Below are 288,358 nucleotides of genomic sequence, written 5' to 3'. Positions count from 1 at the left end.
AGATGAGAAATCAGATACATGGATTCATTTGTCTCAATGACTCTTATCAAAATTGGACCTCTAAACTTATTGACATTTCAGCTGTAGTATTTAATAAATAATAAATTCATTCTGCAATATAGGAGATTGCATTTAAAAGTGCATGGTACCTGAAAATTTCTTTCTGCTTTTCCCATTCCAAAAGTCACACTTTCTGTATCTATTTGTCCATTTGCATCTTATCTTAAATAGTTGCCTTGGGGTTATGTACGTCATCACCACCCTTACATAGGACTTATGAGACCTGAAGGAAAATATGGCTGGTGTTTCTTTCCATAGTGATAATAGAATTTTGTACGGAAATTCAGGAAAGCCATAACAGTAAAACTTTAAATTCAGAAGCTTATATGAAAGATGATTTTTATTTATTTGAACATATGTAACTTTTATGAATATAATCCACCCACACCTTGAAGGCAGATGCCACTGGTATTTTCAGAGATTTCCCTCAAATCCTAATAAACACATCTGTGTACTATTTTTATCTATGAGATACAAAAAGATACATTAATCCTGTTACATGGTAAATTAGGCAATAATCTAAGGGCATTTCCATTCTCTAATAAACTGGTGAATATTTCTAGTTTGCCCTCCTTGTGCTAGAACTTTTCAGAATGGTAGAGGTGTAGAAAGCAATGAGAATGGAGTTGCAGAGATTTGGACACTTAATTTTATTTAAGTGAACTATTTTTGGGTTTATTTTTCACTTGAGAGCTCAGGGCTGTCCATCTTTTCAGCTTTAAAAATAAGGCTCCGCTTCAAAGGTGCGTGGTTGCTTTTGACAAGTGGATGCATTTTACAAAACTTGCACTTTCTGCTTCAGAAGGATGATTAAGTGCCTCCTACTTACATACACAGAGTGCTCAAGGCAGGTTAATTAGCCTAGAAAAGAATTCTAAAAATATTTTTTCTTCTTATCAATTTCCCATGAAAACTTCAATACATGCTCTATTCTTTACAATGACTTACTGCTTTGTGGATAGTAGAATACTAAAAAAAATGACCAGAGGTACTTTAGTGATTTAGTCCATTCTGCAAATATTTAGGAAAAAAAAGTGTCTATTAATTCATAATTGTTTTAAAAAGAGGCCATTAAAATATAATACGCCTTCTCCAATTTGATGATGTAATTTTCTCAGCATATTCAACAACCTGTGAACAGTAGAAAATGGGGGTGGAATCCCCTCATTACTTGCTGCCTTAGGAGAGGAATTTTCTCTGAACACCCTGTGTTTTGAATTCAGTTTAGGAAAAAGACTACCTGTAATGCAGAATTCATATTTTTATACTTGTATAGTCTTGGAAAAAATTATTTTTCTTTTTGAGACTGTTAGAATTAGGTCTTCATGATAATACTCTGCTCGATAAAGCAGGTTATTTTATCCTCTGAATTACTATTTTTAAAAAAATAGATCCCTATACATACAACATTCATTATAAATTATGATTATAATGGAAAATTATCTACACTAGCAGATCTCAAGATTAAATATACACCCTGGCACCTATAAAAATTACCGGAGTAATGTCAAGGCAATTTATACACAGTCTTCCAATTTTGCTGCAAGAACTGACTAAACAAATTACAGCCCCATTGAGGCAGAGACTTGTCTTTTTGATATATAAGTAATGAGAAAGGTTTCTTTGGAGGAATTATACTGTTCCAAATTAATTTCTTGTGCCATTTATGACATAAACAGTGTAAACACTGATCATACAAGGTTTTCAGTATTGAAGATTTTTCTGGATTGGAGCCAAGTGGGGAATGAAAGGAGAGAAATCAAAGAAGCAGAAACTGTAACCTACTGGAGAATTTCTAAAGCTGAGTTTCACCTTTATATTAGGCAACAAACCAATGAATATTCTAGAAATTGGACTGATCATTTTGGTTTCTCTCCCCAAAACATTGTTACTATATTGCATCTGAATGGGACGGATTTGTTTCTTCTGTATCTAGTAGGAATTGAATCTGATGATCTAAATTGCCTTGAAGCTTATAAAGTCCTCTGCATATTCTTATGTGAAGGAGAGTAGCTAGGAAGGACATAGTGTATAATATTAAATACTCTATAAGTGCTTTTTTGTTACGTCAGGAATAGTCTTTCCTTTCCTTCTTCAAAAGTGAAAACTGGAGAGTGCTCAAGTCAGGGGTATTGGTGCTCTCTCTTGAGTGTGAGGTGCCTGATTAATTTGTCCTCATATGCTGAGAATTAGGATGATTTATGAATTCATTGGATTTTCTTCCTGAGAGTGTATCTCACTTGCACATAGTCACACACACAAGCCAATGTGCTCATGACTGGCTGTAGACTCATTGGTTTAACCCTGCACTGCCATAAGCTTTTTCAAAGGAAGTTGGCACAGACTTCTTAGAAAAACCTAATGAGAACACCTAATCTGTTCTCTCTAAGATTCAGAAGTGGAGATGGATATTTTCAAATTTTCTTGACTTTGTGGGAAATTGAGTGTAGTTGATATTGGTAACATTTAAAAGGTTCTTATAGCTAGTAGATATGTTACAGTTATAACTATAAAAAAAGTTACAGATAATAGATGTCTTTCAAATGACCAAACCTGATATCTTTTGAACATGTTTTGTCAAATGGTGCAATCTTTTATTCAAGTAAATAACAGTTCTTAGTTCAACAACTCATGTGAAAACCAGCCATAATTATATTATCCTTCAGCTACAGGATCAGTTTTCACATTTGAAGTTTTCAATCAGATACTGCAATAACATTAAAAAAAACCCATTGCCAAATTCTTCATTTACAAAATTTTTCTAGCACAGTAATGGCAGAAATTATTTATCCACTTGTTTGAATCATCAAGTAAAATTGAAAAAAACCCTAACAAAACAACAAAGATAGAAACAGGTACAAATTCACTTCAACAAAATGTGACAATATAAAGGAAAACTACAATAACAAGATGGTAAGCAAGATAGATACTGAAATTGAAATTGTCTTTGCATTCTACTAAATAGGTAATTTGTAATTGTTGTAGTAATTAATAATTGGTAATTAGTAATAGGTAATTACTAATTGTTGTAGTACAAGAACCGAATGAGAACAGATATAATAAACTACTCTCAAAAATTGAAAAAAAAAATGAAAAAGGTGTGTAAAAAACCACAGAAAATAATTTTACTGCTTCTTAAAATGAAATAGGTGGTTGCATTCAAGGATGGTGCCAGGCAGAAGATTTTATGTAAACAATGAGAACTATTTTTGAAAAATGTGTACCTTCACTGTGAAACTTGTTCATAAAGGTGTGGTGTTTAGAAGAATAAATGGAAATAGTAAATGGATTAAGCAAATTAGTTAAGTAGAGCAGGCCAAGCAGAGTCATAGTCTTATTTCTGTGACATGAAAGGACAGAAAAATGAAAATATATTTTGTATTTTTCCTAATGATATATTCCCAATTATTTGCTACTGGCTTTCTTCAGAGACAAGACATGGGAATATTTGGACCTATCATTACAGTTGTTGGTCTACCTAGGAGAAAAGAAACTAGATATGTCTGTCCAAACTTAAACAGCTTTCATACAAAGAGAGGTTACAGGACTAGCTCCCTTCAAATTTTGAGGGAGATGATGGGCATGAAAATCATACACAGGTGTTAGATAACAGCTAATCCTAAAAGAAAAGGAGATTTTAAATCAGGCTTTCAGAAATTTATGAAAACATTATTTAAATGCCTGTTATGCATTTGTCTGTCTATTTTGGGACAAGGATTGTTATTTTTCTTATGCAAACCCACACTGGACATTATGAGAATACACTGGCATAAAATAGTAAATTTTATTGAGAATATTCCAATAATAAAATGAAGAAACTTCCTGATTGAAATAATTTAGATCACATCAAAAAAGCCTGTATGAAAGAAACACACAAAAAATTAAAGTACCTGAAGGTTTTTTAAAGAAGCAAAGCTTATTCCAAGAAACCAATTATCTGCATGATAAAGTATATGAATTATATAATTTATTGAGTATAGTCTCTAGTCACATTAAGGATTTAGTTCAGCATAATGAGCATTTTCTTATGGTGAGAACAGCCAAGCACTGAAATAGGACTGCACAGAAATGTCATGTAATTGCAGCAACAGATGAACTTTAAAATCACTCCTGACAAATGTTAAAAATGGTGCATTTAGACTTGATCCTGGTTTAAAGGAATAGGATGGACTCCATGATCTTTGCCATTCCTTTTTAACTCTACTATTAAAAAATTCTATTATTTTATAATTTAATGAGAGTAATTACCATTTACTCAGCTTCAGTATCACACAGTCCTAGATCCCAAAAAGAACTTTGCTAAAGATGAGATAACAGAACTGAGATCCCTCAATCCCAAGTGAAGAGCCTGAACATCCTGATTAACAGCTACCAAATCCTGCAAACATGTAAGCACCACAGTGCTCTTGAGGACCACACAGGTTTTTGAAGAGCCATGAGATCCTTATCCGTGGGTGTGCAAAGATACAAAACTATTCAGGCAGACAAGTGACTGCTGTGTCATAGAGAGACATGAGCAAGCTGCAAGTTAAAGCTGATGTAAGTCACCACTGGCAAAATAGTCACAGAATAAGGGATTTTTGTGCAGGCAGTTTACCTTGCTTCTCAGACTGTGCTCAACTATATCAGGAACACAAATACTGTGACAATGTTGTCAGACTTGACATGACTGCATACAGTTTACCTCCCCATAAGACAAATCTGAATCTGAAAACTGAGTTGTTCTTGATCTCTCTTGCTTGAAAAATACACATAAGCAAATGTGTTCTGAAAATATCTATTCTACAGTCTCTGATCTGGGCTCATGATATGCCACATGCATTTGACATTCAGTTCAGGCACACAGTGCCTCTTGCCTATTTATACACCCTTCAGATATGTGCAAAAACTAAGAAGGGCAAGAAAACTCAATAAGTCTACATAGGCATTTATCTTATTTTTAAAAATGTGGAGATTGTGGACTATTGTCCTCTCTCTCCAAATAGCCCTTTAGCTATGGGCAGAATATTGTTTGCCTCTGCTTCAAGCCCACATCTCCACCTCCCTAGACAGGGGTGAAACTTAAGATCATACATTACTCTCAAGCCTCCCTTTTGAAATATTTCCACTCTTTAGCAGAATGAGGAAATTTAAAAAATCCTGGCTTTATTGAATGGTTGGAGGAATTCTCTTGTCCACCGTGAATGTTTCAAGGACAGGGTACATTGATTAGTGAAGAACTGAGGAGAGAAATAGGTCTTAAATACCAGCTCTATGTAGAAATGCCTGGCTCTGTGTTACAAATGGGGCCCAATACAATAAACCTATGTTTATTTTTATTCTGCAGCACTAAGTTAGAAACTTTTACAATAAAGCAGGTATAGTAATTCTGCTCAGCTTGTTTTCATGTTCTATGTCTGAATCTTGGCAAGTTGTTACTGAACACACTTGTTATGTTTCCCTCTCTGAGACACCTCACTACATAAACAAAGTAGGGAGCCAATGCATTTAGCCCAAAGATCTGGAGACAGCTGTGGCAACCAGGAATCTAGGAATGTAGCCAATACCTACTCAACAGTCATTGTCACTGGGGTTTGTGGATGTAGCTCATAGTTGAGAGCTGGTGGGCTTATTTTATATGCTTTACTTTCTGTGTCGGGTATTGCTTCTATGAATAGAATCAATTTTAGTGAGATTTCCCAGCTTCCTACTGGTGAACATTTGCCAAGATCATAGACTGGCTCTGCAATTTATTGGTCCTTGAAATGGAGTTTATCTTATCCTTTCCATCTATATGTTCCTGAGAGCTATCTAGTGATTTTGCTCTCCTCTGGGGGAAAAATAGTGTAGAGGATGTGAACACCAAATAAAGCTATGCTTATTTCACTTGAATAGTGTAATAGTTTGGCAAGCTTTCCTTTCTAATTCTGTAAAAGTACTTTGAGAAATAAGTTAGTGTGCTTCCTCTTCCAATACCTCTACCTGATTATTTTAAATTATTTGACTTCTTACATGGGAAGAAACTGTGAATTTAACTTGGCACTAGAAAAAAAATTCCTTACAGTCAGATCTAGTAAGTTAGATAGTCTTCTAGTGGAAGAAACAAATCTCTGTATCTTCAGTAACTTAAAATAATACTAGCCAAAATATATTCCATTACTGCACTGAGAGTTTATATAACAGTTTTCTTAATTTGTCTGTTCTTCCTTTTGACCCGATGGTTTTCTGAGGAACCTTCCTGTAATAGATTTCAGGGCATGGCTGATTTTCAGATTAAAAATAGAGAGCTTTGAAAGTCTCAATTATAATTCCAATAATAGAAGTGAATATCCAGTTTGCAAAATTTCACAGGCACTTTTAATGAAATTAATTAGGTAGATCTAACAGATTATTGCTTTCCTTTTTTCGATCCATGATTTCAAGAGAAACTATTTGCACAAAAGTTTCTTAGTATACCAACATAATGCAGTTGTACACATTTGAGTGGGATTTTTTCCACCTTATTCTGCTAAGAAGAATGAATCTATTTGTCCTTTTGGTGGTAGAGAATGTAACCTACACTTGCAGATGCTGGGAGATTCTCACTGATAGTAGCAGGTGGTAGAAGATGGGAGGCTTTATCATGGGCCAGTGGGTGAATTCCTGTGTTCTTCAGATCCTTTAAAAAGCTTACACATATTGAATTCATAGAGCTGATTTATTTATTTCCACTCCAATTTGTTGTGTTTCATTCATGTTATGAATGAAAATTCAAGTCTTCCCATCAAAGGACATAGGGCTGTAGAATAAGTTAGGCTGGAAGTGAAGTTTGGACATTTTTTCTAGTCATTGCTCCACAGCAGGGCCAATTACAAAATTAGATCAGGGCCTAAGGTTGCACTCACTGATTGTAATGGGACAAAAAGGTGAGAGAGGCCTGCCTTAACAAAAGGCCTGAAAACTTGTATTTTTACTTGCCACCTGCGTCTTTTCTAGGGCAGAAACTTCTTTATCTGTTTCCTTAAAGTCAAATTTTAAAAGGCTTTCTTAGCTGCACAAACTCTGCATGGTCTTACTGGAATGCCTTGAAAGTCACCTTTTCTTATCAGTTCTGTCTATCTCCTATCTCTGCTTTTGGAATCACAGGGTCAAGAGATACCAGTTTCTTTAAACAGTCAGGGGTGCCCAAGCAGCTTGGCAATGTGAGCTGGGTCTGGAGTGGTTTTCAGTGCTTGGGCAGGCCGGTTTCCTCCTCCCGACACACGGACAGCACTGGGCACCTGTGGATGCCGGCAGGCAGCAGAATCTGTGGGGGGCAGCGCTGACCCCACAGGGTCCGGCGCTTCTCATCCTCCCCCAGAATCGCTCTGGAAGCTCCTGCCTTCCCAGGAGGGTTCTTTCTATCCACCATCTTTTCCCTTTGCCTCCCAGACCATGTGGCTGCCTGGAGGGCACCATCCTGGGGGAGGGCGATGACACCCTTCTCCATTTGTCTCCCTACATGTGGTTGGCAGTGGGGACTGCCATGTTGGAAGGGAAGTACCCAGGCATTTTGGGTGTCTCTTTGTTTCCCTGGAATTTCTGAGATTTAGCAATTTTATATCTAGTGATTATTCACTGCTATTTTTTTTCTTTACTTCTTGTCATTTGCTTGTTACTAAATTGTTATTTTTTCACTTATATCTACTTGTATTCATATTGGTGGAAGGGGATTGGTTAAAACTGAGGGGATGTAACTCATTTTAGAGTATCCACTTCTTTAAATTGTCTTAAACCAATTGTCTTGGTTTCTTCCAAGAAGAGAAACTCTTCTAGAAATTCTCACTTGACCCAGGGCAAAACAAGCATAAAGGACCTCACCCACATTTGAAAACAAATCACAGTTTATGATACACTGAAAACAGGCAAATGTGATGTGACTACCGCAATGTTTTTAAGGAGTATTTAAGGGATATTAGTTTTCTAGGCATCCCAATCACAGATAAGTTGTACCCAAACAAAAATATCAAGGTGCTTTTAGAAAGAGGTGAAGTCAAATTCTTTCTTTAAAATGTCCCAACCCCTCCCAACTCCACAGCTACTTCTGGCAACAAATTGCATTTAATTTCTCACATGTGAATTACCTGTTAGTTACTTCATGTAATTGACTCTTATTGATCTTATTTAAGTAAATATTCTAGATCTCATTAATTAGAACCTTAGCTTGTATTCTCCATGAATATAGGTGTGAATTAATAAATTTTGTCAGGCCAAAAAGATTTTGTGTTGTGATTTAATAAATGTTTTGTACCCTTTCAAGAAATTAAATCATAAGAAATACTAGACATCTCTGCGTTAAATGATCCAGTCTATTAAACTAAAAATTTTGTTGGCAGAGGCACAAATGCTTGTAATTTTTCACATGTAAAATTCATAACAATTTCTATTTAATGATACCTCAATATGAGGAAGGCCAGCCACATAGATTAAAACATAATAATATATAAAACAGAATACATTTAAAATATTTTAAACACTTCTTGGCTTAAATAAATTCTTTATGTTTTTCTTTCCCAACAATTTAGCATTTCATAATCAAAGATTTATACAGATTACTGTCTCTGAAATTAGACATTCTGGGACCTATGAGGTAATTCAGAATAAAACCAAAACTATTTATTAATTTCAATTATCTGTAAAATGAAGTTTTAAATGTTTTCTCCCATTATCCACAACTTTTCATGGGGAATTACATTACCTAGATGAGTGCTTACATTCTTAAGATCTAAATGTTTAGCCAGCCATATGATGGAGAGGGATTCAATTTGCTTTTTTTCTTAAGGAAAGATCATGGCTGATTTGCATACACACATGTGCCCTTTGATTGCCATAATGTTCAAATAGTGCATTCATTAATGTTTGCCTAAAAGGATAAATTCTCAGAGATTAAGGGATTAGGGGACATTAATAAACACACTTTGCCACAAAACAGGTAATAAGCCTTGCAGTGACTTTTAATAGATGATTCCACTCCAATATTTTCTGAGACTCCAGCTGTTACAGGAACAGGGGGATAATCACTGTGGCTATGCTAGCTGGTTGTGCAGTACACATGCCCTATGCCATGGTCTTGGCTGCTCAGGCCCAAGGGCAGACTTATATCATGCATAGCAAGTGTTTATTGGTGACTACAGACTGTCATTTTGACATCTCCAGAACACCTCAGAGCACCTTGTGTGCATGACATTTGCTTACAGCTCCCATCTCGAGTGACTTTCCCCATAGATGGCAGTGCAAGAGTAGGAGCTTGAAATCCCAAGAGGCAGGGAGAGATGCTGTCAATGGGATCCCTGACAATGACCACAGCTGATTTGCTCACAATCCCCATGGAGCCTATCTTCTGCCTACTCACTTGTCTTTTTCCTCTCTGCTGGCTATAAGTTGAAGCTATAATTTCCCTTGGTCTATGTCCAGATCTTTATTCACTCTAGCTGTCCAATCCCTTCCTATGGACTGAGGGGAGTTCCAGAGTGTGCTGTAAGGATGGCTGCAGTATAAACTTGGAGTGTAGGAGAGAGGGAGTCTGTGTGATATTTAGAGCCTGTGATATAAGGCAGGCATCAGAGAGGAAGGAGAATCAAAGAAGTCCCTCAGTAAACTACACCTGTAATCAATTTGCTTTTGACAGAAAACCACAAAAAGCATTTTTCCTTCCAGACAGGTGGTTTCCAAGATTTCAGTGGAAGGTTTTGTGTTCCAAAGGTTTCCAATGTTCTCGTGAAGCAAGCCAACCTCATTTCTAAACCAATGCCATGACACAGAATCTGTGACTATTTACATGAGTCATCTGTGGATGCGTAAGACGTGTCTATGCTCTTGTCAAATACATATATTGCATATTGTTTCTAGCATTACTGGAGGGCTGGGCTCTGCTAGACAACTGAGGTTTGATTGCTAAAATAAGTCTTCCTTCTGGGTTGAACAGCTAAATAATCTAGGTAGGCTGTCTGTATTCCTCCTTCCTTTGGCAGTTCTGAATTACAAACTGCTAAGTTTAATGGAAACACTATCTATCCCCTTATCTGTGGAGAGATATGCTATCTACTCTTAAAATATCTGTTCCATTTATTTTTCATGGCTTTAACATTTTCACTTAGTATGAATGAGTTAAGCACAGATTTCAAGGATTTGCTTTCAAATTTTCAGTCTCCACAGGAGTGACTATCAGATGGGATTCACTTGTCTTTGTATAGTTCCACTGAGAATTAGCATTTCTGTAAGTTTGTTCTATTACTTTTTAAATTGTTGCTGATTACCTCTATGATCTGATTCAATAATCATTCCCTCAGACCTGAAGGCTACTGATGGGTAATTTAAGCAGAGCTCTTTGGGAGACTCTTTTTTCCTGTGGATGGTCAGGAACAATGACTGACAATGAAAGACGATGCTCTTTTTCCAGAGGATTAATCAATCATTATACAATGTGAATATATAATTATTTTTCAATTATATTCTAAATAATTGATAATTGAACAATTTTGTTCTTGATGTGGGGTAACTCCTAGAAGAGTAGAAAGTCTTTGAAAATTTAATTCTCCCTGGGATGGTCTAACACACCATGAACCTTACAAGCTTCCAGGCTTAATGGGCTTTCCTTCCCACTTGCCAACTTTAATTAAAGGCAAACTCTGTTGCAGTATGTTATTCTATTAACTTGCATAAAATCATTCACATTTGCATCAGTCTGTCAAACTTCATATTTGATCCTGCCTAGCCTCCTGAATGAAGCAAGAGATCTCCTTTCTTTTTCTTCTGGCCATTGTGGTCTTCTGAATTAATTTTTCTAGCTCTTTGTTTCTGCAACTGTGAACCTGACAGGTAGTACATTTCTCATTAACAAGGCATTTGCTAGTTCTGGTACTACACTGCTACTTTTCTTCATGCCACAGTAAGACTATTTCCTAGTCAAAGAAAAAGTAAGTTGAAGGGCCTCAGAGGCTATCTATATAAAAGTGACTACATAATGGCACAGATTCTACAGACAGAAACTTGACAAAATTTTCTCCCATTAGCAAAGAAATAATAATTGGATTTCCATTGCTCTCTTACTTCCTTTACATCTTAATATACATTAATAACTATAGTTGTGATTATGACTTATAATCTTCAAAATTCCATGGAAAGTGCAGTGATAAGCCAGCAAAACTATTCCTACAAATTCTTTATAAAAATATTGGCTTTTAATTTGTAGAATTGGGTAATGACAATGTAAACCCACTGATTATCTTTTCTTGTTAGATATATTTATTTACTTTCACAATTAAAACATTAATTTTAAAAAAAGGGCCAGAATCTGTCATGATTCTGATTCTCTCCATCCAGAAAATTTGCAAACTACTTTGCAAATCATATGCTTTTGCTCTGCTGAAACATAAGTTCCTTTATAGTGAAATAGAATGTTTATCTATGTAGAACAACTCTGTAAGTGTGTTTGTGGCAGATAATGTAGTGTATGGTATTGCAGCAAGTACAAATCCTAATGTCATTTCTCAGATTGATAAAGTTTGAGTTTTAGCTAGGGCCATTCAGCCATATGTTTAAATTGTTCCTACTGCTTTGTTATATTTGAGTGCCCCATTGAGCACTAATGCCACTTAGAAATGATAGTAAGATTAAGTTTATTAGACAAAAGCAGAACTGAGATGCTGAGAAACAAGGGATCCAAGTTAAAATCAATTGAGAAATTAAAATATTTCGTCAGCTTCAGCTGGCCTTGAATCACACCCAAGCTTATATTTGACACCTGAAAAGACTATCATTGGCAGAGGATCTCTTAAGTAAAAAATTATTCTATAATGCAAGGGAAATAGAATTTTTAATCAGTGGAAGTGATATGAACTGTAGTTTGAAATATCAGGAACACTGAAATGTCAGTAGTTAGACTACACAGTCACCAAGAAAAAAATATCATTGGTAGTTATCTCCTGAAAGAAACACAATTAACCAGCTTTTCTTACTTTTTCTTACTATTCTTATTTCTTACTATATACTAATTGAATAGTATTTGATTTGTGATTACAACAGAATTCCTATTTCTGTAATACCTTTAGGTAGGTATGTATGTATGTATGTAATGGGACCATTTCCCTGCTGCAGGCCCTTTCATAAAATAATATCAGCGAAGAACTCCTACAGTGAATGCATCCATGCATCTGTTATTGGCTTCTCTCAGGAAAGCTGTCTCCTCACAGCAAGGGTTCGTACAGCATCTATGATAGAAAGGCTGCAAGACTGATATAACATTAATGCATAAAATATTGTACACACAGATTGCTGGAAATGTAAATGTTAAGTTGGCAATGTATTATAAAAAGCCTGGTAGAACTTTGCTGATATGATTTAGCTCTTAGAGAATTTACTATGGACTTGTATATTGAGGGTGACACTAAGAAATTCCAGCATTTTATTAATTTTTAAGGATCTTTTTATCCTCTTTGATATTTGTAGCTGTAGTGAACTTTAGTGTACCCAGCTCCAGCTTCTGTCAGGATTAAAAAGCTCCCCAAAGCTCATTACAATTATATGTATCAGAGCAACATCTGTGCTAGAAAACAAGTTATAAATTCCCTAATGAGAGAGGTCAAACAAACTGAAACCTTCAGCTCAAGGTCTCACTCAGATAAACTCATCTGTTAGGATGCTAAGTAAATAAAAGAAATTTAATGATTTTTTAATCTTAAAAAGAGGGAAAAGGCAGAGAAACCTAGTGTTCCACCACATGGGATTTCATCATTCTAATGGATGGATTTGGACCACTGCGATAACCCAGCTGCTGAGCATTTTGTTATGTCAGTTTTCCCAGAGTACTTCTTCCAGACCTGTTCTTCATGTGTTTGCCTCTGGAACCACAGCATGCTCTAAGGTACCATTTTTGCCATTTGGCCAAGATGAAAGTTTATTTAACTCTAGTAAGCAAAATATTCTGTGGACAAATTGCTCTCCTTCCAGCCTACTTCAATAATTTTATTAGTCCTTTCTCCTAAATTTTCTGTTCTATACTGAGAGTCATTTGACACATATTTTACATCATGATTATAGAAAAGTTCCAATAGTAGTTTTCCTTGTATTTTCGTGTTTGTTAAGCAGTCAAAATTATTCTAGTAGCCAGACATAAAAAATCTCAGTGTGAGAGACCTGAAGAAAGAACTGTTGATGGAGCAATAACAAAATTTTATGTTCTAATAGAAAATAAATCACCTTGAACTTTTATCTTAAGTGTTAGAAATTTACATCAGATTGTCCAACAGATTATTGGACAAAATTCTATAAATAACCCTTTTTGAAAGAAGACTTTTCAGTTCTGTCTGTTCCCAAACAAGATCTTACACTTGTGTTGGGTTATGAAACCACATGTTGCAATTTATAAGAAGAATTTCAGCTTTATTTCGTAAGTTGTTCTGATATTTCTGTTACAGTTTTTCAGTCCACATATGAATTTTCTGGTCATCATACTTTATTTTATTTTCTTTTTACCTAAGAAATTAACATTGTACATGCTGCTATCATATTTGAAAAGACTTGTGTGACCTTCCCTCACCTGTGTATATCTTAACTGCTTAGATTAAAACTCCCTGAAGCAATGCTAAAAAATAATATCAGTCTGTTGCAACTTTTCTTGAAGCAATCTGAGTCATTAATAACTTTTGAAAAAAAATTAATATATAATCATAACTGTGACTTATTCATTTCAATAATGATGAAAGAAGAATAATTAAAGATTAAACAATTACTTAGAAATAACAAGAAGGGTCAAAGCATCTGAAGTTTAAAATTATTGTGTGCATGAAAGGTACTTTAATATAATTTCCATCTCTTCAAAGAATGCCATTCTGTTTTTACTTCTGTTACATAAAAGACTTCCTGAAGTCATTGAAAATTGCAGTTAAGGGGACTGAGGTCTGAAGTTGCTTGACTTTAATGTCTCTGGTGAATAAGATGACCAAGCCTTGTGCTTCGATAAACAGGTGAATACAGAATTATCTTATTTCTGCATGCAGTTCTGCTGAGACACTCTGTTATTACCTAAGCTCTTAACACATTGGTAGATAACTGGAATTGGAGAGTCATAAGTCCTTACTGGTCTCCTGCAAAATTTCAGATTTAAACAAATCACAAAATTATACAGGACAGAGAAAGAAGCTTTTTGGCAAAAGCAACGATATGGTGACATGAAAGACAATATTTAATATGGTACTTTATGTGTGGTAAGCCAGCAGAATCTATTTGTGTTGGTTGTGTGGGTATCTGCCTTTTTTCGAGTGGAAGTAGCAGTTCAGGAGGTCTCCAGGGATAGAACTGCAGTACTTCCCTTATGAACCACAAAGGGCAATGGTCTGCACCACCCAATTATTACCAAGCAAAATCAATCCACCAACTTCACACTGAGTGTCCCAAATATAAAGGAACACAACATACAAAAAGCCCCTAAACCTGAATGCAAGATGTATGTAAGAATGAGTGTTGCTTCCTGCCTCTGAGAACTTTTTATAACCCTTTTGTCATCAAATATGAGGATACTGAGCAGTGCAAGAAGATTTAGAAACTGTGGGTGAGGTTGATGGTTAGTGGCCTTGGGTGATGTGGCTGTTCATCCTCAGCACTGTGCAGTGCTGCTGTGTCTGGAGAGCTGTGGCAGAAAGTCTTTCATTAATTCCAGCTTTCACATCCAAGGTGACTTTTGGAGCAGAGTGGATGAGCTAAAGGTTGCCTGGACACAGACATTTTTGCTCTCTGAATCCTGCAAATCTGTCCTGTGCTTCCAGGAACCAGGGTGCCACCTGAATGAGTTTTGCACTTCTCCTTTATAGGTTTATACTTTTAATGAAACAAATTAATTCCTTTCAATGAAGGATTAAGAAGAAGTGGAAAACACTGTGGAGACAGCAGCTCTTCCAGTCCAAAAAAGGACTCATTCTTTCTGGCTCTGCATATTTTGGCCCTGCTTAGAGCATCTCTGAGTGGATTACCTTAGATCTTACTGATTGAGGAGTGAAATGCAGAATCCAGCTAAGGGCATTTCTGCCTTTGAATGTGTTTTTGTTATAGTCCATCACCCAAACTTCTCTGAAAACACACCTCTCAGGTTTCCCTGTCTCACATTAGTCTAACAACTTTTTCTATTCTGAACATTAATCACTGCTTACCCCAAGTAAGTACAAATGTCCTCTAACATTTATAATGAAAGATATGCCTCTACTTCAGCAGCTTCAATATGTCCTTCCTCTCCTGGCAGGGCTCCCTTATGTTCCCCCTGTCCCCTGGCACAGCTCTGCTTTGAAGAGTTAGTGTTCCTTTCACTTTTCTCTTTGGCATTTTCATTCCTCTTGTCATTAATAAACATCTGTTGCTTGAGTTCTGTGATACACTATTAATCATCCAGCTGAAGTTACCAGGTACTTTTTTTACTGAATCAATTTTTCCCTGCTTCTTCTTGCACTGTCACTTTGATTGTGTTTGAAAAATACTGCTGTCTGTAGATTATTCTAAGCAAAGATTTTTTCACTTTTGTTCAAACTGGAAGGTATGCAAGTATTAACAAAATATGAAAGTTCTATTAACCTTCACATTCATGACTTAAAGAAAATTCCATTGGAAGCCAGAAGATAGAAAAAAACTTTTAGAAATATTCTTTCAGGAGAAAATTCAAAATATAATAAATGAGCACTGATTAATTTATTTCTTTATTCTTGGTCTTCAGTCTGAAAAGAGTTCTTTCACTGAATTACAGATAGATCTTTATCCCTTTAAAATTATCAGTTGTAGGTTTTTCATAGTACCACACAATATTATCGCAATTAAAAAAATTAGTTCTAAAAGCTTGAATGATAGAGCTTACCTAAGAATCTATGATCTAATTCAGTATTTTTATTATACATGCCTTGATCTGGAAGTGGAATTTCCAGTATCTACCTGAATTTGCTTTGATTTCAATGATAAAATTTCAGTAGAAACCCCATTTTCATTAAAATTATTGAAACTGTAAATTGTAAGTAGATGAGTATAATAAATTCTAAGAGTCATGTATTCATGCTTTAAATTTTAATTGCCTACATCTCTTGAATTTGAAGCTACACAACTGCGTTTAGTATTCAATCAAAGAATGACAAAAATGCATTTAATCAAATATTGTATTTTTAACCCTAAACCATTTAAGTCAAACCCAAATGATAATGACAATTACTTCTTACGTTGTAGGTAAAGTTAAACTGTGTCCTTTCTGAGAATGTAAAGTATCATGCCCTTCCTCTTTCCATTCCTGAATACTAGTACTTAGCTGATATTCCTAGTATTAAACAGAAAAATGCTTAAAAGTTTTTCTCATGAATTTCCATTCTTTAGTTGAACCAGAAGTCAAAACAGTGCACAAAGTTGCTGCATTAAGCAGCCTTTTGAATTCAGGTACAGAAAGAGTAGTTCTTCCTACTAATTTATTGGCTTATTTACTATTAAAATAACACATAAATGTTTGTATGAGCTAAATTTAATTGATATAATTTTTTATGTTCTGTATAAGGCTAAAGTGTTATGGTTTCACTGAGAGTGTACTCATGTGTGCCTGAATGCCCCTTCCATATGCATGAGAACTCACATTCTGCAGCACCAAGAAATTAATAGTCTGCTCTCCCTTTCCAAAGACAAAGTCGAGACGCATGAGTCACTTTACTATTGATTCAGGGATTCACACTGCCAAGCTGTTACCAATAAAGTAATTTCCTAAATTCCTAGCAGCTGTGGTCTAAAATTTATCACTGTCTTTATGCAGCAAAACATCACTTTTAAAAGACAGCGGAAAATTAATTAGAAATCCAGTGATCTTCAGATGGTAGTCGCAAATTCCCAGAAATAATGAAATATATAAGAAGATGTGTTCATAGTGGGGAAAGAAACTGCAATGGTTATCTGTTTATTCTCCAAAACATCACTAGGGAAAAAGGATTTAAAATAGTAATTTATCTGTAGTATTACAAATCACATTATAGTTCAAGGAAAAAAAATAATTGGAATAATCTCAGACAGTGTTCTATATAGTTAAGGTAAAGTAATTTATTCACAAAATGTATGGTTACTTGAAGTGTTTCTTATTTCTCAGAAATGGTTGCAGATTAATCAGGTGGTGGTCAGATCCACTGTGTTATTTTCAGCACTCCTGCTCTACTACAGGGAAAGCTCATGTCATTTCTCCTTCCTTCATCTACCTTATTGCTGGGGTAACAGAAGAAGCCTGTAGGATCCTGCTGTAATTTAACTAAAAAATGACTCTTTTTTTCACACTGCTATCTTAATGAGATGTTCTTTAGTTACTGACAGTATTTTTCTGCTTTGTTTTCTTGCTTTCCAAACTTACTGTTTTGCTATGGAGACAGAATTTGAAGGCCTAGAAACATCTTCTGCTGACATGTTATTTCTTTTAACCAAGAAATTAGCAAAAATTACATATCTGTTTTTTTTTTTTTCTGATAATGTTAACTCTACTTTAAATTGATATAACATTCTGCTGAAGTTATTAAAACTGTGATCTGCCTCCTTGAATTCATCTCCATTCTCAGTTGGATGTACATAATTTGCTGTTATGAAAGCTTAAAGATATTTTTGCCAGTCCACTTGGCCCAGTGGCACAACAAAATGCCCAGCCACAAAATGTCCTTGATAGATTATCTTGTCTAGGGAAGATACAGTCACAAAAGAATATGAGAATCAACTCTTAGTTTACACTGAAGAGTATTATATAATTCCCCTGAAAATGTCATTTCTGGGTTTATTCTTTCCCTGGATCCAATTGCTACACTGAAATTCAGGCAAGGTACCTTTGCCCTCCGCAAGGCCAAAATATTTTTCAGTGATATTTCTTCTGGCAGCCCCTTTCTCGAGTCCCATTAGCTGTGGCTATGAGCTCTGTTCTGCTCTGAACCCAATCTCTAACCATATATAGGTTATCATACCCCAGGGGATCCCTCGCCCTCCAGGAACCAAACTCCACTGGAGAGTTCTAGCCTCAGCCCTTGGCTGTATGAACATAATTCTTTCCAGTTCCCAGCCCTGTACAAGCTCCAAGCATCCACTCTCTTTAATCTTCATCCTTTACCCAAGGCTGAACTGCAGGGAGCTAGGGCCCTTTGACTCATCTAGAAACAAAATGATACTTATTTAAAAATGCCCAATTTGCTTTGACAGCTATTCTCTATTATTATTTCCTTTGTAGCTCGGGGCTTTCCTTCCTCTCAATCCTAAACTGACTCTTAGACAAGACACCCTTTGCCTTCCTCTCTTCTTCACAGAGAAGAATAATTCTCATGTCCACCATTTGCCTCTCATAGACTCTCTCTGACTATTTTACATCTGTATTTTCTGACCTTTTCTTTCTTTCACCACTTAACTGTACACTGAAACACTGGTCCAAATTCCATGCTCTATCCAGGGACAAAACCAGTAACAACTTTAATGCTGTGTAGTTTCTGGGGACCGCCACGGATTATTCTGAAGTAAGGCTGTGTTTATAGGTTCTTGTGAATAATGTACTGGAGAATTAGGAGAACAATAAAATAGAAAACATGAAGAGTTTAGGGTGTTTGTTATCCAAACAATACTAAAGAAACAAAAAGATTCTTGCTATACTTTGGAAAATTGAAAATATTTGTAAATTTTTCTTACATATTCCTCTGCTTTTTATGTTTGTTTTGGTTTTGGTGTGGTTTTTGTTATTATTGTGCAGCCTGTATTACTAGAGAAGTTCAGACTATGATTGACTTTGCTCAAGAGCTCTCTACTGCATTAGTACAAACTCTACTAACATGAACATTTATGAAAAAAGGGTCATGGAAACCTGCTGGATGTGACAAATCCCAGACACCTGACATAGCTCCCCATTCTGCACATCATGTTCATATTACAATTACCTTGACCGTGTTGCTCATGACAGTAGTGGTACAAAATGACAAAAATATCAGTGAGCTTTGAAGAGTTCTGCCAGCTTGGCTCTAAGGTAAAAGCTTACCCCAATTGTGGGCAGAGAGGCTGGATACTACTTTTCAAGTTGTCTGCTGTCCATGCAGATTGTTTTTAAACCTGCTTCCCACTTTATCCCCAAAATCTGCAGTTGGCCACCTAGATTGAACAAAGATACTTAGAAAACCTTACAAGAAGGCCAGAAGGCTTCATTACCTGAGAGTATTTCTTGTAAGGAGTTGAAATTAGAGGGATGATCTTTGTCCTTAGATGAATGCTCTGGGCACAGTGACTGATTTTGCAACAGCGGTATCCTGAAATACAGATTCCAAGGCCTGCTCAGATATATCCAGGACATGCCCCAAAATTTGCAGGATTTAAGAAATATCCCCTCAGCATTGGTTTTGGCTGCCTCAGCTGATACATGATGCATTTTAAAGCATATGCATAGGGCACTTGGGATTATAGAATGCACTCAAGGAGTCAGAAGCCAAGTTCACCATACTAACTTAAGACCAAAACCACTTCAGGTTCTGAACTTTATTTTGTGCTGTTGAAAGTCTTATATCCTGTGACTCTTGGAGCACATTAGGAAATTTTAACCAGTCAGGTTTTCTCTTCCTTTTCTGAAAGGAATACGAAGAAATAACCTATTATAATAAATAATAAATAATAAATAAATAATAAATGCTGATACCCCAGTGTCATACTTGCAAGTCTTATAATGAAGCATGTTCAAATAAATCTGTGAATTGATGAATAGAGATTTATATAAACAATCTTTTAGTGCAGAAGAAAAGCATTTTGTGAAAAGACTGTCATGTCTTCTGAATGCTACTGGAGACAATGAATCAGTAAAATAAATACCCCATTGCACTGGGTAACTTCATTTCATCTCTGACATTGACTGTGAGTGAAACGAGCTTGTTATTACATGTGAAGCCATAATGCAGATTTTCTATGTTATACCAAAAGAGAGTGCATTCCCACTGGGTAACTGCTATTTGAAATCCTTTTGTTATTATTTCAACACATAAAGTAGAGCTGAAAATGTAATTGTTCTGAAGGAAACAGAAGGAAATAAATTTTCCCTGAAGGAAAGATTTATACTTAGCTATACTCTGTACATTAGAAGGCATACCTTTCAGGCTCTTGACCTCTAGAATTGCTTATTCCCTCTGTTAATTGGTGAAGCCTTCAAATGTGGTGAGCTAGGCACCTAGGGATGGACTCTTGGCAGAAGAGGAAAACCTGCATGCCATCTCTTATAGTTAGTCAAAAGAAAAAGCACAAAAAAGTGTGTTTGAAACGCTGCTGTTCTCTGCAGAGCAGAAGGGATTTTGAGAAAACACCTCTAGTCCAATGAAATTTCAAAAATCATTCCTCAGAATAGGCAGCCATTCTTGCCACGAGATGAACAGGCCTTACTGTTTTGGAAGTATGCAACTCTGAGGGCAAAACATCTCCATGGTGGATGGGTCTGAATCTCTTAGAAAAGTTAGTGACTGCAACTGCCTTTTATATTGTACTAGTTATGTGCTGAGGAAGAACAAAAAATGAAAAGTTTTAAGAGAAAAAATATTCTTTCTGCCTACTTATATTTCTCTGGTCTGATAACTGTTTTTAACTAAGAGCAATATGTGTTGGAATTGTATACTAAAATACATTTCAGTGGTATTTGGTTGTTGAAGTTATAACTAGGCTGCTGCAAAACATCAGAAATTAAGGATTTTCTAGAATACAAAACCAGAAATGAAGCAAGTAAAGTCATCAGTTTAAACAGGAGACATTGAATTGAATGAGCATTGTGAAAAGAATTGGGTCTTGTGTTTACGTGTTAAAGCTTAAACTGTACTCATGTTTAATCTTGATGCTATTGCTTTTCAGATCTTACTACTGAAGCCTAGGTTTGAGTATCTAAATATAAGCCCTGAAAAGCAGCAACCCCCCAAAGTCAGGTGGGCCCTGAAGATGGATTATGCAGCAGCACAATTATTCATGAAGAAGTTAGTCCAAAGGCTACTTAATCCAGGTGATTTTGTTTGCAGACAGTTACAAGCTATTTTTGGTGTGAATTGTCTTTGATTTCCTATCAAAATAAATTTCAGGGTTAAAAAGAATTTTTAATTTTCCAGTACCTGTCGATTTCTTCACACATTTTTAAATGTCTATAAAAGAACTTAAGAAACCAATCCCAAACTTGAAATGACTTCTCTATGAAATTAATAGTAACATGGTGACTATGTAACAAAAGACAAAGAGAATAATCTTTTTTTTTAAACAAAACACAAGGTGAAAACCTAAAAACTTGACAGGTCACTTTTCTCTTTTTCCTCCAACTAGGTAACTGATTGTGGGGATCCCTTGTACAAATTCAGCAGTCTGTTAATCTGGCATTGTATTGAGGAGCAGAGAGGAGGGTTGGCAGTACATTAAAGGTGTTCATGAGGCACTTGTGAAATTAATTTTACAGATTAGACTCAAGGTTGAAGATCACATTATTTAATTAAGTATGTAAAATAATGTTATTAAACAGTAGTTTCAAACACAATCTCAGGATTTCAGGTTTGTTTTCTTATAATATTAATACAAATAAATAGGTAACTGGGAGTATTGCAATGGAGTGGATGCCATTTATATAGGTTCCTCCCTTTCTCTGCGAAGACCTGAAAAATCAGGAACTTCTGCAATTCAGTGAAATAACTATTGACTATTTTGAATGACATGGAATGAATAGCTAAAATTGGGTTCCACATATTTCAACGCAGAATGCTTGGAAAAAGAAAATAAATGCTTCTACATATGAGGATGAGAAAGATCCAAGTACTCTGTAGATGTGCTGAGCCCCAATTACATTTACCCCAGATAACAGACTTGATCCCAGGAGCTCTGGTAGTGAGAAAATGATGTTCACCCTTCCAGATTCCAGGTGCTTGTCCTTTCTTTTCTTATAGATTGTTTTCAAGCAGTTTTCCCTCATGTCTCATCTAGATTGCTTTTCCTTTCTGAGCACTCTGTACCCGTTTCATAATACCCTCACTGAGGAGGAGATGCAACAGTTTTTTTGTCTCCTATGTGTTTTGAGGATTCTCTATTGCATGATATCATAGCTTTTCTTTCACAGGACACCTTTTTCAACAAAAGGGACAGACAATGCTCTCTCCCTGTGATGCTTTTCAGCCTTCTTATTTAGTGCTCTCTTTGCCCGAGTCCCTAATCCTCCCTTACTCCCTGCTGCTCAAAGCAGGTTTAAATGAAGGAAGAAAAGGATCTCAAGAGTGATAATGAAGGAGGATCTTCCTATTTTTTTTACTAAATGCAAACATCAAAATATATTTAGAAAAGGTGGAAAGGTAAAGATGAAGAAATATGTCAGAATGAAGAAGGTTGTTAATTGCCCATGAGTTCATCCTGTTGCAAAATTCTTTCCATGTTGACTTGCTGCTTGCTATATTGTCACTCTTAATTTTTTAGATGACTAGATGAGCTGAAAGATTATTTAAAGAAGCGAGTATGGGACTTCCCTATACAGTAATTCCCATAATGTCGCTCATTTTTCTTCTAGTATATCAGCTTTATTCAGTCTCAAATCTTGGATAGACAAGATAGACTTGTGTAGAATTTAAGGAATTTATGTGCTTGAGGTTTTTCTTAAATGTTACTTATGTAGACTGAGAAATTTCTTTGTGAGCTTAATATTTTAAGGTTGTGGCAACCATTTTTTATTAGATGTGTTTGACCTATTGCAAATATACTGCAGACAAAATACAGAGAGCATGTGCACGGCATTAATTATATTGGCAGGGGGATCAACAGTAGGGAAAGAAAAAAATGCCTAAGGTGTAAATGACATACAGCTGTGCAGTATATAATCTCCAGGACAGTTGCTCTCTGAAAAGTCATCCTTCTTAACAAGTTGCTTTTTCCATCACAGTGCAGTGTCAGTAGACCCAATTATTTTGCTATATGACTATATAAGATTATGTATAAAGTTACAAACAGAAATGTTGTGGCTCATCTTGCTTTGAGTATTGCTGACTGTTCATGTTTCCCCTCCCATAATTAAGCAATACTTTATAACACAATTTATGAAATTGGAAATATGGAAATTTTATTCATTTTTAGATTTTCTTTCAGTGGGAGAAATTACTTATTCTTTAAGTACTTTTAGCATGTGTCTTTTTATCATAGGTCATTATTTCTAATTAAAATATTATCCTCTGTTCTGAACAGGAATTTTCAATATTAATTGAACATATCTCTTTATTGACTGAAGGAAACATTCAGGTAAGTGGGATTACCACAGTCTCTATTGGAGAAAATCCTTCTTCATTTGATACTCTCCTAGTTAAAGTCATTATGACACCAGCTTTGGTGCTATGGGTCAATTAGAGATCTTATTGTAGCATAGCAGTTGATGTTTTCATTTATTATTTTATTTTCATTTATTTGGGAACGAAATATACCTAAAAATTCAATTGCTTAGAATATGGTATATTAAAAAATTTAGAAAGTATATACGAATTAGTCTGTAAAGAGGTTTCTAAAACATCTCAAATCTGCCCAGAAGGAGTTTTTTTACTGGAATTTGTGGATCTTTGCAGTATATAATGCTTATTCATTTCTTTTCCCTTCCATAATTTACTGCTTGGGACAGAGGCTTGTGTTTTGGATTAATGTGAATCCGACTCCTTGGCAGAGTTCAAATGTCTCTGGAAACAGGAAAATAAATAACACTACCTGTGTCTTATTCCCTTCCTGGAGAATTACAATATTACTATGTCATTATACCTAGTGGTCCATTTTCTAAATTTTCTATATCTGTACATGTATTTGAGGCAAAAGTCTATATATTTCCATCTTTTGTATGCGGAGCAGAAGTGCTTTTGCCTTACTGATACAAGATATGTAAATATTTCTGGAAGAGCATGTTTTTCATACCTGAGTTTCAATTCTCCAATGTTGTGGTAAAGTCACCTTTCTTTGTATATATGAGTGGGAATTGAAAGAAGCAGTTTAATTCTCTGCTCAGACATGAAAATGCCTGTATGATATTAATGAGCCAGTTAACTGAGCTCCAGTTTGAGCTCCAGTTTCCAAATATGCAAAATAGAATATTATCAACTGCATGTCTCAGATTCAAGAACAATTTTAAAAGGCTGTGAGATTTGGATTCACTTTTTTTTTTTTTTTTTTTTTTTTTTTTTTTTTTTTTTTTTTTTTTTTTCTTTTTTTTCTTTTTTTTTTTTTTCTTTCTCCCAAAAGTATATGTGAATGACCAAGCTTTTTGGAGAATTTTTGTGAAGTCGTGAAGTTTACCTGGCCTTTCTCATCTTTGTTCCATTTGTATTAGCAGTAATTCTGCAACAAGAGGAGATGTGCAAAGTGAACAGTTGATGCTGAGGACCTCATATGCAGACTACAATTGGTTTTTTTGTATTGGCTTTAGTCTGATCTATGGAGTGAATGCTTAGAATGTAGCAAGCAGATCTTGTACTCCTGTTTCAACAAGTAGGCCAATGGTATCCTGGTATTAGGAATGGTGTGGCCAGCAGGAGCAGGGAGGTCATTCTTCCCCTGTACTCAGCACTGGTCAGGCCACACCTTGAGTGCTGTGCCCAGTTCTGGGCCCTCAGTTTAGGAAAGACCTTGAGACCTGTGGCTGATCAGTACATTGAAAACAACACTGTTGATGCAAACTAAAGCACTGCTGTAATTGCATCCTTAGCCCCTTGCAGGGGTATCATACTTGAATAAGGAGAAATTATTTCTATGTTTTCACAGAAACAAGATATTATAGATTCCATCCTCTAATAAGAACACCTCCTTTAGGGTATTTGCTTCTTTCAGACCAGTCAGATCTATCAGCTGTGATAGATCCCCCCAGTCCCTCTCCCTCAAATTCTCAATGTTATTCTGACAACAGATTCCTTCTCCAAATCTTTTTAATGCCAATTCCGAAAGATGTTCTTCTAAGGATTTCAATTTTTCAGACAATGCTTTTCTTTATCTTCAGCCTCTTAATTAGATCGTTATGATTTAACTAAAAATCTTGTGGAGGACAGAATTTGTAGTTGCTTTATACCTCTGTGTCACTGTTGAAACTTCTCGTTTGGAGAAGACCATAGTAAGTAATAAAAATCACTGCCACTGCCACTGCTTTATTGGAATACAGAGAAAGAAATAGATCTGTGTGCTCCAATCTGGTGCAAAAGAGAGAAGAGCATCCTAACTCTCACAATTATAATAAATGCTAGAAATAAGGCAGGGAAGAGGACCTGTGGTGAAATCTTAACTATGTCATTTGCAAACAGGGATTGCCCCTCAACTGGGAGGCTATTTTGTGAATATTTTCACAAGGATGGTGAGGTAGGAATATGATAAGTCAGAGAAATTTTATTAAAGAGTTCTTGTCATACACACAGAAAAGCAACTGCAAAGTACATTCACTTGTTTCAGTTTGTCTGTGTTAGAATACTAAGTGGAATATCACAGTAACTAGGCATTTATCAGCTTGCACTTGGGGTTTCAAAGTAGTCCAAATCTGTTCTTGAAACAGTCAAAATGTTTATGTGAAACTATGCAGAAAATTACACTAGCAAATTCATATGTAAACTTTAAATAAAATGTTCTGATTGAGTAATCTCTAAATGCCAACCAATTCTACCTCAGCCTGGGAAGAGTGCCCACTCTGATTTTCAAATGGGATCTGTTCTAGTCCCATAATGCAGAACGAGCTAAATCTGGTCATTTTTAAATAAAAAGAGAGCAGATTGTTCAGGCAGGTTGGTATCTGACTAAAGATATAAAGAAATACATTTGTAAAAGTATTAGAATGTAAAGAAATACATTTGTAAAAGTATTATTAATACATGCTCCAGTAGACCAAATAATAGTAACAAAGGAGTTAAAGAGATGTTTGTATAAGAGTATATATTCTAATAGTGGCTCCAAGCCTGATTTTACAAACCACTATTATTCTGTCACTAACAGGAAAGCCCCTGTCCTGCCATGGTTGATGGTCACATGCAATCCTGTGAAGTTTAGTGCATAAACCATCCCAATGAACTCTTCATATATATTCTTGTTAGAGCAAACGTATAAAATTGGTAGCACAACTGCATGAAGTGTTTACAAGTTTAAAGAGACTTAATTCTACCTCCTTGTATGCACCTGGAATGGGAGGATTATCCTGAGAGATATTTTTCCATGCTTCACTTTTTCATCTCCATTCTGATTACCTAAAACAACTGTAAAAAGAGCAAGGAATTGTGAAAATTAAACAAGCTGCTAATGAAGCTAATCATCATTCATGGAATGGAAACTACAGTTGATCTCTAGGGACCAGCTGATATGAATATTAGTTATTGAAGTCTCAAGATCTATTCTACATGTCATAATACAAAAATAGGATGTTAAAATGCTGAGCTTCAATGCTTAAAACTAAATTTTTTTCCATATTTAATTTTTTTTTTAAATAAGATAAAATATACCACACATACAAATTAATTTTCACCTAACATCCTGATCGGAAAGCCTGAAAAGACCAGCAGGCTCAACTTTTTTATATAGTAGATATCTTTCTTATGATGAAATTATCCTTTAATTTTGTCAGGGATCGTCCAATAAAATAACTTTACAGATGCCATGAAAAAATGATCAATATATTTTTTGAGAAATCTGGTTAAGTTTATCCTGACAAAAGGAAAATTCCTTCTGTTGGAACACAATGAGCTGTCTGCAATGAGCTAAGCTGATGCTGGATGTGGCGATCCCAAGAGCCATCATTCCGTAATGTCAATTGTGTCAGAGAACAAGCTCCCTAAGGCGTCCATCCCTCCCAGGTATGTGTACTTGTCTTTATTAACATAAAAATAATTGTCTGGAATATGTTCTCCCCATGAATGCACACCCAGATTTGTTGACATGATTATTATTTTCCCCACTGCTTTCCTTTCTTTGAAACAGTCTTGGCAACCTCCTGTCAGAGAACAGGGGAGCAGAATGGGAACGCTGTCCCAGTGATCTCTTGCTACAATCACAGCTAAAAGAGCTTCTGTCCAGCCTGTCTTAAATTGTACATGCATTTTTATGCATAAGTAACAAGGTTATTTCACATCATCCCTTTAATTTAGCACATTAAGTATTAAGTGGTACGTTATTTAGGTTGAGCTTGGGAAACATAAAACTTTGAGAAGAATTTCCACTGATTCAGTCTAAAAGTACAATATCTTTGGTTTGCAAATATCACTGGATAAAATAATGTGTTTTTATTTGTTCTTAATTTCTTTGCTGATAAGAAGTACAAAATGTTTTAGATCTTGATAACACTGAGGTAACATGCAAGGTTCAAGGTGACGGTTGTATTAAGTTTTTCAAATTAATGTCATAATTTCTGGCTGTGCATAAATACTTACTATGTCAACCAAAATATTGTAATAGTGCTGCTCTTATTTTCTTCATACAAATACTCTCTCTTGGGTGGGAGCTGTGTTATTGTAAGGGGAGGAGAAGAAAGGTGATAGCTCAGAATTGTAAACCAAAGTGTACATTAAAAAAAAGATGAATGCAGAGGGAATCCCTCTGCTCGGATAAAATGAGATCATACTTACATGGGTAAATAAAGATGCAGGAGGCTAGGATCATGTGTAACCAGTAACTCTAACAAGAGAAGTTCATGCATTGCTTTAATTTAAAAATAATTTTGCTCTTATTCTTTTGTATGGAAAGACTTGCTTCTCCCTTTCCAGAAAATGCATTCTGTGACTTCTAGAAGAGATTATCATTAGATGTACCATAGACTATTTTCCATTATCATCTGACTCTCTATTTATCATCTGTCAGTTCATGCCTTTTGAGTTCAGAGCATCATCTGGAGATGAAATATTTTCCTAGGGAGCTGTTTCAGTGAAGAGATCAAAGACATGCAGGAAACCAAACAAAATACTCTATGCAGTTAAGAAGACTAAGTGATATTATTGAAACTTTTTTTCTTTCCATTGTGTATGCAGCTTCAATGATGCAAAAATTTCAATTTTCTATTGTAAATACACATAGAAGAAGTTGAATTTGTGTGAGAGACTGATCTTTTGAATGTGAGATCCAGGCAGCTTAAAACAAAGTGCTACTGAGTAATTTATGTTACTATTTTTGTCTGGCATCTGCCCAATCATCTCAGTCTAAAACTGTCCCTTTGACAGATTTTCATAGTTATTGGGAAGAACTTTTCATTTTCTGCTCTTCTCCAGAATGTTTTGATATATGAGAATCATGCATACAATTGTTAAATTTTGTGTTTGTCTGTTTGTCTGTCTATCTTCAGCCTATCTTAAAGGTGTCATTGAAGAAAATAAAGAAAAATAAGCATATTGTCTCTTATACAGAATAACTTTCTCCTGAGATACAGATACAGCCACATACAGAGCTCAGGAAAAAGCAGTAATAACTAAAATCATCTGATCAAATTGAAGTACTATGAAAATAGAATATGTCATACTGGAAGAGCAGTCATAGGACAAAAGTATGGAAATTTTTGATAAACAGCTCTCTACAATGGGAACACATAGGGTAATTACCTGTAAAGAAGGTGTCAAACCAAGCAAGCAAAAGGGAATTTGGTTTATTCAAACTTGTAAGATATTTCTATCAAACTTAAATGGCCTATGCCTTTGACCACAGAGGTTTTTCAGTCCTACAAGCCTTTTACTGATATCCTTTGTGAATAAACATTTAGGAAGCATGAATAGCAAATCATTGTATTTTTTCTGTAATAAAATGAAAGTGATTTTTGTGGAGTAAGACTTTTGAGAAGTAAAATTTCAGAGTAAAAAGGAACAGAATTGGACTGTGTTGGCAAGAAAAGTCACACAACAATATGGGCAAGACAGACCATTCAATTAACCAACCAGATTCTCTGAATGTTGCTAATACCAAATGGGAAGATGTAAATTCTCAGCAGTGTCTAGTGATAGGACAAGAGACAATGGGCACAGATAAAAATACAAGAGCCAAGGAGAAACTGAAAAATAAATTTTTCTTGGTGTCAATATTTAAGATGGGCCTAGCTAATCTAAGAGTTCACTGACAACCAGGAAGCTCGCACCAATCTCTCCTGTCCCACTGTAAAGTGACTGGATCTATTTCATTGTCCTGGGGGAAGTTTTCAGGCACCTAGATAAACTAGAAGGTAACAGCATATGATCACCTTGGGGCTGGAAGAGAACCTGGAAAAAACAAGGGAATACTGTGCTTCTTTTGGTTATTATATTAGTTCAGCATCTTATTTCAGATGTAAGCATAGAAAATTGCAGAGCCTCATGTTATGAGCAGTGCAGCCTGTGTACATCTCCAGAGAGCCAGTAGCACAGTAGGAATCATGAGTTTAATAGAATGTATAAAGCATGTTTGGTACATTTGATGAAAAGCAGGCCCAATGAAAACAGGGAAGGAAGATTAGAAAGGGCTAAAATTCACTTGGAAACAGGTAATGGATATGGGCAGATACACAGAAGTTAGCTCGTGGGATCTGAAAGCTGACATGTGCCATGGGAAGAAATGACAGGTTCAAAATTTGTCTGTCCTGACATGTGAGATCCCTGATGCTGACTTCTCTGACTGAAAACTTCACAGGTTTCCAGTGAAAGGCTCTGCTTTAGTTAAATGATGCTTAAATTGTGCTTCTTCTATTTGAAAAAACTCAGAGAAACAGTGTTTAGTCTGAATGCTAACCTTCAAATGCCACTAAATACATATTTTCTATGGTCAGCTGCTAATTTCAGCTGTAGCTGAGGGAAAAGTAGATATTGAATTGGTCAGTTGAAGGTTTCTCCATAGATGAATCCAGCTTAGGTATCCCACGGGATATGCAGCTTATTGATGCTGATCTTCTAAGTAACATTTTTAAAGGAAGAAGTTGTAAACTGATATGTTAAGCTTTGACAAAGTGTTGTTTTGGTAGGTGCTAACATTTTCTACAAAGAAAAAAGTATTGAAAAACTAAAAGTAACTCCAGGAAAATCCAGAAATTTAGCATTTCATCTTCAAAAACTTCAATCAAGTTTTAATCAGGTCCCAGGAAATGCAGCATTAGAATAATTTTCAGAAGCCTCAGACACCTGAAACACAAAGTGGCATGTTCTCTCCTGGAGGCTTCAATCAACTGAGACATGAGATTATATTTAATCACTTATACTGGTACTGTCCCAGTGTTTTCAGTGGAGTAGATGACAGTTTATTTCCAAGTATGCTGCCTGTTTAAATGAAATTGCTGAAACTCTAGCTTTCCTTCAATACAGGATAAATCTATTGTTTTTCATAAATGTACACTGATATAAGCATATTGTGATCTAAAATTCATAAAACATTTCAAAGTTTTCTTGCACATTTAGACAACTCTTTCCCCTTCCTCCTGCATTTGGAAGACTTCCTAGTCCAAGGCTGGAAGAATTGTGCTCATGTCCAGTTCCACCTGCAGAGGGTATTACCACAGAATCTGTTAAAGTTTGAGTTGCAGTTCATAAATAAGCACTAATGTAGACTGAAATAGTGACAAAAGAGGTTTCCAAGGCTGACTGCAAGTTCTGATCGACTGCAGAAGCGAGTTTCCATTTTATTAATTTGAATATACATAAGATGGAAATAACCTAATAAACAGGTCAATGGGAAAGATTGTCCAACCATGAGATTAGTTAATTCTTTTTGGTCAAAGGCTATTTGGATTATCATTATTCTACCTAATAATAGTAAATATTCTCTGGCTTATTTAAGGTGAAATAAAATTATATGTTCATAATGATCCCATCTACTGTAAATCAGTGAGTAGAACTGTTCTCTTAATCAGTCTTGCCATAAATAATCATAATTTAGCAGCAAATATAATGGCTTTTAATCAGTAAAAAACATTCTGTGCAATGCAACTTTGATTTTTGATTATGTGAATTTTAGTTATTTGTGAAAGCAATGCAATACATGGTAATTTACTGTCCCTTTCCCTAAGCTTTTTTCTCTGGATATATATGGTTATCAATGCATTTTTGATTTCCTTTAAAACAAGTTTGGAGTCTTCTTTTCAATACTTATGGAGGGCTCTTCACAGAGGAAGATGTTCTGACTCCTATGAACTATTTGCCAGCAGTATTTCAGCAAGGGATCAGAAATATCTGTGCTGATTGATATGTTGGAAACTTTTCAACTTTCCTACCCTCAGGAAGACTTTCATTGCTTTCTCTCCTCTGTGCCAGTTTGCTGCTTTATCACATATATTTTTCAAGTTCTGCTGTCTCCAATGCCTGAACTTGCAAGCGTTCACCACACATGGTTTTCTTTTTTCCCAGAGTTTTTCAATTTATATATTTGAGCAAAAAGTGAAAGAGGTATAGGTCAAGTAAGTTGACTTCAGATATGTTCATTGCTGTTGCACTTGCTAGGGTTTGGAAGTTCAATAAATGCAGAATCACAACAGCAAAACATGGAAGTGGTTGACATCCTGCTGCAGACAAAGTATGTAATTTAAAATACTTAAAGTAAGTTCCCTGCTGCAAAATCCAGATAAATGAACAGGAAAAAAGTATTGAAGAAATGATGAAAGAGATTGAAGAGATAAAAAAATATTTGAAAAATTCTACCTCTTTTGTAGAATCAGAGGCAGAAGAGAACACAGATTTAAATGCAAACCAATGAGGTATTTCAAACACATAATAAGAATTCTATCTGTTGGAGATTAAAACAAAACCACCTGCCATACCAAATTAAACATGAAAAATGTAACAGAAGTTACTATAAAAGAGAAATGTTTATTCGTAGAAGTTTAGACTTATAGTTTGTTTTATTTTATCTATTTTCACAATTTACTATTCTGTCTTCCAAGAACTCTTTGTATATCTCATCTAAATATTGCTTACTGTAAAATCATAATTAACTTGCTCTCAATTACCTGTCTTGCAATTACTCATAATAATCACCAGTTGTGATAGGTCATCTATTGTTAAAGGTATTCTTATGGAAAAGAGACAAAGAAATCTAAAACTTAAAAGAGCAAATACCAAAGGGAAATAATTCCTGTAAGTCTGGGATTTCAGGAATTTGGATGTGAATGCTGGGGATAGTAATTCCAATGATGAGTTTTCATCTGTTGAATATGAAATATAGTACATCATACATTATGGGTGAATTCAGTAGTCACCAAAATTTTTTGCTGATGGCAGAATTACAACACAAGCAAGCAAGAAACTAAAAGCAAGTAAAATTCAAAGATACTCTGAGTTACAAGTAAATATCTGACTGATGCCATTGACTTCAGTGAATGTAACACACTTAATGGGGTTTGAAATGGAGTAAGTGGCATTATACTCTTCTTTTTGGTGTTCATATTAGGATTACAGTTATCATTTACACAGTGATATATATTTTGACCTATTTTATATTTTTCAAAGTATAGTTTCCTGTCTCAATATTCATTTACACTATTCTTATAATAGCTTTTTATTTTATTTCAAAAGAGCATTTCTCCTATCTTGTGCGTTCCTCTAAAGTGCTTTAAGATATTTACTAACTGAAATCTTTCTTTCCTTTTAAAGCTCCTGTTTATTTCTTCATGACTCCGACATTAATGCTTGGTGCATATAGGTCTGCTTTCACAAAATTTAATGGAGGAAAGTCAACATTTACCTTTTGTAATTTTATTCTCATTATATGCTAAAATTATTTCTGCATTTGACAGAATCAACAGATTGGTTATATAAAACTGTTTTGCTTGCTCAGGTTCAGATGCCCCAGTTTGCTCATAACCAAGAATCTGTCTATGCTGTGAGACTTAACAAGCTTGAGAGGAAAGCACCTGTTACAATCCTAAGTTCAAGAAAAGCGTTCATCCTATTAGAACCTGTTCCAAAATAAGAACTACTGAGAAAGATGTAAGGAAAAAAGCTGCCAGGTCTTTCTAATTTATGCTTTTTTTTCATCAGCTGCTGCCTGTTTGCAGTATTTACGTGCCAGCAACAACTTTTAGAAGCTCATTATTCCTGCATGGCCAATAAAACCACAGACTAGTGTGTAAAATCCTGTGTATCATTTGTTGGAAGAGGAAGCAAAGATCTTGAGGGTGAATTTTTAATTTAATTGGAAGCATTTATGTCTCATGGATGAACAAGAATTATGGTTTAGTGGTGAATATTTTATATTTGCAACAGTCTTATAAAACCTCTTTTATTCTTGCTGCAAGAAACAAATTGTGGGAGAGGATGAGGATGTACATTTACATTTGAAGGGAAAAAAATTGAAGCCATTGTGGCTAAGTAACACTGATATAGATTTGAATGTTATATGCTTCCCTGTGTATTGTCTATATAGATCATGTGGCTGAATCTTATCCTCACAGCAGAGAGCTAAATACAAGTAACTGCTCCTGTGGCAGAAATACTGGCATGTTTTGAGTGTGCTGCCATTGGAATTCTAATCCCAGGTTCAAGAATTATTTAAGAACAAATGCAGCTAAATTAGTGAATGTATTTTAAATAGTGTATTTTAATTTACAGGTAATAAAATGGAAAAAAAACCATTTGCTCTGTCCTTCATCTCTGAAGCACATCAAAGCCTGACTGAATTCTCTGCATGAAGACAGGAAGAGAAGCACTAGATGACAGCATTGGGCTGCTATTTAGACAAAGTAGTAGGTCTGAACCTCATGTCTAACTTCACTGTTCAAGAGGAGTACAGCTGCAAAAACCTTAATGGACACATTTGCTTGAGAAGGTAACCAACCACTATGAACTCCTTTTATTCTTTGCTGTCAATATCATTGATAGAACTTATCCTAAGGAAGTAAAATGGATAGACCTAAATATTAGAAGTATGTGCTAAATAGAGCTGACATGATTTCATCCTTCAAATGGTACCAGATTGCCCTTAAGGATAATTCTCAGCATCAGTAGAAATCATGAATATCAGTGGGAAAGGAGTTCCCTAGGAACTACAGCTGCCAGTTTTCCAGTTGACATTATGAGTGAATACTTGGGCTAAAAAAGTGATTTACTTGATATTTTATGGACAAACTATTTTTAAATATCTAGCAAATCAAAATTTATCTCTGCATTTTTGAGCTGTTATTTCTACTCCTGGTGATATACCCCAAGCAATAATAGCACTTTTTGAAGTCCTGAGTTTTAGAAATTTCAAATGCCCATGTTTCTACCTCATGCTTTGTAATTGTTAAGCAAAGACACACACAGGCTTATGTTAACACACATATTCTTAAATATCCAAATCAAATCCTCTAGACCATTAATGGCTTTCTTTAATTTTTTCCTGAATTACTCATGCAATCTAGAGTTAGTGAGGTGCCTCCTTTTTCTCATACATACATGATTGATATAAGTTATGGAAAATGTCAGTGTTCAAATATGGACTGTTGTTTCTTCACATCTGCAAGAACAAAAGCTTTTATGTATTTTTAAAGATGCTATGATTTTAATTTTTTACTATTATAAGTTAAAAATCACAACCTGAATAAATAGTCCTCTTCATGTTTGCACTTACTAAAAAGCTATACAGAAACAATCTAAAATCTTTCATCATTTTTTTTTGGTACAACAGCAGTTTCCACTGCTGTTCATTGAGAGAGAAGTTTAGTGGGTTTATATTTGCTTTCCTTTCATTTAAAACAAAAGGATTAGTCAGACACTTCTATTCACAAAGTTAGAACACAATAATCTGGAAAATTTAATATACAAGTATGTTACAGGACAGTATCCAATTATCTCTTCCTTGACACTCTATTGTTCTAAAAGGGTAACTGTGTCTAAAGTGTATATTGGTCTGAATTACAACCAAAGATCTGGGCACTTTCATCCTGGGAAAAGTTGACATGCATGCTTGAATTTTAATCAGTAGGGCCTGTATTTCTCCAATGAGCTTCATCAAATCTGACATACAACAGCACTTTAACAAATTTTAATAAACTAAGACATTTTGTGATAATTTCTTCAATGTTTGGTAACAATGCCTAGTGGCTTCATAGCTCTAGGATCACAGACATTTGTTCACAAGAATCACACTCCATCTATTCCAAAATAACACTGTGAAATATGTAACATATCTGTAATGAGTTCCTCGTATAAATAAGAAATTTCAATACACGCTGGTTTAATCCACCAATTTATTTTTTTACATTTACTGATAATGCATAATATGCTAATAATATGCATTGGATCCTACAGGAACAAAGAGTGTTTGTGTTGGGGAAATATTAAAAGGTTGTGACCTTTCAAAAGACAGTTTCACATGGTGTAGTCTGAGACTTACTCTCAGTTTCTCACCAGCAAAACCTTACAGGAACCATAACCATCATGATTTAAAAAAAAAAATAAATATAAATTAACTTCTCTGTTAAAAAGAAGAGAAATAACAACAGCAGAATAAGCACAATTATTTTTCTTTCTAGAACTCACAGCTTAATCTGTTAGAAGTAGTTACTTTGTCAGCCAGATTTTGAAACCAGCTCCTCATCTATGAATTACTTGCCTGTTTGAGGCTATGTATCATTATGCCAATATGCATATTGCTAAATGACCTTTGTGGTTAAATTTAGATGATCACTTAAGGAAAAACTGTCAGTTTCATTTCATTTCCCCAAAGTCTTTGTCAGTGCATTTATGGATCTCAGTCACCCTGGAGTAGTAGTTAAAAATATGCCAAAATGCATTCAAGATATGTGATTAGCAAAACTAACTCAACCAGTTTCCTTTTGGTTCTTGTGGCATCTTTTTGTTTGAGAGATGCTCTTTGATTTGTTTTATTTAAAAACATGCACTACATAAATGTTTTATGATAGATATAATTTAATCTGCATTTTCCCTCAGAGGCTTCAGTCACATTTGAGAACAAATTTTTCTGAAGTAGTAGCTCTTGAGACAGATGATAGTGTTTTTTTTAAAAATTTAATGTTTTATTGTAATGAACAGGTTTTACTTCCATATAAGTGAAAGCACAGGCCTTCCAGGTTTATAAAAGAGGATGCAACAGTAAATGTTTTCTTAAGTAATTGAAGTGGATTTTCCAAGTAGAAATGCACTGATACTTACCACATTAGTGATTGCAAGGCAATTATAAAATCACACCAGCTCATTAAAATTGATGAGAAGTGTTATAGATACACGTGATTTGTTAAAAGTATCATTGTAGCTGATAATTTTACAGCGTGTGCAGTGAGAAGATTAGTAAGTTATGCTTATAGTAAAAATAGGAATATTTAAATTCTTCAAAGCATTTTTTGCTTACTTTTTTTGAGTAGGAAATCACAGGAAAAAAACCCTTACAATTAAATATTTGGGGTTTTTCCATTAAAGTCATAGTAATAAGTCCACTTAAGACCAAGACCTTCCCTGAAAACAATTCTGTATGTTTTCTGTTTCCTTTATCAGTTTTCCAAAAACAACATCAATAGCGATACACTTTAATTTGTCTTTCTGGTTTAGACTGAAATTTTAAGTTTCAAATAATGCAACTATTCAGATAAGTTCGCTTAAGAAATTACGCAGGCTCTTCTATGATCTTAAATAAACTACAGTTATTTAGTACTTCAGATATGTTTTATTTGAAGTCTGTTGAAGACCATGGGGTTGTTTCTACTGACCCACAATGGCTTAGGACACACACATTTTTTATTCCAATTGTTAGGGTTTGCTGGATTCAATAACTGAGCAGGGGTGAGGCTGCTGAAGTTCTGTGTGAGCTCAAGATGAGTCTGAGCATGTAAGTCTGTGAATTTGTAGAGTGAGTGAATTTTAAAAGCATTACTGCTGAATTTTTTTTAAAAGAACTGGTGTCACAGCCATATCTAAAAATATTCTGAGCTATGTTTCTATAAATGCACAGGTGCTTGGCCAAAGGGCAGAAATATTAGCAGCATTATCTAACTGATATCCAGTGTATAATACTTAAATTTGGAATAATATTAATTATATCACAAATATTATACAAATCTAGATAATTAGCAAGAAGTCGTATTTGCTTCTAAAATTTCAAAAGCAGAAACAGCTATTAAACTACACAGATTGTTCTTCATAAGATGTCTGCTCAGATCTAATATGTAGCTAATTCAATTTTCATACCAAATGTAATAAGCAAACTAGAGAAACTAGCATAGCAATTTCAGGAAAAAGTAGGGAATGATTCCATCTAATATTTTGCTTTTAAACTTTGCTGTTCATCCAAGAGTTGTAAAAGTGACACCTTGTGGTAACAAAGAGCATTATTCCAGTGTTGATTAGCCACTGAAACGGTGTTTTAAACTGCCTTCCCTGTAATACAAATAGAATAATGTTATAATTTAATCAAAGAGTTGGCCAGTAATCTTTCACTATGAAAGATACCCTTTGAGCATGAGGTTAATGTTATTTCTGATTCAAACTGTCTCAGATGTTTTCCTAACCTTGCTCTTGTGCTTTGTAATAATTTCACATCTTTAGAGTACTAACTGGGTTTAAACAATGCTCCTTGGGTTCAGCTGAATGTTGGACTTACTGCTGATGTAGATGAATATACAAAGAAAAGAAAACCCGAGAATCAGATTAATTGCATCTTCTTTATAAAAATACCATGTGCACAAACATATCCCTCCAGGGCAATACAGAGAGCAGATTGTTCAGCTATGTCTGCAGCACACCCAGGGACTGTACAGTTATATCTCTGCCACTTTCCTTTTTGTCCATGCACAGTCATTGCAGAGCTAAAGACTAAAAGGATAGTTCAGTGGTCTTAAACAATATTGATAAGTGGGTAGTCAATCTGCTTCCCATTTAAAGCTGCTCTCCTAGCAAGTAATCACAGTTTGATCATTACGTTCACATAGTGCAGAGCCTGAACTCAGTGAGGTCTCTAATTCTGATAAGAATCAGCTTGTCTTTCTACAAGATGTGGTCAGAACTTACTTAAAAACCTAATTTATTAAGAAATCTGATTCCTCAGCCTTCTTCTCATTCTAGTTTTCAGTCCAGCTTTAGCAACCCTAACACTACAGATAAACCTACACATAAACCAGGCTCCCCTCACTTGGCAGCAGCTCACGTACCTAGGAGGCATCAATAAAAAAGCATATTCCAACTACCTTCTCATTGTCAAGCTCATAGATTACAGAAATTGAGGGCTAATGTGAGAGAAAAGTTGGTAAAAAAAATTTAAATGGGTAATGGATTTCCCTGAGTAGTTGGCCAGACACCATCCAAAAAAAATATTAATATTTCTGAAAGCGGTAGTTAAATGAATTCCATCTTTGTTAAATGATTCTTCCAGGAAATGACATTGAAAATTTTGAAATACTGCATGATGTGAAGGGAATTATTAAAGAAGTAACTGTGACAGAATGATAATCATGGTTCCTACTTTTAAAGCCTTTGTTCTACTGGGACAAAAAATGAAATATAAAGGTGATATTGACTTAATAACACTGTAACAAACTACTGAAGAAACAAGACAGAATGGGATAAAGATCTTTGCTGGTTTATATAATTTTAGGAAAGGATCAATTAAAAATTTTAATTTAACCTGAGTGGTATTCTAATGCTGCATTTAATTTATTCTGAGTGGTATTTTTGTGGTATTCTAATGCCACATTTGGTTGTAATAAGTTGTTCTGTAGCTCTATATGATATTTTTTAAGCTATATATTTGAATATTTGAGAAATATTAAATTTTTTTATGTTGCTGCATTGCACAGATAGTAGAATTAGTAATGCAAAAACAGATGTAGACACTGATGACTGCTCTAGCAAAATTCAACATTAAATATCTCTCAATCCAATGAACAAATAACATCACAATATGGTAGGAATATAATTATGAGTTAATACAAATTACATTGGAATATTAAATGAAGAAATATTTAAATCTCGATACGCAAGTTATGGTGGAATGAAGTGAAAACTTGCAGAGTTGTCAGTTGTACTTATGGTCATACTTTAAAGTCAGATCAATTTACTCTTCTTTTAGTGAAGGATGAGGCAGGTACAAGGTACAGATGGTTACTGTGGAGAGGCTGGCATGCTGGATTTTACTGCATAATTTATACTTATTCATATACCCCTTCCATGAAGTTCTCAATTTCAAAAGGCAATCTTTCATTCATTGAGGGAACTAATTAGAATCAACTTGTTAAAGGACTAGTTGATATAGAGCTGGTACAAATCAATAAAACTACAAGGAGTCAGGATTTCAGGCAAAGGGGCTATGGAAAGAACTTGTAAAATTGAGGCCTAGCCTGAATTACCATCTGTGAAGTGCCAAACAAGCTGGTAACTTATATGGAACAGAAAAAACATCTGATCCGAGAAAAATTGCTAACTCTCAGAAGTCATATGCAAGGGTAACAGGAGAATTGCCAAAGTTCAAGGAGAATTACTTCTTACCAAGTTAGTAAAATAAAGTATAAAATAATTTTCTATTTTATTTTAAAATACACCTAAGCCATTCACACTCAGTTTCAGAGTCCTATTCCTGCTTCCCAGGGAGTAACAAAATTGGCAGGTGTTGTGTAGGACACAAAGGATCAAATAACTCCTCAGGTTGCTAACAGCTAGGAGTGGAGCATCAGTCTCATCGTACAGCAATAAGAACCAGGATAGGCAGTAGGTTTGAAGACTGTTACCATTTTCTCTTTCTCCAGTGAACAGTTTCAAATCTACCTGTCAAAGAAACCCACATATTTATAGGAGAACCAACACATTCTAGAAAGGAATTAGTCTGCATCTACTACTGAGCTTTGCTTACATGAACTCCCAGACCATTGGAAGAAGACTTCTCTTATCCAATACAATAAAAAAATTAAGTAGATACGATAATTCAGAAGAATCCTTACTAGCTGCTGCTATAGAAGAGGAGCAAAGCAGCATCAAATCTTGACCTCTCTGAAGGTCAGTGAGTAAACAGTGGCACTGTCATGAGGCAGGTCTTAAGGCACATTTTGTACTGACTTTTAATATTTGACTGATTCAGTGACCCTCCCATATCAAGCCTGGCTAAGTGTGCAGCTGGCAGGCAGGAAACAGAATAGACTGATTGTGCTGTGGATAGCAGCTAAGGCTAACGCATAGACAGACACACACACACACACGCACATTTACACACAACTCAAAAAATGTAGATTCCTGAGAATGCAGAGACACTCCTTGGACTGTTTTGTCACTGTCACAAGTGCAGCCACCAGGATCCATTGTGAATAAAGGTCTTGTTTAACATTTCAACTGATGTCTTCAGAGTAGAATAGAAAAACGCGAAGCAGATAAGTACACTAATAAAACAACATGGTAGAGAAGAACTGGAGAAGAAAAAACCAATACAATCAAGGAAATTAATATAAAATTCCAAAGTACAAGGAGATACACTAACAGATCAGGGAGGACTGGCTTTGCCATCAAAACCTTGCAGCTAAACACAGCAGCTGGAATTATGTCTGTGCAGTATTGAGTCAGACAGTGACAACTGCTGAGACGCAGCTGCAGAAAAGAAAACTTAGATATTTCAATCAGGTGAAGCATTTAGCAATGCCAGGAAAAATCTAATTAAGGCAGTCTTAAATAGTCTATGCCTGATGACATTTACTGCAGGATGCTTAGAGAATGGATGAATTATCTTTAATGCAGTTAGAAGATATCCATGAAAATCTTTGCAGCTTGGGAAATGCATCAAAGTCTGGAGAAGCTATGTACTCTTTAAAAAGGGCATATTGTTGGGCAGAAAAACTGGGTGATATTTGGATTCTAGCTGTTGAAAAACAAAATAGCCATAAACTATAAGTCTCAAGAATTCTGTATGTAACAGATCCGTGTTATTTTTCAGGGATGCAGTATGATAATTAGCTACTTTGTGTGTTAGGCTAGCAGTTTTGCTAGAGAACTGACACAACTATCTTTTGATTATTTTCTGGTGCAGGTAACAATTCTGGCTTTGGCAGTCCTATAACTTTTTTTCAGACAAAGTGTATTTTCTCTCCTTGCATAGAACTAGATATTCCTTCTTAAAGAAAAGGATAAGTTCTGATGGCATAAGTTAGGCATCAGAAATACCCTTTCTAAGTTTCTAAGAGTTTTCTCTGGACAAAAAAAGCACCCATTTTCTATTTTTCCCTATAGGCAGATTTCTATTTTAGTTTATTAACTCTGAATCATGCCTCCCAGATGATTTCCAACATCTGTATTTCTTCCTAGAGAATAGCAGATGCTTGTTTAGAACCTTAGATGAGTGCTGTAATATGTTGTTCTGTTATAAGGTTAGAGTTAGAAATAATCTTCAAATATCATGTTTGTTCTTGCTCCTAGGAAAAATTCTCCACCTATGTATATGACACTCAAGATACCAGTAAATCAGTCAGGGGTTCTGTGCTTCTCTGTGCCTCTAAATTATATCACCTTCTACATGATTTCCAGCAACTTTAAATGAGCATGGTTAATGAATTGAAAGAAAAGCCCTTTGCAAAAATTCAAATATTTAAATTCTTTTGCTGTAGAGCACTTTTACTTCTCTGCACTGTTCCTCCTAAAGATTTTGATTGCTATATAAAACAGTCTGCACACTGCTGTTAGAATTCTTCTCTAGGGTACTGTTTGGAACCTTTATAGACAATTCTTATTCAAATCTGAATATTAGGCAAGAGTATCATAAAGAGCTTTTAAAAATCAAAAAAATAGATCTTGGAAAATATGTATGTATAGATAGTTTAATTGTAATACCTGTTGCAGAGGGACAGAAACAACACCCTTGACCTACTGGCCCAAGGTGCAGCCCGAGAGACGATTGGCTTTCTGGGCTGTTGGCTACAGGAGACTAGAGAATTGATAGAATGAGTCAAAACAATTAGATTGTGTGTATGTGTGTTTGGGGAGGGGCAGGGCAAGTTCTGCATAGGTGGGACAATTCAGTGCTTCACATCCTGCCCCTGGAGCCTCTGGTGCTAGAATGTCTGCCAATCCATGTGGCACACTGGCAGCCCAAAATTGCTCCAGATGGTCACATGGGCCACTGAGGTACATTAATGTGTAGGCATGTACCTGGGGGAGGGCTCTGGGAGACCAGAGAAAATAAAAAGCAGTGGCACCGTTGTGATGCTGACGAGCCTCACTGCCTTGGATTTACAGGTAGCTAAGGCCATGCTGGATGTAAGGCATTGACTATATATCTATATCTATATCTATTTCTGTCCTTTTTTTCTTTATCTTTCTCTCTTTCTTCTGATAATTTATTGAAATATGTTTTAAGCCAGATTAAAAAGTTCCAGTTAATGTTTTAGTAAGGGCCTTGTTGTGTCTGGCTTGAAGTTGGCTAATTCTAAGTTCCTAAGATAAAGTTTATGATGTGACTTACTTTGAACTGGTTGTTTTTTTTTAAATTTGCCAAGTAACTTATTTTACCTAAATGTTCTAAAGTTTGCAAGTGAAACTTTGTTATTAAATCTCCTGAGAATCTGGATGCTTCTCTTGTGCACCACCACAGTGAACACAATTATCTTTCCCCTTACCAAGGGGAAAGGTAATTATCAAGCCCAGCAAGCTTGCAGCCTAACAATGGAGCACATCACTTGTCCTTGTTTCAACCACCTGCACATTTAAATGCTAGTTTCCCTTTGGTTTCACCAGCAGTTCCCTACTTTGTCTTGTTGGTTTCTTGCCTTCCTTGCCCTGCTTCTTTCTCCTGGGATTGCCAGATGCTGCCCTCTATGGAAGACTTTCTCAAAGATGTGCCAGCTCCACTGGGCTCCTTTGTCCCTGCAGGCAGTCTCCCAGGGGATCCTGTTGACTATCGCCTTGAGGAGCTGGAAGTTTATTTTCCTAAAGTTCATGATTCTGACTGTACTCACTACCTGACCCATATCCCTCAAGACTGCAAACTCTACACCACATCCCAGGCTGCCTCCAATCTTGACATCCATGATTAGCTCACTTGTGTTGGAGACCAACAGAACCAGTATCACCTCTCCTCTGGTAGGGCTGTCTATTACCTGCTTCAAGAAGTTGTCCTCCATGCACTGCAGGAGTGTCCTGGACTGCCTGCAGCTTGCTGTGCTACTTTCCCAGCAGATACTGGGGAGGTTGAAATGTCCCAGCAGGACAAGAGCCTGCGACCATGATGCCTCCTGAAGCAGAAGCAAGAAGGCTTCATCAATAGACTCCTCTTTATCAGGTGGTCTGTAGTAGACATCAACTATGAGGTTGTCCTTGTTGCCTTGATCTCTGATTCTTACCCATGGGCTTCTGACCTGTTCTTCAGACAGCTCTTCACAATCAATTCAGCCCCTGATGCAGACAGGCAATCCCTCCACCTCTCCTTCCTCTCTTCTGAACAGTCTGTAGCCATCGATAGTCACACTCTAATAATGGGGCTCTTCTCACCAAGTTTCAGTAATGGCAACAAGGTCGTATCTTTCTAGCAGCACAGTGGCTTCTGACTCCTGTCTGTTGTCCATGATGTGTGCATTAGTCACTAGCAATATCCAGCCAAAGAGAGAAGGAATTTGTCTGGTACTTGATACTGCCTTATTTGTATCTTAATTTTTTATTTCCTTCTAATTTCCTAATTATTGTACTAGAGTGTAACCTGTTTGGCATTAATCTATCTCAACAGTGAGACTTTCTGCCTTCAGTAATGCTGGACTATTTGAACCTGAGCCAATAGGCTGTCAATTGCTGGGTTCCCTGTTAAAACAAACACAAATGTGACCAAAAATTGACTGATTGCTTCAGTTCCTGTTTTCCCAGTGTATTAACTTAATTAAAGTAACTACAATAGGTAGAAAAAAGCTAGAATAAAGTGTGCTGCATCTTGTTCAAATACCCATTTACATCAAAAAGTTAGAAGTTGTGAAGTAAAGCCTTGCCAAAATCAAGTTCCAGCATTAAGCACAAACCAAAAGTGAAAGTGTGAATTACAATATTGTTTTAAAATAATGATAGCTTTTTTCCAGGATGCTTGTTCATAGTTCAGTTATCTCTTACTGAACAGCTATTCTGTAATTTAGCTTAGTCATTCTGGAGCCATGATCCTATGCTTTATTTGCCGTGCATTATTCAATATCTGCCTCTAACACAACTATTGTTAAATTTCTTTTCTAGGCATCACTTCACTACAGAATGTGCATGTCTTGAATGATCACATATAACAGTTAAAGAAGGTAGGTATTTTATGACTGTGGATCAAAGACATAAAATCATTAGTGTCAAATCTACACGGTAAAGGAATGTTTAACTGGAGGTGTCTAAGATGTAGGGTTTTTTTCAGACTACATGCATTCTGTAAAAATGAATTACAAATATCTTTAGTTTCAGGTGGATTTCTGGCCTCTGAGAAATTCTGCAACTGGGCTATGGGTGTTAGTCATGTAACATAGAATGGACAGAACCTAGAACAGTCTAGTTTAAATAGAATGCCTACTATCATATGAGATCTACTTTCAGATGCCAATGAAACATTTTTAATCAATCATTTAGTATTCTTTTCCAGCAAACTTCCACCCCATAGGCCATCATCCATATCTAATACTGCAACAAAAATGTTTACTTTATTGCCAGAAAAACTCCAGTCTGGACTTTGGTCTAATCCTTCTTGCAAACAACTTTGACAGCTGGTCTCACTGTGTTGGTGTTCATCATTGAGCTCTTCAAGTATTGCTGTATTGGCCAAGAACCACTAAGTCATAGCAAGAACTATCTTCCTCACAGTAAAGTAGACCCAGCTAATCTGCGTGGCTGGAACCTGCCCCTGCGCCCCCTGCAGCTTCAAGCATTGATTCCAGCTGCCAGTTAACCACATGTGTTTCCCCTTGAGATTTCTTTTCTCATGTATTTTATACCACATGGAATTTCATGCCACATTACCATTTTTGTTGGAACAGAAATTTACTTTTTATTTCTAGGTCAAAATGCCGAACATTTGAGTTCCCTCCTTCAAAGCATAGTCATTCCAGACTGAAGAGAAAAGGTCATCAGAATTTCTTTTACCCTCTAAATTTTATTCTTCAAAACTGTTTACAGGAAACAGGTATGGCTGCCTGCTGCAATTGCTGTGCAATCCTTAATTGGACAGGCTACTGTCTTAGTATCCTCGCTGGACCTCAGCCCTTTTCTCTGTCCCACAAGCATCGGTGCTAGAGGCGCTGTGGGCTGCCCATACCGGTGCGGCGGGACGGGCCCTGCCTGGGACAGCCCTGCCCTTGCGGTGATGCTCTTGTGTGCACATCTCTGCGGGAAACCGTAGGGTCAGAGGGGCCCTTGCCATCCTCCAGAAAAGCCTTTCACTCCTCTGAAATCACATAATGCTATTTCATACTAAGCAAGCTGTGCTTTCTAAACAAACTTGAAAAATAATTGTTTTACTCCAGTTCCTTTTCCAGTTCCAATTACAATAATATGAACAAATTAACTCACTATTGCAAAATTATTATTGGGATATATTTCTGAACCTCTCGCAAAGTCGTAGAAACTGTACAACTTAATTTCTATCAGCTTATGGCTCAACATCAGCCAGGCAATAAGTTTGCTTCTGACATATTTCCATACCTTAGATAAAGTTTTTTCTGTAGTATTCATGTGTCTGGAAAATTCCACAAACCCTATGCTAGTACATCTATCTTTCAGTGTTGTTTTGTTTCACTCCACATATTGTCCTGTGCTATATCTTCTAATCACATATAATATTTCTAATGGTTTATGGAAAGCCAAAGTTTTTGTTTAAAAGAGTGCATTTGCCCACTTCTCTTAAAAATAGATCCAGATTGTATTTGTGGTTACAGCTGGTGGACATCCTCAAGGACATCTGCCACAATAGGAGGAATGGCTGGAAAGTGCCATTACAGAGGATAATGTGCGACTAGCTCTGCTCCATTCTAGGGTCTGAGCTGTGAAAGGGGAAGTAAAATTCAGTCATACAGCAAAAATTATCTACAAACTATTGATTACTTTAAAAATGTAAACAATATTTTTGCAAAGAATTTTTAAAGCTGTCTCTCCTACAATAGAAGATTAACATTCGCTTCTTTCCAGTAGTGACTTTCCACCATATTTCCATCTCCAGTTCCTCCAAAATAAAGGTATGAGTGTATCAAACCCGTGCAAACATCCCTTTTCTAGAGAGGTTTCAGCCCTGTAGGAATGCTTGCAGGCAACAGAATGCACATCACATTTTCAGAAGGTTACTTCAAGTCCTATTTCCTTCTGAAAGTTTCATTCCTTTTAAAGCCAATTGAGATTAACTATATAAAATTGAAAATAAAATACTGAAAGATTTCTTTTAAACTCCTTTGTTTAGTTAGTAGTGAGTCATTTGGCTCTTAGGATCTGGCCTTACTTTGTAACGTGGAAATACACAAAAAGCCCGCTAAGTTTCTCTGAGGTGTAGTTTATTTCTCTAAAACACCTCTACAATATACATTACATCTTGTTCTATCACTACATTTCAAATTATTTCTCTCATACTCTAAGAACTATGCTCATAAATGCAGATATTGCTATATTGAATTTTTTCCTTCATTGATTGATCCTGCCTTCCTTAATCACTTATTGAATCAACAACCAAATTTATCAGCATTGACTGAATTACTTTTGTTTTCAGGTCTATGAAAATACAAATAAATATAAAATCAGTCCCAGGAAAATGTGATGAAAGAAAAATAGACATTGGTGATATTCCCTATTTGGATAACATGTTGAGATTTAAGATGCATATTACTCAGTCATTAAACCCTTATGCCTTGATAATTTTAATCAAATGCATTTACATTGCATTAGTGTAAACATAGTAGTAAACTGAATAATATCCTGTCTCACATTTTATTTGGTGAAAGATTTGACCAGAAGGTTCAGAAATACTTTAGTCTGAGTTGTCACTTCCCTAGAGACTTGGGACTTTTCATATTCAAACATATTTTTGCAAGATTTCAGTACATTAAACAGCTTTTTCATAACAAAGGAATACATCCAAGGCCTTAATTTTCCTTCCTGAGAATTCTGTGTTTTTCTGTTGGAAGTTTCAATCTGTAAGAATTGATGACTACATTTTATGTATCTTTTGCAGGCACATGTTACATAAGGAAGAAAAGAAGCCCATGAAAGTCCCAGAAAGACTACAACTCACCTGACCTTCACTGATCCTTCAATAATATTTTTAGATGCACCTCCCAGAAAAAGCAACTGGCCTTAAAGCAGGGGTAGTATGGAGAGAATGAGGGATGGAAGGAATCTTGACTACCTATCCTCTTCTATAGTTTTTCCTAAGAAATTAAGGTTTATTAAATTTCTGTATTAGAGTCTATATATAATTTAATATCTTTATGCTTTCACTAGCTAAACTGTACTTTGAAAATTTTATTTTTGTTGTCTGCAAAGTGTCAGTTCCCTGATAGGTTTTGTCCACAAAATGTAGTCTAGTATACAGCTATATGTTTAAAACCAAGAATCATTTATGTTTCTACACCTACAGGAGACAGGGAAATATTTTTCTGTATCTTTTTGTAAGCAGACATCTATTTTTGCCATTCAGAATATCACAGGCACTCCTGTGTAAATAACATAATGAAGAAGAAATTAATAAATTAAAGATCAAAGTCAGCTAGATATTTTTATCCTCTGTGTACTCTTAGAAATTTATTTCGTCCAACAATTGTATTGTTTTATTTCCAGTTAATATAATAGTTTGCAATAGCCTATGCCCTCAGATATCTGAAGAATGGCTATTCAAGTTAATTAATTCTGTTTCTGGTTTTGTTTTGTGATGATTTTATTTTAATAATACAATGTGATCAATTTTTCTTTTTATCACATTCTTTCATTAATTTTAATTAATGAAGTCATAACATTTTTAATTATAAGAAGCCTTTGAACACAGTGGAAAATCAGCATCTATAGGATAAATGAAAGTCTTTGGAAAGTTCAGAGACTAATTAAAAGACTGGATCTAATACATCTCTTTCCCTCAGTGGTGCTGGATTTATACATGTGTTGTGGTTTAAACCCAGCTGGCAACTAAGCCCTACGCAGTTGCTCGCTCACTCCCCCCCGGTGAGATGGGGGAGAGAGTCATAAGGGTAAAAGTGAGAAAACTTGTGGGCTGAGTGAAATACAGTTTAATAAGGAAAGCAAAGGTTCTGCATGCAGCAAAGCAAACCAAGGAATTCATTCACTGCTTCCCATGGGTAAGCTGATGTTCAGCTATCCCCAGCAGAGCTCTGTTGTGTATGATGGTGAGTGCGAAGAAAATGAACTCTGCCTCAGTCAAAACGAGCACAACAAGACCTTAAAGGCTTAAATAAATGTAAAACACTTAATACTGAGGCAATAGGTTGATATATTCTAATTTTTTTTAAAAAAGATCTGAATTTATTTGAATATGTGACTTTGCTACTCTTCTGGAACACTTGTTTCTTTTTTCTGAACAAGAACTTTGTTTCAAATGTTGGGTTTTTTTTCAGATCAGTAAATATTTAATATCCTTTTCAAAGTAGTTTCTTTCCTTTGGAAGAGTCTCTTGAAAACTGATAATTTTTTCTGAGATAGCTTGTAAGTATGTGATTAAATGAATGAAGTGGATCTATACTTCTGTCCTGTCATGATCATGGCCAAGCCAGGATTGTTTTAATGATAATTATTTTCTCAAATTATATTTTTTTTCTGGCACTGCTATTCAGGGAATGATTTTTCTGGATTTTTGTCTGGAAGAAATAAATGTAATATTTTGTATCACCCTCTATTCACTCAGTGAGAACTTTCTTTAGCATTGTAAATGTCAGTGAAATTGGAGATACATGTGAACAGGAGCTTGAGTAAAGGTGAAAAATATGTGAGTGCTCTAAGATGATGATGCTTAATGATTTTGAACTGAGAATGACAAACATTCAGGTTTTAATAGCTATTCTTTAGTGATTTTTAGTGGTTTAGTGGGATAGGAAATTAAGTTGGTGGCTGTTTCTTGCATATAAAGGCAGGAATGTTTAGTTGTGGATGCTGAAAACCTCCAATTACATGTAGGAAGTAAAACGTAGAGCATATTACAAAGAAAAGGAGCTGTAGATCCTTAGCTACTCTTGAAGCACAGTGATTGATATCAGATAGGTACATGATCCTAAATAAAAGACTTTATCTGATAACTGAGAGATTCTATGTTCTCTCAAATAATATTTTGAAAGTTGTTTTGTTTTTTTTTTCCAATCGGTTGTTTTTAGAAGGTGGTGGGGAGGGGTGTTAATCTTTCTAAATTCTGAATCCAGAATAGCACATCAATCTGGGAGGCTACCAAAAGAGGATTATAAGATCTATGCCTGCTAAAATGTTTTGTATAGAAAAAAAAACTATTAAGTGATTAAGAGGTTATTTTTTCTTACTTTTTCTCTGCAAAACTTCTAAAGGGAAATTGAGTGGTAGGAAAAAAGTTTTAAAAATATTTAAAAATATTTATTGAACTTTTGCAATTGCTGTTAAAATCCAATACTTCAGTTCAAGCTGAACTGTATATCACTGACTAACCTTGAACCATCTTTAATGATCCTTCCTCTGTACCTTGAACATCCTTTGAGTGGATTGGCAGAATGTGATATGCAGGGAGGATCCATTCCCACACCAAGTGTCCGAACACTCTACACAGGTGCAAGGCTACTGCTGAGGAGTCACAGTTGTTTATGGATCTTATTAAATCCAACTGAAGTAAAAAACAAATTGAAATGGCCAAGTGACTGCATCATCCCATGGAAAAAAACATCTGTTTGTCAATGATAATTTTAAACTTTCATACATGTAGAAGTATGCATTCTAGTGTATCACTCTCAAGAAGTAACAGAAGGTTGAGTTGCCCAGTGAATATTTTCCAGTGCCAATCTTAGTACCCGTGGTAACTGGGATAGTGTTGGGAGATTAGAAGTGTTCAAAGGAGAACTATCAGACCTGCAGCATAGGACCACTGATGCTACGTCTTATTTGACAGGGGCCGTAATTCGGTCCTCCAGGAAAGAATTGCTATGGTGTGCTGTGATTACATATTTTCCTAAAGGAAAGCTGTTAATAATACAGCTTTGAAGCATGGCCTAACCATGCACTAGGCTATTTAATTTCACCTAATGTAACTCTGGAGGAAGGTCATATTTATGTGGACATCTTTGACTTGTGGAGCTTCACTATTGTCTGTCAGTCTTATTGTGGCAATTATAGATCTTATTATATCTAGTGTCATGAGTACATTAAAAAAAAAAAAAAGAAAGCTGGTTTACTTCTTCAGACACTAAATTTTTCTGGTTTCTAAGAAACATTATGGGATTGCAGATAAATATTATTCACCTGGCTATTCTAGGCACATGGAATTTGCCCAGGTTCCCAGTTATTGTTACAGACTGAGACACTCCAGAACATTGTCACTCCTGTGAACATGACACTTGGATGGAAAGAGAGTGATGAGAAATGAGCCCTTGTTCTCCAAGTACAGGCAGTCTTCAGTGCATTGCAAAACGAAATTCCAGATTTTCTAAATCTCAGTCTTCTCAGATAATAGTGGGATTTGTTTTATTCTAGTTTTAAGGAAAGTCACAAAACTGCTCACTTATTTTACAGTTTCAGACTTGCTGTAATTGTGACTATCTAGTAAGAAATAAAGGGGTTTTGTAGAATTTGAGATTCATCAAGAACGGCTGGTTAGATTTCAAATGTAAAAATTGCAAAAAATAAAGTTGGCTGCAATCTCACCATAATTTTGATTATAGTAACAGAAGGACTGCAACAGATATAAAAGCTCCAGCAGCATTAAGCAGGAGCACAAAAAAGAAGTCGGAACTGTAATTCAGCATACTACAAAAAAACTAAAAGGGTAAAAATTACCAGAAGAAGTCTTCTACTTTGGTTTACAAGATTGTTTGAAAGATTTTCCTTGAATTTTTATGCCTTAGAGGTAATATGCTAAACAAAATTTTTAGAGAAAATTGCAAACTGCATGCTTTAGGTGTTTTGTTTTTGTGGGTGTTTGTTAGTTTTTTTGTATTTTGAAGTTGCAAATTATCAGGGAAGATAAATTCCCCTGCATCCATATCTGACAGATTTTTATGGCAACTTAATGTAAATCTAATTTTTTTCCTCTTGTATTTCATTTTATAATAAGAAACTCTAGTAGATCATGGGTGGACTTAGAGGCCTGTGGAGACAAAACATTTTAAAATTCCTTGTTGTATTGGAGTAGTACCATGGAAAAGAGGAAAAATAAATAAATACTTTCTATTCCATGGCATGTTATACTTCATTAAAAAAAAAAATTAAAACTGTTATAATAAAATAAACTTATTTGAAGCATCTTGTGAAAGCATGTTCTCAAGGCATATTTGTCTAACATGTAATCTCAATTCTTCCAGATTCAAGCATCTAGAGGACTGAAATAAATGATCTGTCAGGGAATCAGCATTTTATTTGGTGTCACTAAGATTCTGTCCCACTTCATAGCACACAATGGCTGAATTTTAGCACAAGTGGGAGCAATTTATGAGAGACATTCTCACCAGTACTTAAAATTAAAAAAAAATTAAAATTCAAATACTTTCGGTTTGTACTATAACAACAACTATCTTTGTGGCTACTGGGAATTGCATGTGTATGGTACTACAATTGCCTTCTGTCCTCCCCACACTACAGATATTTCTACAGATACCCACTACAGATAGATTGATTTCTAAATCTAGAGATTTAGAAATATAGATTTCTATTTCTAATCTAGAATCTGCCTTCTAGATTATTTTCTCTGACCAGAGGTGACAGAAAGTCCTGTCTTCTTCTAAAGAATCCCTCCTTATTGAACATATTTTACTGCTGAGCCTAACACTGGACCACTACCATAAGAACAATCTGAATTTTTTCTACTTCTAATATTTAAGCCTGTATCAAACCTTTTAAAAATGAAGTAGTATTAGTCAATCATGCAAGCACCTTCCAGTATTAATTTATCTCAAAATATACTAGTTCTTTATACTTAATTTTCTAGCTTTTAAAAAAATATTTAAAATTTTCAGACTAACATTGTATATAATCCAATTTTTGAATAGATTTCTTGCTCATTGAGTTATTTTTAGATAGTAGAATGTCTGTTTAGTGAATGAGTCCTCATACCCCAGACAAACTAATTTATCATCATCAGGGACTAACATAACAAATTTATGAGCTGAGTTAAAAAAAAAAATCTGAAAAGCTATAGCAGTAGAAGAATAAGCAAGAGGTCACTGTCTACAAAATTTGGTTTTAGATTTTAAGACTGAAGTTCTGAGACTACTACAGATAAAAGATTTTGAAATAATTTCTTATAGATGAAATAGGAAAGAAATTATCTCCTTGTCCTTTTATTACCAGGGTGCTTTTCATGAAAATTGCCCTCACCCAAGCCATATAGATATCTAATGAATTTTATGGGCTTTTGAAGAAGATTGTTTCCATTCCTGAACAGAATGATGAACGTACAAATAAGTTGTTAACACTGTTTCTGTAGTTCAGAAAGAGCCGACAGATATAGATCAGTCCTCATGGAAAATTCCGTGTCCACTAATTCAAACTCCATCAGTTAAAGGATCCATGTTCCTGTCCCTTTGGATGAATCAGTAATAACATTTATTTTCCCACTCCTTACATTTCTACACAAACCTGCTAACCTTAGTTCTTACATGTTTTTTTTTTTTTTTGTATCTCTTACCCCAGAGTTTACCCTTAGTCCTGACATAGCTAAGTAGAGATAAAAACACCATTCATCAAGTAAATGCTGATGTTCCAAGAGGCCCATCAGGAATGCTGTGATGAAGGCATTCAAGAAAAAGGTGAAATTGGAATGATATCTATACTATCAATTTCTATACTGTTTGTTGAACAATAGTTAAAACTAATCTTAGTGATGAAAAGCAGCTAAAGTAGAAATTGTTGGATAAAAGAATAAACAGCTACACAGTGGGAAACAACAAAATAATACACATCAGATATATCACAGTCTGCTCAGAATAAAGTGAAAATTTATAGCTTCTATAAACTTAAACTTTGGAAAAAACACTAATGTAAATGCAAATATTGCATCCAAACACTTGTAATTGAAACACTTACGCTGTCTAGTCCAATTAGCTAAAAATCTATCTTTTTTACAAGATTTTTTTCCTGCAGAAGTAAATTTTAAATTGATATGGAAATATAATCTGTATTATAGAGAATAATAATGTTACTGCTATTTCAATGAACTAGAGATGCTAATTTATAAATTAAAAATAAAAAGGATGTTTTATATAAAGCAGATTTTTATGTTTGTTAAAAGGAGCAATGGGTTAAAATATCACCCTAGGTAATCTATTCAGTATAAAATGGCTAGAAGAGCTTTGACAAGCTCATTAAAATTAATATGAACATTTCAATGGGGCAGGCTGGCTTTCATAAATTATTCAGGGAAGTAATTATGTTGTTCAACAAAGCATGCTTTTTTTTATTATTAAAATGCAAGCAAAATCTTAACTAGTAGCTAATTTCCATTTCACCCTGAATTACTAGTTTTATCTTCTGGGGGTTCCATAACAAAATCAGCTGCAATAAACACGCCCTGAATTACAGCATTGTGGATCAGTGAACTTTATTGCCTTGGGTATCCATGGCTACCAGTCACTGAAGAACAAAAGAGACAAAGATTTGACAGCAGTTTATTCTCAGCCAGGAAACCACAAATCAGGTTGATTTTACATCTGTTTTAGACATGAACTGAGGCTACTGCCCGTCAGGTTTAGGAGTGTGTATGTGTGTCTGTCTGTGTACAGTTTGTAATGTGGTAAGGAGTGGTGGGAGCCTGCTTGCAAGAGGAGCTGGATTGAGAAAACCAGTATAAAGGATATGTTGATAATTCCTGTACAGTTTTCATCAGTTTGTATAATCTAGTGCAGTGGTTCGGCTTTTCCAGTGGGTGCAGTTCCGGCCAGCCCTGCCGCCACTACATCCAGGGGCTCACTTTGCCAGAGGCGTGGGCAAACTCGACCACGGTGCGGATAGTGCGCAGAATAGAAAGGCGGGACTCTCAGGGTGTGCAACCAAGGGATGCGTGGTCCCAAGGCCGCGCTCCGGAGACAGACGCTGGCCTCGAAATGGCACGGCTTTTTATTGAGTAGGTTCGGGGCTGGGATCGCGTGGGACCAATTAAAACTCTTTGCCAACGTATAATGAGGGGATGCACAACTTTTGAACCAGTAACAGGTAACTTGGGGAGGAGGAATACATGATGAGGGGGTGGGGAAGTTATATAACTTAAAGATTGACAGGTAACCGAAAAGTGGTAAACAGCTATTATGGGATGGGGTTACCAGGACAACCAAGATTTTGGCGGGAAGGTTTGAGGGGGGGGGGGAAGGAAAGTCTGAGGGAAGGAGAGAAGGAGAGGGAAGGAGAGGCCATCTTAAACAATAGAAATAAATACAAAATTATAAAACACAAATTATAAAACCAAACCGGAGCAGTGAAAACCCAATTGGAATTGAATTTAAGCACCACCACATCTCCCCCTTTTTTATTTTTTTGTGATGGCTTTTGGTAGTGTCTGCTTGGGGGATAGATGTTCTGTTCCGTGAGCCACCTCTCGTCATCAGTCTCCGGTGAAGAAGTCCTCTGGGTCAGGGTATTCCTCATCTTCCCATGACGGGAGCTGCTGCATCTCGATCTTCTCGACGGGAGGAACACTGGCCCAGACGTTGTTCATGCTGAGTGACGAGGTGGCTGCAGTGATGGTCTTTTGGGTGACTCGTCGGATGATGCCAAATGCAATTCCAATTATAAGCAACAAAAACAAAATTAGGAGTCCAGTTTTGACAGCAGAATTGACCCAGCCTGAGAGTCCCCAGTTCCCAAACAATTGGTCAAACCAGTCCTTCTGGGGCTCTCAGTTGGTATCTGACTGGTCTCTCCTGTAACTTAAAATATAACAAAATAAATTAATTAACAAAAAGCCAGTGAGGAATGGGGAAGGAAGGAGCGGACCTCTCTTCCTCCGGACTAACGGGCTTCCTTTTTCTTCGCCAAGTGACATTTTTCACCTGATGAGCTGACTCTTTGGAGGCCCTGGGAATGTAAGGTTTCACCCACTTGGCCGGCACCCATTTAAGTCCGGTGGGTGTCGATACGCAGGCGTACCCGCGTCCCCAAGTGATTAAATCGTGAGGACCTTCCATTCTCATGGTCTCCGGGTCCTTGACGAGAACTGGCGGTTTGGATTCTAATTTTAAATTTGGGTTCCCTCCAAAGTGCCTAATTATTGGGGGATTCATCAATTCAAATGAACAATTTAGAAAATTAATTGTGTATAAGGCCCTGGCCAATCGAATTTGGGGTGACTCCAATTTCAGAATTTGTCCCTGTTGATTGAGGACTCTTTTGATGTTTTGGTGTGTCCTCTCCACAATTGCTTGGCCTGTCGGGGAATAGGGGATGCCAGTCTTGTGTTCTACTCCCCATTGCTGGAGGAAGTTGCGGAACTCCTTGGAAACATAGCTTGGCCCGTTGTCCGATTTGATGACTTTAGGGATGCCTAGGAAAGAGAAGGCTTGGAGAAGGTGTTTAATGACATCTCCTGCTTTCTCCCCTGTGTGGGCGGAGGCATAAACTGCTCCAGAAAAGGTGTCCACAGACACATGGACGTACTTCAGCCTCCCAAACTGAGGGACATGAGTAACGTCCATCTGCCAAACCTCGTTGCTGCTCAGCCCTCGGGGGTTCACCCCGGCATGCAGGGTTGGGACTGCATGTCGCTGGCAGCTGGGACATGTCGCCACAATGGCCTTGGCCTGATCTCGGGTTAGTTTGAACCCTCGGACCAAACCTGGCACATTCTGATGGAAGAGTTGGTGGCTGAGCTTTGCCTGCTGGAAAACGTCGGGCAGCGGGGCCTTCTCGACAGGGGCAGCAAGAGCATCAGCCCTCCTGTTTCCCTCCGCTATGAACCCCGGCAAATCCGTGTGCGACCTGGTGTGCATCACGTAAAACGGTTGCTCTCGGTGGGAGATTAGCCTTATTAGCTTCGAGAGCAACTTAAACAGAGCAATGTTAGTCACTTCTTGGAGAACTGAGTTCTCCGCTCTGGACACTACACCTGCAACGTAACTCGAATCGGTTACCAAATTAAATGGTTCAGAGAACCTTTCGAAGGCCCTGACGACTGCGGCCAACTCAGCAATCTGAGGGGATCCTTCCACCTCAGCAACATCAGACTCCCACTGCTGAGTCTGAGGATCTTTCCAAGTCACCACTGACTTGTGGGACCCTCCGGACGCGTCTGTGAAAACTGTCAAGGCATCGAGCGGTCTTTTGCTCTGAACACTCCTTAAATTTAATTTAAATTGAGCATCCGAATTAAAAATTTTGTGGGCAGGCCGATGGATTGAAATTTGACCAGTGTAACTGTCCAGGGCAAACTGAAGTGCTTCGTTCTCTTGAAGCAAGTGCTCTAACATTGCCTTTGAAATTTGGCCCGAATTCAACCGAATTGGTACGTGGATCACCTCAAAGTCGCAGCCAGCCAGTTCTCTAATTCGGACTCTGGCTTTCCGAATTAATTCAGCCATCAACTCCTGTGGGCGTGTCATCCTCTTGGACCTATGGTGGCTGAGAAAGACCCATTCTATAATAAGAAGAGGATCTCTCCCGCCTCGGTCCTTCCGGGGTATGCTGGTCACCCCATTGTCCCATTGGAATATCATTCCATGGAGGTGCGGCAGATTCCCTAGAATGACAAATCGGAAAGGCAAATCAGCATGGCATCGATTTGCCTGTCTGGTGGACATCAACTCTTGAACCTTTTCCAGTGCTTTCTGTGCCTCCGGGGTGAGTGACCTAGGGGAACTCAGCCCCTCTCCCCCTTTCAATAAATTGAAAAGAGGTGCTAGGTCCTCGGTGGTAAGGCCCAGCCAAGGCCTCACCCAGTTCAAAGCCCCACACAGCTGGTGCACATCCGCTAAGGTCTTGATGTTAGTTTGGATCGCCAATTTTTGCGGAACAATGGTCCGCTTATTAATTTCGAGGCCAAGATATTTCCATGGTGGCATCTTTTGAATTTTTGCTTCCTGCAACTCGAACCCTGCAGCAACCAGTGCAGACACTGTCAGGTCAAGCGCATGCGTCAACAGATCGTCGCTGGGGGCGCACACGAGCACATCATCCATATAATGCAAGATGATGGCCTGGTGTGCAGCTGCACGCACGGGGGTCAGCAAGGAAGACACGTACCACTGGCAAATGGCGGGACTGCTCTTCACTCTTTGGGGAAGAACCCTCCAGTGATACCTCTTCCTCGGGGCCTCTCGGTTGATGTTAGGAACCGAGAACGCAAACCGCGGAGCATCGTCGGGGTGAAGAGGAATTTGGAAGAAACAATCTTTGATGTCAATCACGGCCAAATTGTAATTTTGGGGCAACATGGCTGGGGAAGGCATCCCTGGTTGGAGAGAGCCCATGTCCTCGATGACCTCGTTAATTTGTCTGAGGTCCTGGAGAAGCCTCCATCGGGTCTTATCCGATTTTTGTATTACGAACACCGGGGTGTTCCAAGGAGAGGTGGTCTCCTCTATGTGACCCTTTCGGAGCTGCTCTTCCACGAGCTCATTCAGCGCCTTTAACTTTTCCTTAGAAAGCGGCCACTGCTCCACCCAAACTGGAGAATCCGTTTTCCAATTCAGTTTTTGGGTGGGGCGCCGTTCAGTGACCGCAGCCTGAAAATTTTGTGGAGGGTCAGGGAATTCAATTGTTGCCCCCCACTGGGCCAGGACATCTCTCCCCCACAGGGGTGCTTTGTAATTCAAAACAAAGGGCTGGATGTTTGCCAATTGCCCATTGGACCCCTTAATTTGCACCATGTGCTTTGATTTTTTTGCCAATTGAAGGCCTCCAACACCCTCAACTTGCTCCACCACTGTCTGCAACGGCCAACGTGACGGCCATAGGTGTTCAGGGATCACCGTTACGTCCGCCCCCGAGTCAAGGAGACCCTTAATGATGGTGGTCTCCCCGCCCACCCTTAATTTGCACACCTCCTCAGGTCTGTCATGTGTGATGTTTATGACTGTGTTTATCTGGGGGTGGCAGGTCCTGCAGTCGCCCTCAGGACACACCCTCTCGGGGAGTGATGGTATTGCCTGGGCGACTATCTGTCCCTTTGACAGATAAATGGGTGGAGTCGTGCAGCGGAGCCAGAGTTCAAACCACTTGGGATCCGCAGGAGTGGTTTGTGGAACAATCTCAATCTCTGGCGGGGTATGTTTACAATCCCCCACGACTACATATGTTGTGCCAATTTTGTGCCAGGTACCTCTATTTTTAGATACCGCCACGCGGTGCCATTCATCATCACGGATCCACAGGGCATCAGACAACTGAAGATGAAAGGGCACTCCTTCGCTTGTTGTTGTCAAGGACTTTCCTGTGAAAGGAACAGGCACATTCGGGTCAGGATCATCAGGTGAAGGACTCCTCAAAGGGGAGTCTCTTGTCTTGTCCGGTGAATTCCCTCTCAGAGGGCTCCTCTGCTGCCTCTGGGAAGAAAAAGTCAAGTCCGTTAAAATGTCATGTCCGGTACAACTCAAATCATCATTCCCCATTCCTCCTCCCCCGGCTTGGGCCACCCGATTGGGGTCATCGCACTGGGTGGCTCCGCGCTCCCTTATTCGTTTTTTTGTTGGGAGCGTCCTCCCCTCCCATTTCCTCCTCCTCCCTCTTTGGCTTGTTTAAATTCCTGAAACTCCCGTCTCAGGGGACAAGCCTGCCACCAGTGTCCTTGCTTGCCACATAAGGCGCAAGGCCTGTCAGCTGAATTTCCAGATGGACGCCTCCCTTTTGGTACCACGGCCGCGTTGTTCTGATGGATGGTTGGGGTCTCTGTGGTTGCTGCATTCACCGCTTTCCGTCGCTGTTCCGGCCTTTCAGGTTTTGCTGATGTCATCAGGGGGACCACCTCAGTTACCACCTCGACATAGTCCTGTAATGTCGGCTTGGGAATCCGTGGAAGGGTCAGCATGGCTTGTTTGCAGACGTCATTGGCATGCCTGAACGCCAACGACGTGACCAGCCTCTCCCTTGCCACTTCATCCTCTTCCTGCTGTTCTATAGCTACCGTTAGCCTTTCCACAAACAGCAGGAAGTTTTCCTGAGGTCCCTGAAAAACATCTGAATACGATTCCATGGGGCCGGAAGGCCGCATGGTGGAAAACGCCTTGACAGCAACCTTAGCAATTTGCCTTAACAACGGCTTTGGGAGGCTTTCAGCTTGTTTTTGTGGCATCTCCCATTCTCCCTCACCCATTACATGTGCCAGTGTTATCATGTTCCCTTCATTGTCCACAGCTGTGTCAGGGTCATTTGACCATCCTGGGAGAGCGTCCTGCAAGTGCCTTTTCCAGGTTGCAAACCAGAGCTGATACTCAGTTCTGGAATGCAAGCACCTGAAAAGGTACTTGATGTCATGTGGGACAACCTCACTCCCGGTAACTTGGCCATCTAACAAACCAAGGAAGTACGGACTCATGCGGCCGTACTCCTTGAGGGCCTTCATGAGTTCCCTGACAACATTCTGGGACAACTGCTGCCACTTTGCCTCCTCATGCCCTCCCCTACCCCTCCTGTAGGTAACTGGAGCGAGAGAAGGGACATGGGGTTCATCACTTCCTGGATCCCACCCCTCCCCCTCAAAGCCCCAAGCGTGGGAACCGGAAGAAGGGGCGTGGGAACCGGGAGGCAGTGGGCGGGACTTGGGCGTCACCAAGGGGAGTGGCTTGCGACGGGAGGGGGGCGTGCCAGGGTCTGGGAAAGACACGCCTTCGGAGGAGTGGTTTTGGGTGGAGTCTCGGGAGGAGCGGCAGGTGGGGGGGTCATAGGAAGGGGTTTCAGAACAGGGACAGCCTCGGGGAAGAGTGGAAGGGGACAGAAAAGGGTTGGGGGGGGAAAACTTGGGGGACTGGGAAGGGGAAGGGAACGGGAGCGGGGCAATGGCGGCGGCGGCGGCGAGCGGCGCCTCCGGCAGCGGGACGGCGGGCAGGGCGGACAAAGAGAACGACCGCGCCATGCGGCCGCCGCCATTCCGTGCCTCTGCCGCGCGAGCGCCGCGTGCCAGCGCCTCTGCCGCATGGCTGCCACGCGCTTCTCCCGCCTGGGCACCGCGTGCGCATTCCACGCGCGCGCCGCGCGCGCCTTCCGCGTGGACGCCGCATGCGCATTCCGCATCGGCGCCGGGGTCTCCTTCCGCATGGAAGCCGCGTGCGCCTGTCGCATGGGCGGCGCGTGCCCCTGCCTCATGGACACCGCGTGCGTTTGCCGCATGGAAGCCGCATGCGCCTGCCGCATGGACGCCATGCGGCTTTTCCGCATGGGCGGCGCGTGCGCTTGCCATGCGGTCGCCGCGCGGCTCCGCGCCTGCCGCGCGGGCTCCGAGCGGCTTTTCCCCCGCGCCCCCCGCGCGGGCGCCGAGCGGCTCCGCGCGGGCATTTTGCGTGCATTCTCCTCCGCTAACACTGAACCGAACTCGGGGTTTGTTTAGGGAGGTTTGGGGAAGGGAAAATTCCTCGGGAGCGTGGCCAGTGCTCCGTCGGACATCCCGGGCAGACGGGTCTGTCTGCCCCGGGCGGGGGGATGGCATTCTGAAGAAGCCAGGGCTGGCGGGCTGGGTTTCGCCCGCTGCATTCTTGAGAATGCCACGGCGGGGAGAAGGGGATGGGGACACAGAGCGGGAGCAACGGGGGGAAACAGAGCTTTCTCCGGGAGACTGCTCTTTCTGCACTCCTTTCATGTTTTTCACGGCGGTTTGAATTTGCCGCGACCAGAACAGGTATTTCGCTGCATTTTTGTCCCCGGAGGCAGCTAATTTGGTAAGTTTTAAAACGACGGGCTCCCAATATCGGGGGTCCATCACAACTTCCGGGTTCGTTCTGGGGAAATGCAGACAGAGCATGCGCACAAACTGCTTCAGTTCTCCTTTAGAAAACTTAACATGGTTAAAACTGAGAACTCCAACAAAACAACGAAAAACGCCTTTCTGCTCTGCCGAGAGCTTGGCACCCATTTCTCACTTCCAAACCCTACCGCAACACAAAATAAACTAAAAACCGAATTCCAGCACGAAAAACTCCGGTCGGCAGTCCTCTCCCCTGCCTCCCCTCCCGGAGGTGCCTCATAAAACAAAAAAGCCCCGCTTTAAACCCTGTCTGTGCCCGTGCGCAGACAAAAAGCGGGGGGGCTCTGCGCCGGGACCCGCCGGGTTCGCCGCGCCTTCCGCGGTCCCGGTCCCGACCGGGAATCGAACTCACGTCTCCCGCGCCCGGGCCGGCAAAAGGACGAGCACGGCGCCGCTCCCGTGATCCCGGTCCCCCGACCGGGATTCGAACCCGGGTCGCCGCGGCGAAAGCGCTGAGCCCTAACCACTACACCACGGGCTCTGCCGTGTCGCTCCTGCCTCGCGGCTTCCTGATACCTGCCGTGGCGTGCCCGTGTCGCTTCCCCCGATCCCGAGCGCTGCTGGGACCAGCTCGGAGCCGCGGAAACTCAAAACATAAAGCAACAAAACGAAATAAAAACAGGAACCGCGAAACAAAAACCCGAGAGAGGAAAACAACCCCCCCCCGGACGCCGCGCGGCTGGATCCCCCCGAGGACAGTCTCTCCTGGGCTGAATCCTCCCTTTTTGGGTAGGGTGAGGGCTAGGGGCTCACACGCTTACCCGTCCCTGGTTCCTGCGTGGGTACAGCGGTTTGGTCTGGGGTAAATCCGCACTGAAAAGGACTTTGCTGGGTGCTGCAAAGCTACCCTTTTGTTCCTCCCGGGAGCGCAACTGACCACCAGGAGGCGCGACGACAATGAAAAATCCGTAAAAGGTCCCGATGGACCGGATTTGCTCGCGACGCCCTCAAACCGCGTGCGCCGCGTCAGTGCCGCTGCCGTCGAGTTGCCAGATGTTCGCCCACGCGTGACAGCCCCACGTTGGGCGCCAGCTTGCAGTGGTTCGGCTTTTCCAGTGGGTGCAGTTCCGGCCAGCCCTGCCGCCACTACATCCAGGGGCTCACTTTGCCAGAGGCGTGGGCAAACTCGACCACGGTGCGGATAGTGCGCAGAATAGAAAGGCGGGACTCTCAGGGTGTGCAACCAAGGGATGCGTGGTCCCAAGGCCGCGCTCCGGAGAGAGACGCTGGCCTCGAAATGGCACGGCTTTTTATTGAGTAGGTTCGGGGGTGGGATCGCGTGGGACCAATTAAAACTCTTTGCCAACGTATAATGAGGGGATGCACAACTTTTGAACCAGTAACAGGTAACTTGGGGAGGAGGAATACACGATGAGGGGGTGGGGAAGTTATATAACTTAAAGATTGACAGGTAACCGAAAAGTGGTAAACAACTATTATGGGATGGGGTTACCAGGACAACCAAGATTTTGGCGGGAAGGTTTGAGGGGGGGGGGAAGGAAAGTCTGAGGGAAGGAGAGAAGGAGAGGGAAGGAGAGGCCATCTTAAACAATAGAAATAAATACAAAATTATAAAACACAAATTATAAAACCAAACCGGAGCAGTGAAAACCCAATTGGAATTGAATTTAAGCACCACCACAATCTAGGAACACAAAAATGAACAAAGAAGGCCTCCCCATGTGACTTCAGTTGTCTACTGTTGAAGACTGCTCTTCTAAAAGAAAACCCTTTCATGAACTATAAAAACTGCATTTTAAAATGCTTGTAGTATTTGGTCCTTTTAATTCTGCTGGAAGATTGTGATAGCTAGGGACGTACCTCTAATTTTCTACCTGTTCATGCTCTGCAATGAGTACAGTATTTATCTGATTAAAAATAACTTTACAAAGTTTCTTTTTTTTTTTTTTCCTGGCTAAACAATACTTTTTTAGTTTCCTTTGAAGAACCTTTCTCTTTTTCTTTCTCCTTTTCCTTCTCCTTTTCCCTGCACTTCCATCTCTGCAGAAGGACTCAGCAAAGATTTGGTACTTTAAGTTCACTCTGTCTCAGCCTCTTCTAGACTGGCAGTGACAGTCTGCTGTGCCTCTTGGAAATATTTTCTGAGTACTTACTGGGATTTTATTTATATTTGAACAGCAGTGATGAAAAAATTGTGAAGTTCTTGATTAAAACTCACAGTACTTATATTGTATATAACCAATGAATTAAAAAGACTCACCACCAAGGCCTGAGGGCAAAATAAATGGGGTAGAAATGGTTGAGTAAACACACATTAGCTTTGCTGACTTTAAATTTTGCATCAATGTAGTATTACCTTGTCTTCCCTTTTTAGTTCAGCTGAATGCACATCTCTTGGTAGCATTTGTTCTGGACCGTTTTGGAAGTTTAAAGAAAAAAATTGCAGGGTGCTTTCACTGTTTTACCTCCAGACTGACAAAAAAATTTAGACATTTTAGGAGTTTCTCTAGGTGTAAAAGGAGATGAGCTTAACTATTCTCATTTTGAATTTAGTTTTATAAGTATCATCAATTCAGTTGTTGTATCAGCTTAATTTATTTCTTTGCAAATATTCCAAATAAACTTCCAGATTTTTGTAGTGTCCTGTTTTCTATGAGAAATGACATTTCATCAAAACTTCATAAGAAAAATTTAGAGAATGCTCTGTTCATTAGTAATTATTCACTTACCTCAAATAAATTTGCTAGTTTCTTAAAATCTTTAGAATTATGTAGAACTATAAGGTTTTCTGATTTTGTTACAAGTTTCCTCACTTTAAAATAGTTTCCTCGTTGTTTTTAGAAACAGAACATCTCAAAATATTTTTACACATTTGACTCTCTATCACTTCAACCTTTTTTTATTCCTTCCACCCTTTTTTAAAATTTCCTTAATTCTTCAGGCATGGACATTAATTTTAACAAAATATTAATACTAATAGAATGAAAATATTCCTATGTCTGATTGAATAATATCTGCATCTTAAATTATTTGCCTCTGTTGAACTAAAGATACTCTAAAATGGGGTAATTCATTAAGAGACAAGTGAAAAATGAACAGTCTTTCAGGAGTTTCTCTTCCATTGTCTTAGTAAAGTGACTTTAACATATTGATTTTAGGTCTAAAAATACAGAAAATAGCATCTTTGTAGAAGCTCTTCTGTGATATCTGCTGTCTGAATTGGCACTTGCAGTGTGAAACTGCCATGTAGGAGTACTAATCCTGGCTGGAATCCTTCCAGTTCTATTAAATTCTTTCAGTTTCCGATAAATAATTAGTCTGCTCTGGTCATAATCTGACAAAAGGACATTTCTGGAAGTCATACTATCACAATTGGACTTTTAAATAGAGTACAATGATGAAAAAGTTTATGTATGGATTTTAAAGTATGATAACAAGTTGAAGAGTCACCATTTTTTTCCACTTGGGAAGCTGTAGCACAAAAGGTCTTCATGGGAACAATGCTGTGGTAGATGTTCAAAGAGCAAAAAAAAGCGAGTGAGAGGTAGACACGTAAGACTTCATATGATGCTTTGAAAAATCTTCTGTCAAGAGGATATACCCACTGTGAAATAAAGAATTTATATATGTAATGAAGAGTTCAAAAGCATATAATTTTTTAAAGACTAAGAATAGGGTTACAATAGTAATGATGAAGTCTTGTCTTTCACATAGACCAGAGATAAGAACAAAGTCTTGCGCTTGCATTATTATAGAATAATTTTTCTTACGTTTATGACATTTTCATTGTTCAGGGGGAAAGGGTGGAACATGAACTATGCTTTTCTATTCTTGTGAATTTTACTATAATATATTATAATATTACAGTGCATTATTAATCCATAATAAGTCTTTTGGTTATCTCTAAAATTATATGAGAAAGTTGAAAAATTTTTGAGGAATTGCAAATATTGCATTTCTTTGGTTGACAGTTTTTCTAATTGTATTGGATGTGCTCAAGGACTTCTTGTATCTTCAAGTAAAGTGCAGAGAGATTATAGAGAGGAGGGAATGATATCAACTGAGCTATTTTATGCCACTTAACTGAGTGCCCCTGCTTTTTCAGGGGCTTATCTCAATGTGTTTAAGACATGCTCACTGAAATGAGCTGTTGAGAAAAGCTGATAGGAGCCTCTCCTCTGGCTCTCCCATCAAATTACTCTGCATGTGGGCTCCCTCCCCATTCACTTGGGAGAAGCTTTTAAGTTGAGACTCTCATGCATGAAGATGACTCCACTATAGATAGGTCTGTGTAAACAGTACTTACTGAAGGCTATCTAAAGAAAAAAAACAACTTATTTTTGAAAGGGGTTTGGATGGGATACTGATCAAATATCATCTTCAATTTTTTAATTAAGCATCTGTTGTATTAATCAGTTTGCTGATCCTGATCATTGAACCCTGTTTTACTAAGTAGAGAATTTGTTTTAAATGTTGAATATGCAAAGCCTTTGCACTTCATCATCTCAGATGCAGTTGGCAATCCATCTGTAAAAATGTCAAAAAAGGAATAGTGGTTTTCTTCCTTTTTTATTTGAGTAACTATTCAGTACTTAAATAATGAACTATTTTCTTCAGTTAGCCAAATTATAGCTGTCTAGGTGATTTCTTTCTGAGCAACTGGCTTCCTATCTCAGCTCCTTTTCTTTTTAGTTGCCTTCACTGTTTAGCAGAAACACAGCATTTCACCTTTTCTTTAGAGTTAGAAAACATACAAATTCTAAGCCATAAAGCTCTAAAGCCATAAAGCCATATTGCTTTTCATGCTACATCTTTTTTCATAGTAAAAATACCCCCACATAAGGAGTAGATTTCTCCCATGCAGTTCTCATTCTTTTCCACATTTTGCCGCATTTGAAATTCAGTGAGTTTGAATCCCACTAAAGGAGCCCTTTCATTTAGGAGACAATATCTGATTGCCTGAAAAGCAAAGAGCAGTGTTGATAGTAGTTAAGAACTTTACACATCAGTAATTGAGCCATATCAGCCTGTGACTGGCATTAGCTATTCAAAAAAGGTGGAAGTTAGGTATTCTTCCTTTCATAAGGTTGGAGAAGCAGCTCACTTGACATCCCACTAGGACTCTCCTTTGGAAAAGGTCTCTTTGGATCTTGCTACAGCTCGATCTTAATTTACTTTAACCATAAAGAGCTACATTTTCATGTCTCATTGCTGCTGATGTCATTCAGTTGTACAGAAGGCCACACAGTGCTCTGAAACCTATTTTGTCTGGAGGTTTTTTTTACTGCTTATGAACTTAAGAGTGTGAAGAATCTCTTTTCTGACCATAAAAATAGAATCAAACCCATTTCTGTGTGTAAGCTTGCTCATTGAGACCTAACATAAAGGAAAATACACACATCCCACACCCTGAATTTCCTCCTCCTGCCAAGAGTCCCTGAGGTCAGTGAGACCTAGACAAGGAGGGTGCTTCTGTGCCTAAATGGTAGAATAAAAGAAACAATGGAGGAAGGCATAAGAATATTTGGTCTGCATGTATTGTTTATATATATATATTTTGTTAAAGTGTGCATTTTAAATATGTTCTTCTGTCAAAATGTTTGTATGAGCTGAGAAAGTGTGTCCTCAATGCTAGTCATGTTCTTTTCAGGAGATGAAATAGCAAAAAATAAAATTAAATGAAAGCTGTGAAGGTTACATGGAGCAGCCAGGTAGGAAAGTCCCAGCACAAGGCAGAACTGGCTGGAGAAATGAGGAAGGAGAAGAATAGAGGAAAAGTATGTCATCAGCCTGTTCAGCTTTGCTGGGCCATAGCAAGACTAGTTACTCATTTCAAACTGCAAATGAGAATTACTACAAGTAGAGAAAAATACCCAGGAGACCTAAGGCATTCCTCAGAGGAAAAGAACATCAGGTAGTATATTTAAAATTTAATATTTTATTCTACCTCATTAATAATTTTTGCTATATTTATTAAAATATGTTTTTATTTAGTCACTTGATTAATGCTTGTTAATAGTAAAAATTAGATTTTAATATGGCAAATTTCATTTAGCTTTACTTTTCAAATAATGTAAACAATAATTTGTTTACAAATTCCATGGAATGCAGCTTTCCTTTTCTACAGATGTTACTGAAGTGTTCACAGTTCTTACTGCCTTGTCCTAATGGTGTTTACCATATAGTAATAGAATGGTTTGTGTTCAAAGGGATCTTAAAAATAATGTATTTCTACTCTCACTTCTTTAGGAAAACCTTTCACTAGACCAGATTGCTCATGGCCCCATCCTGACCCTGAACACCTCCAGGAATGGTTCATCCACAACTTCTCTAGGCAACCTGTTTCAGTGTCCGATACTGTGCGGAGTATCCAGGCCTTTATAGATTACTTTTTAGCAGCGCTTTTTGCGCGTATTTTTCAGCCTTTGAAATGCACGCATTGTATTTTTTGTTAGACAAAGGTGCCATCTTGTGGCAGAATGTTGGAAGTTGCACCAAACAATTTTAATTTTGGTGGAGAAAGGAAGTCAATTTTTTAGCAATATTTCCAGTATTGTTTGTGCTACCGTCATACATTGATGTATATACATACTGAAGATATCTGATGAACTATCTGGTGAATGTTTAGTCCTCGAAAGAAGGCACTCATGGCAAATACCCGATGGCAAAAATGTTGAGCATTGGAAAAGTGTGATAATTCTTTCCTCTACTAAGAAGCCAGCTTACGGTTAAAAGACACGCTTTATTAAAAAAACAAACAAACAACAACAACAAAAAACCAAACCCAAACCAAAAACCCACCAAAACCCAACAAAAAACAATAACAAAGAAAAGATGGTTGTTACGTTTCATTTTCAGAAAAGCGGTTAAATTACTTGTATATTTCTCTTGCATCTAAAAACTGATAACAACATAGGATGAGACATTAGGAACTAGATGAATAAAACTAACTAATACTATTCCTATTTTTATTTTTTTACCATGCAATTTTCTCATTTACAATAGCAACGTTGCAAATGTATGATCTCTATAAATAAAATACACAGATTATGCATCAAAATTAAGATTTGCCAGCAAGACATACAGAGTTTCTAAATACCCTAAAAATGAATAAAGTTTAGATCAATAACATTTTGAGACTAATATTTAGATTTTTATATTATGTGATTAAAGGAGAGGTGAAAAAGGAAAATTATTGGTGCATCAAATCAGTATCAGAAGAATAACAGTAATTAATTGTGCACAGGTGGGCTTGAAGAAAGAGACATCTGTTGCATGTTGCTGAAGCAATGGGGAAGTCACACAGATGTGACAGCCTTTGTAATCACAATATATGTAACTACCAAGGAGTCAGCTTGCTCTCAGAACTGTTTTTCACTGACTGTTGCCAGCTACTTTTTGCCTTTAATGGAAATCAGTTTAGTGTTTAGATAAAATTTTGCTGTGTTTTATGAGGTGGGTTGCAATATAGAAGTAAATAACAGAAGAGGGTAAATTAAATATTATTTCATTAGAAACACCATTATAGAACACCAACCTTGCTCTTGCTCTGACTTAAAAATTACATTAGTCCTAGTAAGCATTTTGGAAAGAAATGAGTTTTTAGAGATTTAAAAGATGAATAAGGAATGGCAAAAATACTTCTGATTTACTATTTGTACCTTCAATACAAGAACTAAATATAACAAATAAAATGTCAAAGCCATATATTTTAAATTTTTTATGAAGAAATAGTTCTTTTTCCATGTTTGATGTAACCTAAAAGATTCCATTACAATGACAGTTTAAAATGAGGCAACAAATCTCATAAATTCAGGAAAGAGATTACATATTCACATGAGCTAACACTAAAATCTTGAATGATATTCACAAGAATGAAAAATATTCATGGAGAATATAAAAGCAGAAGTACTAACAAATTAATTACTAACAAATCTGTTAATTACTAACAAATCTGAAAGTAAGAAGAAGTTACCTCTGCCTGTACATTAGGCTTTAATCTGAAGAATTTGACAGTTATTAATACTGGACATATAATCCATATATTATAGAACAATTCATATGATTTTGATATAATGAATAATTTCTAATGTTTAAGATATGTAGAAATGTTGTGTTGAATGAGTATGGCATGTGCAAATAGTTGAAGTCCTCAGAAATCTATGTAGATCAGTCTATAATTCTTCATACCTACATTTTCAAAATCTCACTTTTCCGTATGAGAAATGTTCACTTTTATCAAGCAAGGACATGCCTATTATACTTTGCTTTAGTAAAGAGGTCGCAAAGTAACAAATTATTAATCTTTTCCTGACTGATATCCCTGTCACTTTTTCATCCAGAAGTATCATGGAAATATTCATACAGTTCAACAAGAAAGAAGAGCAATTGGGCTGTGAGTTGCCAGTGATTCTGTCAAGTGAAGACCTTATTTTGCCACTTAAACTGAAGTTCTTCTGAAAGATCACTTCTGCCACTCTTCTGCAAATAGCGAGACAGGAGCTGCTGTTTATCAGCTGACTTTGGAAGGGTCTTCTTCCAGCAGCAAAGCAGCTCATAGATCTGGTGTGTTAAATCATCAGGGCACTTCAGCCTGACTAGCTGAAGTACGCTCCGTCGAACAGGTAAACGTAAAGCAAACAATGATGTATTATCTTCTGCAAGCTCTTCTGCAAGCCAAAACAGCAAGTTGTCCCATAGGGCCTCTGAAGGGCAAAAAATTAGTGAAGTAATAATAAATCTTCCTTTCTTCTGAAAAGCTTTTTAAAGCTGAAGGCTCAGTGGGTAAACTCCCCAGCTAAATAGGGTGGGTATGTTTTATACTTTGTTGGAAACATCATCCCATCTCATTTCCAATGTCATTTTTGGTAATTGCTCTGCAGTAGGAAGTGAATTTAGTCAAGAGCAGATTCAGCCATGATCTATAATTTTTGGAACTGAATGGGGGAAGTTAGCAAAAAAATACAAGGGTTTCAGTACTTACTGTAACTGATTCATCAATTATACTGAAACTTTCCAGTACAAACTGAATTTCCTTATACACAAAATTATATGCTGTTCAAGCATCCCAACACAACAGTATCTTAAAAGAGTTTTTGTACTTCCTGATAAACATATCTTTTTTCCTTTGACTATCTCTTACCACATTAACCATTTCCTTCCTGAATATGACATTTTTAATGTCAGTATCAGCTGAAACAATTCTTGGAACTAAAAAAAACCAAAACACCAAGTATCTTATTTATATTGATATTAATTTAATGGTTTTGTTTTCTTACCTGATGAATCAGAAAAAAGTCTTTTTGTACTTTGTGGACGTCGGATCAATTTTTCATGCTATTAAAGAAAATGTGTTGAAGAAAGAGAAATGATGATGAGTAAGAGGTGAGCCATATGATTTGGGAGTGGATTTTATTAAAACCTTGAGAATTTAACTCTTAGCATTTAAAATTTGTTCTACTTAAATAGAATAATTTTGTCCTTACTAAAAACCAATTAACATCATCAGCAGGTATAAAACAGTATATAGCTATTAAAATAAAGAAATTAATAAAATTTTCATCTGTCAAATGGATGTTTATTATCTCTTATAAAAAGTTCATCCTTCATGCAATTTTACAAATTTTTGATTAATAGCATTATGCCACATTTAGGTATAGAAACTGGGTGTATAGAAAATCTGTATAGAACTTTTGTAGATGCTACAGATTCTAATTTTGAATAGTGCACTAACATTGCCTTCCTTTCAAGGAAAAGAGCAACTTTTAGGTATGCAGTAGCTATTGTTCAGTCAGGTAACCACACTGTATTTGTAGCTATAGTTATTCATTTTACATGGTTCAGCTTTTAATAAACATCATCAAAATTTTTTTTAATAAAATCATCAAAATTCAAAAGATAAGTTCCATTAGAAAGTAGAAAGTTTTTCCTCTTTCTTCCTGTAAACATTGGAGGGAAAGAAAAAAAACTTTGTCCTGTTTTACCTATGGTGGAGAAAGATGAAAGTCTTCTGGGCTTTAGTGTTGTTTCCTACTGAACAAGAAATTACTTACATAAGCATTGAACTCAAAAAGAGATTAGTTTGTATAAAGTGAAATTCAGATTTTTGTTGTTTGAAAGTGAAATTATCCTTTTCCAGTGCCCATGTTACTTTTGTCACCCACATTCAGTTATATTACCTGGCTGGTAATAACCTGGTTCATTCACAGTTCTCCCAAGGAGATTTGCCTGAGGTTTATTCACTGATCTCCTGTTTTTTATTTGGGAATTAAGAGCATGAAACCCTGACTGGAAAAGTTATTATTTTCTTTCTGATATACTGAGCCTTATGCAGCTTATCTTAATCACTTCTATAATACAGACTTTAAATATTGTTTAATATTTGGAGTGTCTCAAATGTACTGAACTGCACAGCCATAAGGTCAATATATTAATAACCATTACCTATTGTGAATTAAACAACTTTTCATGAGGCCTGTATGCAGTTATCCTGGGGGGTTATTTCAGTGTGCACAGGATGCACACATTACATGCTGCATGGCAGTGCAAAACCATCCTGTGCTGTACTGCTCTTGAGATCTTGGAGGTTGGATTAGGTAACCTTTAAAGGAACTTCCAACCCAAATTATTCCATGATTCTATTGTCTGAATCTGCCTCATTTTGCATGCTTCTACAGCAATTCTTGTCATTGGATGTGTCCCAGTGTGAAGATAGAATGACATAGCTAAAAAGCTCTCAGAATAAAGGGAACATAAAACTCTTCCAGGAGGGGGCATTGCTTTTCTTCCAAGACTCAGCTCTCTCTGGCTTAGTTTAATTATGCATTTGTATTTAAACTTATTTTCATTCATTAATGAGAATTTACCACCTCAAAGGTCTGTATTAGATTTTCAAAGTTATTGTACATGAACTCAATTACCCATGCATTGACTTTAATCTGAGCCACTTTATGCTACTTAAAGTTAAAATAGTAGTAAAAAATTACAAGAATTGAAAATTACTATTGTCTAGAAATAGTGTAATAATATGCAACACATTAGATCTAAACCAGTAAATTGCCTTGAAAGATTAAGTGTCTGTGGTGAAGAGCTAAATTCACCCTCAGTTCAGCTGCACTGGCATGTGGTCCTGCTGTTCTGGTTGACAGTTTAAGTAAAATACTCTTAGCAGCCAAAGCAGTTTTCTAGTCTGGAAGACCCTTCAATTAGCCAAGCAACTGCCTTTCTGAAGCAGGGGTTAACATGCTATTCTGCTGTTAGTCATTAGACACAAAACTTCAGCAGAGTAGTAATTTCATAATGTCTATATGTATTACAGCAATCCATTTTTGCAAAGCATTCCCAGCCAGTAACATTGATGTGCTCTGTCAAATGGACCTCTCATAAATGACCATATCAAACACGACAGACAGAAAAGGAGAAATTAATCTTTTACCTCCTTAGCCCATTGTGTCATATAAATACAAGATCTTTGAAATCAGTAGATATGCACACACATACTTGACATCAGAACCTGATGCGCTGTATGTAACTCATATTGAGCATAATAGGTTGCAGGAGCAAGTGTTTTCTATTGCTGAGGAAATGAAAGCACCATAAATAGGAATCATCAGTGAAAATCGGATTACTTCTCTAAAAATATATGTTTAAAGTAAAAACTGATGTAAATGTTTGCATACAAAGTAAACAAACACTCTTTTGACCACTGTAAGCAATCTATTTGTAAGCGGATAATGAGAGTATATACATATAAAAATGATTATGATTTTATAGTTACTGCCTTCTCTATAAGAGAAATCTGGGTGGGAACTTTATAGAAATTAATGAAAATGTAGTAGTAAGAAAGGTTGCCTTAAAAAGATGCAATCTGTCTTTGTCACAACCAAAATCAGACATTCCAGATTCTTTTAATTATCATCTAGAAAAAAAAATTGTTGAGAAAAGTGTGAAAACAATTAAATTCAAAAAGAGAGACATGCTACTGTTTGTCACCAGAGATTTAGACCAAGAGTTTCTGTAGATATTTTGATATTAAAATATAGGCAACTTTGATCGTAGTAGTTTAGTGGCAGCATTTTGTGTGGTATAGTGTGCTGGTACATAGGCTCTTTGAAAAGTTTACAATGAGATTTCATTGCAGGAATATGAAAGATTCATTTACATAGCATTAGCTTTCACCAGGGATGGAGATAATTGCCCATATGAATGTACTGCAGAGGCTAATCAGGACTAATAGAATAATCAGGTGATAGGCGGAAGACAGGGTATACAAATCATTTAATGATCCTACAATTTGCAATTCTGTGTTCCCAAGACAATGAAACAAGAGTGATATAACAGAGACTTCAGTAATAATTTCACAGTGGCATAACAGCTGGGGAGAGTAGGTGGGTGAAAATTTTCTGCTAGAAATTTTTCCATGCTTATATTTGGATGTGGGTCCCTCCCTACAGCTAAGAGAAATTCTGAGAATGTTTGTACATTGATGATGCACCAGAAGTCCATCAGTGACTCCTGTGTGTATCTGTAAATCAAAAATCATACCAAGATCCTTTTTCTAATAAATATATGGTAAGGCAGAAATAAGAATAATTATTATTAATAATAATAATTTAAAATCAGTCTCTTAATAAGTCTCTATTTAGACTAATCTAATTAATCTCTAATATTATCAAGTGAGAAACACACCTTTGGCAATGTTAATGCTAATTTGCACAGTGGAGACTGGTGCTGATATCCATCATATGGTAAGGCTTGTTCCCATTTCTTTGGTATCATCTCTCTGGTAATTTTATAAAACACTGCTGTTCCTTTGTAATGAGGTGAAGTGTGGTTACCAAATTCATCCACTTCTTTAATTTGGAGTTCCAGTCTTGGTTGTCTTTGTGAATGAAAAATCAGTCTGTAGACTTTCCTGAAGTCTCCTCCATTCTCTGCAGCCCATATAAAAATATTTTTTTAATTTTTTTTTTTTTTTACCCTGCCTTCAGATGTATGGCATCCAAAATAATTCATTAGCATGAGTCAAGTAAAGGTAATCACAAAATATTTGTTTGTTCCTTGGTTGTTCTTTATCATTATATTGCTTTATTGAACATCTGAGTTCAGCCTGCTTCTTGGTGACTAACCTTCTTAACCCTTTATTAGTTGGCTTAAAGAATAAGTGGTGAAGGCAGTGCTACAATCCAGGAACAGAAAAGAAGTATGTTTGTAAATTAGAGAAGAATAAAAATAAAAGGGTGTTGTGAATGGAATCAGAAGTATATGCTTTCTGGTTATTCAGAAGGGATGTCTATCTGTAACAAAATGAATGGTAGCAGACAGGTAGATGTATTTTTAGGTTTCTTAAATCCATTTATTTCATACATCTATATACACTCTCCTTTGTGTATATGAGCAGACATTTCTCAGGGGCTGGAGACTTCTTTTTTTGAAGAATATTCCTTTCTTTAAGGTACACTCTTTAAGTGATTTTACACAGACAAATCAGCAGACAGAAACCTGTCCCTTTAAAATAATTCTTAAAATACCATATGTTTCTGAGGGACCAGATTTCACAGAATCCACAGGGGTTTAAGGGATCTCTAAAGATCATCTTGTCCAACTCTTCTGCTCAAAGCAGGGTCACCCAGAGCACATTGCTCAGGAGCTCATTCAGGTAGTACATTATCATTACAGTTGGAACAGTTTACCATTAAGCTCCAAATTCCTTTCTTTGAGAAGAAACAAAACACTGAAATAACTAAATGTACTGTGACTAACTTCAGTCTACCAGTGTTCCCATACAGCATTTTTTAATACCTGAGGTAATTGATAATATTCATACAGATGCATGAATTATTTGCCTTACCTGAAGCAGAAATATTTCCTCTAAATCTAAAATGAATCTGTTCTCCTTGTCTTAATGGGAACTGCTGTGTAGGTTCAGGGGGACCAAAATAACCCTCCTCATGGAGATTTTGAAGTTCATTGGTCAAGTCTCTGGATGCAGACAGCAAAACTACTATTTTATATGGGTTTTCTCTATTCTGATACAGTATCACATTAGCCATTGTGCTATGGAGAGCTTCTTCCAGAGCCTGAGCAAAGAGGAGAAGGTACGTGTTTTCCAAAAGGAATGAAAGGCGAATGACCACAAAGCTGTATTACAGGGAAAAAAAAAAAAAAAGAAAAAGAAAAAGAAAGAAAGAAAGAAAAAAAAAAAAAAAAAAGAAGAAAATCAAATTAAAAAGCTTTATTTTCATTACTTTATCAACTGCCAGTAATATATTCTTAAAAAATAATATGAGGCTCACTCTCCAAGGGAACTTTTCCTACCTTGCATCCTTGTTTCCAACACATAGAAAGGTGGAAATTTGCTTGCATTTTTAGTGTAGAGTATGTTGGCTATGTAGGTATGATTTCAAATACATGTGAATTTTACATGAAAGTAAGATGATCTTTCGTAATAAGAATGCAAAAACCCACTTTTTTTTAGTTAGAGAACTAAATCACATTTGCCAGTTAGACTGATATCTGCATTTCCTGTTTCAAATTTCTATGTACTACATTGTGTACAATTCTATAAATGAAAAAGTGGGTGTATTTTTTGAATTATGAGCAACAAATCTAAGAGCAAATTAATAATTAAAAATGGATGATTTCTTAGCACTAGTTATTTCCACTTATTTGTAAACACAGAACTAAATATTTCAGTAAATAAAATTATTCATACATTACCTTTCTAAATGCTCATTTAGTTCAAAAGATACAAGCCCATTCTGTGCATTCTGGATAATAACATCATCAAAGACCTTCCACCCCTCTTCTTTGTTTCTATGACCTAATAATTTCAAAGTATCACTGAGATTGTCCCCACTTTTTCTCACAGAAGTGCTCCCAGCCCTGGAAAGACAGTAATTATAGAAAAAATAACATAAAAGTAGTTCTGCAGAAAGAGTAAGCTTGTGTTTGTAGCTGTTTTCCCCTCTGCTTTCCTTGATGACTTTTTCTGATTTTCCCACCTTGCTTAAAATCTGTATCTGGAAATATACTCCAGAGTATGTGAATTATTAAGAGATTGTTAATAGAGATTATTAATAATTATTAAGAGATTTTTTTTCAGTTCTCAAGAAACTGCTGAAACTTAGAGATTATCTTCTTTTTTTAGGAGTCCCCATGTCTTAATGATTTTTAAAGATTCCAAAAAGTCTAAGTTGTAGGAATATTGTACTGCATACCTTCTAGTGCACAAAACTGACCTACTATAAACCATTATGCCACACATTTTGATTCAGGCAAGCATTAAAATGTGTAGAAGTAGAGAGGAGAAGGTTCAAAGATCCATTCAAATCAACTTGGTGTGTTATGAATACAGCAGCTTTAAGTCATGTTTATTCTTTGTGTTCATTGTTTGACTTTGTTGAAAATGCCTAAATATTTCTTTCTGAAAAAACCTCACACAATCTTCACTCTGACTCCTGCTAGAAATGTAGTGGTCAGCATATATAAAGATTATACCTCAAATATTGTATTAATTTTTCTGGTGAAATATAGCATGAAAATGTTGAGGGTTTGCCTTAGTGTTTCTAACAGTGCTAATAGGTATTGCAGTCTATATTAAAGAACAAACACATATTTAATACAAGAAATTCTAAATCAACAACTGTAAAAATTAATTGATTTGGATGTTTTAGAAAATGGTGAATTGGAAGTGAGGCTCTTACCGAGGATGGTATAGTGCAGCAACCCTCTTTACATTAGCACTGATGGCTCTTGTGTGTTCTGTCTCATCTCCTTGCCTTTTTTTGTCTGGGCTTGGAGGACATGGTAGAGTAACAGTGACTGAGCTGTTAAAAGGTTGGGCAGAAGGATGCTGGACATGAACCAGTGCACTGGTAGATATCACTGAGTGATACATGTCATGTCTTGCTTTCAATGCTGAAACCAATGATGGCTCAATTGGCTGAATCTAAATATAGAAAGAAATTGTACAATCAACTTGCAAAAAAATGCATCTTCCATTACATGCTTGGATTTTTTATCTTTTGGAGTTGGCTAGGTTATCACAGAAGAGTCAGACTCCTCTCTTTAACCCAAGAACAGCCTTACCCAAATAACAGCACTTTATACAATGCACAGAAAAATGCTTGAAAGTCATAAAAAATTGGAACTTCTGTTGCCTAAAATATTTATATTTTTTTTGTTCCTGATTTGAGTTCATTTTGAAACTCATGAGCTTCCTCAGATTTTGAAAAATTTCTGAGATTTTTTTAATCTGTATTTTTTCATTTTTTTAGTTTCTCCATAATTCCAAATTAACATCTTAATGGGGAAAGAGAGAAACATAGCTGAAGCACAATTGGAGAGTACACTCAGCCTAAGACTAATGCATAAGAAAAACCTTCTGTTGCACTTGCTGGCACCAAGGATGAAGTCAGGTGAGTAAAATGATTCCATTAACTTGGCCACTGGGCCATGCAGTTAAAGTTTTGAGTTGACACATCTTTACTGAAAATAACTATATTTTCTGAACTATTTCAAACAGAGGTAGATCTTCTTTTTAGCTAAAGATACCCCTGACACGTGGTTTTAATAAAGCTGACAGGAAATCCGCATGTACAGGATGTGAAGCTGCCACTTTAGGATGTGAAGCTGCCACTTTTTGTAGACTTCTGATGTTGGAAGAGATTGCACTTTAACGCTGATGGCATACTCACTTCAGAACTGAGCAGACAGCAGGCTTATGGAACAAGTATTACATATTTCAAGCTTACCTTTAACTGCATAGGTGCTGGAGAACTGAATGCTTCTGGATGGTAACAGAAAGATATTCTAGAATCCACGTTCAGCTTTTGTAAGAGTCCTACCTTTGGAACAGTAAATGTTTCCTTCTTTAAGCACAACAACACAGAAAAAACACCCAGATGATAAATTTTCACTTCTGCAAAGCTTTCCTGAATAAGGAGAATATAGGGTTAGAACACTGAGGGAAAGAAAGCTGTGTTTCACAGTTTGAGAAGCTAACATCCTCTATAGAGCAAAGTATTAAATGAAAACAAATTGAGTATTATTGCCACCTGTGTGCCCAAACACCTGGTGATCTCTAATCATCATATGATGCCATTCACATTCCAGTGTATGGTTGGGGTGAAATGAAATAAACTTATAAACTGGGTGAGCAATCTGGTCCAATACAATATTTTTCATTTAAAAAGAGAGAACTATCCTGTTTTCATTTAATTTAGTGTTTGTACTTATACTCATGGAACTGTGTTACTTTGTTGTGATCTAAAAGCACAGTAATTCCCCCTAAGTTTTACTTTTATCAAACAATGCAACGCATTACACTTACTTACAATAATCATGAAATATTACTCAACCATTAGTATTGTGGGATCAAGCATTTGCTTAACATTGTAAGGGAAAAAAGAATGTTATTAAATACTAGTTCTCAAATAGAATTAGTGCTTGATAAAGTAGAAAGAAAAGTTCTTCTTAACCATGCATAGTAGGCAATATGACTTAATAATGAGAACTATGCTTGAAAAACTCCAGAGAAGAGACTTAACTGGGAACCTCAAACAATGCTTTTACAATGCTTTGATGAGAGTGACCTACCTTATGGTTTCCTTGGTATCCTTGCAAAGAAATAGGAGTTAAGTAGTTTGACTGAAAGTTCATATCAGTCACTTTCACCATAATCTCCCGATAATTTCCTCTGAAGCATGACGTAAATGGGATTGCAATATTGATAGGGAAAAGTAGTTTTTCGTAATCATAACATTCAATACTGATGACCTTGCTGACCAGCTCCTCAGAATCATCCACCACCAAGGAACTAGTGTCGTTGAGTACATTGCACTTTAGATTCTCCAGAACAGTTGCAGGGGCTTTAATAAAACAAGCTATTTCCTGTTTATTTTTACCACTCCCTTTGACTAGAAATCTATTAAAAAAAAAAGTATTTTGAGTGAGATAGTGTCTTGTATTTTTAATTAAATCATTCAATGTAATGATGTGCTATAACAAAGCATAAGAAGATAATTCAGAAAAAGATTTTTATGAATAAATGAGAAAAACATAAAAATTTTTGTTTAGCCTGTTTCAGAACAGCTTATGAATGACTTTAAAACTGGTGAATTGTAGTTCTTTGCTATTAATTCCCAACAATTTGAGGATTATTGACTTTACTGGCCATGACTCAGTCCCTCTCTGGCATAAAAAAAATTGTACAAATAGAAACGTAGAGTTTACTTTAGAGCAAAGGGAAAGATCTTCACTGCGCATGTTCCAATTGTGAACTGCTGTTATGTGCACAACCAGCAGCTGTTTAGAACATATACTGAGTTTCTGTGCCCACACATTTATAAGTTAATAAGCAATAATTATGTGCACCTGTTCCTAAAAAATAGAAGAATATGTGCTTACTCTTTGTTCATCCAGTATCTAGAATTTTGCGCTTCTGAATCACTCACAGGAGGATTCACATCAGTAAGTTCATAGGTTTGTGCTGAAGATGTGAAGGTACTTAGGTCATTTCTAAAAATGTCATTATTTTTTTCCATTTTATTGTCTTCAATTTTCTCTGTTAGTCTGTGGTCTTCACTTTCTAGCCCTTTTAAATTGTCCCTGACTACTTCCTTTTTCTCCTGTTCAAAATGATTCATGATGCCTCTGTCATAAATGTCTTCCAATGTCCCAGACAGAATGTCTTCCTCACTGTGTGTAAGAGCATCCTGAAAAACCAGTTCTGGAGGCTTTTCAGTAACAGAGCTACCTCCATGAACTTTATCCTTTCCATTGCACTCTTTTTTCTCTGTAAAAGAGATGATCAATAGTTGGTGTTCACCATCTTCCATTTTCATTGGAGATTCTCTGCTGGTGTCCTGTTCTTGAGAAGATTTGTTTGCAGCTAAGGATGCAGCTTTTCCCAAAGTTTTAATTTCACTTGTGTGGGTTTGATTAACATTTTGAGTTTCTGTCTTGTTCAAGGAAGTTCTTTGGAACTGCTGACTGGAACTGGGAGATGCTTGCAAAGAGTCTGTTGCTTCTCCTCCTGAAAAACGCACATCTGTTTCTCTAGGAGCATTTTCACCAGTCTGGTTCTGAGAATTACCATCTTGTCTGCAGTTTGCAGCATAAAATTTGTTTTCTGACTCTTGAAGGTGTGAGATTGTATTTATCAAGTACTCCGTCACTTTCTGCAGATAATCTATAATTCTATTGTATTCTGAGGCAAAAAATAAATAACCAGTCAATTTTGCTATGAAAGCTAGACAAAAATGTGAAAACTATTATTTGCATTCTTTTTGAATTCAACACAATCCCATGGTACCATTCATGAAGGACACTCTATTTCCTGGCTTCCATTTAATGTTTTTGCATATATTGCTGTTCAGGTAGAGTTAATTTTTAAAGAACTGAATACAGAAAATTACATTTTTGTACTTGCCTAAGAACAACTGTATGTGTATTTGTCAAAGTTTTACTCTGGCAACTCTAATGAATACTTTTCTAATGATCAGACACTAGCTAAATTCTTAATTCTTAATATCAATCCAAAGCATAAAATATAGTCAAATTAATTTGGGAAGGTCTTTAAAACTAAACATTATATTTCCTGAAATTGAATCCTGCACAATTCTAATGCATAGGTTTCTAGCTGTTATACATGGATCTAATTTTAAACTCAGACCTTAGCAGCTCTGAATTTTTGCTATGAAGAATAGATGACAACACAAAACCACCAGCCCACATATAATACTGAAGTGCAGCAGTTTTTAATATTGAGTTATATAAAGGGTGAAGGTTGTCCTTGCATGTAATTAAAACTACTTTGTGAAGAAGAATGCATGAAAAGCACACAATCACTATGTGCTATTCATTTAAGATTTTAACTTATATATTTTATGATCCTTTGCTTTTCTTATCTTAAAACTTTTCTTAGAAATTATTCCAGATATTCTCTGCAAGGATTCATATTGTATTACTTAAGAGTTCTTTCTGCATCTTATGCTGTCAGCCCCTATAACTGGAGAGGTATCTTCATTAGTTAGATATATTGCAAACCTTGGAAAAGGTTTGCTTATTTCTGTTTGCTGCATGAGATCCTGGATAAATTTGTTTTGCAGGTTAAATCTCATGAAAGCCAATACAAATAAGACAACAACACCACACACTATGGTGTGCTCTCCACTTAATATGTCAGATACACACAAGGAAGGGAAAACAGTAAGGGCTGATACAAGTCTTACAGGAAGCCTTTGATTTTCACTATTTTTAACAGTGTCATATGAGGTAAATAAATACCTCAAGATTTTCAGCTTGGAAAAATAATTTTATTAAGAATGCCATCACATATCAATGAGTGATATTTTGTGATCTAGATAGGCCTCTCATCTCTATTTACATCTGATTAATTTAAACCTACAAAAAGTACACTTCAGAATAGTTTTTTTCTTATTTAACTTGGTCTAACACTTACTCCTTTAGTACTTCCTTAGTTTCCAAGTGACTTATTAGACTTTGACTATATTTGGAAAAAAAATAGAGAAAAAAAGGAGGGAAATACACTTTTAAAATATTGTTTACACTGGTAGTTTTTAAAAAAATATTTTTTTTCCACAGGCACTTTTATAGTAGTTAAGAAATTCTAGACAGTTTAACAGGACTGAGAAATAAAACAAAAGGATTGGAAATAACAGAGCTGTGTTTGCAGAAGAGGTTGTAAAAGACCACTTCCCAGTTTCACTGTAAGGCAAAGTTCAAAATAGGAAAAACTGCCAAAATTTACATTTCCCATCTGAATTTTGCATTTTCTAAACCAAACAAAAAAAATTCTCAAACAAATTTTATAGCACTTTAAACTTACCTAAAATCAAATTTTAAGATAACAGGCTGATTCAAAACAACAGCATTTTCCTATGCTGTAAATGTGACTTTTCTAATATGGGCAAGAAAAGATATGGCCTTGTAACCATATACTATCCAATTGTGTTACATGGAAAGACTTTTTGCTTTCAGTTACAAGGTTAACCATGAAATAAATCTTTTGTGTTTTTCCCTTCCCCCATCTCTTTTCTAACACTTTGCTCTCTGTGCTGATGTTTGATAACAGCTTTAGAGTATAGGGGTAGTTTATATGCAACTGTCACCAAACCTGCTGAGTGTTTTAAGTGAACTTTTCAGGCAAATAATGGCAGCTTTTTTTTGAAGAATGATTCTTGGAAACCTGACAAAAAAAAATGAACTTAAAAAAATCACATAAACCATGAGGCCAACAGGACAGTTAGCATGCTTGGAGCCCAGAAGGAGGCTTTTTAAACCCAAATGTTTTGTTATTATTACAGATATAAATCTGTAGGTCAAGACTCAGAAACACAAGCATAGCTAAACATTTCTGTCTGTACTCTCTTTCTTTCTCTCTCTTTGCATCATAGAATCATCATAGAATGACAGAATGGTTTGGATTGGAATGAGATGATTTTTAAGATTCTTTCCAACCTTCCTCCCTGTCATGGGCAGAACATCTTCTAGTAGACCAGGCTGCTCAAAGCCTCATCCAGCCTGGCCTTGAACACTTTCAGGAATGGGGCACCCACATTCTCTGCCTTCTTCTCCCTCTTTCTGTGTCATTACTCTAAGAATTTCTTCCTAACATCTAATTTAAATCTCTCCTCTTTTAGTTTAAAACTATTCCCTCCTGTTCTAACACTATATGTGATAATGTCCATGTTAAAAAAAAGAAAGAAAGAAAGAAAAAAAATCACTCTTCCTCTTTTTTAAAAGCCCCTTTTTAAGAATTAGGAGGATGCAACAAGGTATCCCCAGAGACTTCTCCAGCCTGAAACTCCCAACTCTCTCAAGCTCTCTTAAAAGGACAGATACTCTGATCCCTCTGATCATCTTCATGGCCTTCCTCTGGACCTGCTTTGACAGGTCCATATTCTTGTGCTGGAGACTCCAGATCTTTATGCAATACTTCAGGTGAGGTCTCACAAGGGTGGAGCAGAGAGGGAGAATCACCTCCCTTGGCTGTTAGATGCTCTTCTTTTGAGGTTTAATGCTGACAGACCTTAGATAGAAATGTTAGTTTTCTCTTCTCCTTTGATAAATGTTCGTTAATATATTGATGTCCACATACAGCAGGACTGAGCTGAGCATGGAGCAAAGCTCCTGTGAAAAGATATTTAAGAAAGGATAAGAACACCAGAGAAAATTGAGGACTGATGAAAAAAGTGTGAGAACCAGCCCTGCAAACAACAAGAGAAGAAGGAAGAGAAGGTACTGCAGATGTGGGGCAGATATTCCCTTGCAGCCCATGGGACCAGACTGGAACAGATCCTTGCAGCCTGAGGAAGACTCAATACTAAGAAAAGTAGATATTCCCTGAAGGAACTGCAGTCTGTTTAGAATCCAGTTTTTCCTGACCGGAACTGCAGACCATGGGAAGGACCTACAGTAGAGCATGGAAAAGAATAAGCAGGAAGGAATGTAGAGGGAACTGTTATAGACAGACAGCTGCCCTCCTTTGCCATTTCCCTGCACATCTCAGGAAGGAGAGAAGGTAAAGGAATTGGGAATGAAGGAGTGAAGTTGAGCATGGAAAAAAGAAGGCGTGGGGGAAAGGTCTTGTTTCAATGTTTTGCCTTTGCTTCTCACTAGCTAAATCTACTTTAAATCGACAATGAATTAAATGAACTTTTTTCCATAAATTAAGTCTGTTTTGCTCATGATGGTAATTTTAAGTGATTTTCTCTATATCAACTCAGGATTTTTTTTCCATCTTATATTATTTCCTTTAAAGAGGGGAAGTAGGTTAGTGGGTTGGCATCTGGTGTCTGGCCAACATAACCCTGCTAAAGTATAGTGTACATAAAACTTTGAACAACTCTTTTTAGTTAATTTTACTTTCATAATTGTCTTGGTCACATAATGAGAATTATGAGTCTCTTATTGAATCTTATGGAATGGACTCAAAACCAGTGTGATATGACTGTGGGAATATGAGTTAATTTGGTCTAATCAATTACTAAGTACTGAAATACTAACAGATGAAAATTAAGGTCCCCCAGCACCGTCAGACAACAGAACTCAGCACCCAATGTATACCCAGTGTGTCTCCTTACAGATAAGTTCTTCCATACTTGCCTCGACTTCCAGTCAATTCCTTGTGTTTATCATGGAGAGCGCTCAGTGAGTGGCAGGTGTCTTGAATAATTTCTGTAACATTCTCCAGCTGCTGGCTGAGAGATCTGCTCAGCTCTTTTGCTAAAGAGGTCAGCCCCAGCACATACTCCTCCAAACCTCCTTTATCCAGATCACTTTTCAGAAGCATGTCTCTTGCTAGAAAGTTTAGGTAACAGATTTCTCCTAGGACTTGTCCTGATTTCCCTGCAGGTGTAATCTTACTTTCAGCCGTATCCATTTTTTGTTCAGAATATGCTACTACAATTTTGTCTGCTCAAGCACTTCCACAAGTTGTTGTCCTTGGTTCAGGCTACTACACTGTTTAGCAATTCTAGCCTAATTAGAAATTTTAAAAGCACTGTATTCCACAAACCAAACTTAGCTGAGAAACTCTGAGTTGATGTTGACTATTAAAAAGTTACTAGGTGACAGGAAGGAGTGGCTGTTCTGTAACTTCAGGCAAGGATTACCAGGAGACGCCAATGTACACCATGAGCCTTTAAGGGAGGTTATGTAATTCAGTTATGTAGCAGTGGCTTAAAATTTCAGGATTTCTGAGCAATTTCTTACTTTGGTGGCTACAAATGATCATTACTTATGAAATCAAATTTAACTAGTTATTTACAATTATATATTCGCCAACAATGACAGACACACTGAATCACTATGTTGGAAGAATCATTGAGTCCAACCCAGCCCTAACGCCCCAACTAAACCATGGCACTGAGTGCCACACCCAGTCTTCTTTTTAAACACATCCAGGGATGGTGATTCTGCCATCTCCTTGGGCATATCATTCCAGTACTTTATCATTCTTTCTGTAGAAACCTTTTTTCCTAATATCCAACCTATATTTCACTTGGCAAAGCTTAAGACTGTGTCCTCTCGTTCAGTCAGTTGCTGCCTGGAGAAAGAGACCAACCCCCACCTGTCTACAGCCACCTTTCAGGAAGTTGTAGAGAGTGATAAGGTCACCTCTGAGTCTCCTTTTCTCCAGGCTAAACATCCCCAGCTTCCTCATTCCTTCCTCACAGGGTTTGTGTCCCAAGCCCCTCACCAGCCTCGTTGCCTCCTCTGGACGTGCTCAAGCGTCTCAAGGTCTTTCCTAAACTGAGGGGCCAGAACTGGGCACAGCACTCAAGGTGTGGCCTCACCAGTGCTGAGTGCAGGGGAAGAATGACCTTCCTGCTCCTGCTGGCCACATCATTCCTGATCCAGGCCAGGATGCCGTTGGCCTCCTTGGCTGCCCAGGCACCCTGCTGGCTCATGTTCAGTCGGCTGTCGACCAGTACCCCCTGATATTTCATTTTCAAACAGAAGATTCTCTACCAGATCTCATGACAGCAAATGAGGCAGTAACGGACACTTAAATGACAGTTGACTTTTCCACGTTTTTTACTCTTCAGCAATCTAAAAGAGAATGTATATTTAGGCTGTCTGATGATCTGATGATGAGCATTTGAATGTTTCTAAATTCAATGATTCATATAGGAAAACCATTGTTTTAGTTAAAAAAATATATATATATGTCCCACATCCTACCTTAATTTTAGTTCCAGTGCTGCACTATGAAAACCTATTTATTATATTTTGCTATCAAATTGCTGTTTCTCCTTAGTTGAAGAATGGTGATAAATTATGTAAATGGAATTTCTTAATCTTTGATGCTGTTGACTGAATAGTCTTATAATTTAAGGCTCATGCTTATGTACCATATTGACAGGTATCGGATAATATAACTGTAAAGTCTGTGGGAACAATCATGTAGTTTTTACTTGACACAAGCTCTTGCTCAAAGTGCAGTTGGTGCAGTAGCTGGTGCAGTAGTAGCTTTCAGGGCTCTGCAAGCGCCCATGGGTTTCATGGTCCAGATCAGCCTCAGCTGGTAAGTGCAGGTGATTAGCTATGCCATGCTTTGAAGCTTTCTGAACACTACAGATTGTAAAAGAATACGTTGCTGAAATTAGTATATTATAATTGGAAGATGGGAAGGGTAAATAAAATAGGCAACACAAGTTATTCAGACATACTACAGTGTATATCCTTTGAAAATATATGGCTGCCTATATTAATATATAATACATAGTACACTCAAGAAAATAATAGTGTAATATCACATGTGAATTCAATGCAATGTGATAAAGAATTCAGTATAATGTTTTTTTAGATAGAATAAAATTTATATCACACAGTAAATGCTGGAATCACTTCAATCTTGTACTTTTGTAAAGTTAATTCAGCCTGGATCAGTTACTGAGATGATGTACTGTGCAGCTCACCAGTTACAATGAGGATGTTGAGACTTTAGGAATAAGTAGACTTGATAAGTATAGTATTATTCAATTCTCCAGTAGTGAAGTTTAACAGTGAAACTATAGATTGCTCTTTCAGCCTTTACTATAGAAAATCTGACCAGAGGAAAAAAGACACAGGTACACAAAGGGACACACAAAACCAGTCCAGGGATATCTGATCAGAAGCCACTCTGGATCCTCAGCCTCGCTGGAAATCCCTGCCTGAAATACATCTCTTAACTGAGAAAGAATCAAGCCCATAGTGGTAGGACAAAGCTTGTGTCTACAAGCTGTTGTGTTATCCACTGCCCACAGACATGAGTTAATTACTATTACAACAACAGACTCACAAGAAAAGAGACATGGGTGTCCAGCACCCCAATTTTTAAAGTAGGGCCCTATGTCCAGGTAGGTAATGTAATGCAAAATGAAGAAAAAGAATATCATTTGACTATCATATATGTGAGAAATAAAAGTGCAAAACCAATTGTGGTAAATATAGAATTGTTACTAGATTCTGTTTCTTTCAGGTCTTGTGATGTTATTTATTTATTTATTTCATGTGAAAGAACTTATAACAAAAGACCTGTGCACTCATTCTCAAAGTCTAGTTATACACTGAAATTTGATTTTTTAAAGAATGATCTTCAGCAAAGCTACCTCAGCAGAATAAAAATTCACTGGAAAAATTTGCTCTGGACTTGATTTTGTTTTAAAATAATTCCTCTTCCTGGGTTACATTCAAATTTAACTATATTCTTTAAGTATTTGAAAACTCGTTTTAAAAAAGAGCTTTTTCATACATATTAAATAATATCCTTGGATGTGGGAAGAACAAAATATCCAATTTAGAAAATTAAGGATCAAATCATACATTTAAATTAAATTATCCTTTAGCAGATATTCATGTTCTTTTCAGAATACCTTAGAAGTGTTGCATAGCTGATAACAAAGGAAGTGGACTTTGTTCCACTAGGAAAAGAGATTAGAGTGTATGGTGCAGATCCAGTAAGTTCTGCCTATATACTCTGCATAGAATGCAAAGTTCAGTATGTGACAATGAACGCATTTTGGTGTGTTTATTTATCTATTGATATTTGAAAATACGTGTAATGGTTATTCTTCCCACCTCTGCTATTTTAAAGCCCAAGTTAAAAAGCAATAATAGTGTAAGAAAAACTAAGGAAGTGCAACAGAGGCACTGTGCCATAGAATTTATATCATATGTTCATGTAAATACTTCGTTTAGCATTCTATTACAGTGACCAGTGCTAGTCACTGACATAATCCCTTTGAAATACATAATTATGAAGTAACATTAAAAAAAGATGTCTTGCTCTGAGTGCAGTCACAGCACTTGATTTTAAGCAATCTTAACTACAAATCTAATGTTCAAGAGCCTCACATTAGGAAAAGCAAATCTCCAGAGTTGAGGAGGGAAGGGAATCTGAGCTACCTATGAAATATAATGATAATGAAGGAGAAAATAAAACTATACATACTCTCAAATCCATATACTGTATTATCCTATTCACAGTCTTCTACAGGAAAGAATCTTGGAAATCCCTCTGAAAATCTACTCTACCTGAAATCCCTCTTGAACAGAAAAATGCATAAGTAATAACTTAATTATAAGCTTTAGGAAAAACTAAATTTTGAAAGAAAAATGCCTTTTTCATGTGATCAGCAATAGTATTTTGTAGTTATTAAAAAAAGATAAACTGTATGCTTTTCTACCTAATATTGAAATAACACTTGTTTAATTGCAATATTAATTAAATTTTAGAAGGGGAAAGACAGTAGAGACATGACATGAAAGTGTCATTTCCACTTGACAGTGTTTCTTTCCATAATGAGAAAGCCCTAGTCCATTGTAATGCTGTCCTCAATACTGAAGTTAGACCTTCACTGCTCCTAAGAGATACCTTTGGTACAAAGAAATGTTTGAAAGAAGCATGACATTTTCTGTGCAGAATAGGTGAAAAAGAAAGAACTATCTAGATATAGACTCTTGTGTTATCATCAATTTCAGTAGAGTTTGTAACATAAGCTGAGCATTTGAATGAGATTTCTTAAATGGTAATCTAATTCAAAATTGTAGGCAGAATACTTATGCCATCCTTTGTTTATCTAAAAGAAGTAATGTTACTGGTAGTTTCAGTACCACCTGGTACTGAGGCAGCTTGTCTACTTTAAACAGTCAGCATGTTACATTTGAGGCTGTTGCTTAATTTGCCCTCCAGAAAAGAGACAGAAAACTAAGGAAACTGTTTTTGAAATGGGATGTATACAGTAAAACTTCAAAGACTCAATGCCACTCAGCTTCTAACTTAACCTAGCAACTTTACAAGAAATTATTCATGGACAGATGGGATATCTTCATATTGAGTTTTCTATTAAAGTGTTATTTGTATATACACTCAGCTTCCAGATTAGTACCTTTGATCATATCAGAATGATGGTGAGTCAGCTATCATGAGTTGCTTTGTTTGGTTGGGCAGAGAGCAGTGAGGAAAAGAGAACACAGAAGACAGAGAAGAGGTTGTCCAGATCAGTTATTCCAGAGAACACTATCCTGGGAAGTGTTCAAGGCCAGTTTGGCCTAGAACTAGAACTAGACCAGGAGCTCTGAGCAACCTGGTCTAGTGAAAGGTGTTACTGCTCATGGCAAGGGGTTGGGACTAGATGGTCTTTGAAATGCCTTCCAACTCAGGCCACTCTACAATTCTGTGATTCTATGATAATGTATTTCACAAGACCTAAATAACAATGTGAAATTGTATTTAACTGTAGACAATTTCAATTGTGATTGTACCACAGAATTTTTTTCCTCTAGAAATAGTTCTCTGATGTCTATTTTATTTCATTACTTTCCATGACAAATTTGCTTAAGCAACAAGTAAAATGAAAGAGAGAAGGAAGTGCCTGAAATGGTGACCTTTAAATTGAATAGTGTTGTTAAAAGTGTCAAATGTGGTTTCTGTTGAGTTCGAACAAGCCAATGCTGTGGAGATAAAATCTTAATGATGTGTGAATCATTACAATTCAATGAACTGTGAAAAGATAAATATGGGGAAAAAATTAGCATTTTGATATGCAGGAAATTTCCTCAGAGGGATTTATTTTCAAATAAGTTAAAGAATGCTCCATTAAACTTCTCAAAGATGACAGAAAGCTATGTCAAGGTAACCAAATCCCCTAAGTAAAAGCAATTGCAAAGAAATTAAAAAACCCTGACATGCCACATGCTTTGAAGATGCATTTGTATTCAAAAACTACTTGGAAAACTAAATATAAATGAGAGACAGAAGTGCTAGAATAAGGACCCACTTGGAACACAGGTACTCTGAGAAAAAGTATGAAAGACACTAGATTTTCTAGTGAGAGATTTCTTGGACAAACCCTAGTCAGAATCTAGAAACCTTCCATTTACAGCAGGAGCTTAACTTCTTTGCATTGATAGAATTAATTGTCTGCTTTCATTTCTAGGCTTGTGAATTCAATAAAGCAGTACTGCAGAAGATTCTCAGCTTGTCTGTAGTTTGAAACATGTACCAGTACATGTGAATTGGAGGTTAACAGCTCTTAGGGCTGTAACCAGAGGTTTGGGTGCAGGCCTAGGACAGGACTTGGAGTGGGTTATTTGAGGCAGCTGTCTGTCCAGTATTGTGTGGTCATTTGTTTCAAATGTCATATATCAGTATCAAAACAGCTAAAGGGATTACTTCATGAGTCCATCAGTAGTTGTAACAAAACATAGACTGCATTAAGGTCAAACTTATAGCCATTAACAGAAGATGGCAAAACTGGATATCATTGTGTTATCATACCTGTATAAAATTACATTTCCAGCTTATAAAATGATAATCTAAAAATTCGTCATATGGTGCAGGGAACTATCTTACGAAGCTTCCTGGAAATCAAACTGACTATTAAATACATTAAAATATGGGGTATGGGTCAAAGTGGATTACAGGTCTAAGTAAAAATGGAGGGTGGTATCCAGTATGACACATAAAGTAACTGACTTATAATACATTGAGTAAGTGGCTGAGAGAAATCCCAAGGATACATGAACAGTTGATAGAAAATGCAAAAACTGAATTTAGTGCTTATTTTTATCTGCAGTCCTATCATTTTTCTGAAGCTTTGTATCATTTTGCCTTGCTGAGTGAAATATGTCACCTCATGATGGAACTCTGATTATGAAAATTTTAATGCATTATTTAATTTCCAGGGTATTTAATTTCCTGATATTTTATTAATAATGATATCAATGTTATAATACTATAACAATAACAGTGAGGCTCAAATCATAAAAGGCCTAGATACTCACCTGCTGGTTGATTGAGGTGTAGCTAACCTTTCATTTCTTCTCTCCAAAATTTAAATATTTACCCTTCTCAACACCTTGAGGAGACTGGTAGATGAATTTTATTACCTCTACTTTGAAGAGGAGCAAAGGAGACTGAACCAAATGCAGAAAACCAAGTTCAGAACTTAGACTTTACTTGGACTGTGTTCATTAAGAATATGTGGTTTGATTGGGGTTTTTTCCAGGAGAAAGTGAAATAATCTCATTAAAAGTGACAAATAAATTCAGGTCTCCTGTGCATTTTTAGGTAGCTGACAAACTTCATGGGAACATCAGAGCTACTTGTAAGCCACCTATAAAGGAAGGAGTTGCATTTGTTTCCCCTATTTTATCTTGTCAATTGGTTGTTTGTGGAGCTGGATTTGGAGTTCTTAAACAGGACAAATATGCAGCAAGTAGAACTGATCTATAGTTTTAAAAATATATACATCTAAAAATGACAATATTTGAATTTGGAAAATGTCTGACTAGTTTGAATCCATTTCATTATAAGCTTAATGAACAATAAAAAATGTGGCAAGCATCTATTCTGACATATGACAAACCACACAGTGTGGAAATCCAGGATATATTTATATCTTAAGGATTATTTCCTGTACAGTTTGATGATACTATTCCAGCTTTACTTAAACACAGGCTAATAGGGTTATTCTTATGGTTTGATGTTAAAAACAAACAAAAAAATCAGGTCAATGTCAATCACTGGAAAACTGGATTTTTGAAGGGCTGTGTAATGATAAATATGAGCTGGAAGGTATTCTTAGCATGTTTACTATGAATGACCTTCTTATACAGTTAAACATATTTTAGGATACAAAAGCCCTAATGTCTATCAGAGAATATAGCAGAAGTCATGCAGCTCCTATTTAGAATTAATTTCTTGACTGAAATTTTGTCTTGATCTACTAAAAAACCACCTGCCTACCTAGCACTTATTCTTGATAGCAACATAAAAACACAAAGGAAGAGGAAATTATCAGATAACAACACCTTTGCAGTTTTCAGGCCTATTAGCAGATTTTTCGAAGCTCAGTCTTATCAACAAGTCTTAGAATAGTACTCTGCCTTATGTCATATTTGAATTAAACCAAAATTAGTAAGATGCAATTTCCTGATATATTTTTTAAGACTTCTTTTTTACTGCAGTGTTAGAAAGCTGCCATTCCATGCTCATCAGAGAACTATATGCTGCACATAATTTAGAGACTTGAGAGCTTTCTTAAAAGATGATATATTATGCTACTTGACTTCTAACATAGAGTAAAACACCATATATCATATTATACTACTTTATTTCTAAGAAAGTAAGAATTTCCTTTCAGAAAAGGTAATGAAATCTTGTGATTTTGATGAGGATTAATTGGGCAAGGCTTACTTCCTTTCCATGCACTTTTTGTAATCCCATTCACTTTCATTGTTTTCACTTGGTTTCTGAATTTTTTCTGTCTTTTTTTTTTTCCACTTTTCATTTCTTCAAATTCTTCTCCTGTCCCTTTATTTACATTTCTTCCCTGATTTCAGGATTTGAATCGGAGTAATTTTGTTAAGTTTTAGTTGTTTTCACTGGCCTCCCACTTCATCTCAGTCCATTTGATTGCAATCACTCCATTTCCAACTTTTCTTGGTTTTTTTCAGTTGCACTGCTTTTGATAATATCTCCTTTCCAGAGAATTTGTTAGACTTTGTTCTCTGATTTCAAGATTTGTGTATTTCTAACAAAGAATAAAACATCATATAGATTTGTGTGGTACTAATAATGTAACTTAGATATACAGAAAATGCCAAGAAAAGCCCTTAAATCCCTAATAGCACAACATGACTTTAAATGATATTGTGTATATTGAATTTTTTCTGGACATAATGCAAACAGAAAGATTGTTAGCACAACGGAGTATGTGATTAATGCCCATTTTTCCCATTACTCTCCCTCTCCCAAAAAATACACTGAAAAAATTATCTCAATTCTTCAATCCAGTATTGTGGTCAAGGAAATCAAGTAAGTAAAACCCTGGCTGAGACACAGTGTGTCAGGGTGCAGTGTCATGCTGTGCTCTGAGGGAAGATACCATTACTGTACAGGTAATACACAATATTGTACAATACAATACAGGTACTGTACAATCTTTTTCAGGGTGTTCCATGTGAGGGTCTGACACCTGTTTTTTAAAGACAAATGCTGAGCAGACAGTTATCTACAGTTTCTGTCACTGGCCCAGTGACATGGGCAAATCACGAGGGTCCCTGGAAGAGGAAGAAAAGTGGGCTTTATAGAAGGACTTGGGAACTAGTGAAAGAGAAAAGAGAAGAGCTCAAGGATATAAATCAATGTCCATACTCTTAGACTTGAGGAGAAAGAAATCCTACCCCACCACAAACTTCTAATTAACTGAATTTTTGCATGGTGAGGTAAGCCTTGCAAAGGAGGCTGATCTTTTGTCGTTTACAGGGTCTGAATCTTTCAAATAGTTTAGGTTACTGTGGTTGAAATTCCTTTTCAAAGTAAGTTTTCATTGGCATTCATACTGTTGTGAAAGGAAGCTAGGCTTAGCTGGAAATGTTAGGCAAATCTGTGATCAGATGACTCTGTGAGTCATTAGGTTACAGTCCACAAAGGCGATGACAAAAAAGGGTGTTAGTATACTTACCTGAATCACATCTGTCCACTCACTTGGTTGGGACACATATCAGCCCCTTAGCAAATGATTGGGAATGACAATTCCTTGTCTGAGATAGATTCTACAAAAGCATTAATAAAAAAAAAAAAAAAAAAAAAAAAAAAAAAAAAAAAAAAAAAAAAAAAAAAAGGGCAAATACAAAAACTCTAATAATTAGAACTTGCAGCTGGATTTTCAGAAGTGCTTGGGCACAGGCAAAATTGGTGCTGTAATACTGAACTGCAAACTTCTAATCTGGAAGTTTTGACTGAAAGTTGGAGAGTGGAAAACGCTGCTTGCATTCAGAATTATGATCCTGAAACCTCACTTTAGTACCATGGCACCAGCAGTTCTTAACAGCCCCTCTACTACTAAGGCAATAGTAAGGCTATTCGGTGTGTAGGAAGCAGTCTCAAGAAGAACCCAGGTTTACTTGCTCCCAAATTAGCACTTTAATAATTGGCCTCTTTTTCTCAGTATATCTTTGCTTCTGTTCTGCTTCAGTAGAGTGAATGGCAGACCTCAGATTTCAGCTGCAGCACTGCAAACCCCCTGAAACATCCTTGGATCTAATTAGAAAAGACGACAATTGACACTTCAGGAGGAAGATCTGTATGTCCATTAATGGACTACATTAAAGTATTTTTGTATCATTTTCTGTAACAAAATGCTGGTTTCATCTGAGTAACAGTTTGTAAACGATATGGGGGAGTTCTAAGAATTGGAATTCTTGGAAATCACTGTAATCTTCGTGCCTTTGGTGTTTGTAAGCCAGCGATCTCCGCCGTGTCCCTGCTGGCAGGCTGTGCTGCTCCCCGGCTGCGGGCGGTGACAGAGGTGGCGCCGGGAGCCCTTTGCCCCCGGCCTGGCAGGGAAGGGCAGGGAGGGGAGGGGACACCCGCCCCGCCCGGGCCCGGCACCACGGGCCGCCCGTGAAGCGATGCGCTGGGGCGCACAGCGCTCCGGAGCCGGAGCCGGAGCCGAAGCCTGCCTGCCCGCGGGCGTCCCAGTGACTCCTCAGGAAATATGCGGCCGGGCCAGACCGCCCTGAGCCGCGGAGGGCGGAGGGCGCGCCCAGGTGCGGCCGCCTCCTGCGGCGGGCAGAGCTCCGCGGGCGCGGCCTGCCGGGGAGCAGCGCGGGGGTGGGGTGGGGTGTGGGGCCGGGCAGGAAGGAAGGAAGGAGAGAAAGCGAGCAAGAGAGTGAGCGAGCGGGAAGCCGGAGGGAGAACTGAAAGTTGGAGCGGTCTAAAAGCCCCGCGCTTCCTTCCTCTGCCTCCCCGCTCCCGTCAGGCTTTTGCCAAAGGTAAGGGCGGCCTCGGCGGGCGCGGGGCGTGCGGGGCTCGGGCGGGTCCGGGCAGGGTCCGCCCGCCCCGCGGGCCGCTGCCGGGGCTGGTGCTGCAGCTCCCGGGGCTGAGCGCTCACTGCCGGGCCGGCTCTGCCCTGCCGGGGCTGGTGCTGCAGCTCCCGGGGCTGAGCGCTCACTGCCGGGCCGGCTCTGCCCTGCCGGGGCTGGTGCTGCAGCTCCCGGGGCTGAGCGCTCACTGCCGGGCCGGCCCTGCTCTGCCGGGGCTGATGCCGCAGCTCCCGGGGCTGAGCGCTCACTGCCGGGCCGGCCCTGCTCTGCCGGGGCTGATGCCGCAGCCCCCGGTGCCCCGCGCCGCTGAGCGCTCACCGCCGGACAGGGCGCGTCCCGCGGGAGCGACAGGCACCGACTGGAGCTGGGATCGGACTAGGAACAGCAGGCAGGCAGGTAGAACATAAGGGTGTATTGCTCTCTGTTTTCTTTGTGGCTTCAATTGTTTGAACGATTTGTATGTAAAGGTCATGCTGAAGAACAGTGCTTTACTGTTGTTTACTGTGAGTTGTTTTTGTGAAGTCAGACATGAACAGACCTCATGTTAGCTACCATTGTATAGCTGGAAATTTTATCAGAAAATTTAAGAAAGTCAAAGAAGCTGTATTATGTCCTGGATGGAGAATATGAAGTGAAGGGGACAGCACCCGAGTGTTGCCACAGCAACTTCCCAAAGTTCCAATTCCACCTCCAGTTTGCTTATTCACGCCATGCAGTTCTTACTCCAGCGACTCTACAAGTTGTTCCACTGGAATTTCTTGCAGTAATGAGGTTTGACTCCGAGGTAACGAAGGTTGCTGAACCTTTTTCTAGAAGGAAAGTGCTGTGAAGTTTTTTATAAAAGAAAAAAAAAAAAAAGAAAAAAAAAGAAAAAAAAAGAGTCAAACAAAGAAACGGTTTGACAGAGGACGTGATTAAAGTTATTTTGTAATTATCCACTAGGTTGACCTATGCTTAGTAACTTCCTTGTATTGGTAAAGGCAACAGTTCTATCTGAATTGTTGCAATCAGTATCTCTCTCTCTCTTTTTTTTTTTTTTTTCTTTTTTTTCCCCTTTTTTTTTCCCCAATCCATATGTTGATTGTATAATGTGGGTTTTGGAAAAGATCTTTAATCTGTGATGTTTTATATGTTAATCTTGTCAGTTTGTATGGGGTCAATCACAGTGTAAAAATGAAATTCACTACTTGCAGATTCCATTCTGCTCCATGGTAAGACCTGTTGTATTATTTTATTTTGCTTTGGTTCCGCCCCCACCCCCCCCAACATATTTATGAGGACCTTAATCTAGTATGTGGTTTAGCAGAAGTTGGGAGCAAGTCTGAACTTGTTTATGTTTGTCAAACTGATTGCTCACAGCGTGATTATCCTGACATACTTTTAAAGGTTTCTTCAGGCTTGTAGCTGTATTGATATTAAAAAAGGAAAAATAAAGCCTAGTCCCACCTCAGTGTTTCTGTGTTCATCTATAACCTGCTGTTCACATGTTTCATTATTAAAATTTGGTTTGCTTGTTTGCTTCAACAAATATTTGTTTATCTCCCAGTCAATTTTGTCTTCAAGAATTTTCAACTTGAAAAAATCATAGAATGAAAGAACTTTAAAATTAGTAGATATAGCTCTTCAGAATGTTGGATGCAGGTGCTTACCCTCCATGTGTGGAAGGGTCATGAGAGTTAGAATTGCCATTTTTCTTTGATGCTATTTAGCTGTCAGTAAAAGAAAAGAACTGTTAGGCCACTCTGAGTTTTTTTGCCAGTCCTTGTCTAAGTCCCTTCCATAAGATGGGAAGGGGAAGAAATTGAGAATCAGCTTGTAAAGTGTGAGAAACACTTTTTATGAAAGAAAGTTGGATGATCCCGTAGATGGCTTGGGATATACAACACACACGGAATTCATCCTCTGCTGAAATTTTTTTCTTAGAAGAAAAGCCCAAATGGTTTTCCTTTTATTGCTTTTTTCACGTAGCAATTTAGGTGTTTTGAGCCTATTTTGATAAAATAGAATGGTCAGGTGTCTTCCAAGAAGTTTGATTTTTTTTTTTTTTTTTTTTTTTTTTTTTTTTTTTTTTTTAGGCATGATAGCATTTTCCTATTTTTAGTTGAAAATGGTGATTTTTGTCTTGGTTACGCTACTTAGGAGAATATAATATTACAACAAGGATCAGTTTTATTTCAGCAAATTCAAATTCCCCCTTTTTTATTTTTTGTTTGTTTGCTTCTTTGTTGATTTTTGTTTTTTGCTGTTTATTTAGAAGTAGGAAAAATCTATTTTGCTTTGCTTCTGAGAGATTTGTTTTACAGAATGTATCCAACCATGTGCACTAATGTTGTTTACAAATGCCAAATTTGTAGTGGTAAAAATATGGGTGTGAAAGAGAATGAATATATTTGTACAGATGTGTATGTGCCACTCCATTTCTAATACTGTACATTCTTTAGGTTTTATTATGACTGACTTTGCAATCAAAGCTTAGGAGAAGATTAAGTTCTTTTTTAAATTGGTATCAATCATATCAAAACAGAGTAATGTATTGAATAAGGTGATCCTTGAGTGTTGCATTTCTGTATATGTGTTGAGTTCAAACCTTATAAAACATTTTAAGAAGAAATTACATATTTATATTCTAGCCTGCAAAACGCTCACCAGCGTGTGTAGATTTGTTCAGCTGTTTGTTACGTTAATATTTGCGTAAGTGGTGAAACCAAACCAGTTGTCTGTATAACCCTCTTCTTAGACCCACAAAATAAGATCTGATCTTAGTGGTATTTAACCAGTTGCATAGCTAGGCTAGATCTGTAGCATTTTGTCAGAAATCTCGATGGATACACTGATAGCTTCTGCCATAGACAACTACAGAAACAGAAAGTGGTTTGGGCTTTATCTTCCATCACTGTTGGCATTTTGTGGTCAGAATGTCTTCTCAGCAAGCAGGTCCTTCCTTCCTCTGCTACCTGCATTGTTCATAAAATACACAGCAAAATATAATCATTCTTACAGATTTGGAAGCAAAGTTTGTTCTCTGCTAGGTAACCCTTTGCATTGGTATGTGGTTTATACAAAGATGAGTTAGAGTCCTAGTAGCTGATAACACATGGCTATCTGAGTTCCTGAAGTAACAACACTGGAGGTGTTCCAGAATAAGGTGTAGGCGTTTAGAAAAACCAGTATTAAGATAGAGAAGAGAGTGTGTGTGGGTATAAATATATATATTTGTAAATAACACACATATATATATTTATTTATAAATATATAACTAGATCTACTTTCCTAGGTGCATTTTTTGTTATTATGGAAGGTGGAGGGATTGAGAAGATGATACTGTCTGAAAATGAACACTAACACCTTAGGGAAAAAATAGCCAAATGCTGCCATGAAACCCAGAACTGTCAAGGAAGGTGGGAATGGCTGAGATAACCACCTGCAACTGCAACTTTAAAAGTCTTAGAATGATATGCTAATGCTGTAGGGGTTTTTCTATACTTGAATATGAGTGTGGTTTGGTTGTTGTTTTTTGGTGGTTTTTTCCTTGATTGTGTTTTTTTTTTTCTGTTTGTTTGTAGTCTGTTTGGTTGTGTTTTTTATTTAATTACTGGGTATCTGAAAGACTATTTTCTGGCTCAAACAGCACTTGTTTGATAATTTTTTCTTCAGTAAGTAATTTCTATACTATTTTTTTTTAAATTTTGTACTCAGAATCTGAGAATATATATTCAACCATTTAAAAGACTATACACTTATATTTTCCAGAGTTTAGAGATGGATGGAGGCCATACCGTTGAATTTATGCTTTATGACTAGAGGCTGCTCTAAAAATTTTGAGGAAATGCTGAGCTTTCAAATTTTTACAGGAATAATGAAAATTTATATAAGCATACAGGTTAGGGTGGGACAAAGGTAAATATGAAAGTGGATTGTTAGTCAGTTTAGATCAGTCAAAGTCTTTTTGAATTTAAATGACTTGAGAATCTTTAATTGAGGGTTAACTCCATAATAAAGTTAATCTTTCTTGAGAGGTTGATATCTGATTGACCTATAGAGCTGTCTGTCTAAAAGGTTTTAATTGTATCAATTTAATATTCAAGATAAGTAATTTCTCAGACTTGTGGGTCGTGATCAAAGCTGATAAAGATATATACAGAAAAATGAAGCTAAAGACTAGAGAGAATCCAATGATTTATTTGAAATAAAGGAACATTTATAGTAAGTGTACTATGTTGATTTTTATATCTTCCAGAAAAATGTAGGTTTGTTCATCTTTTTTCTTATTATTATGTCATATACATGTTTACATGGTGTAAGTCTGTTTTTTTCCTTAGTTTTGATTACCACTTTATAAAAGTGTGGGAGTAATGAAGATATTTACAAAATTTCTCAAGAAAAGAGGTCCAGTGATCGAGGTAGTTATTTAATAATTTATTTCATAATCATAATCAACTACAATCACCAATAGCAGTGATACAGCTGTGCTTCATACAGTAAATTATTTTAAATTTAGATTTATCTGTATGTGGCTTTGGTAATGAGGAGGAGCATAAATATTTATTTATCTATTTATTTATTACTCCCTTTCTGAATAATGACTTAGATATTCAAAAGACCTTGGAGAAATCTTATAGGAAGGGGGTTTATCCTTTATTTAGGAACTGATACAGTAAAAATGTAGTCAATGTTTTAAACTTCATTTCTAGATCATAAGTACTGCATTTTTTGTCAAGAAATACTTTGAAGAGTTGGGTATCAATGTCTACTACTACAGACAAATCTTGGGCAAAAGATTTCTACTCCTTCTAAATGCTACTTAAATCTTAATGCTCTTCCACTGAAGCTGGTCTTTCTTTTCCAGGCTGCTTAAGGCTAGTACCAGCATGCCAGGACAGCTGCTACAGTCAGCAGGTTTCCCTAAGGCCAAATTACTCTTTATACAGAAAGAGAGAGGTGAAAAAACCTGTTGAGTGTTGCTGATCTTAAACCTTCTTTGAAGAAATATGATTTCAGGCTGATTCAAACACCTTCAGAAAAGTAGCATCTGGATTTTTTAAATTGTGAATTTAGATATGGCCCTAGAAGAAAGAATAACTCAACTAGATGAAATTTGAGGTGTAAGAGCTGAGTTGGAAAAATACTAAGGAAGAACTCATGGACAGCTGGAACTTGCCTATGTGGTCGTGCCTTTTCTCTTTGTGGCCAAGGGAAAACTGCTTCCATGTCAGATTTGGGATGCTGCTGGTTACCTGTTTCCTGTGTTCCTGCAGGACAGTTTGTTTGAAGGGCTGGATCTACTGTTGCAAACCATGTTATTGAGGATAGTACTTGTTCAGTTGGATTCTCGGTTGAAGAGGGATTGAATGCACAGTTCACATAGAATGCTCTAGATGGTCATTTTTCCTTTGTTCCATTGCAAGTGTGCTTCTATGCTAAAAGGATTTTGCAATTGGAAGATATGGATGCAGAAGTCCTGTTCCATAATTAATTGGTGCTTGTATGGAAATGGGAAAGCTTTAAGTTCCAGTTGTGGTCTTGGATACCTCTTTCTCTCCCTGATATCCAAGTACTGTGTAATAAGAATGTGTGTGTAGATAAGTGGTTCATCTTAATGTTTAACTACTAGGAATATGTGTTTTAAGTCTGTATTACTTTTGCTGAGACTTTAATTTTGCTATTTTTTTATATTGGCTAAGATAAAAGGATGGGCTTACCATTGTTGAAATTATTATATACAAAGAATTAAAAAATATTACTGTTCAAGTGACAGAGAGTCTTTCACAATTTTATTGAATGTAATTGTGAGGTTTAGGTGAGAATTTTTTTAAATGTCCTTTTTCTTTTCCATATGTTTGCAGTCTTTAAAAAAAAAGTTTGAACTGAAGAAACTTGAAGAGGTGTCGTGAGGAAACGGATATTTTCTACTGGCTGGTGGACACCAAAATCAAGGGGGTTTTCTTGCTAGTGAACATGCATGCAACCTGACTATTTCTATGTGACTGTGTGGGACAATATATGAAATGAAGTCATGTCATCTACAGGCAATGGCACTGATATTGAAGCATTTTTGGTCAACATTAACCTTGCACAGTATCTTTCTAACTTTAAAAAATATGGCTATAACACTGTGACAGATTGCATGGGAATAAATAACAGTGTGCTTCAGCAAATGGGAGTGTTGCCTACAGGACATCGCAGAAGGATTCTTAAGCAGTTAGACAGTCTTTTGAAAAGTCAAGGAAATTCTCTTTTCCATGAAAATCTAAAATTCAAAGATGTGAAAAGTTTAGAAGAGAAGCAACATTCATCCTCAGATCAGGAGTCTCCTGTAAGCAATTCAAGTTTAGATGGGACTGGCTTGATGCCTGCAACATCATCAGAGCAACTTCTTAAAAAATCTTGTGTTAATACAGAAAAGTTTGAACTTGCAGAGGAAAACTCAAAGGAGGCACATGATGATAGCTGCACAAATTTGGATTTTTCCAGTTTATACCATAATTCAGACAGCATACTAAAAGCTGTCAGTCAAAGCAGAAATATCAAGATGAATACTCAGCCAGATGCATCACTGACAGAAGCTGCTGCATACCAAGCTGATGAGCACTTGACTGGCCCTTTGGTGTTTCGTGATCCTCCTTCATTTGTTCGTTCATGCGAGACAAAATGCAAGGAAAACAAACATCAGAGGTTTGCAGATGAGGGTGATTTGTCTGATAGTAAACCAGATTCTCCATTCTATAAGTTTAAAGGAGAAATGATAGACAATGACTTATACGATTCCTGTACACCAAACTGCATGAAAGTATTTCCAAGAGCAACCCGATCTTTTATCTTAAGGCATCGCCCCGTACCAGAAATACCCGAATCAAGTAAAGTTCAAGCTTCATCAAGGTAATTGTTGCTCATTACTAATGAGAAATAGCTATCATGGTAGAACTTATGGTTTGGGGTTTCTTGATTTTCTTTTTTTTATGTATTTTCTTTTTTTGGTGTGAATTTTTTTAATATGTGCTGTAAATACACTGGATCTGATATGAATATGCCCAGATTTATTGAAGAGCAGAATTAAGGTTCGATGTAATTTAAAAGCAGAAATGAGAGTGCAAAGGGAAATTTTAGAATGGTGTGTCTTTATAACCTCCCCAATTTTCTCTGCATCTACATGTTAACAAAGAAAGGAATCTTTATTGCTTTAGAGATACTACTTAAAAACAACTATATAAAGCATAAGCAAGAACTTACTTCAAGATGGCTTTTGGGTTAATTTCTGAACTGGTAGTCATTTAATTGTTAACTTTGGAGAATGAAGGCAACCATTTATTCATGTTATGTGTTGGCTTTTGCTGGTGGTATCATAACAACAAAACTTTAGCTTTTAATTATATTTCTAGTATAAAAATATTTGAGACATTCCAGCAGGAGAAAACAGCAGTGGAAAAAGGAGGAAAAAAGGACGATAGATGTGGAAGATTTACAGAGTTTATGGAATCTTTGAATTTGTTTCTAATTATTCAAATGATGTGACTGTGTATTTTTCTTCCTTCAAAATGGTTGAGTTCATAATTTGGATCCACAAATTACTGAGTGGCACTTATTTTTTTGAATAAGTGTTAGTTGTAGCTTGTCTTGGAAAAATATGATAGAATGTTGAGAAAACTATCTATTGTTGGGGACTTAATTCAAGACCTATCTTAATAAAAGTATAATTGTTTGAATGTTAAAAATAATAGACACTGAATATGTAGTCAATCACAATACAATGTTACAGTCTGTGAGCAAAAAATATCTCCACACAGGTTAATTTGTAAAATTTTTTGATCTATTAAGTAAGTTTTAGTTGTCATGCTGGCTATGTGTCTCAAACAGAAGAAAAATTAATGCAAAGGCATATGCAAAGTTTTGTTGGTGTAGCCTTATCCAAATCATTAGATTGCATTTATTTTATTTTTAAATTTTTTTTTTCAACCACAAGCTGTGCCTGGAAGGGACATGTCTAAGAATGTTTTGTATTTATCTTGGGTTTTTCATCTGCATATCTCAGCAGTTAGAAACATCATCGAGTTTATACATGCTCTAAATGCAGGGGTTTCCCAGCATTAAAAGGTTTTTTTAGATTACTGAAAGAAGTCAAAATTAATCTTGTAATGCAATTGTTTGAACAGGTGGAGAGGCAAAAATTCTTTGCAACAGTTAGAGATTTCTTTTGTGTGCCTTAAAAACTGCTTCATTGTGTCTTCTAAATGACAAAAAGTTGTGCTCATTGAAACTTAAGTATATGTGTCTATTAGTGAGGAGCAGATTTATGTTAACTTTTGTAGAGTGATTATCCATACTTCACTTAATAAAGCTATTTATGCTGAAACAAAATGGGATTTTTAACCTAAAAGATGATAACTAAGTACTAAAAGAATACTCTTGCTGTCTTTTGAGAAACAATCGTCCAGTTGAGAGAATATGCTGTATTTGTAGTCTTCCCACCAGTGGAGTAAATCCTCCAAATCCCAGTCTGTTGGTGATTGATACGTGACTGAGTGACTAACTGCATTACCCACCATTTTGATTTGTGAGCTCCAGCTTCTTTTCTTGGTCTTTATGCTCCAATTATAGTAATATGGAAATCCTGAGGGACCAGTCTGTCTGCCAAAGATCCAGGCTAAACAAGATCTTCATAGCAGAACTTAAACTTCGGAGAAGCATTCTTGATAACCTTTCTGACAACCTTTTCATAGGGACAGAGAACTAATTCATAACGTTAAAACGGCATTATGCAAACACCTTTGGTCTCAGGAAAGATTGTGTCTTTATCACAGAATTGCATAGACAAACAGCCTCAACTGATCTTATTGCCAGATGCTGGTTTCATCCTTATTACATTGGATAAAGGCTGTTCCATAGAGGCAGAGAAATCTTGCTGAAATCTGGAAGACTCAGCATTTCCTTCTAGTCATTCATGGATATTAGTAATTAAATTTCGATGCAAGGAATACTTTTCTCATCACCTCCTGTGTGCCTTTAGCACAAAAAGTTCATACAGTGGGTCTCCTTGTGCCCCATGGTAGGGCTATGACCATGTCATTTGTTATTACTAATAATGCACTTAGCTCCCTTGCAATTTTGTCTCCTTCCCCGTGCCTCACTTCTGCTCCTGGATCTTGCCTGTAACAAAGCATGCTGGCAGCTGAAAAGACACCATAACATTTTAGAAGTTGAAAATACTTTGAGTTTATTTCTTTTTTGAATTATGGCACTACAGGATGGCATCACTGTAGTACTGGGGGGGGTGTGCAGAATTAAAAAAAAAAAAAAAGAAAATAAAAAAGTGTCAATTACACAATTTTCTTAATAGTGGAGTTATTGTGCAGATTTTAGTTCTGGTTTTTATTGCCCAGTATTGATGTGTAGTTATACTAGATTATTTTCATCTAGACTTTTTCTTATTGTATCATTATGATCTCTCTGTTGTTAGAGAATTAGTAAAGATCAGTCAAAAGGTGTTTAAAATCACAAAGTGAAAAATTGAAGGTTTTTGTAAGACAAAATAGTGAAAGTATTGCAATGGATGGAACTAACCACTCGTGCATCTTTAGGACAAGATTGAAGATAATTAGTTTTGAAATAGTTTTAGAAGATTTAGATATTTTGGGTCAGCTAGCAGTCACTCTTCTGTGAAATAGTTACCATTACATCATTCCAGGAAGCGATCTTTTCAAACAAAAAGCCAAAGTAGATTTGTAACATGGTAGATATGATTTTTATACAGAATAATATGCAGATAAAACTTCAGACTGATGAATTCTATAATTTTTTAGATGTTTTCATGTCACCCGTCTTTGTTACTCGTGTTGTGCAGTAGTGGGGTTGTTCTGATTATTAAGAGAAACAAGGAAAACTAGATGAAAATTCTGGGCAACGCCCTGCATCTGGAAAAAGATATAAATAAGTAAAATAGATAATGGTGCTTGGCCCAAGCAGGCACCATTTGTTTTCTGTGGGTAGCAGATCCTATAGTTGGAATCTCTTGCTTGGTACTGATATCCTTTAGATTCCATTTCTTAACATACAAGTGGTCAAGATTGCTAATGAGGTGCCAAGCTCTCCACTGTGTTCTGGCACACAAAATAAATGTTTTAGAAGAGAAAAGCTGCTCCCTCTCTTTTCCTATGGTGAAGTATCACTATTACTTTACTTTTGCTAGCAGTCTATGGACCCCAAAGCTTTAACACAGCATGCTAGAGCTGTTTTGATGTATTTGCATTTATGGGAGGGTTAGGTCTTGAGATAGAAAAGAAAACATGTCTTGAATGAGTTTGAAAATGAAAACTCCTTTCCTTTAAAACACTCAGCAGATGAATGCCAGTAAAGACTTTGAAGCACTGACTGACCTCCTTCCCTTACTTTATTTGCAAGTTGACAGGGATATATCAAATAAAACAGCTTGATGGAAAGTTCTGTGCAAAGTTTTAGCTTTCCAGCCTCTCAGCATTTAGCAAGACCAGTCACTGCCTCATCACATCCTTTCATCCTGTTTATGTATAACACAGGGTGCTAGAGAAGTGTACGCAGCCTGGGCTGCATCCGGTACCTCTTAATATGTGAAAACAGTTGTAACAAGGTCAACATTGAATAATAATTGAAATTATTATTATATTTTTGAAAAATTGGTGCACTTTGTGATTGGAAGACTGATTGCACTAGTTTTACATTAAAGAGCAAAATAAAAGAATATAATCTATCTTCTTTGAGATACTCAATTTCCAAATTGAAAAAAATTAAAGAGAAAAATTCACTTTCTGAAATGGCTAAGAAAATGTCAAATATTGATATTGTTATAAGTATTTTTTCCATCTTTTTCCTTCAAAAGACATCTTCAGTATTTTTCACTCTTTTAATCCAGGTAATTTGTACAACAACTAGTTTGCTATTTTATTAAACATGGACAATTATTATCATTTTATAGCTTGCACTGTAGAGTTTTTATTACACATAATCTCTCAAGCAGATATTCAAAGTGAGTTCATTTCGTCTATGTTATATCTTGAGGCAGTTTTTAATTTACATAGGTTAGAAATTTGCTTTCCAAAAATGACAAATAGGTTATATTTTTGAATGCTGGGAGAAAACCCCTAGAATTTGCTTTTTAGCAGGATTTTGTGCCACATGTACATAAATGTAGGTACGTGATCAAAAAGAATACACAAGTCCTGAAAAGTATATGGATTTTAAAATATTGTAGGGTATTTTATGTGTGTGTGTGGGTTGTTTGTTTGGGTTTTATTTTTTTTATTTTTTTATTTTTTTATTTTTTTAAGCTAACTTGTTATTTTTCATTACCTGGTGAAATTATCCATCCACCCTGAAACGAAGCAAATGACTCACTCTTTTATATAAGGAAAGCCTCCGTAATTTTAAAAGCTCTTCAAGTCAAGGCTGTTTATCTGTAAGTCTTAACTTAGTTCAATGCTGCTAATAACCTTCAAAAGATACCAACTGAGCAATAAAAAATCTGATCTGTGTTGAAATACATTAGGTTAGGTTTTGTATTTCTATAAGCATATTAAGTTCTTTAAAATTTGGGTTGTACAAACACATGAAGTTAATTTGCTCATGGAGCTTCAAAAGATGTAACTGTATGAATTCTAGTGAGATGTGTGATGGAACACAGACTTTTAAAGTATTTGCTGTTTATTTATTGTAATTATGACTCGAGAGAGTAGGCAATTGTATATGGCAAGTAGGCTGTGACCAGCTTTCACTGGCCAAACTCACCCTATGTTTTGTTTTCAAACCCAGAATTTTATGAAGTAATCATTGGGGAACTTAGTTTATGTAACCTGGATAACATTTGAAATTTCAAGTAACTTTATAAGGTGTGGCCTCTGTCTTGAATTGAATCTAATAAAATTTTTGGGGCAGATTTAGGTGTGGAATAAAAATTATGTGAAATAGTAGTTCATGAATGCCTGTCTTCTGTAACAAAAAACCCATAACTTTGTAGTTAGGAGTAAATCAAGTTGGACTTCATGAGGCAGTAGGTTTAAGTTCTAAATGTAGCTTATCTTAAAACAATAAAATTTCTCAGTATGTAAAATGGGTAAACAAAAATTAGGAGATTGATATTTTTAGTAGAAGATAATTGCCTTTGACTTTAAAGGATAGAAGGCTCACAAACTGTTAGGAAAACCAGTAAGGATCTTACATGGCATTTATCAGTCTCAGAATATTTCATAAAGATGCATGAGAACATTTATTAAGAGGAAAATTTACTAATTATGTTAATGGAGGAATTCAGAGCTTGACTGAAAAGACCTCTAATACAGACCACTGGACCAGTGAAGATGGGTTAGAAATTTTCTAATTCACACATTTATCTTCCTTTGTTCTGATTATAAAGCTGCTCGGCCTGAAATATTAATAATAGCAATAATATTGTACTACACATGATATTACTGAAATATATGGGGCCAGCACACCACTAATAAAATAACTTTTCTGCTGTGCATGGACATGCATTCTTACCCATGTATAAAAAGTGTAAGGATTGTCACAGGCAGTTGCAATGCCTTGCCATTTACCTCTTGGTTTTAAAACTTTATAGGGGCAAATAATTCACCTTAGGAAAACAAAACTTTACAGCAATTTTTTTTTTTTTTTTTTTTTTTTGTGGTTGGGAGCATGTTTTGCTGGATTCTCAGGCCCATTACAAGTTTAACATTAAAGTAGATTTTCATAGCACATCCTTTTTCAAATACAGTAATTGGTAATCATTGTGAAGAAGGGAAGGAAAAGGCTGGAGAAAACTCTGGGATCTTCATTCTTCAAGCAATCTAAATGTTTTTAAGGTCAATTCAAAACAAAACAAAAAAACCCCGAATTTGGGATGCCTGCTAGGATCAGAGAAGTATTCAGTGTCATAAGGAGAGAAAAACATATTGTTGTGTGACTCTTAAAATAAATCAGAAATTTTCCCAAGATTTAAAACCTATTGTTTCTATATTTGCATATAATTTTAATTGTTTAACTGCATGAAATGGTTTTGCTTATTTTCTGGGAAATTTCAATTAATGTTTTCATTCTGTGCTTTGTTCTGTTCAAGTTCCCTTCAAAAAAGAAGAAATATGGACCTTGTAAATATTTCTTGCACTGGGAGGCAAATTTCACAAAACAGTGAGTTAAGCATCCTGATATTTACATCTTGAATATTAAGGAAAAAGAAATCTTGGACTGGTTGTCTAAAATAAGTATTACTTTCATATTTTAAGAAATATTGGGTACCTCAAAGGTCTAGAAGGATTGAGTTTTGTGATAGCAGAGTATTTAATCACTGCTGCATTTTTACTTATTTTTTGATTATTTTTACTTTTTTTTTGACCAAATAAAGTAAAAATTAGATAATCTAGTATTTAAGCCCCATTTATTTTAATATACTTTTTTAGTCTAGTGTGTTGAGTTTCTAATAGCAGAGTTAACTTCTTGAAAGATATAAGGAGTATATTTCTGACTAATGCTGCTTAATTTGTTTATTAGTGCTGTAGCTCCAGGAAACAACAGGAAATTTATTGTATTAAATAGCTCGCTGAAGCGTTTAGAAGTCTTGTGCAGTCAACTGGAAACTTCTTTCACATTCGAAAAATGTCTTGTTTGAACTTATGTATATTTATTTCAAACAAATACTTGGTGGCAAAATGAAGATTGTGCGCAAAAGGGTTGTGTGATGGTTTATTTTTGGTACTTTTTTAAAGTCAGAATAAAGAACACTTTGGAGCTGTTGCTGCTTAGACTATGCAACTGAAGGTTTTTTTATTTTGACTTGATGCAGGGTAGGAAAGAAGAAAATGCCTGTATGCAAGTTATATTTAAATTACGTAATAATAATGAAAATGTCTGTGGTGAAATGAAGGTATCTGGAGTTCACTTAGAAATAGGACATTGTTTCTTGTTCCTCAAAGCTTTTTATGGGGAGAACTGAGAAATTACAAGCTGAAAAATCTGTCCCTTGTTGGTTTTATTATGACTTTAGCAGAGCATTTGTGACTTGCAGTGGGGCACCGTGTAATTGTATTTATTTATTTATTTATTTATTTATCTATTTCCTTTAAGATACTTCCATGGAAGAAAAGCCACCCATTATCTCTCCATATGGGGAAACTTTCATTTGTGACGACTCTAAAGAAGCTAAAGTAAGTTGAGAAGCCAGAATGTATATAGTCTGTCTTCACTTTAATCTTCATGCTACATATTTCATACTGGCCTTACTTTTTTTTTTTTTTTAACTTTGTGCTTTTCTAGTTGCCAGTACTTTTTCTGTCTTTTTAGGTATATGCAAAAGGAGTGTGACGTAATATACGAGGACTAATGACTTCTGTTAATCTCAACAGACACTTTGTATATTCAATAGTACTAGGAGGCTGTGGTGTGTGTGTTGGTTGTTTATTTTATTTTTTCTTTTCTTTTTTTTCTTTTTTTGACCCCAGATAGGACATATAACTGATTTTTTTTTAACCCCATTGACAAGAGCTGCTGTTTTTATGCTCTCAGGCACAATCGTTTGTGCGTAATTGAGGTTAAGCCGTTGAGATTTGAAAAAGTTAGAATTTACTAAGAAGGGTAAAAGTGGTTTTTTTCTCATCTGAGAATTGCAAATCAAGACTAGGCATCTCTACACAGACTTCTGCATATCCTGTGAACGCAGCCTGCAGATGAGGTTAGGTGATATTGATGGTCATATTTGGCCACCCTTTTTCACACCCTTTTGATGTATATGAGAGTTCTCAAGACTTCTTAGTTCTTGCTTGATGTTTTTCATGCATCTCCTAAACTTGCTGTATACCCAGAAAGTCACTTTTCTTTTGGGATTCTCTGAAGTAAACATTTTTGTTGGGATCAGTAGTTGATGGTGTGAATGCCACAGATGACATGTGGACAGACTTCTGAATCACATGGAGGAAGATATGGAAGCTTAGTGAGGCATCTACCAAATGTTATGAGTTTTCAGCTCCTGCTTCTGTCTCAGTAGGAAGCAGACTAGAAATTGTTGATTCTGTGGTTACTTATACTTTTCCCAGCCAAGCTCAATCCATAGAATTTAAGATAACAGAAAATTCTTCTGTTCTGGTCTTCAATCTAATGTTTCATTTTTAAATTATTTTGAACTATTGACTAAAATACAAACTACTCAAATTGATGTCTAGGGTTTTTCTTTCTCCCATTCTAATTTCTTAAGAATTGATCAATGAGAGTAAATGGTTCACATTTCATCTTCTAATGAGAGTAGTTTTATAGGAATAAAAGTAATCTCTTTTTGATGCATACTTTCTTTGGAAGTTTACTATGTTTTTCTGTTGTCGACTTTTTAATACAGTACACATAAAATCGTACCTTGTCTTTCCTTTTTGTTCTTGTTATGTGCATGCAATGCTGAGTTTTGAGTGTTCATCTTTTTTCCTTGAATGCAATGTCTTGTCTGTGCTAGTTATTGTTGTCTGCGTCAAGGTCTTTAAAAATTCAAAATTTAACTTCTTTGTAATTATTTCCGTAGTTTAAGCTGATTTTCTAGAAGAAGTTTCCTAGCCCTTTTGTTGCTTCTTAGCATTATTCTGTACATTTCATTGAAATGGTTGTTTGTGAAAAAGCATACCCAGAAAGGTTGTCAGCACTCTTTCTTATCTTACAAAGGCACAAAGTACAAAAATACCATGCTGTTAAACTGGATTTACTGCTTGAAACTAAATTGCAGTATATTATAACATCCTTTACCTGATCTGAAGATCTGGATTTTAATATCACTTTCGTATATGTGGACAGTTTTTTGTGTTATGTTTATCACTTGCCTGTTGGAAACTTCATAGGTGATTTTAATTCCATTAACACTTAATTGTGGATAATGGTCATAAAGAACTGTAAAACAAACATCTTGAGATACATTTCACTTTCAGATTTTTTCAGCAGAAGCAAATATCCTAGGAACAAATATTTAGATAACACTGTAAAGTATCTCAGATTTTAAAGCTTGTTGCTGCTGCTTCATGTTAAATCACAAGAGTATAGTTTGTCCATATAGAATAAAAGGTGTCGAGTTGTTATACTTACTGACTGAAATTTGTTCTAAGGGCTTGTAAGTAAGCCACCACCCTTCTTTCTGTTTCATTGGTGTAAAGAAAAGGATTCTGTAGGCTTTTATGAAGGGAGTGCCTGTAGAAATAGGTAATGAGTCACTACAGACTGGAAGTAAGTGAGCATGAGAGAACAGGGGAATGAAGGTTATAAAGAAAATACGTCTTTGATTTGAGTCAGGAAGAAAATAAGTAGAAAGAGAAACCTCTAAAGGGCAACCTCAACTAGGAGCTGTTTTTTATAATATTGATATAAAAATAACACAAAAAATCTAAGTGTTTTAGAGACATTTTATTGTTGTGTCTAACTAAAAGAGTCAAATATATTAGAATTCCTTCAGAGGAAGACTCAATTCTCATGAGGTGAAATACTGGCTTTATTTCTTGGTATAGACAGACTAAATCAAACATGCCATCTGAGCTTGCTAAATTGTATGAGCTCCTGAGCACTGGGATACTGTTGAAGGCTGGCCTCATTGCAAGTCTTACCATTTTAACATAAGAAGCCTTAAAAGGAGGAATTTATCTTCATGGACCCATTATAAAGCTGCATTGCCAGACCATGACTCAAGAGTCAACCTGAGAACTGTGTGACATTTCCTTTAATAGGAGATTTAGGTGTTATCTCCCGAGGAAGATGCCTCTCCTTTATGCCGTTGAATCTTCATTTAATGTAGGCTCAGTCCTGGTACCTTTCCTGCAGTTTGTGTTTTAGCTTTCAGGGTTCTTGCCTTGCTATTGAAATCAGAAAGACTACCTGTCAGAAGCAGCTAAACCTAGAAGTGTGTCTGCATTACTTCCTGATTAAAGGTAGAGGGTTTTTTTATACAGGCCTGAGAGCAGGCAGTTTCACCTGTCTGGGATCCAGGAGCCATATTTCTTCCTTAACTGTAGGTGCTTCTTATGCATAAGAACAGTACCTATATGGAAGAAATACTTTTCTCTATAATGGTGTCTGCATGAGAAAATGCTGCTATCTTTGTATAATACCTCAGAGACTTAAAGGAGGTGGGAATTTTGTTTTGTATTGAGCCTGAACATCTAGGGTATTTCTGTAAACAGGACAATGCAAATGCTTGGGTTTTAATTTGTTTGAAACAGATTTTTTTTTGTTTGAAACAGAGCACATAGAGCTTCCTTTACCCACAACCTTTCTTCATTTGCAGGCTTTTACATTTTAAATTCTACTGAAAATAGAAATGCATTTCTTAGTTATTACTTGGAAGATATTTGGCTCTCTGAATTCACTTGCTCAAGTACTGAAGATTATGGCATGAGAGGAAGCAGGACATCAAACTGTTATTTTAGTGGTTCATGACAGGCAGGGAGAGCTACTACCGTGTAGTTTCAGTGGGTATAGTTTGCAATTGCACCCTGATAAAAAAATGAAGATAAAGGATACTGACTATTTTTACTCTAAGGATGTTTCATGCACCGTGATATTAGCCTCTTGATTACTGTGCAAAAGTATGGCCATTTCCCCTTTTGGGAGATTCCAGGCAATGCAAGCATTTGATAAGCAGTGGATAGATTGCTTTTGAGTTTTTTATTTAATTTGTTTACAAGGTATATTGATGATTTTTGCTTGGTTTTTTGTAGGGTTTGGTTGGTTGGTTTTATTGATGTGTGCGGGAGTTTGTATTGTTGGTTTGTTGCTCTTTTTTTATTTTTTTTTTTCTTCTTTTTTTAGCCCTTGGTTACTACAGCATAGCACTGTATTATGTGGGTGGTTAGGTTTTGGTGGGTTTTTATTTTTCTAATGGGACTGGTTAGCAGAGGAAGGCAGACAGTTCACCTAGATTCATCCTAGCATCAGGCTGTGATTGCTACATTTTTGCTGCACGCTTCCTCTGCTTTGAACTATGTCCTTTTTTAGTCTTGCCTTTCCATGTTGCCAAGGTACAGTCCTCAAGTACAAGATTAGGTGCTGCTATTCAGAAAACAAATGGCAATGTTGTGACAGCTTACCCACTTTATTTCTGCCATTGTTCAACTTCTTTACACATAAAAGCTTAAATGAGTTAATTAAAACACTTCTATCAGAAAGCAGAAAGATGTTAATTTTGTTTTTTTTTTAAAGAAAGAAAGACACACTGAAAAGCTTAGTAGTGCAATATGATTGTTAGATTGAGTTTAGGAAGTGTGAAATGAAATGTAACACGAGCAGTGTTAACCTTGACATTTTGTACACAGCAAGCAGTTTGTGATAAAGATTTCTAAGCAAAAGTTAAAACATGAACATTTTTGGAAGAAGATCTTGGCAAAATAAAAACAAAAAACCCCAATGAGATATATTCAGCATGGCTGAGTTCAGTGTTGCTTTAGGATTTTGAATTTACAATTACTTTTAGTGTTCTATGAAAGCTGTACATTTATTCCAAGAAGAAATATTGTTATGAAAAATAGGCTAGCAGTGACAAATCATGAATGGTACTTAAGCTGCATGTAACGTGTGGCTCTTGAGCTTAAAAAACATTCAGTTGTTGTGTTTTAACCCCAGCTGGTAATTAGAACACAGCTGCTTGATCGCTCCCACTGCAGTGAGGAGAACTGGAAAACAAGTAACCTATTTGATGGTGGAATAAAAACAGTTTAATAATTACAACAAAGCAAATATAATCATAATACTAATGCTCTAGTAGAAAGGAGAGACCATGATGTTCTGGAGCATCTCTGTGGTCAGTTTGGGCCAGCTGTCCTGGCCATGCACCCTCCTGGCTTCCTGTGCATGTGCTGGCAGAGCGTGGGAAACTAAATAGAAAGTCCTTGACCTAGAGTAAGCTGTACCCAGCAACATCAGTGTGTTATCAATGTTATTCTCAAACACAAAACATAGCCCTGTAACAACCACTGGGAAGAAAATTAACTATCCCTGCCAAAACCAGGATGTCAGTGGTGCCTTGAGAAAAATCAGAGCAGTGGTATTTCTATACACTGAATTTCTTTATCTGATTTGTTTGTATCAGGTGTTTTGGGCCATGCTTAAATGTTGAAAGTAACATTTCTTAGAATACAAAAATTAGCTCTCAAGTGGATGTCTGAAAATGTGGGAAGGAACAGCTTTGCTTTGTGCGTGATTTACATCTACAATAATTTAAATATCACTTACTCTTTCAAGACAAATGTTGGTTACAATATATTTATTTTCTAGGAACTTCCTGGAAATGAATTCCTGGCTTGTGAAGATAAATTGGATCTAGGAGTGAATGAAGAATATCCTTCCAAAAATCTATGGTATTAAATAAGAATTATTGTGAAACTCCAAATGTAAAGAAGAAAATATTATTTACAGATGTCACAAGTGGATCTCTAGCTCTGAGGGCACAACCATGACTATATTTTTTTCTTCTATTTGAGGCTTTACCCCTTCCTATATGAGGCAAATCTTGGCACTGTGGCTGTTCTGAGACTGTTTAAACCAGCTTCCATAATCCCATGTGGATTTGGAGAGTGTCCCTGTTTTCCCCAGGCAGAATAAGAAAGACCAGATTCCATTTTTGTATGTCTCATAGTAACTGTGTCTGAATGCTCTCATAATTTACCTTGTCATTAGAAAAAAACCCAACCCTTCCAAACAAACACAGCTGAAACACATTCACCACTCCTGTCATTGAGACAAGGCCAGTGGCTTGGTGAAGTGGGAGCTAATGTGGTTCTTGGTTATCCAGTCTGCACCAAGCTCCTGTTGAGGTGGGAGAGCAAAGAGAGAGGTGAGACTGGAAGTCATCAGAATTATTCAAAAGAGAGCAAAGCTAGTTTTCTGAGGAAGGAGAATTTAATTTTAAACTTCTCTTCAGGCTTCCAAAGGAGTGTTATTTTGGTACTATTCCTGTTGAATGGAGAAAGTAGGATTCAGGATGGTCATGTTTATAAGCTAGATTGTGTTTAGCATGTCTGTGGTTATCACTGTGATTGTACATAAGTTATAAACATATTTATAATGTATCTTACCAGTATTTGTTCCAATTACTAATTTTATATATTAGTGCATGGTAGTAATACATTTTAAGAATAAAATTCACTTTTTCTTTCCAGTTACTTTAATAATCAGAAAGAGAAGACAAAAGAGTTTGCAAAAAATGAATCCTTGGCTCAGGAAGACCCATCATTAACACCAGAAGAATCTGAAAGTGAATCTGTATATTCTGTTGTGGAACAACATTCATTGTCTTTAAAGAAAAAGAAAAATAAAACCAAAATACATTCAGCATCTTACAGTAAGATACCAAGTGGAGATTCTGATCGGTTGGCTAGTGAAAAAATGAATTTTTCACAATTTGCTGGAGATCAAACTTTGACTGGAAATGAATCAATATCACCATATGCTTGCTTTTATGGACCATCAGTAAAGAAGGTTAAAGCTGGATGGCTGGATAAATTATCCCCTCAAGGGTATGATATTTGCAGTGGTTATTGTGTAATTGTGACAATGTATGTTTGCAGGAGAGATATTAAGTTTGTATTTAGTCACTGCTTTATATTTGTAGTGGAAGGAGAAAGGGGGTTGTTTTCATCACAAGAGCACCAAGCTTTTGTGAATCTATAAGTTTTCAGTGTTGTTGCCTATCGTAAAGTTTCTTTAGGAGATGCACTCAGGAAAAAAAAACTTTTCCTAAAATTATTGATCACTACTCATGACCTATAGTGGAAAAATACAGAATGAATTTGTACCAGTATGTCCTGTTGCTACATTTTTGCTGATTTTTTTGTGGGCCACAAAGTAAGTGAAAATAAACTCTGATTCTGAAATATTACTGAATTGGCAAAAGATTATAATTAAATAATTAGTTTGAATGGATGCCCTTGTTGCTTTCTGTCTGTTTTACTTGAGCTTTGAGTTTAGAATTTATCTGGGGTGAATTCCTCCTGGTTAGTTTATTTTTCTGCCTAAAATTTTATGGGAGAAATCTGAGCTCGAGTCTTAAGATTCCAAATAAGGAAGAGAAGGGATCACAATAGAAAATGAATTCTCTCTGTCACAATTGGAAGTTACACGACAACAACAACAAATTTTATATTTGATTTCTGTTATAATTTTTTTGTTTTATTTTAACTGATTTTAAACTCGAGCTATCCCTAAACTGTTTCTCACTAAAAAATTCTTCATTAGCAGATCTTCCATCATAAATACTTGCAAACTCTGATGAAATTCTTCTAACTTACTCCTTTTAAATTGTAGTTTTCAGTTTCCATTTTTTCTTATGACTTAGGTTCTTATGAATTCTATGAATTCTTTTTTGTATTGAAAGTGGCACAGTTTAACTTTTTACATCTGTTTCTGCTCCTCACTGGGTCCTATCATCCAGAAATTAAAGCTCTTGTACTTGTTAGTGCTATAATACATCTACTGCACTTCTGTTCAAGCCTTTGTAGATCTGCATTCTTTGTTCTTAGGACTGTATATTGTCTTATTATATTGTATATTGTGCTGTGCTGAAAGATATTAAAGTGCATGGCCTTTCCTTTGATTTTTTGTCACCGTAATAGTCATCAGCAATATTATACCATACTGTAACAATATTCAGCAATATAATCCAGTACATAATTTTTTTTTATAGTGAGAAATTTATGTAATTAAATTGTTTTAGAATACAATCTGATTTGAACTCACTGGAAGCAGCTCTGTTGTATAGCAATTTCCATTTCTTTTCTTGTTTTTTTTTCTAGGGAATCTGATTTGACGTTTTATCTTTTTTAATTTTGTTTTTGTGTTGATATGGTGATACATTGTTGAAGGCAATTAACAAGATGGAATATTACGTTTAATTAAACTCTTTTCCCATTGCAGAATTTCAATGTGCTAAAAACTATTTAAAACTATTTTCTTTCCTTTTAAAATTGTTTTGTAAGTTTCATCCATATTTATGGGTTGCCATTGTTCACCTCTGCTAAAGAATCAAAGAATAATTATAAAGAGTATTTCCGCTCCCCCCCACCCGCCCCCACCCCCTCCAAATTATTAGGATACTGACTTCTTGGAGAGCTGCAGTTGTAACTTTTATTTTACTTACAGGATTTTTCTTAAACAACAATTTTGGCAGTTAGCTAGCAGAGTGATGAAAACTATAGTTCTTGGTTCCATCTGGCTTGTCTTGCTCTATTTGAAGGGATAGAGTTGAGAACAAGCTATGAAAACTTCAAGAAAGCGTAGTGTGAGAATATATTATTTGGAAAAGATAAGAGTTAACCACAAAATTAATAGTGATTAGTACTGAGTAGAACAGTTCCATGGTCATTAGCCTTGATCCAATGCCACTCTGCAGCTACTTCAAGGGCTTTTTCTCAGGAGTGTTTCAGTGAATATGTTTTTGTTTCTTTTTCTTACAATACCATTTCCCAAACATCTGAAGAATTAAAAAACCCTAACCAATTAAAAAGAAGATTTTTTTTTTTCAAACTATTGAAGCACTGTCATATTTTATTTCACTTCCCATCAACAGAATATTTCATTTTGTTCTACACCTACCATTCTTTTTATAAAGCTCCAATTTACACCTGACAGTTTGTGACTTCTTGGGGAAAAGAATATATACTTTTTTCTTAAATTGCTACAAATCATGCAATTAAAGTACAGCCTCTCTTTTTTTAGGTAATTCACTATATATTGTACAGCCATTCAGTTTTCTCACATTGTGTGTGGTTCTTAGGTTTACTCATCCCTGTATAATCTTGAAGTTTATTGACATTTTAATGCAAAATAGATGGTACAATGGCCTTGCCAGGTTATGAATAATGATGATTTATTGAAGTCATATAATGCAAGTTAATTAAGCCAGAGTTACTATTTGATTAAAGTTTTGATAAGCTATCACAGTCTACTAGTCCTAAAGCAGAGCACTCATTTAAAAGGAAAGGAAATAATGTTGGGAAAAAATATTAGTGGGCTCTTGTTCTTGCTTAATTAACTTGTTTAATAGATTTTAGAACTGAAACATTTATAGATGATAACTAACAAGCTGTCAACATTTTTAATGGGTGTAATGGACTACTTCAGGTTGATGTAAAAATATATTTTTAGAAGGTCTTTATAGAGCGTGAGGTAATGGCACACTGAAAGTTTCTCATTAATGATGTCCAGTTGATAACACACATTGAAAATTAAATTTCATGTTGTACTTGTTGGGAGATATGGTGTGCTGCTATTGATTAATTGGCCAGAAAACAGATTTTTGGGAAGATGTGTTGGCATTGAATGACTGGAAGTACCATAGCCTGTAAACAGAGATGTCCTTGTCATAAGCATGACAGCGAGATGGTCATTTGAGGTTCTTAACTTTCGTTTTTGGAAAGTGTCTTAATAGAGCTTGTAGCACTTAAAGTTATGCTCTGTGTTCAAAATATTGATTTGAACAGAAAGCTAAACAAGATTTGACCTTTCTATAATTTGTGATTGAGACATTCTTAAAACCAGTATTAGCTGTGTATTAATTGTGTTAATTTTTGATTCACAGGAAACGTGTGTTTCAGAAGCGCTGGGTTAAATTTGATGGAGAGAGCATTTCTTATTACAACAATGAAAAGGTAAGGGTCATGTTTTGGTCATGTTTGGAACAAAATGCATCTGTGTAATACACAAGGTACTATAAAGAAATTATTGAATAATTACAAATGGATATTGAATATTCATCTTAAGTTAATTTTCATTTTTAAAATACTTGGGTGAGATGTAATTAGATATTTTAAGGTGTCTTTGTCATCATGTATTGTTCATCCTTTTGTTTCCTAGGAGGGCTTGTATTGCCTTTCCATGTAGATATCATCAGATTTTTTTTTTACTTTTGTGAGAGACTAACACTGCTGCTGTCCTCAGAGCAGAATAGAATCATGCTAAACACTTTTGAGAGATGTTATTTTGATGGTGTTTGCAAAGTGTCTGGTCATGGGAACCTAGCATGCTGGAGATTGTCAGAGAGAAATTAAAAGTATCATGGAAGACCATTTAAAAGAAAACAACCCCAACCTATTTGCTTGTTGACTCTGATTAAAAATGTCTTTTTCCTGTTTGTCTTCTATGCATAATTGCATGTCATGGAACTAGGTTAGGTTTGAAAGGGAAGTTTAAAAACAGCACAGTACTTCAATGTATATGGCTGTTTTTGTTCCTGTACCTGAGGATTGAATCTTGCTGAAACATTTGCAGACTCATGAGCTGCTTTGATTAAAGTAGATCACTTCTTTTATGTGATACAAAAATGCATTTGTAGATCATGGTTTTCAACAAAGCATATACTCCTTGTAATTTTCTTGTAATTCCATGTAATTACCCTTCAGAGCACAAAATTCTTTTGCTCTGTGGTTTACTAATTAGTTTTTCCTCTTGGAAGTAGTGAAGGCCTTCCTAGACTTAAAAGTAATAGGTGACTGTACAATATGCATGTTAAGGGAAGTTAAGGTTCCCTTCCACATTCAGATGTGTTATTTTAAATGCTGGAAACTATTTCCTGTTGAAGATGCATTAGGAAGAAAATACAGTTTCAGATAAAAGTTCAGACAGAGTATGCAGATTGTGGTAAGAGACCTACACATGCCTTATGATGGGGTGGGGATGTAAGAACTGAAGTATAATGAGACTGTTCATTTTCTGAGGGGCTGAGGAACTAAGAACTAGCTCAAAAAATTATTTACATTGATATTTGTGCCTACTAATTGCTTGAAACAATCTGATTTTGCTTGCTTACTTTGCTTCACTTACAGTCGAAGACATGATTTTGTAGGGGAAGGGAACAATAGAGAATAATGTTTGGATTGCAGTGACGAGAAATGCATTAGTGCATTGCATTAGTGATCCCACAGCTTCAAAGGAACAGAAAAGCAGGGTTAATCATTAAGAAAGGCTTGAAAAAATACAGCAATGGGATTTGCTTAACACTATTTGTAGCATAATTAGGGAAAGAAATGTTAATAGAGAATTTAAAGTCTTGTGTCTGCACTGAGAATTTGTTTTCATTTCTTTTCTTCTCTTTGAAAGACACTGAAAGTATTACTTGGAGGTCGGTTGTGCTAGAATAGCACTTCTTATGCCTCTGTTTGTCATAAGAGATTGCAGAAGTCTTCCCTTCTGCTAAAATGGATGTTTATTTGTGTCACAATGCATAGGAAGCTAACAACTCTTCATCTTCTATTTAAAAGACCTGCATGGTAGATTAGGCTATCAGCAGCTTGGCAAACACTTGTGTTGAAGCCTCTTAGCCTCACTTTTCCTGGAAACTGAGTCCAAGCCTCACTCTGGGTATTGAAGTGGATGCTACGTGGTCTCTGTGTTTACAGTTTGACCAAATCTGGGTGTCTGACTTGTTAACTTGGTGAGTCACATACGTGAAGAAATGTTATATCTGAAAACTGCAAGGCCTGAAGCAAATTGTGGGCACTGAAGACTTGGTGAAACTCAAATTGGCTTGCAGACAGGAGGAAAACATAGTTGGGTACCAGTATTTCTTAGTGCCCAATGGGATTGTGCTGAATGAGCAGTGGTGTCACTTGAGAAAATGAGTTTTTGGTGCAGTGGTCTCTGCTGGATCACTGTCTCCCCACCTGCGCTGTTTATATTTCATATGAGATGGATATCAGCATTTTCCTGCTGTTGCTTGTATGTTGTTATCTTGACATTATAAACAACTATTTGCTGACCCATCAAAACCTGACTGCAACTTGAGCTCCTTGCAAGGTCTTCCAAGTCCCCCTTCCTACCTACATAGCTGGTTATTTTTATACTTAAATGGGGAAGTTGCTATTTTAATTTTAGAACTTAATGGCAAGTTTTCTCTGTTCTAATGTGTGTTTGTCTTAGGACATTCCTACACAGACAAGCATGTTATAAAGAAATTATACTTTTGGTTTCATGTACCAATTAAAAGTAGTTCTCAGAAGGAAACCAATCCATACTTGATATTTTTCTTATTATTACAAGCAGAGAAGGTTAGACTCAGTGGAATGGAACTATTTATTTTACCCAGAAACACTACCAATATTAAATAGCTCTATTTGTCATTCAAATTAGGAACTAGAGATGAGTAAGGTTCTCAAGAAGGGGAAGTGTACTACATGGCTAATGAAGAGTGAAATAACCGGAGACTATAGAGGGAAGACACAGAAAATGTTATTCCTGAAAATGCCCATATGAATGTGTCTTCAAATGGTTTAAACATCAATTTTATAAATATTTTTCTAACCTTGTTTTAGTTGTATATCCACTTTTACTTAATAGAGATCTCTTCTTTACTTTGTATCTGCATACATGAAAAAAAGATTCAGCTTTTAGTGAACAGCATCTGACCTAGGGAAGGTTTTGGGTTAAATCTGTGTTGCTCTCATTTCTTCTGTGTTCCTGGTCCTGAGATAGCTGATGTAATCAGAGCAACATCCCTTGTGGCTTTGTCTCAACAGTGTGGTTGACTGAAGAGGGAAGGCAGAATTGGAGAATTTTTTTCAGCTACCCTATATGCACAAGTTTTGTTTCAAATTTCTTCCTACTTTTGCAGAACTCTGGTGTTTTACCATGCATTTTATAGTAAGGCAAAACCTGCTGGTTATGTTGAAAGTTTTTATTTAAAGCAGCTTAGAATGCCTGACAAATATATTAGTAACTTAGGAAAAAGATTTCACTCTTCAAATGGAGAGCTTCAGTATTCTGTTGTGGCACAGTACAAGTGCATGTTACAATGAGCAAAATTCACTGCAAAACAGGTGAATCACTGTCATTCTTGAAATAGGTCATACTTAATCTGTTGTGGAAGTAAAACCAAAGTAGCCCAATACAGTATTTTCCAGGAGCCGTTAGCTCATCTCTAAATCACAGCTGTCAAGGAGTGACATGGGGCTTTATTTGAAAATAAAAGTCTCTGTCGAACTAGCTAATATAAAAAAAACCCCACTCAAACATTTTGCTTTCCCTACTAGAAGATTTTTTTGTCAGAGAATTTTTAGCAGTTCTAAAACTAGTTTACACCACTCAGTAGCAGAATAAATAGCTGTGAAGTTTTTGGCTGCATTTGTTTGGGTTTGTTTTCTATATTCTTAAATAATTCACCTAATTTCTAGTCTGGAGTATTTCAAAGAGAGACATTGTATCTTGATCTACAAGAGCTTTTTAACAGGCATTATTTTTGCACATGAAAGAAAAGCTGCTGCACAAGAAAGATAGATTGATAAATTATTATGGTTTAAACTGTATTTGAAAATATGTGTGCCTTGGAGAACAAAGCTTTAAAAAGGATGATGAGTGATTGTTTAAATAGCTAAGCAAAACTTTACTCAGCTTAAAAGGAAATGGACTTTTTTTTGGGCAAATGGAATAAAATAGTTGTAACTTCCAGCAGTCTGTTATTCTCTTGCAGTAGTACCAAATACAACCAGTAGATGCCTGCAAACACCATAACATATTTATAACTGAACACTTGCAGAACCAGTATATGTAAAAAATTTGTTTTACCACGGGAAAATCAATAGTAAACTTCATATCCAACCTCATTAAAATTAGTAAAATCACTCTTTTAACAAATATAGCCATAATGCTATGCAATATATAGCTATGCAATTATATCTGTGGTCATTCTGACTATTCCTTGTGTGTAGATATAGTAGAATGCTTGATTCTGCTCTATTTCAATATTTCTATTTATTTATCCACTAAACTACCTTCACTGACATGTATTAGTATCTCAAATTGAAACAACATTAGTACATTAAACTCAGTAAACAAAGAAATAATCCAGTGTATCCTTCCTGCTTCACACTCACAATGTTCCTCGATTGTTTGTATGAAGTCTCTTATAATAATTTATACTTTGGGAGGGAAGTTATTACAGCACAATTTCTTTATGGGGAGCTGACTCTTGGAGTATTACTGCTTCTGGATCATAAATTTTATCAGTATATCTGAGTTGTCTTGGTCAGAAAATGAATTGATGAAAGCACAGTGGAGACAAGAGCAGCGTTAACTCTGGAGTCCAAAAATGATGCAGGTGTATTTCTGAAGTGCACATTTGCTTCAGCTTTCCTTCCTGTCAATCCCCACCCCAAACCCTTAGGTCAATTAGATTAAAAAGGTGAGCTGCTTGAAGGGAAGTACTTGTAGCTGTTTCTTTTTCCTATCTTGCATTTGTGTTCCATTCAGTCACCCTATTACCTAGTTGGAAATCTAAAAATATTGAGAAAAATTGTGCTGACCCCAAACTGTTGTGGTTCGACCTCAGCCAGCAACCATGCCCCGCACCCACTCACTCTTCCCCTAGTCAGGATGGAGAGAGAATCAGAAGGATAAACATGAGAACTTGTGGGTTGAGATAGAGACACTTTAGGAGGTAATGCCAAAGCTGTGCACAGGCAAACCAAGGAATTCATCCACCACTTCTCATGGGCAGGCAGGTGTTTGGCCATCCCCAGGAGAGCAGGACTCTATTCTGCTTAGTGGTTACTTGAGAAGACAAGCTCCATCACCATGAACATCCTCCAGCTTTCCATACTAAACATGATTCCATTTGGTATGGATATCTCTCAGGTCTGCTGGGGCCAGCTGTCCAGGTTGTATTACTGCTCATCTTCTTGTGCATCCCCAGCCTCCTCAGGGGTGGGGTGAGGCTGGGAGTAGAAAAGGCTTTGACTCTGGGTCAGCACTGCTCAGCAATGGCTGAAACAGCCCTATTTCTATCATCAAACATAGCCCCATACCAGCTATTGTGAAGGGAATTAACTTCCAAACCAAAACCAGCACACACATATAGCAGAAAAGCACATACCTGATCCAAGCTAGAGCATTCTTGTTAGCACTGACAGAACAGTGTATTTTTCCAGTGTGATGGGAGATATTTTTTCTTTGTGTTCAAACTTAGGGATAAATTCATTGAATTTGCATTTCTTATTGACTACCTGCTGAAGTGGCAAGGTGCAGAGGGAACAGCAAAACTGTTTGGAATTCTCTGCCTGGAGAAAGTATAACATGTCTCATTCTATCATACAAGTATAATAATTATATATTTTTAAATTATTTTTCTGTGAGATAGTAAATGTAATTTACTTTGACATAAAATTGTAAATTAAAGTGTGATGTTTTGCAATATTAATGCCATGAGATAATTTATGATGTTGCATCTCGAAAGTGCATAATCTATCTCATCATGGGATTTTATTCTATTTTAGAAGGTAGTAGATGTGCACAGATCCAGAACAGTGAAGTTGGTGATAGGCAAGTAGTGAAGGGATTCACTTATTCAGTTATATTAAGTGTGGTGAGTTTCCTAAATATCATGACAAGTAGTATTACATCAAAGAAATTTAAAATTCCATGAAAATTGAATATTTTGACTACCTTTTATTACAGGAAGTGTTCTCTAAAGGAATAATTCTACTCTCTGCAATAGCAACAGTAAGAGTTCATGGGGAGAATAAGTTTGAAGTTGTCACACCCCATAGGACTTTTGTTTTCCGTGTGGATAAAGAAGGTAAGTAGATCTGTGTTTCTAAAAATTGCCAAAGAGCTGTGTAATCACTGTTGATAAATTCTGTTTGTGAAATATAACTTGTTATATTATGAGAAATATTTCTGGAATCCAATTGGTTTAAGCTCATAGAGTGAAACTGGAGATAACTAGACTTTGTAAGAACAATGGAAATTGTTGGGCAATGACTTTTTCAAATATCAAAATGAGAAGACTATTTTCCCAACTCTTCTGCCTCCTCCCCCATCCTTCCTAAAGATTAATTTGTCTGAACCTTTCTCAAGTCTCAGTAGCAGCTTTTACAGCCTGTGTGCTCTCAGACATCTCTGAGTCACCACTTGATAAAAAAAATGACAAAGAGACAATGAATGATGTCTGGGATGTGATGCTGTGATCAAAAGAAATCCGAGTTTTTCTGTCCTGTATAGTATTTTCAGCCAGGTATTGATAGAGATTACAAATGTAAATTGTAGCAAGGAAGTTAGTACGCCTTCTAATTGAATGCTTTATCAACCTACAGCTATAATATGTGGAATCAATATCAGTGCATGTGTGATTTATTTATGGAAAATCAAATAAAAATGAACACCTAGAAAAAAAAGAGTTGTGCAATATGTATTTACAGCAGTACATGCCAGAGCCATTATAGCTAAGGGTCTCTCAGCATTTCCATTATCAAATCCCATTTTTATGGGTTATAGTTGGTTGTAAACATTTGCTGCAGGCTGTAACAGGAGTGCAGCATCAGTGAACAAATCCTTAGCAGGTTTGGCTCAAATATTTTCAGTCATTTTTATGCTCTAGGCTGAGTTTAAAAGTATCTATTTCTTTATTATTTTTGCATTTCTCCTCCAAATATATATATATATTCATAAATTAGAATATAATCATCTTGGTGCAATACATTTTGTAGGGCTGCATTTTGTTTTGTGGACCTTTGCTTTAGATACTATAAAAATGTTAAAAACTTATACTGACTTGTAAAATATATTCAGAGCAACCACTTGTTATACATGAAATTCCATTTTCACGTAATATATAAACATCTTTGGACATAGTAACATGTCTGAAAAGCTGTTCACTTGAGGTTAGAAATGCTTATTGTATAAGGAATTTGGCCATTACTGTATCCAGAGGTGAATGATGTATTCCAAGTAAAGTATGTAAATAACTCTACTTGATTTCTGTAATATGCAAAAAATAAAACTATTACTTGGTGCTATTACTTCGGTCAATTTGTGGTTGGGAATTGTTCTGGGACTATTCAAAGGGTACTTAACTGCTTTCAAAGATTTTTAAATGGAGACTTTTATATGTATTTTGAGATACCAGAAATGCATTACTTTTTGGATGGATTTAAATATCTAGAGGGAAAAGCACTATATATAATGGCTTGGAAAGTTTAGGGGCTTTTGGGGGCAAAATAAATAACCAAACAAGGGATAGCAGTGAATTAGAACATAATTTGCTCAGATGCAGTGAGATTTTGTTTCACCAGATTGAAATACCATAGAAAAAAAACACCTCTACAGTAATTTGATGCCCTCAGCTATTCTGATGTGCTTTGAAAAGATTACTGGAGTATTTCAAGACAGCATATATGTATCGTAAAGCAAATCTTTTTACAGGAATGCTTGTATCACATTCCCTGTGCTAATCTGTCAGGCTGCTATCTTCCTTTTCTACAAAGTATTTTATGATACCTAAATTTGTGTATTTGTTCCTTCGTGTTGCACACATGCCATTTATAAAGTAAGCACTTTATTATTTCAGTGGTGCTCCCTGCAATCTTCCATGCTAATTTTGCCAGCTTTATACATACTATGTATAGAACTTCCAATCCCTCCCTCTTCCCCTCCAGTATACTTTGTGATCTGGCTCTTTCAGAGCAAATAGTTAAAATATTCATGCTCTTCCAGTCACATAAGGCAAACCTAATTCATTTGGACTACTCAGCATTAAAGTATATTGATCTTAGTCCAGTGAAATGTCTGAACATAGTGAGTGAGACTGAGTGAAACTTTATTACTTCACCTCCTTGTGTTCATGTATTTGTAAGATGTTACATTAATAATGCATGCAAAGATGCTCAAACATGCATTTTCTTAATTACTCAGTACCCTTGACAATATCAAGCTTAACCACTACACCTTAATGGAATAGATTGTAAACTAACAAGTGTTTTTTTTTTAAAAGCATGGCCAAACATGGAATAGCACTGGTGCTGGTTTGCCTCCTCAGTGACAGATGATATTTAGACTCCCTGGTTTCTGCTTACATAACTGCTGCAAATCTTTCCCCTTGGTCTGGCTTCCAGAAGGTGAACATGCCAACTGTCTGCCACCTCAATCTTTAAGCTGTCTGGAGTACACTATCTCAGAACTAGTAGTAGTGGTTTTAAGAATCTCCATCATCAGTTTGTTTGGATTGATGTGTTGATTGTTGGGATTTAACTGGATGACTGTCCTTCTAACACTTCCACTGACAAAGATTCTCATTATTTTTATTTACATCTTCTCCTCAATGTTGACGTTCTCTCTTATTTGGCATAGCTAGACCATCAACCAATGTAGAAACAACGTTAGGAAAGCCAATGGGTTAAGAAGAATGAAGCTGATGCTTAACTAACTGTCTTTGACCAATGTTTTTTCTTGTTTAGAAGAAAGAAATGACTGGGTTAATACGATGCTCAATGCCTTGAAATTGCAATCTGATAATAACTCTCAGTCTCGAACTTCTGTCACCCCTGAGAAAAGCGGATATCTTGAGCTGAAAGGATACAAAACCAAAATCTTTATTCTACTTCAGGGGAGCACTGTATGGATCTGCAAAAATGAGCAGGTAAATTTTTCATGTGCTTTTTTGTGAATGAAAGCTTATAAAAATGGTTTAACTAGTGAGTTGGAAATTGATGGTTCTTTGTGAATAGGTGCATTTCAATATAAATGCATATCTCTTTATATGTAGTACTTTATTGCTGCAATTCTCAGAAGGCTTCACAAAGCAGGCAAAGAATCATTATGTCTGTTGTACAATAGAAAAAAGTGAATATATAGTGAGGTGAAGTGAAAAGCTCTGAGTGTCACAACATGTTAGTGTCAGGGCTGGGATTAATTCATTCTTAAAATGTGGGCCATAAGCACTCAACTTAATCAGAAGGCTTATTTTGTGCACTGGTTTCAGTGTTTTATAATACACTGCCCTGGCAAGTGTGCTGTAAAGAACACATTGTGGTATTTAACTGATACTTCAGGGAAATGTTCAGAAATGATGGGTTTTTTTTCTTTCCAAGAATAGAGACTGTCCAGATTCTGTTGTGCACTGTAATATTTTAAACAAATTCAGTATTAAAAAATGTGAAGTAGGCCTATCTTTTCAACTTCCAAAATCTAGGGCTTTTAGTTTTGTTTTGGGCATCACTATACGATAATAAATAGTGGGACTCCCTAGGGTGCCGCAGGCAGGGAATAAATGAGGATAGTTGGGTTCAGTGAATAATTGTGTGAACTAGTGGAATAAAATCTATTGCCGGACATTAAATGGCAGGTGCTATTTCTTTGTGAGGCAATTGATTACCCAGAAGTAGCTGAAACTTGGGATGGCATTGGGGGAGGTGGTTTTACATGCTTGCCTTCTTCTGTTTTTTTCAAAGTTGTGACAGGCAAATCCTCTTCTCAAAAGTGAATGGTCTCTCTTGGAGTTGATCTCACTTCCTCCCCCGTTATCCTCCTCTGTGTGAATTTATTTAGGTGTGCTTGAGGGTCCACATAATGTTTGACATTAAAACTTACCATTCTTTCCCAGGGTATGGCAGGAAATTAGAGACTGAGAAAGAACAGTTTTTCTTTCTACTTGCTGTACTTCAAGGAAGTTTTACTTGTTAGGTACATCCTTTGAGGTTAGTCAACAGCCAACAAATCAAGAATGTTGTAATTGGGTTTGCATGGCAAACCTGAGGAGGGAGGACCAGTGGAGAAAAAGTGCAATGAGTTCATCACAGCTCCCCATTCCCCATCCCCCTAAGTTGCTGAGTGGCGATGAGATAGAGAAAATCAGGAGCAAAGTTGAGATCAGGAAGAAAAGAGGGATGGGGGAAAGGTATTTTAAGATTTCAGTTTATTTCTCATTATCCTACTCTGGCTGGACTGGTAATATAAAGATTCAACTGATTTCCCCAAGCTGAGTCTGCTTTGCCTGTAACAGTAATTGGTGAGTAATCTCACCCTGTCCTTGTCTCTTCCTTCAATACTTCTGTTATATTTTCTCTCACCTGTCCAGCTAAGGGAGGAAAGGAATGATAAGAGCAGCTTTGGTGGGCATCTAACATTCATCCAGGATCAAGCCACCACAAACACGTTACAGTTTATGGATTTATGCTGTTCTCTAACTATAACAGAACTCCATAAATTGTTTAGATATGAAATATGATACCAAAAGTGTATTTGCTATGCGTCGTTTGAATTTAAGCCTGCAGCATATGTTTTGCTGAATGAGCATCAAGGAGAGAAATTTGTCTTCATAGCTGAGCACAGTACTCTTTATATATACTGAAATCTTCAGGCCTGATTATTGTAATGAATGGGTGACCTGTCAGTTAATACGTTTATATAAGTTCACAGCTTATCTTGAAGGAGGAACAAAACCAAGATGCAAACACCACGCCTCCTTTGGGAGACCCTGCATTTCACTGAGGTGCTCTTGCATTTAGAAAGAGTGAGGTTGATCAGTTTTATAGTAGTGGCTTGTGAGACTTGCACTATGAGTGTACTCAACATTGCTCTTCTGTCATGGAATTTCCAGGGATTTTATCAGTGAGGATCCATGGAAAACATTCTCATCCATGAAAATCTTCTTTTTGTGGATGTTCATTGTTAATGAGCCACTTTTCCTTTCAGAACTTATGCTTTTTGAATCTTATACCCCTGAATATTTTTGAGTGGTCCTTGTAGATGTTCTGGGATTTTTGATTGAGGGGTAAAGACACCCAGACTTGTGGAGGAATTTGTCCTCCAGAGTGATATGTTGTTTGAAATTAGTTATGTCCCTCTTGAGAGTTGCAGTACCAGGCATCAATTTTTTTGCTTTTTTCTTTCATTCTTACTCTACTTGAATATAACTATTGGGAGCATCTTTCTTGCCTCAAGTAGTGCTTTGAACTTCTGTTGATGTGGGGCACTCTCAGCTCTGCCCAATGTGTCGAGTCAGTTTCTTCTGACTGTATGTTGATACAAAACAGAGCCATTTAATCTGGAAGAGTTCTTGATTGCTCTTTGCTGCATTTTCAGAGTGCAGGTTGTATGATTCAAATACTCTAAGACTTCTCCCCTTCCCCATCACTTTCTGTTTTTACAGATATTTTAATTTCATTTCTTTTGTGTGTGCACGTGTGTGTTAGTTCTATTGCTTGTGCTGCTGTGTGGCAGGTTGTATCTGCTCTGCCCTTTCAACATCATGCATTTCAGAATTGCTTTAGCTGATCATGAAAGCACATCCTTATACAGCCCTTTTACTAGATATTTATTCTCTCCTACTACATGGATGCTCTGCAAAGATTACTGACTGCAGTGCAGCAGAAGGCAAACCAAATTCAAACCTGAGACAGAATGGTTAGATGTGCTGCCAACCTGTTAACTCCTCTTTTGTGTATGAATATTGCAAACAATGGTGCAAAACAACTTCACAAAGCTTACTTACCTAACCCCTAGAAAATTAAAATGGTCCTAAGATGTTTCTTTTCAGACTCTGTATTTGAACAATATCCTTTCTTCGTGCAATTTCTGGAAGAAATTCTGCAAGAAGAAATAGCTTCTGTCTTTAGGCTTTCAAAGTCTGCAATTCTTTGTCTACCTTTTTGGTATTAGTTTCAAGTGGAAAACAATGATTTTTACTGCAGTACTGAAGAAAACCATCACAATACAGCACGAATCCATTAGAGGGCGATGTTGATCTAAAAATCCTTCCTTGTCTCCAGTTTGCAGTCGAGCCAGTAATTATCAAGCAAATCTGTCCAGGGATGTCCTCAAATCCTGTTCATATTGGAATTCACATCCATACTAGACTCCTGGAGAGCCTTAGAGGGGTTTATTATAACTGCAGTGCTAAAAGACACCTATTTAGACTTCTTACAATGTTGAAATGAGATTGGATTGAGCTTATTCATTGATTTCTAATAAACTTGATAGAGGAGAGTCTGCTGTTACTTTAAAAAAAAATTCTTCAGTGTTAAAAGTGGAGAAGATCCTAAGCCAAATGCCAAATTGTAACATAACCACTGTGAACTTTGTGAAGTTCAGATTGAGATCAGAACATCCTGTCTCAGGCCTCTTTCCAGTTAAAAAGTGATTGGTTTAGCTTGAACTTGTGGCAGTGATATACTGCTAGTACTAAACCATCAATTTCTTTGACTCATGTAGTGTAAATTTCTTAAACTTCCTCTCTTGAGCAAAAGTGAAAAGTAAATTGTATGGAATCAATTTGTTCAACCTGCAGCTTGCTGAAATTCCCGTTTCTGTTTCAAAGTCATTTGCGCTTAAATAAAACCACGTAATCTGATCATTCATAGCAGTTCAAACATTGGCTTGAAATGTCAATCTCGGTGGCAGTGCCAGTGACAACCTTCCCTTGGTTACCATCAGAAGGACTCTGACAAACACTTGTCTGGTCTGCTTAAATATATTGGCTTTTGTTAGGCTATATTTAAGATTTACTGGTATCTAATGTCAGGGAAGGCCTAGGTGTTGTAGTGTTTGTGCTAGAATTTGGCTTTGAAAAGAGAAATCAGGATCTTTTTTTACTCCTTTGGGTGGTTAGATGTATTTACCTGGGATATTTGAGGAAGCTTTGCCAAATATAAAGATGGGAGACTGGTATGGCTGTGTGCCGTAATAAATCGTGACATTTTTTCTTCATTCCTGACTCTAAGTTAAAGCTAGAATGGTGATGAGTATTCTTTTTGTTAAATATAAGCAATAATATACATTACTTATTAAAAATCTCTTCTTTCATTTTGGCTCAATGATCCTATTGATTTCAGAGGATGTTTTGTTTTGTCAAAGATTGAAATAATTTGCTCTGTGGCAGATGGAAATGTTTATTCATGTTGAGTGAACCAGTGAGGAAGCCTAGTAATTTTAATTTCTTCTGTGATGCTAATGGTGCATTTAAGGCAAAACTGGACAAAACCAAAGGATGTATTACTAGAAAGGAAGGATATTAAATAGGCAGAAAATTGAAAAGGGTGGGATAATGTAGAGAATTGATACAAGGATAGCTGAAGGGACAAGCCAAAGCTGATGCTTGAGATTGGCATCTTGAAAGAGAGGAAGTGCTGTGAATGTCAGTGGAAGCAGAAGGGATCTGTGCATGAATCTCTGTCTGCATAAGGGCAGAGATATGTTCTTATCTCTGTTAAGAAGACTTAAAGGGGAGCATTTTTTAACAATCTGATCTAGTGAAAGATGCCCTTGTTGGATATGTGTTTCAGGGGGATTGGATTAGGTGATCTTTAAAGGTCCCCTCTAACCCAAACCATTCTATGGTACTATGAAATACATTGCTAAGGACATTATGGTTGGGATTTGGGAGCAGACTTGGAAGTCTTTTGGCATACAGCAATGGGAATTTATAGTGATACTCTGTAAAGGGGATTGTTCATTAGGAAATGTTCTGGTTTTACCTGGAGAAAATGGAATCCTGATTAATAATGAAGAACATGATGAATGAGAGAGAAATCCTTTTAAAAAGGAAATTATCTATCTATTATCTAATAGTCAAAAGTGTTTAACAATGGAAGGCTACTAAAGAAGAGCAGTTAAATGAAATCCTGAAGGTGAGTAGTAATGATTGGTTGTCGTGCTAAAGCACAGTGAGAAATTCTTTTTAATGTATGTAGAGTCTTTGGTGTGTCATCATGATTATATTTGTGAATATAATGAGTACAAGATGGTGGAAACAGCAATACAAAAGAAAATTGGGGAGAGGAGTTGAATGCAAGTTGAGCAGAAAGAAAAATAGAAGTTTTGAGGTCTAATGAGGAACCCTGAGAAAAGCAACTGAGTTCTGAAAAGGAAGCTAGGTAAAAAGACAGGGGAGTAAAGGCAACAAAAGGAAGCAGGAGGAGGAAAAAGAAGACTGTTCAGATGGCTGATAGAGGGTGAGAGGAGAGAGAAGTGCCTGGTATGTATGGGGTGTGGCAGTGGAAGGAGGAATTATTGAGAATGAGTAAACAAGAAGCAGCACAATCCTTGTAATTTTGTTTCTCCTGTTCCCCATTCTCATCCAACATCCTCATCTCCCTTGCCCCAAGAACAGGTGTGCTTTTAGAGATTTTCTGATGAAAAACTGTGGTTTATAGTGACTGGGAAACTCTAAAGAAACTGTGCTGTACTTGACTGCTAGTGCAGACTGTGATCAAACATGGTTACAAACATACAACTGAGCTTGTCCTGGAATGCCTTAAACAGGTGGCGGTAACAAAAAACCAAAAGAACATTTGCGCTTTGTTGTTTGATTCATTCCAGCTTTGCTTTTCCTTCATAACAATACAAATCTGTAGCAAATGTTAAAAAGCAGAAACAGAACAACCCAAAAATATACCAAATAGATTGGAGGGGGAAAGACTAATATGAATAACAGTTTTAAGGCAAAATATACTGATACATTGAAGTGGAATCAAATGATCCAGCCTCTTTTAAAATAGTTGTTTGCATCAAGCTGTAGTTGAGATGATAGATTAAGGTCATATCCCTAAATTTCTAGCAGTTCTTTGCAAGAAATTAATTCCAATTTTCCACACTCAAAAACATAGTAATGATCAATTGCGGTGCATGACATAAGAAACAACTGAACAGGAAATAACTTGAATTGTGTTAGAAAGCTTTAAATCTTTTGGTTTTGCTTGTTATAATACACAATTTATGATTACAAGAAATCATGTTGAGTGGGGAAAAGTTTTGTTGTTTATGACAATTGCTTCTTCAGTTTTAAACTAGTTGCATCCCCACTTCAAAAAAGAATTAAAAAATAGTTTTAAAATAATATGCTGCTTAAGTGGTTCAATCAGAGAAGAAAAATGTGTCAATGACTACCTTTACAGGAAAGATCTGCATTTAGATTAAAAAAAATTCTGTGGTGTTGTTCTTGGTTGTGGATAATATTAACACAGAGAAGAGCATAAACAGAACTTCTATTAAAAAAAAAAAAAAGGTAAAAATTAGTGTTAAGTTCTTCTACATGCAGCTAAACTTTGAATCTGAGGATTTTTTCCTGTTTGTTTGTTTTAGTGCTAAGATCTTGTTGAGATGTAAGTACGTCTAAAGCAGTCATGAAACATGGTAAAAAGCCTAATGCTTCTACAATGATAAAAAGCTTCCTGATTAATCTCATTTGGAGTAAAGTTGTCAGTTTTTCAGTAATGCTCTGTCAAACTTTATGGATGACTAATACATATATAGCCAGCTATCTTAATCACTTAAAAATTAACAGTGAAGAAAAGTGGAATTTGTTTGAATACCATGAAGATTTTACATAGTGGCAGAGCACACACCTAAGCAGCTGAAGAAGGTTTCAGGTCTACTTGCTGTAAGGCTATAACACTATTAATGCAATGTTGGGGAACATACTCTTCCATTTACTTGTAAGAGTACTGTAATTTCCCTAGACCATTGTTCATCACTATCTATGTTGCTCGTTTTTAAGAGCTGCTGCTTGGCTTTAAATCCCATGGTAAAATTATTGGATCAAAAGCCCTAATTATAGGAACCAGAACCATTGTTATGGCAATTTCCTTTTATAATGTAGACTGAGCTTGCACTTATCTTTTTATTTTAAATCACATGAAAAAATTATTTCTGCATTCAATTAATCCAAAATGTTTTATAATCAGCATATATGTATGTATATATGTAGTACACACTTAAATAACGAGGTCTTCTTTTTTTGTGTGTGCAACGAAGTTTGAGGTGACAATGAAACTGAAATAGAAAGTATTTTTCAAGAAAACTTGGATCTCTTCTTTCAATAGCTCGATATACTGTAGAAATATCTAATGTAAACCTACTCTCTTTTAGTTTGGATCCATTCCCGTTGTTCTGTCACTACATGCTATTGTAAAAAGTCCCTCCTTATCCTTCTTAGGGGCTCTCTTTGGGTGCTGAAAGGCTGCAGTTAGGGTCACCCCAGAGCCTTCTCTTCTTCAGGCTGAACAAACTCTCTCAGCCTTTCCTCATAGGAGAGGTATTCCATCCCTCTAATCAACTTGATGGCCTCTTCTGGACTCACTCCAACAGGTCCATGTCCTTCCTGTGCTGGGACCCAGAGCTGGATGCGACACTGCAGGTGGGGTCTCAACAGAGCAGAGGGGCAGAATCCCCTCCTTGGCCCTGCTGCCCACGGTGCTCTGGATGCAGGACACGTTTGGCTTTCTGGGCTGTGAGTGCCCATGGCTGGGTCATGTCCAGCCTCTCATCCATCAGCACTCCTGAGTCCTTCTCAACAGGGCTACTCTGGATCTGCTCATCCCCCAGACTGTGCTGATACTGGGGGTTGTTCTTATCCAGATGTAGCACCCTGCACTTCATATTATTAAACCTCATAAGATTTCCATGTGTCCACTTCTCAAGTTGGTCCAAGCCCCTGTGGATGCCATCCTGTCTCTTGGGAGTTTCAACTGCACCACTCAACTTGATGTCATCCTCAAGTTTGCTGGGGGTGTATTTGATCCCTTCACCTATGTCATTAAATGAAGATAATAAGTAACAATGGTCCCATTACAGACCCCTGAAGGGTGCCATTTGTCATTGATGTCTGGTGGGTGTCTGAATCATTGACCACTACTCTCTCAATGTGACTTCCCAAGCAATTCCTTATCCACTGAACAGTCATTAAATTAGGGTCTCTGCAATTTAGAGAAGAAATGCTGTGGGGGACTGTGTCAAAGGCTTTACAGAAACTCAGAAAAATGACATCTGTGGCTCGTCCCTTGACCACCAATGTAGTCATTCCATCATGGAAGACCACTAGGTTACTTAGGCAAGACTTCCCCTTGACGAAGGCAAGCTGGCTGTCTCAAATCTCAGTCTTCTCATGCGTTGTCACCAGACTTCCATGACAGAGTATGTGAATTCCATGTCATAACTAGTTAAAACTACTGTAATATGCTATTGCAAATTTTTGTTTGGTATATATAACTTCTGTTAACAATTTGCCAGGTTTGAAATCCATTACAACTCAATTAAGTAGTTGGTGGTTTCTGAATTCAGTCTATACTTCCTCTGGCAAAGTTCAGACAAGTAATGTCACAAAAGGATATTTTTCTCTTTTGGTAGGTACATTACCTATATGATAAAGAACTAAGTTGTATGGATATCCTTCTGTGCACGGTTACAGGTGGGGCTATTCTTTTGTCTAATCTGAAGGGGAAGAGCAATATTGCTGAAGACTGGGATTTGCCTAATCTATAACAAATATCAAATGAGCACTGGCAGTCATTTTATGATGATTAAAATTCTCTCTTTGGTTGCAAAACTAAATAAAACGGATTAGTTTGCACCAGCAGGAGACCAAAAAGAATATGTCTGCAATTCATTAATGTGCCTTGTAGCTGACACTGTAATGTTTAGAAACCCAAGCACTTAAAAACAAGTGATTGATCATAATGCATTTAGATTGCAATAGCTGATCATGCAGGAAATGCACAGTGTTCATAAAGAAAACAGTGTTGGCATTCATGGATTTCTGTACTCAGTGGTGATTTTTGAGACTGGGTGGTCTTACTTCAATCTTTGTTGGAGTTCATCAGAGTAAGGACCATTACAACTTTTTGAAAACACCCAGAATTTGTAGTACCCCCTCCCTTTTTTCTTCTTCACGCTTTTTCAGCTTTCACCTCTTTTTGTGTAAGTGCTTAATTCAACAATAGACAGTTGCTCCAAAACTGTTCTTTTCTCCACAGCATGGGCTGGAAATGGAAATGGCGGGAGTTGTTTTTGGACTACTAAAATAATTAGGCCATTGGAGTTTTCATTAGTTATGCAAAGTGAATGGTTTAAAATAAGAATTATAGAAATAATCCTTAAAATACTAAGATCTTTAATATCATTGTAGCTCAAGTGAAATTTTAATATTTTTGGGTTATAAATATTTTATTTTTCTTCATCTGTGCTGGTTTCTTAATGTTGTTTGGAGTGGTATGGTATTGTTCAGGTAACAAACATTTTTCTACTCCACTATGTTATATCTACAAATATTATTCTAAATAAATGAACCATCCTTATAGCAAAAGGAAGAGAATTTATGATTTATAGCTTAGTATGAATGTAGGGAATATCGCAGTGTGCTTTCTCAGCAATAATTTCTGTCCCTACTTAATAAATTGCTAGGCCAACAAATTTGAACTTAATCAACTCAAACTGAATTCTTACTACATGAAATGCTTCAACATCATGGTTATTAAATTAAATTCTCCCTCTTAAATATTTTGCATACAGAGTAACATCTTTTTAAGGATAGTTTAAATCTCATTCATTAAAAAGCAGTATCTTAGAGATATTTCCAGAAAGCTTCACTCAAAAGTTACTTCCATCTCAGCATGTGGGTTAGGACCCCTCAGAGATCCATCAGAATGATTGATTGATTGATTGATTAATTGGTTGATATCTAATGCTTTTAAGGAAACGTGAAAAATCTTACATACACTGAAGAGCAAAAAAAAAAAAAAAAAAAAAAAAAAAAAAAAAATCAAGTTTTGTTGCCTTCAATTAGGATGGAACGTTGTTGAAACACTGCTGTGGGCATCCAGAGAACCATTTGAACAGGCCTTGGACAATGGTTGAAAGAAAAATATATTCAGGAAAATATGTGGAAAACTATGATTCAGGAAATAAATGTAGAAATAATCTTGCTTATATTGTGCATCATGACACTTTCATTGTTGACTTTACTTATCCTTTTGGAGATTCTTGTATGTAATATTTAATTATTACATTAAGTATATTCTATGTCCATTTCTTGCTTAAGGTGAGTTAGACTATTAAAAAAATAGTACAAAAAAAACCTTGCTGCTGTCTGTGGGTGTGACTATTACAGTTATTGCAAAATAGTTTGTCTTGTAGCAGCCAATGTTTCCAAATTGTAGAGGTTTCTGTGCTCTTGCAAACAGGCAGAGAGGAGTCTCTATCCACTATTCTGCATTTGCCCACATTTATCCTTGTCTGTGGTTTCAGACTGGTATGCAGACCTGTGTTAGAGATACATGAGTGAGGTTTAAAAAAGGTTTGAAGCAGAGTGGCTGCATTGGTATAATAAATATGGCTTTGTGTCCTGCTTCCTGGTTCACAGTCAGCCTGTCTGGCACTTATTTGAGAGGCTCTGCAGGATGTTGTATGTATGATGCGTTTTCCAGCCAAGGGCTGTTATTCCTTGCCATGGGGTCATAAAGAAGTTCAAAGGCAGATAAAATGACAGCAGTCAGCAACAGCAGCTCAGTTCCTGCAACACAGGAGTAATTGCAGCCCATTATTACAATTGGCTCTCCCTTCTTTCCCCTGAAGGAACTGAGCAGCTGCCAGTTTACTGGGATGCAAGAAAACTGATGAGACAGGAGATCGGGGTCATAACAAAAGTTGAGAAACTGATCAAGGCAAAATTCATTAGTCCTGAGTAGCTATAAGAGAAGAGAAGGAGACAGTGCTGTGACTGGTCATCATCAATGCACATGTGGGAAATGGATTCTGACTTCCAGGTTGGTTTGTTTCACCTTGCACTTCTTTTTTTTCACGAAGAGAAGCAAGAGGGATTCTGTCATCTTATTTTGTAAAAAACAAACCAACCGCACAGCAGAAGGAAGGAACTTCTTTATGCAACTTAGCTAGAAAGAGTTTATTTCAGCCTGAATAAGTACATCAGCTGGTTTTTTGTGTGTGGTGCAGCTAAAAAACGGATGATCTACAACTTGTTTGGTTTATTTAACAACAATGTGCAGTTGGATGATGCTTAGGTACTTGCTTATGGTAAATACATACAATTAGCTGTGTGGAACTTGTCTGTCTTTACTGGTGTTCAGCAATAAATGCTAACGTAGACATGACAGCATTACATGTAGGAATGAAAAGGTTACATCTGCACAAACTATTTCAGGCTGTTTCTTTATCTCTCACTGGTGTGGTATGGAATATCAGAAACATATTTCTTAATATATGCAAGTAGAGATGTAGGGGAATTTTACAGGGAAAAAAAAAAGTAAAGGTTAATAGAGTGCACTGTAGATACAAAACCAGAGGATGTTATCACAGTTCTGTGTGATTCTGTGGTGCTGTTCAGGTCTTCTAATTGTGCAGGCCTTTTATCTTCACACCTAAATTTCATTCTCCTATACTGCATGTAGATCTGTTTTAAAATGGACCTAAAGAGGCATGTGCAGATTTTGTTGTAGCTGCTTGTCTTTCTAAATAGAAAAGCTAAAGATGCATTGCATTTCCAGTATTTATGGGGCCTATGAGGAAAGCTGTTTCTTGTGGGGTCTATACACAGATATCTGGAGTGAATTTCTATCTCTTTCGATGTCAGTTGGAACTTTGTCATTCATGTCAATGGCCAGTTTTTCATTTTAGTGCAGTATTTTGTTTCATTCCTGAATCCTTTTTCATCCTAGTTTCTTAAGTGATATGTTCATGCTGAGAAAATATACCTTCTTGTAACTTCAATGTGTTCCAGATTGCAGCTGCCCATTCCTACTAATACAAAAGGGTTTTTTGGTAGATTTCCTGATCTTAAAAATCACTGTAGCATGTTACAACCCTCCCTACCCACAAATGGTACAAAATGTTGCTGCTGTGTTTCTGAATATCCTAAAAATTTGAGTGATTTTGTAATTCTAGTTCTATTTTTGCTGTTTGTGAGATTCTCTTAAATGTGTTATCTTGATCAAGTCATTGCAATTTTGATGCAACTTGTGTGTGATGAGATGCATCTTCATGGTTTCAATTATGAGCCAGAACAGGGTTTTTATCACTGTACTTCCCCATGACAGGAAATGGGTTCAGTTGGCTGCTGTCTAGGTCAGGATGTTTCTGTATGCTCACCCTGTAAATCAGTGCTTCCCTGTTTGCTTTGGTCACTTTCTGTGAACAAATTGCCACTACAGATGCTGCTCTTCACTAATCACTGATTTGTAAGGTGTCTTGACTAACCTGAACATAGCAATATATGTTTCAGAATTTATTTTTTTTTTATTACTGCGTAATTTTGAAGGCTATTCCAGCACAACATTCAGGAAAGAAATAAGTTGTAATCTAGGCCTGTTGCCCCTACTACCCATGAATGTGCTCTGAGGCAGGAGTTAACATTGCTGTTGACAAATTTTCTTTTTCTGTTTCTCATTAAATTCAGGTGAGTGAGATTTATTTCTTGCTTGTAAGGATTTGGGCATGAGTAGGAGATTGGAGAAGTGAAAAAAAATGTAGTAGACAGGTGGAATCAGTATGCTACAAAGGAGCTATGTGTATGTAGCTTGTTGTGGGTCCTAAAACACCTTCCTGTATTGTTCAGTGGGTGACAACAGGAAGCTTAATGAAACAAGCAGAAGATAAATGTGTAAATGGAGATAATTTGTTAAAGATTTAATTTTTAGGTGTTCTTTCTATTAACTAGCCGTCTAGATAGTAACACAGAGTAAAAGGTTATTTGAAAGATATATGTAGAGGACTTTTTTTAAAGGATTTTGGTTTATTTCTAATTTGTAATCTGTTGAAGTATATTTTTTAGAGAATGGCTGCTCCATTTTTAAAGATATTTTGTCCTTTTCTGTTAGATTTTAGCCTTTGATCCTCGTTAGCAGAAAGTAATTTCATTGAAAGCTCGAATTTACTTTATTTTGAGCTAGAAGCACCTTATGTAATACTTTGTGATCAGAGGTGATATTCCTTAAACTATTAGATTATATTCATTAAGATGAAGGCATTTTGTTTGTTTCGAAGGGTATATTAATTCTGTACACAGTCCTGAAACATGAGATATTTTAGAGCTGGATCCTTCTTTAGCTGTGATAGCTGCCCATCTTAGCTTTTACCATTATAAAATCAAAATTTTAAAAAATTAATCACTAAAATCAAATGGGAATGGCTTTTACATGGACTCATAATAAAACTTGTTTACTCTGGATGTACTAGGAATTCAGTAATCTAAGTATTTAATACTGTAACCACTTCAGTATTTAAGTACTGAGAAGTAGATTACTTGTTTGTAAATTGTATTGATTTTTGAAACTCTCTTTTATATATTTACTTTTATACTAACTGTTTTTTTATGCGAAATCACTACCTTCATGGCATAAGGCTAGGCAAGTATGAAAGTGAATAACTGCTAAGCAGTAGCTGTATGTGTGTCCATAAGTGATTTTGCTTTACAAAAACTCAAAACGGTTGCTCTAAATTTATCTGTTATTTTCATCTTTTTCACATAGAGACAAATTAGTATGAGTGAATCTAAAGCCAGCAGAAGAAAAAAAATTCTTTATAAACAAAAGCAAAGAGATCAATCCCTCAAAACAAACAAACAAAACCCCAAACCCACCCCACTGTATTTGTGGCTGAACTAAATGTAAGGAGGTTGTCTTCCCAGGAGAGATAATGCTGGAATGACTGGGTGAGTTAGGGAAGGCTTGGGTATATAAAGCTGTGGTGCAGCATTGCTGTTGTCATGGCATCAGCCCTCTCTAGGTCCAGGCACAGAAGAATGTATGGCAAAACTGTTGGTGCTGCTGTCCCTTTGCTGTTTTAGAATAAGTGTTACAGAAGTGGGAACAATTCACAAATCATAAATTGGTCTCCCTAGGTTTCTGTTTCTAGGCATTAGCGGGAAGTTTATACCTTACATTGGCTTCTAGAAAAGGTCTGAACCTCCATGAAGTCTGCCACATTCTTCAGAGTTAACAAATATGTGTGCACACTCAACATTTAGATCTACTAAATATTTATTTATGTATTTCACAAGAAAAAAACGTTATCTTTTTGGTTCAGGTAGTCCAAAAATTTCTGAATTTCAAATAAAAAAAAATAAATTGAAATTTTATGGGATTTGATGTTTCTTTCCTGCAAAGGTTTATTAAATAGATGAGAGCTTATACTTCTGGCCAAAAGCTTTTGTGAGAGTCTGTACTCTCCTTAGCTTATTTTTGTACCTTTAAATTTAAGATCATAATGTCAGTTGTTAAAGTGGAACATTTTTCTTCATGGCTCTCTAAACAGAAGGTGTCTAAAATCTCCTAAGCTCGGAAAAGTAGGTTGCACAGTACAGAGCTCTCCATATTTCATATAATTCATTCATTTATTCTTATAAGGTGCTTGTGTGTTTGTGTATGTGTTTTGTTGCAATATACACTATCTCAGAAAAGTAATTTAGTTTGATAGGATCAGAAATCTAAACTGTTCATTTTATCAACATCAGCTGGAAAATCCCATGAGATCCAGTTATGATAAAATGGAGTATGTTTGCAATATATTCAGATAGTCATAAATAGATTTTTTTTTTAGAATGTGAAAATGTCTATAATAATTAGTCCGATTTGTATGGTATTGTAAAAACTGTTGTTTTTTTTTTAAAAAAATTAATTCCCCTTTTTAAGTATTTTGAGTTATGCAGATTACTTGGAAATTAGGTTTGTGAGTTAAAAAAAGCTTTGGAAAACTTTCTCCATCAGGAAATTCTGGTTTTGCTAATGATTATTGAAATATTATGAATTATGTTAGTTATTAATAATTTTTACTTGTGAAACATCATGTCATACAATTAAATTTCAGTTTATTAAAGAAGGAGGTAGTAAATAAAATAAGAAATCTTCATATTTACTGTGAGGACCATTTGTCTTAACACATTACTGTTTGTAGTCAGTAACTAAAAGCTCTGTGCTTGGTCAATGATAGTTTATTGTCAATATCATATTTGTTTATCTTCATGGGCAAATTTTAGAAGAAAGCAGACACTCCATTATTTGGAGGATTTCTTGCTTCGTTAGGGGAATTTTGCCAGTGGGGATGTCGTAACAGTTTTCTCTCTTATCTAGTGACATCTGTACTAAAAGTCCTATGAAAAGATTTGCCATTTTTGCATGACAACTGTTGTAGATTTTAAGCTATTGCAAAAATGTTCACAGTCTGTCCATTGTGTAAGAGTTCAAACACTTTTTTACCATTTTTTCTGGATTATGAATGCATAACAAGATCTTTGGTGTGTATCTAAAGCTTGGCAGGAGGACTATAAAGGTATTCAGAAAATTATAGCTATATATGGTATCTGAAAATTCACTGATCCTCCTGGTCTCCAGAGAACAGTCTTGCTAAATCTAAGGTTTCCATTTGTGAAGCACTTCCAAAGAAGAGTCCAGATGGCTACTTAAAATTGTAATAGTAATGTCTGTGTTTAAAAATGTCCTTGTATGAACAGGAGTTGCTCTGGGTGCTTATCACAGGGAAATGTTTAAAAGGGTGTGTGAATTTGAGGTAGTGACTGTAGGGATAGCTGTTTCAGCTAAATGAAAAAAAGAAGAAAGGTTGAAGGGCTCAAACACTGATAGTGAGGAAAATTGAGGCATTGCCACGTAATTTTAGAATTTGCATATATTAAAGTGGTATCCCTTTGGGATAAAAAAGATGTGAATTGAGTAGCAAGAAATGGGTTCTAAAATGGAATGAGTTTTTATGTGTCAAAAGTTGTGCATCTTAAGGAACATGATTGCCTCTTTAAATATGAGCCAATGTTATGAATAGCTATTGGAATAAAAGTAAAGGGGAAAGCCTTGAATATAGTCTGTACTTGCTCCTGACAGGCTTTGACTTTTATATACATATTTATTTAGCTGTACCATCTTCATATCATCTCATGATTTTTCATGAAGCAGCAAAAATAACGATCATAGCCCAGGCAGCTGCAGTGGCTTCAGCCCCCTTAGCTGATAAGATGCTGATTTCTGCATGAGCTCCATGCTGCAGAGGAGCCCTGATGGAAGGGACTTACTGTAATTGTTCAAATTGGAACTTTGCCTACACTTGTTTTTTGTGTGTGTGGTGGGGGAGTGGGTGACACAACACAGAAAGCAGCTTTGTCTCTCTTGCTTGGTACCTGTCAGGGTATTTGGGAAGGTAGCAAGGGAGGTTTTGTATGCAGTATTACCAGCTTGATTTTGATGCTTGGCTCTGTCTTGTGTGCCTCAGATGTGAGTTGCTTTCCTGGTATGTTGAGTGAAAAGAAAAAGAAAGCATGTGTCTGAAGACTGGAATATAGCCTGAATCACACTTTCTGTGATTCAGAAAGCTGAGCTCTGAACTGTAGAATGGTTGAAGAATTCAGGCCCTTTGGTATATTTCTAAATCAGGAATGCAAATGACTATGGTACCTTTGAGTCAAGAAATCTACTTTCCACTAATAACTTCAAACTGCTTTGTGTTAAAATGTACATGTTATGTAGAATTCAGGTTCTTATATTGTAGAATTCAGGTTATTATATTGATGCAACAACTTGCAACAACGTGATATTTCCAAAGTGCATAGTTTCCATACATACGAATTATTCATAATGGCAAGGCATGGTTGCAGGATGGTTTATTTCTTCCTTCCCCTTTTAGCATGTTTCAGCACAATGAGAAACCTATAAATATTTGGAATTATGATCTTTACTCTCTGTTGTCTTCTCTTTCTGTTTTTGAGGATTAAGAAATAGAAGCTTTTAATTTATATGTATTTGTTTGTGGCTGTTGACTTTGAACATCCCCTTCCAGATTGCATCATCTTGTCTCAGTTCACTGTGGCCATACACTAAAGACTTTTCTTATGGGGGCAGTAAAGTAGTGGGGAAATGTGGACTCTGTGTTCTCTGTTCTGATCTACTTTCCTTCAATCTTGCTGAGACCTCAAGATTCATTGGCTGCTATTATGCTGAAATTGATTAAAGCCAAGGATCTGTCTAGAGTAAGAGTTTACTTGGGATTACATGAGGAGACAGATGCTCCTGTGTTGTATAATCCTAATTTTTTTGAATACTCAGCTAAAAACCTTTGATAATATCACCTCAATTACATATTTCTGCACCCCTCTAATCATGGGAAAACTGGTCTTATTTCTAAGACCTTAATTTCACCCAATTATAATATTGTGTAGTAGATACTATAATATGCTATTTCCTTTCACAAGTTCACTACCTATTTTGGTGCATTGTCTATTTATTAATTGTCTGGTAGTTTTAATTTCTTTTCATGATGTAGCCCATGCCTTTTTATAGCACACTGTTGAAAAGTGCCTTACATTCAAATGATTCCTTCACTGAAAAATGAACTTTCTTTGAGGAGCAACAAGGAATTTATTTTTCATCAGTTCCTGTAAAGTAAAGGAACATGATTTTCTCCTTCATGTGACCACACAGTTCTGAGAAACACAATAAAATATTAAAATATCCATATATTTTGCATTCTCTGTTTTTCCAGTCTTTTATGGGTTGTTGGGAGGGAATAGTTCTCTGTCAAACTATACCTGCTCAAAATACTGCTTTCACAGGTCTTGGCTGAAGTTCCAATTGCTCAGCAGTTCTGCAAATCAAACCCTAGAGCATAAAGTCAGATACTAGGAAATGAGAAATGTGCAGTGAAATGACTGTATGCTAAGGCTTTGATTTACGCTGAGTAGAAACTGGAAAAGGCAAAGATAAGAGCTAACTCTCCAACACAGTATTCAGTCACTTTAATTATGTGATTCTCCCCATCTTTTTTTTTTTTGTTTTGCAGCCTACAAAGGCAGTGAGGTTTCATCTTCATGTGTCCTAGATCCATCCCATGCAACAAGCAAGCATGGGCCTGATGGTGCATAAACAAGCAATATAAAATTGTATTGATATTGCAAAATACATACACATAGCTGCTGAAGTGAGGTTTCTGAATTGCTCCTGCAGTAGGTGAATAGAGAGATCTGTAACTTAAATGAGAGGTAACATCTAAGGTTGTAACTACCTTAGAGAGTTTGTCAGGAATGCGTTTTTTAAAGTATTCTCTTAGTTATTCCCATTTCTTATGTATTGAATTTCATCATAGAGCCATCCCACATCAAAGTACAGGTATTACATTTTTCTATAAAATAATGATGTAAAATGATAGAGAGAGGAATGCACTCCAGCAGTATATCCAAAATACTCTACTGCAGATGAGCTTCCTACATGGTACTGACTAGAGCTAGTCTAAGTGGCCTTTGTCTTTTTCTGTCTTCTTTCTTTGTGACCTCCAAAATTTGGGTGCCAGGCTGTCATTACAATTATTTTTCAAAAATAGTGTGAATCATTTTTAAGTGGTTCTCTAGTGGGGAAAATAATTTTGCCTAGTAAGGAACTTAATACTGATGATGTGACTATCTCACATACTGTAACAGATGAGCACCCAGCTACAGATTTAACATGCATAGACAACTGGAATTCTAGCATCACCTTGCTCATCAGGGCTTTATTTAACATAATAATGTTAAATTCTTTTAACATTGTTATTTGAGTGTGTAATTATATACTGGATGGTTCACCATGGTTTTATTTTGGGACCTTGCTAGAAGACAGTAAGGCAGAGTACATATGTGGTGGTTTTATTACAATCCACAATATGTAACTTTCACTGGAAGTCTATATTAAAAGTTTTTGGCTCTGATGAGAGATGTAGAGAAGCCTGATGAAACATAACTGGGAGTGCTAAGCTCAATACATATAGAAGGAGAGGAAATCAATATAAACTTGTGTAAAATTAATATCATCAAAGCAATTTCTGCATTACTAGTCACTCTCTTTAATACATAAAAAGGTCCTAATTTTTCATTAATAAAGAAGCCAGTTTTTTTCCCATACTTGTGTTGCAGAAATTAGCCCTCCTTAATAGCTGGAAAGGCTGAAGTATAATTCCTCCAAATAATGAGGAGAGGAAAGAAATGATGAATGCTTCATCTGAATGATTCTAGTTACTGGCTTTTAACCTCTCTGGAATAATTTGGTTGTTTGGAAGGAATCAAATGCCATGGGGTAAGAATGAAGGAAAAGACTAAATCATGCTAAATTGTTAAGGGAGTTTTCAGATCTTGCAGGAGTAGTGCAATTGTTACAAACTTTTGTGGTAACTTCCCCAAAGAAAATCTAAAGTGGTGTTGCAAATTAAATGGTAATTTCAAGGAACCATGTAATTAATGTCCTGTTTTGGAAATCTGATCAGACATATTGTGTTTAAAGGTCAAGAACTTTCTGTGTATGGGCAGGAGGACAAGAGTAGTTTCAGAAATGTGAATAGTCCTTTTATAAATTAGTGTTGGGGTGATATGAAATATAACTGTTAAAAAGGAAACAAAAAATTGTGCATTTATAAATGCATCCATATACATTTGCATGTAAATATATTCATATATGTAGTATAATGTTCTTGATCTGTTACCTCTTACCACTTTTAGAGCTTTATTTTATATCTATCTATCTATATCTATATATCTATGTGTGTGCATGCACGCCTAAATATTGCATGTCTTCAAGATCAGACAACCATCAACAAAAAAAGCAAACGCACCATGACCTCAATTCACAGGAAGGAAACTGATGTGCAGTGAGAATACCCAGCTGATGTAGAATTTCCAAAAGTGCTGTGTTCCCAGCATATATCAGTGCTATTTCTGTACTTCAGAGTTCCGTACTTCTGTATTTTTTTTTACTTCTAAATAAACTACAAACATACAAATATATATTAAGGGATATACTTATGTGTGTATATGCATTTGTGAGTAAGTAGAAAAATAGTCTCTTGAACTCACGTCAGCAATTTTCCTTTTTCTCTGCTGTTGCCATTATCCACTTTGTTCTCCACAAAAAAAAAAAAAAAAAAAAAAAAAAAAAAAAAAAAAAAAAAAAAAAAATTTGATATTTCTAATATGAAAGTAGTAGTTAATTAACCTTTTATTTTCAATTATTTTTATGGGAGGAGTATGGGTAAAGTTACAGTTGTGGGTGCATTTTTTTTTGTTTCATTTCTCAGAGATGTTTTCCTGGGCAAGGATTTTTTTAAAATCATCTTTATACATTGGGGAGCTAATGTTAGATCCATGAAAAACAGTGCATCCAAAGACATGATAATAAATGCTGAAACAGTAAATGTTGAGGAACACAAGCAGCATCTCTAGAACTCCTGTGTTCAGATGAATTTTGGTTTGAATCAACCAATTAGAATGCCAGGCCTAGTGTTACTGGAAGAAAACCAAATAGAAAGGAAAAAATAGAAAGATAAATAGTTATAATTTTTAAGTAGGAGAAGAGTTTTTTTAGAAGTGCCGTTTTGTGGAGAAAGTGTGTTCAATGAGAGTCACAAGGTTCAGCCTCTGATTACAAATTTATTTATGACTTGCATGCAGAAAGGTGCTCAGTGTTGTCTTTTTAAGACAACATACTGAAAGCTAAGTGTCCAGCAGCTTTGAAAATTTCACTTGTTCAGATATAGTTGCATGATTTTATACATATATACCTTAGTGTTTCTTAACCTTGGCATTTATTTCTGCGTCTGTAAAGCAGTGGTGGTATATTAGAAAAGGTATGAGACTAATTTTGAATCTCCTTGAATTTCATCCAAAATAGAATTGAAGAAATGTTAGTAAAGCCTGTCACAGGGCAGCTTTTGCCTATGAAAAGATAATATGTAATATAGAAGGCAGTTTTGTATACCTAGAGGCACTTTATAGATACATCTTAAAGGTATGTTTAAAAATAAAAGTTAAATAATTCCATGGTTTATATACAGATGACAGGTTTTTATAGGTTATGTCTTTTTCAGACAGGTGTGATAATGACAGCAACACTCACACATTATTATCATTCACCCTTCAGAAAGGAAAAACAGTAAATCAGAAAGCCAGTACTCATCTTAGTATTTTTAGCTTTCAGTTAACTGTGCTGTTTAGTGAATACTTTAGGTCTATTATTATAGCTATAAAGATTTTTTTTTAAAGCTCTTATTGTCAACTCATTTTTCAACCTTTCTTAGAATTCATGAAGATAGTATAACTATAGACATTTAAGTCATGTCTATATTTAAATTAAAAAAACCCAAAAAACAAACCCAACCCTCATCTTTCTGTGCATTTTTGAATCTTGAAGTTTTCTTCCTTTGTCAGAAAGCCTAGCACAGTTCAATGAGGTTTCAGTGGGTAGAAGCAAGACAATTCTTATTCTGAAAAGATACTGCTTGCTTTTGCTGTCGATATTTTTTGTATAGTTCTTGAATAGTCCTATTGTCCTTCTGTGCACTCAAAGTGAATGAATTCATCTTTCAAAGTGGAGCACTTCTTTCTTCTCTGTACCAATTCCCACTTCTGTTTCTGAAGTAGAGAAGAAGACTGCACTCCTGAAAGCATATAATTCTGAGCACTGAAAATTCTAGTGTACCTGTCACTCACAAAGCCAGGTTTTTGCCAAGTGTTGTGCAGTTACCTTAAGGAGGTTTTTTTTAGCCATTATGTAAATAACTTCACTCTAATGTACCAATGAAATTGCTTAATTTGCCACCACATTCTGTTCTGAAAAGTGCATTCTAATTTCTTAATGTTTCTGACTTTCCTCGCACTGAAATTCAGTATTTAAAGTTCTCAGGCCCTTGCTGAATGTAAAACACGAGTTATTCTTTCTTTAGTGGGATTGTTCAGACACTGGGCACGTGTGCAAATTTTGGAGGGGTTGGTGCTGCACCTAAAGTTAAAGAATTTCAAATTAATGCACTTTTTTTCCAGAGTGCTTTCTTGGTTCTGTATTGTTAAATGTAGTACAACAAAGTTTGATGTCTGCTTTCACAGACATTAAAGTATGTGTGATCTTCGTGTGGCAGGTTGCTTCCATGCAGCTTGCTCCATTTTGCACCAAGGAAAAGAGGTGCAGCCAGCTGTTTGAATGCATAAGAAAGAGACTGAAAGGAATATAGAATAAATATTGTCAAGAAGGAACATTATGGAATAAATAGGTGAATGAAGTTTAGTTGGCATTTCTTTCCTCTTATGTAATGGAATTCTCAGTTGTCAGGCAAAAATTTGAAAATTCTCAGTTACCAAGTGGCAATATATATATGTATATATATATATACAAAAGGGCCTCCTTTTTTCACAACCAGTATTTGGGAAATTTATGAAGTAAGATCTTGCAGAGACCTCAAAGCGTGTTGTTCTTGTTGGGATTTTTAACTCTTTGAGGATGTGTCTATCAATGGCTAGTAAGCATAATTTTCTTTGCTGCAATTGTTTGTTTAGGGACTTTTAAGTGCTTAGATTTCTGGAAGCTTATTTAGAAATATGAGCATGTACCTTTTCTTATTTGCATTATTTTTATGACTGTCACCAGTAGCACGCCTAAGGGGAAGCTGCTCTATAGAGGAATTTTGATCTGGCTCAATAAGGTAGTTATTATTTTGGTTATCTTGGTTAGTCATTTACCTTTAGTGAGCTTTAAACTGGACCTAAAATTATATTAAACACCTTTTAACCATGGCTTCTGGTGGTTTTTTCAGCTGTTATTTAATAAACAAAGAATGCATTGCACTGTGCGGATTCAAGGATGGGCTTGTTATATCTCCCTTGAAAATCAGGATTTCTTAAGGCCAATTATTTTAAATAATTTGCAATATTTAAATCAACAAATGAAACTTGCATCCAGTTTACATCTCAGAAGCGTAAGCCATTTAGTTCTAGACAGTTAATGGTTTTGGGTTGTTTTAGTTAGATTTCTTTTTTTTTTTGTTTCACTGATAGAAATAAAAGCTTTTTTTATTTTTCTATTTTTCTATTGTCAGTCTTTTCTTTTTTTTTTACTATTTCATGCTCCTCTTTTTCTCACTGGTGATGTGAAGTTAAGAATGCTTCACTGCTACAGAGAATGCTGTCAAGTTCACACTCAAAAAGAAATTATTCTGCCCACTCTTTTCCCATAGAGGGTGAATTAGGGACTGTGTAGGCTTAACAGAACTTTCTCCTCTCTTCTGAGGCAGGTGTGTCACTATGAAACCCCTTGATTTATAGGAAAAAGGAGTGGGGGCTGAAGATGAGGGGAGAAAATTAAAATGTCTAGATTACAGGATAAGAAGGTAGAAGAGAAGTAGAAATATTTGAAAATATTTCTATTTTTTCTATTTTCTAAAATAAATTATATGAGGACTAGCTAAGCCAGATTAGTCATTGAAAAGCTTCTACTTTTTGTAAAAGGTTTGTGTCAAATTCCACACCTAGTTCCTCATTGTTACTATCAAAGGTAATGGCATGTAAAAAAACCCAAAAAATTCTTAATGAGAAGTCTGGCAAGGAAACATAAACTAACTTATCCTATAGTATATTTAATTAGTGGGAATTCTGTCGTTCTAAAAATCTCATAATGGACGTTATTTTGCTTTTTGGGGCATCATTCTATTCAATGCCTCGTGTGATACAAATGATCCTTCTGCTTGTGCATAGACATATACATGTGTGTCTTTTGTCGGATTTATCCTTAGCAATCCTGGCTAAAATTATATTTTTATTTGCTCATACCTGGAATAGGGAAATAAAATTACAAGAGTTTTGTGAAGTATTTTCTCTGCATAGGCATTAGTGCTCAAAAATTTGTGAATCTTACAAAGAGAAACTTGTCAGTGATGCAGGTTTAACTATGCATTAACTAGCAAAACAGCGCTCTCTTCAGAGGCAGACAACTCTGAAGTTTTACCCTTCGGTGCTTTTATTTTATCAGTCTATACCCAACTAATTGTTATGTGAGAGGTTACAATGAACATGCAAATGGTAAGATATGTGAATTTGGCTTTTTGTTTGGGTGATATAGTTTGTTTCTGATTTTTTTACTGTTTTCTAGAAGTATGGTAGTATTGCCAGGAATTAAACTTGTGGAAGTGACTGCCTTGAGATGGACATGTAAATAAATTTAAAGAAGGAAATGCTGATAATATTCCAAATAGATAAGAAATAACATATGTATTCATATGTTTTTCCAAAATCTGTACATTTGAGAGGCCCTCACAGGAGCTCAGTGTGAGCTCACATTTTATTTTCCAATTCTGTCAATACAAAAGTTATTTATATTTTTAGTACCTTTTTCCATGTAGCAGGAAAACAAACAAACAAACAAACAAAACAACCCCAAACAGTTTCACTTGGTTTAAGGCAAAAATACTTTCTTTTGACTGAGTCACAAATAACCCTTTGTACCCTGCTGTATAGGACCTTTTTTCAAAGACAGGTATCGTTCATGTACTACATCAGAAGCATGAGGAACCAAAAGAATTTTATACACATTAAGTTTGTTAAAACACTGATTTAAAGCAAGAAAAACTGCTGTCAGTGAGCAGGATTTAGATGTATAAAGTTTATTTAGACACTAAAGCATGATTCAAGCTAGATCCTTCTGTAATTTTGCATTCACATTTTAATGCAATCTATTGTTTAAACTCTTGTTTTTATTCTTTCCTTTACTAATAGTTCAATCATGCATTTTTTTCTCCTACCAACAATCAAGTAAGGTCATTCTAGCAGTTGGAAACTTAGAGTCTAGACAAAATTTAATGGAATTTTATCAATTAGTAAATTAGAGGTGGCTTATATGTTATGGCAAAGATGTCTATTACTGATCTTGGTTTTTTTGGACCATGATGAAATAATTCTTCTTTACATTTTTTATTCTTGAATGATGATCTCCTAAACTTTTATTATCTTTTTTCTAGGACTTTAAGACAGGATTTGGTATCACTTTAATCCCTATGAATGTGGCAAATGTAAAACAAGTCGATCGAGCTGCAAAACAATCTTTTGAAATAATTACTCCTTATAAAAGCTTTAGGTAAGAACTTTAATATTTATTTTACAAAATATGCAATTAACTAAGGCACTTAATAAATACTGGTTTCATACTGCGGTGCTGTATCTCTTTTGGATGAAAAGGTAATTTTATTAAGGATGTTCAGCAATTTTTAGAAAAATGCAAGGTTTTTCTTTGATTTGTTTAGTTGTGCTTCATCTGTTAGCTCCTGACTAGGAATATTATGCCCACAGGTTCATACTTTTATGTAGCCCTCTTTGTTCGCTCTGTGCAAGGGCAAAAGGGAAAAAAAAAGAGAAATTAATTCCTTCACTTTCACAAATTGACTTCATCCTAAGGAATAATGAACTTCAATCGTGAAATAATGCTGCATCCATTTAGTATTATGCATTTTACTTGAAAAGAAGCTTTCATGTGCTATCCCTTGTAGAAATCCTTGGTTGAAAACAGTTGAAAGTTTCACTTTGGCTGATGTCTGAGACTTGTAATGATTTTTAAGAAAATGAAAGTACATACCTTTTGTTATGTGTTGTAATGTTTCCTAAATGAAATGTTGGAATGAAGGAGAAAAAGAAATTTCTTTGTTTTCCTGGGCTTGTTAAATGTTAGCAAATATTTTCATTCTCAGTCAGCTAGCAGGTAAATTAGCAATTTGAATCTGTTGCTAGTTGGTATCTAGCTAGTTCTTTGATTTTTTTCTTAAGACGTGACCATGTTGATGTTTGTTTACTATTTAATTTTTAAAAAGATAAATTTAAATGAAAAGAAAGTAATTATTTAATTCTCAGTAATTTTTAAATTATCACTCTTTTTTTTTAAATTTTCATTTGATTCTCCATATTTCCTTATATCATTCTATGCTTTTGTTAAAGTTCAGTCTTTAAGTTTGGTAATTGGTAATGTAAAAGGATTGAAATTAACTCAGGGATATTACATGAATGTTACAAAAACTATGTAGCTTATATTAATAGTGGCGTTATTAAAACAACACTAAAACAGAGAGAGTTTCATTGACTGAAAATACAAAATAATATACTCCATCTTAGAATTTATATCTCTATGGAGGAAGATTTTTGACTGTGATTTCGGGTGTAAATGTAATAAATAAGGGGACTACAGACCATGTTTAATTGGGCTTTAAAATAAAGATCAATAACACAGAAAAGTCAATTGTTTCAGCTTTACAGCAGAGTCAGAAAGAGAGAAACAAGACTGGATTGAAGCACTCCAGCAATCAATAGCAGAAACTCTATCTGATTATGAAGTAGCTGAGAAGATTTGGTTCAATGAGTCCAACAGGAGCTGTGCCGACTGTAAAGCTCCCGGTCCTGACTGGGCATCCATCAATCTCTGTGTTGTCATTTGTAAGAAGTGTGCAGGTAGGGTAATTAATGACAAGCTATGTGGGTTCTACAAAATGTCATATTTGCATAGCTATCTATGTCCTTGGATTGGTGCTTTTTTTTTTTTTTTTTTTAATTTTTGAAGTGTTATCTTTGTGGAAGTTTTGAGAAACCAAATGTGAGCATAACTTTTTTTTTTTACTACTGAGGGCATCCTTAGAATTTCTAAGGCACTTCCATGCACAAATGACATTTCTGGTGATTGAGTTCTCTCAGCTGAATCATCCTTCACAATTAAGAAATTAAGACACAGTAACACTTCATGGGAATGATATGGCTTTGGCAAGTCTAGATGCCAAAGAACAACAATTTTTAGTGTATAAATTTTGGATATTAATTTTGTTACATCTGCACATATTTTACTGCTATTAGGGATAGCTTTTTCAGATAAATAGTTCTGAAAATATAGTTCTGTCATGTTTTATATTGGCATGTGTGCTTAAGTGGTAGATTCAAGGAAATAATTCATAATTCTTCAAAACAAACTCTCCCAGAAATAGTCTACATGAGACAGCCTACTTTGTTTATTCATTACTATCAAACAAAATTAACTTTTTTTAAAAAGAGGTATATTTCTGCTTTTATTTAACATCCAAATGTCAAATCCAACTTTTTAAAAAATAAAAAATAGAATAAATATGGCTTCATCACATTTTTTGATATCTCTGCAGAAGAGAAATCCTGTTTAAGTGCCTTAGTTAAGTAATGCTCTTGGATTTTCAGGACAACACAGATCTTTAGGACCAAGAGATTCAAAGGTCCGGAGTCTAAAAATGGATGCCAGCATTTGGAGCAATGAACTTATTGAGGTGTGTTGTGCTATTCTAACTATTTTTTTCCATCTTGAAACCTGCTGTATGAAAAGGAGTTATTTACTGCTTTATTCACAAGAAAACAGAACACTTAACTGCTAAACCATATGGTGCTGTTACAGTAAACTTGATGTTTCTGTGCATCATGCACCTCTGTAATTCCAAGTATTCATTTGTTTTGCTGACAAAATGTACAATTTCTGTTAGCATTTTTCCAAGTATCCAATATTTTGGGGGAAAAGGAAATAAAATGCTTTTGGAGAAGGCTCACGAGGAAGAAAGGGGAAAAGAGAGGAAACTTGTTGCTACCAGTTTAGCTGGTTGGGATGTTAAAAAGTGGTGGTGGTAAAATTGGTTCTGATAGAGAGGATTGGAGCTATCAGTGTTTCTTTAAAACACATGGTATGCTTTTCTCTAAACTTTAACTAATATTTTCTAATATATAATGAAATGTTATAACTGATTAGCCTTGGAAGATGTAGCTGCTATTGATGGTAAATGATGACTGCCGGCCTTATTCATTTATAGATGACCATAGGCAGTGACTGAGAGAGGCTTCTGTCTCCTGCAGGAAATTTTCTTTAAAAACTTTCTTTTTCAACATTTAGCAGCTGGAAACTGTTTAGAGGCTAGCTTCATATCCTTCATACTATTTTGCTAATTTATTCCACGCATCTCATCCAGCTCTTTATCGTCATTGGAAATAAGAGGGCAAACAGTTTTTGGGCTGGAAATCTTCCTCCAGATGAAGAATTGCATATTGATGACTCTGCAGAAAAAAGGATATCATTCATTACACAAAAATACAAAGAGGGAAAGTTCAGGAAAACACCTTTTCACTACAAAACCAAGGAACAGTTGAATAAGGTAATATAGCCTGAGTAAACCCATAAAATCTTTTGGATTGTATTGTATCTGTGTCCAATTTGGTCATCTTGTTAAACTGGTGAGAAATTAATTCAGCATCCTGAGTGACATTCTGACATAGCTGAATTAGGGTTATTTAGGAACCTTTGCAGAAGTCATTGCTTGATTACCTAGTTTATTGTTTTTCCTTTTAGTTTGTTTAAAGACAGTTATTGTAGTTCTTCCTGTGTTTTCTTTAGACATCAAAATATGGATCTTTATTTTAATTTAACTGGAGTCTAGGGATGCAAATTTCCACTTCACTTCTTTAGATTACTTCTTTGTCTTTTTTTTTATCCCACATACCTGACATCTAACATTCAAATACAGTAGATGACTTATTGTTATCAATGGTGAAAATAGCTGATACACATTTTGTAGCTTATTGGAAATGAAAAAGCTAAAATTAATGATGGAAAATTTGTGTTCTCTACTTTTAGAAAAATAACAAATATTTTAGAGCTGTAGAATGGAGAATTTTAATTATCAATGTCTCTGTAAATTTTGGTGTCCATTTGACTGAATTCTGATGTCTAATGACTTGAGTCATGATTTTCCAGGGTTAATGAATACAGAAGAGTTTTAATGCATTTTGCAGTTTTAATGTATTCAATTACATGAGTCAAGTTATCTCAAAGGGTATGCACAGATTGTGGGGAAGGATATATATGTCAAATAATAATTTAAATACTGGGAAAAGTTATCAAATTCACTATAGAGACATGAAATTACCATGTAATAAGGTGTTCATTGCCAAGTAATTCTAGAATTCTTACTGAACTGTGTTCTCTGTTACCTTGTGCCTCCCAGATGCTTATGTGTTTATTAGAACAGCTAAATTTTATAGGAGTAATCTTTCTATTTTGATTTTACTTTGGTTTTCATCATTTAAGAAAAACTCAATCATTAACCAAATAACAAATATTAAATAATAAAAATTTTAATAGAAGGGGTTGCTGTAATTGTGTAGCTATTTTCAGTTTTAAGGTTTTGGACCAATCTTTTAAAAGAAAAAAATAAGTTTATCATGTTTGGCTTTGTGTATACAAAAATAAAAGAAAATTAATATTTTAGCACGTGGTGAGATGTTTAAATTTCAAGGAACATGAACAAGTATCAAGATACATCTTAATAAAAGATTAAAAGACTCTTAATATGTATTAATAATCTTAATATATCTTAATAGTACATTTTAATAAAAATAATAGTTTGTCTTATTGACTGACCATGGTTTTTAAAAAAACTACCTAGGAATTTCAATATATGTTCTAGGAACAGAGTTTAAGAATCTAATCTCATGTCTTTGGCTGAACTTCTGAGGTCTGAAATAGTAATTTTTCTTTAGTAGTTTGATGTAAATAAACAGCAAGCTTCTGCTCCGATTGACTTACTCATGTAATCTTTCCCAATTGTAATTTGTGAAAGCAACATTTTTCTGGGTTAGGGTTGATATTTTAGGATATTTTTGTTGTCGTTGCTGATTTTTTCTAGATTCAGACCATACTTCATGATTTCTGATACTTATCAATGTTTATGGTCCAGCTATATCAGAGGTGAAAGGATTTGCATCTACTTTGCATGTATTTGTTGCCAGTAACTTTCCAAATTAAACAGTTTTCCTATTTCCCCTCTCTGTGACCAGGCCCTGTGTGCTGCTGTAGTCAAGCAGGATGTGCTGGAAACTCTGATGCTGCTCTTCAGTGGGGCCGATGCTATGTGTGCCACTGGAGACCCTGTTTACAGCACCCCGTACTTATTAGCCAAGAAGGCTGGACAAAGACTGCAAATGGAATTCCTGCACCATAATAAGTTTTCAGGTATGATGCATTTCTTTCTTTTGATCTAGTTTTATATTGTGAAAAGGAGAAGGAAAGAATTCAGAAGCAAATTTGGCTTTGCTTTGAAAAATAGTGGTATAGCAGAGGGGCAGTTGTGATGGCATCAACTGTATTTTATTAGTGCACAGTTTCAGTTTTGTGCAGATTTGCTATTTTGCTCAGACTTATAAACCCCCCAGACAACACAGTGATAAGTTGAGGATCTCATACCCTTAGTTATAGCACAGAAAAAACCTATCATCTTCTCTGCCAATATTATTAGTCTTTTACAGAAAAAAAAAAATGGATACATAAATTTAACATATGTCTAAAAATTCATCGAATGCTTTTTTAGTTTCTTATAGACCATTTAAATTGATATCTACTCCTATGGCACACAGATCTAGCTTTTTCTCAAAAACTGTCCTCCCACAATACAACTCACTTCTTGAACCTGCAATATGATCTATCCCAGAAACCTCTTTTTTCCCATCACAGCTTCTGTTGCAGCTTGGAGCAAATGATAAACTTTGGCTTGGAAGTCAACAGTTCTGTTTGCAGTGTGTGGCTGCTATGATCTTCTTGAAAACAGAAAGCTGCTCTTAACAATAAATATATTTGGGTGTATGGGTGTGACTGAACTTATCTTTTAAAAGCACTGGACAGTGTCTGAAACCATCAGGGCCTGAAAGTTCATATGCAGATCTACACTCGGAAAAAAAAAAGCTATGTGGCTGTAGTCCTGGGCCAGCTTTCCACTGGCTTGCATCACTCTGCCAAGTAACACTGCATAGCCTGAATGAAAAAAAGGTTTAGTGAGAAACAGAGGAATGAATTAGGACTTCCAAGGGAAAACACAGTGCCTTGACTTCTGCCTGAGTATTGTTCACACCAGTGCCCTGCGCTGGATCGTTGGATGTTGAGCTCAGTTGGGTGCAGACATGTAGCTAGGGTGGTTTTTTTTTTTTTGCTACCTATGGTCTCAAATGGTCCTAAGATTATAGAGAAGTTTGCTTGTCTTAGCCCTGTCTTTTCTACTTTTGGCCCTCCAGCCAAGGCAGCACCATCTTGTTCTTATCCCTAGGGAGGTGGAGATCAGTCCATCTTGATGATAATTCCCAGAATCACTGTCTGTCTGCTGCCAGAGTTGCTGATTAACTCTACATAAGCCCTCAAGAGAAGGAATCTCCTTCTGTTGAAGTGTGTTACACAAGGGATGAAAATTGAAGTTTAGTACATCAGAAAACAATATTTTATATTGCCTTGGCAAGGGGTGGTAGACAATGGCAGCACTGTAACAAATGTGAACAAATTTTTAAATAAAGATATTTTCTAATTATAAAAATAAAACCAGTAAGCTTTATCAGTGTTGTAGTAAAGATACTGCAGAGCAACTACATATTTTATGCAACACATGAATTTAGAAAGACGTGGAAAAATGGCTTTAACTGATGTAACTGAAGATCTCTGGTTTTCACTCCTTTGTCTGAATAGATTTCCCAAACTATGATCCTTGTTTTGAAAGTGGCTTCTCTGAAGATTCTTCACATTCCACCTTTCTTTGTGAATTCTTGTACAAAGTTTCTTCTAATGCAGCTAAGCTTCCTACAGAGAAGAAATTAAAAGAAGGTATTTAACTTTTAATTTATGTATTTGAATAACACATGAATATGTATGATTTGGATGAATTTTATTCCTTTATCTTCTTGCGTTACTTTTTTTGAGATAAAATATTTTGATATGACATGTTCTCTTTTGATTCAGTAGACCACTTTCAGATAAAGAAAATACTGTTTGTCTTGATCTCTTCATTCAGTAGTTGACAGAGGAAGAAGACTGAACTTCTAAAAAATTGTTCAGTTAATGTAGTGATTGATAAAAAACAAATAGAAACACTTTGTGCTTTAATTATATTTAGATTAATGCAAAAAATAATTTTCATCTAAAAAGTTTCTATTACAGAAATCATTTACGAGTAGCATTGACTTTTTAATAGGATATTTCTCAAGCTCACAAATTTACAAAATCTTCCAAGTAGAAATGAGCATTTACAAAAACTCTATGGCAATTTGAGCTTTGTGAGATGATTAAGCACGTATACCACAGTAGATATACATGGTCTCCTGTGCATATCAGTCTTCTGGGGTTTTTTTCTGAGAGAAAGAGGTGTTAACAGATAATTTTTCCCTTTTTCTTCTGACTTGTCTTCCTATATTTTTCTTCCATCTAAACAAATAACACTGTTTTTTAAAATCTGTGGTGATTTATTATTGAATTTATTGCTCCTAACATTCTTACGTGGCATGCTGCTCTAATGTACACATTTTTGTATGATTATGTCCATATTCTCATGGTGTATGCCTTTAAGATCCTTAGTGGACAATAAAAGCATGCTAAAGCATAGAACTCCTGCTTAAATATGCTTTAGAAGAATCTGTATGTTAGTGTGGTTCCAAATTCTTGAAAGCTTTGGGTGATAACTGAGCTAATGCCTGATCCAAAGGCATTTCCCAGCAACTTTGCAGCTCTTAACAAAGGTGCCTGTTTTGACAGAGGACTGCTTCTGGATAGGACTTTTTCTGGGATTGCTCTGAAATTGCAATGAGCTTATTTGGGAATCAATGTAATAACTGCAGACCTCATTACTACTTGCTCTGAGTTCAGGCCTGATCTTCTGTGCTGTGGGTATCTCTATATATTCATAAAGAAATTTATAAAAAAACCCTATAAGCCAGTGCTTATCCAAGTGGGGAGCAGACACAAGGCAATCTCTTCTCACACAATGGCATATTAAAAGTGCAGTATATTTGTAAATACCTGTATATCACAGAATGGCTTCTGTAGTCCTTTTCGGGAGAGATTCACTGTGGCTGAGCATTGTTAGTAGGATGTCTTAAAATTTATGAGGAAAGCCCCCAGGCAAGAAGTTTTGGCTGTCTTCTATTTCAAGTCTTTAATGGACAGAAATAAAGCTGCTTCGCAAGTTTGTAGACTGTTGCCTAGCATTGCACTTGTTACTTGAGGGAACATACAGTAAATGGAAAGGAACCAGATTTCTCTCAGCTCAGGTTTTGTTCTCTGAAATTATGATTGTATCTTGAAGATGGTGGATGTGCTATTGTTTGCTTTTTTTGGGGTGGGCATTTGTTTACTTTGTTTTTTTATTCATGCTGAATTACATATGGGTTTTTCAGGGCTGATATTTCTGGGATGGGCTCTTTACAGATACATAGGAAAATATGTTTCTCTAACCATTTGCAGTTCAAGGAGACAAATGGAACAAGGGAGGGGGATTTAATGATGTCCTTTCAAAAACAACAAGAAAACCTGGAAATCTGAGGAAGAAACTACTCTTGCCTTAGGGCTCTACTCTATCTCTACCATATTTAAGAAGCAGTATGACAGAAGTATTTCTTGCTATTCAAAACATAAAGTATACAATCTTTTTCTCTTCTTTCACCGAATCCAGAACTGTTTCTAAATTTCACTAACATGAAGTAATACTCATTGCAAATTATTGTGAATAAGTGGAGATATTATTTTTCTTTCTTACTCTTTTTAGGAAGTAATTTGAGGGTTAGAGTATTAAGATGTAGGAGAAAATTTCAGTTCCCTTCTCTGCCTGTATATATTCAAATAAGGTCATGTTAGTTGAAAAATCTGATCTGTCTAGTTCTAGAGAAGAGAATTCCTGTTGAAACAGTTCTGACTTGCTGTGAACTAATTGAGGTCTCTGCAGGCCAGAGAGGGAGCACTATTCTGTCACAGCATTTAGACAAATTTTGGGCTTTAAAAAAAAAAAAAAAGAAAAATTATTATTATTATTATAATTATTATTATTATTATTATTTTCTTATGCTGTGTGTGGATAGGCCTCCAACTCAGAATTCTGTGAAGCTGTTTAACCATTAGAATTAAGTTCTTTAGTGCTAGGAATCTCTGAGGCAGTTGACAGCCTTGCCTTCAGCACCAAGGGCTGAAAATTTAAGTGCTTGCTTCTTGTCGCAGAAAACTGTTACCCCTTTGTAGACTTGGCCTGAATGGTTAAAGGACACTGAAGAAATCATTCAGTGCTGTGAATTAACCAAGGGTTTATACCAACCACGTGGAACACCTGGAAACACAGCCTTGTTTTTCATTATGTGTGTCTCAGTGCAGGAGAGAGCCAACTCTGTGTGTACTTCTCATTATAGTGGCATCAGTGTTTTCAGCAGGGGTGTGTAAATTTTGAGGAGAGTTGTTGTTAATTAACAGCTGTTGATATCAGCAGGAAGAGAGCTCAAATGTCGGTGCTATTCTGATGTAGTGGATCAAAAAGTAAAGCTTAGAGGTTTAAGGGCTCAAGTTTGATTTTTGCTTTTGTTTCTAGTGTAAAAGGTTTTGTGGAACCCTTTAAAAAGCCTTGATAGTCCAAAACTGTCCTTGAGTGTTTAATAGTTTAGTGAATATTGAAGGAGTGAGCTGTTTTGTAGAATAGGTTCTGGAAGATGGGAGAGGGAAAACTGGGGGACAAAACCCCTGAATATTCAAAACCTTAAAATTTGGTGCTCAAATCCCATAAACCTATACATTATCAAGCCATTTATCTTACGCTTATTTTAGTACATAACATGTATTTAGACAGGATCTAGGTAGTACTGGACAGCAAATAGCATGATACAGATAAATATTACTAAATAGTACCAAAATATTTATTAAAGTTATGTAAACCCTATAGAAAACAACAGAAAAAAATTGTATGGAATATCAGATAACATAGTATTTGGAAATTGCAACTGTTTTTTTGTTTGATATTTGTGGACTTCTTTTGCCAGATCTACCAAATTCTCAGAAGAACTTTGCCAGCTGTATAGGAAATTTATGACTGTGGAAAATAGAGTATTTTCTTTTAGGGTGTACTACTCTTCAGTAGTGGAAACAGATAGACCTCTGATTTTGGTCTAAGAACCAGACATAAGCTTGAATGAATTCATGACTATTTCAGTAGCAAATACACATCACTATACTATGTCATGTGTCATATTCATATTTTAGATCATAAGAGGAGTGAGCATTTAATTGTAATTCAATATTCCAAATAATTCATTGAAGTTGCTCTGCAGAATTTTTTCTCCATCTTGTATTTACTTATTTAAAAAAAAAAAAACCCTTGAGAAAATCTGACCTTTCTATTATTTCTTTAATCACAGATTGCAACAAACGATGGTGTACTTTGGAAAGTGGTTTTCTGAGCTATTATGAAAATGATAAAACTACCACTCCTAATGGTATGATTGACATCAATGAAGTTATCTGTCTTGTAGTACACAAGTCAGACTTCTTTTTAAATAGAGGGTAAGCTCCTGAATTCATATTTCTATAAACAAACTGTTAATTTTTTCTTGAATTTTGAATAGGCAATTTAGGAAAAAAGCTGGTTTTATTTGACTTGAAATAAGTGCTATGTGATATTTAGGGATTTTTTTTTATAGTGTTAGAATAAAAATATTAGGGTAATTTAAAAGGGCTGCTTAAATTAGAAACACCTGTTTCTTATTAAATTTATAATGCATATTTCTCAGTGCTTGAAAGGTTACATGATGATTAATTGAACTGTTAATACTCTTTTTTCCTTTCTGAGATTGACCTCTGCCTCAAGCCAGAATTCTTGTTTTGCTTCTTCCTTCTAATGCAGCAGACTAGAGCTCTCCAGAATGCTTCTGGATTTGGTCACAGTAGTATTGGTCTTTGAAATCCATTCTTTGTTCTGTAGCTGAGGACAACAGTGTAATTGAGGAACATTTTTAGTTGGAAGATACTAGCTTCTTTTTTTTTTTTTCTTTGGTACGGTTTTGTTTTTTCTTTTATAACTCTCTCACATCCCATTTATACATGAAAAATATCACATGGAGAGTGACCTAAATTTGGTTCCAGTCATATGCAATTTCTTTAGTGCAACATTTGTGTTTAAATATACTTTGTATTTGTCTAACAGACTCCGTAACGCTTTCTTTTTATTTTTTACCATATGCATCTGCACCTAAAATAAAAATAACTTTCTACAGTATAATACTTTAATGCTTTTAGTTACAAAGCAAAATTGTCTGCAAAGAAAGCATAGTCTATTCAAGTAAGCTTCTGAAAAAGATAATGGGGATAAAGGACTTAAACTACTACAGGGGAGAAAAATCCTCAAACATGGTGATGTCTCAATATGCTATCAAATATAGAGAAGTGATCTTCACTATTCTACCGTAACTCTCTGATACCCAGAAAAAAGAAAAAAAGTTACTTTTTTCTTCTGCCTTCAAATCTAAGCTATTGCTTGCTGCTTTTCCAAATGGTTCCATTTCAGGGTAATACCTAAATTAAAAAACATGTTGGCTGAATACTTCACTCTTTGGAAATAATTAACCTCCTGTTGTGCTTTATCTGTGATTGAGCAATTTTATGAGAAATTTTATTTAAATTTGATATTTCATGTAGTGAAACAGCTGGTCCTTAAAAATGCCTATTCTGTTAGGACTAGGTGTTTATATAATTTTTGAAGTGGGTATTGAAAATGATAGAAGTGACTTATGCTCAATTCTCCACATTTAGACAAATCTCAGTTTTCAGCATTGAAAGGAAAAAACATACTCCATCTATTTGGCATCTAACAAGAGGTCACAGGCAAAATCATACTATAAATGGGTGAACCATAATTTTTAAGTTAAAGACTGATCGACCCTAACTTCAGCACGATATTTACTTTCCAAATTCCACACCAATTTTAACTGGTTTGCTTTTTCTTCTTTTACTGTCCTTATTTGTCCATTAAAAATAGTGGTATAATTTTAAAAGGAAAAAATTCAAGAACCTCCCTTTTAAGAGCTTCTTGAGCTAGAGCAACTTCAAAGTATTCCTACTGGTCTTGGTGATGGCAAGTGATACACAGTGATCCCACATTTCACCCCAGCAGATTCAGGCTGTCTGACAGGAAAAGCCTCTTCAATTAGAGGACAGGTGGAGAGCAGGAGCAGGTCGGTGACAAGAATAGTACTCTCCATCCTTGGCTGTTTTCAGGGCTTCTCATTGTGATAATCCCTCTTTGAGCAGGAGATTAGACCAAATGACATCTCAAAGTCCCCATGAACCAACATTTCAACTTGTTTATAACATCCCATTCAACTAGTTATTCTGCTTATATTAAACATACAAGAAAATATTTTGAATGCATCACAAAAATATACTTGATCAAAAAACATGTGTTTGCAAAAGCAAAAATTCCCTGTGTATTTTTGATGACTATATGTAAACATTTTTATGCATTTTGGAATTATTCAAAAAACTATTAGACTGTAGCCTTTAAACATGTATTATTGACCTGCAAAGTACTTTGATCCTATTTTACTGTAAAGTGGTTTATTATTGGCTGGGCTGTACTTATAATAATGGAGGAGAAATGCAGATGGATTCCATTCCATATGTATGAAAGAATGAAAAAAAAATAGTGAAATAAAACTCTTGTGTGTCTACTCTTTTGAAGACTAAATACAGCTGTGTTTCTTCTCTTGCTTGCTTCAGGGAAATCTTTACATTTGAAATATACCTAATGTCAGAACGTGTTTTTCTATTTGGAGCTGAAACTGCATATTCACAAAGAAAATGGTCTTCAGCAATAGCTAAGGTAATAGTGATAATTATCTTTTTCAGTTAGGCCAGGAGCCTTTGCACAAATAATAAAGTGCCATTGTTAGCTTAAAATCTTTGAGAAGCCTTTACTGATGAATACTGATCTCTCCTGCGTGTAAAGGTTTCTTGTGCAGCAGGAAGAAATAACTTTTGTGATTTAATGTTTGAAACAAGATAATAAAATAAAATGTGAAAGGAATTGAAGCAGTATTTTAATGCTGACCTTAAGAATATATTAAATATGCTGTAGTATAAAGATATATACTGTATGAATATATTTCAGCTAAATTTTTTTATGGTTTCAATTTTATTAAATTTATTTGCTGAAACGGAATTCATAAAGTTATACCATATTTTATACTGTTCCAAATTTTAATAATCACATTACTAATTAAATCAATGGTTGTTTAAAAGCAAAAATGTTTGAATTGTAGAGCATGAATGGAAAAAAAATGTTAAACTTGATTTTAAATTTAAATTTAGTGTATCTATGGGTTTATAAGTATGGGGTTTATATCTCAAAGGTTTTTTTTTTATTTATTCTTCATCCTAGAATCCTATAGATTTTCAATATTTTGATTTTGTTTTTTAGGGGCAGAGGGTTTTTTTCTTCATCTGACTCACCCCATTTTCTTTGGTAGCATTTTGTTCCCCCGGTGGCTGAATCATTGTTAGAGCGAGACTGTGACCTTCTTGGGCAGCTGTACTACAAAGATTGCCATAACCTGGATCAGTGGAGAAAAGGCTGGTTTGCTATAGAGAAGTCAAGCCTTTATTTTTGTCTTGAAATGGAGGATGCTGAAGAAGATTCCATATATCTAAGGAGGTTGCAAGAACTGAGTAAGAACATCTAGTAGTCAGAAAATATGCTATGGGATTAATTCGCTGTTAAGAACATTTCTATTGCATTTCAAAATAATAAATATTGGGAAGCTCAGTAACTATTCCTTCACATGTGTCAGATGTTCTTCCAACTCTTATCTAAATATGGAGTTGGTTAATTTCTGTCTTGGGGTTTTTTTTCCTACTTTTTGGCACATGCCAGAGAAATTTTATACAGCTTTAAAATGAATGATGACAATTTTTGTTCCAGTTGCAGCAGTATCTTTTTTAGAAGAGTATAGTATTGAATAATAATATATAACCTTTTGGGATTATTGTCTCATATTTTTGACAGGGCAGAAATACTCACTGCAGAACACATTCTTGAGATGATTGACAGGTCTAGTTTTAAAATACTCAAACACGCTGGAAAATTATAATTCTCTTGGAAAACTATTTCACAGACTAATAGACTTTTTTCTGATACTAAAAATATTATTTGCTCAATATCATGATGTGGAGAGATAAGAATATTTGTGCAAATGATCTTCTATGACCAGTTTTATATAATTGTTTGTAATTATGCTCTGAATCCTCTTTTAAGCGTATCTGCCCTACTTGTTTTTATATTGAACAAGGCAGCATGTTACATAGAAAAATACATATAATTTGAGGTTTATAATAAAGTAACATGGAGAAGATAATGCTGACAGATTGTGGACTGTTTTACAGGAGCTTACCTAAATGCCATTGGAATTTTTACTGTTTATTTACTGCCACCTTATATTTGGTGTGAATAACACCATGAAGGTGGTTTTTAATCAGGAATGTTTTTATGCCTCTAGGTGTCTTTTAACTTGTGAAGACTTTTGATCCTCATTCAGAATTAAAAGATTAGACAGTAGGAGAACTGTTCCTGATATTTGTTTTGATGATGCAACTGTAATTGCCTCTGCCAGAATCATAAGGGCATGCAAAATCTGTGTGTATTATATCTCATGTATAAAAATGAAACACTTTTGACTTTCAGTTGAGAATTTGTTTTGCTTGGGGGCTTTAATATTAGTTGTATTTCTTGGAAATATTATACATCCATACTCTTTTCTTTGATTTCTGCTTTCTCCAGAATATATCTGCTCCTCTATTAATACTGATTTGTATAAATGAAACTTGAAAAATAATCAATCATTTGTGGATGTATAGTAACTTACCTTCTTGATATTTGACTCAGGAAATATAGGTAGGCTACGAGTATGTGTGATGCAAAAACATCATATAACACGCTGTGTGTTTATTGTATTTCATTGGTATTTAGGACTTAATTTTCTCTGGGAATTAGTTGAAATAAGATGTGGATTATATATGACATGCACATTGAGAAATTAAGTTTACAGAATTTCAAATTATTAAGCGGGTTGCATTTACTTTACTAGTTTTAGTATTGTGGATGGTATAGTTTTTTAAGCAGTGCAACTGAAAACTATCCAGATGTATTTACTGTGTTATGTACAATGTAGGTGTTTTACAGGATGCTTTTTTCAGCAAGGATAACGTAAGGCAACATAAAGAAGGGTGGCACTGATCTTCATGCTAAACAGATAACTTGCATTATCTTATTGTAAATATGTGCAACCATTAAGTGCAAAAGTTAATGGATACCAAAATCTAGCTAACTTCTGAATCATTATGTCTTCTATGGCTTGTGTTTACAAGTTTAGTATTATAAAACACTGTAGCATGTTCTCACATTAAAAAGTACATGTTTAAACTTTCTTGATAATGTTCTGTGTTAGTTTTTCTTTTAAATGTAGATGTGGTGTGGTATTTTTATGAGTTTTATTTCTATTATCAGCAGCATTCTTTATTTGCAAAGTTTAAGAATTCCATGCTTCTTTTGCCACTGGAAATAATTTTGAAATAAACATGTCTGTATGTGCATGCATGTATATGTTTGTATATAAATATGTCTGTGAAGGTCAGGTGAATGTGTGTGTGTTTTGTTTTCAGCAACCAGTAGTGTGATGCAAAATGGAGAGAGAATAGATGTCCTGCTGCTGGTTGAAAAAGGAAGGTAAGGTTCCTATCTGAAATTCTTTGATCTGTTTTTATATTGGTATCTTAAAATTATTGTTGATAAGTTTTAGAGTCTTTTCACTTAGGGTTGCCAGCAGGAGAGTAAATTTGCAGATTTTTTTAAAGAAGGGAATATCTTTGTGCATAAATACATTTTATGCCTGTGTCACGAAATGTTAACAAGCACTACTTAATTAAAACCAATTTTCCCACTGAGAAAATTATTCCTAGATTAGTCTGCCAATAATGATTTCTTCAAAAGGAATTAATGCCTTTTACCCTGTAAAAAATAGTACTTCTTAGGAGCATTTACAACAAACTTCTTGATTTTTTAAATCGTTCTTCAGAATTCTGTGTCTCAATCTGCCTAGGTCAGGTTTGAGAGTATATGAATGAGTCCTGTGGTTAAACTTACTGTAATATCTGATCTCAGTTAACAATATACTATCTTGCAAAAAGCATACTTATGAAACAAACATGATCCGTATCTTCTTCCAAGTAGGTAATATTCAGTGGAAATGGCTATGTCATATTTATAGTGATAGAGGAGGTTAGAACTAGAGGTGAGGTATGTATTTCTGCCTCACCTATATGGATACAACTTCAAAGATGAAAGAAAAGATTGTGGAAGATAATTCCTAGTTTTTAATACGTTGAGGCTTTTTTTATTTCAAGGATGGGTTATTGGGCCAGAGTCTGTCTTAAGTGGTGCAGTATTTATAGTCTTTTGAATACAGCCAATAATAGGTTAATAAATGAAGAGTGTTTTTCTCATTGGCAAACGAAATAAACCCCATAGATACCTTTGACATCTATTCAGAGTTGGAATAGCTTGTCAGAAATGCATTGTAACTTGCGTGTTCTAAATTTTAACTCTTTCTAGGTTATTGTATAAGTTTCAGAACGGAGTAAGGCTATGCAGATTAGAAGGAAAGACTATTATCTTTTGAGGGGCAGGATTCTGTTTTGTTTTGGGTTTTTTGTTTGTTTGATTTATTTTGCTTTGTGTTTGTTTTTTTCTTAAAAAAAAAAAAAAACCATATTGAAAGAGGCAACATTAAATAAGCTACATACACAAAACAGGGAACTTGAGGTATCCTATTCAGGGTGCAGTCCAAAAGATGGATATAAACCATGCATATAATTTCATAGGTATTAATGCTGAGCAAAACTTTTAACTCCAGTTCAGGGTTTATTTCATTATAATATTTCTATCAAGTGAGGGTAGGTTTTCCCTGAACCACTTAAGGAAAATTCTGCACTATTTGAAAATAATTTCAACAGGGATGCTGGCTGATTTAAGGTGGACGTGTATATATTTAATTTTTCTTCACTGAAGTATGCCATAAAGAATTTAAATGCATAGTCTTCACATTATCTTAAACATTGAAAGCCATATGGGTGTATAGGCTTTGGCATGGTGATTGTTGTTTAGGATATTACTTCAAAACTATCTACGTGTGCAGTGCAGTTGTATGAGATTACATCTTAAAGTGATAAGCAATTTAATGTATGTGGGGAAAATGATTAAATATACAATCACCTTTGTCTTTAGACTCAATTACTTTAATTTGAAATAAAACCACTAATCCTCTTTGTGCTCCTCCTAGCTCTAGATAAATTAATATCCTTGAGATGTCATCAACATCAACTAAATGAAATGTCAAAGTTTCTAGGTTTTCCTATTCTGTCTGTTTTTTTGTATCTCTGCTTGTCTAATGTCAACTCTGGCACAGACTGATCACTTGGAAGAGATTCTATGTAGCTGATGACTTGTTAATTTGTTAGTCACGTAAATCCAGGATAATTATAAAATAAATAAAAAGTAATATTGAGATAATTAAATGAAACAAGTAAGATTTTTCTGGAATTGGAAAAATTTAGGAGAAGAAGGAACCCAATGACCATAAACCAAACCAAAAAAGCCACACTCCTTTGCAAAAAAAAAAAAAAAAAAAAAAAAAAAAAAAAAAAAAAAGTCAATGTCTTAAAGTGTCTAAAGTGTCTGGTTAAATTTTATTAGAAAATATTATGAAAATTCCTTGGGGTATTTTTCTACTGACTTTCTGTTTCTTACAAATACTTATGCCTTTTTTTCAAGTCTCAGTCTTTGTGATAATTAATTAGGGCAAGTCACACATTTACATGTATCTTTCTCTTTCACACCTTTTCTTTTAATTACTGTAGGTAGAAAAATGACTTCAGTTGTTACGAATGGACTTATCACTTAAGAATGATTGCATATGCAAGTAAACATTTTCAGAAACAATAAAAACTTCAAATCTTCCTGCTGAAATTATTACTATGTAATAAAGCTATGAATTCTTGATTCCTAAAAACATAATAAATTTGAGATACAAAAATTTAACATTAATCTGCTGGATATTTACTCAGATGAAGAATTTACAATTGATTTTGGGCTGTAATGCACATAATACTTTCTAGCTGGTATAAAATACAAGAATTCAGAGACAATACTACCAAAAAAGGCATGTGAGATTTTCCTGAAATATCTTAGCTATTAATACAATCCACTCCTACTTTTTTTTTTTTGCCCCCTCTTCCTTTACCCTGCTTTCTCCTTGGCACCCTGCTGTTCATTTATTCTCTATATGGTATGTTCAACTGATGACGTCTGTCAGCTCAGAAATAAGAGGTGGCAATCATACCAAGTACTAGCATACAATCAGAGGCTGAACCACACTAAAAGATTTCTGAAACCACAAGACTGCCTCTTTTTTGGAGATTGTTGATTTTTTTGAGGTTCAGTGTAAATTTTCATGATAATTCTAGATGACTTTTAATTCTACTTTTTTTTTTTTTTTCAGACATGTTAATGCTTGTGTATCTTTGCTAAAGTGAATTACAGAACACACTCTTTTTAGCACCTACTTTTTGTTGAATTTTATTTAATTCTGGTCTCTACTGGAGCATATTGTCTGTACTGCTGAACTGTATCTAACTCAGCTGGGAATCTTGACTTCTCACAACACTGTATAGTTTTACACCCTAATCAGATGGCCATTTGCCTCTTCTTGCTTTCCACTTTCATAGTTGAAATATTCTAGTTTTGTAGTTGAAATGCTTCTTGACTTCTTGCTAGAAGTGGCAAACCATTTCAAGGTTTTCGGTATTTGAGGCATCCCTTCATCACACAGCGGTGTCCTCTGATTTGATCCATATTCAGTTTGGGTTTTTTCCCTTGATCTCTGTATTTTTAAAATGCTTGAAGTGACTGGTGATACTTGACCTCCTGTTGCTATCCAAATAGAGGTTGAGTAGCATATTGGTGAAACAGCTATTCCTGTGTAGTTCAACAGAGGCCAACAGAGAGAATGCATGATGAAAAGAAGAAAGTTGTCTGGAAACATCTGTAGTTTTAAAATATATCTTCTATATGTGGAATTTAATGCAAAATCTCTAATGCTACACTTTAAAGAAATAGTCGTGCAGATAATTCAGTTTCAAACATTTCTTATATTTTTCTGAAATAATTTAAGCTCTCTCTTAGGTGTCAGTGCATGTTTTCAGACCATAATGTAATCCAGATGGTGCTTTTTTTCCCTGTTATGCTTCTGATGTAGTTAGCTCATTCTTATTATGGATAATAAACCTTCTCTACATACTGGCACAATTTCTTTAGACTGATAGTTCATTCAGTGCTTTCTTCTTAACCCTTTGATAGCAGTAAGTTTTCTCATAAAATGCTGTTATGGGCAAAAAATTCTAAAATCCAGAATTAATATAAACTTAAGAGTCAGATGAAAGGACTTGTGCTTCCAATATGATATGCTGGATGTAGGATCTTTTGAAGGGTCCCGTGAAGAAATATTGCTTGGTTACATTTAGCAGTAATTTTTAATGGAACATCCATGCTTGAGTTGCAATTTGATTTTCCAAAATAATTTCACATCAATATTTACATTCTTAGTACCCCTATTTTCGGACACATAAATTATTACTCATGTGGGAATTACCAGAGGGCACTGAGTTGTGCCAGTGTCTGTTTCTCACTCTCCCTGTCCACCTTACCCAAAATCACCTCGTACCACTGCTTTGCCATTGCACAGGTATGCATAAGAACTTATAGACATAGCTAAAGCTAGAGGACTTTGCAGCATGAGTTAAAGAGAAACCTTTGCACACTTGTGGATGAAGTGTGGTCACGTATGATTGCTGGGGCAAAGGGATATGCTGATAGACAACAATAAAGCTGTGTAGGTAACAGTAGCTCCCTTAATGTTGAGACTCATTGATCTGCTGCAGTCACTTGTGCCAATTCAATTCTCTCAATTCACTAAGGCAGAAATCTACATTGGCAGACCACCTTGTTTGTTTGAGTACTTAAATTATTAATTTCTTGGCTATGGACTGTATGTGCTTTACACAACATAGCAAAAATTCTGCCATTTTTCACCATGTTGTCACTATAGTGAACTATTTGTTATGAAATGTAAGATCTTTATCATTTTTTAGAACTGAAAATATAGCACATGCATAAGCATACTGTAGAAGGCAGTGCATTTGTATTGAAGGAATGCATTTTGCTTGAGTGTGTTGAGTTGGTACTCTGCATGGTAGATCTTTATAAACATCACAGTACAAATACTTTCAAACATGTTTATTTCTATAAGCTCTTTAAATTACTCAGTTTTGTGCTACATGGGACATTACTGTTTCAGCCTGTGTTTATGCTTAGTCTTAAACCTTGGATTTAATATAACTTTATATTTTGATAATGACAATTCAGTGAGAAATGCATGTATTTCTTATTAATTGTGTCTGAAAACTGTGTGAAAGAGATGAACACAGAGGTTAAGTCTGCAAAGTTATCTCCATCGCTTCATGAAGTTCTGTAGAAGACTTCTACTGTGCTTGAGAAAAGTTCTGCTCTTCTGCTGGAAATTATTTCCCCTTTCCTTTTCATTACTTCTAGGTTCAAGGAGATTAAAAACTCATTTCCAATCAAGGAAAAATAAAATGAAAAAACTTTGTTAAGTTTGTCTGAGACAACTAAACTGGGGACTGCTTTAAGCATCTTATTTTTAAATTGTTTTATGTTTTTCTGATTTAAATTTATTCCAGGTGTGTTCTGTCTCTGACAAATATTATTGAGGTTTGAGATGAGCTTTTTAATCCCCTTCCATGGGAAATTGACCGAGTTCTGAAATGTGTCTGGCACTGGTTTAATTTCCTTTTCTCCCTTCTTCACTTTTGTAGTATTGTAGTGAAAATGCATCTCTGATTTATCCTACTTTTTTAAGCCACCACTCTGGAGATTTTTGACTGAGCAAGTATAATTTTTTTCAAAAATAATTAATTGCCTTCTATGAGCAATCTAGGTTCCATGATAGCTGCGAGATTTTCATGTTGATATTTCTTACCAGCAACTTCTCTTTCATGACTGTGTTGCTCCTTTGGGACTACAACTTAAACAAATACTGCATTTTCTTTGCTAATTATTAAGTAGCCTTTTCCTCTGTAACTGAATTAAGCTCAACAGCATCTCAAATTTTAGAAAACAATGAGAACATAGAAAACAATGAGGGGAAGATGGAAAGATCCATAAAATACAAGGTGATAGTTTAGATAGTTTCCACATAGTTTAGATATATCATATATCACAACAATTGATTGACAGGCACATGATTTAGACTTTCGTATCTCTATGAAAAATGCTGATAAGTTTATGTGACCTTTGAAGTTCAGTACGGTATTTTTTCTTTCCTCCTCTGGTGTCAGTTCATTGATATGCAGCAGAGTTGCCCTTTTCTTGTTTAGAAGTAATAATATTTTCACTTTACAGTATGCTGCTTCCTGTATATATCATAATTCTTTCGATAAAAAATAATCTGTTGAGACTTCCATTTATCCTTTTGCATAATACCATAATGTGAATCCTGCTGTTCTGCAGGGGAAATAAACACACACTAATATGCATATATATGTACATTTCTCACGTTGGAAAGAACCATAAATCATTTATAAATCATTGTCCTAACCTCTTCTGATCTGTGAATAATAATAGGAAACGAGTAGAGTAGTCCAGCTTTTTTTCTACTAACTTCAAACCTCTTATTTTCCCTATGTGGCAACGTATTCTTTGGAAGGCATTGATTGAGAACTACCTGTTTTGACAAGTCTTAAGGAAACATTTGACAGCATTGAATTAGGCTCACTCATTTTGCTGCAAAAATAGGAGAGCTTTATGCATTTTTTTTTCTCTTAGTGGAAGAGAGAGGCTTTGTTTCTACTATACAGGCATGTGTGGTAGTTAACATGACTTTTGAAGTCATGAAGTATAGACTTCCTAAAGTTCAGTGGGATGAAATACTTTAGTGTCTACTCTGTTGCTGAATGGCTCGATCTATATATGGTGGATCTTGAGAAAGTTCAGATCCTGACTGTGTGTATATAATATATTAACTGCATACCCACTTCCTTTCAAGATAGGGGTGCTAGAATGGAAATGCTGATAAAAGCAAAATTGAAAGATACTTAAAAAACTAAATGAAATTAAGTATTCCCTCATCATATAAAGTGCTCCCTCCCTCCAAAAATGAAATAATCAAAATAAATGTATTTTCTATTTTGATGAAACTGTTTTCATAGAAGTTCAGTAAGGCATTCTGACTTTTCCGAATTAGCAAATAAATGGTCATCAGAGAAGATTGATTCCTTACCTGTCTTTAGTGGGAGATAAGAGAAGGTATAGAAAAGTTTGTTTGCTATTTTAATACTTTAAACAATTGTTTATTACACACATGCATATGGTTGGACATACCCCCTTAAACTTTTCAATTTTGGTATTTTCTCTTAGAAGCTTGTCAGGGTGACACACAGGAGATTACTGTAGCATGCTGAAATAAAAGAGTCAGAACAAGGCTGTGCTTTGAGATACAGGCAAAGCATTGCACTAACTTATTCTGCCCCAACTTGTAGCCTTTTCATGTATGTCCCTTAGCTTTGTGATAGTGGGGGATCATTTTGATACTTGTGTAGGAGAGAAGTTCAGTATGGATCAGCTACTCTGTAGAGAACATTAGTGGATGTGTGGGGTGTTTAGGGAGTGAATACAAAAGAAGGGAAAGCTTTTTACAGTGTTGAAAGTTGTCTCTAAATTTGTTTCCTGCTTAGCTGTGGCTTGGATATATGAATGTATAATGTAGGAGTAAGACTGAAGGAGAGTAATTAAAATGTTGGCAGGTTCTTTCAAAGGCTTGTGACAGTGTTTGCGGATCTTCTTTCATTTTTTATGACACTGGTAATACAAATGAATTTGGAAAAAAAAGGTGCTGTAACAATAGACCACCATCACAGCTTTATGTGGTGAAAGGTACCTTGCTGTCTTACTCCAAGTATATATATATTTCTTTCCTGAACATCTGCTTTGGTGCCATGGTACAATAACATAGTTTTTTTATTTCTTTCCCAAACTAAAAATATTTTTATACTTTTCAGAACACTATACATCCACGGCCATACAAAGTTGGATTTCATGGTCTGGTATACTGCAATTGAAAAAGCAGCAGGTACAGATGGTAATGCATTACAAGATCAGCAACTCAGCAAAAATGATGTTCCTATTATAGTGAACAGCTGCATAGCGTTTGTTACACAGTATGGTAAGTAGAGTGGATTTTATTCAAGCTAAGATCATTTGTACAATACCTAAGTTCCCTCCAGTACCAGATCCTATTGAGTGTGTTTATATATTACTTAAAGTAAAATCATGCCCCTCATTAGCCTTGCCATTTATTAATGAGGTGGTGCAATACACTACCACATATCTGAGAATGGCCAGTTTGGGGAAATACAACTTGGTAATTGCCTTTTAGAGACACTTTTCTATTTTAAATATTGAGTTGTTTCTTATGAAACTCAGCCTTGGGGTCCACTGCCCCAGTGCAGACAACTTAGCTCAGAAAATAAACTCTGCACACTTGTAAAAGCTGTGGTCTGAACACGTCATGGAAGCTGGCATTGATTTCAGTCTTAGGCTGCTGTTTTTTCAGTGAAATAACCTAAGAATGTATAGTGGTTGCCATTTATTTAAGTAAATTTTGCCAGCATAATTTTACATGGCATTAAGTTATATGCAGATAATGCTTGTGTCCTTTTACTACTGCAAATTCACAGAATTGCAGAATTACTAGTTTGGAAGAGACCTCCAAGACCATCGAGTCCAACCCAGCCCTAACACCTCAACTAGACTATGGCACTAAGTTCCACATCCAGTCTTTTTTTAAACACATCTAGGGGTGGTGACTCCACCAGGTCCCTGGGAAGAGAATTCCAGTACTTTATTATTCTTTCCATTAAAAACTTTTTCCTAATATCCAACCTGTATTTCCCTTGGTAAAGCTTAAGACTGTGTCCTCTCGTTCAGTCAGTTGCTGCCTGGAGAAAGAGACCAACCCCCACCTGTCTACAGCCAGCTTTCAGGAAGCTGTAGAGAGTGACAAAGTCACCTCTGAGTCTCTTTTTCTCCAGGCTAAACAACCCCAGCTCCCTCAGTCATTCCTCACAGGGTTTGTGCTCCAAGCCCCTCACCAGCCTCGTTGCCTCCTCTGGACGTGCTCAAGCGTCTCAAGGTCCTTCCTAAACTGAGGGGCCAGAACTGGACACAATAGTCAAGGTATGGCCTCACCAGTGTTGAGTACAGGGGAAGAATGACCTTCCTGCTCCTGCTGGCCACACCATTCCTGATCCAGGCCAGGAGGCCATTGGCCCTCTTGGCCACCAGGGCACACTGCTGGCTCATGTTCAGCTGCTGTCACTAGAGCCCCCAGGTCCCTTTCTGCCTGGGCATTGTCAGGCACACCATCCCCAGCCTATGGTACTGCAGGGGGTTATTGTGGCCAAAGTGCAGCACTCAGCACTTGGACTTATTAAATGTCATCTTATTGGACTCTGCCAATCCATCCAACCATTCCAGGTCTCTCTGCAGAGCCCTCCTACCTCCCAGCAGATTGACACATGCTCCCAGCTTAGTGTCATCTGCAAATTTACTAATGACAGACTCAATACCCTCATCCATGTCATCAATGAAAATATTGAACAGGGCTGGCCCCGGCACAGACCCCTGAGGAACACCACTGGTGACTGTCCCCAGCTGGATGCAGCACCATTCACCACTGATCTATGGGCCTGGCCATGCAGCCAGTTCCTAACCCAGCAAAGAGTGCTCCTGTCCAAACCGTGGGCTGCCAGCTTTTACAGGAGCTGCTGTGGGAGACAGTGTCAAAGGCCTTGCTGAAGTCCGAATAGACAACATCCACAGCCTTTCCTCCATCCATCAGGCAGGTCACCTGGTCATTAAATGAGATCAGGCTGGTCAAACATGACCTACCTCTCCTAAACCTGTGCTGGCTGGGCCTGAGACCCTGCCCATCCTGTAGGTGCTGTGTGGTGACACTCGGTATAAACTGTTCCATTACCTTACTGGGTACTGAGGTCAGGCTAACCGGCCTATAATTACCAGGATGCTCCTTTCTACCCTTTCTACCATTTTTTGTGAATGGTTGAATTCGTGAATTCATGATTATTATTATTATTTTATTTTATTATTTTTTGTGAGATTGCTACATGCATATTAATCCTGTAAAAATCTGTCTTTGGTATAAATGTGTCTGTAACCTCTGTCAGTACGAAAGTACTTGATTTCTATTTGAGTCATTGATGCTTAACTAAATAACCTTTGGATATGGCAACACTGCATTATTGTAAATAGTGGTATTGGGGTTACACCTAGTGCCTAAAAGTAAGAAAATAAGTTTTTGCTGAATTATTTTTAATCATTAACAATAGAAATAATTCAAGTATAATTTACACCATTTAATTCACTAAATTGTTAAAGCAGGGTAATCTTGTCTGCTATTTAGAACAATTTGTGTAGTCTCAATTAAAATTCAGTTTCCCAATATCTTTTAAATCAATTAAGTCTTTATCAAAAATATGCTTTTCAGGATCAGCATTAGTAGCTGTTAAAATGCTGAATGGAAAGTTGAAGGAATTATTTGTATACATTACTTGTATACAGACGTCTTTTGCATCATTGTAAAGATTCTATCTTTAGCTGTAGTCTACAGAAGACAGATGCTATTGCTGTCCGGGGCTGTTCCTGACAGTGGCACCATAACGGCCGTACCAAATGGAAGTGCTCGTGGGCATTACAGGAAAGGTGAACTGTAAAAACATTAGACATGATTTCACAGATTTTGAGAGAGTATTTAATTTGACAGGTATATAAGAAAAACAGGGTTTTGCATAAAGTACCATCCACTTTCTAGACATGTGAATGCAGAAATCACCTCTACAAAGATAAATAGCACTGTGCATATATGCCAAACTTACTCATTTTTTAAAAAACAAAAGTTTTGACTACAATAACATATGCGAGTAGTCATGACTTTGTTTTAAACTATACATTTTCTTTTGAAGTTGACTTTAGTGGTTTTTGTTTTTACATATAAGAACAGTAGCTGACTGATGTCTTACAGAACATGAGAAAAATCAGGAAAAAGGGTATTTTCTACTAATCTTGAGGCTTTTAAGAATAAAATATTTCAGGGTGGTTGAATGCAATAATACTTTGAGTCTTACACTGTGTTCACCTGTAGAGTAATAAAATAAAAGGAGTTTTCTCATGAAAGCAGCTGTGTTTTATGTGTAATGTAATACCTGTCATCAGAACTTCTTCTTTTGAGTGTGCCTTTTGAAAGTACTGTTTTAGGAAGTCCTGAAGAGATTTGGGGTTTTGAAATGCCTGTAAAATACTCTTGAAATAGTCATCCCAGTCTTGCTTATTATTATGATGAGTATTTTTGCAAAGAGGTCTAGTTGGGTGTAGGAAGACTTGGCAGTGGTTTTACTAACAAAGTGAGTATGTGTAAAAGATCAGGAAGATTTTGTTATGAAATGCAATGGGTTTGGCAGCCACATATAATTTTCATATAATGATGTGGAATTTTTAAAAGAATTGTTAATTTTACATTCATTTTTTTTTTCTCTCTTGTATTTTTGTGCCTTAGGTTTAGGTAGCAAGCAAATCTATCTTAAGAATGGTGATTCTTCCAATGTGGCTGAACTGCTGGAAAGCTTCAAAAAAGATGCAAGAAGTGTTAAACTGAGAGCAGGAAAACACCAACTTGAAGATGTGACAGATGTACTGAAAAGTTTTCTTTCTCAAATAGATGATGCACTTCTCACTAAAGAACTTTATCCATTCTGGATCTCTGTGTTAGGTAGTGTATTCAATGGCATTCAATACAATGATGGTTATATGTACATTTTCAGTATCAAATTTGAGAGGGTTGTTAATTTACTTACCGTGTGTCAACCTATGTTATTTCATAACTGACAAAACAATGTAGTGAGAAATAAATATTTAGGACATGGCTGCAATAGAGACACTTTTTATAATGTTCTTTTAAAATTTTAGTTTCTATATTGCAATATTTGCACACTGCAAGAAACAAGGGGTTTCCCTGCCAAACTGTGCTATAAAATTGCAGGCACAGCAGTAGGAGATGCATAGGACATTCTGACAGTACATTAATTCCTATCTTAATACATTGGAGTCACATAGGTGCATTTACAGTGTGGCATGTTTTGTCTTTTAAAAAAGTTATTAAAAGCATATTCCTCTCTGAATTTCGGTAAGTTCAAATATGTGGATGTTGCTTTAATATGAGCCACTAGACTTTCAGGAAATTAAAATATTATCAATATTACACATTTTCGACCTTTAAACTCAATTTCAAAAACTAGAGGAGAAAATCCCGAGTTTAATCACTTACCACATTATTAAGCTCATCAGAAACCAGAAAAGGTTCTGAGGCAGTTTAGATTTAACTCACCTCTTTTTAATGGTGTTACAGTGGTTCTCTTTCCTGATATGTACACATGGCTACAATTCTCCTTCAGCTTTACAGCAGAGAATCCTGTCCTGTTAAGTGATATAGAAGGTGGTACTTCTATAAAGACTAAAACATTTAAGGAAATAGATTAGAAGGTCTTTAAACAGTTGTTTTGTTATTTTTTTTTTTCTTCCAATTACCAAAGAAACCAAAATATAGTCAGTAGATAGTGGACAGCACCATCAATCAGTCAGAAGAGTACTGAGCTTTCTTTTCAGAAACTTGAGAGAAGCAAGGGACTGAGAGGGAAAAGCTAACTAATTAAATGCAATCTGCATTAACTTTGCTTATGCCCTGAGCATAAGGGGGTATAAGCAGCACAGGGAGACAGGCTTGAGAGCTGTGCTTGTGTTTCAGATACTGTCATTCCCAAAACTGCCACCGGCCTTGCCATTGTTCTTGGTACGACTTATTTACCAGCCCTTTCCCTTTGCTCTCCTCTAATCAGTCATATATATACTTAGATCTTTAAACTACTCTATGCCTTCAGACATTTTTCCAGTAATATTTGAAATATGAAAAGATCTTTTACTTTCTCATTGCTGGGAACTCTTAGAAGTACATTTACACTTGTGCATATGCAGTTGCACTCGCACTTGTACATGCACAAACTACAGATTAAATATGCTTTGAGAGAAAATGCAATTGCTGTTCTGGGCTTTAGTTTTAAGCAGTGGCAAATGGTGCTTGAACATAGAACTGTCCCTCTTTACTGGTGTTTCTGCGAACTAGTGTACAGTAGTAGACTTTTTTGATAGTATATTGTCAGCATTGCCTTTATGAAGAAGAGGTTGATTTGTTAAATAGTAATTTTCAAAGACTAGATAATGCTGATATAGTTAATGAGAACTGCTGTTGGTTATTAGTGTGCATTGTTATTAATGCTCAGTGATTATTATTTTCTGGCAGATACACAGAATGAAAAGGAACGTGTGAGCAAGTACAGCGCTTTTATTCGAAGTCTTCCATCAGTCAATAGAGCAACTTTGGCTGCTTTAATTGAACATCTTTACAGGTCATTGCAAATAATGTATTGTAGCAGAAAAATTCTTGTAATGTGTTCTCAGTATAACTCTACAATATATAAAATGTGGCTTGTTTCATTAACTAATAATCACAAAAGCTTATCTAGTTGCAGCGATTAATTACGTTTGAATTCCTTTAATTGATAATGTGTTTTTTCTTTGGTTGTATTTTTAGCAGTAGATATCTATAAAAATCAATGGATTGGAACAGCCTTACAGGGAGAGAGGGCTGCCAGTAGGGTAGTAGCAGTCCAAGTAGGGTAATTTTTGATGTAGCTTCTTTATGCAATTTCATTTTACTCCAGTCTGCTAGTCTTCCAGAGGATTGTTGCAAATGGTTCTTGAAATTAAAATATTTTTTTCAGTGAAAATGTCATTCTCCACAATCTGTTTTGCACGTAATAACTTTGAGAATTACCTACCCTTTCTGTTTTTCATCAGTGCTTCATTTTACAGCTGAGGTAGTGCTAGAAAATATCCAAAATACAAAATTGTTTAAGCACTAAAGGTTATTTCTATATTAAAGAAGGGGCAGAAAATGTAAAAAATATTTGACAGGATGATTCTGAGGGGTCATGGTTAAATAGTACTGGTCTGTACTATATCATCTATTGAACAAGTCAAATTATATTTCTGGTGAATTGCACTGAGTATAGAATGTGTAGATAATTCTCTTTACAGGATGTTGTGTTCAGAAATTGTTACGTAGCCAGGTACATAGCAGATGTAATTTTAAAATATTTATGTGATTGGTGCCATTATTTGGATAAAGATTGTACTGCATATTGTGTTTAAGAACTTTCTATGCATATCCAGTTAGAGATACTAATATGATGTTGCATCTGTTCTGAAAGTAATATGAATTCATGCATTTAGCGGCCAAAATTCTTTGGTAGTTTTGCTTTGCCTCTAAAAGAGGGAATGTTATTGAACAACATATGAACAACAGAAAAGTTCTGATATGAAAACTTTACCCTAGGGATAGGAACTAAAAAGGACCTAATTTCTTTCCACATTTTGTTTGATTTTTGATCTCAAGTTTTAGGATATACTTACATTATATAATATAGTGAAGCTTTATTTAGCATGGTTAGACCTCACCTGGAGCACTGTGTGCAGTTCTGGGGTCTGCAATTAAAGGGTGTTAAAGTGTTTGGATGCATCCAGAGGAAGGCAACAATGCTGGTGAAGAAATCCCCTGTGGGGAGTGGCTGAGGACTCTGGGCTTTTCTACTTCAGTGAAAAGGAGGCTGAGGGGTGACCTCATTGGTCTGTACAGCTTTCTGAGGAGGGGAAGGGGAGAGGGAGGTGCTGATCCCTTCTCCCTGGTATGCGGTGGTAGGGTGCATGGAAATGCTTCACAGCTGCATCCGGAGAAGTATCAGCTTGTCATTACGGAGCATTTCCTTACTAAAAGGGTGGTCAAACATTGTAACAGGCTTTTTGGAGGGATGATGGATGATCCAAGCCTGTCAATACTGTTGGACAGTGCCCTTAGCAGCACGCCTTAGCTTTTGGTCAGCCCTTAAGCAATCCAGCAGTTGGACTAGGTGATTATTATAGGTCCTTTCTAACTCAAATATTTTATTCTGGTTTTATTGTTTTCTATTCTAAATAGTTTTGATATAACTTGAAATGAAGTTCGAAAGTTTTCATTTCTGTAATGAGAAATAAAGAATGTAAAGAAAGACTAAATAAATAAGTAATAGTACATGTTTTCATTTTTTGAAAAAAATGAACCTTTTTTTAAGTGCTCTGCATATTCTGTAAAGGAACCACAGACAATCAAAGGAACAATGAAATGTGTTCTAAATATGTTTATTTTTCCTTTAACAGGGTGCAGAAATGTTCTGAAATTAACCAAATGAACCCTCACAATTTAGCCATGGTGTTTTCCTCATGCTTATTTCAAACTAAAGGCCAAACTAGTGAAGAAGTCAATGTAATCGAAGATCTAATTAAAAATTATGTGCAACTTTTTCATGTAGGTATTTTTCTATGTATCCTAACTGCTCAGATGTTATGGATTCAAATATATAAAAATCTGCTTTAAAATGGTCTTCCTGCGAATTCAACAATCTGAGGATTTACAGAGTTTTGAACTCTAATTCAGTGGATGTGTTACTTGGCCTGCTTTAAATTTTATTTCCCAGTTAGTTTATCCTGTGTAGGAAAGACTGTTTATGGAACGCTGTTAGTTACTGTTTTCCAAAATGATGCTCATTCTCCTTGCCATCAAAAGCTTACTAAATTTAAGAAAATTTTATGATTATGACTATTAAAAATAATGTTTACAATTAAAATTTATGGGCCTGATCAGAACTGAAGCGTGGAAGGACTTTATGTTCTTAGTCTCTGTGACTAAGATTAGTCTCTTAGTCACAGAGACTAAGAGCTGTGATTACAATTTGTTTTTGTTCCTTAGGCCCAGAATTGATGTTAAATCCAATTGGATAGAAAAGCTACAACTAGCAGCAATTCATATTGGCCATTTTGATTTGGAGTTGACTGTCCCACTATAACATTGTTTTGCAGTTTTTAATTGATTCATCTCTGTTTCAATATATATTCCATGAAGTCTATAATACTGAGTCCCACCAATGAAGAGCTGTTTCTGATTGTTAGAATATTTTGCATACCTGCTTTTGTGAGAACATGATTGACAGAATTGGCAATTGTTACAGTAATTATGATTAATCACTCCAAAATTATGTATTTTTACAGGTAAATGAAGACCAAGTCAAACAAATGGACATAGAGAACAGTTTTATTACAAGGTGGAAAGACACTCAGGTAAGTGTCCAGTTAGGCCTGAATAAAGGGAATGAGACCTTAACATCTCTGTACTTAGGTGTGAGTGCTTCTCTGTTCATCACTGAGACAGCATCACCCCAGGTACTGCACAGTTGCTGTCATGCTTGAACTAGGTGCAAGATAAAGTGGCTCAGCTCATGGTCTTGCTCAACCACCCTCATCAGTTCTCCACAGCAGTTTTCCACAGGCTTCCAGTTACAGTTAAAACTAATGATGTGGTGCAATTGAGTGATGTATCAGCAGGATTGTAATCATATGAGTGTCACGGGTAATTGGCGACTTAGGCCTTAAGCAGCAATAATTAAGAATTGTAAAAAATCTTTACATTTAACAAATGATAGTCTGACTTTATTGCATCAAAATCCGTGCATATATGTGGGAAAATCAGTGATGTAGACATTTAATCCTTTGGAATATATAGGTTGCCACAGTACTATTATCTCTGGTGATGCAGAATGTTCAGAGAACAACTGAACTGAATTTCTGCTGAATTGCTCAAAGTTCACATGTCTGAAATGTCACTGAAGTTCTGTTCCAGGTGGCACTTCATTAGTCGCCTTTCATTTTCTGTCCACCATATACTTACGCCAGCTGTTGCAGTAATTTACATCACATTTTCTCTTCATACAGTTGTTTATATGAGCCCAGTGGAAATCATGTGTCAGTTTCATTCTTATTTCCAACCTTTTTCTGTAATATCATCTGAAAAGCAAATTTTATAACTAAATGAGCTTTTTTGAGTCTGTGCCACTATAATTAAGCAGCTTTCTTCAAAGTAGCTTTGTAATGTTTTTCCTCAGAAATGTTTCCATTCGTTTTCTGTTCTCAAAGGCTAAACTAACTTAAAAGTTGCTGTTTTTCAGGATGTTAATGTTCTTTAAAATTCAGCACTGCCAATTATTTTTCTGTGGGAATGTAATCTTAGCTTCCAGAAATTGGTCAAAATGTGTATCCCAAACCTCAACTGCTTGTGTGTGTGTGTGTGTGTGTGTGTGTATGTATATATATATATATATGTGTTTCTATATACTTTTCTTAACCTGTTCCTGTGTTTGTAGTGATATATAAATAAGTAGCATCACTATCAGTGCCATTCTCAAAAATGAAGACACAAGTTGTTATCTTAGTGTTAATTTGATTATTGATTATTTATATTTGCCTGTTAATAGTATGGTACACCTTCTGATAGGTCTCTGTTTCTGCCTTTTCTTCCTATGCTCTGATCATCACTTATTTTTAGGAAACATTTTTTGGCACTGGATTGAGATGAATTGCAATCTTGTGAAGATGCTTATGACTATACTAAAAGGGAATTAGAGCAGACAAAATGTGAGACATTTTTATCTTTAGAAAAATAAAGTAATTTCTCATCCATGAAGATAATTTTATTGCCTTAGATGAGCAAACCTAGTTAAAATGGAAAATATTACATCCCTTCTCATAAATCATACGTTTCCCCACGGTCATAAAATGTTGGATTTACTGCCTTTCTAATTTCTTTCTGAGTTTTATGTTGTTAGACATTCTTAAATAACATTTGTTAGTATTGAGTATATGAGACTATTATGTGTCATAAATTTGCTTTATCTGATTATTCCACATTAGCATTGTGTACAAAATCTAGCCTTCACTCCAACAAATCTGAAGAGCTGCATTTAACAGAGGTTGATATCAAGAGCATTTGTTTTAATTCCTTCTTTAATTAGGTCATGACAAGTTTTCATTGTGATTAAGAATCATACAGTATTTGTAGTAATGAATTTTTATTTTCTTGGTATGGACATATGGCTATGTGGCTGAAATAGCCTGTTATCTGTAGTTTTTCATCTCACTTTTTAACTAAGTCATTTTGGGGTTATAGTCCTTTTCCATTATTTTAAATTCTATTAATCTGTTTTGATTCTGAAGTTTTGAGGCTGACTAACCTCCAAATCACAGTTAGGCTTCTGGCAGTTTCAGATATTGAGATACACTCATGTCTTTGACTTTGTAGTCTTAAATGTAAATTTAAAATTTCCACTTATGCCATGTCACCCTTAGTTTTCTTGCTCTTGAATGTATGTTTGTAAGTTAATGGTAATTTTGTTTGATATGATTCTGTTGGATTTAATAATTATTTATTTATTATTATATGGTTTGGATTTTTCTCCTGAATCAGTGAATAAGTATTTTTTTCCTTATACTAGTTAAATAATTATACTTTATTTATTTAAAAATGGTAATTTTTAACAATTGATTTTTTAAAAAAATTCTTTCTTTTTAGGTTTCCCAGGCTGGAGATTTGCTTATTGAAGTTTATGTGGAAAGAAAGGAGCCAGACTGTAGTATAATAATCAGGGTTAGTGTATAAAAATGATACAGTGATTTTATGAAGCTCTTTTTCTTGGAGTTTATCAGGTTTTTTTTAATACTTGTTTTTGTATAAGTACACAATGAAGGTATGAATTTACGTTTACCAGTATTCTTTTAAATATTTGTTTTAGAATTTGCTGTGTTGCATAAATGATGTAGACTGATTCTTATGAATTTTTGCATTTTTAAGAAAAATTTCAAGAAAAATGGTACAATTTTTAAGCAGAGATGTCCTGCTTTAGTTTTACTGTAGTATACAACAGTGTGAATTCTCCCAACTCCACATGTGCAACATGAGCATGAACAAGTACACAATGAATGTTGGTTTTATTTGATAGTTCAGGCCATCAAAATGACATTCCTCCTTTCTTTTTCTCAGTGGCTTTCTTCTTTCTTTGAGTGTTAAACCAAAACATGTTCATAACTATAATAGATTTTTGAGGTTTCTATTTCATAGAAACCACACTTGCATCTCCATGTAATAGTGTTCTGGGGCTTTTTTGTTACACATCTCTTGTTTTGTTTCCTTTTTAGTTCTGTTCAACATATGACTCTCAGTTTTGTTTGTACACATATATAGAGTTTGTGGTATACACAGACATATGCACACAAAACATGCTTTTTAAAATAGGAATAAAAATGGGAATATGTGCTGCTAAGATTAAAATAAAATGGTGCTTTTTCAATATTTATCTTCCCATACCCAAGAAAATATATCAAAGTTGGGGTTTTTTTCCCCAAATTTTTCTGGGTTAGAGAAAAGGAATTTATAGCTACCAAGTTAACGGTCATCTTAAAAATATAACCTAATCTCATGGAACAAAATAAGGAAAGCCTGCTGGAATCTGATAGATACTTTATGGGTTTCCAGCTCATATATTTACTGCTTTTTTTTTTTTTTCCCTTAGGGCAATTGCAAGGAGGAAAACTTTGAAAAAATATATCAGAGATCGGTAGTTAAAATGTATTATAAACTGACTCATTTTGTATTACAGGTATCACCTTTGATGGAAGCCGAGGAATTAACTAATGATGTTTTAGGAATCAAAAACATTGTTCCTAGCAAAGATGATATCTGGGCTGTTTTTGAAGTACTTGAAAATGGAGAATTAGGTTAGTGATACTAAAATTTATGCATGTCAATTAGCTGTTATTATTTTAATTTTTCAATACTTCATATCACCAAAAGCTTAGTTAAAGACTTTATGGAAACAAAAAAATAGCCTTCATACCAATGTTTTACGTTTGGTTGTTGTGGCATCTGCATGACTTCTTTCTTCACTTTGCCAGAAATGATGTGTTGAATTGTAAATTGCTTATAAATTAGGGGCTAAGAAGATGTTCTTTATATTACAGTGCTTCTCAGTTCATTAATCATAAGCTATAGAAAACTAGGTCTTACCAATAAGTCTTAGAGGAAAAGCCTATTTTCATAAGAATGTCAGCACTTGATTTTATAAGCACTTGATTTTATAAGCTTTTCAAAAAATTAAGTGAGAAAATACTTCATACTTAGGAGAAAGAATCTTCTCTATTTTGTTTATTCAAATATTTAATGTACCTAGGTGAAAAAAGGAGGCATAAAGTGTGTAATTCTATGTACACTTTAAAGTGTGTTTTGGCAAGTGCCATTAGGGTGCATCTAGCAGAATCTTGAAAAATTTGGTTGAAATATGGTTCTGCTGCCTGCAAAAGCAAATGTCACATGGCCACAATATTAGTGAATGGTAAAGATGTTTTAACATTGGGAATACTTTATAAATGCTGGAGCATGTTTAAAATGCTGAAGAATTTTATTGTTAGAGGTTCCTAGAATAACATAAAGTAATAGGAATTTTTAAAATTAAAACATATTTTGATGAATATTCCTTAAGGTAATCTTGGGGAATTTTTGAAGAATATATGAGGACAGAAATATGCAACATCTATTGGAATTTTCTAGTAAGTTGCTGCCTTTAACTATTCTCATGTTACAGAAGACTGTGGACTTGTTTATTTCTATAGTGAAAATACCTATTTTCAAGTAAAAAAAAAAAGAAAAAGAAAGTGGACAAAATAAGATTATTGAGTATTATTCTAATATGTTTTGATTAGTTTTGTTGTACTTGATTTTCAGATGTGTTTACAATAATTCCGTCAGTTTTATTAATATTATTTATGTACTCAGTCTTGAGCCTGGCAGTATAAAAAACTAGAATGGAAGTATATCCTCCCTTTCAACTTAAAATAAATTATCCTGAGCCCTCTTCACATCTTACATCTTACAGGTGATGCTGTACTGAGTTGTAATACAGTGTTCATTTCTAATTTCATAGATGTGAGTGACAACTGAAAAAGAATGCTAACATCTTTAAAACACCTTTAGAAGAGTCCTGATAATTCCTACAAGTGCAGTACAAATCACATTTCTTTGGACTAAATAATTTGAAAAAAAATTGAATTTTATTTTCCTAAACTTGATATATGATACTTACAGGAATGTAGAAACTAAACTAGATATGGCCAAGAGAACATAAAAGTAGATAAACAGATAGACCCCACAACAGCTTCTTGTGGTATTTAGGTGCAACAACTAATATTTTAATGGGGTTTCAAAATGATATCTGAGCTAATGACTATGGAAGGCAAACAAAATTAAGCTAAGAATGAGACACTACAGGCCCTACATAGCACAATAAATATGGGCAAGACATTTGAATGTACCCTACTGAAAGAGGAGTTTCCAACACAAAGTGGAAATGGCACACCAGTGTTTTAAATCCAAAACAACCAACCAAAAAGTAAACCAAATTAAGTCCTAATTCATTCTCTGACTCCTGTTAGTAAAGGACTGTGTTGATGAAATATCTTCTTCATGGATCCCTTTGCGGAAGAATCAGTGCACGAGGACAAGTGAATTATTGTTTCAAAATAAAAATAATGTTGTGGTAAAGAGACACTCAGGTAGACTGCTGTGATCCTATGGCTGAAACTAACAGGTTTGCAGAGGGTGGGACCACAGAGAAAATTAGTTCTATAAAGTCTTTGGTTCAAATGTGACACCCTAGAACTAAAAGACTACTTGAGTCTTCGCTACTGCAAGTTGATTCTGTTACTGTCATTTGACAAACACCATCTGAGGCATTTACAAATTAGTCAAGATTCTGACACATATTGACGGAAAGAAGTTTGCATATTTGTTTCAAATGTACATCAGTAATCACAGTATCTTTCTGATAAAAATTAATTTTCTTCTTTTTTACTGCTGTGGTCTGCTACCTGTCCAGCGCGTGGTGATATTCTGCTTGTTGTACTCAACCCTGACTTTTTTTTTACTCTTTAAATTTTTATTTTACATTTTAATATATAGTGTCAGGAAAACAACCCCTGAGAAAGCAAGAAAATTATAATCATATTTTCCAGAAAGTAATTTTCTACTTAAAGTTAATGTTGTTTAAGGTGAAAATGACTGGTTTAGGATATTTACTAGCATATGATGACCTAAATGAAAAAAAGGGTAATTGAATGTATGTGTTGACTGCTTGCCATCAAAATACTGGAATTGCAATATTAAAAAAATCAGCTAAATTATTTGCATATAGAAAAGTTGCAATAATTGATGATTTTATCAAACCTAATGCAGAATATTTAATACCATATGCTTTTACAAAATAGGGTGTATATAATTTTTTTAATAATATGTGATTGATGGATAGTTTGTAAATGAGGTGTGTTGCCAAAAAAATAGCTAATGGTTTTCAGCATGATGATTTATGTACCATGTAATCCATGATGACAGATGGTCTTAAATGTAACTATAAATAAAACAGTAGTTGTTTACTGTGGGAGTGCTGGTATTCTAGGAAGATGTGGTGATTTTCCAGTCTCCTGCCTTTGATTTGCAGTGTTCTTCTCCTTAAAGTGGATTTTCTCTCTTGTACAAAGGCATCAAGTGTTTAAGCTTTATCACATGAGAGTCCACAGCTACCCAAAAATTTAGAAGTTTGACCATTTAAAACAAAAGGGCCAGAGGAAGTGGTGTTAATAAAGTAGGGCTGGAGCTGCTCTCTACAGAATGGTATTCTTGTCAGGCTGCTTTGATGTCATGTCTAAATAATAAAATATTTATATGGGTGGTATCAAAGCTCTACAGGTAGTGTAGATTTTTTTGCATCCTGAAATAGCAGTGATTTTTTCTGTCACTTAAGTGTATTATTTGTGGCTGCTGCTTTCTGAGGCTCTAGTGTTCAGGTGTTCTAAAAAATATGTTCTGCTAGACTGTAGTGCTAGAGAGTCCCAAAGCAGCTGTTGACATTTCATATTCATCTACCATAGCAAGAATGAAAAATGAGATTATGGCTGCATACTTTGCCCTTCAGTACTCAAGGGACATGGCTAGACCGTGACCCAACATGACAGTGTCACAGAGCTGTGACTTTTCAGGAGCCGTACCCAGCTCTTCTAAAGGACTGACCCACATAAATTGATATGCAAATGGAACACAGATATTTTGGAAAAATCTCTCTTTGGAGATAAAATGACATTTAAACCCACAAAGCCATTGATAAGGCTTTTGAGAGTTGCAGCAGGTACTTGCTGCTGAGCAGGTGAAAGCCTTCAGGGATGTGACTGTGTCTTTCCCCACTCACATCAGTGTTGGATTAGGCTGTGCTGTTCATGTGACACTCAGATTTCTGCTGGATCTGGTAATGCAGATTTAGGGACTATTTGCAAGATCTTTTCTGACTTCATTTGGTAGGTGGACTGGGGTTTGTATGGAGTACTGTCTGGGCTTTCTTATCACTGCAGTTTTTAAATTCTGTGTAGGTCTCAGAGTTTCTCTTCTAGGGTGGATGATGCCTATCAAAAAATGTGTGTTTGAGCATTCGGAGTTTTGGAGTGCACACATACAGTCTAGGCATGCCTTCAGTGGTAGTTTAATCATGCTGCACTTTTTGTACAAGATTGAAATACACAGGTGCAAGTTTGGATATTCCCTAACCACAGCAACAGGGAAAAGACCTAGTAAAACCACATACTTTCTCCTCTAGTAAAAAGAATCTAATGAAGCTGGGAGTCTGTTTCAGTCTGCTTTGATCAATAACAGACAGTATAATCCATACCAGTTGGAGGCATTTTTTTCACTATGATCACTCCAAATTCTTTGGTCCTTTGATTGCAGAGAATTGGTATCTATGATGTTTCATTTTTGTATTGAGTATAGGTCAGTAAGCACAGTATAGCTGAAGGCCTCAGTTCTGTTTGATCATATTTAGGCATGCCTTGTAATATGTCTTAACTTTTGCATTTAGTTTGAAAGCAGTGCTTTAGTGTCTTTACATTAAAAATGTAACAATACAAAGGAGTCACTGAACATTTGGCTATGACTTGTTTAATTTTATATTTATTACCTGTGCAAACATTGCCAGCAAAGCATTGTCAATGAAGTGCCTAATTGTACTATTTTGAAAGCAGTATTTTTCTTCTTTAGCTCAAAGTCAATGAGACCTTGTTGTGTATGTAACAAATACAAATGTAAAGCAAATGTAACTTCTGAGGGCCTCCAATATTGTTGGGTTTTCTCTTTTATTTTAATTCTAGTTTTTTGTGTTTTGTTTCTTTGGCATTTTTCAGAACGTCCTCTGCATTATACAGAAAATGTACTAGAACAAGTTCTTCACTGGAGTTCACTATCAGAGCCTGGCACTGCATATCTAATAATAAAGAGATTTCTAACAGCAGACATAGTGAATCTCTACAGTGGTATGTAATTTTTTTTTTTTTTAACTTAGATATTTTACATAAAAATATGAGGATAGGAAATGTTCTCAGTGGAGCAAAGTGTCCCAGAACAACTGAATTACTGCTACTTCATAACAGTTACAGATTTACAGAGGGTTGTGGTGACTCCCTATGAAAACAGATTATGGATGTTTGATTCTACAAACTGTAAGCTCTCTTATTGAAATATAAAACTGTACAGAAATTCTGCAGTCAGTTCACACTTTGTGAACTTCTGCTGTGAAGCTTGAAATTGCTCCTATCTAAGACTTATTATTTGACTTTATTTATATAACTATGGTATACTAATAGAAATTACTATTATCTAATTTGATGCCTTCAAACTACAAAATTAATTTCACAGAATCATGGAATCTTCTGAGTTGGAAGGGACTCAGAAGGATCATCAAAGTCCATCTCCTCTCTTTACACAGGACAGCCCCAGGAATAACATCATGTGCCTGTGAGCATTGTCCAAACACTTCTTGAACTCAGCCTGGTGCTGTGACCACTTCCCTGGGGAGTCTTTTCCACTGCCTACCCACCCTCTGGGGGAAGCTTTCCTGATATCCAGCCTAAACTTCCCTTATACGACTTCAGACCATTCTGTTATCCTGACACTGGTCACCTCCAAGAAAAGATCAATGTTTGCCCCTCTGCCTCCCCTCACAAGGAAGTTTTTGACTGCAATGAGGTCTCCTCTCAGTCTCCTCCAGGCTGAACAGACGAAGTGCCCTCAGCCACTCCTTATACTTGCAGGCTTCTCCTCAAGGCCTTTCACCATCTTTGTTGCCCTCCTTTGAACACTCTCTAATAGTTTCATAGCCTTCTTACACTGTGGTGCACAAAACTGCACACAGTATTCATGGTGACTCCCTCCAGTGTGGAGCAGAGCAGGAAAATCCCCACCCTTGCCTGGCTGGCCATGTTGTGCTGATGCACCCCAGGACAGGGATGTCCCTCCTGGCTGCCAGGGCACTGCTGATTATTGTTCAACTTGTTGTGGACCAGGACCCCCAGGTCCCTTTCCATATCACTGCTTCCCATCATCTCATTCCCCAGTCTGTCCGTACAGCCAGGGTTGGCCCATCCCAGGTGACATACTGATTTGCATGACATACTCAAGCAACTGAATAATTGGGAGAGTATGTGGCCTTTAAAAGGGAGCTGACACTTAAAACATAGATCAAGTATATAGTGAAAATATATGGTTTACACATTACCCCAGTCTTTTTTTTTTTTTTTTTTTTTTTTTTTTTTTTTTTTCCCCACATAATACCTGGCTTTAAGTATCCTGTGTAATATGTATTATCTGCTTTGCAAGAAGTGGAGGTTTAGGAGTTCAAAAATTACACCCTGTTTTCAAGCAGTTAAAATCCTGGAAGGCAACAAAAATGGCGAAAGGCCTTGAGGAGAAGCCCTCAAGTATAAGGAGTGGCTGAGGTCACTTGGTGTGTTCAGCCTGGAGGAGCTAGCATTGTATAATGTGTGATGGTAACACATGATGCTTGGTTTAACGTTCATCTTTTTTTATTTAATGACTCATTCAAATATATCTATCTTTTCCTCTCTTTCTCATACTTGGAAATGTTAATATTTCCATTCCCTATTTCTTGTTTTGATATCAAGAAGTAAAATTTATACTTTTGTGCTTATTCTTCTGAAAGTAATGGCCTTCTCCCACCGTGCTTTATTCCTGTAAAAGCATATTTCACAAATGTGGATGAACCGGAACAAGTGTTCTGTTCATGACTTTTATGGTTGGATTTCACTGTCAGTAAATGTGTGATAGCAGATCATGAATGGAGAGAAATGGCCTACTTCATTAAAAGCTTGATATATGAACTCCTGTCACCTCACTATGTATGTGTTGAGATATAATCGGAAAAAGGAATGGGTCATGAGGATTGAGTGAATCACTGCTCTGTGCAACACATTAGGCTAGTGTCAATTTACAAAATATAGTAAAGGAGAGATTGCCGCTATTTGCACTCCTTCCTGTCTCCTAGATTTGTTCTCCCAGCCTATCACAGTAATTGTTTGCATCAGTTCCATTCAGTTTGATCTTTTGATCAAACTGGTTTTTGATTGTTTCCATTTATTGATGTTTTTATGTTTGTTACAAAATAATTAAAACCTTTTAAAATAAATTATACTGGTTTTCTCAGTAGTTTGAAAAGAAAATTCTGCCATGTTGTGGACTTACAGTGTTGATGACTCCAAACTCCACATGGAGGAGTAATCTTGTGAATCCATCGCTACATAGTGTCAGAATGAGAATATATTCAGAACAAAATCATTGGGGAAGGGATGTTCCTAGCGTTTAGGGTTCAAGGCACTTACGGTTGTGGTGGGGCTCTCCATCTCGAATAGCACAAGAAATAACTGCTAGCTTGAAGGAAGAAAGGGGGACCTCAATCTTTTCTGTCTCACACTCTGTATGTGGATAACTCCTTGTCATGGAATAATAGGGCTGAGGCCAGATGTCCGACAACTATGATTTGAAGTATGCTTTTTAATAGTGGATTCAGCCCATATAAATGGGCAACTGGGTGAATGGATGTCTTACTATGCAGTAAAATTAATAGGACTGTGATCATATAGTGTTTATAATTTAATTCCATGAATATTCCTTGCTTCCCTGATTTATGTAATAATGTTAAAGACTAATTATTATATTCCTTACTTTTTTTTTTCTGTTAATATTACCTGAGAGATTTTAATTCTCAGCACTTTTCTCTTTTTCCTTCCTGAGTGTATAATGTTGTTTGAAATACTGTTGGTTCAATAGTGAGGCTAAGGAACAGCTCTTTCAGCCTCATTTCATTTTGGCAAATTATCATGTCTTTGCTGTCAGTGCAACTTTTCCCATATTCCTTATACTTAATACATTCCTAATTTTGATAGTTATTCCCATCTTGTCCATTTTAAACTACTTTCTCATGTTCTGCAACTGAGATGAGCTCAGTTGTTTAGAGCAGGGTGCTAATAACACCAAAGTTGTGGGTTCGATCCCCGTGTGCGGCTTTCACCTGAGAGTTGGACTCTATGATCCTGGTGGGTCCCTTCCCACTCAGACTATTCTGTGATTCTATGATCCAAACCTTGTACTGAGGTCTAGATGTATGTTTTCTCTTGTGTAAAAACCAACTTTCCTTTTCAAGGAAAAAATAATTTATATGTTTCAGCAAACTTGTGGTGCATTTTCTGCTTTATTCCAGCTCTTTAGTTACTCATTCCTGACAATTTATTCCATAGCTTTTCATGCTTGTTGTAGGAGCATTCTTTCAAGTGCTGTTCAGTAGGACAAGGTGTGCACCGTATTTTGGTATAAGAGATACTCAGGACAGTTTAATTCTATTTCAAGACCCTTATTTTTCTTGTTATCTAAAAATTTCTCGCATTAAAGTTTTATTTGTTAGAAAAACAAATATTATTTATTTGTTAAATTTACTATAAAGTCTGTGTGTATAGGTCCTTGAAATTTTTCCAGTGCAGTGTTGTATAATTTGAGAGGTAAGTATTGATTTCTGAGAACAGAGGCTTTAATTCAGAGATATCCTTTGAAATGCAAGCTTCTAAACCATAGGTGGATCAATCCTGCGTGGATTAAGTGTACCTACTTCCTAGTTGCTAAGTTCTAGCAAGTTTAGCTTGTTTTGTAAAGTTTGTATCTGAAAATTACATTCTGATTAAGACACATCCCTATTGTTTTAAGTTTATGTAATGAAATGCTAGCTTCTAAAGTATATGGTATATCATCACTTTAGAGAATTATTTTTCTCCTCCTTCAGGCTATATCTTTGTAAGTATCAAGTGTTTGACAGATTTGCTGTCATAGGAATGCTGTGAAATTTAGGAGTTTTTGTCATGTCACAAGCTGTGTGCTGAAATTTAAAATCTTCCAGCTTGGTACAAATGCGGAAGTATCCTGCTACTCTCATTAAGTACTCTGCTACTCTCATTTTGTATAGTTTTTTTAAAAAACGGAGAAAAAAAGAAAAAAAAAGTGCTTGTGATTGTGTACATAAGGATTCATCTTCTTTTCTGAACTTGAAATAAATATTCTTATTGACAAAGAGAGAATACATCTGTGTTTTTTAAACTGTACATGTGTATTTGCACTTATGACTGAAGACTTCTAAGTAATTTCTGATTTTAATTGTTGAAATGAATCTGGATTTTGATTTTTTTAAAAAATATTTTATTGTGTGCTGCTTCTTAATAATATAGTTTTGATATCAGATGCTCAAAGTCTGAGTGGAGTTTTAATGAAAAAGGCCAGTTGAGAACTTGGGTAAGGATGAGATTTTCATTACACCATATACCCCTTTTACATCAGAGTTTTATTTCTTATCCTGAAACTAATATAGTATAGAAGCTAGTGGTACCATTCTGTGACTCCTAAACAAGTTGGTTCAGTATTTCCTAAATAAATGAATGACTTAAAAGAAGTACTTACACTTAGCTAAAAATAATAGGTGGTGAAAGCCAACATATGGCATAAGTAATAGGCTTGTAGTGTTTGGGGATAAGGGAATTATTAGCCCTGTTAATCAGGCTCCCTCTTTAAGGTGAAATGGTGTTCAGTGGAGGAGAAGGCTACATCTGTCTACCTCCTCTCTTCTCATATCCACAGTTTGCTTCCGGCACTATTTACCTCAGGGAGAAAAGAATACCTCAGAATTCTACTGAATTCTCTGTTTGTCATAAAGACAATAGGAATTATTGTCTTTTCATTTGTTCTTCCTCACTTTAACTATTAAAGTGCCATTTAAGTTTGAGTTTCAGTTTATATGCATGAGTCACAGCAGCATGGCAATGACTAATTAGTGTTCAGAAGTTTTTGCTGGGGAAGGGAACTTACTGGGAAAAGCTGATAAAGTAGTGATAAAATATATGTATATTGAGCAGAATAGGAAACCTAAAAATACCTAGAAGTGGTGGTGCAGTAGCTTATATGTGCTCGTAATACTTCTATATGTACTAGTAATACTTCTTTGCATTATTTTATTTAGGATTTTAAATTGCTGAGAATGCACTGAGAAATCTTTAACATTGAAAGCCTTTGATAGCACTGGTATTTTTCTTTTTTAAATACAAACTTTTTCAGTACGAAGTTAAAAACTTTATAAGCTTGACTGCAAAGTTACTGTTTGGATTTGTGTGGGAGGTGGCATTTTGTTTGAGTTTTTAATTAATTTTACTGAATATATGCGAGTTTATGTGTATTTTAACACATAAAAAACCAGAAAAATCTAGACAGACTCGTGGTAAAATCAGAACTTTATTGAAATGTTTTGCTTCTTTTATATCCATGTCACACTCTTAGGTTTAACTACACATAATGTGCTGAAAACATTATTCCAATTCAAGTTTGTTGGTAGATTTTTTTGCATGTTATCATAGAACTGAAGAGGAGAAGACCTTTTTCCCATCAGTAATTAAAATAATAATGGCGTATATATTTAAGAATGTCTTGCTTATGACTTTAGAATATATTAATAAGAAATATGCATTGAAGTGTAATATAGAGTGTATATATATGTGTGTATTTATATAATATTATTAATATAATTATTTATATATATATATAGCATAATACCAAATGAATTTTACCAATGCAATTTTAGGGGGTTTATATGCATTAATAATTAAAAACTAGGAACTTCCACTGTTGTAAAATCTTTTAACAAAATACCTTTTTTTCTTGGCAGAGAAAAATGAGAAAGGTAGCGTGAAAGCAGGCAATCTGAAGTACAAGGAAGAACCATCAAAACTACTGTCTGGAAACAAATTTCAAGACCGTTATTTTGTGTTACGGGAAGGAAACTTGCTTCTGTATAAGGATATGAAGGTACAATAGACAAACTCTCCAACAAACTTTGCATTAAGCTTTTTTTTTTTTTGTATGAAAATGAAGGCAAAGAGATGAGCATTTCTCATATTAAATGGCAACTTCTAGAACCTGTGCTTGACGTGTAAGATTTTTGTCTTGATGTTTCACAGGTGTGTTAGTAGAAGGAGTTTTTGTGTGTTTTTCAATTAGCTATTGTAGTTATGCATTAATATAAGCTTTAAAAATTAAAAATAGAACAATGGATGCTTTGTGCTGACACTAAATTATTTGAAAACCTGCTGTAGAGAGCTGCAGCAGAAGTAATATGGAACTTAAATGACTGTATGCAATTTTTTTCTTGATATTTCACATAAAGCCCTTAACTCTCAACGCACTAGGAAAACATTTCCCTGCTTCCCAAAAACAATCTCCAGATGTATTCTCAGTCCCCTAAAAACTAGTATTGATAATTAGGTTAGATATACCTCAGAATTCCATAGAAGTGAATTTAGTCATGATAATATCAGGAAGGGTTCAATTTTAAATATTTCATGGGAGTTTTCTTGAAACAGGGTGTTTGAGTATTTATGTATAAAGCCAAATAATATTAATCATGAACTATGTTTTCATTTTAGTTTCTGTAATTTCTGGTTAAAAAAAAAAAAAAATCGAAGTTTCAAGTGCTTTTGTTTTTGCTATCTGCTGATTTTTTTCTCTTCCAAAAAACAGAGGTGTATATTGCTGACCTTACTGAACTACTTTTATAAGACGTATCCCTTGCTCACATGAGCTAATGCACTGTGTCTTCTTGTGAAACTGTGGATACAATCTTAATTAGGATGATCCCAGAATGTCAAAAATAGTGTCTTATAATTTAGTGCTAAAGCTCATATTGGCACATATTTGAGAATAAATTAATATGTCCATAAAACCTTAATTAGTATCTCGGAAAGAATTTGACGGGACCGTTGTTCCACTTTATAATCTCCTTTTTTAAGCCATTCTAATTTATAAAACATTGAATTCCCCAACTCAGGAGGCACTTTGAACACTTATTTTTAAATGGCTTTTTTTTTTTTAAATGCAAATGGCAATACCATTCTGATCAAATAGTATGTGTTTGTTTTACTTTCTTTTGAGAGATATTAATCTATCATGAATAATCTTGGTTTAATTTTAGTCATATTTAGAAATGAATAGTAGGAAAGCTTGACATTGCAGATGGAAAATTGTAGTTAATAAGACCACATGTACTAATTAATTTATAAATTCTCATTAACAGCAAATTAACTTTGTATGTGCAGGTGGAGATACATTCTGTTCAATGTTTCTCTTGTTCAAGAGCAATTATCAAAAACATTGAAAGTTTCCATGAATACTGTATGCTAAATTACTATATTGTGCTAATTGACTGAAATAATTTACCCCTTTAATGTTCTGTTGCTAAGAGATAAGCTCACAGACAAAGAAATGGCTCCCTTAAGGTGCATTACTGTGAGAAGTATGCAGTTGTTTAACTTAATAGTACGTTCTGCAGGGGTATTTTTCATCCTAGCAGTACCCTTCTTTTGAGCAGGAAGTTACACAAGAATACCGACCATAAAACTGTTGTGTGTTTTGTTGTTTTCTTAAGCTCTCTTAAGTGTCTCTTTTCCCCCACACTGGAGTGTTAGAAATTGAAAGCTGCAGAATGCGAAATTGAGAATCCAGGGACAGTAAACACTAGAGAGTAGCTTTGTGTACTGGGATTATAAGATTTGTTAAGTTGTTTGGTGTGTTTTTTTCTAAATTGAAAGCTGACACACTTGACCTAAAAGTACTAAAGGAATGCTTTTGTGTTGTGTTAAACATTAGTTTTTCTCTGTAATAGTGTACATTTATTGTTTCCTTTCAGCACTTCATCTTCAAGTCCATTCAGTTCTCATACCTAGTGTGAATGTATGTCTCCTGTAGATTGAATAAAGGTAGTTTGTTTGAGAAGGAGCAAGCAAGGAACATCAGGAGATCCTTGTCTAACTTCCTGTGCACAGCAGGGATAGCAGCCAGGTCAGGGCATGATGTGCATGGCTTTAATCAGTTAAAGTCTTTGAAAACCCCAAGGACAGATTGCACAACCTTTCTGGGCAGGCTGTTGCAGTACCTGACTGTCCTCATGGGGGGGAAAGTTTGTCTGTGCTTAGGTGTAGTCTTCTCACAATATAAAAAGCCTCACTTGGTCTGCTTCGTAACTTCCCTGTAGGTTCTGGGGCCTGCTGTTAAGTCAGCCTCTTCTCCAGGGCAAGTGCTTCAACCCCCAGATAGCTTGGTGGGTCTCCCTGCTGAACCCTCTCCAGATAACTGATTCTCTTTTTTCTCTCAGGAACCCAAAATAAGCAGTCACACAAGCCATGAGGAAAGTAGGAGAATCACTCTCCTCCACCTACTCAATGCGCTTCTGCTAACTCAGGGCAATGAGACCAGCTTTTCTGTTAGGATACTCTGCCTGTTTGTGCCTGGCTTGGCACCTACCTGCATGCTCAGGTCTCTGTCAGCAGAACTGCCTCCCACTCTCTATCACCGAAGGGGTTTTTCCCTTCTCCTGTGCAGGATTTTGTATATATCATAGTTAAATTTAATGCGATTCCTGTTGTCCCATTTCTTTGTCCTGTATAGGTTCCTCTGAAAGTCCCAATACTGGTGTTCTCCAGAAACCAGGTGGATTGCTTCTGTCTCACTGGGCTGCCCTTTCTGAAGATACCAGGGAGAACAAAGCCCTGCCCTCCTCCTCCCCTGTCCCATAAGAGTCAGGATATTTTATGCAGAGACGTCTGTGGATTGTTCAAAGACATCATTTGCCTTTTTTTCATCCTGATTTAGCAGCCCCAGTGGCCTAATGGATGAAGCACTGGCTAAACCAGGGATTGTGGGTTTGAGTCAGTCACCATAGCTTCACCAGGGGCAACTTCTGCCTGACCAACCTAGCGGCCTTCTGTGATGAATTGACTGTGTCAGTAGACAAGGGAAGAGTTGTAGGTGCCATTTATCTGAAATACTGTAAAGCCTTTGACACGCTCCCTCATGATATTATTTTCTCTAAATTGGAGAGGGATGGAATTGATGAGTAGATTGTTAGATGGATAAGAAAGCGGCTGGATAGTCACATCCAGAGGGTAGTGATCAATGGCTCAGAGTCCCTATGGACATCAGTGATGTGGTGTCCCTCAGAGCTCCTTACTGGGACTGATGCTACTTAAAATATTTATTAATGGTACATTAATGAAGGAGGGATTGAGGGCATCTTCAGCAATTTTTCAGATGACATCAAGATGGGGGTGTGGTTGATAACACCTGGGGGACAGGATGCCATCCAGAAGGGCCTAGACAAGCATGAAAAGTAAGGCCATGGGAATATCAGAAGGTTTAACAAGATCAAGTGCAAGGTGTTGTACCTTGTTTGGGTCAACTAAGGATATCAGCACAGGCTGGGAGGTGAACAGATCCAGAGCAGCCCTGCCAAGAACTCAGGAGTGGTGATAGATGAGAGGCTGGACATGACCCAGCCATGGGCACTCACAGCCCAGAAAGCCAAACGTGTCCTGCATCCAGAGCACCGTGGGCAGCAGGACCAGGGAGGGGATTCTGCCCCTCTGCTCTGTTGAGACCCCACCTGCAGGGCTGCATCCAGCTCTGGGGTCCCAGCACAGGAAGGACATGGACCTATTGGAGCAAATCCAAGGGAGGCTACCAGAGAGAGGAGAGGTGAAGGAAGGAAGTCTATGAAGGAAGGCTGAGAGAACTGGGTTTGTTCCGCCTGGAAAAGAGGCCTGTGGCCTTCTAGTACCTGAAAGGAGCCTAGAAGAAAGATTGAAAGGAATGTTTTAGAAGAGTGTAATGCAACAGGACACAGGGAATGCCTTCAAATTACGAGTAGGCTTAGATTGGATATTAGGAAAAAAACTTTATTTATGAGGGTGGTGAGGCACTGGAATAGGTTGCCCAGAAAAGCTGTGGATGCCCCATCACTGGAAATGTTCAAGGCCAGGCTGGATGGGGCTCTGAGCAACCTGGTCTAGGAAAAGATGTTCCTGTTCATGGCAGGAGGGTTGGAACTCGATAATCTTTAAAATCTCTTCCAACCCAAACTATTCTCTGATCTGAAGAAAATTCTCACCATTCCATTGGAATGTTATTTACTTTGGATGAAGTTATTTAACAGAGGGTAATCCCATCTTCCTCTCTCTTAAGAGTTTGTGTTCATATATAGCACCACAACTTCATTATTCTAATTGTGTTACAGTTTTGTGATTTTGTGTGAACCTTAAGTTCTTAATCAGTCTGCTTCCTGTAAGAGTGATTGATACACTTTGTTAATGGCAAAGAAAGAGACAAAATATTTTAATGATCTGCTAGAAAAGAGGTGCACTCCATGAAAGAAACTGAACTGTGAAATCAGTCATGTGGCATTTTCTCTTTGGCACATTCCTGATACAATAATTAAAATCTTACTTTATTTGCAGGCTAGCAAACCTGAAAAAGTGTTGCCTGTCAATTCTCTGAAGCTTTATCTTGGAGTGAAAAAGAAAATGAAGCCACCAACAAAGTAAGAATAGAAAAGAAAATTAACAGTGTGTAAAAAGTATTGTAGTATCATCAATAAAGGGTAGCATAGAACATTGTGGAACACGGGAAAATCAAGAAGCCTATAGCAGTATGCTGAATTAAATTATCCCCTGTAATATTATTTGTTCTGTTCCTGTATCTGTTTTCATGTTCCATGTTAACTAATCTGTGCTAGGAAATTACTTTATTGATTGGGTTTTCGCAATTTAAAGTGCATTTATTACCTCTTGTGAATATGGTCTTTCCTAGCTCACTTTGTTTTGTGGTATATGTCCTGCATGCCATTGGTGGACACACTTTCCTTGTACTAAGTAAAAGTAGAGAAAAGATAACCAGCTAGTCATGGGCCTTACTGACAGTTCCTGTTGTTCAGCAGAGGATTTTCCTTTTTCAGAATCTTTGTTACTTTGATGTTTCTCCTAGCTGAGGACTACAGTGCCCTTTACAAACATCAGTGACTATTTCTCAGGAAAAGAGCAGTGAAAAATGACACCTGTTTTTCTCAGATGTTTCCAGTTCTTGTTCAGTCAAAGCTTTGAGATATTGAGACAATGCACATAGGATTTTATCCCAGAGGGAGTCTAGGTTGGATGTACCCTTTAAACAGATCTGCTTGAACTTTTCCTTTACAGTTGGCAAATCAAAACACCCCAAAAAGGTCTGTGAATTTCGAAGCTTAGCCATGTTAAAGAAAATGTTGGTGGCTTTTTTATTTTATTTTATTTTTTAATTTTTTTTTAATGAGTATGAGATTAGTCCAAAACAGGAATAAAAAGTTAATGTAAATGAGTCTTTGCAGTTTGGTGGTTTTTTTTTTTTTTTTTTTTTTTTTTTTTCTTTAATCTTGAAGTTTAGTTTTTAGTCTAGTTTCAAAATCAGAGCTTACCAAGTCCCTTCTGGATCTCCAGAAGCATCTGTTTCACCTTGGAGGCTTAATTGTGCACTCCACTCCCTTTTTGTTTCCCTAGCAGTTATTAAATCCCTATAAAATAATATGATTCCTTTTGTTTATAGTACAAGTATAGTTCTTTTCGCTCTGTGACTTCTGCACTGTAGTGGACTCTTTACCAAGGAGTTTTATTTCCAGCACTTTTTAGAAACCACAGCAAAAATGAGGCAAGTAGTCAGCTGTCATTTGTGGTGCTACACTATAACCCTTTGTCTAGAACAAAAAGTTCATTAACTGTGAATCAGTTGTGAGAAAATGAGCAAAATCCATCCTCAAACCCACAACTTTATTCTGGATTTTCAGTACACATTTTGACTTTGCAACTTAATTTTATTTTTTCAAATTAAAAGGACTATATAAAGGTAATTAGTCTCTGCAATTTGAGGAATATGTCCCTGTTTATGGAACTAATTTTTGAAAATCTTTCTTTCAGCTGGGGACTTGCAGTATTTTCTGAAAAGCACCAGTGGTAGGTAAACATGAAATGCACGCTTGGTTTAACTTCACTGTTAACTTATTTGTTAAAATATTCAACTGCAAAATAAGAGTGTTTGAAAACTAATGGACACTGTTTTGCTTTCATATTGAATTTTATTTTTGTATTTTTTAAGTAAAGAATCTTTCTTAATTGATATGTTTGGTTCATCTCTTGGGTTTAGGTGTCTGGCTTCCTTCTGTGACCAGAGAGTAAACATAAAGTTAGGATAACAGATTTTAATCCTGTGCACATGTTTAAAATAAAACACAGAATTGTCTTCAAAGTAGATAAAGTGATAATTTGAAGTATTTATATATGCCTGTTTTTTCTGGGAGTTTTAATAATAAATATAGACAGCACGGAAGCACTATTTGAAGTAGTTTAGAAGCCTATTCTTTAACATATTCAACAGCAACAGGATCTCCATTGCTTTTCATATTAAGTATGTATTGTGTTCTAGGTATATATGTTGTGATGGACAAGATGTGCAGATGGATTGGATGATCAGCATCTTTATGGCACAGGTACTAATCTGATCAAAAAATGTAATTTATTCTGCTGTTACGAAAATCCCATTAAATATGTATGTGTTATATAGAAGGTTCAGTGCCAAAGTTTCTGGAATACTTCATGGAATAAAAATACCAATGATGTGTCTTATTTCATGCAGACTAGGAGTGCTTTGAGAGTAAGAACATTGGATCCTGGCATTGTCTCCCCACTCCACTCCACTGTGTTGTAGAGCAGATTGGTAAAGAAGGACAATTATTTCCTTTGCAGAAAGCTCTTGTGGATGAAATTCTGCCTGCTGACCTAAAGGGTGTGTCTGTGTGCCACAATACCTGAATGCTATTTCTCTGCTCACTGGTTTGGATGCTGCTAACGTAGTCATGAAAGAAGGGTGTCGTGTTTAAGAGCATAGTGGGGTGAACTAGCCCTGTTGAAGATCTGTGCCAATATGGCTTTATTTCTCTGGTACCCAGGTTAGCTTAATTAATACTGACAGTTCATTGTGTTGGGTAGGCTTTATCCTAAATTAGCCACACTTCTGCTTGCTATGAGATTGCAAGGAGGGTGTCTGCTTGAGTGACAAATAACACATTCTTGGAAATGGAGTTTAATATTTACATTGGAGAAGTAGAAGCAAGCAAGATGGGAAGAATTCAGCCTGACAGGAGACTGAAACATAGTTTAAGGTTTTAACAGGATTTTGTATCTGTGTCAGATTTTTCTTTTCCCCATGATGTTCAAGGAGCTTTGCAGGATATCACTGTGAATAAGCATTGCTAGATTTATGATTACCTGGGAGCTTTGTGTTGCATAAAGTAGGCTGAGCACAAGGCTGTTGAAATACAGACTTCTTACTGGCTTTCTAAAACAGAATCTGACTTTCATAGATAGTAGTGCTGGAAGTATAATGCATGCCTTGAAAGTAAGACTTCCAAATTCTTGTCTTACTCAGCTTCCTTAACTGAAGTGACTATTGTTGTTTCTATGGAAACAGATGGCATACATTTCATGGGCATAACATGAGCAGCGTCACAGCAAATAGGCTCAGAGGTTATTGATATAGGAAACTCAGAAGTAACACATGCAAGCTTGGTAACTGTTGAAGTCCTTTTGACATAAAATCACAATGAAGGGCAGTCTGCTAGGATTCTGCTCAGGCAGAGGTAGAATGTTCCTTTGACAATATAGATAAAGAACTGGGAGCCATTGCTCAATGTCCAGGATAATTTTTCCTAACAGAAAAAAACCCAAAACATGTACATTAAAAAATTGCTATGAATTCATACTATTGTTTTAAAAACTTTATTTCAATGAATGAACAGTGCAGCAAATTAGCAATGATATGTTGAAAGGGCTTTTTGGTTTGGCTTGATTTCTTCTGGAAATTGATTTTTTTTTTTTTTTTTTTTTTTACCAGCGTTCTGGACATCAGTAAAGTATCAGTCTATAAACTACATGAGAAATTATATGCTAATCACGCACAGATTTAGTGTATTGTTCTTATTGCAATCTACTACTTAGTTACTGAGAAAATCTTAAGAATGCAATGCCTCGTATTGGGAAAGCTTGCTATAAGATCTCTAAGAAGTCTTGTATGATACAGCTGCAGACAATTATTACCACATTATCCCATTTCTAAACCAGAAAACTGTAAATGTCAACTGAGGTTATTTCTATTTAGAGTTTTCAAGTTAAGACCATCTTTAGGGAAGTCAGGCTAGTTTTTTACTGTATATGTTATCACTCCATTTGAACATTAGAGAGACTGCAGGCAGCGCATCTTCTTTGCCAATGGAACAACTTAGATTGGAAATTAAAAAATACTGTTAAATTGATTTTGAAGTATTAAGACATTGATATTTAATGATTTTGTACAATTAAGAGGGACATAAACCAATATCACCGTGCTCCTCAGTGCTTAAGCAGAGTAAAGCTTTTTTAGTAATTAATATCAGTAAGATAGTTGTACTATTGCTATTGTTTTCCTTTTTGATAATGTTTATTCCTGTAGTATAAACAGGGCAGAGTATATAAATAGCAAAGTGTAGGTACTGCTGTAATCTAGTGACAAGAATGCTTTGATAAAGGCAGTCAAGTTAACCCAGAGGTTATTTATCTTCCATTTCAAGCTGGTACTTACCAAGTGTTTGAAGTAGAACCAATGTTTCTTTTAGTTCTGTGCAAAACCATCCTGAAAAGCATGATTCTTGAAATCTGTAATAGTTCTGTGCAAAATCTCTTAACAGCATGCATAGCATACAGTTGGAAGTAATTAATTGGTATGAAGATGGACACAGTAGTATCCTTCCAGTTTCCTTGCCTTTGATCAGCTGGAGGCACATTATACTACCATGAGGTGCAGTTGAACAGAGGGGTCAAAACTATGAATAAATACATTTTTATGTGGCCTAATACGTTGCTAGTATTTCTGATATACTTTCTCAGACTTCTATTTTAAGAAATGTTACAGGCACAAAAGGGAAATCAGGCTGCTTAACTGACAGGGATGGTTTCTTTAGGCTTGCTGGGAATTAAGGCAGACAGTTTTCTTCAGAAGCTGATTAAAGTTTCTCCATCACTTTCTGGATTGTGTTTGTTTGTGGTATCTTGATCCAAAATAAACTGATTTTGGTTGGCAAGAGCTGCTCTTTCAGATAATACTTTCTCATTTCATTGGAAGAAAATGTTCTTAATAGTCACTGGAGAGAACTCTTGTCACAGACTTTTGCATCACCCTGGTCATATGATGTGTGAGAATTTTACTTCAAGATATGAGTTTATAAAATAATTTTTCTAAATTTGGAACCAAGGCTTCCAATGTCTAGTCAGCCATCATGAGTCAATAATCACTGATTCTGATGGATTTTTAATGGTAATGGCGTTTTTACCTGCAGACCATCTGCAAGTATGATCATAGCTCCACAACTGTTTTTTTAAATACAAGTCTCTTGAGGAGACTTGCTTCATGGATTTGCACTCCTAGCTTGCCAGTTTCCTTCAAAGTTGTGCTGATTTAGCTGTAGGCCTTGGATATTCTCTTTGATTCCTAGAATCTCATGTTGATGATTTTTCAGTAAAATAGTCTTGAAATACTTTGTCCTCAAATCTGTCTTTCTGGTTTTCATTAACATTACCTGAGGACTGTGAGCTCGTGTGCTCAAATTTGCAATGTTCAGTAAGTAATTTATGGTTTTTACTCCCCTTCTTTTCCCAGTCTTGTTTTTCAGAGTGAAACTTCACATTTTTCCCCAAAACTGACCTATTTCAGTCAAGCTAAAGCAAAGACTACTGTTGAAACCAGATCTGCATTTTTGTAGGCTGTGTTTTGGATAACACGTGTTGTTGTCATAGATTAAGCAATTATTTCCTCTAAATTATTAATACAAATTTTCAGAGAATCGCAGTATTAGTTTGGAAGGGATCTTTGAGATCATTGAGTCAAAGCTATGACCTAATACCACCTTGTCAATCAGGCCATGGTACTGAGTGACACATGTAGTCTTTTCTTAAACACCTCCAGGGTTGGTGACTGATGATACTCCAATGTCTAGTCACCTAGTCACCCTTTTTGGGAAGAAACGCTTCCAAATGTCCAAACTAAACCTTCCCTGCTGCAGTTTAAGACTATTTCCTCTCATCCTGTTGCTGGTTGCCTTGGAGAAGAAACTAGTCCCCACCTGGCTGCAGCCTCCTTTCAGGCAATTGTAGAGACCCATCAGTTCCCCTTGAGCCTCCTTTTCTCCAGGTTAAACACTCCCAGCTCCCTCAGCTGCTCCTCACAAGCCTTGTGCTCCAGACCCTTCCCCAGCTCTGTTGTCCTTCTCTGGACACTCTCCAGCACCTCAGTGCCTTTTTTGTAGTGAGGGCCCAGAACTGGACACAGGATTCAAGGTGTGGCCTCACCGGTGCTGGGTACAGGGGGACAATCCCTGCCCAGTGTGGTCATGCTGGCCACACTGTTGCTGACACAGGCCAGGATGTCACTTGCCTTCTTGGCCACCTGGCCACACCCTGGCTCATGTTCAGCAGCTGTGGACCAGCAATCCCAGGTCCTTTTCCACTGGGCCACATTCCAACCCCCTTGCCCCAGCCTATAGCACTTTATAGGGTTGTTGTGGCCCAAGTGTTGTGCCCTGCACTTTGGTCTTGAACCTCAACAAGAAACAAGAATTTTGAAGTGCTTCCACATTGATGTAATTTTATCTTATTTCAGCAACTTTTGTTGGGACTCCTGAAAGCTTGCTTCTGCGGAATTTTGAAATTTTGAAATAAATAAATATGTATGTCACATTTGATGATATTTTCTATTTTTTGAGGATAATGAGAGTAATATTAAGGAAGGAAGATGTTTGATACATGACAATTATGTAGAGACATTTTGGTTCTTTTCACTCAGCATTGTGCAGCACTTACAAACTATTAATTTTAAGTATCATAGTATTTTTCCCTTTCTCCCACAAGAGGAGGGCATGGTATTGGGTTGTGTATAGCTTTTTGCAAGGGAGTTTTACGTACCAAAGAACTTTGTGTATTTCTGAAATTCCACATGGAAAATAAGGAATCATTTTGCTCTTCAGCATACAGATATATGGCCGCCTGCTGGAAAAGCAAGAAAACAGTCCATAACTAAAAGTCCAAAGATCAGAGGCTTACCACTAATTCCCATTCATCAGGAGAAGAACACTTGTAAAATCAGGGGGAATACAGAAGTAAGTGGGGTTTAAACTTGGCGTAGAACTTCTAACCACAATGCTGTAACAAGTAGTCCAGTAATAATGAACTCCTTAGAGCTGGATAAATATAAAATGCAGATGCTCCTATTATCAATGTCTCACTGCCAATATTTATGTCTTTAAAGGAACATTTAGGACAATTTAATGCTAAAAAGCTATTGTAGGCTTAATTTGCAAAACCTCTCTGGCTGTTCAGTAAATCATAATGGACTTATTTGTGCTTGTTTTGTTGTTTTTTTTTTTTTTTTTTTTTTTTTTTTACTAGAGATTGTTCATTAGGAATAAATAAGATTTTTAGCTGGTAATATTATGCGCATTATTACAATATGGGTGTTACTTTTAATAAGATCCTTGAAAACTGTCCTGCATGCATATTTTCTAATATCTTTTCTTCTGTCTAAAATAACTGCGCTGTTTTAGTTATCTACTCCGTGAGTATAATGGAAAAGCTCAGATGAAACTAACTTTGATACATTTAAGTTGTACTATTATTAGTCTCAAAGAAGAATAAGAGGCTTTAGTTACAACTGTTTGAATAGACTGAGCTTTGTTACTACATTCTGTGCACTAGTGATATATCTGAACCTTATCATAATGCTGAATTTAGTCTACTCTGGTAGAATGAAAAATCAAATTGTGATTATATGAAAATAAATGCCTTCATTGGCATGGTGCATGATTTATGTAAATTTCAGAAGTATCACTAATTGATAACTTGCTCACTAAAAATGCTTACTAAATGATAATAGGACAATTGTGGTAATTTCAAACTGACTTTGCTGTCTCAGTTCTTGAGTAAATTTTTTTTCTTTAAAACTTATGTGAAACTAATGAACCAAAATTGCAATCTAAACATTTTTTTAATATGATGTAAATAAACTTATTTCTCTTTGTTTGTTTGGTAAGAATATAGAAATACAAACTGGAAAATCAAGATTTGGTGAACATCATGATAATGAACTTCTGGAAGAAAGAATAAACTTGAAAGAAAAAGCATCTATTGTGGCACAGTGTTTGGAAAGGAAGGAGGAGAAAGTGCGAACTCATGCAAAAACACATCGAAACTTGATTTCTGAGGATGATGCAGGCTCAGGGATGACTGAATTACACCGAAGGCCACATAAGACACTGAAGAAAAATAAAAACAAACCAAACAAAACTACTTTGGAACTAGATAGTAAATTGCCATCAAATGTGATTCAGGAACTAAATACAGTGCTGCAGAAGAACAGAGCACTTCATGAAACCTCCAGCTGATTTCCTGAGCCTGAAGTGTAATGCTTATATATATATATATTCTTGTGTTTTATATATATAGATATATATTTGTATGTTTATTTTCTATTCAAAAGTAGTCTGTTTTGATGTGTGTAGTTTGTACAGTGCAAAGGAAATACAGTTTGTTTATATGCTATTGATTTTGTATATGTGTGTGTGCCCCATGTTGTAATTTAAGACTGAACTGATTATGTAGAATTCCTGAAGTTTGGAAGTTTTTCTGTGCAGTGCAAGGACACCAGGGTTTTGTCTATTTTGTTGTTGTTGTTTGTTTCAGGTTTTGTTTGATACCAGAATTCTAAGAACTGTCAAAGCTTTTGCTCTGTTTATACCACCTTGTAAATACTGGAGAGATATTTTTAAAAGACAGGATATACTCTGAAATTCATACTACTGGCCTGCAATACTATTAATTGTCTAACACTATAAAAACTAGTAATATCTGATTTGAAATTTTTTTGGTTGTTTTTGTTTGTTTGTTTGTTTTTTGTGGTTTTGTTTCTATTTAAGGAAAAAAATAGTATTTGTTTCCATAGAATTGTCTTCTGACGAGGCATCATGTGAAAGAATCAAAAGGGAGAGAAATAGTAGAAGGGATAGAAATAGTAGTAGATGAGACAATGTATTCATTCTTTTATCTTGAAACTGTGTCTCTAGGGTGTACATCTGATTATGACACCTAATTAATGAGACTATTGAGGAGGACAAAGAAAAGTCTTCAAAGCAATGTCTAATGGGTACATGAATTGGAAGAATAGCACCGTCTCAGTGGGGTGAAATACTTTTCTAAACAGGCCTTGCTCAGCTCAGGGTGACAAAGGCAGGCTTTTCTATTGCTCTTTGGATAGAGCTTGCTTGGTGCTAGCAAAGTTGCTGACCTCCCAAGAATATTTAGTATTTAAATGAGAAATTAATTCCTTTATGAAAAAATGATCCCCACACAAACAAATCTAAATGGTAGCAGCACACTCAATTAAGTGCTAAATCCTAAATAGCGTAAGAGATTTACCCCTTTTTTTTACCATGAAGACAAAGGTAACTAGTATTCTGATTGCAGGGAAAAATGCTTGTCCTACAGCTTTACCACTGCTCCTCTGAGTGTGAGGGCTGGTCCCAGGGTTGAGAGATCAGCATTGCTTGCTGCCTTCTGAGTATGTAGGTAGCAGTTCCTGAGGATAGTGATGTAGAAGAGTACAACTACTTTGATTTTTAGGCCCAGAGTTCCTTAAATTTAAAATTCAGCACTGCTTTTCAAAACAAAACCTGTTCAAGGAATGAAATTAGATTCATTTGTTTTGTAGATTTTAATCTTCACATATCCCTTGGGATTGCTGATTTTACTTTGTTCCATAACACCTGTATGGGCAAAAGGCACTGCTGTGCTGAGGCTGTTTTCAGGTGTTGTGGTTGCTGTCTGGTTAAGCAGCAGGACCAACAGACCAGAGCACTAATGAGCTCACATGGCACCTTTTCTTCAAGGGAGGCATTAATAAGAGCATCTGCTTGTTTTTGCTGCTGTCCCTTTTGCGGTCTCACTAGTCACACTGCCACAGATTTTCACCAGCCTTTTAAGAACTTACTGATGCCTTTAATGTTTGATTGGAATTGGCCGGATCTCTTAGAGCAGGAGAGAGGAAGCACAGAAGCAGTATGCTCACTTATTCTCTCTTCTACTTTTGGTAGTCACAGGTGCTGCAATATTTCTCACATCATTTACTTCTATTCTTGATTACATTGAGCAGCTTAATTGGAAAAATAATTTGTTTGATTGAAGAAATTGGACAAGTGACTCAAATAATGTATCTGGCAACTCTGCTAGGAAGCACAGAGAAAATGAGATCAAACTCAAATATTTTATAGTAGCATTTATTATTCTGGAATGTAGCACTGACAAAGCAAGTCTAGTCTTTCAGACTCTGCACCTACCTTATTTGACCAGTTGTTAAAATGGAAACAGGTTTGTAGATTTTCATTTTCCCAGTGCACTATTGACTGTTTTGCTACCTTCACTTTGTAATTGAGCCTCTTCTAATCATTGAAGCCTTGTCTCAAGAAAGCATATCAACCTGAACTCAAATTGTATTGATTAAAGCTGGTGCTTAATGTTAATAAACACATTCTTAAATGCTGATTTGAATTGGGGCCTAATGCCAGCAGGAGAAATTGGTTTATTTCCTGTCAGGCTGGATTTGAATGTACTATATACAGTTATACTTTTATTTGCAGAATTTCTCAGTATTGAGTTATGGTTCTTATATTGTTTATCTTTTTATTGGGACCTTAAGAATGACATTCACTGCTGAAAGCCTCATGCATCATTTAAGCCACTACACTAATGGAATAAATAGAGCAGTGGAAGAGTTTTGTGCATTGAAGTGAATATATCCATAAAGAAAATGGTCTGTGTATTTTTATTGGTTCTAAGGACTACAGAAACACTTGTTCTATTTCAAAACCATGTAACAGGTAAAATATCTGTATAGCTGCTGCTAACAGGCCATAAAAATCAAGAAAATATTTAATAAAATGTGTTTTAAGTTTGGCATTGTATGTATACATACACAAACACATATATGTGCACATTCACAGATGCCCACTGATTGGTGACATTGTTAACACAAGTAAAATTTATGTGGGGAAGTAGCAAATAAATTTGCAATTAATTATTTTAAATAGGTATCAAAGTTTTGAACTAAACATCCAACGCAATTGTTGCACTACATGTTTCAGACTGATCTAAAACCTGCAGAATAAATGTGGTTTGCTGCAATATCTTAATGGCTGCTGATCTTTTTTGTTGTTCCTGTGCTATGTTGAGGACTGGTAAAGTGTAATTTTTAGAGAATTGATATTGAATATATGCTATTTCTTACAACTAGGTGATGGATTTTTTCTGAAAAAATGAGTAAGAATGTTAAAAAAATAATTTGTGTCTGCCCACATGAAAGCTGTTGAATAACCTGGTAAGAGCTTAGTTTCTCACCTACAAAATGAAGTTAAATAGGAGACTGGTGTTTTATGCATGGGCCTATAACAATGAGAAGGCTAAGATTAATATCTTAATAAATCTAAGTAAATATCAGGTTCATCGTTACCTTTTTAAACTTCTGCAATCATGATGGGTTGGTGTAAAGTTGACATGTAACCGTTGATTTTGTTGTTTAACATAATGCCTGTGTTCTCTTTGTATGTGTTTTTTTTCCACATTTATTAGGATGGGTGAGGGAAGCAAGTGAAAACCCAAGAAGAAATATAGGCTAGATTCTTTATTTTTATTTTTCTTTACTTGAGCTGGATACTGTCTGCTATTTTAGAATTTTTTTCTTCAAAACAGATCTCTTTCTGTGGTACTATTTTGGGATGCCAGTTCAAAAGAGCAGTTTAACTAATAGGTTTTGTGCCTCTGCAGAGACTCCTTTAGTGTGGGGTCGATTTCACCAGCTGAGATCTACAGAGTGTGTTCATGCAGCCCTTACCTTTACTCTGTGACTTGGGCTGAGATGCAATTTTTGTATTAAAGGGTTTTGCAAATGTTATCCGAGAATCTGTCCAGTGGGAAAATGATATCCCCAAAGATTTCTTCACTTAATGGGGAAGGCTTGGCCATACCGTTGATTTTTGTTTCTTCCTTGGGAAGAGCTCTGGGCTATTCTGCCTAAGGCAAGTTGTTAGGATGCCTCCAGCTCTGTCTGCCAGAGGCACCCCTGGGGTGCCTTTTGCTGTCATGTATTGGGGTAGTTTTAGACTACTCTGGAGATACAGAATTATCTGAGAGTAAAAGTTACAGGAATTTTATCTCACTGCTATGATTTTTCTCTACCCTGATTCAGTGCTGGCACAGTTTGTGTTCTTGTGAGTGCTGCCGGGCTACCACCACCTCCACAGCTCAAATTCCAGATTAAGAAGTCTTAAGAAAAAATTTACTTGTTCTGCTGGGGATGAGGTGGATGCCTGCAGGAATAAGGAAGTAACGGGTGCATCTTTCACTGGTTATGACACTTTGTTGCAGGCCTACCCTGTTATATCACCTCTCTGATTTTTATATCCTGTTTTCCAGTGCAGTCTGTTTCAGTGGGAGAGTCAGCTATCAGACTTTGTTTGAATTTGAACTAGAACAGCTTCACTTTTGCTTGAGTCCAAATGGAAACTGAAAAAAGTAGAAAAAAAAAGTACTGACTCAAGTCTGTATTTGGAGCATAGAATACTCTAAAAAATTCTTTTGATTTGGGCTACTTGAGAGAAATTTGTGGATGTGGTAAGTTCCATTGGGAAAACTGAACTATATATGGGTGAGGTAGAAACAGACTACCTTGATAGATGGATTGAATGTACTCCAAGTTGAATTGTTTGCAAAAACGTGTACTAACTTGCAAAACTGAGTCTATTGTGGCAAGTTTGCCTGGGAAGATTCAGGATTCTTCAACAAAGTATTCCTGCTTCTGAACCACTGGAGAGATTGTCTGTGCTGTCAAAAAATGAAGTATTTGTCAAACTCACTGTTTCTTGAGACTACATTGTTCCGTGTAAAAAGGCAGAAAAATTTGCTCAGTTTTTTCAATGGTTCACAGTCAGTTTGGAGACTGCACTGCTTTACTTGTGGCTCCACTGAAATTGGGATCCATCTTCATCTCAGTTAAGGGGAAAAACATCCTGCTATTTTAGCTCTTACCACTGCTGTAGCTTAATGGTTTAGTTATTGTCTTTGCTTTGCTTTGTCTTCACTAGAAATTTATGATGATCTGTGGTACTGATGAGCAAGAAGGATGTGGATGTTAACACCAAATAGACAACTGTATCTTCCTACTTACCTGTACTTTCACTGCAGTTTAGAATTTTGCTTAATCTACCTGACCTTTACTTTAGCCCTGCCTCTTTTTGCTCTAGACTCTGTTCTGTGTCTTAGATTCTGGAATATCCTTATCTTTAAGTTATCTTCTATACACCTTCCCACCCTGGTGTAATTTATGGTTCAAGCTTTAGCCATGATTTAGCCGTGGTTTAGATCCTATGACATTTCTGAATTATTATTTTTTTTTTTGCCTCTGCTTGCAGATAGTATGTTCATTATGGCCAAGACCATTATGTCAAGGTTCCCTTAACCTTTTTGTTAAGTCCTGATAAAGATCTTCTCAGTGCTGCCATAGAGAAAGGGATTTCACTGAAGCAACTGACAGAGAGAGAGATTGAGATGTTGGCCAATAGGTGTTCCAAAGTTCTGTAACCTATTCCTATAAATGCCTCTGAACATCTACATACTTGTATTTGTAGTCCTCCGCAAATCAGAAGGCAAACTAAAGCAAATGTACTTTCTTTGCCTTTTTAAATTATTTTAGTTCAGTTCTTTAATGATCCTAAAATAATTGCTTGTTCCTGGTAATAACACAGTTTCTTGAAAGTTATACTTTTGGCTATATAAAGTATTTTCTTTCAAAATTTAATTAACATTGCTTTGTCCAGTACTGCAGACAGTTTAACAACTAATAGGTTGGTGTTTGCTCTGTGTATGAGTTTTATTACGTTATTTTCTCCTTGTCCACATTTACAATATGTTTAATTTAAAAGCAGATAATTTCTGTGTATTTGACTATTTTGGCATTATATATCTATTTAAATTACAGCATGATTGAAATATCATTTCTTCAAATATATTGTAGCCATTAGCCTTTAGTTTATTGTGTCTTAGTAGTTTACGCTTGTGATGGGTGTCCAGCACTTATGCTTGCTTTCAGAGTGTCTCTTTTTCCCACTGTTTACTCATTCATCCTACATATTGGGACTGTTAAAGCTCATTCAATGACAAACATTTTAAACTGCATATAACAATTCTGAGGTCTTCCCAGGCTGTTACAGGTAGAACATTTTTCACATGAGAGTCCTTACAGGCTTTCCGTCCAGGAGAAATCAGGTTTTATGAGAGATTACAGACTGTTCATGTAGGAGAATGTGTCTTTGAGTCTTGGTTCAATCACTGAGTAGAACAACAGCAGACTTTGTCCATAATCTGGAGATAGTAGGATTGGTTCCCTTTCTGTCACTTCTTGATCTTATATGGCACAGCTTGGCCAGGTAAATGAGGTTTGAAAGTGTTTGCATAGATCTGTTCTAAGAACTAGAACACAGAAAACCAAATATGAAGCATCTCTAAAATAGCAATAAATCTGACCACTAGTTTAAGAAAGTTTCTGGGTTTCCTTATTAAATACCAAATGTGTTTTCACTTTTTTTTTTTTTCCTTCCAGATTTTAGAGAAAAGTTCTCACTAGGTTGAGTTTTCTATGGATTTCCAGTATTAGTAACCAAGTTTAATTTAGAAAGCCTATTTTTCAAAACATAAATCTTAATACCAAAAAGGTAGGTAAATTTAAAAACAAAAAATTAGAATTTAAAAAAATATAATTAAAATACCTTTTGTAAAGGCTTGCTTTCTTTCATACTAACTACATCATAGCAACATTAACTTGTTTAGTTGTCTCTGAATAGTATTTCTGACATAAATGCATATCTTGTGAAGATTGTTGATCTTTTTTAATGTCAGTTATGAAAAAAGTCAAAAGTTTTCCCCCTATGACTGAAATAATAAAAAATGCAAGTTTACATTATTTACCACTTACTCTTGGAGTTTGTAAAAATAGCCTGACAGTATTGCATAAAATATTGCTATTGAGATTCAACAGTGCTGAATATGTTGTTTACTTAAATAATGCAACCTTGATTGGTTATGGACAGTGATGAGAAATTAGTTACAGAAAATCAGCAGTTTCAGCAGTTAGCAGTTAATTTATCTCCAGTTGAGTCTCTTGCTCCTCTTTCTCCAGACTACTTGAGTGTCAAGAAAAGATATTAGCTTAGAATTCAAAATGTACAGCCAGAAATTCATCTTGAAAATTCTATTACAAAAAAACCCCACAAACAGCCTACAACAGATAACCTTTCTCCTTAATGTGTTTGCAAAAGCTTCTTTTATTGAATTATTTTTGAGAGCCATTTAACAAAACAGAGGGAGGACATCCATGCTGAAATTCAAATCAATTTTGTGGTAGATGGATGTTATTTGCCTCAGAATAATTCTTTTTCCATCAGATTGGTTATGGTGATCAAATAGATGTTTCAAAGTACTTGACTTGAGGTCGGAATTCAATGGCAAGAGGTTGCACCTGTGTCTTGCTGGGGACTTCAAAGGTGAATATTGTCTACATGGTTTCATCAAGTTTTTATTTCAGTTATTGTAGATATCCTGAGGTGAACCCGTGGTTCGTGCCTGAGGTGTTTTGGTTTTCTGAAATTCTTTTCTCAGGGAATTTTCTGTAAACAGGAGAAATGTTTTTGTAAACTGTACCTATGTTTTTAATTCCTTTTCCTAGAAGGGACTTCTTCATGTCCTTCTGGTCTGACCAGTGTGAGTGAAGAGGTTTGCCTTTGTGTCACCAATCAGATTGGCCTGTGTAAAATGGTATATAAGGGAGACACATCCCAAAAATAAACAAGTCATTTTCAACCTTCTGAAGCTCAGAGTGTGTATCACTGTGGTGTAAAACAGTGTCACTGAAGCAGTTCAAGGTTGTAGAATTTTGGACTTTCTTGAATTTTCTTCCAGCTTGTGGACACTGTTGTTCTGTAAAGAACAAAAGTTTTTTGTCCAGATTTTCATTAACTATAACAGTGTTGAGTTCTCCTTTTGAATGTTTACCTTAAATAGAACCTCCATCCTCACAGATACTGGAGGTTTGATGTAATTTCAGTTTTTTTGCTAATCAAGCATGTCATATAGCCAAATATTGGCTCTCTGCTAGACATAACCTGGTATGTTTGAAGGTGTGGAACAAACCAGGAAATGTTAAATCATGTCATGTATTACTTGTTGGTAACCTTTTTTGATGATGCTCTTACATCACTTTAGTTTTCATAGTAAAACTTTCATTACAATTAAAAAGTGATCAAAGGTACTTTACAAATCAACTAACATTATGCATTCAAGTTTTACTTTCAAATTTTTGTTTGGGCTCTTTAAGCAGACATTTTAATAGACACAGCACTCATTTGTTTTCCTGATTGCACTATGCAAAAAAATTGAATAGATAAGAAATGTTGTTGTATATACCCTATTTTACCCTAACACCTCAATTTGCAACACCTTTAAATACTTTTTTAAATTTAGTAACTAAAGAGTGGTCAAATTGTGTTCTGGTACACTCATCCTCCTTCTTATTATGAAGAGAACATTTACCCTCGCCTGTTGTCAGCTCTTTGGAGATGAAAAATAAGTAGTAAAAATTAAAGACAAGTCTGTTGCTCCAAAAGTACAGAATGGTGTATACTGCCTCTTTTTGTAAATGTTTTCAGCTTCTTAGCTCTTGATATTCACCTTTCTATTCCCCAATGTATCATTAGTGTAATGAACACATAAAAGCAGATTCTTCTCTCATGGCCATACAGGACCCTATCATAAAATTCCAAACTCACCATTCAAGTTATCTCTTTGCAGTTAATGAACTGTGAAAAGAAATTGCACAGTGAAAGATTGTAGCTAGTTTATGATTAGGTTTTTAACAGAAGGCCAGTTTATATGCTACTTGGACTGAAAAAATTACTTACTTTCTCCCACTATATTTTTATTATCAAGACAAAATGTCTAGTAGGCCAACAGGAGTAAAAATTCTGAATGCAAACAAAAGTATATAGGCTTTATTCTGAGTAAAACAATGTCTCATGAACATTGCTATTTATATTTTCAGACAATAATTGTAGTTTATGTAGAAGTTAGAGTTCCTATCACCATCTGCTTTCAATAACAACTTTTGAACTAATATCTATACTAGAAACTATTTTTTTTCCCCTGAATCAGAACTTTTTGCCATGGATTTCTAGAAACAAACTCTATTTATATTTTAAAAGTATTTTAAAATTTCTTTCACAATCAGTTAACTTAGTTGAAAATTATCTGAACAATGAGAAAGGTTTCCCATGACGGCTGACACCTACCCCATTCAGCCTGCCGTACATTTTATACAATTGAAGAAAGAAACATGTTGCCACTTTTTATGTTCCTTTTCAAGACCAAATGCTTATTCTAGTGTTTTGATATTTGTTTACAATCTATTTTAAGTTGTGGAGCTCCAGTTTCCAGTGGAAGAGAAAAATTTCTCATCAATTTTTTTGGTGTTGCCCTAAACATTTACAGGTGAAGGAGATGTGTTGCTTTAAAGATGTTTCAGAATAAGGTGATCAACTTGTTTGACAGCAATAAAAGTTCCCCAGGAAGCTGCATCTGCATCTTCAAGAAACAAGTAAGATCATCTCACTCTGATCTACATTTTGATTCAGGCCCCCAAAGGCTAATGTCCAGCACATTAGGCATAATTGAACTGTTGAGAAGCAAAATATTAATGAACTGCCTTCCCTTTGGAAGTAATCTAGGTTTCTCATTACTAGCACTGCCAGCATTCTGGTTCTTAGTGTCTAATTGATGCTTAATGGCTCTCTCTTGGTGTCTCTAATTTTCCATAATTAATGTGCATGTAAAATGAATCTTGTAAATAATGTGTGCTTATATACCACATGCTGAATAATGTAAGCAAGCTATTATAGGTTGCTTATTTTTGCCCCTTGTGGTCTTTAGATCTCACAACTTTGCATAAACTTGGAGCTGTGAGGACAAAATCTACCAGGCTCACTTCATTGAAGCATAAAACCCAGAAATGATGAAAAATTCTACAGAGCAAAGAGATCAAGTAGGTTCTTTCTTTAGTTTGTTTTTCCATACCAAACCAGTCTAGTGAACAATAGATTGCAGAATTTTCAACTGATATGTATTAGACTGTTTTACAAAGATACATCTCTAAACTGATTATGTTCTTAATATCTAAATGTCTTACATATGGTCTTTGTGACTGCTTACCAAGACAAAAGTTGTCCACAATTGTAATGTCTAGTGAAATTATGAATACAAATATTTCATGGCTTGTTTGAAAGTATATTGAGGGTCTCTACTCAGTGGAATTTTTTTTCAATTTTAAGTATGTGTTGATTTTCCAGAATGTGAAATATCAGGTTCACTAGCCAGAAATTTGTTTTAGTTTAGAAAATAATTATTTTTTTAATCATTTGTATCACTCTCTACTCTGTAGTGCAGAATGCTGGCTTAGTATTATAGTATTTGATAATTGTAGTTAGAGAAATAAAGATTTTTTCACTTTATTTCTTTGCTGCTGTTATTTTGTATTTAATCCTGCTTCCCTTGTAAGCTTTACTGAGTTTAAAGAACTTTCAGTGAGACAGGTCAGGGAGTCTCAGCCCTCACAGAAAATAGATACCAAAAGAGTGTAATCTTTTAACAGTTACATTTTTAATAGCTCTTTTCCAGCTGCTGCTTATAATATACAGTCTGTTCCATGGAAATCAAATAGAGTTTTCATTTTTTTCTGATTGAAGTTAGAAAGGACTTGCTAATCAGAATTCTGTCCCAGTTCTCTTTTTTCATTTCTTCATTTATCTACTGCCACTGGAAATGACATGAAAGTTGAATCTAGGTCCATGCAGCAATCTGGCAGCTAGGATGCCTGATTTTGATATATTTTTCCATACAGATTCAAATAAAAATGAATTTTAAAGTAGAGAAAAACTTAAATAAATATGGATTCAACTTAATAGGAGGAAAACCTATAGGGTCTTGACTACAATGAAGTTGTCTGTAAGTGTAAATAAGTGGCAGTCCACTATTGCATGTCTATTATAAACTCATCTAGCGGACAACTTGTCCAGTTGTCTACCGGACTGGTGACACATAAACTTTTGTGCTTGTATGTGTACATTTTGAATGAAAATATTTAGTCATGGCACTTCTCTTTGCAGTTCATCAATTGTTTCACTAATGCTAATGCCCCTTCTGCTGCCATGAGTTGTTATGCATGCGTATATTAAATATATTTCTAAGCTGCTCTTGTTGCCTTGTGGTTAAATTGAGAGCAGGTGTGCTGTTGAAGGCAGGTGGATTGCATTGTCCAGGAATGCCAACCTGACCTTCACTACTGGCTAATTTTTTCCCTTTTTTCAGGCTCCCCATTCCCATGCTTCCTAGAATTACAGGGAAAGAGGTTCCTTCAGTCCCACTGATGCATTTCTAGTGTCAGATTAAATTAAGGCCTCTGTTCTACACAGACTGGGTCACACACCTCAGTTACCAAAACGTTGGTGGGAACGTTAAGGGCGTAAAACACTAGTAGTGATATTTTCAAAACAGCAATGCAGAAATGAGTGAAAAGTGCCTTCACTTTCTTTTCATAATTTCTTGAAATTCTTTACTATAAAAAGAGTCAAGAATGCAATCCGTGTTTTCCATGCCATAGGGATTTTTGATGATTTGTGGGTGACAGGGAGATAGGAAAGCATGTTAACCACCATTAATGTAGTAATGGAGAAGAACTAAATACTCAAACACCATCATACCCACACAAATGCCTCTGCCTGTTAAAATTAGTGGTTTTTTTCTGAAACCTTCTAAAAAAATTTTGTCTCAGTTCTCCGTGAGTGTTATATCATGTCTTAAAGTACTATAGAAGAGCCATTTATCAGTCAGTCATTGAACACAGAATTCAGTAGTCTTTTAATTATAAATTAATATTTAAAGCTTAATGAAAAAAATTAAGTAATTTGCTGAAAAATTTGCATTTTCAACTCACTTTCTTCAAAAAATTAAATTGGCACAGGTCAAACCTTAAGTCTAAATAAAAGTCCAATATCTGCCCCATATATCCAAGTGAAATCACATTTTTATATACATGTAAGTGTTAAATTCAAGTTCAACAAAAAAATCCCCCACCATTTATATCTTAACTTACAGAAAATTACTACCATCCTATTAAAATCAGGTCAAGAGAAAAATGGAATAGAATTATTAGATAAACATTTTTTCTTAATCCCTGCAATGTAATTTTGAGACCTGGTGATAAGTATTTGAAGATGGAATGTTGATACAATTTTTTTACTTTAATATAGTTGCCTTACAGAACATTCATCTTTTGTGGTGCCTTGCAGTGACCTAATACGAGCGAGATCTGAATGTGGAACAATCTAGATAGAAAACACCACTTCAGCAGGGAAAAAATAATGACTTAGGTTTTGGAAGCCATTACAGTGTAGGACTGAAGCTGATGCATGTTGCTCTGTGCTGCTTATCTGATGTAAATTTTCTACTTTGTCTGCAAATTCATAACCTTAAAGAAAGGCTTATGTAAAGTTAGGAAAGGCTGTTTCCACTGTATGTAGTTATTGCCAAGAATCAATTTATTTTGTGGTGAAGGGCTATTTTAAAACATATTTTCTCAACTCTCTCAGCAGATAGTTCAGGATAATTGAGTCACTTGGAAATTTAGGCTTTCATACAGTTCCTTTCTTTTATTCTGAATGTTGTGATCTTACCTTCAGCTAAGAAAGATTATCTAGACTTCGAATACTGGCAATCTGCTCCTGTAGAGCAGAAGATGATTTTATTTCCTAGATTTTCCTGCTCTTATTTAAACAATAACAGATGCGGAGAAGTGGAGGTCAGCCACTGCTAATATGAGCAATGTAGAAATTATCCATTTTCCATAGCTAATCTGGACACTAAACAAGTTAGTATTTTATTTTTCTGGGTTTTTTTCCTTTCATACTACACCACTGTTACAAGGAAATACCTTTCCCAGCTACTGAATTTTTCCACCACATAATGGATGGTTAATGGACAAGATGATTCTGCCAGGTTTTGAACTGGAGGCGATTCAGCTATTATAAAATTAAGTAATATTATCCTACTCCATTTCCCCTTGACAAAATCAGTAAGTACAGTAAGTACAAAAACAGTGTACTCTATGATAATAAATTGATAGCACAGGTGTTTAAAATATTTTAGAAAAAATATGCCTAAACATTATTTATATTGACACCCTATTGCTTCACATGTAGTCTCATCATTCAACATGCATTAGGCAAATAATCCTGAAGTGCAGAGAAGTTCTGTAAACCACCAGAGAAAGCAGTGTATAAAATATTTTGAGGCAATTATAGTGGAAATTTCCAGTTGAAGATTGTAGTGTGCATTCAGGCTATGGTCATATTTAATACATCACAGGCATAAAATTTGTGTTTTGCTAAGTCTTACATGCAAAGAGTTTTTCATCTAGTTTTACTTTGTAAATAATGAATGAAGGTGAGATAATGATGTCCTACCATGATTAGGTGTGCCGGCAAGGGTGACTCATCAATCCTAACTCAGCCCTGTGGAAAATAGCTTCTTGGATAACTTCACAGTCAAAGAGAAACATTACACTATGTACAGTATTTCAGTGCACTTCTAATTTAATGTTACTTTCAATTCAAATTAGAAAAGGAGAACTTTTTGGCAAATGAACAGTTTTTCCTTATTAATATTGAGTGGAAAAGAGAGGAAAACCAGCTATTGACAAGTGAAGATACATATCCCACCATATGGATTATAACACTTTAATTATATTGTTCTCTTTCTTTTTATGGCAACTTTTAGTGATAATAATTTTTCAACTAATTAAAGACCAGCTGCTACTTAGCAAGCTAGGCACCCAATTAGGAATCCAAAACCTGGTAAACAACCTTAACTGCCAGACAGCTAGTTGAATCACCTCCTGTCATGGGCATGGAAGTCTTTTTGTAGTTTTTATAAATGCACATTTTGGTCGTATTGATTTACTCTGCTGAATGCTCTTCCTTGAGACTAACAAAAGAATTCAACACCATGTTCACTTTTTTTTTTTTTTTTTTTTTTTTTTTTTCAGGACAGCCTGCAATACCATGAGGTTTGATATTTTTTAAATTATTTTTTTAAATGTTTGCTAAAAATTAAAAACTTTTTTAGAAAAAGGTTCCCTGAGCAGAAAACTCGATAAATTTCCTGGATGAGGAGAGCAATTTGCTTCCAGCTGCATCTTAATAATAAAAAATTATCTTATTTCAGATTGAAGTCTAGTTTTTCCATGTAGTGTACTGTCCATTTGAATGCAGCCCATGTTTTTCCTGCCTAGTGCTGTGGAGTTAAGAGAATAATCCATATATACATTGCCTTGACTTTGTTTATAAAGTATTATCACTCTAAAACTCTTTTGGACCAGCAGTCAAGGAAAAGAAGTTTTAAAAAATTGTCCTGTTTTTCTTCACTGATCATTCTGATATATATATTTACTTCTGAATTTAGTGACATAGACAATGGGAAAAGAGAAGGAATTCTGCAGATGAAAAAACATGAATGTAAGTTCAGGTGTGCAGTTTTTGAAAAATATAAAATTACTTGTATGGAAATTGAATTATTAATATGTATTCCAGCAAACCATTTTTGGTGTTGTAGTAAGAATAATGAACTTCTATTTGATATACACCCTTGCTCAAGAAGACAAAAATATTAGCAAATATCAACATAAATTGAAAAAGGTAGTAGCTACAAAATATAGTTGTGAACTTTTTCATGAATCTAGGGGTGGGTAAGCATTAACGGACCTAACAGGAATTTTAAAAGCATGAGAGAAAAAATTGAGAAGTCTTGGATTGTTAGGTTAAAAACTGACAAGAAAGAATTTGTAAAAGAACAATTTAAAAATACTGTAAACTTGATATATGAAGATTTATATTTCATAGTTTTAGTGATGAGAAGTCAGTCATGTTTTCCCAGCAGACTGGTGGCTTCAGGTGAAAGAAAGTTTCCTATAGAAATGATAGCCAGTTCCTGTGGCTGCCATTGCTTTTATTGCCTTTGCTCTGGCTTTGGAGGTCTGTCAGCAGAGAAGATAAACTTCACAGAATGAAAAGTAGATCTCTCAATAGAAATACAACATAGTAAACTTTGAAATTATGAAAAGGAAAAAAGTTCTCAACTTCTCAACAGCATGATAACTCTGTCAAAAGGAAGTGACTCAGACGAAGGTATTAGAAGAAATAGATGCTTTTATGAACTATGCAAACATCAACTTTTTTTAAAAGAGAGAATTTAGTTACCTTGGAGAAAAATATAGATATTCTTTTGTGATTTTACTGGAAAATGTAGTTTCTAGTGTCTAGATTAAGAAATGTCACATATTTTCGGTCACAAGCATGAGATCAGGTAAGTTTTCCAGGCTCAGATTTTCAGCTGAATGCCTTTCTTGCCATCATCTTATTCTGCACTCTACATTCTGACTTTGCTCAAGAAGAATCAAGATCACCTGCTGTAACTCTTCCTGCCACACGTGAATGGTTGATTTTACACAAATCTGCCCACCTCTTCTGCTGTCTTGATCAAAGCGACAGAATTGCAAGCAGAATAACTCCATTTGTCCTTCCAAGCATCAACCTGGAACCAAGGACTCTCTTTATCTACATAGAATTAGGTTATTAGCACCCTGCAACCACCAGTTCCCTACTCCCTGCACTGGTTGAGCTGGTAAGTATTTTAGCCTACAGCTCTGCTAAAAGCTCAAGGTTTTGCTATGCTGCTAAGCCTTTTTTTTAAAACCTTGTCCCATAAAAACAGAATGAAGGAAAACAAAAAAGACAAAACACACAGAAGTGATAGAAAACTGATATTGACATTGTAGTTTTCCCTTTGTGGATGAAGCTGTGTTCATGGGTCTGGGGCAGCAGACATGGTGATATTTACAGTGGAATATACCTCACTGACTTCATGAAGTTGCACTGAAAATTAGCTGGTAAACAAATTTCTCTTGTTTAGGATTAGATTAAATCTGAAATCAAGATATATCCATCAGAGCTAGATATACCAGCTGAAGCTTCTCAAAGATATTTTAAACAGCTTTCTTTTCTGAACTACTTTTGCAAATTACTGTCTTTTAACCCAAATAGAAATATTCTGAGCTTTTGTGAGACATTCATAGTATTAATGTTACTGAGTATTGTGAATACTAAGCAGCTGTTCTGTAAAGTTAAATAACTTAGCCATTTCCCAGTATTTATTTTGTGAAGAATTGATGAGCTTAGTGTACTTTATGGTTTGTCTACTTATATGTTATATTTATTTTGTCCCTTTTCCTTCTCTTAAGCCCAATGAAAATAAATTTAAAAGTGTATCCAAGTAGTATGTTTTTACTTTTTATATGTTGTAAAAAAGACACCTAAGCATTAGATGTTTCAATGTAGTGTTGACTTATTTGATTAGAATTAGAATTTGGTTATCTTCTCCCATCTATTCAAATTGACCATATATTATAATCTGATTTGTGAGAGCTGTCTCTGTTCGAATTAACGTGCAAATGAAACCATATGCCAAAGTCAATAAGATTTTATTTAAAGTTATTTAGAGTCATCACCTTTATACAATCCAGATTCCAAGTATCCACAGGGTGGTTGCAGATGTTCCTATAATTTGGGGTAAGTGTGTATAAGCAGTTACCTCCTTTTCCATAGTTAGCCACAGTGGGGATTTTTGTCCAGATGCATTAACAAGGATGTTTTAACCAGACCTTACCTCTGTTTGGCCTGGAATTAGCACCTTCCTCTTGTGCTTATTTCAAGTACTCACTGTGGTAGCTTAATTATGGCAAGTTCCTTCTATGGCTTTGACAGTGTTTTGAGACAGACAACTATGCTCTGTAAGTCCTTTCAGTTTATATAATTGGGACTATACAGTTATTTGCTTTTTACACTCAGTATTTAAGTTTGTAACTTGATCTATGGGTAGCCTTTATATTTAGAAGTGTAATTCTTTGTAAAATTTGTTTCATTGTGGCTTTACCCGGAAATTTCAGTCTTAGTGTGTAGAAATGCATGGCATGGAGGTGGGGGTGATGGTGGTGGCAGAAAAATCAGCAATGATGTATACTGAAAGGTGAATTCAGCATTACAGTAATAATGTTAAAGTTGCTCTCTAATAGGAGAAGAGCTATTCAAATCAAATGCAATCATTTTACTGTTCCTATAACAGTTAAATCTTAAGGATGTTTAAATACCTCAGCACAGAGTGGTAGAACTGTAGAAGATGCCTGCTGAAACACTGTGTCCAGCCTCCTAAAATTACTCATGCAAAAAAACCTACAAAACAAACAAAACCCAAAATCCAAACCAGAATATCTTCATCTTACCTGATACTCACACCTGAGGTCCTACACTGGCCCCACTAAGTGCTAAAGCAAAGACAAGTGCTGCTTAACCTAAAGTAGCACTTTAGGGAAGAGAAAGAAAATGGAATGGGTTACCAATGGATCGCATGCTGAGCTGACTGTGGGAAGTATACTGTGCCATGTTTGGCCAAAACAGATTTTAAAATCCTTTTTTTTCTGACAGAGAAGGAAAAAAAATCCAGACTAAAATTTTAAATGATCAAGAAATTTCAGTAATGACCTAGAAATCCTAAAACCCTCAGCATAACCATGCATTGTGACCTGTCTTTAGATATAGGCAATCTCCAGTGTTTCATAAAAAGTTTTTTCTTGAAGGAGAGCAAGAAGAGGAGGGGAATCCTCCTGTAATACAATCAGCTAGCTTCTGGCATTACATGGAAAAGAGATTAATCCTCATGCTGCAAAAAACAAATGAGACAGCACAACTTTCCTCGGGTGATTTCAGCCTTCCTCCATTATTTCAAATATGCATGCACATGGATTTGTGTCTGTGTGCAGATTAGTGTGGAAACAGAGGTTTGCGGTCACACTGCAAGTACAGCTTGCAGAGCTTTGGTTTTGTTTTCATGGGTCTGACAGAAATCATTATAGAAATGATAGGAACAGTATTTCATTTGTAGAATAGAAGAAATTAATACATAACTATTTGTCCAGAGATTTGAATTAATTTCTTGTTCAATGTATTTTCTTTTTTTTTTCCATAGGTGGCAAGTAGGTTTGACATCTTTTTCTTTTTACCTTTTTAAAAAATTATTATTATTTTGATATTTTTTATGTCTACAAGAAGATGGAAGGTCTGCTTACCCAGGGTGGGAATGAGGAGGTTGCAGTTTCATTTGGGGCCCCAAATGCTAATTATTCATCAACATTGTTAATATTTGATTTGTTCTTTTAGACAGATCTTGATGAATCACAAGCAGCTTTATCTCTTACTTTTCCAGAAGAGAGCAGGGATAATCAGTCTGAAGAAGGTAAGGAAGACAGACTCTACATGATTCTGGAACACTGGAAATTTTTTACCAGTGCTTGATTTTTTCTTGAAGATAGCAGGATATGAGATTGACTTTTGACCTTCAGAGGGAGTGTTTAAAAATATCAGCTATTTTAATGCCCACTTTTTTGACTTACTGAATGCTTCACTAGGATATGGCTTGTTATGCACTCCTTATTGAAGGACATCTTAACCTGAGCTGCAGTTTGCCTATAACAGCTCTCGCTAATAAGCTCCCTTTCTTTCTACCAGAATTCTGAAGAGTGCTTGCAAAATGTACAGTACTGTTTCTTTGTTCAAGTGCAACTACTATTATTTTCAGCATTTAAATATCTGCACATATTTTTGGGCATCTTAACTTGGATGATGTAATTTTCTTTCTTACTGTATTTCAATAGAAACAAAGCAAAGTCAAGATTCAGCATTGTATGGTGCACGTCCCAGAATTAGAATATCCTGTAGGTGATTTAAGGTAAAAGAATAGAATAAAAGAATCATTTATATATGGGAATTCAATGATAGTTCTTGACTATCTTTATAGTTTTTATATTGTCACATTATTTTTCACTTCTGTTATTTTTGACAAGATAAAAAAAATGTTTAGTTTCTTTATGATAACAGTGATGATCCATTAATCTTTAGTTTTTCTAATAATCAAATGGAAAATATTCTTTTTTTTGAAGAAAGTTTTCCACTTCACTTTTTTTAAAATTTTAACAGCAATGACAACAAAATCTCTGAAGACTGTTAAATCATTAGGAAAATTAAAGAAGCTACCAAGAAAATTGTTCTCTTGTTGCAAAGTATGTCTATTCCAGAAAAATTAGAGGGAATGAAGTTCTAACTTAAGGTTAGCTGGAACCTCGGCATTTGCACTTTATTAGGAATATTTTACTAAGTATCTTTCCATTCTGAGGTCATAAACTCTCTGCATTTTGATAGAAAGATAGAATAAAGATGTAACAGGAACTCTGGGTTCCTGGAAGTCAAAAAGGTGTAGCAATACATTAGTCATTCTTCCATATAAGAGTAGTGCTAGAAGTTCGTAACTGTTGTAAAGCAATCAAACCACACAAGAAAATTACTGAACAAAAAAAGAATTCTTCTGCTTTGACATGTATTAGGAGAAATTATCTCTTTATAGTTGTTGCTCCTTTAACATACAAATGACAAGTGTTTAGTACATCTATTCAGTTGACAAAAGAGCTTTACATTTTAGTACTTCTAACTTGTCTCTACAAGACAGATAAATTAGAAATAATAATTTCTTCTGAAGCACCATTGTAGAATAAGGTAAAAAAAATCCCCTCATTGAAGTGTGTATCGTATATCTGGCAGGTAAACCTAAAGAAACTTCTTTCTGTTATTAACTAAATCCACAGAACACAGCAGGGTTTGTAAGATGTGTGACCTTAGTACATTGCTGGAGCACAGGAACTCTACCATGTTGTTGAGTGCAATACCTTCACTTTTTTCTTTTTTTTCCTGATATGCTATGGCATATTTAGCAGTGGAAGAGCTGATGTTGCAATCAGTGTAAGATTCTTCCAGATTTCAGGTCTTTAGAATTATATAGGAGGTCTTTGGGTCTTTTACAAAGTATGGTAAACAGTGTCGTAGTGATTCACTTGTTTTCTTAATTATTGCTTTTCATGTAACACATATTGAATGCTTTATAGTCTGGATTTTATGTGGTATCATACTTATGCAAAATTAACTGGTATACAAGCTCAGTGGTAACCTGAATGTCTGATGGATCATTTCCTAAGCACTCAGATATTGCTAAAAAGATTAACTAGACAACCAAAAAGTAAATTATAGAACATAGGATCTGAAGACAAAGGAGGAAAAATGTATTTCAAAGCATAAAGTCATCTCTTAAACAAAATTGTAGCAGAGGTCTGTGGAAATAAACCTGGAGTTTTCAGCTGTACTGGAAGCTGTGAAATATCTCCTTGAGCTCTCCAAAGATGCTCAGATGAGATAGAACAACTAAACAAGAATCAGGTATTTTCATCTGCTAGCCTTACTCACTGTCAAATTCTATCTGCAGAAAACCCACACACTTATCAAACATTGAGATATAATAAAACTGACATGCTCTCTAAACAAAAATAAAATCAGTGATTCAAGAAGTGATACTTTTCATTGTTGTTTAAAAACACAACCAAACAAAAAACCCAAGCCCACTAAGGTCAATTAGCCTCTTCAGTAGAAATACAATGAATTCCTATTTCCAGTTCTCTGACATGTGCATACTTTTATCAAATAGCACCATTTTTTGTCAAATAGCAGCATTTTTATCTCTTACTGCAATGCAGTTGGTCTTTCAACAATATGCAATAATTGCACATCTGCCTGTCCCAATTGTCGTGCTTGGTAGAATATGCAAGCATCATAACCTTGGTTGTGTGCACATTGTGATGCTGCCTGCACAAGCACTGCATGCAAGGAAAGCCTCCAGAGGGTTCCTGAGATATTTAGAGAATTATGACCCTATTACTTTTTCCTTAAAAGGCTATTTTCACTAACAGCATGTTTCTTCTGAGCTTCATCTTTCCCTTTATTTTTATTCTTGATTGCCACCATTTTTATTTCTCATCAAATATTTTCATGCCTATTCATGTAATTTCCATTAAAATTTCATCCTTTTTGTTGCTTCCTTTCCGACTCCTTTTGAATATATGTCTAAACTTCAATCTCTACTGTAATTTTCTTAAAAGCAAAATCTAAGACCTTTTTGCTCCCGTGTGAAGACCAGTGGGGATATCTTGCTCCATGACAGTGTTTTAAACTGTGCATTCAAGGTTTCCCTTGAGCCCTAAATCATCAGCATCAAGAAAAGCAGTATTTCACACATACCCCTATCCTTTGTATGTCTTGTTCTTTGCTGGCAGTTTTAGTTTCTTTATAATGTCTGGTGAGTTAAATTATGATCCTTATTGGAACTACTTTCTTAGGTTTCCAAAATCATAGCTTTTCAGCCCTGTCTTGCTCTTTCCCAGCATTTGCCCTGTTGTCAGTGGGCAGTGTGAACTGGTCTTTCAAAATAGAGCTTCAAATAAATTGATACCTGTGCTGGCATGCAAGTGCATTGGTGTTTGTGGGAAGGAGAAAAGGTTGAGAATCAGTGATTTGATGCAAACTAGGAATATTTTTTGTTTTCCTGCAAATGTAACCTGTGTATTTGTAGTAATCAATGTTGTATCAACCATATAGGCAGAACACCACACTGAGAAAATATAGGTGTTGTCTGCATTTCTCTCAAGAAAGAGTGAAATAAAAAGGATGATTTATTTTTTTGATACCTGCTAGTTTTCAGAGATGAAAGGCAACTGAAGTCTGAATACAGTGTTCTGGGATGAAACCCTGATTTCTCTGAAAGTGGCTGTGGTATACACATTGGCCTAACCAGGGACCTGATTTTGACTTCTGCTTTGTATATGTCCAGGAGGAGTATGGCGAGAGTAAAAAAAAAAATGTTTCAGTTTAATGTGTGCCACCAGGAAGTGTGCTGTACTTTCTAATGTTAGAAACCACAAGTAGAAAGAAAGCATGAAAGGACTAAGCAGTAGTATAAGAATGAATTCAGGATGTGTCATGGCACAATATGAAGATATAATTTACATGAATGTGTGGTTTGACCAAAGGTCACAAAGAGTACTTTTTCAGTTGCTCCTACAGCTGTATCAGAAGGAAATTCCTAAGAACAAGAGGACTTCAGTGGTGCTCAAACCCATGCAGCAAAAAAACCAGGTGCCTATTTACTTTGACTTTTGTTTCCTTTCCATATATATTTTTTTAACACTGTAAAAGAATGAGGTAAAGAATGAGAATTGCCAAAGCAAATTACTAGCTTTAAGTATAGAACACAAGCAAAACCAGATGCATAATAAATAAATTAATAAACCCAATGTATTTTAATTCAATGAAAAGTATTGTATTATTTTTTCCTGTATTTAAAATGATACCTTTAATAAATTTTACACATAATTAATGGGATAAAGTTTGTGAGCATTTTGCTAGTGTTCAAAATTCCAGAACTTCTGGCTTGCTTTCCTGTGGTATGTAGGTCATATATTTTCTTTTATCTAGAATTTGAATCATATTGCTTAACTTTAAGAATCAGAATGATTTTCATGCCATACATGGTAAGATTAAGGAAATTTTCAACATAATGTTCATGGCAAAGTTTTTGTCAATGATTTTTTTATTTATGTGTAAAATTACCTGTCCTTAAGTAATACTGCTGAGAACTTGATTATATGGGCCAAGACTATCAATATAAGGAAATTTTGTATTTAATTCAATGAAAATGCATTTGAAAAAATTTTCATATGTGTTTAGGTGCTTAAAAAGTGCATAATGTCTTTTTTCACTAAAATTGCTGAACTTGAAACAGTCAAAATTGGCTTTCATTTAAAAGAAAGTAACTTTATTGCTTAGTTGCTAATTTTTGGTCATGATCTTATGTACTACCTCAAAGCTGCTAGAAATATGATAATTTGAAATAAAGGTAATTCAGGATTTCAAAATGGGCTATCCTGCTTTTATAAATTTTATTATTATGAGCAAGGAGAGGTTTATTTTTACGTGTTGTATAGTCCTGCAGAGTGGTAAAACAGAAAAGGAAATGTCAAGGTACGCACAGGTTTATACTGAGAAACTAAAATAAACTTCCCCTTCTCCTCATTCTGCCTCATGCTGTTCCCTTGCTCCAGTGTGGCATTCATCCTCCAGGCTTCAGTCTTCCACTAACTTTGCCAATGTCCTTTAACGGCTGCAGCTCTTCGCAGACTGCTCAAGCATGGGTCACTTCCATGAGATGCAGTCCATGTGCTCCAGTGGTGGATCCACCAGGGGCTGGAGGAGATCTGCTCCACTGTGGTTCTCCATGGGCTGAGGGGAATCCATGCTCCAGTGCCTTGAGAACCTCCTGCCCCTCCTTCTTCATGGACTCCATGTAAGTGTCTACAGGGCTGTTTCTGATTTCTCTCACTCATCTCTCTCACAGCTGCTGTGCAGCATCTTTGCCCTTTCTCAAATACGTTTTCCCACAGGTGCTGCCATCCTGGTTGAGAGGCTCCACCATGCCCTGTGGTGGGTCTATTGGAACTGGCTGGAGCCAGAAGTTTCCAGCTGTTTCTCAGCTCCTCCTGCCACTACCTGAACACCAGCGTTGGGCAAGTACAGCTGAATTCACCAAGGCTGATGATGGACACCTCTGTCTAGGCTGAGGTACCACCACCAGCAAGAATGTCCTTCCTTGGAAAGAATGAGAGTGTATCCCACTGGTCTTACATGATAAGATGACAAATCCCTAGTTTTTTGATGCCCCTATGTTAACGGGTAAACATACAAATAAGTTTATTAATATGGTTTATTCTTGTGTAATCTCTTATTTTCACTGGGGCTATTTGAATATTTAACTTTGAAATATATTTAATATACTGGAGTGGGGACCTTCATTTTTTTTCCTGTTGCTCAATACCATATGATGCCAGGAGCAGCAAGAGGGCCTTCACCAGCATGGTTCCTCCTGCACTTACAGTTTGTTCCCTGGTCAAACCTTAGCCAGATGCTAAAACACCAAGTTGCAAACACGACTGAGTGCAGGTAGTCTCTGAGAAAGGAGAAGGAGAAAGGAGAAGTTGTGGAGTCCTTTTCCAACACTTGAGGTTATTGTGTTCCCACGGATTGGAGATTTTGCTCAGTATTCTATTGTTTCATGATAATTTCATATTGAACGGTTTACAGGTTCGGCACAGCATTACTGGGACATGCTGAAAACAGGTGCTTCCAATTCATAATTAGAAAAAAATGAGACCTACAGTCACAGATTTAAATAAATTATTTTGAAACTGCTGCATTGCAATGTCTGTGAAATTGCTTCCAGGCTTTTAAAAAGCAGCTTTTTCTCTTGAGTTTCTGTTTGGATTTCATGCAAAGCATGTTCATTTATCTACAAATGAATCCTAATGAGGAGCCTTTCAGGTTTCATGATGTGCAAAAGATTTCTGCAGAATCTGAAGCCACTCGCATACAAATTCTTTCTTACCTTGTTTCAGTGGTGGATCCTCTGATACCAGAAATGAATTTTTCACATCTGACTCCTCAAAGCAGTTGGTAGCTTAGTAATAACATTTCAGCACCTGCAAATGCCATATTAGAAACACTTTCGTGATTCCCCCGCACGCCTGCACCAGGATTCACTTGCTGCAAAAATCTTCAGGATTTTCTCTGCAGTCAATTTTACACTTTGTAACCCAATCTATCAAGAATGTTATCATTTGTATGGCAATATAGCCCTGGACTTTCTGTAAATTTTAAAGTATCTATAGGGATTAAAGTAAAAGTACATGTTTGCTGTGACAGAAAATAATATTCCCAAGTGTAGTTAACCAACAGAAGCATTTCTTTCAATAGCAGTGAGCATATTTATTTTGATTGTTGCTGTATTTACACCAACTGTTGTGGTTTTGAAAAGGTTATGTGTGCTTTATTTAATGGTTCAGTGGCAATATAAAATTTAATATGAATAGGAAAATAGATGACATAGTATAGATTTAATTGATACTTTAAATCAAGTTTAATAATTTATTATTGTTTATATCAGATTTATTTCCATCATAGTTCAAGCATTTGCATGATTCTTTATATGTTTTTCATATGTTGATGCCACCTTGAGAAATTTGACTCATGTTTCCTTAAATGCAAAACAAACGATCTCTCCTGGTTTCTATGAAGTAAAACAACAAAGGGAAATGAATAAAAGATAAACAACCCAAACAAAAAAACATATTTGTGAATGTCGTTCCCTTTCCCTATAGACACAATCCAACAATCTAAGTGCTAAAATACTGTAATATAAATCCTAGTGTAGGTATGTAATTCCTGCTGAAGAAGTTTCATGTTGTAAACAGCAATCTCAAAACAGTGTGTTGTAAAAGTACATGTCTTAAAACAGAATTTTATGACTGGTTAAACTAACTTGAAAAATAAGGACGAAAAGTTTTGTGTGAGGTACAGAACAAAAATGTTTTATTCTGTGCTGTTTAGGTACATTTTTTCTGTATCTGCTTGATCAAATACTTTACTGAAAGAATTAGAATTTTAAATAGAATTCTATCATTTACAAAGCAGAGAAATCAAGGAGCCCTAAAATATCTGCCATCTTAAGAAAAAAAAATAGGGTTTTTTAGTGCAACAGAGTAAATATGTCAGTACTCGTGTAATTCAGAACACAAAAAGTCCACTTTACTTTGAAAATCTTTACTCAAACGCTTTTCTGTACTGAGTTATAATTACTTCTGCACTTTTGTTATTGCTCTCAAACCTTTAGGTTGAAGGTTTGACTCCCTCTAGGGTGAAGAGTAATTTGGATTATTGTATTTTCAGGCAAAAATGAATGGTAAATAAAATTATTTGTATCATCACTTTCCCAGACCTCACCTGAGATTCCTTTGTGCTGCTTTCCTGCGGTGCTGGAGCTACACACATCATTAGGATTTCTGAATAGCTGTTTCTAACATTTTAAGTCTGGCCAGTAAGAGGTACTTTTTTACCAGGTTGTGGGTCACTTCAGATTCCAGTTGTGACATCCAAGGATTTGCAGAACATTGCTATAGAAAGAATCGTTCCCCATCTCCTAAGTCCAGCTGCAGCTTCATATTTCTTTGTCAAGAGACCTCAGCATATTTATGCTGCCCACTTCTCTACTTCTACTATGCATCTCAGGGTTTTGTTTCCAGAATTCTCCTAGAGATGGACTGCTGGTAGTATCCTGCACTGACTAGTTTTCTGGCATTTATGTTATTACAGACATCTAATTCTCTCCCATTTGAGTGTATCAAAGATTATGACAATAGAGAGTGTTAACTGAAATTTTGAGAATAATTGGAATCTGTACAAATATCCATTTTGTGTGTGCTATTTGTGCATTTATAGCAGGTGTTCCATCTCCCCTCATGATGTAGCCATCTCTCTCTATACCTACAGTTTATTTAACTTCCTTATGGATTCTCCCTGCTGTTATCCCCAGATCCTGTTCTTTAGCCCATCCCACTGAACCACCAGTCACTGCTCTTTAAAGTGCAGGACACAGGAGTTAGTTTTCCTTCACCCTCAGGAAAGACAATGGTGTGCAGCTGTAACCCATATGGCCAGTGAGGGGCCAGCTGGGCTTTGCTCAGGTATGTCAGTCCTCAAGTTTGGATAAAGCCTTTGAGACTTTGGGATTCCCCTGTCAATAGAGTCAGACCTGGAAAACAACATCAAAAATGTGTGCAGGTGTGAAGGAAAGGAAAGAATCAATGATATCACAGGAAGTTAATTTCCTGAAGATACAAGGTTAATACATAGACAGAACATCACCTTTGTATTAGATTTGCTTAATGTTTGTAAGCCTTTTTTCAATAAGATGGTTAAAAAAGAAAAATAGGGCTGAAAAGTTACAGCATGAGAGCATTTTCAAAGACTATTCCTTAAACATTTATGAAGAGAAACCAAGAGACTCCACAAAAATTCAAACTGTGAAATTCTACATCAACAGACTATTTTTGGAAGAAGACAAAAGTCTCAGTTACTCTCATTTCAGAATATGATCTCCTTTTCATGATCACAGTCAGGGTCCCCCATAATACATAATGAATTACTTGATAAGGTATCCCTTTGGGCAGTGACACAAAGGGAATTATGAGATGCTACACTAAGTAGACAACTTAGTAATAAGTACAGTAAGTAGAAAAGTTAGCTTTTACTATCTTCAGGTACTTTAAACCCTCTCTTAAAAAAAAAAAAAAAGAGTGGGGAATAAACAAGACTGATGTTCATTTTCATATTAACAAAACTAGATAATGTCCTCTGTATCTCTACAATAGTAGTTGATTTACAGTTGAAATTTCCTTAGTCTATATGGTAGAGAGTAATTCCCCAATATCAACTTGAGGATTCAATAACAGATAGTAAAAACACAGACATAGCACAATAGCATTTTATATTGTATGAAACCATTCCTATCTGATCAATAATGTATCTCTTCTTAATTATTCAATATTATTTAGTGAAAATTTTATGCCTACTGGAATATTAATATGATATAATAACTGTAAATACACCCATTTAAATTAAAATACTTTAGCAAAAGTTTTGATGCATTGATAGTCATGACAAAGAAAAGTAATCTATTGAAGTGCAAAACAAAGACAAGGAATTATAAAGTTCTTAAAGAATTGAAGGAAAATTATCCTTATAACTCATACACTTAATTTTTTTTTGCTTTCAAACACTATCATATATATAAATCATATATCTAAAATATTCATAAATGCTCTGAGTTTCTATTTATTTTTTATGCTCTGCATATAATTCTTCTGTTTCTCAGAGCTTTTAGGAACAAAAGATGCTCCTATTTAGTGCTACAGGATGTCAATCTCCGATCTCTGGGAGTTTAAATTTTCTTTTAACTGAAAAGATTCATGGAGAATGAGCCAGATCCCAAATGGGGAATATACCAGATTATATATTCCTGTGAAAACCATGAAATTACTACCAAGTTTTTGGTAGTAAATTTATGTAAGGGTGATAACATCACTGAGCAGACAACCTCCACAGTAAAGAGCTGCTTCAGATCTATTGCAGACTTCAGGCTGTGACTGCAGTCCTAGATTCACAGATCTTGGTAGCAGAAGTCTTCTGATAGGACATCACTTCACAGTGGTGCAGGGAAAAGGTCTCATTGCATGCCCCCTTTGCTAAGGGTGTCTGACCTCAGTTGTCCATGATACCTGGGCAAACACAGAGAAAGGAAAGGTGGAAAAAAATGGCAAAGAAATTCTGTGGAAGGAGCAATGAAAGTGTTCACAGAGCCTCTTAAAATTCAGCTTCATGCTAATACCATTACGTATTTGGCAAATTAAAAAAAAAAACCAAACAGGAGTATAGCAAGCTCTCTTTCCCCAAAAAACTAACTAAATAATGTTGCAGAATAGGAGATAAAGGAAATTTATGAGATATGAAGATCTGAGTTTTATGAATACTTTAAACATGTGAACTTGTACAGTTGTTGGAGTAATAATCTCAGACAAACTGGAAATGTGTCTGTTCAAGGGATCCTTTCATTAAAGTTTGTTGCTACTTAAAACATGTGGAATCTGCAGGTCCCAGTACTGAGGCTGCCTCTATGAGGACTTCCTCAGGTAGTGCCACATCACATTCAGTCATCCCTCACTGATGTTGCTGCTGTGTGGGGCTGTTCTCAGGGTTAATGCACATGCCTGAGTTACTTTGCTCAATGGGACCTACAGAACTGTGAAATTATGAGAAGAGTAAGAAGGAATTGATTAGAAAGGAGATAACACTCACAGAAGCAAAAGAGGGGCAAAAATGGATTGTACTACATTTCCCCTTTTACTAGCAAATATATTGCTATTACTTTGGTAGAAATGGCTATTTTCACTACAGCAGCACCTTATTGTCACAACTATATATTTCAAAATGTCAAAATGTAATAGGTCTTCCTAAACTGTTGGTGATGGATAAGACATGATGCTTAAAACAAAGCCAAAAGAAAAAAAAAAATAAAGCCAACAGAAAATGGATATTCCTCTCTCACAGATGCAATATTAGGAATAAAGCAAAAGCCTAGACAACCTAAAATAACAGAGGTTATGAATAATGTTGCAAACTGCTCAGAGATATTCTAATTAAAGTAGGCTGAGCTATCTCTACCATGGGATGCCCTCTGAGAGGCCACATAATTTCCCTATGCCCATGCTTGGATAGGGGTCTGTTCAGATTGGGATTCAGGGTTGCTGTTCAGATCTGGACTTTCATTTGTTGTAACACTTCATAAAATTTCTTTCTAAATTTTACCTCACATATTTTCTGTTCTTCAGTAAATACATAAACCCAAAGTACTGGAAGGAGACAATAAGCTATAAGAGCATAGCTGTACAGGACACCAGCCTACTAAGGCAGAGCAGTGACCCCTCTAACCTGCATCTTTCAGCTCCTTGGACAACCAAGACAGTTGTCCCATGGGATGTCACGTATGGTCCCTCTCTATCCTAGACAGAAACTATTAAGTCTTAACTCTTTTTTTTTCTGTCTTTACATCAGCTTTCAAGTAATAAAATGTTTCCCAACTTCCAAGACTATGTTTGTGGCAGCTTTCTTCCTGTCTAAGCTTTTAGTGTTGAGTCTTCTAAAGCATTTCTAAAAGATCCAAATATTTTATGTCCACTGACTCCTCTTTATCAATGCATTTAATTACACACTCACAAAGTGCTAGGAGATTATTGAGACAGTCTTATTCTTCACAAAATCCTAGCCCTTCTCGGTTATAGATTCTTCTCTTTTAGCAGAGATGGTAGTCAGTCACCAGTTTCCAAAAACCCCATTCAGATCCTAAGACAGGAAAGCTTGCTGCAAACAATTCCTTTTCATTGAATAATTTATTTTCAGGAAAGATTTAACAAATATTTAAGGGTTTGCATCAGTGCTTCCGTGTGTTGCATGGAAGTCTCTCTGAGAACCCTAATATCTGAGTTGAAAAGAGAAAAATGGAGGGAGGGGAAAAAAAAAAATCATCTCTCTTTTACCCTCTGAATGTTCCCCCATTTTTAATACGATGTTTGAGGAAAAACTGGAAGTGACATCTCAAGTACAAAAGCAGTGGAGCTACTGCATTTGTTGTCATTAAGGTTTAAACTCATAAATGCTATAATTACAGTTAGCAGTAAGCAATATGAGCAGTAAACATATCCACTTGTTCAAATCCTGCAGTGTTTGCCTATATGGGAAACCCTGAGAATTCTAATTTAAGACTTTGAATGACCTCAGACTAAGATAGGAAAGTAGAGTAGTTGGTTATAAAGGGAGGCACAATACTGTAATTACTTTTTATGCCACTGTCAGCATCTTTAATAAGTATCTGTGTTCTCCTCAGCCTGTGTACTAAACCTTGATGCAGTGGGTATAGAAAAAAATTGGCACCTCTTTGTCCTACTTGTCCTTTCTATTAAAGTTGTACAGCTAAAACTGAGATAAAGGTACTGTTTTCTAACTAATGAATAGAAAAGATGCTTATTTTCTTTATTTGTGAGATTATTACACACTTAACACAGGAACAGATTTTGGGCTTTACAGAGTTCTCATGATGAGCTGTAGGGGAAATATAACCTTTGGCATAATTTTCTTTTCTATTTTTCTCATAGTTGGTAAAACCTTGTCTGTTCTACAGGTACTGACCTCCTTTTTCCTTTCAAACATAATAAATATATTAATAAAAATGAATAACATATTAAATTAAACTCAGAATGACTATTCCTAACTTCAATCTCAGAATGTATGGTATCTGTTTCAACATGTAGAACAATTTGTTTTTACCCTAATCTTGTCTCCTTAGTCCTGTTTCCCTTTTTCCCTTCATCTTTTCAGAACAATCTCATCTCCTTTTTAAGTCTTGCTTTCTCTTGGGTTTTAAGCTGTGACAGTTCTAGTAGAATTACAGCTTTAATAGCTGTGGTAGTTAGCAGATGGCAAAGACAGTATTTGTTTGAAGGACTTTCTGAATAAGTGATCAGATACATTCAGTGTGATAATTTGGTTTCAGTGTATAGGCCATAGAACATCCTTAACTTTTCACCTGCAATGAAAGAAAATGCTGTCTTGATTTTTAAATTGCCAAGAGGAACCTGTGTAACCTGTTCTAATTACTTCCCCTCACAGTTAAAAATAAATACCTGATAAAAAGTCTGTGTTTGCCTAACTTCAGCTGCCAGCCATAGGACCTTGTTATGTTGCCAGCTGCTAGGCTCAAAGCTCATTATCAATACCATTATTAATTTAATTTATATTTTGTTGCTACTTTAAAATTAAACCCTTAACTGGTATTTCTAACTATGCTGAAAAGTCATGTGAAACATTACTCACTGCAGCCAGTAATTTGGGGCATAGTTCTTTCCCATCCTTTACTTGAAAAACTGGATGCAGAAAAGGAACAACTGGAATGGCAATGGGTGAGTGAGGACTGTCAGGGAGTAATTCCTACATTGCTTCTGCTTCTCACAAATGTAAAGGGCTCAGTGAAGTACATGCAGTGGATAATCAGATCAACTGAAATTTTTTGTCTAGATGCTGGAAAGCATAAATTTAAATTTTGAACAGCTGTCATGTTTCATCACATTCCTGCCCCTTTTTTATTTACTGTTTGCAAATATTCATGTGAATGCCTTATTGTTCCAATGGATTTTTGGAGAATAGCTACTCTACTCATAGAGACATACATTTGCATGCAAATAAGTGTTTCTTCAATAAAAAGCTTAATATATTTTTCCATTTAAAAACATCTAACCAACCAATCAAGAAAGAGAAACAAACTCCAAGTATTAGAAGACCACTGACACACCCCGAATAGAGAGTAGCAAACAACTGAATCCACAAAATGTTTCAGGACTTTTTTTGTCTATCTGTCTAGTAGGTCTAAATAATAAATGTTTTCACATAAATAAATCTTTGTTTACTGAAAATAACTCAGTACAGATTTTGTTTAGTACTAATAATTTCCTGTTGTTCTTTAAGCAAAAATTATTTTCATCCACTTCTTAACAGAAAAAATGCTACTAACAGTCAAAAGCTGGTCTTTAGAACAGTCTTGGCTTTCATAATTCCAAAATAGTCTTGCTTGCTTGCTTTTGGTGCTTCTACAGGGTGAAATGTTATCTCTTTAGGTCACTGCTTTCATTCACTGAAGTGCTGGAAGTGGAGCAGAGGATAGTGCCTGGAAAGATAAAACACATTCTCAATACCTCTGTTAAAATATTAGAACTGCTGATCAGGAGTGCTCAGACTTGCTCAGGAATTTTAGGTTTGTAGTGTTCACAGATGAAAATACAAACTGTTTGATCTCAATGGTGACATCTTGGATGGGTACCATGAAATATTTCTGCTACGCTTGTGAGTAGCTGCAGGAATGTATTTACAGCTCAGTGAATGAATTTGAAAATCTGTTTCTCTTTTCATTTACAGCATGAAAAGTGGTATAATATTTGTTTCTGTTTTAAGAAGTCAATGGTCTAATAAACATCTCTTTTTTTTCAAGTGGGAATGGAGAGAGTAGAATATGTTTGCTAAATATCTATTTCAGAGAAAACTAAATTACATCTGATTAGCTTTTTATCAAATTAATAGGAGGCCATCATTTGTGAAGTCGACAAGTTTATAGGCATGTAAAATGTGACAAGATATTTCTCTAATTTGCCCTTTGGCTATTCTTTTGTGGAAATCTATTTTTCATTGGCTGGAGATTTTCAACATTTCCCAGATCTATTTTAGAAACTGGAGAGCCCTCATTGTCTTTCTCTTGAATTTTCTACTCTGAAACTAGCTCTGGTGATGAATAAATGTACTTTGTATGCTCTTGGCACTGGCACTAACAGCTTCAAACTAGAAATTAATTTTTAAACACCAGGCTTCTGTGACCACTACACTGCTATTAAGCTCTCTGGCATGATCTTTAGTTTCACTCAGTCACAGTTGATAAAATCTTGTTCTTCTTTATTTTTATTTTTATTTTTATTTTTATTTTTTTAAAATATTTTTTCTGCTTTTTGTTTTGTTTTGTTTTAAAGCTCTATTTTATGGGGCCAGTTACCTTTTCCTGAAAATGAATATTTAACTCAAAGTATATTTGAGAACAAAAAAAATAAGCATAGTACAGGCGCATCCTGGTCACCTCACAGTTTTCACTTTATCTGCAAATATTAGAATTTCAGTTTGGCTCAGCTGTTTGCACCTTAGTGGAAAAACACGATATTGACAGATTTCTGTTCCTTCCAATGACTGTCATTCTGTAAAAAAATCTGCAGCATCAGCAGGCCCAGCAGTCAAAATCTTTTAAAGGAAATACTTAAAAAGGAAAAGTCAGCTGTGTCTTCCAAAGTTTTCTCCTTGGTGTCAGAAGGAAAGAGAATAAACTGGAACACCCATTGCCAGCCTGGCTATTTTCGTTGTCTTGTAAAATGGTTCTTGGAGACAAGACTCTCTTGACTGACATCAAAATACAGATGGAGATCTCTGATATGTAGTATAAGAAGGATGAAGCTGAAAAAGCTCAGATGAGATTTGGAATCATACACTTCAAATGTACATCTCTCCACTCCTCTGGGTCCAGTGCTGAATAGGTTTCAGAACACTTGAGAATGAAAATGAAAATCCATTTTGCATATTAAATTCATTGTGTCAGAAGAAGAATCTAGCACTTCCCTTAAGATTCCAGAGGGCAGAAGTCTAAGGCTTATAGCAAGCAAAGTAATCACGCAAAAAATTCTATCTCTTTTTATTTTTTTCTTTTTTTAGAAGTGTGGTATTATTTAAACTTCTGCAAATTATAGCACTAGAATGAATGAACATGATGTAACAGAAGATTTAAATATGAACTGAGGCTGATTAAACTACATGCTTATGTGGAAAGCACAGGTGCTATCAGTAACATGTTGAACCTCCTTAACTCAATATTCTCCAGATTTTTTGGTAGCAGCCCAACAAGAACTGTGATGTTACTAAAAATATTAATCTCTCTCATACTTCTTGATTTTATTTTCTGAAGTTTGGATGTACTCTGTAAATTATATCTTGCTTCAAAAGTCCACTGATAGATGGTATTTTTGTGTAAATATGCAGGAAAAACTCCTTGAAATACTTGAATACTAAGGGATAGATAAAATTCTGTCCTTGCTGAAATCAACAGCTGTTCTGTTTCTGAGGCTAGTCTAGGTCAGATTTCATCCCAGTCAATGAAAACAGATGATGCTTTCTTTGCCTTCACTAGACTCTAACAAGGAAGAAGGCTATGTCCAAAATACCACTCTGTTTTGATTTTGGAGTTCCAGGGCGTTTACCTTGTTTAGAATTAGTTTGGATGGGACTACGTCTTTCACAAAATACGTTAAATTGGAAATGCGTAAATGAAAATACAGAGCATGCGAAATAACTTTTCTGAAGGTGTAACAACACCTCAAATATTTCAGTTTTTGAATTTCAATATGGGACCTCAAATATTTCAATTTTTTTTGTCTTCCTTCTGAATACGGGCCTTTAGTTGAAGCAAAAACATCACTACCGGTAAAGCCAGGTACTTCCTGTATGCTATTGTTTCTACTGAAGTGTAAGTAAGCAACAGTATGACATTGTGTAGCAGCTGTGATATGCTCTAGGTATTTCATATATATTCCAATTTTTCTAAAAGCACCTTTTTTATATCGGTGTGCCAGTTAAAATATTCATTTGGTGTGATAGCAAAATAAAGATTTTTACCTTCATGTTGCTGATATAGACTGTCACAGTAATTTTTTGCTTTGGTAAGGAATCTATTTGAAATATATATGTATACTTATATATTGTAATAATAGACAAGCATCATTTATCTTATGGTATGTGTTGATATTACCTTTAATGCTAAAGCAGGTTCCAGAGTTTCTGAGGGCAGATTTTATGGTCTTGAATATTTTATCCCAACACTAACAGTGAGTAAGATTTAGTTCACACACGTCAATGGTTTTAATGCAGCAACCTATTCAACTGGATCTAAGACATAAAAATTCTTTAGCTTGCTTGGGAAGCTTATTCAACACTGTGAACTTGAGCTCAGCTGAATCACAATGTGGCAATGCAAAAGAGCCTACAGAAAACTAAATTAAAAATATAAATTAAAAATTCAGAACAGAAGTTATTGTGGAAAGTTTGCTTTATGGAGAAACAAAATGTTGGAATGCTTGAATAAGTTATTGTTCCATGTGGAATATCAAATTTCTCTCTTCCAATTTATTCTGAAATGTAATGAAAGCTGAAAAATGTTGAGCCTACTGGTTTTCTGGGATAAGAGTAAAAGAATGCAGTTGTGAGCTATCACTGATTTGCCAGGTGGTCATTCAGTCTCCTGAGTTTCTTGTTTTGTGACTAGGGCACGAGGACTACTGTATTTGAGCAGCAATTCATTATTCTGTGTGTATTTCTTTTTCTATCTCACCTATAATTTAAAGATGATTACAACACCTTTGAAGCACTGAGCACTTCCTTAAAATCATGCGTGTTATAGCAATATTTAAGTCTTCATTTTCAGCCACAAAGTCACTTTTTTTTTTTTTTTTTTTTTATATATATATATAGAATAAGCTACAGGACATGGATTAATTTTGCTGGAGGGCTGGAGGAAAAATTATGACCCATGAACAGGCCAGGAGAGGATTTGCTTGCTCTAAAGTATATGTAGTTATTACTGGAGTTCTGAAGTGTTCTCTGTAGCCACCTTTTTGATGATTGCTTCCCTTGTTGCAAAAGGAGGGTTTAGTGTAAAACACTGTGTTTCTTAGTGATGCAAGTACAAGAATGGTGGAGTCTGCTGCAGGGCTGACAGGCAAAGGGTGAAATTGTCCAGTGAAAGGGGCTTGCCACTGGATAACAGCAATGTGTCTGCTCTCAGGGATACCACCTGAAAGGTAGAGACATTAAATAATATTTTATGAAGGACTCAGTCATTGGGCAAAAAATCAACAGGATCTGAGACTTTTTGGTGAGGACTATAAATTGCCTTTACCATGTGCAAAGATGGTAAAGACAAAAAATCTGTGTACTTAAGTTGAAAAGTGAAAGAAGATATGAGGTTAAGATCCATGTGACTTTTCAATTAAAAACTGCATTTTTTTGCTTAATGTATGCCACTCTGAGGTTAATCCTCGTATATAATTTGCCCATCCTATCAAACTGGAATGGTTAAATGATACTTGATAGTAGTGGTAAAATGTCTGAGTTGCAAGTAATAAGATTAGTCAAGAGGGGGATGGGAAATCCAAGATATCTCGATATGTAAAAATGCCTCCCTAAAAATTACATGAACTGATTACTATGGTAAAATGAGACTGTGAAATGCAAGTCCTTGGTCCAGTAGTGAGTTTCTCCCATGTAGATGGTGTGGAACAGTGTTAATTGTAATAACTATGTCAGTTCATTAAAAACTTGCCTGTAATAGACATTCCACAAATAACAGTGTATATGAAAATGCCCATGTCCTTGTTGTAATGAAACATCTTTTCCAAAGGGAGTAAAATAATTTCTTCTGATCCTCAAACATTCTCTGATGGCCTCCATTTGCTGAAACATGCTAATCATAATATAAGGTCCAGTCATCCTCATCTCTCCTGTTATGGTTGTTTAAAACTTTTACATCTTTCTTTCTTCTAAAAGCTAATAATGACCTCTATCCATTGTTTGCCTATATACTTTATACAAATTTATATTTGTATAAAGTGTAATTTTTCTAATATGAGTGGTTATGAGCTGAAATGTAAACTTCTCCCTTCTCGTCTGCAGAGGAAATTTGCTGTGGGCTAGTGCTTTGTTTATATCAGATACTACCTAGCTGCTAGATTTTTATTTGCCAGTGATAACTGGGACAACACTGTTTCTGGGGTGACCGAATATAGCTGTCAAATATTCTTTTGGAAGAAGTGATCACATTTCTCAGCCATGGAAAACTCTAATATAAGGTCAAGGAGGTTTCAAAAGGTCATGGATGCTGTTTCACTAAGCTACAAAGAAGCTGATAAAGCAGAGTGTTGGTCTAGCAGAAATGATTCCCAGGGGGAACTGTTAATCAGACCATCTTTGGCAGGTAGAAGGGCAGTGCAGAGAATGCTCGGAGGAGAATGTCTCCTTGGAATGGTAACACCACAAACCCTTTTGTTTCTTGAAGTTTTAAGTATGAAAGCAACCAGCTTTTTTGTTGAGAGTATTTTGGTTTATATTTTTGTTTATATATATATATATATATTTATGCAGAATTTTAGAAGTTTTTATTAACAAATCATGTAGAATTTAGTCTTATATCTACTCCATAGGATTCTGTCCTTATCATCTGTCAAGCAGCATTTTGAGCTCTTGCAGGTAGTTTTTGGTTGGAAGAATTTTAAGATTTTGTTAGGCTGCCTAGCTGTATTTGTGTTTGTACTTCTGGAAAGAAGAAATATGAAATACACTGGCAAGTCTACTTTTTCAGGATTCTCATCCAGAACACTGGAATTTGCTTCATAGAAAGCAGTGGTACCTCCAAAACTGACTGTTTTGGAGAGAGACAAGAGGTAGACTGCAGGAGAAAGCATTTTTCTTGTATTTAAAAAAAAAAAATGTTGTCTTAACTAGTTAACACTTCATTTAGAACAGAGTACTATACTGTTTTCCAAAAAAACCCAAAAAACCCGTGTTCTGAATTTGAAAATACAACTGGAAGAGAATTTTTGTAGGAAAATGTTAGAAAACCTATTGAAAAGCTTTCTTTAGCATCATCTTATTAACAAAGTATAGTAAAAAAAAAAAAAAAAAAAAAAGTGGGGTTGTTTATTGGTAGGTTTTTTTTTTTTTTTTTTTTTTTTTTTTTTTTTTTTTTTTTTTTTTTTTTTTTTTTTTGTTTCAAATGCACCTGTGTTCTTTTGGGCACCTAATTTATTTGAGGATTAGAGGATTAGGCCACCTGCTTTGCAGTTTGTATCTTCCAGGAGCAGTTTTACATGCTTTTTCAACTTCATTTCTGTTTGTGTCCTGGTTTTCAGCACTGTAGATTTTCAGTTACAATTTTTACTCTTTACTGTCAGTGTAACACTACCTAATTGCATGTGAGGGTATTAATTCAACAAATGCTGTTCAGCAGTCTGAGAGGGATAGTGTTTATCTTATTTGGATAATAAATGACCCAGGGAGAGTAAGACATGTTTATCTATGTAGTTATATAGTGATTTGTGTGTGTATATATATATGTATACATATATATCACTACTTCTGTGGTGAAGAAGCGATTAACCATCTACAATGAAATAAATAGGCTGTGTTTTCACATAGCAAGTAATACTCCTATCCACAGCATCGGGCAGGAAAAAGTGCTCGCAATGATTACCCTGAAGAAAGAATAATTTAGATATTATTTGTTCCCTCACAAACAATAAGGGAACACTCTTTAGTTAACTGTACCTTAGCACTTTGAAAGAAAAGCACAGAATTTAAATATAAATCCTTTTTCTTTTCCTTCTTTTTCAGCTAATCCTGCCTACAAATCTTAAAACAGAGGTTATGTCTGGAAGAATTTGCAGTCTTTTGTGTTGATTCACTGGCACGATCAGGGCTTAAGAAGAAGCAATGTGAGTGCAGCCATATAGGTAATTCCTTACAGAAATGCATGTTCTTACTTTTAGATAATGGAATCTTATTGTGTTATTAAAATTATGATAATAATATGTTATTAATTAATATTAGTATAACATTGTGTTACATGTAAGCACTGCTGAAACTTACAGGGTTTTACAGTGTTATGCCAAGATGCCTTTTTTTAAAATTAATTGCCTTATTTTTCTTTCACATTGACTTCAACATTCTTCTTTCACATTGGGTGCATGTTATTTTTAGCGCTAACTAGTAAAAGTCTGCCTAAAACCTATATAAAACTGATATTTGAAAACATCATGCCCTGCATGCTGTTCAGAATATTAAAAGCCTTTAGTAAAAGAAAAAGAACTACAAAACAATATTTGGCTTAATCCTATTAAACCAGACTGGCTTAAGAGTTATTCCTTCCGTGTAGAAAGCACATTAGACAGAAGGTCAGGGAAGCACAGCTTTTGCAACCGCATTGCTGTGGCAAAGCATCAGCCACTGGGTGCCACTGTTGATCCACGTGGCTTTATGCAAAATACTTCCTTTGGCAGAACAAATGTTTCTCCCCCCATGAACAGCAGGTGCTCTCTTAACTGTTTGAACATCCCTACAGAGAAGAAGAGGGCCTGATTAAGGAAAAAAGACTTTCTTCTTCCTCTTATTATTATTTTTTTCTTATTTTTCTGATTCTCTCTATCCACCACCTCTGTCATTAGTTAGCCTCACTGAAGACGTGTAAAAGAATGTAAAACTGGAACTAAGTTTAAAACTGGGGTTACTTGGTGCTTTGTGTAAGGGTTGCTAGGATCGTGATCTGCTGAATTTCAAATCTAGTAGAGTTAAAGCTAAAAAGGAAAGAGGCTTCTATGATATGAATATTTGCTAAGTTTTGTGTTATTGCAAACACGTGCCCCAATTTTACCAGGCCTTTTTTTGTTGTTGCTGCTGTTTGGAGTGTGGTATACAGAAAATGAAAAGAAGGAACATGTCCATGTATGAAAAAATATTGCTTTTGTAAAGTCTGTAAAAAGTCTGGATTTTTTAACAGAATGAGTAATTACTTATAGTTATTCCCCTGTAAAACTGAAGAAATAGCAAAATTAATGCTGTAAAGTTACTTCAGTGGAAGATGTCAAAATGCTTCCTATTTTGACTTGAGTCAATGAGTTTGACTTTTTTTTTCCGTAATCAGACTTCTGGGAAATTTTTATTTTTTGGCTATTATATTTTTCTTCATGTCAAGGTTTTCTGTTTGTGTCCTCAGAATTACTCAAAATATTAACGGTTTTTATATTCTTGTAAGATTGTTTTTCAGGGCTCTGTTATAGAATTCAAATGTCATAAATTCATAAAAGAACACACAGGAAACAACTGAATATTCAGTGGCATTCACTCTATTTAGGGCTTTCAAATTCAAATCCTCATCAAGGCAAAATACAATCTTCTCCAGATAAGCCCAGAATTCATGGCAAGTAGAAGAAAGACAAACGTTTAGAAAGTCAATATACGGATACTATAACTACACAACAAATTTAACTTTCAGGATCAATTCAAGCAAATTATATCCTTACCTTTCTTGCACCAAGTTATCTGCTTGCTTAAACAGAAAAAAAAAAAGACTACAAGCATGTGGAAAGAGGGGATTAATTTTTATGAAATAACTGTTAACTACTTTAAAATGGTAAAAGAAAAAATCTCAGAGAAATGTATGCAATGACTCTTTGAAGAAGCAATTTGTTTATACATTTTCTGTTCCTTTCAGCACTTTAAAGAGTACTAAACTGAACCACACATTTATGAACCCTTATATTTCTTTTACAGCATTCTTAATGCTAAGCAGAAAAAATAATAAAACTCATGTTTTCCCAGTCTGACAGAAATCTTTTTCTTTTCCGTTTTCCTATTCTCAATCTTCATGCCAGATTATTGCTTTACATTGTGTCATTTTTAAAAGACATGGAAGCCTATACAATTCAATTCAGAATGTGATTTTAAACCCCAAAGCATTTCTTTCTTTTGGTCTTTCTTTTTTCTTTCATTATTCTTCTATCTCTTTCCTTTTCTTCAATAATATTTGGAGCACTGTATAATCAAATACAAATCCACTACAAATTAATGATGATAGACCTTTACAAGAGCTCTGTGAGCTCCTATATAGCTATGGCAGACCACTTCTATGTGGTCCTCCCTTTAATGAGCTAATTTTCAGAGAAAAAGTCCAACAAAGTGACATACCCATGCAAATTCCACCTTTCCCCAGTGCTTTCACTTAAAGTCTGTCTGTTCAGCAGTGCTAGTGTGTAGAGTATTGCCAAGAGGGATTTGTAAGATATAACAAGGGTGTAGCCAAAATGTTCTTTCAATTCAAAACGTGACTTCAGTGTTTTCTTTCTTTTTCATTGATCATTTTTTGTGTTTTTTGAATATCTTGAAAAATGTAAAGGTATTTGTGAAGTGTCAAAAAGATATGTACTTATTTTTATGTACACAACATAGCTTTTTCTGTTTGGATGAACAATATACCCTCTCTTTGAAAACGCACTGTGTCATATCAGGGTCAGCAGTAAACAAAAAAGTAATAAATAAAAAAAGTCAAGCAGCATATTTGTTTAACAGTGTTTCAAAAGAAGACTAATTTACTGGTGAGAAAGTTGAAAGAGCTACAAACATTATAAAGAAAAAAATCCTAAAATTAGACTGGGAAGGTGTGAATGAATTTCTGTCACAGAAAAAGCCTGAAATAATACAGTGATTAGAAGTCAGTACCAATGTGCTAAAAGAAAGATAAATATGAACTGATAACTTTTACTGAAGCTGTCCTTTATATACATTGTCTGTGACTAAGCAGATTTTTGGGAAATATTAAAAAAATATATATCAAAGCTACATAATTTTGTTACTGATAAGTCAAAGAGACATCAGATTTATGATAACTAATAAACACCATAACTCAAAAAAAGGAGCTCACTTTTCCAGGAAATGGAATGAATTCAGAGTTAGTTGTGATTTAAGAAGTGGAGTGCTACTGGTGAGACCTGAGTCAATATGTGATATGTATTTCTGAAATTACAGATCTTAGAAAAACATATGGTATCTCAATTTTGCTCATTTAGAAACTACCTCAGTTTCTAAATTTGTTGTGTAGTTTTCTTTTGAAAAGATGAGACCAAACAGATTTATGAAAGAATATCTAGAAAGGGAAAAGTTAATTTTAATTTTAGTATTTTGGGAATTCCAAGTCGTATACCACAACATTGTGAGAGAACCGGAGCATGTCTCATCTTTGAAATGTTTCAGTGTCTCTGGCTGCAAAATTAACAAGGTACTTCGGTGATGAGGGCAATACACACACACAGGTGTGTCTTTTCAGATAAGAAGCAACTTTGTGGAGCAATGAATAACACAGAACAATTAAGATATAGTTTTATCTTTTAGCTATATGTTTTACAATATCAACAAAATAAAATATATTACACATTAAATTATTTTCCTGCAAGATATAATAATTCATAATTTGTACTGAGTCATGCAGTATTGTTTGGCTGAAGACAAAGAGTATATTTAAACCAATACAGATTGAGAAAAATTACCAGAGAGAGGTGAACATACTTTTTTAAAGTCATTAAAACTATATATCTAAAATTCAATAAATTCTTTTAGTGAAAAAATTACCAAGTATTAATGGTTTGTTCTTAGCTTGCAGTAATTCATATACATTTGTAAGTGTGAGGGTAACAGAAGCGTTGTCCCTGGCTATTGAAATACAGAAGATACATGAGATTTAACAGTAAATATAAAATAATATTCTTCTATCTTGAAATATGTGACCAGAGAAAAACCTTCTTGAATGATATGATTGTATATTAGATTAAGTATCATAGTTTTATATTCTTTTTTAAATAACTGCTCTTGACATCTACTAGAACAAGTTAATAAGGGCTTAACAAGTTAACAATGGCAATTCCTCTATAGACACAGGACAGGAGAGAAACCAAAGAAGTGGCTTGATTCATCCAGGTTGTGAACTCCAAACGACAACCTGTCATTGTTTTTATGACAGATGAAGTTGCTAAGCCACTATCCATCATATTTAAAAAGTCATGACAGACTGGTGCACTTCTCAGTGACTGGAAAAGAAAGCATAACCTCCAATTCTAAAATGGGAAAAAAGGAACAGCCAGAGAAATACAGGCTAGTCAGTCCCACCTCTGTTCCTTGTGACATCATGGAGAAGATCCTCCTGGAAACTATGCTAAGGCACATGGAAAAGTGACAGGTGATTGTTGACAGCCAACACAGCTTGACTAAGGGCAAATGATGCCTGGCAATCTTGGTGGACTTTTACAATAGGATCACAGCATTGGTGGATAATAGACTTGTGCACAGCTTTTGACACTGGCCCAGCATCTGGCACTGTCCTGTATGACATCCTTGTCTCTGAACTGGAGAGTTGTGTATTTGATGGATGAACCACTTGGTGGATAAGGAATTGGGTGAATGATCACGCTCAAAGTGTTGTGGTCAGTGGCTCAATGTCCAGGATGAGAGCAGTGATAAGCATCTCTCTCACAGGTCGGTGTTGGGACCAGTATTATTTAACACCTTTGTCAGGGATATAGAGAGTGGGATTGAGTGCACTTTCAGCTGGTTTGTAGAGATGGGATGCCATCCACAGGGACACTGAGAGGTGAGAGAGGTGAGCCTATACAAACCTCATGAAGTTCAGCTCAGGCAAGGTCCTCCACCTGGGTCAGGGCAAGCTCAAACATGGATAGAGGCTGGTCAGTGAGTGGATTGAAAGCAATCCTGCAGAGAGGACTTGGGGATGTTGGTAGATAAAACCTAAAAATGAGCTAGGAATGTGGACAATACGCACTCACAGCCCAGAAAGGCAGTCCTATTCTGGACTGCATCAGAAGTGTGGTAAGCATTTTGTCAGAGGTGATTCTTCCCCTCTCCCCAACTCTTGTGTGATCCCCATGGAATACTTGATCCAGTTCTGAGGATTCTACCTGAGAAGGACTCGGGTCTGTTCAAGCAAGTCCAGAGGAGGGTCATGAGGATGATTGGAGGCATGGAGCCCCTCTTCTTTGGGGACTGGCTGAGAGAGCTGGGGCTGAAGAAGAGAAGGTTCTGGACACTTTCTAACAGCCTTCCAGTACCTAAAGGGGGCCTACTGGAAGGATCCAGAGGGATTTTTTTCAGGTCATGTAAAGTGTAACTCTTTTAAACTGAAAAAGAATATTTTAGATTAGATATTAGGAAGAAATTCTTTACTTTGATTGTGGTCAAGCACTGAGACAGGTTGCCCAAAGTAGTGGATTCCCCACCCCTGGGATCCCTTGATGTGTTCAGGTTCAGGTTGGATGGTGATGTGAGCAATGTGTGCGGTGTGGCGGAAGGTGTCCCTGCCCATGGCAAGTGGGTTGAAACTAGATGATCTTTTAAGTTCCTTTCCAACCCAAACTCTTCTATGATACTCTGTTTTCCTTATCTTGGGTCTAAAAATTAAACAACTTTTAAAATGGGGGAAAAGTTGTTTTATTCGCCTTGGAAAATTCATGTATCATAGAGATAACAACCAATAACTAGAATTATGCTTCCTATTTCATATGAACCTTATTTATCAGAGTTTGGACTGTGAATTGGAATTTGGCAATGAGATTGTAAGATTCTAATTAGTTTGTGACTTCTTAATTTATGCTTCATGCACATGCACAAGATCTTAGGGGAGATACTAAATAGATTAGGGTTTTGGAAATGGAAAAAATCAAATCCTAATACTAAAAATTTACCAAAATTACAACCAGACTATCCTGTTCAAACATATTATTGGGTTATCTTCTTTTCAAATGATAAATAATACTCTTTTACTTGTCTCTCTGTATTTGCATTGAAGAGTAAGGTCTAGAATATAGAAAAATAGCAAAGAAAAATTAAGAAAAAGATTAAGAAAACTTTAGAACCATTGAAATTGATAACTGGAAATATGTTCTTTCTGAATACCTACAGATTACTTGGAAGGTGAAAAAAATTAGATTTAAAATGTTGTGAGATTTTAACATTTTACCACTGCAACTAGATAGATACTGGGGGGAGAGAAAACTCCAGGATAAGTAAATGTTGCAGTTTCAATCTCAGCACTCCCAGAAGTTATCTGTTAATGAAAAATAAAGTCTATACCTCAACTGATGGGAAGGAGAGGACTTTTTATAGAATGTGAAAATACAACACATATAAACACACACTGGAAATATTTTTTTCTCACCATTAATAAAAGAAAAATTACTGTGTTTCTGCAAGTTAAAATTGTAACAATTATCAAGTTAATAACTAGATTAGAGAACTTCCAATAGTCTCTCTTTTTAGAAAAAACTTTAAAAAGACTAGTATTCTCTGTGTTTTTTACTCTATATTATAGACAAGTGTGGTGGTACATTTTTGGTTTTACCAGTTTTCTATATGCATCTGTTCTTTGTTTTATACTGTTTTTATATAAGTTGCAATGGTTTGTCCCATATACCCCCATGTTAACCCCTTCTTGGTTTCCCCCAAGTGATTGTCAGGTGTCAGTCACAATTATGGGTCCTGTCCATCACTTTACAGCCTTGCCCTGATGTCTAGAAGGTTCTGGTGAGGATGTCGAGTGATTGGCAGGGCTCCCTGTTTTCCCCTCCTTTGATTTATTGACTTGTTCTATTGACTGTCATTTATGTTCAGGGTCACTCCCTTCACCCTTTGGATTGGTTCCAAGGTGTCTCCTTCCCATTTCCCCATCCCCATACTTAAGGTGCTGTACAGAGAGGAAACCCAGCTTTGGAGGGCTGACTCTCTGGTGTGAAGAAGTCCTGCATGGACTTAATAAAACCCAGCTGAAGTTCCCCGCCAGAGTCCCTCCTTTTATTCCTTGGCCACTGTTGACACTTCTGCAGGGCACAACAGGACCCACAGGATCGGGGAGGTATCACAGAATACAGAACCTTCATTGCAGCTCCGGTGCCAGGGCTGGCCAGGACACGGGACACGGGTCCCGAGAGATGCACCAAGCCCCCTCAGACAGGTATGGATTTTTCTGATTGGAAAGAAGAGATGCGTATGGAACAAATAAGTTAACAATCTGTTGATCTCTTGATATTCACTTTAAAAATCACCGCAAATAAAAGTAAACATTCTGCTCTGCTATTAGTAATCAGCCAACTCAACAATTTTTCTGCAAGACTTCTTAAAACAATATTAGTGATATAATTGATGTATAATAATTGAAATTTTATATGAAGCTTTTATTTGCCCCTGTGATTTTTTTAAATAAAATTGTTATTTAACTGTCGTCACCTTAAAATTCTGTAAATTTCACATTTTTAAAATACAATGAGTACCTTACAAATATACTGATCCAATTTTATAAACTGAGATAGTTAAAAACTTATGCCACTGAATATCCATGGTACAGAGATTAATGGTGTTTGAAGATAAGAACCTATAGGCTTACAGTGGAAAGTCTTAATGTTTTTTCTGTTTCCAATGATACTAAAATCTTTGCTAAAATATTGACATGTCAAGAAAAGTTTTAAAAGTATTCAACACTTGAGGATGATAGATGAGGAAAAAGGAAGTTTCCAGAGAGCTCTCTCTCTCTCTTATTTACACAGAAATAAGTTTATAATTTTCTAAATCAAAGAAAGCTACATGAGACTTTGCAGGAGATCCATCCATCCACTTTAGATATTTTAGGCTCATTTTATGGTTTTGGCTGCGTATTTGGTTGACTGCTTCTTTCTGTGCTGTTGGTATAAATCTGTTTTCTCCTTATGTTTTTATCCTAAATAAATAATTTAAGCAATATTCATTGTTCCATGTTATGACTAAGTCAAGAATGCTTCAGTGAAAACCAGTGAATTGCATTTCAGTGTAGAAGAACTGCACAATGTCATTTCAAACCAGATTTTCTAGTTAGAGTTGTTAATGCCTGAAGATTGTCGGAGGGATGGGAGGTCATTCTGAATACTGTCACAGGTAGAAATTTCAAGTACTCTGTAAAATTAGAACTGCTCGACAATTTTATTTTTTCTCAGGCCAGGAGAAAAATGACACTTTTTATGTGAGTTTCAAATTAAAGGAACATTCAGTGTTCCGTAAGATTTCAGTTACTTAGAGAGTGAACATTGGTACAAATTCCAGATTCCTTGTCATTCTATAAAAAGCTTTTTCTTTAACTATAGGTAAAACAAATTAAGGCCAAAAGCAAGAGGGTTCTTAGACCACTGTTCAAAGTGAAAGTTGGAATTATTATTCCATGATTTAGCTTGTGCTAAAATGTTCCCTCCTTCAAAATTTTCGAATTATAGTTTCCTTTTGTCTCAATTCTACTTTCAAGAAAAGTGTCAGAAAACCTTCACTTACCCTAAGTAGTAAAACTTTCAGAGTAGCTATTCTGAATATTAGAATAAAATAGCATTGAACTGAACTGTCTAAAATTCAACAATTGACATATTGTAGTCCATCTTTCTTAATAAACCCAAGCAAATGCATAAAATATCAAATTACCTCAGCTCAATATTAAATTTTATTTGGAGAAATAAAAATGAATCTTTTTTTGCTGATTTCTGAAACAAAGCAATGCTCTTAATCTTAGAAAATGAGTCTCAGTCTCCCTACCCTGTAATACTCACCAGGGATTTCTGCAGCTACTGTGGGAACATCTTATTTTAGCCATAACTCATGTTATTCATAGAAACACACAGGAACACTCACTTGTCCTGGTCAAAACCTTTATTTCTGAACTATATCAATGGTGCTTAGATACGCTTCTGTTAAATAAGCATTTAGAATTTAATCACTGGCTTTTTAATATTGATATCTCTCTTTTATCTTTTTTATTTTGGGATCTCTTGACACTAGTTTTTTGCAATCTGAGTTCTTAATTTTCCCATGGCTTCTCTTCAGCCTATCAGCCTAAACTGTCAGAGAGACCACACACCTTAGCTTTGCCTGCAGTGTCTATTACCTGCAGTCAAAAAAGTGTTAGACCAATGCTTAGTGGCTTTGAAAATCTCTTTTGAAGGGAATTTCATTCCACCTGATGCAACCAGCTTCGTGACAAAGGACCAGCTTCAATCACTGTATTTAGCCTTTCTCAGTTGTCCGTATGACCACTGAAACAACAAGAAGCATGAAACATTTATTATAATTTGAAGTAGAGGAAGCATTCATCTCAACTGAATGGTCCTACTTTAAAAGGTTCTGTTTTGGAGTGAATAAGATTAAATGGATAAAGCTGCTGTGTATTTGAAAGCATGTTTTGGATCAGCTATACTTTTTATAACAAAGCTAGTTACCCTGCTTTTCTTCAGCTGCTATAGAATCTGTCAGAACAGAAGATCCAAGCGGTCTCAGTTTGCTGCAATCCAGAACCTCTGGCCTTCCACAAATGCACCTGATTGGTCAGGAAAACGATATGTTAACTGATGTAACATGCAAAATCTGCAAAATCCACTTAATGCCTTCTTTCGTCCTAAATGAAACAGGTGTTGTAGGTAGGAGATATTAATACCAATATTGTAGACTGTACTACCTGGGGTTTCTTTGCAAAAACTATCATTAGAGACCAAATTCTGCCACTACCATTTTTTGTAATGTTCCTCTAAGTCTTTGTTTACCTAAAAAGAGAGGCAGAGAAGAGAATTTTGTCTGATATGGAGGGAGTGTTATAAAATATGGAGGATGAAAAGAAGTGATAAACATGAGGAGAAAAGGGAAAGCACAGAAAGATGAATCAGAAGAAAAAAAGAGTCATAAAGTTTTATACTACCTGATTATTGCTGTCATATAAGATGGAAACAACACAGAAAGAAAGTGGTTTATGCTAGCAGAGCTACAGCAGCAATTAGGGAAACTCAAGTGTTTTGGAAGAAAAGAAAACCTTCTAATCTCTTGGTAAAATCATGAAGACGAAATGTCTCTGTGAACTATTGAGAAGTACTTTGTATTTTTCAAATTTGTGGTCAATAATTTCAGTGATTGCTATTGCAATTTGCTGTTCTAACACCATGTAATGGCCAGGGTAGAGGGCCATTAATCTTGTTCACTGGAAAAAAAAATATTTTTCCTGGTGGCTATGTGAGTCATTATTTTTTCTTTTTTTACAGCATTAATGATAATATTTTTTTTTCTGAAAGAGTTGGCAGCAACTTTTGCCATATAAGGATAAAACAAAGTTATATTAGAACAAACAAACAAAAAACAAAAAAAACTCTTGAAAGAAAAAATCTCCTCATGAGTTAAAACTGCAATTTATTTAAAATTTAATGAAATGTTTTTTTAATGTATTTGTTGTATTTTGTCACAGCAGCAAGGGTATACATAATTTATATCTTGTTTATAAGCCTAACAAATGTGTTTTCCAGAGATAAGGGGTCTGTTTCTAATAGCAGTTATTCTTTGCATAGTAGAACTTTCCTAAAAGGTTTATGAACATTACTTATGATTATTTGTTGATGTTGCTGCTTTTTTTTTTTAAATTGTAACCCCTGCTTTGCATGCCAGAAATCCTGATGCTTATTCACTTCACTTGGTGATCAGCAAAGATCAGCTTCCTTTCAGATCAGCAGGGAATTGAGCATCCTGACCCTGGCCTGTAGATGTACAACTCTGTTAAGTAAGAAACTCTAATGCTTTATTACCGTTTACAGAAATTAGATATTAAGACCCTGGGTACAAGATAGCTGTCACTGAATTTACCCTGACATTTTTAGCTCCTGGTCCCTGTAGTTTGCAATCTAATCTAACATATTGCAAATCCAAATGCCAGAAGGGTTTTATCAATTTGAACTTTGTAGTCCATTTTAGCTATATTTTCTAAAGAGCTGATTTCTCCTTAAGCATTGCAGCAAAGTGCCATATTTTGAGAAAAACCAACACTGAGAACTGAGCTCTTGAAAATACACATAGTAGTGCTCATTGTCACAATTAAATAATCATGGATGAAATCTTAGCCCCACTGAATTCAGCAGTAGGAATACTCATGGTTGCAAGAGAAGTCAAGATTTCTCTCAATAGAATGGAAGCATTATTAAAAACTCTGCTTGAAGTTCATTCTCAGCCTCTTATGGGAAGAAACAAGTTGCTGATTATTATAGTGTTATCATCCTTTTTTTCTTTGATTCTCCAGTCAGCAGAGAAATAACACTCACTGGTGGCAAAATAGGTTTTAGAATTATCACTCAGGGAGATGAATGCAGGACTTATGTGCTTCACTCCTAGATGTACTTCTGCTGCCAGCTGAACTGTCAGCTCTCACAGGCACAATGGTCTGCATTTCCCTTTGCAGTGTTTTCCTCACCTTGATAGATTATTAGGCATAGATTTTTCTTCCAAATGAGAGGTTGTATTGTGGTACACAGACAAGATCTGATTTACCACACTGCTGGGAGCTAAGTTGAAGTGACCTCAGCTTGCAAGACATCCTCTTGGCAGACTGCAAAATGAAGTCTCTAAAGAACCAAGTGGCCTGGAGAACAGATATGATGTCTGTGCTCTCTCTTATCTTTCAGGTTTCTGTGTACAGAGCTGGGTTAGCAATCTGCCTCCTAGTCCCAGATGATTATAAACAAGCCTCTGTGTATGCCTCCAGGTGATTTTTCCTTCCTATCAGAACAGATCTGATACCATTTTAACAAGTTATGGTTTGTGGCTGAGAGTGGGGTATTGGATTTAGATGAATAAGGGGAGAGAAAATTTGTTTTTCCTCTTCAGTCACTGAGGACCTTTGTGAACTGTGGCAAATTAATTCACCTGAATAATTTATCCAACATATAGAAGGGGAATAATATTTCTTTATATAAATAACTGCTAGTTCTTAGGTTACCTCAGGTAGACCTGTGACAGAACATGTTCTGCCTGAAACACTGAGGTGTATAGGAGAAGTGACAGATCTTGGAGGCAGCAGTAACAGGAGAAGTAGAGGTAGCAGTTCTTGTCCTTGTCACTGACTCTGCAAATAACCTTGAGAAAGTAGCACACTCTCTTTGTTTGGTAGCTTCCAGGAGCATTCCTCTCTCAAACAATGATTTTCTGAGGTCAAATTAATTAACTTTCGTCAGTCATTCATCTACTTGAAATTGAAAGTAGTCTTCTCTTTCACAAAGCAGAGGTACTTCATGGGAGAATCTGGCCTGTGAAATAATGTGCAGTACAAGTGAGAAGCAGGGCAAGGGTTCTCTTGTCATCAGCACTCTTTTATCCAAAGTATTCTCAAGTTCATTCAGAAGTTATAGGTTGAAATGAACTGCCCCAGTAAATATGAAACTAACCTCTCTTTCTGAGAAACAGGGCTTTGTTATTAAAGTAATCATAAATTGGATAAAAATCTGATTTACATCAGAGATCTGGGGAAATTTAGATAGTTTTAAAAATGGAAACTATTGGAAATATTTATGGAACATAAAGGCATATTTCCAACGGAAAGCAGATTAGAAAGCTGGAGAGGGTCTTTCTACAAGGACAAGTAGTGACAGGGCAAGAGGCAATGGCTTCAAACTGAAAGAGAGTAGGTTTATATTAGATGCTAGGAAAAAATTGTTTACTGTCAATATGGTGAGGCACTGGAATAGGTTTCCCAGAGAAGCTGAGGATGTGCCATCCCTGGCAGTGCTCAAGGCCAGGCTGGATGGGGGTCTGAGCAATATGGTCTAGTAAAAGGTGCCCATACCCATGACAGTGGGGTTGAAACTAGAGGATATTTCAGATCCCTTCTGACCCAACCAAATTATGAGCAAGTAGAGATATAATGAAAAATCAAGGAAATGATAGGAACATATAAATAATGGATCTTATAGATTAACTACAGAGCTAATATTAACAAGATGTGATTCTATTTTTGAGTCATTAACAAAGTGTGTAGTGTGTTAGTTATTTCATATAAGAGAATAAAATCCTGTTGCAAACCTATACATGTACAATGAAAATGTACATATTTTCTATTTTTTGTACATGACAAGAATCAAAAAACAGCAGCAGAAATTTATTTTGTTTAAAATTTCAAATGGCTTTAATCTATTCAGACCACTGTTTCACAGGCTTGGTTTATCTGTCTCTGACACTCACTTGTTGCTTCGCGTATCTGTCTCTCAGGTCAGCTCAGCGTCAGCTGGGCCACCCTGCTAGCTCTGATACGTCCAACAGTACCTTTGCGTGGGTCCTTGGCTCCGCAGCACCTTTGCCTTAGCTGTCTCGGCCGTGGTTTGAAAGAGGGGACACTCCAGGCTCAGGGAGAAAAGGTTTTATTTGGGTAACTCAGGGGCAGCCCCTGGTTCCAGGCCTGTGCCTCTGGGGAGTGACCCCTGGCCTCGGTTACAGGGGGTTTTTGTTCCCCCAAAATCTCAGGGGTGGACACCAGTTACAAGACCAATCACACAAAGCCAGGTGGGTAAGGTCAAAATGCAATACACAACATTAACGAATCAGGTGAATTTGGGATGTGGCCCTGTGAGACTCACCAATCCCTGTCAGACACCTCTCCTGAAGGTTCTGGGGCCTGGGGGATGGTGGACATGTGGGGAGAAATACAATGGGATGGGGGAAAATACAATAGGATGATCGAAACCCAGGGCAGAGGATTAGAGTTGTCTTGGCAACTCTTATCAACCTCTGATAAGCACATTCCAAGACAGTAACTTTACCTGGCTAGGGTTAAAGTCCAAATCACATCAAACCTACAACTAAGAAACTTATGATAACATTTCAGCACCCCCACACCTCCCCCTTTTTCTTTTATTTGTGTCACTGGTCTGGAGTGTAGATATCTGGATCACACTCGCTGCTGGAGTCAGAGTCTGGTGGGAATTCGATGGCAGGTGTCACTGAATGCACTGAGGGGGCAGTAGTGGGGAAAATTGCATTCATGATCAGGCTTTTGACCAAACCAGAAGCAATGGCTACAATTAAGATGATGAACAGAAACAACAGTCCGGTTTTGATTCACGAGCTGGCGATGTTAGAGAGTCCAACACCTTTGAAGAGGTTATCAAACCAGTCCCCTGTTTCTTCGCGTTTTCCCCTCTCTAAGGGCTGGTTTTCTGCAGCGTGGGACGACGGCACTGACGGCTTGTAGCATCTCCTTGAGAGGAGGTGTCGAGCTTGGTTCTCTGGGTATCAGATTTATTGCAGCAGTGCACTCCTCGTTCGCATGAGAGAAAGCCAACTGCTGAATCACTTGTTTCTGTCCCTCCTCTCCATCAAATTGCTGTTCCACAGCTGAAGCAAGTCGCTCTACAAACTTGACATAGGGTTCTTGTGGTTCCTGAAAAATGTCTAAGTAATATTGTGAGGGGCCATCGGGCCGCATTTTCAGAAAAGCTTTGCATGCTTGATTAGCTACAAACTCAAGGACATTTTGGGGAATGTTGATGGCCTGATCTGAGGCTGCTTTCCAATCACCTTCCCCTAACAGGTGGTTTAGGGTAATAGGATTGCCTGCATTATCAGTTGCTGTGGTTGGGTCCTCCAGCAAACCTGGCAATGCAGCTTTCAGCAGTTTTCTCCAAGTGACCTCCCATAGCTCAAATTCCATTTTGCTTGAGAGGCACTTGAAAATCTGCTTCAAATCAAAAGGTACAACTGTGATTCCACCAAAGGAAGTAAACAACAAGCCTTCGAAGTAAGGGCTATCTCGCCCATACTCCTTTAATGCCTTCATGAGGTCTTTAACAAGCGTCTGTGACAACGCTTTCCAGGTGGCTACCGTGGTTCCCTGCCCCCTGCTCCTTCGGTATGTCACCGGAGTAACTGTGGGTACCCCATTTGTGTTAGCACCCCCGGGCTCCTGCTTCTCTCCCTCTCGGACCCCAGCCGCTGCCTCAGGTTCCCAGTTGTAAGCTGGGGGCGGCTCCCAGCCTGCCTGTGGCACGGGTGGCTGTGGCCGTTGAAAGCTTGGAAAAGCATTCCTCAAAGGAGGTGCAGTCGGGGACACCGTGTTCCCGAGTGGGGGGTAGGGCGGGGGCGGTGCCGGTGGGGCTCCCCCTGTGGGAGGGGGCTGCGGGGGGGCGGGCTGGGGCAGGGGCGCCCCGGCTGCGCCGTGGGGGGGCGGCAGGAACGCGGGCTGGGGCAGGGGCGGCGCCTCGCTCGCGCCGTGGGGGGGAGGGAAGGGGCTCCACGGCGCTGTGGGGTGCTGCTGCGGCGGGGGGAGAAAGGGAGGGGGGGCCACGGGGTCCGGTCCGCTCAGCCACTGTCCCGGTAACCCGGCAAAAGCGGCGGCAGCGCCGGCATTCGGTGGGGGGAGGGGAGCGGGCGGCTGCGGCTCTAGGGGGGGGAAGGCAGCAGCCCAGGCAGTGGGCGGTCCCAGCTCCGGAGGCGGCGCCGGCAGCACCGGCAGGGGAGGAGGGGCAGCCGGCAGCCCCGGCGGGGGAGGGGCAGCCGGCAGCCCCGGCGGGGGAGGGAGGGCCGGCACCCCCGGGGGCAGCGGCGAGCCCCACGCTGTTGGGGTTTTGCCCTGATCCCCTCCCGGTCCCAGGGTGGGCAGGGGAGGTGGGGGATGCGGGGCTTCCCCGGGACCACGTGGCTCGGGGAAGCTCGGATCCGGGAAACATGGCTGGGGAAAAAGGGGGTGGAGAGGGTAAGGAGTTTCCCCGGAGGAAGGAGCCGCCCACTTCGGGGGCGGGGCGGGCAGGGGGAAGGTTCTGGGCGGAGTCGGGGCGGTGCCCTCACAGTAGGAGTTGGGTAAACCCCACCCCTGGCTCTGTGGGGGCGTGGGAAGGGGCGGGGGAAGGGGCAGGGGAAGGGGCGGGGGAAGGGGCGGGGGAAGGGGCGGGGGCAAGCCTTGTGAGGAAAAAGGGGGCGGGTACGGGGAAGGGCCAGTGGGAGGGGGCTGAAAGGCATTCTGGGAACAAGAAGAAGGGGGAAGGGCACAAAGAGGCTGCACCTCGTGGCTGCCGCCATTATGGGGGCATTTTCCTTTGTTCTCTGGGGAGGGGGGTTCTCCGTGTCTCCCTTCGGGGGTTCCTCACAGCCGTTCTCGCTGCCGGACCCACCCGGGCGGGCTGGGGACTGGCGGTCTTCCTCGGCGAATGAGAAACGGACTCTGGGTTTGTTGGCTGGGGAAATCGGGGGGGTAGTCGGGGGGGTTTGGGCGTTCTGGCCAGCCAGACTGTCCCGGGAGCCCCGAACAGCCTGGCCGTGGCTGCGGGGGGCGGGGGATCCAGGAATTCTCAAAATGCTTGGCGAGGGGGAACCGTGGGGTGCTGGAGCATTTTTTAAAATACCTGGGGGGGTTTTGGGGGTTTTAGGGGACTTAGGGAGCTTGGGTGACCTGGAGGAAGGAAAAAGGGGAGACCTGGGGGGTTTGGGAGATTTCGGGGAGGCCGGGGAATGGGACCGGGGGGGCTGGGGGGACTTGGGAGAGGCAGGGGGAGGGGGATGGGGGGAAGGGACTGAGGGACGGCAGTGAGAGAATGCAACTTTGTTATCTTGCATTCCTGTGATCTCTTTTAAGGCAGCTTTTATTTGCCACGGCCAGAATGCAAATTTTGCAGCCAGGACGTCTCCTGACTTCCCTAATTTTTCCAACTTTTTAGAAGCATTTTCCCAGAACCAAATGCTGTTCACTTGGTCCGAATTAACATTCGGAAAATGCAAAAACAAATACCTAATAAACTTTTTCAGTTCCTTTTTTGAGTATTTAACTTTGGCAACAATTAAAACTCCAATTAAACTTTCAAAAACCTCTTTCTGGGTGGTGTTTAGTCCGTTTCCCATTCTGACTAGCTGTTACCTTTATCACCACCCCTTCCCAGCAAAACCACCCCCCAAATCCCTGTGGGCGTCCTTTCCTAGGGGTAAGGGCTTCCTTCGGGTGGACCCCCGGTCCCCCCCTGTCCCGTCCCTCCTAGGGTTCCCTGAGGCTTCCCAAGCCTCTGTGGTGGGTATTCTCCCCTCCCTTGGAGGAACAATACTCACCAAGCCCTCGGGACACTGGAGACGTTGCTGGGGCAACCACAAGCCGGAAGGGGACTCCTCTGGGCAGGAGCTGTTCCCTTCTTCCACCAGGGGTGCTTTTTAGCAACCCCAGTGGCTCCGTGAGATGCTGAAGGCCTCGGGACACGACAAGGCGACGTCCTCTCAGAAGGTCTCTGGGTCACAGGGTCCGAGTCTTTCTCGGGCCTCCGTGTCAGCCCCCACGGCACAGCGGGTCAAAAGGCGTCTGCAGGCCCCACGAATGGGCGCCAATCTGTTGCTTCGCGTATCTGTCTCTCAGGTCAGCTCAGCGTCAGCTGGGCCACCTGCTAGCTGTGATACGCCCAACAGTACCTTTGCGTGGGTTTTTGGCTCCGCAGCCCCTTTGCCTTAGCTGTCTCGGCCGTGGTTTGAAAGAGGGGACACTCCAGGCTCAGGGAGAAAAGGTTTTATTCGGGTAACTCAGGGGGCAGCCCCTGGTTCCAGGCCTGTGCCTCTGGGGAGTGACCCCTGGCCTCGGTTACAGGGGGTTTTTGTTCCCCAAAATCTCAGGGGTGGACACCAGTTACAAGACCAATCACACAAAGCCAGGTGGGTAAGGTCAAAATGCAATACACAACATTAACAAATCAGGTGAATTTGGGATGTGGTCTTGTGAGACCCACCAATCCCTGTCAGACACCTCTCCTGAAGGTTCTGGGGCCTGGGGGATGGTGGACATGTGGGGAGAAATACAATGGGATGGGGGAAAATACAATAGGATGATCGAAACCCAGGGCAGAAGATTAGAGTTGTCTTGGCAACTCTTATCAACCTCTGATAAGCACTATCCAAGACAGGAACTTTACCAGGCTAGGGTTAAAGTCCAAATCACATCAAACCTACAACTAAGAAACTTATGATAACATTTCAGCACCCCCACACTCACTGACTGTCAACTGTTTTGTTTTCTGCTGTTTCTCGCACTATTGTAAAATTGAATTGAGTTAATTACCCACCTAGGGTCTTATTATTAACATATAATGTTAGAGTACTAGGAGACTCACCATCCAAGTCGGCACAGGATCTGGTTGAGTGCACTGTGGTATGCTATGATGCGCTAGGAAGGGATCTGGATCCAATGAGCTGTGTTTTCCACTTGTAATTCTTGTAAGTTGATCTAATTCAAAGGGCAGGGCAATTCCCAGATAAAGCCTGTCTCCAGGTCAGGGGGTGGATGGTATATTGGCATCTGTATTTGTTTAATGTACTCAGCCTCCATGAGGCAATGATCTGACCCCTGCATGCTCCAGCCCATGAGTGACACACATCTAAATATGTGGTGGTGTATTAGCATTGCTTATGATGGGTAAATTTGGACTTGAAAATGGATCTGTAGAGCTGGTTAAATGGAGATTTAAACTAATCTTGTCCTGTCACAAATCTCATTGCTTGAATGCTTGTACTGCAGCGAAGAAGTTAGTGCAAGGAGGCTGTTTGTTTTCCAGCAGAAGAGGACGTGTGCCAGGTTACCTGGTTCTCTGGAGCTGGTCAGAGCTGGTGTCTGCAGTCAGCCCTCCTTGCCCAGGCAGCCTGAGGACACGTGGGTGCTGCACAGGGCTCTGTGCCTGCTGCCAGCTGTCTCCAGTCAGCCCTGGTGACCCTGCCACATCCTCATTTATACCAGTTTCACTGCATGAAGAAGCAAGTAGGTATCTACCTTACCCTTATTTAACCAAGGAGGATCCTCATATCCAAAAGCTTCCGTAAATACCATAGCAACACTGAACAGAAATACTTCAAGGCTGCAAGAGTGTGATAAAAAAAAAAAATATTTACCCATTTATTTTCCCTGGAGGTTTATGTCAAAAGTTGTGTGGCTGTGACAGTTTCTCAAATGACTCTTGATTTAGGAAGAGTAAATTACTGATGTTTAGCTCAAAGGGTTAAAAAAAAAAATGAAGGATTTTAGATATTCTGTTATTTTTTTCTTACTATTACAGTCACCAACATAAATCTTCTGTTCAGAGTGCCTGTGCTTTCCCCTGGCTGCAGAAGGTTGCTTAGCAACCTGCTTGGTTTAGTCATGTGATAAAAAATACCAAGATGCCAAAAATTTCCACATTAAAATTATTTTTAACAGGTTGATATGCTTTTAAAAATTAGTAACTAGGTAAAAAGAAAAAGATTTGTATAACCTGAAAATTTGTTTTTACCCTGTTACTCGAGGTGTAGACATTCACTGCATCCTAAATTCCAAGCAATTAGTTTTGAATTTTTACAGGCCAATCTACTCCAGATTTCCAGTGCTCAGCAAAACACACCACAGTGTGTTGCACGCCAGTGTGGTCCCTCTTGATAACAGGAAAAACATTGCATGTCTCTGCAAAGAGAATTAATGGCATTATGACATTTACTGAACACATAAAGTACTTAAAACACTTAAAAAAAATCAGAAAATATGTTACTTTGTAAAGGAGTTCAATTTTTAAATGTCAAACTCTCTTTCAAACAGAGAGATTTTAGAAAGCCTATTTGGATTCCTAGTACAATCACTATCTTTTTTTTTTAAAACAGTATATTTTCTTCAGAGAGTTGCTGCAGCCTCCAGCACAGAAATTTCAGCCAGTGTTATTGCCTGTCAGTTGTAATCCCTCAGAATTTCAGCCATCAAGGGTCTAATAACATAAGTTTTTTCTTTTCAAACTCACATCAGATAAAGAATTCCTGAAGTTTATTCTTTTACTCACTATGTTAAATATTTGTGGTTTTTTCCACAAGTTAAATTCACATGTTTATTAAGCACTCAATTAAAAAATTCTCATGCTAGTGTAGATACCAGTATTTTAGGATAGAGACAGAGAAAGGAAAACACATCAATATAAAATGGCTCTGATTCAAACTTCCTTTGCTGAAAAAACCTAGATTTGAATGCAGGTTTTGAGAAAGAAAAATATATTTGCATTAAAAGAGCATTATAAGAGAGTAATATTAAAGAATTTAAGAGCTATTGTTTTTCTTTTTGTACTATATATTGGCTTGGTCCAGCCACAATGTGACTTCTTCCTGCTTTCAGGAAGATTCCTTTCCCATTTAAATTTATCAATAAAATAAAAATTTCTCTGATGGCTATACTTATGGGCTATTAAAACTATATGAATTTTGAAAATGGAAATTCACGTTTCTAGCCAGGTGTCTCCACTATCTTGTACAATTTCATTATTAATTTAGAGATGTTCTCATATTCTCTCCTGTTTCCCATCCCCACTCACTGAGCTGTCGATCACCGGGTTTGACTTGGGCTAGTACCAGTTCTGTTGGAGCAGGGTGCAACCACTTCCTCCTTTTGCATGATGGGAATATAATTCCTTTCCTTACCTTCACTGCTCTATGTTAGTCAGTTGGTTTCCTTTGTCCTTGTTTCTACCACCTTTCTGCTGGAACATGAATACATTTTCTTGGCTGGGGAAAGGATATTAATTGCTGTCTAAAGCAATGAGTTGCACCTGCCTGCTGAGCCTACTCTGCAATTCCAGATAGAGATATATTATTCTGATACATATATTCTCTTATTTAATGGGATATTGCAGCATCACAATTTCCCTTTTCATATATCTGCAAATGTACATTCATGCTTTTTAAAATATAACATCAAGTGTTTGTTTTGCAAAAAATCTAATCTCTGAAACCTGTGAGAGGCAACTCTGATAAACAGGAAGGTGAAGTGAAACCTGACAACCTAGTTTTAGAAACATATCCATTTATTCATTATTTGAGGCAAAGAAGACTAGAGACAAGCCAGGAATATTTCACCAGCTTTATGAGGTACTGTTCTCTTTCTGCTTTTCATGGTTAAGAACAACAGTCCACTCAGATAAGTAAGAGTCAAAATAATCGTCCAAAAAACAGTACTGTTGGAAAACACCTAAATTGCTCTGCAGGATCAAATATGATGATATCTGAAGAAAGTCCCCTGGCTTCTCCTTTCTCATATTTTAAATAGGCAAGGTATGGAATGGTTGTAAGATAATTATCTGTGATTAGGAACACTGAGGAAAGTATATATTTTCTATAGGTTTTATGCCATCTGAGAGTCACCTTTATCTTTCACATAAACCTTCAGGAGAACTGAATGAGACTTTAAAAGGGCAGGACTTGTTTGTTGCCTCACACGCCACTGAAGGCATACCTATGAGGAAATCGTGTTAGAGCAGACGCAGCTCTTCAATTTATGAAGTTAAATAAAGCTTAGGAAGAGCAGTGTGGAATTTCGTAACACTCCATTGAGTGTATTGTAAGGGGCTGAAGGGGAGGGGAGGAAGAGCATATACACCACTGACATACTTCATCACTTCACATACAGACATCACATTCAATTAAGTATAGAGCTCTCTGTCAACAAACTTGACACATACATCTAGGGAATGTCACCAACCCCCCAAAATCAATATTCAAGTTATGACAGACTGACAGCTTACCAGCTGAATGAGTCTCCTGATTTTACCTATTACTGCTTCAGAACCCTGCAAAGTCCTTTAACACGAACAAACAAAATTAACTAAGGGATATGACTGAGTAGAAACCAAGAGTCAACAATACATACAGAGTTTAAAAAAATTATTTATGAAATTCAGGTCATCAAGGAACTAAAATACAATGCTGTTAAGGAATCTGAAAATACAATTTCTCAATATTCTAGGAAGCTAAAATTGTGTTTTTGTAATTTATCCAAATGAATACAACATTCTCTCTAGAAATAAATCACTGTGGACCTAGGGAAGAGTTTACTATTGCTGCAATATTATTACCATTTTTCTTTTTTGATATATAAGACCATAAAAGCCGACCTAGCAAAAAAGACTAGTGAGGTAGCTTGTTTGAAAATTGCTTTATAGTGGCCATTATACGAATGAGATGAAGGCTAAACATGCTACTTCTAAAACATTACTTTTATAAGTGTAGCTCAATAGGTGTACAGTACACCAGCATATCTATAAAAGGAGGAGAATATTAGTTCTGTCACAGTTTTATGTTTTAGGCAATGACAGCCTTATTATGCTCAGGACTCACAATGTGTGAATAGTATAATAGAAGGATATACATAGTGGTCCTTTATGCTAAACAGAACAAACTGGCCTCTTAATATTGATTTTAAAAAAATTTTTAAATTTTTAATTTTTCTTTTTAAAGATAAATTCCAGAATGAGCTTATTCCTATGAATCCTTATTCTGGCAACTTGATCTCCAAAATACACACCAGTAAATAGCAGTTATTTTGACCCATTTAACAAGAGTTTTGGTATTGAAGTACAGTTTCGAAGAATTTATGGGACGTAAACAGAAGAGCACAAAAGCACCCTTATGCAGTAGCACAGAAAGGTCTGAATGCCTATTTGTCTTTTCACTACGAATCACAGAATTATAGAAAGGCTTGGGTTGGAAGGCACCTTAAATATCATCTTGTTGCAGCCCATCCTGGCTATGGACAGGGACACTACCTACTAGATCAGGCTGCTCAGAGCCCCATCCAACTTGGTCTTGAACACTTCCAGGCATAGTGCAATTTGTTCCAGTTCCTCACCACCCTCTCTTGTATATAACTTCCTGCTAAAATCGAATTTATTTTTTTTTTTTAGTTTAGTTTAAAACCATTCTCTCTTGTCTATCACTATGTCTATGTAAAAAGTCCCTTCCCCCTTTTTATACATACCCTTTAAGTACTGATCTCCCTGGAGCCTTCCCTTATCCAGGTTGAACCACCTCAGATTTCTCAGCCTGTCTTTGTTGGAGAAGTGCTCCATCCTTCTGACTATCCTTGTGACCCTCCTCTGGACTTGCTCCAACAGGTCTGTCTTTCTTGTACTGATGATCCCAGACCTGGATGCAATATTCCAGGTAAGAAATAATAACTTTTTTTTACCTTGAATCATGATCTCACTTGTTCTTCTCCTTTCTGTTTTCTTTGCCTGTGCTGCTTGGGGTGGGGTTGGGGGAAGTGGGCAATGAAGGGGGAGGGGTGTATTTGGTCACTAGCCAAGGCAAATCAACCACAGTTGTCTGATTCTTCCCCTTTCTATACCACCTGCAAACTTGTTGAGGGTATACAGTATCCCGTTGCCCAGATCATTAAGGAAGAAGTTGAACCTTATTGGCCTCAGTATCAACCCCTAGGGTACACTGCTACTAGGTTTACTCCAGATGGATTTTGTGTCACTGGTTAAAATCCATTGGACTTAGCCATTCAGCCCAAATGTCAATCACTGCGCTGTGCACTCACATAACCTGTGCTTCATCACCTTGTCCAAGAGAATGTTATGTGAAACAGTGTTAAAAGCCTTAGTAATGTCAAAGGAAATGATATCCACTACTCTCCTCTCATTCACAAAGTTAGTCACCTCATTGTAGAAGGCTAATGTCTCAGTCAAGCATGATTTGCCTACATAATTCTAAGAAGACTACTCCTGATCCTTCTACTTTGTCCTTCCTGTGTTTGGAAATGGTGCTAAAAAAGGATGTCCATCATTTGCTCAGCTAGAGAGGTGAGGCTGACCAGTCTGTAGTTCTCCAGTTCTTCCTCCTTACCATTCTTGAAGATAGGAATGGCATTTGCTCTCTTCAAGATCCTCCCCAGTCATAACTGTTCAGAAACTATCAAGAGTGACTCCACAATGTAATCAGACAGCTCCCACAGCACTCAGATCCTGTGAACATATTTATGTATTTAAACCTAGTTTTGTCCTAATGTGCTTTCTGGAGCAATAAAACACTTATAAAAATATAGCATTTCAGGATATAGATAAATAGAAAATATTGACAGTATTTCAGCTAATAATGTCTCTATGAAAGTGATTGCAACTATTGGATAAGTGAAGGAGGAAACCTTCAAAATATGTTCACAATCTTCTGCAACTAACATGCTACTTAAAGATCTAACTTTTAAAGGTCTCTCCTGTATGTTCTATACATGAACTAAATATGATATCAGGTTCTAGAGTTAATGAACTAAGCTTAGCCATCCAGACAGAATTTTGAAGGGAGGGAGGAAGGTAATCAGAGATTATAATATTTGCTTTCTGATCAGATATTTTCTTTAAACCCTTTAGAAATGACAAAAACTTGGAGAATATACAAAAATACAAAGGGCACAGAAACAATAGAGGGAAATTAAGTGAAAATTTCTTGATATACTGGCATTTGGTTATCAAGAGGTAACTATTTCAAATATTGTTTTCCAATAATATGGCATATAGAAGAGTTTATTATTTATAGTATCTCACAGTTTTATTTTTGGTATTTAATAATTTTATTTTCTTGTATCTGTCATAAATTGGCTGATCTTTATTTTTCACCTTTTTTTCATGTACTAAGTAGAATTCTGCTGTTGCTTGCTGCTGCATTGTTGAACTGAGATTTCAGCTTCTTTCATTAATGCATCATATAGCCTTTGTTGTTTTCTTTGACTCATGATGAAGATCCAGATGCCTATATGTATATACAAGATGACATATAGAAAATACCTTTATTTGTTTCCCAATGCAGAATTTAATGAGAAAACAGCACGAATAAACATCTATTTCCCATACATATTATTCCACCTGTTAATAAACTGGCATTTGTTAAATTTGCCATCTGCAGAGGAATAAAATGTATATTTGATTAACTCCAGGTAAGTCTTTGAAAGAAAATATTTTTCTGTACTTTTCTAGGATTCTGCTAATTTAGCAACCAGAAGGAGTTTTATGCTCTGAAAAGATGTAAGCATATTTACTAAAGAGACTCCAGGGACACAAATTTACAAACATTTTGTAATCACTTAAACTTAGACAGAGCAAAATGTACTCTAAAAAATACAGCTTTTAAAATGTTTGCTGAACACAGCTCCTTCAAATTTTCAAAAAGGCTACTGCTTCCATATAATATTCAAACAAATACAGTAAGTCATATTTTCTGAGTGCTGTTTTAAATTGAAAGCAAAGAGGAAATGTTCTTCTTATCATGAAGTTAAAGACAGGTATGCGAAATAACTTTTCAAGGTCAAACAGCAAGTGAATTGCTAATGGGACACAGAGTCCAGATTTTTTGCTGTGCAGCCTTGTATATCATCTAATAAATCACAGTAAATCTTTTCACAAACCTGAGCTCATTAGTTTGGAATTATTGTTGCTGTACCTTTTCCCTAATAAAACACACTTCTCTTTTGGGTCAAGTTATGAATGTTGACATTGTGCTGAAGGTTTGTTTCAGGCCACTTGATCAAGATGAAAAGTCAGATGAAGTCTTTAAACAACTCAGAACTTGTTTGCCCTTGGGGAAAGGGAGGTGGAGGAATGAGGGAAACAGGGGACACCTGCTCATCCTGATGTCTTATGGAAGGGCAACAGAGCAAGATATAAGGAACGTGAAGATTTTTGGTGACTGTCAGGCTCTCAACACAGGTACTGCATAGTCTAAGGGACAATGCACAGGTTGATCTGCTATTCACAGACAAGGAAGAAAGGATAAGAGAGAGAATAAATAATACAAAAGTATTGGCTAATGTAATAATGAAATCATGGAGTTAAAAATCCTTAGGTGAATGAAGAAACAAGTAGCAGAGAACTGACCCCGAAATTTAGGAGACCAACTTTCAGATTACTCATGGAACTCACATTCTGCTTTTCCTTCCCATAGAACTGTCTCTGTGCCATGAGTGGAGATGGCTGGAATGACATACCACGTGATTCATAACAGGAGTAAGGCTGGAATAACTATACTACAGTCTGGAAAACCATGGAATCTGAGGCTGCATAGGATCCCTTCCAGAAACTTTGTAGCATCTGCTTCTAGTACTATATTTAGCTCAATCTCATTTGATGTTTTTTTGTCTGATGAATGTAAATTGTCATTGTATTTATTAATCCTGGGGACTTCTGCAGATACTTCAAGGCACAGTTCATTTGACTAATACAAACTAGAGACTTTATGCCCTAAACATGCCTACTCTCATCTACTGTTTTTACACTTAAAGAGTAGATCCTCCAACATCATGTTAATAAATACTGTATTTAAATTATGATGATAGTTTCTAGAAATCCAAATTCTCAGTAGGTCCTGAGGCTGCTCCATTGTAATAGTGCATGGTGTGCCTAGAATTTCTTTGCTGCAATCCCATGTCAGTCATGTTTCATAAGGAATACGTTCATTCTCATACCAGAGCATTGTCAATTTCTTACCATAAAGACAATTTCTTACCATATAGATGGAAAAAAGAGATAAGGTAGGAAAAAATATAAACTCTGTCATGCAATAAGTAGTTATCAAGTCCAAATTAATCTCGCTTAAACCTCAAAGTAGAAGGAAATGCCGACATACTTAAATCACGTGTCTTGTATTCTGCCTCTGTCTCCTATTAGAACTTCCAGAAGAAAGCTACAGCCTGTTGAGAACTGCATATAACACATCTGGAATATCTGATTGTTGTTTTCAGCTTTTTTTTTTTTTTTTAATGGAGACTTCTGTTAGACTTTTAAAATCCTTATGTTGAAGCAAAACAACCTTTTTTTTCCATGTGTACCCACATGAAGATGTGCACAATCAAAACCAAGAGTGGCTTTACCCTGTCCTGTAGTTGTCATTTTGCATAACTGCAGAGGTTGTATGGATGTCTTGACACACACAAATCCATTTGTTAACATTCAGAACATATCTGCACAATGTTTGAGTTATTTTTTTCTTTCTAATGCTGCAACTGTGCATACACTATTTTTTTTTTTCACCAGTGGCTTTTTGGCATTAGCAAAGTAATGGAAATTTCCTTTGTAATAGAAAATGAGTGAACACTGTCTATTTTGTCAAAGCCAGAAAATACTGGCTGTGTGGTAGAAGACAAGAAAAAAAGAAGTACAAAATGGTCAAACAGTAGGTTCCAACTCATTGGAACTCACTGTTATGTATTTCAAAGGCTTCCAGAAAAGTAAAAGAAATAAAGAGAACTATATTCAGGAAACTCAGAGTATAAATGGCTAATGTCCTTATCACCTCTCATTACCCCCAAGCAGCACTATTTAACTTTTTTGTCAATACTTTGTTTATTTCAAGGTTTTTAAAAATTTATCTTTTTTTCTCACAAATATAAATATTTGTAAACAAATATCACTGGTGGATAGTGAATGGGTCTCAAAGCAATGAGTTTTCAGTGCTTGTTCTTTCATAATATGTTGTTTAACTAGAGAAACCTTAACTTATTTTCTTGCTGTGAACAAATATTTCTTCTCATATTGCTAGAATTTTGGCAGTGATCTTATGAAACACCAGACAGAGGTCAAATGCAGAAATGATTAAAGAAGCTTTTAGGCTGTCTCTAATGGTCTGGCTTAAAAGCAGTAACCTCTTATATTCTTTGCCAGTTCCTAAACATGGAAGTTAGAACAAATGGCACTCCCTTGAATTTGACTTCAATTTCTGCAAATGCCTCATTTACATGATGATCTAGCTATGAGGGTTATTGCAATATTTACTGTATTTTTCACCTCTTCAGTACTGTGACTTAACCATTTAAATTTGATGGACAAAATAAAAAAATTGTCCTTCCATATAAATGAAGATAGTAACTTCAGTAAAAAGTGAGAGTTATATATATATAGAGACAAAATGTAAGATCTTATTACTTAAAAAAACTAGAAAGAACTTGATGCACTTAAGTCATATATGGTAATAAACTATGCATAGGGTGTGCAAAATGTAATACAACATATAAGTAATATATAGAGAAGTGGGAAAAATATGCGGAGAGGAAAGGTTCAAAGAGTCTGAATCATTTGGAAGCAATCAAAAAACTCTTCATGGCAGCAACACCAAAAGTACAAAATCATGTAATTTATTTAATACAACATTAAGCTGAAATCCCAGTTAGAGAAGGAGGTGGCAGTTTCAATGCATTAAGTGTATTTTTCCCCCCAAGAAATAATAGTGAGGTTCCACTTGAGTCACTAATAACTTCATTTATATTTGTTTTACTGGTCTTAGACAGTAACTTGACAGAACTGAGCACAGCCATTGACCTAGATGGTTGGCTACATGCAGTTTTATTAGCTTATATTTGTCAGTGAACTTGTTCAGTTGCAGAGATCTCCACTGTCTGCCAAGAAAGGCCACAATCAGGTTGCTGGGTGCCTGCTTGGGTGGTGGGATGTAGTTATGGTAGCAGACTGCAGTGAGGCTGCTGGTACTGGCTTGCACCAACCATGATGAACCACCACTGGCATCACTGGTGAAAGCAGTCCCAGGGTGAGAATTTCACTGCATAAACAGATGAAATTATGTAATATAACAGGGATTTTTTTGAGACTTGAGGAATTTGTGACTAAGACTCCTGGCAATTTCAACTCTATTAGAAAATATTAGCTAAGAACTACTGCTGCCATTATTGGTGAAAGTAATACAGGAAAGATTGCTTAGCTGGGATAAAGAGGATTAAAAAATAAAAAATTGTGCAAAGGTAATTTGGCTGGTTTTGTCCCATATGAACAGTCAAGATGAAGTATGGCTTCACCAGTATGGCTTTCTAGTTGAAAGAATTTTGATAGTAAACTAAAAACCTTGATTTTATAGCTTGAAAAGAAAGGCATGACATTGATATGTTTTGCTTTTTGCTGATTTTCTTTTAAAATTTGCTAGCTTGCTGTAGGAAATGTGTACCCTCAAAATTATTTCCTTTCTCGTTCCAAGCAATTTGTGACATGACCAAAAGAAGGTGCTTGATTTGTATCACATCTTTACAATGCCCTTTTTCTAGCAGTGATCTTGAGAGAAGGCAAGCAGATGCCCAAGTAGCTAAGAAGAGGGATTCTGTGAGTGTGTGTGGGTCTAGTCTTACAAGGCTGTTTTTGACATGAAAGTAGTCAAGAGTATTCTGTCTGTGGCAAGGTCATGCAATGACATTGAATTTCTTTTCTGTGATAAGGGAAGACATTTACTGGGCATTAGAAGTGCTTGAAGGATAGGGGGATAGTTTGACAGACACTTGCAGGCTGCCTGCAAACACCTGTGATAGCTGCATGATACATCTAGAGAGTATCTATTGAGAAATTAAACAACTTACAGCCAACAGTGGCCCTGTCCTCAGTGTCAAAACACTGGGCAAGAATTCTTTGATCTTTGAATTAATTTAAAGTTTAGATGTTAATAGAAACAGCATAATATGAAATAAGCTTACTTTAGGTACAGTAAAGGCTTATTAAGTATTGTTTATTTTTAAAATCACTGTTATACTAGATTTATAAAAGTGTACTGAGAATATTGCTCTTGCTCTGCAGAGATATCAGCATCTCGTAGACACTATAGAAGAATTCTGATAAGTACCTTTTATCTCTACAGGATATATTAAAAGAGTAGAAAGAGAAGGGGGATGTAATGACTTTTGTCATGCCTCTGTTGACATGTCCGTGTTGTAAAGCTGCTAATTATGAGATTACTAAGTGGCCTTTCATTATTATTTTCTCCTTAAGGCAGAGAAGGAATTTGTCCACCATTTGATTTCATTCCTGTTCTGTCAGCTGTAACATATTCAAGGCATTAACACAAAAAATAGAACTGTTTTTCTCAGATATTTTTACTGTTTGGTTGCTGTCTACAGCTGAAGCACAGCAGAGGAATTGCTCCTCACTATAACTAGGGATAGTCTGAACTGGGTCAGTCTGAATGCTGCAGGGCTACACAGGCTATTGAGCAGAGTATAACACTGCTAAATCTGCTTGGGAAGGGCAGATTAAATGGCTTATGTGTTCTTTCACGTATAGGCTGCAAGTGTATACACAAGCCTAAATATAATCAATGATACCATAGTAAAGTCTCTTTACACCAAGCTTCTATGTAACCTAGTGACATTTCACGGTGTATCTAAATTACCTTTATGTCATTGTTTTGAAATTTGTTTAAAACAATAAGAGGAAGACAAAAGCAAAACTGGTAGAATATTTGTATTCATAAAATTATCAAATTGCAATGATACTAGCTTATATGAAATCTCAAAAATTAAATGCTTTGAGTCTCCTAGAGAAAGTGTGAAGAGAGAGGTAAATGCCTAAGATTGGGATCAAACTAGAGAGTCTTCATGAGGTAGAAGAAAAGAGCTAAGTGTGGCAATGGTGGCAAATAGAAAATACGGAGAAAACAGGTGGGTCTGCCTTCTCCAATGTTCAAACATTTTGCAGAGTCAGGATTGACTCCATGGCTTTTCCTAACCAAGAAAACAAAATTCCAAAACACAGGCAGGAAATCACTCTTTTGAGTTTATTGTTAATACTTGGCTAACTTTTCAAGAAACAGGACTGGATTTCTAGCATCTGTTTGTGCATTTCAATACAAACCCTTTATAGTTCGGTTGATGTTATCATCCAAGAAACTGCTCTAGACATTTGCGGTGGTCAGCTCCAATGGAAGCGGCTCCGGCCAGCCCAGCTGCCACCACAACCAGGGGGCCACTTAGCCAGAGGGGCGAGCGGACCCAACCAGCACTGCGGATACGCGAGGAACAAAGAGGCGGGACTCTCGGGTAGCTGAACCAAGGGAGTGCGTGTTCCCCAAGGCTGCGTCCCGGAGAGACAACAGCCTGGGTTTGCCACGGCTTTTTATTAACTAGCAACAGGGGGTGGGAACAAGGGTGGTCTCTCAACGGACAAATCAGGAACACTTTTCAAACTTTAACTGTGGGGTGAGCAAACTTTGGGCCGATGGGGTAAGGGTAGTTACATAACAGGGGGTGGGGAAATTATATAACCAAGAGGATTGACATTTAACTGAAACTTGTAAACAACTATTATGGGTTGGGGGTTGTCATGCCAACGGGGAAAAGGCGGGAAACTGTGAGGGAAGGGGAGGCCATTTTGAACAATGGGAATAAATGCAATTTATAAAACACAACTGTATAACTTCAAATAAGAACAACAAAATCCTGTCGGAGTCGCGCCAGCGCGCCACCACAGACATTCAGTTATGCTTCTTCTCAACCTCATACCTCCCAATTAATTCAGAATTCTATTATCTGTAGTAGAAGAGATTGAGACTGTGTTTTCCCTCTTTTTCATAAGCAGCATATTTCTTTGTTGATAAGGTATATAGGTGGGATTTTGGATTTGATCTTCCTTGTGAAAGCAGATAGAGCTGTCTCCCACAACATGCACGATTCTACAAAACAGAGGACTATGGAAGAAGGCCCATAAACCATACTGTCAGGCTGCTTTTGGAGGAGGGCGAAGTGGGAACAGACATTCAGTTATGCTTCTTCTCAACCTCATACCTCCCAATTAATTCAGAATTCTATTATCTGTAGTAGAAGAGATTGAGACTGTGTTTTCCCTCTTTTTCATAAGCAGCATATTTCTTTGTTGATAAGGTATATAGGTGGGATTTTGGATTTGATCTTCCTTGTGAAAGCAGATAGAGCTGTCTCCCACAACATGCACGATTCTACAAAACAGAGGACTATGGAAGAAGGCCCATAAACCATACTGTCAGGCTGCTTTTGGAGAGAATAAGTTTCTTATTGCTTTTTAGGAATTTCTTTTTGAGGTATCAGGAACTGACAGGCATACTTTGCAAACCTTTGCTAGATTACTTTCCTCAGGATTCAGCTGGAAGATTGTTTAATTTCAGGATGCCAGCATTTTTTTCTATCAATAATGAAATGTTTCTACATATGCATGTACCAATACAGTTTCAGGTATCAGATCAGCTTCAAGAAAAAAACTGAGCAGTAAATGCTGTTAAGCTGCAGCTCAGTTAGATATCAGTAAGTGAGAAATAGGTCATGATTCTAAAACCTTTCATCAGGGTCATAATCTCTATTATTTTTCTGACTATCAGAGAAAAATATTACTATGACTATCAGAGAAATATATTGCTTTTCATTCACAATTTTCTTTCCTTCAGGATATCTCCATTTTGGAGAGTTTGTCCCTTTTGACAACCTTAATGTTAGTTCAGGTAAACACAGATAAAGTAATTACTTTTCTTTAATGCCTATCTAATACTAATGAGATGGTGAATCCAGAAAAGTTTTGGGTTTCATGGCATTGAATACAAAGGGTCAAATCTTCCTTGTTGCTATTCAGCCTACTGTAAATATTGCCCAAAGGCTGAAGTTGGTCTTCTGATATTTAGAGCTGTGGGCTCCATTTACAGGATATTGCACATCATTAAAAATATTTCAGATTATTTTTCTATTGTTGGGTGGTTTTAGAAGACTCTGATAGGCATAAAGTTGTGTGTAGTAAATATAATTTATTTTGATAATTAATGTTATCAATTACCAAGAATAAACAGTCTTCAGAAGCTATTGCTAAAGCCAAGAGGATCTACGTGCTACACACGCTCCATAATAATAAAAAAGCGTTGAAGTGCGTTATCACAATCAAACTTTTTCTTGGACTTACTTTAGGAAATACAAAGTATTCCTAAATACTTTGGGTTGAAAAGTGGTATTTTTAACACAGTTTTTCAGACAAAGCACCGGTTAAGTAAGAGAGAGGATATCTCATTGATAGAAATCACCAGGGGCCAAGTCTGATCCTGGAATCAGTAGGGTATAGGCTAAAAGTGGCTAAAAATGTAGCATTATTTTCTGAATGTAAAATATCTCCCTTTTCTATGTCTGTTTTTGAGTCTTAAAGATCTGTCATTAGCTTAAACTTTAAAAGTCGTTTATCCTTCTATGTAACAACAACTACTACCATTTCATTTATCTTGCCTTCTGTAGTAGAAATAATCTGAGAATTGTACCAAATCTCTTAAAAAAAAAAAAAAAAAAAAAAGAAAAAAGAAAAAAAAAGAAGGAAGTGGATGGAGGGTTGGAGGTCGGGAGTGGAGGTGAACAAATAAACCTACCAGATTTTCCATTTGGAGTTATTTTCAGTAATTTATACATTGCTGCTATTTCCCATATTAAGCCACTTCATATTTTCCTACATGTTGATCTGGAAATCTGTAGGAGAGTGTGAGCTCTCTCTTTTATAATTGTATCTCTAGGAAAGTGTGTCTATCTCCAACATAGCCTCCTAATCACTACCATACCTTAATTAATCTTTGATACTTGAAATATTGGCAGGTCCAAGACTGCAATGGATTTTCTATGTAAATATGCTGCCTTCTTCACAGAAGCCTGTGAATTAAAAAGCAATAGATCAGGTTCCAAGCAGGAAGCTGCCAGGAGTAATCTGCTATCAAGATTGATTAAAATTGTCATTTAGTCTAAAATGCCTTATTCCATGTTCATATAGTCTGAATTCTTAAAAGAATGTGAATTTTAACTGAGTGTAATTGTTTACCTTCAGGTGAATTAAGCTAATCTAGAAAATGGAATATTGGTAACGTTTATAGTATTCTTATTAGATGGTAGCAGAAAAAAAATCTGGAAGATATTTTGTAGTGGTGTGGAATTGGGGTTTTTAACTTTTTAACTTTTAACTTTTAACTTATAATTTTTGTATCTAAGTTCTGTAAAAGGTTTCATTCCTACCCCCACACATCCCGGCTTCTCTTGATCACAGTTGTTAAGTCACATAAAGGGTTCCCCTTTTCCACAGTATGTGCCTTGATGGCCCAGGCCCAGTCTATTGTATGTTATCAATACCCAAGGCCAGTGTCTTTTCTATGCTAATAGCCTTGGCTCCAGTCGTTAAGAATTTATTATATCTTATCTGTGAACACACCCAACGGTCTTGACAGCCCAGGCAGGCCAGATGGCCAGAGAGGCCTCGGGTATTATCCCACCCCTTTCAACCCTAAATGGTAATGTCCCATCCCCCCTTTTTGGTCACTCCCCTTAATTTACATTGAGTTCCACCCCTGTTCATAAGAGCAAGACAGCCCCCAAAATCTCTCTCTGGTCGTCACTCTCGGATACACACTCAAGACTGGAACACCTGGGCATATGCCCTGAATAAACACCTTCTTTACCACTGAGTATGAGTCGCTCCTTCTCTGAAATAAGCACACTTCTGCCCGGGGTCCGGACCTGCCTAAAACTTCACCTTATCACGACAGAGCCCAGCTAGCCGGAGGGCGAAGTGGGAACAGTGATAATATTTTATAATTTAAAAAATCCTTTATCATTTTATCAGATATTCAGAGAACATGGATAAATTTTCAACTATTTTGGATCCCATTATTAGGACTTTCAACAAAGAATGCATTAATTAAAGACCCGTATAACTCTATTTTCAGTATACAGCAATTGAACCATAAAACTTTGAGAATCTTCCATGGCTTTGTCTCATGGAAGGCATGACACTATTATTAGTAATTATAGGTCTTTAATATTCCATGTATCAGAGTAAGTTCAGCACAGTTAGCAACTCTGGTACTAAAAAACAATATTTACAATTGCTTGGAAGTTTTTTTCCTTTCTGATGTTCACATGATAGCGTCAACGTACACCTTCTGAAACTAAAAAGTTGCTAACTTTTCTAGTAGCTGGGCTCCTCTACATCTACTCATTGACATCCTCAGAAGCAAGGGTAGGATACAAAAGATGGTGCCTGTGAATTTCTTGTAAGTATTGTTTCATTGCTTAAGTTTTTCCAACAGAGCCACAGAATAATCTGAGATTTCTGTTAAATATTTGTGTTTCTTATTCAATATAGGAATATAGGAATTTAAAATACAGGAATACGGGAATTTAAAATCAAAATTGTATGCAATTAATGGGTTTAAATGAAAGGATAAAACCAGAAGTCATGTATACAATATTTCAGACAAATGCTGTTTAAGTTATTCTAGGTTTGTATGTTTCTCTGTTATTATTTATGTTTGTTTATTTGTTTGTTTGTTTTACTTTGGAGCATGATAAATTAAGTCTCTAAGTGGTGTATAGGGCAGAGAGTTTATTTGCTGCATAGTTGCTCTGAATTGCAGTCCACACTAAATATGGCTAATGCTATTTATTTTTTGATTCAAGTTCTGCATAAGAGCTTGGTTTTTTTAAGTTTAAAATATAGGGTTAAAGTGAAGTATGTAACTTTCATGGCTGAACTATCTTTGAAACCCTTAAAACCACATGACTTTTTCTTTTTAAAAAAAGAAGCCAATGTATGATCCTGATTTGCAGAAACTCTGCAGAAATATGTAGTCTCCTAGATTTTAGTTCCACAATGAAGAAAAAATAGTAACGATGCATGCTGACAATATAATATCACAAATACCTTGAATTTATATTAGAATTTATTTCCAAATTGTTTACTTGTACAAGTGGCAAAAGAAAGGAATTAGGCTTTATAGGTTCGTATTAGGAATCTTTTACTGTCTCTTTCCATCTGTCTTCTACAAGAAAATAACCTCCTCACTTCCAACATGCCACCTTCCTTATTTTGAAAAGATGTTTCAGTTCAAACACCTGGACTCATCACAGAAGTTAAAACATTCTGCATACTAGCAGCTGACTGGACCTGGGTAATCTTTCCTAGGAGAGCATTTAAATTTCCCTGAAGAATAAGGAACTGTCTCATCCATGAGAAGAGGCTCCCTGAGGTTCTGGCTGAGGTATGAGTTCAAATGCTTTAACAAGGCTTTTATGCCTCCATCTATTCATCTATTCAAAGGAAGTTACCTTTTCCACTGCTTCTTGTTACAAAGCCTGACAGATTATATATATATATATATATATATATATATATATATATATATATATAATTCAGAGAATTTCTATATGCATACAAATTATTTTAATGATCCTTCAAAGCTAAACAACAAACAAAACACAACAAAACCCCCAAATCTATAAACTGAAACCTAACGCCTTTTGGAAATGCATTTTCCTTCCTGTCTTTACTTGCTTTTCCTGTCAAACTCTCTCTTTTAACCATGACTGCTTTTCCCATTTGCTCTGTCCTTCAACCTCAGGTGGCTGGAAAAGTCCTTTTTATGTTCTCCTGGATGATTTCTTTTTTCTACTAATCCCAGGTTGCTTCTTGACTCACCCAACAACTCTTCTCATCATACATCTCTGTAACTACAGTTCTTTATCGATTCCAGGATGTTGCTTTCATTGCACTCTTTCTAATACGACTGTTCAAGTAAGATCTATCCTGTGATTCCAGCATCATGCTTTTTGGCACAGCCTTGCTTGACACAAACTGGCTCCAGAGTCTCTCCATTTAGTGGAAGTTTCGAAGGATGACTTCAGGAGGACAAGTTATTAAATGAAAATTAAAAGCTACTTCTCCTTGTCATATAATCCTGAAAAATTGGCTAAGGCATTGATTTGCTTGGGCAGTGGGAGACTTGAGAAAATCAGAACTATTGGCAACATGAGAGAATGAGTGTCTGGAGGAGTGATTGGGGACAGAAAGTGAAATAGATGGGAATGTAGTACTGCAAGAGGAGTTTGTTAGAACATGTAATGGTCTTTCTAAAAGGACTTCTTACTTGTGTTCAGTACAATAAACTGTGGACACAAGAACATCACAGGAAAAATGGGGTTGGATTTACCATTAATTGCCCCCAACAGGTGTTTTCTCCCTTTAGTTTATAGAGTCACATGGAAAACATAGTGTTCTGGCTCTTTAGCCCTCAATTCAGCAAAACACTTGGACTTATCCGTAAGTCCAAAAGAATTCCATTTGTACATAATGGGTCTTAGATATGTTTAAGGATATACTAAAATGTTTCAGAATAGGTGTGGCACTGGGAGTGGCAGGAGCACACCACCCTGTCTCTTTTCTCCTTGGTGTGGTTTTCTTCAGAGCAGTGGGTCTGTGACAGGGAGACTCTGCTTGGGTCTGGGAAGGCAACCACAGAGACTTCCTAATACTAAGTGTCCTTCTCCCTCCTTTTTCTGACAGGACACCTGTTACTGACCCATGGGCCCTTTGTGTGGACTGGAACTCTTCTTTGTGCCCTTGAGCGAAGCCTCCCAAGAGTATGAGAAAGTGTGCATGCTTTGGGTCACTGTCCTGTCCATGTAGTGACAATGACCTGATGGGGGATAACTCTCACTGGAGTGTCACTCTACTTAACCCCACTCTGTGATTTTTAGCCACTGGTCTCCATAGCAAAATACATTTTGTTTGTATTTGTTATCTGAATATGAGTTTGTTTCTGTATACTCCCATGACATTGGTTCTCAACAGTTCTTTTCAGTTCAGTGCATTCAAGCCAATTTATTCTTGTTTCTTTTTATGTTACCAGCTCCATTTTAATATTGATACTTGTCTGTACACTTTGTTATTTCAGACTTTTTAACAGTCCCAAACCAACCAGGGCCATCCACAAACCAAACCAAACCAAACAAACACACAACTAAAAAAAAAAAAAAAAAAAAAAAAAAAAAAAAAAATGGAACAAATGGAACTTTCTGTGAATCTTTTAAGCCTGTGTGTCTGCAGAGGACAGCATCAACTTTTTCTGTATTCTAATTTGTTCCTCTAATTTGAGAAACCCACATTTCACATATGTTCTGTAAGCACTTACAATTTCGAATAAGAAAAATCTGGCCAAAGCAGACAATGGCATCCTCAGAAATAAAAAGAAACTTTTTGACTTCTACACTATCTAGTTAGAATCTGATCCTTCTGGAGACATGAGTTGTATTTGACCACATCAACACTTCCATTTCTTGAAAAAAATTCTCATTTGATTTCCTATGAAGTAATATTGGTTCTAGATTCTTTGCAAAACTCTCATTCTTTCCTTTAAGCTAATGGAGCTTTTCTCCTATTTTTATGTTATTGAATCCTCTGGAGTTCTTATTTCTTTATAATGCTAAATTAAATTTGTAACATGAATTAGAAATAAACATTGTACAATTATGCAATAGGAATTCTAATATTGCTTGTGAGTGACAAATATATTTTGCTTCCTTCGAGAATTTTTTTTTGTTTTGCCATGGAACACTGTATTTGGATTGTCCTCTGAATGTTCCAGAAATTACAATCTTGGTAGGATATGTTTCAAGGATTTAAAAAGAACGATATATGTGATCTTACCCAGTCTCCTTCAGAGGCATTATTAAATACTGTGCCCTAAGCTTGTTAAAAAGTGCTGGGAATTTTCCTATAATTATACTTTGCCATTATCAAGGCATAGACCATGATAAGGACAAGAGTCATGTCAAAATCTTTCCTTCTTATGGTCCTAGTTCTGATATCTCCCAATTTCTTTGACTTGGAATGGTCAGTTTATTTCTTCTATTAAAAGCTGGGAGAATTAAAGTTGCTTCATATTTGGCAGACTCCCACACTCATCATCCATAAAAAACTTAAATTTTGGTAGGAAAAATTTTCTCTACAGACAGCAGGAAAAACTATTGCATTTTGATGCATATAAAAATTTTTAACTGGTTGTCATTTACTGAAACTCTTATATGCTTTGAATAAATCCTACTATATTCTGGTTCAGCAAATTATTAAAAAATATCCCCTACAGAAAATTTAATTTTAGTACAGTATGTGAAGGTTAAACTGCTCTTAATATTCATTTATAAATTAGAATATTGTTGTAGGGAGATAAGGTTCAGGCAAAAAGGATTTTTTTTCCAGGAAAAAAATTACCAATTTTCCAGGAAGACTTTTAAAATTAGTACTTCAATGGTACACATTGTAACATTGTTAGAGCTGCCTTAAAAAACTTTATACACATGTTCATGTTGTCTAAAAATAATCTATAAAATCAATAAATATATTATAAAAAGGCCAAATATTAAAATTTTTGCATTAGACAGTACTACTAAATAACTTGGACACTCTAATATCTGAAGACTTATCAAACTAATGGTAAGCTTTACTATGTGTGTCCTATACCAACATAAAAGACTTGGCCCCTGAAAAACTCTAGTCTTTAATCCAGGATACACTTGGATTCATCTACTAGGCAGATAATGACACAGAATCAATATCTGAAATTGCATACAAGCATCACATACACAAAAGTATTTGAAGTGTTTGAAGGCGTAAGGTGGTATCTCTAAAGGATTAGTTGTAGTAGTGTGTTTCCCACCCATATAATTTTTCAAACCAAATTATTATTTGTTCTTTTGCTAAAAGGCTCATTGGAAGGTAAACATCAAATCCAGCTATATAACTACCTAAAAGGAATAGATATATTGAGGACTTTAAAATTTTGCTTTTGTTTTTCTGGCTCAAGCAAAGCAGCATCAGACAGATTTTTTAGAAATCATCAGAAAAATAATACCCACTGACATTCTGGCACAGCATAAAACCAGTGTATGTTTCAACAACAGCAAGAGATTAATGTCTTACTCAGAAGTTACACCTTAGCTTGTTGGAATAGAAATTCTTCCATCTTATCTCAGATGAGCGAATAATTATTAACCAACAATTAGCAGAGAAAGTCCCTCATATTAGGAGGCTTATGTTAAGGATTACTCTGAAAACTCAGGCTTTAGCATAAGGCTTTATCAATGGGACACGGTTACAAATGCATTGCAGTATCTGTTCTTGTTTTAAAACTGACTTTGCAACTTTCGATGTGAAGACATTGTGAAGACAAGTGAAGACATGTAATAAAAACAGGGAGGTGATTATGGACAGCAGATCTTACAGCAGACTTCCAATAAATAAAGGGAACTAAAAGGAAAGAGGAAGACTTTTTCCATGCCTGTAGTGAGAGAACAAGAGGTTATGATTGTAAACTAAAAGATGGTAGATTTCTATTGAATATAGGAACATATTTGCTATAATGAGTGTGGTGACACACTGGAACAAGTTGCCCAGAGAATTTTTAGATGCCACATTCCTGGAAGTGTTTGGGGTCAAGATGGACAGAGCTTTGAGCAACCTTGTCTTTTGAAAGATGTCTATGTCTATGGCAGATTGGGCATTTAAAAATCTCTTCCTATCCATGCCATTTTATGATTCTAATATCCTATCTGGATCTGTAAATTCCTATTGCTAACATTTATATAATTTCAGGAGTTTGTGGTAATTTCCACTTACCCTTATCAGTGAAGCAAGTCTCTACATCTCTGTCCATCATTTCTAAAAGGATAGTATTGTTTAATTTACAGCAAACACATTTTCAAAAGGTGGCAACTCATTTTATCAGAGCTCTTTCATGGTGTTGTAATCTTAAATATGCATCAGAGTTATGCTTTGCTCCTTTTCAAATCTGCCCTTCTCTTTGATGTTTTTATCCACACACTGGTTAAGGAGATTTGTATTCTGTCACTATCTATGTTGTGTTTAAAACACAACTCTTACAATTAATGTGCAGGAAATTATATTCTACTCTCAAATGTTATCTTGATGGTTATGCCATATGTGGTGAAAATGGATTCAATAGCACAGATTACCCACAAATCTTACTACTTTATAGAAAGC

At 36.3% G+C, this 288,358-nt stretch overlaps 2 protein-coding genes across 4 annotated transcripts; one reads left to right on the top strand and one right to left on the bottom strand.

Annotated features, from left to right (window-relative positions):
• Positions 1-69,303: 69,303 nt before the first annotated feature.
• Positions 69,304-84,205, bottom strand: DTHD1 (death domain containing 1; the record flags this gene model as incomplete). The annotated part of the gene is made up of 10 exons (XM_083862365.1): positions 69,304-69,593; positions 70,167-70,224; positions 73,576-73,820; positions 74,738-75,027; positions 75,607-75,771; positions 76,593-76,837; positions 77,643-77,822; positions 78,487-78,814; positions 79,297-80,098; positions 84,019-84,205. 10 exons carry the CDS (start codon positions 84,203-84,205, stop codon positions 69,304-69,306), a joined length of 2,790 nt encoding a protein of 929 aa, XP_083718491.1.
• Positions 84,206-94,391: 10,186 nt separating this feature from the next.
• On the top strand, positions 94,392-212,581 carry ARAP2 (ArfGAP with RhoGAP domain, ankyrin repeat and PH domain 2). Of its 3 annotated transcripts, none has more exons than XM_083861816.1 (33): positions 94,392-94,458; positions 100,578-101,610; positions 107,813-107,883; positions 108,817-108,896; positions 113,980-114,062; positions 114,864-115,220; positions 118,280-118,349; positions 124,144-124,264; positions 126,921-127,102; positions 151,990-152,105; positions 153,264-153,463; positions 154,211-154,296; positions 154,984-155,166; positions 156,848-157,022; positions 158,517-158,651; positions 162,212-162,356; positions 164,568-164,670; positions 165,317-165,515; positions 167,505-167,568; positions 175,032-175,195; positions 178,604-178,816; positions 180,401-180,506; positions 182,353-182,500; positions 183,241-183,309; positions 185,594-185,668; positions 186,678-186,795; positions 191,296-191,424; positions 197,160-197,299; positions 201,778-201,860; positions 203,263-203,298; positions 203,768-203,831; positions 208,395-208,526; positions 209,457-212,581. In XM_083861816.1, exons 2-33 carry the CDS (start codon positions 100,748-100,750, stop codon positions 209,805-209,807), a joined length of 5,061 nt encoding a protein of 1,686 aa, XP_083717942.1. In that variant the 5' UTR covers positions 94,392-94,458; positions 100,578-100,747; the 3' UTR covers positions 209,808-212,581. The 3 variants fall into 3 exon arrangements, 2 of the variants coding, with proteins under 2 accessions (XP_083717942.1, XP_083717941.1); XM_083861815.1 differs by lacking the exon at positions 94,392-94,458 and adding an exon at positions 94,545-94,683; XR_014590161.1 differs by lacking the exons at positions 94,392-94,458; positions 209,457-212,581 and adding an exon at positions 94,545-94,683 and having other exon boundaries at positions 203,263-203,302; positions 208,395-208,436.
• The last annotated feature ends 75,777 nt before the right edge of the window (positions 212,582-288,358 follow it).

The sequence above is a fragment of the Zosterops lateralis genome, assembly GCF_965231275.1.
Source record: "Zosterops lateralis genome assembly, chromosome: 5".
Lineage (NCBI taxonomy): Eukaryota > Metazoa > Chordata > Aves > Passeriformes > Zosteropidae > Zosterops > Zosterops lateralis.
The sequence above is the reverse complement of the archived record's forward strand: the minus strand, read 5'-3'. Positions and strand labels throughout refer to the sequence as shown.

Bases quoted from the DNA above. Each gene is read 5' to 3' on its own strand.
- ARAP2 (XM_083861816.1), top strand. From the start codon at position 100,748: ATGTCATCTACAGGCAATGGCACTGATATTGAAGCATTTTTGGTCAAC. The intron at 158,652-162,211 runs GTATTTAACTTT...CTTTAATCACAG, and splicing joins AGAGAAGAAATTAAAAGAAG to ATTGCAACAAACGATGGTGT. The intron at 180,507-182,352 runs GTCATTGCAAAT...TTCCTTTAACAG, and splicing joins TTAATTGAACATCTTTACAG to GGTGCAGAAATGTTCTGAAA.